General features: G+C 37.7%; 3 protein-coding genes, 1 non-coding gene and 1 pseudogene across 7 annotated transcripts; 2 read left to right on the forward strand and 3 right to left on the reverse strand.

The window, feature by feature from the left end:
* Positions 1–17,452: 17,452 nt before the first annotated feature.
* LOC144457091 (uncharacterized) lies at positions 17,453–157,462 on the reverse strand. 3 transcript variants are annotated; one of them, XM_078154033.1, is made up of 2 exons: positions 156,896–157,462; positions 17,453–28,079 (listed from the first exon to the last, which is right to left on the reverse strand). In XM_078154033.1, exons 1-2 carry the CDS (start codon positions 157,290–157,292, stop codon positions 27,991–27,993), a joined length of 486 nt encoding a protein of 161 aa, XP_078010159.1. In that variant the 5' UTR covers positions 157,293–157,462; the 3' UTR covers positions 17,453–27,990. The 3 variants fall into 3 exon arrangements, with proteins under 3 accessions (XP_078010159.1, XP_078010166.1, XP_078010161.1); XM_078154040.1 differs by lacking the exon at positions 17,453–28,079 and adding an exon at positions 68,343–69,554 and having other exon boundaries at positions 156,896–157,459; XM_078154035.1 differs by lacking the exon at positions 17,453–28,079 and adding an exon at positions 77,706–77,851.
* Positions 23,312–23,968, forward strand: LOC110194201 (high mobility group protein B1 pseudogene; annotated as a pseudogene).
* On the forward strand, positions 156,939–216,001 carry FAM3C (FAM3 metabolism regulating signaling molecule C). 2 transcript variants are annotated; one of them, XM_020966354.2, is made up of 10 exons: positions 156,939–157,027; positions 175,192–175,247; positions 179,752–179,856; positions 185,992–186,015; positions 187,302–187,425; positions 195,039–195,097; positions 197,991–198,041; positions 203,393–203,477; positions 212,834–212,960; positions 213,682–216,001. In XM_020966354.2, the coding sequence occupies exons 2-10, from the start codon at positions 175,235–175,237 to the stop codon at positions 213,769–213,771; spliced, it is 678 nt and encodes a 225-aa protein (XP_020822013.1). In that variant the 5' UTR covers positions 156,939–157,027; positions 175,192–175,234; the 3' UTR covers positions 213,772–216,001. The 2 variants fall into 2 exon arrangements, with proteins under 2 accessions (XP_020822013.1, XP_020822014.1); XM_020966355.2 differs by lacking the exon at positions 156,939–157,027 and adding an exon at positions 157,463–157,569.
* Positions 170,976–171,082, reverse strand: LOC144455274 (U6 spliceosomal RNA). The gene has a single exon (XR_013483997.1). It is a non-coding gene; the product is annotated as a U6 spliceosomal RNA (small nuclear RNA).
* Positions 216,002–221,202: 5,201 nt separating the features above from the next.
* On the reverse strand, positions 221,203–236,460 carry WNT16 (Wnt family member 16). Its single transcript, XM_020966394.2, is given in 5 exon segments — positions 221,203–222,883; positions 222,886–223,141; positions 233,088–233,371; positions 235,521–235,798; positions 236,042–236,460. Coding segments are annotated over 5 exon segments (1,119 nt in total). The 5' UTR covers positions 236,137–236,460; the 3' UTR covers positions 221,203–222,677.
* Between the last annotated feature and the right edge of the window lie 7,333 nt (positions 236,461–243,793).

Below are 243,793 nucleotides of genomic sequence, written 5' to 3' on the forward strand. Positions count from 1 at the left end.
TGTTCTCATCCATTCTTCATCTGTATTCTGGGTATATCTTTTTCTTCCTTCACAATTTTGACTGTAAGATTAGCCAGTTCAACATATACTGTTTGCCACTCTACTTTGCTCCCTTGTTCTGTTGTCCTTTCAATGTTCATCCCTTATCAATTCTTAATCCTAAATTTTACCATTTACATTCTGTGTACCTACTCCTGAGCTGCTGAATCCTGCTAGAGAAAGGCACACAAATTTGCTGAATAGGTTCAGTAAAAACCTATCCAATCTCATTGATACATGTCAATCATTTTCTTTTTCCTCGACTAACTCCTTGCCCCAGAAATGGATGTTCTAAACAATCTGCTCTAGAACTCTTTTAAAGTGCCCAATTTCACCTTAATTCCCCTGAGAAAATGTCTTTATCTCAGTGGGGACTTTAATGAGAAAATAAAGACCATCCATCATGAAGTCACTTATCTCTCCTATTTCATACCCCCAAAACCATTCTATATCTTTAGCCATTCTCTACTACTTTGTTCCATTATCAGAGGAAAGGGATAACTTTAATGATCAACAACTACGTAGAAAAAATATTCCACATCACTAATAAAAAAAATGCAAATATAGTAATGGGTTGTACCTCATGTCACTATGACAAAGTAATATCCCTATTGATGACTGAGCAGAAAGAGCTACTTACTTCATGTAGTAACTGCCCTCTGGCTTGCTCTTTTTCCTGTCTGCCTAGAGAATCAAGACCCTTCAAGCTTCTCTCTGGCAGGAATGATGAAAGGGTTGAAAACCTTTCATCATCCTGGAATTATGTTGTCTATAAACACATGGCAGCTAAACCATATTTCCTGCTTAGAATAGGAAAGGTGGTGTAATGGAGTGGATAGAGAGCTGGTTCTAAAGTCAGAAAAACCTGGACTCAAGCCCCCTCTGATTTTCTTGTTGAGTCATTTCAGTGGTGTTCGACTCTTCAGGGTTTTTCTTAGCAAAGACTGAAGTGGTTTGCCATTTCCTTTTCCAGCTCATTTTATGGATGAGGAAACTAAGGCAAAAAGGGTTGAGTGACTTGTCAAGGGTCAGACAGCAAAGTATCTGCGGTTAGATTTGAACTCAGGTCTTCCTGACTCCAGGCCCCTTCTGATGCATATGATGTATAATCTCTTTGTCCTCTAGGCAGGAATGTCAAACTCAGGGAGAACTAGATGAAAATGTAATTGGTAAACGTTTAACAAAATAAAGAAAAATACAGTATAACATATATAATGTTAATATGTGGTTTTCAAAGTCAGTATGGAAGCAGGGACCTGTTTTTATTTGAGTTTGACATCATTGTTTTAGGCAACTCTGTAAGATTTTAAGTTTCAAGGAAGGTACTGATTAGCATTGGTAGAAGAAGTTTCTTCACCTGTGAATTCTCTATACAAATGAAGTCACAGGTATAGTCCATTTCTCTTTCCAGCCAAGCATGAGGCAGGGTTTTGATTGTCTCTTCTGTTTTATTACTTTCCTGGTAATAGGTGAATGAATAGTGATCCTAAGATGGACATTCGCCCAGAAGTCAACCTTGTGAGTTTAAGAGGTCTTGAGAACCCGAGTCTCTAAGTCTAAGGGGTCTGGAAGCAGGAGGACAGTTTTACAATTATGCCTTTCTGGGAGAAAACAACCATGGTCAGGAAGACCTTCAGGTCTCCTCTAGTTAGCTAGAAAATATGAACCTGTGGGGAATTATTTGGACAGTGCAGAACTGAGGTGAAGTATAAAATGCCTATTTGTCAACTCCATAACTGTTTCATGTTCTTATGTTGAAGTTCAACCTCCCAGGAGAGCATAATAGCAGTTTTTGCTCCTTCCGCTACTTGTTCAAGTCTTTTGTGAGTCCTTGTGTTAAGCATTTGGTTTGGACGCAGGAAATAAATACATACCCTATAACTAATCTGAGTACCTTTATACTTTCCCCCTCTAGAGAGACCTTAGACAAGACCCAAACCGAAAGCTTTAAGTAATTTTCTCAAGGGTTTGAGGTGAGAATGGGAAGGTCCAAAGAGTGTGAGAAACTAAAAGCCTAGTCCAGGCTCCTCTGGGACTGAAAGTTACCTTCATTTATAGGTCTGGGGCTAAGAGGAACCCCTTCGTGGAATGGGAGAGCATGAGCATTCCAATACTTCCTGGGTCCAGAAATGGTTTAAATAAAAACAGCTTTGTGCTGGCTTCCTTTAAATCTCAATTAAAATTCCATCTCCACCTTTTCCCATTCCTCTTAATTTTAGACCCATTAGATTGTGAACTCCTTGAGAGCAGGGACTATCTTTTGTCTCCCTTTTTGTCCCTGATGTTTAGCACAGTACCTGGCATATAGTAGACATCTAAGAATTGTTTATTGACTAATTGTGTTTTGCCTTTTTGAATTAGTTCCTATTTATCCTACATAATATAGCTTGTTTGTAGAAATATGCTTACTTGTTTTCTCCCCCATTAGACTGTGAGCTGCTTTGCCTCTTTTCGCATGCCCAGCCCTTAGCACAGCGCCTGGTATATAGCAGGCACTTAATAAATGTTTATCGACTATTGAAAATGGCAAAGATGAAAGTGTTAAAGAGAAAGGGAAATGTTCCCTGTCCAAAATATATCCCCAGAACTAGGGAGTTTTGATGTTAACAGATGAGATAAATGATAATTAGACAGACTGACCTATTTACAGATAGAGAAAAAGAGATAGACAGATAGGCTGACAGATAGATAGATAGATAGATAGATAGATAGATAGATAGATAGATAGATTGGTATAGATAGACAGACAGATAGATAATCTACCAGGGTAAGTCTATATCTATCCATCTATCTAGGTAACTAGCTATCTTTCTCTGACTCTCTGTTTCTGCCTTTGTCTCTGTTTCTATCTCTGTCTCTTGGGGCTTCTCTGTCTTTTGTCTTTGTTCCTCTGATACAGATATATCTCTCTGTTTCTATTTCTTTCTTTCTGTTTCTTTTTATAAATATGTACACATACATATGTGTGTGTATCAGGGACTCAGGATCATTTGGCGAAAAACAATCATCTTGCCTTCTTCACTTACCTTTTACTTTGGCTTAAATTAATTTCCATGCAAAGCAAGAGAGGAGCTTGAGAACTTCTAACCCTAAGGTCAATGGTTGTCTGGGACAAAATACTGTTATGTGAACTCCAGACACAAGGGTTAATGGTAAGATTTAATATTAGGGGGAACCCTAGAAAGATCACAGAGAGGTTTACAGGAGCAGTTCCTCTCACTATACCAAATAATACAAGTAATAAGCCTGAAAATTCAGAAAAATAAACAAAAAGAAAAGGGAAAGAACTTGACACAAGATAATTATTACGGAAAAAAAATTAAAAGCAGAAGATGATCTCACCAGTTCTTCACTTTGGGTGCTTCCTCTGCTCACAGCCTTCCCTCCCAGCTCCCACAACTTGAATGTTTGCCCAGGCCTGGTTTAACTCTAGAAATATAGCATAACATAGAAAGGGTTTAGAATTTGGAGTCAGAGGATCTGAGTTTCATTCCCATCTCTGCCATTTGCTACTTACGTGACCTTGATCAATTCACTCTGGGCTTCAGTTTCTCATTTGTAAAATGTCAGGGGCTGGGCTGGTGTGACTGTGAACTGCATGGCCTCTGAGATCCCTTCTACCTTCAGATCTATAATTTTGTTGTCCTCTTCTATTTTTTTTCTCTTTAATCTCTCTCATCTAATCAGATCCCAAGGATGCCATTTTCATCTCTATGAAGATGAATCCTGGACCTTTATTTTACCTAACAGCAAACCTTCCAGTCTCCAGGTGCACAAGCTCGGGAACCCTAACGTCATCATTCTCTTTCACCTTCCACAGCCCGTGTCCAAGCTTCTTCAATCTAATTCCAGGACACCACTAACATTCTTTGTCCTTCTCTCTTTCCAAACAGCCACTACCCCAGTTCAGGCCCTTGTCAATAAGTTCCTGATTGTTCTAACTTGCAGTCTCATCTCTCCCATCTCCATCTATGCTCCACAAGGTACTAAAATAATATTCCCAAAGTACATGTTGGAGCATATCACTCCTCTTGTCTCTAAGAATCAAACAGAGACTCTTCTGTTTGACTTTTAAATCCCTTCACATTAAACTCCAACCAACCTTTCCAGGCTCATTATATACTACTGCCCCTCACATAGTCCATGGTATGGCCAGATTGGACTACTTGCTTTTCTTGATCCATGACATTCCATCTCTTCTCATCTTGCACTTCCGCAGGCAATTCCCCATAACTGGAATGTACTCCTTCCTCACATCTTTCAGAATCAATAACTTTACTCAGAGCTCAGCTCAAATGTCACTTCTTACATGAGGCCTTTCTCGATAACCCCAGATGCTAATAGCCCTTGCCAAATTACTTTGTGTTTGTTCTGTATATATTTCCTGCTCTGTGGAACAGCTAACCCGGACCTGTTCCCTGAACTCAGCATTCCACATCTAACCTTTGTACCTTTACACATACCAGGAATCGTCACCCTCCTCAACCTTGGCTCTCTGACCCTACTTCAAAGTCAAACTTAGGTGCCACCTCTTACAAAAAAAAGCCTTCTCTGACTCTCCCTCCTCCCCTCATTGTTAATGCTTTCTCTTCTTCAAATGACCTTGTATTTATTTATTCATATAAAATCCGGCCTTATTAGCTGAATTGTACTTATTAGAGTATGAGCCTGGGCAAGTCCCTTGATCTCTATTAGCCTCAGTTTCTTCATCTGTAAAATAGGGACATGCTGGTGAGGGAAATGGCAAACCATTCCAGCATCTTTGTTCATGTAGAGACAAACATAACTGAATGTTTGAACAAACCACAAATCCTCCAGTAAAATATAAGTTGGCTGAGGACAAATAGTGTTTAGTTTTTATCTTTGCCCTCTCAGCACTTAGTACACTAGTGACTAGCCATAGGAGGCATTCAGTGAATGTTAGTTAAATTGAATGCAGTTCCCTTCTCACCACCATACTTCTCCTTCTCTACCTGCCCCCATTCCCCACCTTGAATTTCTTTACTCCAGATTATTGCCCTAGGTGAGGCCCCAGGCCTTCTCTCAGATGACTAACCAAGGAAAAGTCATCTGGAGCATTCGCTCCTCCAGGATTAATGAGGGTTTAATGACCCAGGTGTGAATCTCTCAGGAGCTAGACTGAGATCAGAGGAGCAGTGCTCTGAGAATAGCCGTTTTCTCCCCCCAGACGCTAATTAAAGTGTGTTCACATATGCTCTGTCTTTATAGCTCCTGCCTCCCAACTTTTGAAATTTAGCCTTCAAAGGTCTGTTCACAGAGGGGAAGAAAGGACAATTGGTCAGGCTTTTTATTCCTCTCCACACACAGGAATGATAGTGTTATCCTGCTGGGTCATTAAACACTGAAGGACAAAGCCCACATATCTTCAAATGTTATATTTGCTTATTTATTCCCTCCTAAACACTTGGGAATTACAAAAGTGAAAGTTGAATTCAGAGTCCAGAAAAAGTTGTGATTAAGTCCTGGCTTATGCATTATGTGTCCTTGGGCCAAGAAATTTAACCTCTTTGAGCCTTTGTTTACTCAGTTAATTATAAGTTGTTGTCCTCAAAGTGCCAAGCAAATCTTAAACCACTTTACAAAACTGATATATCTGTTGGTTTATTATCATTACAGAAGGTGATTTGTCTAAAGTCACCCATACAGAAAATACTAAAATCAATGTTAGAACTGGAAGATTTGGAAAGGCCTTTGTTCAGTCTACTAAGACACACATAGAAGTTGTGACTAAAAGAGAAATTCTAGTCTTATCTGACCCGTTTAGACCATTTAATACAATTAATTGTCTATTCTCTCATTATGGATCTGTGGGAGAATATATCTATATATCTATACACACACACACCTCTCTCTTCTCTCTCTCTCTCTCTCTCTCTCTCTCTCTCTCTCTCTCTCCCCCATATACTCTTTTAAAACCTGCTTTTTAGTATCCCTAGAAATATTAAGAAATACTATTTCTCCAGTCTAAAACCCCTTCCAGACATTTCCCGTGGAAAAATGGGAACAAAGGCTAAGGCATTAATTTTATTTAATTTAAAAAAATTTTTTTTGGTAAATTTGTAAATTTTAAATTTAAATACTAAATGAGAAAAAGGAAAAAAAAACATTCCCAGGTACACAGCAGATCATAATAAAGGATTCAATATAAAACAATAATTTCCCATTTCAAAAAAACTTATGTATAATAAATACTACACATTGTTTTCAAAGTTGCCCAACTTTGCTTCCTTGTTAGTTTTCTTTTGTTCTCTGGGGTGCACTTTTTACTTTGTTTTCCCTTCCTCCCCCTACCACCTAAAAGAAGGATACAATTAAAAGTGAATATATACATATACATAGATATCTATAAACATACGGATTTATACACATCTATGTAAGACCATACTATGCTTTTTTTCTCCTATCATCCATTTCTCTGAAGGTGGAGAGCATCTTCCTTCATAAGTCCAAATCTTTCCACGTTTTCCTAAATCAACCAGCTCATCATTTCCTACACCACCATAATATTCCAACCCAATCACATCCTATCTGAGAGATTGTCTATGAAAGTTTTTCCCCCAATTTTCTGCATTCCTTCTATTCTTGGCTACATAGGTTTTATGTATACAAGAAAATTATAATTTAAAATAATTGAAATTAGTCTTTTTAGACTTCAACAATGCTCTTACCTCATAATATAGTTTAAGGTCTGATACTGCTGAATCTACTTCCTTTAGACCTTTTTCCCCTGGTTACTTTGAAGTTCCTGACCTTTTGTTCTTCCAAATTAACTTTGTTATTATTTTTTCTTAACTCAGTAAAATAAATTTTTAGTAATTTAATTGGGATGACATTGAATAAATAGATTACTTAGGTAAAATTGTCATTTTAAACATTATTTTGGCTTTACCTACCCATGAACAATAAATATTACTTCAATTATTTAGATCTGATTTTATTTGTATAAAAAGTATTTTATGTTTGTGTTCATATAGCTCCTTTGTCTGTTTTGGCAGATATATGCTCAGTTATTTTATATTGTCTAGGTATTTTAAGTGGTCTAAAACAATATTAAATAATATTGCTGACACATAGTGTAGTTTTTCACTTTTGATTGAATCTATTTTAATTGTGTCTGAGATCATGATTACTATCCCTGCTTTTTTTATATACTAAATTCTACTCCTGCCCTTTATTTTATCTTTGTGTGTATATCTCATTTTTACAGCACCTCCTGAAAGCAAGGTATTGTTGAATTTAAATTTTTAATGTGCTATACATTTCTGTTTTATGGGTAAATTTGTCCCATTCATATTCTAACCTACAATTACTTGTTATTTTTCTCCTTCCTATTTTTCCTCACTATCCTTCTCACCCTATTTACCCTATCCCTCCTCATTCCTCTGCTTTACTTCTACCCACTACCTTGTCCTCCTATTCCTTAACTCACCCACTTCTCTAATCCCTCCCTTATTTCCCCCCACCCTATCCCCTTGCCCTCTTATTTCTTTCTGAATTTAGATATGCTGTTCCCTCTTTAACCTATTCTCAATAAGAGTAAGGTTCCAGCATTACCTGCTCTCCCCTCCACTAGCTTCTTCTGTATAATTTTTTTTCTTTTTATGCTTCATTTGTATGAGATAATTGCTCCTTTTTATCTCTCTCTACTCAGTTTTAGTTTTTTAGAATCTCCATCATACTCAGCTCAGCCCACACCTTTCTTTCAAACTATGCAAATAATGATGACAATCATAAGAGTACTGCTAATACTTTCATGAAGTAAACAATTTGACTTTATTGAGTCTCTTTTAATGTTTACCTTATATTTCTCCTGGATGTTATATGTTAAATTTTCCCTTAAGTTCTGGGGTTTTTTTGACACAAAAACCTTAAAGTCCTTGAGTTTATTAAATGTCCATTTTTCCCCCCATTCAGAATAACACAGGATTACTGTGTTAAGTTACCCCCAGTCAAAACTCCAGCTCTTTATTCTGTGGAACATGGCATTCCAACACCTACAATGTAGTAGCTGTTAGGTCTTGTGCAATCTTTATTGTAGCTCCATGATATTTAAGTTTTTTTTCTTGTTGCTTCCCAATATTTTCTCTTTAATCTGGGAGCTTTGAAACTTGGCTATGATATTACTGTAAGTTTTCCTCTTGGGATCTCTTTCAGGTGGTGATTGGTGGATTTTTTCTATTCCTATTTTGCCTTCTTGTTGTAGAACTTCAGTGCAATTTTCCTTGATAACTTCTTGTAATATTGTATCAAGATACTTTTTTTAATCATAATTTCCAGATAGTCTTAGTATTCTTAAATTATTTCTCCTCTATCTCTTCCCCAAATCAGTTGTTTTTCTGATGAGGTATTTCACTTTCTCTCCTATTTTTTCATTCTTCTGATTTTATTTTATGATTTCTTGGTGTCTTAGAATGTTATTGGTTTCTCCTTGCCCAATTCTGGTTTTAAGTAATTGTTTTTTTCCTTAAGTTTTTGATGTTCTGTTTCCAATTGGTCAACTTTCTTTTCACAATTTTCTCGATTTTCTTGAATAGCTCTTTTTTTTCTAATTTTTCCTTGATCTCTCATACTTTATTTTATTTTTTGGTGTTTTAAAAAAATTTTAAACTTAATACAAAATAATAAAAGAAGCAAAGAAACAAAATTAAATATTGAAATGTAAACACAAAATAAGAAAATAAAATAAAAACCTTGCCATGTGCACAGCAGAACACAAGGATCCAAAATACATAGCAATAAATTTCCATTTCAAGGAAGCCTACATAATAAATACTACACATTTTGTTCAGAGCTGTCCATCTTTTCTTTACTTCCTTACAGGTTTTATTTTGTTCTCTGCTGTGTACTTTTTTCCCCCCTTTCCTTCCTCCTCCCCATTTACAAGAAGGCTTTAAGTGTGGACACACACACATATTCATATATGCACACACACACACACATATATACATACACTTACATAAACATACATATACATAGATATCTATAATCATACACATATATACACATACACATTCATATGCAGCTATGCAAGAATTTACTGTTCTTGTTTGTATTCTGTTTCTCTGAAGATGGATAACATCTTCCTTCATAAGTCCAAGTCTTTCTATATTTTTCTAAATCTGAAAACTCATCATTTCCTACACCACAGCAATATTCCAACCTTATATTGTCTAGTTAATTTAAATAGTCTAAAACAATATTGATCAATATGTCTGACATATAATGTAGTTTTCCTATCTTTCTCTTTTGATTAAATCTATTTTAGTTTTAACTTTGTCTGAGATCATAATTACTACCCCTGGTTTTTTTCCTAATAAATTCTACTCCTGATTTTTATTTTATGTGTGCATCTCTTATTTCCTATCCCTCCTGACTCCTCTACTTTACTTCTACCTGCTATTTTGCCTTTCTATTACTTAACCTATTCCCCCACCCAGGATCCCTCCCTTATCCTTCCCCACCCTGCCTACACACACACACACACACACACACACACACACACACACACACACACACACACACCCTTCCCCTTTACCCTCTTGTTTCTATCTGAATTTTGAAGACTTTTATAGCCTTCCAAACATGTATATTATTGAGGCAGCTAGGTGGCATAGTGGATAGAGCACTGGCCCTGAAGTCAGGAGGATCTGAATTCAAATCTGGACTCAGAGCAAACACTTGACACTTACTAGCTGTGTGACCTTGCGTAAGTCACTTAATCCCAATTGTCTTAAAAAATTTAAATATATATGTTGTTCCTTCATTATCCTATTCCCATTAATCTAGACACCCTTCTATACTTCCCTTTATCCTGTTCCCTCATCCTCTTATTCCTTTATAAATTTAGAAGATTTTTTACTCCCTTCTAAATGTATATATTGTTCTCTCTTTAACCCAGATCTGATGTGAGTAGAATTCCCTTTAAAATCCCTCCCACCTCCCTGTCCCTTTAGCCTTTTATTTCTTTCTGAAATTAGAAGACTTTTATACCCTTCTAGATATATATGTATTGTTCCCTCTGTAACTCATTCCTGATGAGAATAGAACTACCAGCCCTCTTCCCCCATCTAATTCCTTTGTGTCAGTTCTTCCTCTTGCACTTCACTTTTATAATTATTCTTTTTACCTTTTCCTAGAAAGTATTACTTTTTAGTATCACATCATGCTCAGCTCTACCACAATCTTTCTTTCAAAGTATCCAAATACAAATTACAGTCTTAGACATACGTTTGCATTTCTTCATATAAAAAGTAAACAATCTATCCTTATTGAGTCCCTCATAATTAGTCTTTGATGTTTACCTTATATTTCTCTTGTGTCTTGTATGTCAAATTTTCTATTAAGTTCAAGTCTTTTTGCAACAAAATCCTGAAAGTCTGGCAATTCATTGAATATCTATTTTTTTTTCATTCAGGATTATGCTTAACTTTGCTGGGTATGATATTTTCAGCCACAATCCCAGTTCTTTTGCTCTTTGATATGTAGTATTCTAAGATCTATGGTCTTTTAGTGTCGTGCTGTGAGGTCTTGTGTGATTCTAATTGTGGCTCTGCCATATTTGAATTATTTTTTTTCTTGTTTCTCATAATATTTTCTCCTTGCGCTGGGGGTTTCAGAATTTAGCTATGATATTTCTGTAGGTTGTCCTCACAGGATCTCTTTTAGATGGTGATTGGTGGATTTTTGTTATTTTTACTGTCTCCTCTTGTTCTAACACTTCAGGACAATTTTCTTTAATTATTTATTGTATTCTTGTGTCCAGATTCTGTTTTTATTCACAGCTTTCAGGTAGTCCAATTACTCTTATGTTTTCTCTTCTTGATCTGTTCCCCAGATCAGTTGTTTTTCTTATGTTTCACATTCTCTTCTATTTTTTCATTTTTTATATTTTGCTTTATTTCTTGGTCTCTTATAACTCTGCTGGATTCCCTTTGCTCAATTTTAATTTTCAGAGTCATTTTCTTTCTTAAGATTCTGGATCTTCTTTTCTAGTTGGTCCTCCTTCAGTACTCCCCTCTGGCCTAGAATTCAAACCAAGCCTTCTACCCTCCTGTAATTGTCCACAGCCAGCGGCATCCTTCCCTTCTGCTTCTGCACTCACTGGGCATGTGCTGGTTCCTTCTCACCCAGGGCCATGTGTCTCAGCAGCACAGCTGGACCTGGCATCCCTTATCAACAGAGGTTCCCTCAATCTTTCCCTGCTTGGATGCCAGACTCTCCACACTGTCTGGGAGGTGAAAATTCCTGTGGCTGGGGCTAAGGCTACTTCCCAACCCAGTTAGCCCCAGGGCTCCCCACTTACTGTTTCAGCAGAACTAACCTGGAGCTGCTTATACTTTACAGAGACCAAATCTCAGTCCTGGGATTTTCCTTCCATTCTCTGCCACTTGTCCCAGGAGGACTACTGTTCTGCCCCAACTCTTGTTTGTTTTTACTCACTCTATGTTTGCTGTGCGGAGTTATTTTGTCTTTTTTGTGGGGGAAATCTGTAGAGCTTGGAATTTTCTAACCTACTCCACCATCATCCCTTATTTGATTTTTAAAGTCCTTTTTAAGTTCTTCCAAGAATTCTTTCGTGCTTGGGGCCATTTAACATTTCTCACTGAAAAAGGAGTGGCTTTTTTTTTCCAGCCCCACTATCTTCCTCTGAATATGAACCTATATCTTCTCTGTCCCCATAGTAACTATCTCTGGTTGGGTTCTTTCTCCTTTGTTTACTTATTTTTATTTATTTATTTATTTCTTATTTTGTTTCTAGTAGCTATTAGTGTAATCAGTTACTGTTATTTTCTAAAGTCTGTCCCAGGGCTCAGCCTTGGGCTTCCCTCTCCACTCCTAAGCCACAGTTAGAGCCCTCAGCCAAATGATCTTATTTCCCTGAGGTCCCTCCAGTGGCTGTCTTCTCTGCCCTGGAAATAAAACCAGGGACGCTGCTCTCCTGCAAGTGTCCACAGCTAACAGGGTCCCTGTCCCTCTGCTGCTATACTCACTGGGTGTGTGCTAGCTCCTTCTGCAGGCATCCATACACCAGGATGCCTCTGGTCAACACACCTGTGCTTGGCATCCCTCCCAGTAGAAGACCCTTCAATCTTCTCCTACTCAGTTATCAGACCCTCACACTGTGAAGTGAAAGTTTCTTAGGCTGAGGCAGTCTCTCAACCTGCTGCCCCCAGGACTTCTTGTTTGTGGTTTCTGCAGAATAGATCTAGAGGTGTTTGCACTTCATTCATGCCAAACCTCTGCCCCTGGAGGTCAGATCTTTCTTGGGTTTTTTTCAACTTGTCTTAGGAGGACAACTGTTTTACCCTGTGCTTATTTCTGCTTCTCTGAGGCTATGTTCCATCTTTTTTGGTGGAGGAAATTTGGAGAGCCTAAAGTTTTCTTACCTACTTTACCATCTTCCCAGAATCTTCTCCCTAAGGCCTTCATTTTAAATGGAGTAAGGGTGATAACTAAACTTAACTCTTGTCTGGATGTCATGATTATCTTCCCACCCCCAACATGATTGCCAGGACCCAACTAAGAAAAGTGTGTGCCCACTTGAAATTCAAGATCTTTTGGGCAGTTAGATGGGGCAATGGGGCACAGCTCCATTTCTTTTTTTGTGTGTGATGAGCCTGGAGTCAGAAAGACTCATCTTCCTGAGTTCAAATGCCAGCCTCAGACACTCTCTGTATGACCCTGGGCAAGTCATTTAACCCTGTTTGCCTCTGTTTCCTCATTCGTAAAATGATCTGGAGAAGGAAATGGCAAACCATTCTGATATCTTTGCCAAGAAAACCTCAAATCAGGGCAGCCAAGTGGAGCAAAGGATAGACTACCCGCCCTGGAGTCAGGAGGACCTGAGTTCGAATCTGCCCTCAGACACATATCACTCACTAGCTGTGTGATCCTGGGCAAGTCACTTAACCCCATTGCCTGACCAAAACAAACAAACTCAAACGGATTCTGTAGACTTTGAGAACTGGTCTGCTGCAATTCAACCCTTCCTCCACCCTAATCCATTTTACAGGTAAGAAAACTACTGCTTAGAGAGGTCAAATTACTTGCTTAAGGTCACACAACTAGTTGGTCTAATCCCTTTCATCTATTCTTGGAATTATTTTTTCATTTATTTTATCATTTTCGTTGCTTTTGGCTGGACCCCAGATCACCACATTAAAAAATTAAAATAAAAAAGATTCCTTCCAAGTGTACAAAAATGGGATTACCCAGGAAGTGAGAGGCTGCAGTTACTGGAGAATTTCATTGCCATCCTGCTCTCCTACCTTTGCAAAGACACAATCTCAGGTAATGCTGCCTGTAGGAGCTCACTTAGGGAGCTGGAGTAGGCTGCTCTTGAATCTTTCTGACTCAATGATTTGGTCTTTAGCTGCTTGAATCTTTGTTGCTTTGAGCAACATCCTACTCCTACAACTTGAAAAGACTCCAATTTCATCCCTAAGAATGGTGATGTTAAATTAATTTTTATTGGTGTTTACTATTTCATTCTGATCTTTTAAAAACATGGGTGGGGCAATAAAAGTATCATTTCAAAATCTATTTCCAGTCAATTCAGTAAGCATTTATGGGTGCCACCACTGTACTAGGCAATTTAGATACAAAGACAAAATCAAAAGTCAACTAGCATTTATCAAATACCTTCAGTGTCCCAGACCCTGTGCTGAGCACTGACTACACAGAGAGAGAAAAAGGACATACACACATATTTGCCCTCAAGATACACATAAATTCATATACAAAATGGCAAATGTGTAGATAGAGAGATAGAGACATACACATAATAATAATAAGGGGGTGGGGAGGAATACCAACAGCTGGGGGGCTCTAAATTGATTCTTAAAGGGAGCTAGAAATTCTCAGAGATGGAAGTGAGAAGGGAGGTTCCAGGCTATTCAAAAATATAGAGATGGAAGTAGGAAGGTTGATTATTGGGAAAGATAAGCAGGCCAATTTGTTTGAAATGTAGGGTGAAGGGAGACAAGGAGGAAAGTAATGTAAAATAAGTTTTGAAAGGTAGGCTGGAGGCAGATTGTGAAATATCTTAAATGCCAAAGATAGGAAGGAGCTTCTATATTGTCCTTGAGGCAATAGTGAAATTGTGCTTTTGGAAGAATATTGGGAAGCTCCATGGAGGATGGATTTGGAGAGAAGAGAATCTTGAGGTAGGAAGAAGAATTGGGAAGCTTTTGCAATAGTGCTGGTGAAAGGTGACAACGGCAGAAAGTAGCATAGTAGCCATAAAAATGGAGAGCAGTAAAAAGAGAAAAGGAAGCATCCAACTAATTAACAATAACTCATACTGCTTTAATATTTTCAAAGTTCTTTCCTAACAACAACACAGTGAGATAAATACAGTAAATATTAACCCCATTAGAGAGATTAGGAAACTCAAGTTCAAAGAGTTTGCAAATAATAGTAACAGTGATAATAATAATGGCTAACATTTACATACTACTTTAAAGTTTGCAAAAAGTGTTATGTGTAGAGGGTGTCCCAAAAGTTTTAGTGCAGTATAAAATTTTAATAACTACTAGTATAATAACCATTAAGTTAGTAACTATTAGTATAACCAATAAAATTGTATAATAATATAATTATTATAACTGTTAGTAACTATTAAAGCTTAACATTGCACTAAGACTTTTAGGACACCCCTGTATTACCTCATTTCAACTTAACAACAACCTTGATGCAGTTACTGGCATATAGGTGGTGTTTAATAAATGCTTGTTAATAAGAACATTTTTCTAGTGCCTAATATATGCCAGGCATTGTGCTAAACACTTTACTAAGGTTATCTCAACTGATTCTCAAAACAACCCTAGGAGGTAGGTGCCAATATCCCCATTTTACAGATAAGAAAACTGAGGCAAGCACAAATTAAGCGACTCACCCAGGGTCACACACCTAGTAAGTGTCGGAGGCTAGATTTGAACTAGATCTTTCTGACTCTGGATCTAGCGCTCCATCCATTGTACCGCCTGAATTAGGTACTACACATATTCTCATCCTCAGGAAAGTGACTTGTTCACATCCACACTGCCACTATCAGAGGCAGGAATCGCTAGTAAATGGCTGAGTCAGACTGGATCCAAGCCCAGATTTCTGACACCTGCTCTAGCAGCGTCCATGTCTCCTGAAGCTTCTATCATTTTATATGGTTGTAGTTCACACATTATTCCTAAGTATGTGGATTTTGTTTCATAATCCTCAGCCTTTTGCTCTATAACTGAGCAGAAGACTTCTGTCATTGCCTTTTCAGGACAGAAGGTGGCACCCCAGCTCCTGCCTCTTAACCAGCCTCTGCACCTTATGCTTTTGTTCTATTCACCCTGGCTCCATTTTGCTATTTGTCTGGACCGAAAAAGAAGTAAGTGCTCTTCTTACTTCTAGTTCCACCCTTTTTCTCACTCAGCTATGTGTTATAAAAATGTTGCAAGTGACTGAAATGAAAAGCATTAGTATTTTAGATGTCATGGGTTTTAAGTTATCTATGTAATCCAATTTCTGTCTATGCTCACATACATTCCAGCTTACTAAGTCTCTCTGACCTTTGGTCCTCCTCCCAAGTCATTCTGAATCTTGTTCTGGTTGCATAAAATTATATATGACACTTTGTTATAAGACAGTCCATATTTCAGATATGTTTCCAAAGAAATTCTCTATTTCTCCTCTATTGATTTGCCCAGTGACTTAAAAACACACACATACATCTGTCTAACCATCTATATGTGGTCAAGTCACCAATGACTCAATCATGTTGAGAAACATGTACATTTCCTTGTAAGAAAAGGAAAATGACAGATGTTGGAAGGGATATGGGAAAGTTGGAACACTAATGCACTGCTGGTGGAGTTGTGAACTGATCCAACCATTCTGGAGAGCAATTTGGAATGATGCCCAAAGGGCTATAAAATCATGCATACCCTTTGACTCAGCAATACCACTACTAGGTCTATATCCCAAAGAGTTTAAAAAAGGAAATGGAACTATATGTACAAAAATATCTATAGCAGCTCTTTTTGTGTTTAAAAAAAAACCCTAAAACAAAAACACAGTGTAACTCAAGGCTCAAAGTCTATTTGCCATAAGAGTTTCTTCTTGTTGGAAACTGATTACTTTGATCAATGTTCCACAGTCACATGAGGGGTAGAGTTGGTATGAGCTTGGAAGAAGGTAGATACTGGTCTTCTGGTTTCAAACTCCAAGAGGGAAGACAAATGTAGTTCCAGATTCTCTTGAACTCACTGAAGGTAGGGGGAAGGAGGATTCTGGGAAGAAGTCAAGATACAAAGGATCTAGCATCTCAATCCTGTTGCTAGCCCAAGCTTATTACAGTAGAGACTTTAAAGAATCTTGGGTGATCTCTGGGACCCTCTTAGTTAAGTTGAGGTATCTTGTTCACCATTGGAGAACTTATTCATTCTGTGTATTGTCTGATATTTTTCATCTGTATGACTTCTTTGATTTCTGTTTGCTGTTGGCTTGGATAAATGGGTATATTTGCTATTTACTACATATGTTCTTTGTGGGAATAGCATTGGTTGGAAAGAATGTCAAGCCTTGGATATAACGCTTGGGGTACTCTTTCATTGTTAAGGAATAATGATCAGTACATCAGCTTGAACCTAAAAATTATTTCCATACATTAACATTATTTAAGGGGCAAATAGATATAATTATATCCTAGTACCTTTCTCTGAGAGCAAAGTGGCCAGTTTCACATCCCCTGGCCTTCTGCTTCCTCTCTGACAGGAATCAAAGACTCCCTTGGAGAAGGGTGATCAGGGGAGACTATTAGACATATATATTTGAGCCTCCCTATGAGCCACATCTAGACACACAGAACCTACATGTGCAACACACACACACACATACACACACACACGCATGCACACACGCACACACACACACCACACATATACTAGAACTGGAAACTAAGGGAATTCCCATCAGTTAAGGAATGCTTGAATGTGATATAGCAGTATTGTGCTGTTAAGTAATGTAGAAATTGGTGAATTCAAAGACATAGAAAGACTTCTATGAACTGATGTAAATTTGAAGTAGAAAAACAATTTTCCAGGGGTGGGAAAACTGCAGCCTCAAGGCCACATGTGGCCCTCTAGATCCTCAAGTGTGGCTCTTTGAATCCCAAACTTCTTTTATTAAGGGGATTTGTTCTGTGAAGTTTGGGTTCAATCAAAGAGCCACATTTGAGGACCTACAGGGCCACATGTGGCCTTGAGGCCACAAGTTCCCCACTATACACACACACACACACACACACACACACACACACACACACACACACACACACACAATAATATCAATATTATAAAAATGAAGAATTCTAAGAACTTTTGCAAACTGATGAAGAATGAAATGGGCAGAGACAGGAAAAACAATTTATTAGATAACACTATAAAAACAATCCTTGAAAGCTATAAGAACATAAGTTCTTATCAATACAATGACCATTCATGATTCCAGAGAAACATGTTATCCCATTACAGAGAGATAATGGATCTGGACACAGAGTCACACACACACACACACACACACACACACACACACACATTTTAATTTGGTCATTGAGGTAATTTGTTTTGCTTGACTATGTACATTTGTTACCATTAATTTGTTTTTTTTTCTGTTTTTTTTTAAAGGACAGAGGAGTAGAAGGGAGAGATAATAGATTTGTCATTTTTTATTTAAACAGAGAGGAAGGGGTGCACTGGATATGAAATGTTGCACAAGTTCTCAAATGAGAGCATGGTATTATTAGTGTTACTTTGTTACAAGAAATCTTTTCGAAAGTGGTCTCAAATTAGGAGTAATCTGAAAATGTAAAGTAAAAACAAAACATATCAATAAAAACTTTTTGAAAAAAAGAATAGAAGATACTGTGATAAGCTCTTTTGAGATCAGCAAGGAAAAATATAACATGGTCTTTGCCTTCACGGAATGTACAATTCAGTTCACCTGTTCCATTTGCACTGTCATCAGTCAAAGGGTATGACGTAATAGGAAAAAAAAACAAAAACAAAAAGCACAAACCCACTGAACCGAGTTCTAGTTTCTATGGTTAATCACTTCTGACTCATGCGCTTTTTGTCCCTTGAGGGATATAGAAAGAAAAATGAGGCTATGTTCTTGAGGTTCTATCAGTCAGAACACCAATGGTCTCTAGTTCAATCATTAGCAAGACTTTTACCTCTTCTGGCAGCTTAAATAGAGGGCAGGACTTTAAGCAAGGTGCATGTCTGGACCTCAGTTTACTCATGTATATAGTGAAAGGATTTGAATAAGTCATTTCTAGTTCTATCCTACATGCCTGCCTTTCACTGTTTTCATTCTGTCCCCATCATTTGGTGGGGCTTGAAGATTGGGGAGTAAGAGAGGAAGTGTCATGACACAGATGAAGGATCAGAGAAGTAACCAGGCTATAGAACCATCAGCTTTTCCTTGTTTTAGCTGATCACTCACTATTCTCCACAGGCAACGAAGTGCCTATTGTCAGAAAAGTTTGAAGGATGATGCCAAGACAGCACAGTCCCAACCAAGAAAAGCTTCTATCTTCTTCTGAGCACACCCAGATCCCAAGACCATTCCCCGTGCCATTAGTTCCAGGTCCAAAATTTCATCAGATTTTCTGTATTTGTATCTGTATTTGCATCTGATGCCTAGTTCTACTAGAAGGGTGAGTCAAACATCCCAGGTAAACTATGCTGTTTATACTCCTTTGTCTCTTCAAAGGAAGACACATTGTGCATTTCCTGGAACTCCTGTGTCTGTGCCCTTATTTAGGGTGCTTGATGTCTTGGAGACACTAATTCAGTTGCTTTGAAAACATTAATATTTTTTGTTTTTTGTTAGTATCTACTATCAATTTGCTTACCAATTCTGTGCTAACACTAAGTGTTGTTTGCAATATTAGAGCATGAGTATATGCTTTAGTAAAGAGAAAACTCAGTTATGCAAAATCCATGTGACTAGGGCTCAATGAAATAGTAAGTCCAAAGAAAGAGGTAGGGCTGGCCCAGTAGGTGGGGGCTCAAAGATAAATTATGATTGAGAAAATAAAGAAATCTATACTACCCTGAAAACAAGTTTCTGCTCCCTGATAAGAGGCAGAGCTAAGGAATGGAAGGTCAATAATTCTCTGAGAAACATGTAGAACATAGCACTTACTCAGTATTTCTACCCAGCCCAAATCACCAGGATGAATGTGAGATTCCCAAAGACCCCTATTCTTACAGCCAAGTAAGATTGGGTGAGTGGTTGCCAATGTCACCTAGTACTTAAGAAATGTAAACTCCAAGGGAACATACACTGTTTAAGGGGTAATGATCTTTGTAAGATTAGAGGATCATAAATTGAGAGATTCAAGTAACTCACTTTCAGTGAAAACAAGCCTGGAGAGGTGAGACAACTCACCTCAAAACATGCAAATAGTAAGTGTCAGAGCTAGAATTTGACCTATGTTTCACTGTAGAGTCATAATAAATATTACGCAACTACAGTCCAGTAACTGAAACTACAAAATAATCAGAATAATTTCTCAATTCATACATTAGAAGTCAAGCTTCTAGAAACCCAAGGAAAGAATCTTGCCTCCAGTTTTATGGTGGGAGGGTGTGGCATGGAAGAATGTTATCCCTTTCTACCAACACAGGCAAAGAAGAGAGATGTTTTCTTTCTTTCACTCATTCTTTCTTTCCTTCCTTTCTTTTTTTCTCCTTTTTCTCTTTCTTCCTTCCTTCTTTCCTTTCTTTCTCTCCCTTTTTTCTTTTTCTTTCTCTTTCTCCCTTTCTCTGTTTCTCTTTCTCCTTTCCCTCTTTCCCTTTTTCCTTCCATCCTTCCTTCCTCCTTTCCTTTCTTTCAGCAGCTAGAGTGTGCTATAACTGGTACACGGCCCTATCCACTAGTAAAGACAGGTTTTCAAATACACATTTCAAAATATCATGCACATGACCCAGCATCAGAGCCCTCTGGGGTAACCCCAAAGCTCCCTGACTTTCAGAAAAATGACTACCTCTTTTTTCCTTAGTTGTACTCTTTTATGGGCACATAAATTATGGTATTGCTTTGTTTCATTGGCCTAACTAACAGATCACAAGTAGCCCCTAGGAAAAGTCTTCCCCTTCATTGTATCACTGGCTGTATGCTTCATTGACTTATTCCTTATTTAAAGACATGTTGCAATAAGTATTTAATGGAATTAAATTAATGATTATAAAAGCAGAAGTGTTAGCATGCAACATACATATGCATATATATGTAACATATATATCAAGTGGAATGTGTGGTATATATACAGATATATGTGCTTGTATATATATGTGTGTGTATATACGTATGTGTGTATATACATATATAAATACATACATACACACATACATACGTATATATACCACATATTCCATTTGATACCTGGGCTGATCCCTCTCAAAAGCTTTCTGGGCTTATCTCTGTCTTTCTTACTCTCTTAACCTGCTTGAAGATGAGAGCTAAACTGAAAATTCATTTCTGAGTTCAACCCCCACCAGAATCTAAGCGAGAGGTTATTTCATTCACTGTGTGCAGTTGACCTCTCCGTTCATTGTTCTAAGAATGTTAAGTAACCTGTTCCCACATTGGAACTTTCTTTGGCTTGGCTCGATTTCAACCTTTCTTCTGCTCACTCAGGATCTAAAACTCTGGTAGGCTTCAGTCTATCCCTACCACATCCAGTGTGGCAAGAGGAAGTATCATAGGCTGGATATCATTCCATCTTTTCTTTCTAATTCTTTCTTTTTAAATACATAACACATTTTACTGATGCCTCATAGCTTCGCATCACATTAACTCCTGGAAAAACACCCTCTACACAATCCTCCTTATATTATTATAACAATAATAGCAATAACAAAAATGAGCAAAAACACCCACTGTAGTCACTGAATGTGACAATGTATGCAATATTCTTCCCTACTAACTTATGGCCTCTCTTTCATGAGAAGGGAGATGTGTTCTATTATCTTTTCTGTCCAAGACTATTGTTAGTTTTTATATTTTTTGGAGGTAGTTGGGGTTAAGTGACTTGTCCAGGGTCACACAGCTAGTAAGTGCTATTATTCTTATTTTTTTACTTATTCAGAGTTCAGTTTCTTAAATGATCTTTTCCTTTTATTGTTGTTGCTCTCATGTTCATTGTTCTTTCTCACTCTCCATCAGTTTATACAAGTCTTCCTATGCTTCACCAAATTCTTATATTTATCATTTCTTTGTATTCCCAGCATCTAACACTTAACAAAAATCTTGTTGATGGACTGGTTTTTACTACACGATAATATTCTATTACATTCAAAAGCCATAGTTTTTAAAAATCATTCACCAATCTATGGGCACTGACTTTGTTTCTACGTGTTTGCTAACACATGCACACACAGACACACGCACACAAAACATGCACATGCACATGCACACAGACACATACAAAACATGCACATGCACACACAGGCGCACACACACACACAAAAGATGCACATGCACACACATGCACACACACACAAAACATGCACATACACATGCACATACAAATGCTGCTCTGAATATTTTGACATATACTATAAAGGACATTTGTTTCTATCTTTGACTTCCTGGGAATATATGTGCAGTAGTGGGATATCTGGACAAAAAGCATTGACAGGTTAGTAGTAGAAAGAGTAATAATTATTATTTTCTTAGCTAGCATTTATATAGCATTTACCATGTGCCAGGCACTGTGCTAAGTGCTTTCCATTTATTATCTGATTTTATCCTAACAATAACCCGTCAAGGAAAACGCTATTATTATCCCCATTTTACTGTTGAGGAAACTGAGATAAACAGAGATTAAGTGACTTGCTCAAGGTCACACAGCTAGTAAATGTCTGAGGCAGAATTTGAACTCAAGTTCCACTGATTTCCAGGAACAGCTCTCTTTCTACTCAACCATCTAGCTACCAGGTTTAGTCACTTAGACATCAGAATTCCAAATCGATCTCCAGAATAGTTGGGCCAATTTACATTTCTGCCAATAGTGTAGTATTGTGCCTCTCTTCCTGCAATCCCTCCTTGACTGTTTCCATTTTTTGTCATCTTCATCATTTGGAGATTATGAAGTGAATCCTTAAAGTTGTTTTAACTTGCATTTCTCTTAATGTGAGTGCTCTGGAGCATAGTTTCAAATGATCATATATGGTTTACAATTTCTTCTGAAAATGTTTTTCATATCCGATTTTGGAGATCTACTGTTAGACATAAATTTCGTGTTATTTACTTACTTAAGAGAGTTTTGGAGACCAAGACTGAAAGGTTAGCCTCTATTTTATCTAAGAGAGAAAGAAGTCTCTCTAGAGCACTAAGACTCAAGAAAGTGGAGCCAGAGCAAAAATGAGCCCAAGGACGAGCATATTTGGGTCCCAGGGGAAGAAGGGGCAACCACTGATGCCACCACCTTTACCACCCTTGCTGGATACTGGTGAGTGCACCATCATACGTGCCCCAGCCAAAAAGACATGGAGGGCTTGCCTCATTATACTTTACTTATCTATTGGAGATTGACTCTTAGTGCTTTTTTATCTGTGTTAATTTTCTATATATTTTAGCTATCAGACTTTTATTGATTTGATGCAAAAATTCTTTCCTTCTCTATAGTTTCTCTTATTCTATCTTTCTTGATTATATCTGTACAAATGATTTTATGTAATTAAAATAGTGCATTTTACATTTTATGATTCCTCTATTCTTTGTTTAGTTTAAAATTCTTCTCACAGCTATATTTTGGCATAGCCTTTATAAACTCTGAGGCTCCTGATCCTTCTTGCCTGATCTCAAATACTACCTGACTAATGATTCAAATGTCCAGGAGAATAGTTACTTTTCCATGGTTCTGGGGGTACCTATAAGAAGATAAGGGAGGTGTTTTTAAATTAAATTTTAATTTTTTAAAAATAAATTTAATTGATGTATTTTGGGTTTTTTTTTTACACCACCAAAATGTCCCAGGGTGGAGGAATCTTTTTTAATAGCATTGGCTTGAACTCACATTTTGTTGTGTTCTCCCCAATATCAGTTAGTATATTCCTTATATCATTGATTTACCCAGTATCATTTAAGAATTAACATCGACTGCAGTACATTGAGCTCCATAGAGACAGTGCCAGTGCAAGTAAGAGCCGGACAGGCACTGGGCTACTCTGTGTGGCACTGAAGGGAAGTAATCCAAAATGGGCAAAGGTGATCCTAAGAAGCCAAGAGGGAAAATGTCTTCACATGCCTTCTTCATGCAAACTTGCCAAGAGGAACACAAGAAGAAGCATCCAGATGCTTCTGTGAACTTCTCAGAATTTTCTAAAAAATTTTCAGAAAGGTGGAAGACAATGTCTGCTAAAGAGAAAGGAAAATTTGAGGACATGACAAAAGCTGATAAGGTTCGTTATGAAAGAGAAATGAAAACTGACATATCACCTAATGGAGAAACAAAAAAAGAAGTTTAAGGATCCCAATGTACCCAATGCTCCTTTGGCATTTTTCTTATTCTGTTTTGAGTATCTTCCAAAAATCAAAGGGGAGCATCCTGGTCTTTCTATTGGAGATGTGGCAAAAAAAAATTGGGAGAAATGTGGAATAATACCGCTGCAGATGACAAGCAAGCTTATAAAAGAAGGCAGCTAAACTGAAGGAAAAATATGAAAAGGATATTGCTGCATACCTGGTTAAAGGAAAACCTGATGTCGGTAAAAAGGGAGGAGTTGTCAAGGCTGAGAAGAGCAAGAACAAGGAGGAGGAGGAAGATGAGGAAGATGAAGAAGAGGAGGAGGAGGAGGATGAAGAAGAAGATGATGATGATGATGATGATGATGATGATGACCATGAATAAGTTGGTTCTGGAGCAGTTTATTTCTTCACTATACAGCATTTAACCCCCTGTACACAACTCATTCCTTTTAAAGAAAAAAAAATTGAAATGTAAGGGTGTGTAAGATTTGTTTTTAAACTGTACAGTGTCTTTTTTTCTATAGTTAACATACTACCGAATGTGTCTTTAAATAGCCCTGTCCTTTAGTGATATTTTCAATAGCCACTAACCTTGCCTGGTATAGTATGGGGGTTGTAAACTGGCATGGAAATTTAAAGCAGGTTCTTGTTGGTACACAGCACAAATTAGTACATATGGGGATGTAGTTCATTTTGATCTTCAGTTGTCTTTGATGCAGCACATGAAATAATTGTTGTTCTGTTAACTGAATACCACTCTGTAATTGTAAAAAAAAAGTTGCAGCTGTTTTGTTGACATTCTGAATGCTTCTAAGTAAATACAATTTTTTTATTAAAAAAAGAATTAACATCAATTAGTTTTTTATAAAGGAATATTTACTGAGGAAAATGTAGCAAGAAAATAAGTATGAACACATTCCCCCAAACCAGGGACACACTATACTAGTTCGGTCCTGGGATTGTGAGCTCAAATTGAAAGCATTTGCTACAAAGCATTTAGACCAACTAAATTCATTTTCAAAAGCAGCATAACTGACGGATAAAATTTGCACCAGAAACCAGCATCTCTGCAGACAGGTATGATTTATTGCTGGGCTGATTCTGACAGGCATCTCCTTGAGGCTGTGCTGGTGGCAAACTCTGTAATGGGATTCCCATACCTGGGCCTATTGAGATCTCACATGGTTTTGGACTAGTCTGTTCTCCTAAGAGAACAAATGAAAACAGGCGAAGAAAGAGAAGTACTATGTTTAAAGTTGTTTGTTAAAGCTAGGAAGGAGATAAAAAGCTGGCAGCAACAGGTCTCTGTCACCACTACTACTAATAGTCTCACCACCCCAAGGCTCACAGCCATCTTCACACCCCTCACCACTTGAGCAAGAGCCCGTTTTAGGCAATTAGTGCTTTTTGAATGCACACCCAATTGTGCCACATCAACTGATCAGAATTCCTTTTCTCCATCATCTGGTAAAGAGATAGAAGACAATTATAGAATACCTGCGCATGTTCCAAAGTTCACATGGAGCATGGCTTCAGACAAAGCCCACTACGTATGCTCACAAATTGGCCTCTCATTGGTTAATCGCCTGTTACGTGTGAAAAGTATCTGATTTCATTCTGGTCAGTTTTTTTTTCCTGTCACTTTTTCTGTTCAGATGAAGTACATTTCATACTTGTTGTAATACATAGTGTTAACATGTTGATCTAAACCTAACTTCTGCTCTTCCTTGTCTTTCACTTTCCAACTCTGTATTTTCCACTTTGAAGATTTCATAACCATGAAAACAATCCCTTACATTTCCCCAAGGAAGAGCATTATGCAGGCATACTCACAGCATGTTTCTTACATTTCTTTCAGAGGATCTGTAGGATGTGACGCTGAAAGAATGAAATGGCTGTGAATGTGTAAATATGTTCTGTAAAATATACTCTCTAAAATATGTTCTGACCTAAACACAGAGAAGCTCTCAATTTTTAAACTGCTGTAGCTATCAAAAATCAAGAAAAATTGAGAAGAGCCCAATTCTCCTCGTTGTATTAACTCACAAATGGGGCACAGAATATGAATAGTCTTTCATATACTAAAAAACAGGAGCAGAGGGAGGACATTGCTAAGTTAAAAATGAGGTGAGGGGCAAGCTTTTTATTCACTGTTCCTAAGGCATGTGATTTTCCTCTTCTTGTTTATCTTATTTTCTATTAAATAGCTCTCATCATTGACTTTATTTTAATCTAATGGAATTCTGCATGCTATTTTGTATTATTTATATATGTGAAATATTTAGGACCTAATTTGTAAATAATTAGCATTTTCTCAGTAAAGAAGCATCTTGCCTGATAGTCACATGTATTTTAAAGTTTTTTAGTGGGTGATTAGGAAGAGTCAGACGAGAGAATTCTTGTTTAAAGTAAGGAACATTTGGGAAATAAATTTTCTCATCCGGTTGTTAGGGTGTTATCCAGTTAGTTAATTTTTCATGAGCCTCACTCAACCTGATGTCCTTTCTTTGATCTTAAGCAGTATAGGCTTAGCAGTGTTATTCTGGGTCAAAAGACATGCACAATTTGTAACTTTGGGGATATAGTCTCAAACTGCTTTCCAAAATAGCTGTACCAACACATTAACAGTTAATTAATGTGTCAGGCCAATTTTCCCCCCTCTGACTTCATCTCTCTCTCTCTCTCTCTCTCTCTCCCCTTCCCCTTTACACACACACACACACACACACACACACGTATGTACATATATATATATATTTATCTTGACTCTATAGTTAACCAATTCCACTCCACAACATCATCTAATCTTGAATCCTTATACCCTCACCAAGATTATTGCAACTATCTGTCTCCTCTACTCCTATTCACTCAACTAAGTTGGAAGAAGTCATGCAACTGGGCTAACTAGGCAAACTACAAATTAATGTTATCGAATATCAACTGGAACTTCACTGCAGCCAAGCAATTCTCACTCCTCACAGAATTTATTCCAAACCTTTTTCTTTTTTCTTCAAGTCTCCTATACCTCCCCCTTCCCTCACTCTCTCTACAGTGAACATTATTTAATTTACAAAGAAAATTGAAGCCATTTATGGTGATCTCTCTTTTCTCTCTTCATTTAAAAAACTCTTTATCATCCCTCACTGTCTCTTCCTTTCCTTTAGTGTCTAATAATGAGGTTGCTCTCCTCCTTGCCAAGGCCAGCTTCTCTTTATGTGCCCTTGATTTCATTCCCTCCCTTTATTTCCAGTAGGTTGCCACCTCAATCATCCCTTCCTTCTCCTTGATTTTGTCTCTCCTTATCTACCGGTTCCTTTCCCACTGCCTTCAAACACTGCCAAGTCTTACCTATCCTTTAAAAAACTGTCACTAGATCCTACCATCCCCTCAAGCTATCATTCTACAACTCTGATCTTTTTCTCAGCCAAATTCCTAGAGAAAAGTTGTCTATACTAACTACCTTTATTTCCTTACCCCTACCTCACTCCTTGATTCTTTTTTTGGGGGGGATGGGGCAGGTTGAAATTTTAATTTTAATTTTTAATGTTTTTTATTAATTTATTTTGATTTATCAACAATCACTGACATGAGTTTTTGAGTTTTAAATTTTTCTCTCCCTCTCTCCCCAAGACAGAATGCAATCTGATATAGGCTATACATATACATTCCTATTAAACATATTTTCTCATTAGTCATGTTGTAAGTAAGACTCAGAACCCATAGGAGGAACCACCAGAAAGAGGAAACAAAACACAACAGAAGGAAAAAAATAGCAAATTATATGCTTCGATCTGCATTCAAACTCCATAGTTCTTTCTTTGGATGTGGATAGCATTTTCCATCAAGAGTCTTAGATCCTTGCATTGCTGAGAAGGGCTGAATCTATCAGTACTAGTCATCGCACAATGCTGTTACTGTGTACAAAGTTCTCCTGGTTCTGCTTACTTCACTCAGCATCAGACCATACAAGTCATTCCAGGATCTTCTGAAGTCTACTTGCTCATCATTTCTCATAGCACAATAGTATTCCATTACATTCATATACCACAACTTGTTCAGCCATTCCCCAACTGATGGGCATCCTCTCAATTTCCAGTTCTTTGCCACCACAAAAAGAGCTGCTGTGAATATTTTTGTACATGTGGGTCCTTTTGCCATTTGTATGATCTCTTTGGGATACAGCCCTAGAAGTGCTATTGCTGGGTCAAAGGGCACTCCTTAATTCTTAGCAGTCTGGTTTCTTACCTTCTTGTTATTGTTCACCCTTAGTTTTCTAAGAGGATCAGTGACATCATGAGGTGAGGTCTTGACTTGAGTGTGAACTGGATTTAAGGGTACAAAGTCATCTGCCTCATTGTCTCTTCCAGGGTCATCGAAGTCCACTGTCAAGACAAAAGCGATGGCTCAGGATGCTGTGGATGACCTTGGCATCTTCCATGTCCGACCAAGCTCTAAGTGCTCTATAGACCTTGCTTTAACCATCTTCTTGGCCTCTGAAGAACAAATGACATACTAATATAAATGCATTTTCAAGGATCAGGAACTCATAAGCCCCCAAGAAAGTTCATAACTCTAAGTCACAGATATGGATCTGTAGCATTTTAATCCTGGAAGGAACTTTAGAGATTATTTAGTTCTTCCTATTACATGTGAGGAAACTATGGCCTTAGTTTGGCAGCAAAGTACATTAGAAAGAATGCTGGATTTGAAAGTCAAAGGGAATGAGTTCAAATCCTTTTTCCATCATTTACTACCTGTGACCTTGGGCAAGGCATTCAACCACTATGGACTGGTTTCCTCATCTGTGAAGTGAGAGTGTTGAACAAGATGACCTCTAATGCCCCTCCTAGCTCTAAATCAATGATCCTATAATTTGAATTTCTGATGAGACATGGATAGATAGACTCAGATTCTTAAGAAATCCAATATAATTTCCCCTATAATTGATTACATGTTTATATTCTTGGTCAAATTTGGCAATGTGATACCACCTTAAAGTCCTTTTCCCCAAAAAGCACTGATAGAAACAATAAAAAAGAATGTGTGGTAGATTTGCCAGTAATTACATACAGAAGAAAACAATTAGGTACAGTCATAAAGGCTCATTCAAGCCAATGAAATGGAAACATTCATCCTCAAGCCACAGAAACAATCAGGGGTGAAGTAAGGATGCCCATTGTCACTTATATTATTTAATATTGTACTAGAAATGTTAGCTATAGCAATAAGTGAAGAAAAAGAAATTGAAGGAATTAGAATAAGCAATGAAGGAAAACAACTATCACTCTTTCTAGATGACATGATATTATACTTAGAAAGTCCTAGAGAATCAACTAAAAAAAACTACTTGAAATTATTAACAACTTTAGCAAAGTTGCAGGATACAAAATAAGCCCACATAAATCATCAGCATTTCTACATATTATCAACGAAGTCCAGTAGCAAGAGACAGAAAGAGAAATTTCATTTAAAGTAACTGTAGACAACATGAAATTCTTGGGAGTCTACTTGCCAAGACAAACCCAGGAACTATGTGAACACAACTATAAAATACTTTTCCCACAAATAAAGTCAGATCTAAACAACTGAAAAAAATATTAATTGTTCATGGGTAGGCCTATCCAATATAATAAAAACAACAATTCTACCTAAATTAATCTATTTATTCAGTGCCATACCAATCAAACTATCAACAAAATTGATTTTGTAGAGCTAGAAAAAAATATTAGCAAAATTCCTCTGTAAGAACAAAAGCTCAAGGATATTAAGGAAATCAATTGAAAAAAATGCTAAAGAAGGTAGCCTAGATGTATCAGATCTCAAACTGTATTATAAAGCAGTAATTATCAAAACAACCTGGTACTGGCCAAGAAATAGAGTGGTGGATCAGTGGAACAGATTAGGTCCAAATTACATTATAGTAAATGACCATAGTAATTTAGTATATGATAAATCCAAAGAACCAAGCTTTTGGAACAAAACTCATTATTTGACCCAAACTGCTGGGAAAACTGGAGAACAGTATGGCAGAAACTAGGCCAACATCTCATATCTTATATACCAAGAGAAGAATTTGGGACCAAAGAAGATATATAGAGAGCATTAGAAAATGTAAAATAGATAACTTTTATTATATAAAATTAAGAAAATTTTTCATAAACACAATCAGTGCAACCAAGATTAGAAGGAAAGCAGGAAACTGGGGGGAAAATTTTGCAACAAGTATCTCTGGGGCGGCAATTAACTCTGATTGGCTAACAATTAATAAGAGAATGAATACTACAATGAGGGGCTGGACCTGAACTTTGATTGTCATTTACTTCTTAAGTTATCCCCAACCCTGGGCAATCTATTCAAAGAATTTATCCTCAGCCAAACCTGAGTAAAGTACAATGTCTTCCCCATGTGTGTGGGATCTGTGAGTAGAGGAGCAGCTGCCCACTAGGAACCAAACTTCCAGTTGGGCCACACTTTCCTTCCTTCCTTCCTTCCTTCCTTCCTTCCTTCCTTCCTTCCTTCCTTCCTTCCTTCCTTCCTTCCTTCCTTCCTTCCTTCCTTCCTTCCTTCTTCCTTCCTTCCTTCCTTCCTTCCTTCCTTCCTTCCTTTTTGTCTCTCTCTCTCTCTCTCTCTCTCTCTCTCTCTCTCTCTCTCTCTCTCTCTTTCTTTCTTTCTTTCTTCTCTCTCCACATATAGTATAACACCCCTACCTACAGGTGCTCTGCCCAAAGGGGGTGTAAATTTTAATATCTGAAACTTTTTTTTCTTGTTTTCATTTTTTTCTCTTAAAGACCAGCCTTAACCCCAAATCACTCTGGCCCCAGACCAAGTCCTACTTGGTCACTGTTTGGGCCTGATTGGCTCAGAATGAATATAAATTATAATTGTTTCTGTTTTGGCCAGAATCCCTGAGGGTATTCCCCTCCCAGATCTACTGTTTTTTTTTTTAAGAGGCCATTCTTTGCCTCATTTTTTAATTAAACCTTAATCATTGAATCACTGCCTCAGTCAAACTGAGTCCTGTTAAAGACCTTAGCTTGAAAAAGTCAAAGTCCTCTACTGCATCCTGGGCCATCTCCAGTTGTCCTGATCCATATCTGGCCACTGGACCCAGATGGCTCTGGAGGAGAAAGTGAAGCTGGTGACTTTCCACAGAGCTCCCTCACTTAAATCTAATTCATTTGCATGTCATGGTATCACCTCCCTGATGTCATGGTCCTCTTCTAGAAGAAAGGACAAACAGCAGCAGCAGCAAGGGGTCTAAACAAGAAAGTTAGTCCAATCTCATTATCAGTAATGTCCTTCAAGAGGCTGAATTTTTAAAATCAAGACTAGATTTTAGACTCTCCCCAATTTCTCTCACCGACTAATTCAATTCAATTTATTCCAACAAACATTTATCAAGTGCCTACTGCCCTAGTTGTTCTAGGACCTGTCTCAGGTGCTCAGTGAGATACAGAATTTAGATAAGACATAATGATGCCCCCATAGGCATTATAGTCTAAAGGCAGTTATTGATTTGTACATCTGTTATTTATGTATACAAAGTATCCCTTTAGGAAGGAAGGAAACAAACACTAAATGCTTGACATATATTTCATTTAATCCTCAAAACATCCCTGGGAGGTAGGTGCTGTTATTATCTTTATTTTGCAGATAAGGAAACTGAGACTGGAAGAAATTAAATGACCTGCCCAGGTCACACAGCTAGTAAATGTCTGAAACCAGATCTGAACTTAGGACATTCTGATTCTAAGTATAGCATGTTATCCACTGTGCCATTTAACTGCTTCATGCATTAGATAGATTTTTGAGGCAAGGAATAACACTATCTGTGAATAAGGGCAATGGCTGGCATCTATATGAAGCATGGTTTGGAGGGAGAAAAGAGTAGACATGGAAATACTCACCCTTCTCTAAAATGGAGGAACAAAGAAGATAGTTTGAGAGAGAATATATTGTCTTGAAAGCCAAAGGAGAAGAATATCCAAGAAGAGATTCAAAGTGTAAAATATTACAGATAAATCAAGTAGAACAGCACGGGGGAAGGACAATGAGGGAAGAGACCATCACATTTGGCAATTAGGAATTTTTTTTTTGACAGAGAGCAATTTGAATATGTCAGTGGAGACAGAAACCTGATTGTGAGGGGTCCAAGAGCAACTGGATGATGAGAAAGTGGAGACATATGGTGTGGCAACTTTTTCAAGAAGTTTGGGAATAAATGGGATAGGAAAGAATCTGGATAACAGAACCAAGGGAAATACTTTTCTTTTTTTTTTTTTTTTGAAGGACTAGGGAGATTTGAGCATGTTTATAGTCAGACAAAGAGACAGTAAAGTCAGAGAGACTTCAGAAACATGAAAGAGATGATTTTTTTTCTGAAACAAGGCTGGGGAAGAAGTTGGAGAAAATGACAGTACAGGATTCTTATTAGGAAGAATTAGGGATACTGATTCCTTTGAAATAGAAGAGACAGACAGAGACAGCCAGAGACAGAGAGAGAAGAGAGAGACAGACAGAGAGGGAGGGAGGGAGGGAGGAGACTACAATGAGGAGTTTTGAGGAAGAGAGTTGAGGGAATTCCTGTCAGATGGTTTCAGTTGAAATATGAGGCTAAGTCATCTGCTGGAAGTGTGTGGAGAGTGGGGGTGGAGAATTTGGCATAGATGAGGACTTGTGAAGAGAGAAAAAGGCTTAGAATAGTTGCTGGAAGGAATAGGATTGCTGAGCAGCACTAAGTTCCCTGCTATATAGTTATGTGCCATAAATTTGTTGGAGGTAAAACCAACTTCATTTCAAGCCTTTCTCTGACATTGAGCATTCTGGAATAGGAGCAGAATGCTTTGTAGTCTTTAAACCTTAGAGGAGTAGACCTTTGGCAGCCAGTCAGGAGGCTTAGGCTTGGTATATTCACCTCAAAACAGAATTAGGTAACAAAAGGTAGAGATGATGAAAATACAAGGTTAAAAAAATATGGATTGTTTGGTGTGAATAGACATGGCTGCCCATCACCATCTGTACCATTTCACTGCTTGCCAAAATGAATTAAATCAACATAATCGAAACTAAAAGACTGGATTTCCCCAAAATAACGTGTATACCTCAAATGCATTCATATAATTTTGTTCTGAATACCTAAATTCCATAGAAGCTTTGAAGTCCAATCTCTCTATATATTCACAAGGTTAAATATCTATAGTAGCTAGGTACATGCTAATAAACCAAACTCAGCTTACTAGACAGCAGTAATACAGTTTTCAAAAAAATTACTTGAGCACAGCTGTTAGAAGTCCACCACATGAATTCTGAGAAATGTGTATGTTTTGTATGTACAGTAATTCATCATATGGGCTATTTCATTATTGTATGGCCTTCAAGCAATGATAGGCAGCCAGCCAGAGTGCTGCACTATTGACCCCAAATGTCAGGAGAAATCAAGGAAGGCCTCTAGCATGTTGGGTGGATCTGAATGCAGTGAACTTCTAGAATGGAATGCACAAGAGTCATGAAGGCATGGATGGGTTTTGATTTGTAAAACTGTTGGAGGAAACATCCAACTTGATGAGATCACAGACCCACTGGAGCATTTGAAAACACTGCCTTATAATGAATCAAACAAAATGGTATCTGTTTGACAGAAGGCTATTAATTTAATCATATGTCGCAGTAAAAACAGTTTATTTTGCTTCAAATTACAACATAATAATATGTTAGTTGACAGAATTAAATTGATGGAATGCACCTAATTCATTGTCTTCTTCTCCACCCTCTTTCCTGTCAGCATACTCAGCAACTTTAACATCCAAGTTGATGACCTTTCTAACTCCTTGACCTCACAATTCTTCAATATTTCAACTCCAGTAATTCTCAACACCATTATCACAGATGGGCTGGTAAATGTTTACCAACAGGCTTTCCTGTATGTAGGAAACACTTTTAAGTTTAATCTGAATTATTAACTTTCTTAAGTCTAAACAATCAAAAAATAATAAATCAGGCACTTATTTGAAGCATCCCTATTTGCCTTCTTATTTGCAGATAAGGTATAAATCCTCACACTGAAAGTTTAATAATCAGGTCTCCAACAGTTAGAGCTAACTCTAACACATCCCTGCCTCCATTCCACTCTCATTCTCCCACTGACCCTGCTACACTTGAGATCTCTTCACCACGTGCAATTGCTCTCCTACCAAGATATTAAAACTTTAAAATACCCTAACTATGAACTTTATACTTCCTGCCTTTCCGATTCCTATGCTCCTAAAGATCTTGCTTGCACAGAATGCACCAAGGAAGTTAGACTTAACTGGGTGGAGATTTCTGAGAAATTATTGTTGTATCAAGTCAGGCAGTGTCAGATGACAAGTGATTAGTAATTATAGCTCAGTAGAAGGTCCCAAGGTCGAGGCCAAGAGAACCACCCATTGCTTACAGGATTTATGCAATTGATAAGTGAGGTAGTCAACCTTGTCTGAGCTAAGAGAAGGGCAGAGGCCTAGAGGAGAAAAAAGATAGCACAATTTATCTGGGTGAGGAAGCAGAACTCTGGTTAAAAATTCCTTAACTGATAAACAGTCAAAGAATATGAACAGGCATTTCTCAAAAGAAGAACTCAAAGCTATCAACAACCATATGGAAAAATGCTGCAATATTAGAGGAAAGCAAATTAAAGCAACTCTGAGGTTCTACTTCGTACTCATCAGATTGGCAATGTTGACAAAAAAGAAAGATGATAAATATTAGAGGGGCTGTAGGAAAACAAGCACATCAATGCCTGTTAATTACTGTGAATTGGTCCAGTCATTCTGGAAAGCAATTTGTGGAACTATGTATGAAAAGGCATTGAACTGTGCATACCCTTTGACTCAGCAATAACACTAGTAGACCTGCTCAAAAAAAAAAAAGGAAAATACCCATAAGTTCAAAAATATTTATAGTAGTTCTTTTTGTAAAGGTAAAGAACTAGAAACTAAGGTGGTGTTCATCATATGAGTAATAGCTAAACAAATTACAGTATATGAATACAATGCTCTTTAAGAAATGATAAAGGAGGCGGAGCCAAGATGGCAGAGTGAAGGCGGGGACTCACCTGAGCTCTCCCCCAAAACCCCTCCAAATGCCTTTAAATAATAACTCTAAACAAATTCTAGAGCAGCAGAATCCACAGAAAGATGGAGTAAAACAATTTTCTAGCCCAAGACAACTTAGGTCATCAGGAAAGGTCTGATGCACCAAGGTGAGAGAGGAGCACAGTCCAGCTTGGGCCACGCTACTGCAGACCCAGCCCCAGCAAACCAGGAGCAGGCCTCAGGGTGACTGAATCAGTAGCAGCAATGGTGGTTTCCAGATCTTTCTGCCCACAGACAGTAAGGGGTCAAACAACTGGTCAGAAGGAAATTATAGGAGTCTCTTTGCTAGCACTGAGGCAGGACTCTGTTGCTTTGCCCATACTCAGATCCTGGTGGCAGTCCTGGGTGGCAATCTCAGGGTAAGGAGGAGCACTAGCACACCAGAGCTGGGGAGCCACAGTGGAGCAGGGGATCATCCTCAGTGTTCTAGGGCAGAAAAGAGTGCTTGTGGTCACTCACAAACCAGAGTACAGGCCAGCAGAGTAGTGAACACCTCTCCTTAGATCACACCACCTTGGAAGAACTGAAAATTTACAGGTCCATAAAGTATCTCTGAAAACAGCTGCACAAAACCCCTGAAGCTTGGAACAATTCACCCTCCATACTGGAAGCAGAGCCCTACTTTAACAAAGAGTTAAAAGTCAAGTGATAGGCTGGAAAAATGAGCCAAAAACAGAAAATAAACTGGCTATAAGAAGTGATGAAAGGGGCCGTTTCAGAGAAACCTGGGAAGACTTGCTTGAACTAATGTAGAATAGAATGAACAAAACCAGAAGAACAATTCCCACAGTAGCAATACTAGCAAGACAGAAAACTCTGAAAAACTTAAAAATTCCAATCAATGCAATGATCACCCATGATTTCAGGTGATAAATGACTATGCATAATATCTCCTGACAAAGAAGTAATGGATACAGAGTGTAGCATGACACATACATTTTTGTACATGACCAATGTGGGAATCTGTTTGTCTGATTCTGCATTTTTTTTTTTGCCAGTGGGGAAAGTGGGAAGGACACAAAAATTAATGCTTGTAAAATTGAAAAAAAAAAAGAAAGAAAAGAAAGCCAAAGGGAAAATTCTCAGAGAGCTGAATTAAGCCCTGCCTAGCACTTAACACCATTCCTGACACATAATAAGCACTTAATAAATGATTTTTGACTGACTGACTGATTTCCCACTCCCTTTTATCATAGCTCTGGACTACTGTCCCTGCATTAATAACAATAGCATGTAGCTTCTCATGAGATGTGCAGATGAAGGCTCCCCAAGGCAGTTTAGCTATTTAATGAGGTAGGTAGTGTCAGCAGCTAGGCCCATCCGGGTGTGGTTGCTCCATTTAAGCTTTCCTAAGGAGCCATCAGGATTCACAATGGTGACAGCTTTAGTTTCCACTATGTATAGGTTGTCTGTGCCTAGAAGCAAGAGAATATCTGCAAGACATACTGATGTATGAGTCTCTGGAATCTGTCCCCCACCACAGTCTGTGAGATACACATTATCTACTTCAACCACTGGAGGCTGTCTCTAACTCTGTACTGGTTCCCTACCACCATCTTCCTTTGTCTCCTTTTCTCCTTGCCAAAGTTACCTGTCCACCTACTTTTTTTTTTAAGCTGCATCTGTTCATCCTTTATTCCATAAGAAGCCTCTGTCTCTCTTCACTGAGTCCTTCCCACAAACATGCTCAGGTGTCTTCTAGTCTTAAAAAGAGCTTTAGAAAAACCCTTTTTCTCTCAACGCTGCCTGTTGCTTGGGTCAATTTCTTTTCTTTCTTTTTTTTTTTTTAACTTTTTGCTACGCAATCAGGGTTAAGTGATTTGCCCAGGGTCACACAGCTAGTAAGTGTCATGTGTTGTGTGTCTGAGACCAAATTTGAACTCAGGTCCTCCTGACTCCAAGGACGGAACTCTATCCACTGCGCCACCCAGATGCCCTGTCAATTTCTTTTCTTCGTATAAGAAATGAGAAGAACAGGGATGGGAGAAGCATCACTGAACGGCCAAATGGATAGGGAGATGAAGAGTGACAGCAGAAAAGGAATTGTCATAGTAATTCCAAAGAGAGGGGGCACATAGTCACAGAGTCAGTGAGTGTTTCATCACCTACCAAATCATTGTCAGAATTAAACTTGACTTAATTTTTTTGGGAGGGTGAAGATCCAAATCTGTGACTTCATTATTGTAGGGAATTGTCAATAAGAAAATTCTCTCCACTAAAGCAGATTTGAAATGTGTAATTCTGGAGTTTCCTAGGGACAATGAGAGATGAAATGATTGACTTATTCAGGAGCACACAGCTGCTATGTGTCAAATGCAGGACTTTAACCAAGTCTCGCCTGATTCTACCACTATGCCTCTGTCTACTTAACTAAGCCCCCTCCCAATACCTACCCCACAAACTCTTATGAAGTAACATGCTGCAGTGGAAAGAGCAATGGGTGAGTAATCAAGGAATCTGGTTTCAGATCCTAGCTCTGATGCTGTGCTCAAATCACTTAACCTCTTTGGGCCTTGTTTTCCTCAATTATAAAATGAGAAGGTAAGACTGGATGACTTTTAAGGTTACTTCCATTCCTAGGTCTACGACCCTATTTAATTTTAGTTGCCTAACAGTGAAGTTAAACTTTTTGAGGATAGGGATTACTTTGTCTTTGTTACCCCTAGCACCTGGAACAGTGCCAGGTATACTGTAACTGTTTAACCAATGCTTATTGGCTGATTAGTTGACTAATATTTTGTGTGGCAAAGAGAAGCCTACAAGTTCACAGAATGTCAGAATTCAAAAGGACCTTGGAGACGCAATCTAGCCTCCTTATTCCCTGCATTTCATAGACTAGGAAACTAAGGCTCATAAAGATTTAATGATTCTGTCAAAGTTCTATAAGTAATAAGTAGCAGCATTCTTTTCTCCCTACTATCAATGGTGGTAATTAATAGTTTACATTTGCATATCTCTTCACATACTAATCTTGTGAAAAAGATACTGTAGGTATTTTTAGCCTTGATTTACAGATGAGAAATCTGAAAGCTCACAGAAATTTAGGGATTTACGCAATGGGGGGCAAAGCTGGGCCTCAGAACCAGGTCTTCTGATTCCAGTAAAACAACTATTAACTGTTACTAGAAACTTTTGGGAAAACCTAACAGAATGACTTCATTATATTAATCCATGCTTTTTCATTGTGTTGAATTAATTCCTGTTGACCAGGAAGGCAAGAGAGAGAACAAACTTCTCCATGCTTTATGGTTTGTCCTTGTTTGAAGCGGTGGCTTCTGTTTATGAGATGCATGACTACTTGAGACTTTGCTTCTTTCTATATCAGCAGTCCACTGATACCTCTGTTTAGTACGAGTCAACATAACTTACTGGTTATTGCTGAATGTCCTCTTGGACTGTCTTCCACTCTTATTTTCCAGTTTGGGATAATAGGGGCATTGTATCATAAAGTATGCTCCCAGAGAAAAAGGTATAGTGGATATTTACTGTAGTATTTGAGAAACAGACTGGCCTCAAGTCAGAAATATTTAAAGTCAAGACTTGTTTCTGACACATACTGGTTATGGGACCCTGATTAAGTCTTTTAATTTTTTAATGCTGCCAACCAACTCTCTTAAGACTAAAAGTTGTGAACAGTTGCTGATATGTGTTGGTAGAGAGTTTCTTCGCTGGAAATTTCTTAAACTGAAAAAATTAAAGTCCATTTTCTTAAAAGGGAATTTTAAAAGTTCCAACCTTAAATCAAATCTTAAGACCACATCAGAAAGCCACAAAAGTGTGCTTAATTTAAAAAGATAACAAAACACTCTTTGGACATGAGCATTGATTTGCTGGTATTATCTTAACAACACTCAGCCAATTTGGCCCAGACATTCAGGATTGAGTGTGGCTAGCTCAAAGTGAATTAAGAGGGAGTGTAGCTGTTACACCCACAAAGCATAAAGAATCAAGCCAGAAAAGCATTTGAGCCCAGAATCAAGAAAGAACACAATGTCGTTTTGTACAAACATCTATTAATGCTTGGGTTACCACCACATTTATTTTAGGGGTTGAAGAGACCACTGTATACTGGCTCAGTGTGAAAGACATTTTAAAAAATTCATCCAAAAAGTGATTGCCTGTGAAAAAAGTCCCATCAACAATAACAACAATTAAAAAAAAAGTTTGTTCCTTTCTGATAAGAGCAATGTGACTGCAGCCCTCATCTTTGTGTTGTCATTTTTCAGTCATGTCTGACTCTTTGTGACCCTAGTTTGGGTTTTCTTGGCATGTAAGATACTAGAGCAGTTTGCCATTTCCTTCTCCAGCTCATTTGACAGATAAGGAAATTGAGGCAAACAGGGTCAAGTGATTTGCCCAGGGTCACATGGCTAATAAATAAATGTCTGAGGCTAGATTTGAACTTGTGAAGAAGATGAGTCTTCCTGATTCTAAGCCCAGTGCTCTGTCCACTGCTGCCTTATATTGCCCTCATCTTACTCAAGAAAAAAGGGAAATAAATGGTTATAGATAAAATGGAATTGGGATACAGGAGATCAGGGTTCAAGCATGGCTTCTGTCTCAATTTATAGGACTTGGGGCAAATCATTTCATCTCACTTTAAAAAAAAAAACAACCTGCTTTCCTATAGATTTCCCCTAAGGCCCCATTCAGCCCCAAATTTCTGATACTTTTTCCAAGTGTGGGTGCAAAATTTAGTTTATTCTTCCTGTTTGTATAGGAATAGATCATTACAGGTTACTATGATTACAAGGAACTGGCCAGATTACTTTCAATGCTATATAAATTTGTTTATAGAACATTGCTTAACTGGACTAGTGGTTGGGGCTTGGCAACCATTTTTATATAAGATTTCATTGCAATGGTATGTGAAGTAATGTTACTAACTTTTATCTGTTAAAAGTAGAGGAAGATCCACATTTTTATAAGCTACCATTTTAAACAAAAATCTTGGTTGTTGTTTCAAATCTGCCTGATATACAGGCCATAACAGCCACTCTAAATAATTATCAGTTACTTTCAGCAAGTTAAAACTTGTTTTAGATATCTGGTTCTATTCTGTGTTATATGTGTTTTCCAAATAATTTCACCAGTTTCATATGGCTAGAATTCACTTGGGAAATTGTGCAGTGCTTCCAATGTTCTTCAGCAACTCAATGTGGCAAGAGCTCATCTTTTTTTTTAACACCAATATTCTCCCAGTGATGCTAAGTAGCTATGAATCATGGAACTCAACAATCTCAAGGCAATGGAGAGATGTATGGTGGAGATAGATAGACTGCAGCATATTACTAATGATAGGCTGCATGTGATAAGTGCAAAAAAGACATTATCTAGGACACATAAGACCAGAAAAGGAAGCAGATTGGTCATATATTGAGAGTGATTAGGTTAGACACGTAAACCAGCAATTTTGGCACCTACGTCAAGCTCTGTGAATTGCACCTCAAATCAATTTTGTTATTCATGATATAAAAATAATATAAGAATCAATTAAGTTGAACTGGAGAGGTAATTAAAAAAAAATGGCTCACAGATGGCTGTTATTAACTATCAATTTATCTGGTAATTACTTATGTTAATTAATTTATCTAACTAGGTGCTATTTATTGTTGTTTGGTCCATTCAGTCGTGTCCAAATCTTCATGGCCCCATGGATCATACTGTTGATGGGATTTTCTCAGCAAAGATGCTGGAGTGGTTTTCATTTTCTTCTCCAGCTCATTTTACAGATGAGAAGACTAAAGCTAATAAAGTTAAATTGCTTGTCCAGGTTCATACAGCTAGTTACGTGTCTGAGGCCGAATTCAAATTTAGGTCTTCCTGACTCCAGGCCCAGCACCCTATCCGCTGAGCCACCTGCCTCAACGAGGTTCTAAGCCCCTAGTAAATAAGACTTTCTAGCGTCAGAGTCTATAGTATTAGATATTTGTATCCTCTAAATTTTGACACCCCAGGAGAAAGCCCGAATCACCCAACTCTAGTTAACAGCTCTAGGGAGGGATAACATAGTTGAAGTGTTGTATTTGTTGTTGCTGTTTAGTCCTTTCAGTCATGACTGATTCTTCAAGACCCCATGTTGGGTTTTCTTGGCAAAGATACTGGAGCGGTCCGCTATTTCTTTCTCGAGCTCATTTTACAGATGAGGAAACCAAGGCCAATAGAGTTAAATTACTTGTCTAGGTTCACATGGCTAATAAGTGTCTAAAGGCCAGATTCAAACTCAGGAAGATGAGTCTTACTGATTCCAGGTGCAGGCATTCTATCCACTGTACCACCTAGCTGCCCATGCATTATTTTTAGAAAACCAAGCAAATGAATGAAAAAAAAGGAAGAAGAAGAAAAAAAGAAAATCCCCAACACATTGATTGGATCCTAAATGAAAATTTAAGAAAAGCATGAATAAGAGTTGAACAAAAGGAAGAGATGGGAAGGGCTTGGGCTTTCCAGTACTCCAGAAGCTAATTTTCTATGAGGCATTATCCCCACTACTAGTTTACAAAATCCTCAAGGGCAGGAACTATGATTTTTCATCTGCACATAGCATAGCACCTTATACATAGAAGATAATAAATAAATGTTTAGATCAAATTGATTTAAGATATGAACCATATGGCTGGACTGTGGTGCCTTCATTCTTTCTCTGTGGTCTGAATAGTGAGGCTGCCTATGAATTAACCTATGAGGTTAAAGATTTTGTTTTGTTTTGTTTTTGTTTTCCTCTCTAGCCTGAAAAAACAGTGGCAATTCAGGTGGGGATTCACTTGAATGGACTGAGGTAGAGTAGAATACAAAGAAAGAAGGAAATCTCTCCCTAAGCTATAGACATCCCATTTGGGTGAAGAAACAAATTGTAGCAGGCCTCTAGCATGTTGGGTTGACCCTCTTTGGTGAACGTCTGGGAGTATATGGAGAAGAATTGCAGAAGACAGGCAGGCATAGATAGGTTGGAAGGCATATCCAAGTCAAAGAAATCACATTTTTATCTGAGTAACTGAGTGAACACTTGCCAGCCATTTCTATGGTAACAGAATTAGAAATTAGTTTATATAGATGCCCAAACTAAGAAGAAAGTTATCCACAGGTAGCTAAATAGAGTAGACAAATGTCCTAGAATTGGTATTGAAGATTAATATTTGACTATAGGAATACCGTATCTCACAGGCATAATCATCACCTCCACATAATCGTCACACCCTGTTTTTTTTTTCAGTCCAAAAATTGGTTTATAACCTTTCATTACATAATCGTCACATGGTATAATTCTGTTCCTCATGATGCTTAAAAGGTAAACAGGGCAATAATGTGTTCACCAGTGGCATACAGATAACGCATTTACCTCTTGTGCATTGTGAGCCACAAGCCTAGAATTCTCAGCACACATGCATGGTCAGTATTCAGTTTTAACATATATTCACAAATATTCTGTGCATCCTATGATGTGCATCAAATGATTTTTAAGTAATACCAGCACAATTTCTCAAAAAGCTTCACATAATGGTCGTACCCCACTTTTTTTTACAAAATATTTGTTATAAAATCTGCAATGATTATGCAGTAAAACACAGTATTTGTAAATCAATCAACTCATATTATTAAGCACTCTAATGCTATTGACTCAAACCCCCATGTATCAGTCCTCCAATATTATCTGTTAAGAATTTAACCAGCCAACCTTAAATATCTTTTAGAAATGAATATTTACTGAGGCAGTGCACTAACAAGAACTGACACAAAATATCTCCCCAAAAGTCTGTGAGACACTTGCACTAAAGACCAGTCCAGGGGAAAGTAGGCACAAGCTTACGGAGCATACATGGCAAATGGGTAACACAGATTCTGGTTGCTGAGAGTTATTTTCTTCCATTCTTAGGGGGCTTGAGCCATTCCTCTTAGGCACAATAATCTTTTTGCTGGTCTTAACGTGGAGCTGTGAGTCCAGTTGCGTCTTTGCTTCCTCATTGTGAAGACACTACAACCAACCAATCTGGGGGTGCCATTTAGAAAATCAATGGCAAGATGGGAGCTGCTACTGTTCCCACTGCTAAGACACTAAAAGGAGGATCAGAAGTCCAACATCAACCAGACCTTCTTCCAGTCAAGGGATGAGGTGATGGGGAAGGCCATCTGGCCAATGCCTCTCTGCTTCACTCCCCTCCCCTTACACACAAATTCCTTATCAGAAATACACCGAAGAGCAATATGGTCAAATTTCTGGGAAAGTTTCCCATCCTAGCTAACTAAATGTTTTTACACATGATCAAGAAAGTGGGGGGAAAATCCCATGTCCAATTGGAACAGACCTATATGGCACCATTTTACTTCATCATATGGCTTTCAAAAACTTGATTGATTGAAATAATGTTCTCATCTAGCTATGGTAATCACAGCTAAAATAGGGTGAGGAGGTTTTAACCTCATCCTTACATATAGGAGAAAAGTTGTGGAGGTAGAAACTGCTAACATTTTCATCTGTTACTATGGCTTCCTCCCCACCATTATTTAATTTCCTATAGTGCTTTTAGTCCTCTAAAAGATTAGTTTCTGGTCATTAGGTAGCAAGGAAGCAGGAGGAATGAAGTAAACACCTGTACTCTGCCTTTTCAGGGATCTGACAATTGGGGAACCCCTAGAAAGCCAAGGGAAGTGGCATCTACTGGAAAACTGAAATTCAAGATTTCTGGTAGGAAAAAATAAGGTTATGGACTACAGGCAGAATGTTACATCCTATAACTCCACATGCCATCTTTGCCAGAACAGAAATATAACATCTTTTATTCTCAGTTCTCAGAAAAAGGTTGCTCAGTAGTGAAGTCACTAAAATTTGAGTCAGCATAAGTCAGACCTGGGTTCAAATCCCACCTCTCATACTTACTAACCATGTGACCATGGACAAATCACTTCATTGGATCCCAGTTTTCCCATCTGTAAAATGGAGATAATAATTTTTGCCCAGTCTATCTCACAGTGTTGTGATTTGAGTGCTTTATTAAAAAAAAACAAACTTAAAAGTTTTGTACAAATTTGAGTAGATGTTATGATGACATAAATGATAGTGGCAGCTGTCTTTTCTTTTAGTGGTATGAACAGAAAAAATATATACATATGTGTACATATATATGCATATATAAATATACACGTGTGTATCTACAGGTCTTCTTCCCTTGTGGTCAGCCAAAAATAAGTGGAAAAAAAAAACCCTGACATTTCCTATTGTGTTTCTTTTCTTTGTAACTATCTTTTTTTTCCAGTAAAGAGACTGTCCTGACTGTAAGATATTATGTCACCTACTACATTCACCACAAACGCCTCTCCCCATCCTTTTTTTGATGAATGTTATATACATTTTATAACTGTGGTATTTCAAATTATTTTTTAAAAATCTCAGTTCTTATTAGGCCGTCTTTTGTTTGCTTCTTAGTATTTTTAACTTACTTTGAACACACATTACTACCCAGTAGCTTTCTCACCTATGTTCTGAACTTTTCTTCATATCTAATATTAAACTACAGCTCTACTGAAACCTGTGATCTCTTATTAGCTTTGTGTCAAAATCCCTAATAGGTAGCTCCCCTCAAGCCTTTTATCTTTTCTCTGGAGACAGAACTACTTCTAATTTAATCAAGAGAAAGCATTAAATTGCTCTCTTAGTATTCCCAGTTAATTCTCTGAGCACTAAACATTCTGACACTTTCCTTCTGACTCCCTTCCTTTTTCTCTTGTCTCCTGGTAAAAAAAGACACTGCTAATTTGTGGGAAAATGATGCAATTATCTTTATTTCCAATCGTTTCCCTCTGTCCATCTCATTGCCTTGTTCAGCCCTTTCTCTTCCCATCAGATAGCTAAATATTTCTAAATTAACTCACATTTATGTACTTGTGGTCCAGGCTCAGGAGCTTAGAGATAGAGGAAACCAGGATGTCCTTCTCCTCTAACACCTTTTTGTCCTTTTTGGGGGGCTTGCAAAAAAAAAAAAGTGTGGGGGGGTGTGTGTTTATGTGTGTAGACACACAGACACAAGCTTATATATGTTGTCTAAAGGACAAAAGTTCAATTTAAAATTTCTCTCTTTCTCTGCTCCTTATTGCTTTCTCAGTTTATCACCTTGAGCTGGCTAAGGACTACTAAGCTGTGGAATTCCATTAGGTGGAAAATGACTCAGACTACACCCACTGGTCAGCAGTCTTTCCATTTTCCAGCCTCACACTAGGTTCTGGATAATACTTGAGCTTTTTTTCCCCCCAAGTCTACAGCTTTTTATTCCAGATTCATATATCAACCATCCCACTACCCCAACTCTATTGCTCCCAAATGAGAGCTCAAACATGGATCAGCATATTGTTTTTCTTTTATCTAACAATGGGATGTCCGATATTAAAAAGAATGGATTAAAAAAAAAAAGAATGGGAAGTGCTAACCAGAAAAGTACACTGGAGATATAACAACTAGCTCTTAGTTTCTCACTTCAAAGACAAAATAAGTCTTTCCTACTTAGATGATGAAGGGACCACTAATGTTGCAACTGTCTGCCCACCATTGGAGGGCAAAGGCAAGGGATAGAAGGGGAAAACGTCTCTGTAGGAACAGTCTTATTGAACCAGGTCCATTTAACACCATAGATGTTCATATCTTTGCCCCAGCTCCAACTATACCATGGCAGAAATGGACCAATTGTCAGTGTCTCTGAATAAAAGAACTGGGGTGAATGTGGGCATCAGCATCTTCCTACACATCCCCAAGTTGAAAGACATCCACCTAACAACAAACTGCTTCTTCTTCCTTCTCATTCTGTCATCTGTCTCTCAGAACTCTCTACAAACCATTCCCAGATCCCTTCATACACAGCCTTCCCAAAGTCTGTGTTCCAAAATATCTATTATTGTGTATTCTGGGACTACTATGCCTCCTAAGGTTGGGCTTAGTATAAGATTCATATCAGATTAGTATAATGGCAAAATTAGTACCAAATTCATATAATGGAAAAAGACACAGTTGTCCCTGGAGCCCAAAATATTAAATTTACATTACATATTGCATTGTAAATAATAACATCACTTGAGGGAGGCCCTTGTGACTGTTGCCTTTGGGTACAACTCACTCTCAAACTGATTCAGACAACTGGGGTCTATACCAAAGCTTACAGGGCCTCTGGAATTTGAAGAGGCTTCTTTTTTCCTTCTTTCCTTCCTTCCTTCCTTCCTTCCTTCCTTCCTTCCTTCCTTCCTTCCTTCCTTCCTTCCTTCCTTCCTTCCTTCCTTCCTTCCTTCCTTCCTTCCTTCCTTCCTTCCCCTCTCTCTCTCTCTCTCTCTCTCTCTCTCTCTCTCTCTCTCTCTTTCTTTCACACCCTGGCTACTAATAAAGCTAACCCTCTTTGAAATGAATCAGGTCAATCGGTTCCTACAGAATACAATGTTTTGAAAATATTTAAATAATATGACAAAGTTCTTAAACAGATTTAAGGGGACAGCTTCACAATTCTCATAATCATTCCATAATATTAACACTATTTCCATGATCCCTACTGCAAAATGTCTAGTGTTCAGTGGGTGAGAAGATGCCTTTGCCTTTCCCAAGTCTCTCTTCTAGAATTCCTAGCCAGCCCCAAGATGTAAGCTAGCAAGCAACCTCAAAACATTATGAATTACTTTGTAAACTACAATAATACCACACCATCTTAGTTATCTTCTATGTAGTAATTCACCATGCCTTGGCCTTGCTCAAAAATTATTTGCAACTCTCTAGTGTCTCTGCAATAAAATGCAAACTTCTCAGAACAGTATTTTTTAAATTAAATTAATTTTTTTTCAAATAACAAAAAATTATTTTTCATTTCCACTTCCTCCTTCACCACTGAGGGAATTTTTTGAAAAAAAAAAACATTGTGACAAACTTGAATAGTCATGCAAAACAAATCCCTACATTAGCCATGTCCAAAAATATGTCTCATTCTCCATCCTGAGTCCATAACCTCTCTGTTAGGAGTTGGACATTTGTCCAGTGAAATTATAGCTAGTCTTGACCAATGTTCTGAGGTCTTTCAAAACTGCCTTGACAATACTGTCATTTTAAAAATTGCTCTTCTCACTTCATTCTATATCAGTTCATACAACTCCTCCCAGATTTCTTTGAAATTATCTTTTCATCATTTCTTATAGCATGATAACATTATATTATACTCACATGCCATAATTTATTCAGTTATTCCTAAATGACAGGTACCGCCTTAGTTTCCATTTTTTTTTGCCAGCACAAAATAGACGCTATGAGTACTTTCACAGATTTGGGTCCTTTTTCTCCTTCTTTGATCTCTTGGGGAATAGGTCTAGTAGCGATATCTCTGGGTCAAAGGATATGTACAGTTCGATAATTTGGGGGGCACAGTTCTCAATTCTTAACACAGAATTTAAAACTCTTGAAAATTTGGTTCCATCCTACCTTTCTAGTCTTATTTTATATTATTCCCCATAACTTCTTCTCCATTCTGATGAAACTGGTTCGATTACCTGCTCCCTGAACTAGGCTTTTCATATCCCGTATGCACGCTTGGGAACAGACTCCTTTATGCCTTTAACATACTCTTTACTTCCGCCTCCTAAAATCTGCAGCTTCTTTAAAAGCTTAGTTTGGTACCACCTGGCCTTCTGAAATCCCCCAGGTGTTGAGTGATCTTGCCCTCCTCAAATTTTCCATATTTATTAATCTATGTGCACATTGCATCTCCCAGTAGAATGTAAGCTCCTTGAAGGCAGGGGCTGTTTTATCTATGTCTTTGTCTCTCCAAGAATGGTGCCTTGCACAAAGTCGGGAGATATCATTTGTTAAATGTGCAGATCAACCATGCCATTTTACCTTGTTGTTTCACATAATTCTCCAGGTTCCTCTGTGAGCTGGTCTGGGGATATTAGCAATTTTATGTTTGTGTATATTTGTTCATTTAACAAATATTTATTATTCACACAACATATACGGAGATAGTGTAAGGACAAATGAGGATAGAAAGCTGGCCTTAGAGTCAGGACAGCATGGATTCAAATCCTGTCTCTGACACATTCTTATTGTGGGATCCTGGGAAAATCCCTTGACTTCTCAATTTCCCAGGCAACTCTCAAAGAGACAGCTAGATGGCCAGTGGATATAGAGCTCTTGACCTGATGTCAGGAAGACCTAAGTTCAAATCTAGCTTTAGACATTTACTAGCTGTATGACCCCAGGTAAGTCAATTAACTTGTTTGCTTCAGTTTCCTCAACTGTAAAATGTGGATAATAAGCACTATGTCACAGGGTAGTTGTGCGCACAGAAATATTTGTAAAGCACTCAGCACAGTGCCTGGCACATAGTAAGTCCTTAACAGATGCTTGTTTCCTTCTTAAGACAGAGTTATTGAGCAAGTGCTCATCTAGAGGGTGTTAGCTTGCCAGGAGTTCTTTATACCAAAAAAAAAAAAATCATATATTTAATCCAAATACTTGTCATAGAGTGGGAGAAGAGAAAGGTAAAAAGAAAAATGCGAACTTTGAAAGAGAAATATGAATAGGTTTCTTAACTGCCTTTCCTTTTAGGGGAAGATTGCCAGACTACATAATGGAAAGAGCACTAACATGGAAGTGGGGAGATCTGAGTTCTAGTCTGTACTCTATCATTAGTGTGTATCCATGAGCAATCACTTTCATACCTCTCACTGGTCCATTCCAGGTCTATGGTTTTACATATCGTATATTTCTCCAAGTGTTGAGCTGGAGAATTGGAGTAGTTTTACAAACTGGTGATTTGGGGCAAAGAGTTGAGTTATTCCTGGCTCCAAATTGATGTGACCTCACAGAAAGAGAAAACCTCAGAATTGGAAAAGACTTTAAAAGCCAGATCTAGTCCAACATACCCAACAAGCGGTCAACCAACCTTTCTCAAATACCCCATTAATTATTTTTGACTATCTCCAAAGGCAAGAATTCCAATTTGGTGTTTAATTGGGAATTTTTAATTTTCTAGTTTTTTAGTTGCATGCCCAATTCATTGATCTGCTCTTTCTCTATTTTGTTGATATAAGCATTTTTTTCTTTTGGTGAGGCAATCGGGGTTAAATGACCTGCCCAGGGTCACACAGCTAGTTAGTGTCAAGTGTCTGAGGCTGGATTTGAACTCAGGTCCTCCTGCCTCCAAGGACAGAGCTCTATCCACTGCGCCACCTAGCTGCCCCTGATATATTGAGAGAGAAAATTTCCCCTATGTGCTGTTTTGGCTGCATCCTATAAATTTTGGTATGTTTTCGCATTGTTGTCATTCTCTTTAATGAAATTACTGTTTATTTTTATGATTTGTTCTTTGACCCACTCTTTCTTTAGGATTATATTATTTAGTTTCCAATTAATTTTTAATCTATCTTTCTATGACCTTTTATTAAATGCAATTTGTATTGCATCAGGATCTGAAAAGGACACATCTAATATTTCTGCCTTTTTGCATTTTATTGTGATTTTATGCCCTAATACGTGGTTAATTTTTGCATAGGTAACATGTACTGCTGAGAAAGAGGTATATTCCTTTCTAGTCCCATTCAGTTTTCTCCAGAGGTCTACCCCATCTAACTTTACTAAAATTCTATTCATTTCCTCAACTTCTTTCTTGTTTATTTTGTGGTTAGATTTATCTAGTTCTGAGAGGGGAAGTTGAGGTCCCCCACTAGTATAATTTTACTGTCTATTTTCTCCTTTAAAAATTTGGATGCTATATCATTGGGTGCATATATGTTTAGTATTGATACTACTTCATTGTCTATGGTACCTTTTAGCAAAATGTAGTTTCTTTCCTTGTCTCTTTTAATTAGCTCTATTTTTGTTTTTCCTTTGAGATCATGATTGCTATCCCTGCTTTTTTTTTTTACTTAAGCTGAAGCATAATAGACTGTGCTCCAGGTTTTTACCTTTATGCTGTGTTTCTCTTTGTTTCAAATGTGTTTCTTGTAAGCAATATATTGTAGGATTCTGGTTTTTAATCCACTCTGCTATCCACTTCCATTTTATGAGTTCATCCCATTCACATTCATGATTAATAACTATGTATTTCCCTCCCTCCTATTTTTCCCCTGTTCATCTCTCTCTGTCTCTCTCTCTCTCCCCTTTCATCCTGTCCATACTCACCAGTGTTTTGCTTCTGACCACTGCCTACCTCAAACTACCCTCTGTTCTATCATCCCCTCCTGACTTTTTCTTGTCCCCACTCCCCTTCTACTTCCCTACAGGGTGAGATAGATTTCTGTACTCAACTGAGTGTGTGTTATTTCTCTTTGAGCCAAATCCAGTAATAGTAAGGTTCAAGAGATGCTCACCTCTTTCCTTTCTTTCCCTCCACTATAATAAGTCTTTTGTGACTTTCACATGACATAATTGATCCCATTCTACCTCTCCCCTACCTCTTTCCCCAGTACAATCCTCTTTGTCACCCATTAATTTAAATTTTTACATCATCTCATCAAGCCAACTTATACCCACACCCTCTATGTATACTCCTAACTGCCCTAGTAGTGATACAGTTCTTAAGAGTTACTAGCATTATCCATGTAGAATGCAAATAGTTTAACCTTATCAAATAACTTACATTTTTTTCTCTTCCCTGTTTATCTTTTCATGCTTCTCAAGTCTTGTATTTGAAAATCAAATTTTCTGTTTAGCTCTGGACTTTTGATCAGGAATGTTTAAAAGTCTTCTATTTCATTGAATTTCCATTTTTTTTCCCTGAAGGATTATACTCAGTTTTGCTGGGTAGGTGATTTTTGGTTGTAATCCAAGCTCCTTTGCCTTCCACGATATCATATTTCATGCCCTCTGATCCTTTAATTTAGAAGCTGTTAAATCCTGTGTAATCCTGACTGTGGCTCCTCAAATATTTGAATTGTTGGATTTTTTTCCCCTGGTTGCCTACAGTATTTTCTCTTTGACCTAGAATTCCAGAATTTGGCTATAATATTTCTGGGAGTTTTCATTTTGGGATCTCTTTCAGGAAGTGATCAGTGGATTATTTCAATGACTATTTTACCCTCTGGTTCTAGAATATCAGGGCATTTTTCCTTGATAATTTCTTGAAAGATGCTGGCTAGGCTCTTTTTTAGATCCTGGCTTTCAGGCAGTCCACTAATTCTTAAATTATCTCTCCTGAATCTATTTTCAAAGTCAGTTGTTTTTCCAATGAGATATTTAACATTTCCTTTTATTTTTTTTATTATTTACTTTTTGAAATTGATTGTTGATGTCTCATAGTCATTAGCTTTCACTTGCCCAATTCTAATTTTTAAGGAATTATTTTCTGTAGTTAGCTTTTGTGTCTTTTTTTTTTCCATTTGGCCAAATCTACTTTTTAAGGAGTTGTTTTCTTCACTGAATTTTTGTACATCTTTTTCCATTTTTTGTCCTTCCCTTACCAAGCTGTTGACCTTTTTCATGATTCTCTTGCGTAATTCTCATTTCTTTTCCCAATTTTTTTCTACTTCTCTTATTTGAGTTTTAAAATCCTTTTGGAACTCCATCCAGCAGTTCTTTTGGGGCCTGTGACCACACCATATTTCTCTCTGAGACTTTGCATAAAGGTGTTTTGATATTGTGGTCCTCTTCTGAGTTTGTGTTTTGATCTTCCCTGCTAATAAATAAATGAATGAATGAATGAATGAATGAATAAAAACAAACAAACAAACAAACAATCAAATAAATGCTTGTTACTTTCAGGGAAGCTAGTGGTGCAGTAGACAGAGCACCAGCCCTGGATTCAGGAGGACCTGAGTCCAAATCCAGCCTCAGACACATAACACTTACTGGCTGGGTGACTCTGGGCAAGGCACTTAACGCCACTGCCTAGCCAAAAAATAAATAAATAAATAAATGCTTGATCTTCCCTGTTGCCATAGTAGCTTCCTATGGTAAGGGTTTCTGGTTTTGTTTTTTGCTAATTTTCCAGCCAATTTCATGACTTTTAAAGTTGAAGTTTGTTCCTGGAGTACAGGGATCACTGTCCCAAACTTCTTATGTCAGGATACCAGAGACCTGGCCACTGGCTTGCTGTGTGACAAGGGAGGTGGGGTGTCTCTGGGCCTAAACGCTAGCTTGTGGTTCTGGGGGGCTTCTGGGGCTGGCAGTTTGCCTGCTGCACTGCAGCCTTCAGGCCTGGTCACTCACCAGCTGTGCCAGGGCTGGAGGCCTCACAGCTGGCCAGCTATGCTACTCACCTACTGTCCCAGGGCCTCGGGGCCTGAGTTGCTGACCTGTGCTGGGGTGAGAGCCCCCTGCCAGTTTGCCGAAACACCCCCTGCATTGGGCTACAATCCCCTTTGACTCAAGTGAGACAGATCTTTCCTGTAATTCTTCCAAGTTGCCTTGGGCTAGAAGATTGTTTGACTCTGTCCTTTTGTGGATTCTGTTCACTCCAGAATTCATTTTGAGACATGATTCAAAGTTGTTTGAAGAGGAATTAGGGAGAGGTTGGGCAAATTTCTGCCTTTGCTCTACCACTGTGGCTCCACCACCAAATTGGCCTTTTCTTCTGTTCCTCACACATGACACTCTGTCTGTCTGCCTTTGCACTACCATCCCTCATGCCTGGAATACATTACCTCTTACCTCTTCTTCAGTGAATCCCTCTTTCTTTAAGATGCCATTCTGGTATCTTTTTTTTTTTAGGCAATTGGGGTTAAGTGACTTGCCCAGGGTCACACAGCTAGTAAGTGTCAAGCATTTGGTCTGAGGCCAGATTTGAACTCAGGTCCTCCTGACTTCAGGGCCAGTGGTTTATCCATTGAGACACATAGCTGCCCCTCTGGTATCATTTTCTACATGAAACCTTTCTTGATTCCCCACAATGGCTAATGTTCTTGTACCTTGTATTTAACTACTTTTTTATATATTTGTATTTATTAATGGATATTTATGCTCTCTATATTTTTATATTTACATCTAATCCTCCTCCCCCATTAGCATTTGAGCTCATTTTGAGTTGGGATTAATTCTTTGTACATGTACCCCCAGTGCCTAATACAGTTCCTGGAACATAAACATGCATTTAAATAAATACTTGCTGATTGATTAGGAAGCTTCTCCTAGCCTAAATCTTTATTTCTTCAATTCCTACTCCTAGTCATGCCCCCTGTGGCCTAATCTCCATTCCACATAATAACCCTTCAATACTTGGAGACAAATTTAGTATCCTGTCCTCCCCTTAAATCTTCTCTTTGCCAAGCTAAACATTCCTATTTAATTCAATTGATTCTGGCCCCTAGCTGACTTCTCTAGCATGCCAATGTCCTTCCTAAAATGTAATTCCCAGGACTGAACACGGTATTCCAGAGGTGGACTCAAAAGTACGAAACTCAGTAGTATATAGCACTTCCTGAATTCTGGACACTATGCCTCTCAATACAGTCTAATATTACGTTGGGAGGGGGAGAGGGAGCTCTCTGTCAGACTTTAACTAATGTTGAGCTTACAGGACATCAAATTTCTGCTAAACTTCTTTCACATGAATTGTTGGGTGCTCAAAATTTGACCCATAGTAGAATCTAAAGAATCTGGTCTATCTTTCTATGCTACTTGCATACATTCATATGCTGCACATTCCTGCCCTAAAACTGGCTCCACGAACTCGTCTAACTGGCTGTTCTCCGAACTCAACCTTTTCTGTCTCATTTTTCCCTTTGTGTAAATGTCCCTCTCCTCCCCCAACCTGGGATGGACTTCCTCCTTAGCTCCACTTCTCAGAATCCTTAGCTTTCTTCAGTGTACAGCTGAGGTACCATCTCCTGCAGGAAACCTTTCTTTATCCTTTTAGTTGCTCATGTTCTCATCTTCTCCAGATTGTTTTGTATTTAATAATCTATTTACACATGATCAACCCTGAAGGAAAGTAAGTTCTTTGGAAACAGAAACTGTTTTTGTCTTTGTATTGTTGGTGCCTGGTACAGTGCCATGTTCATAAGAGTTGCTTAACAAACGTGGTAACTAATACATGAATCTGTCCTGAGTGTGGCTCTCCTGATGGGTGAATCTCTGGCAAGGATTACCATTTCCTGAAGGACTCCAGTTCAACTCCCTCTCTAGGCTGCTCTACCTCCTCAAAAGCAGCTTTGTCCCACCCTAACACCCTCACTTCCCCAGCCCTTAGCTCTACTAGGGACTGTCTCACATGTAAATGCCTAGTGCTCAGTGCAGTGTCTGCCAAACATTAAGCATGGTAAATGCTTAATGAATGTTTGGTCAATAAATGTTAGTATAGATAAAATTTATCTACGTTAAAATGAACAGACTATTCAAGTTTTGAGGTTTTGCAAATATTTTTTCCAGGATAAGTTTCTTAATTTCATTTTATTTCTATTTTTTAAAAAATTATTTATTTATTTTTAGTTTTCAACATTCACTTCCATGAGATTTTGAGCTCCAAATTTTCTCCCTATCTCTCCCATCCACCCACCCCAAGATGGCATGCAATCTGATACAGGCTCTACAAATACATTCATGTTGAACCTATTTTTACATTAGTCATGTTGTAAGGAAGAATTAGAACCAATGGGAGAAACCATGAGAAAGAAGAAACAAAAAAAAAAAGGAAAAAAAGAGATCAAATAATGTGCTTCAATTTGCATTCAGACTCGATAGGTCTTTTTCTGGATGTGGACCACATCTTCCATCATGAATCGTTTGGAGTCGTCTTGGATCCTTGCATTGCTGAGAGGAGAGAATTCTATCAAAGTTAGTCATCGAACATTGTGGTTATTACTGTGTACAATGTTCTCCTGGTTCTGTTCACTTCATTCAGTATCAGTTCATGTAAATCTTTCCAGATTTTTCTGATGTCTACCTGCTCATCATTTCTTATGGAACAATAGTATTCCATCATATTCATATACCACAGCTTGTTCAACTATTCCCCAACTGATGGGTGTCCCCTCAATTTCTAATTCTTTGCTGCCACAAAAACTGCTGCTATAAATATTTTTGCACGTGTGGGTCCTTCTCCCATTTGTATGATCTCTTTGAGATACAGACTTAGAAATGATACTTCTGGGTCAAAGGGTAGGCACATGTTGCAGCCGTTTGGGCATAGTTTCAAATTGCTCTCCAGAATGGCTGGATCACTTCACAACTCCACCAACAACACATTAGGGTTCCAATTTTCCCACATCTTCTCCAGCATTTATTATTTTCCTGTTAGACAATATGATAGGTGTGATGTGGTACCTCAGAGTTGTTTTGATTTACATTTCTCTAATCGATAGTGATTTAGAGCATTTTTTCACACGAGTATAGAAAGCTTTAATTTCTTCATCTGAAAACTGCCTGTTCATAACCTTTGACCATTTATCAATTGGGGAATGACTTGTATTCTTATAAATTTGACTCAGTTCTCTATATATTTTAGAAATGAGGCCCTTATCAGAGACACTGGTTATAAAAATTCTTTCCCACTTTTGTGCTTCCCTCCTAATCTTAGTTGCATTGGCTTTATTTGTGTAAAATCTTTTCAGTTGAATGTAATCAAATTATCCATTTTGCATTTCATAACGTTCTCTATCTCTTGTTTGGTCATAAATTCTTCCGTTCTCCATAAATCTGACAAGTAAACTATTTCTTGTTCTCTCAGTTTGCTTATAGTATCAGCCTTTACATCTAAATCATGTATCCATTTTGATTTTATTTTGGTATATGGTGTAAAATGTTGGTCTGTGCCTAGCTCCTGCCATACTATTTTCCAGTTTTCCCAGCAGTTTTTGTCACATAGTAAGTTCTTATTCCAGAAGCTGGAGTCTTTGGGTTTATCAAAGAGTAGATTACTACAGTCATTGAATACTGTGTCTTGCGTGCCTAACCTATTCCATTAATACACCATTTTATTTCTTAGCCAATACCAAGTAGTTTTGATGATTGCTGCTTTATAATACAATTTACGATCTGGTATGGCTAGGTCACCTTCTCTTGCATTTTTTTTTCCATTAATTCCCTTGATATTCTGGACCTTTTTCAGACAAATTTTGCTACTATTTTTTCTAGCTCTATAAAATAATTTTTTGGTAGTTTGATTGGTATGGCACTGAATAAGTACATTAAATTGGGTAGAATTGTCATTTTTATTGTATCAGCTCGACCTACCCATGAGCAACTGATGTTTTTCCAATTATTTAGATCTGACTTAATTTGTATGAAAAATGTTTTGTAATTGTGTTCATAGAGTTCCTGAGTTTGTTTCGGGAGGTAGACTCCCAAATATTTTATAATGTCTACAGTAACTTTAAATGGAATTTCTCCTTCTATCTCTTGTTGTTGGTTGACTCATTTTTTATGAAACATCCTTATTTCACATTAGCAACATGGCAGAGGAAAGAAAACTTAACTACAAGAATGGAAATTTGATTCCTATTCCTCACTTGGGTACTATGATGTTGTATGACCTTGGGCAATTTATTGCACCTTTCTGAACCTAAGTAGCCATAGAGTTACTGCGAGGAGTCTCTAATTCTGTATGTGCACAAAGCAGTGTCAGTTTGGACCTCCAAAAGACATTCAATAAAATACAAACTCATTTTAAAACATTCTTGAATTAATTGTAGTTTTCATCATCCCACATTTTCTGAATCAGGGAATATTAAAGTGGAGCTATTTCCATTGGGAGCAGGAAGTCTATGAAAGGGTCTTTAGTCAACAGTCAGCCAACAGATATTAATTAAGCACCTACCATGTGTCAGACTAAGTGCTAAGAATACAAAGAAAGGCAAAAGACAGTCTTTGTTTTCAAGGAATTTACAACGAAAACAACTATGTACAAGCAAAATAGAGACAGAATAAATGGGAAGTAATCAACTGAGGGAAGGAACTAGCATTAAAGAGGATGGGGAAAGGTTTCTTGCAAAAGGTAGGACTTTAGCTGAGACTTGAAGGTATCCAGAGAAGCTAGGAGATAGAGATCAGGAAGAGAGTTCCAGGCATGGGGGGACAACACATGAAAATGCCTGGTACTAAGAGATGGAGTGTAGTGGGAACAACAGTAAGTAGTATTATTGGATCATAGAGTACATGCACATGTACATGTAAGGTGTAAGAAGACTGGAAACATAGACAGAGGCCTGGTTATGAAGGAGTTTAAAAGGAATTTAAAAGGAGTTTACATTTGATCCTGGAGGTAATAGGGAGCCACTGGAGTTGAATGAGAAGTGTGGTGTGTATGTGACATGGTCAGACTTGTGTTATAGGAACATCCATTTGACAGGGAAGTGAAGGATAGGGTGGAAAGATATTGGACATGGGAAAACCAACCAACAGACTATTTATTGCAATCATCCAGGGTTGAGGTGATGAAGGCCCCCACCAGGGTGGTGGCAATGTCAGAGAAAAGAAGAGGGGCATATCCAAGAGATGTTAGGAAGGCAGAAAACAATAGGACTTGGCAACTGATTGAATATGGTAGGTTGAAAGACTGGGGAGACAAGAATGATACCTGCATTTAAAGATATCTAAAGTCCCTTCTAGCTCCAACATTTTACAGTTTGAAACAGTATCACAGAATCACATGATTTCAAAGTTTACCTGTTTTACAAAACATAAAAAGAACATGCTTTTCATTTGCAATGACATCTAGATATCTAGATTTCTTAGCATAAACAAAACAAACACACACCAAAAATAAACCTTTCATGACAAATCTTTCCCCTAAATTTCACTCCTCCTCAAGAGTTGGTCTATAGATAGATAGATAGATAGATATAGACAGACAGAGAGATAGATAGATAGCTATAGATAGCCTGCACTTATAAGCATGCACCCTCCAAGATCCCTGTAAAATGAAAAGAATAAGCTTCATACATCACAAATCAGTACCATTATCAGATTTTGAAAACTGATTAAGGCAGAGACTAATCACGATGGTGAGGCATGACACCCTTCTGTCAGAACAGGAGTGGTGAACTATTGGTTCAGACTGAGGCATGAATTCTAGGTATGGCCAATGTGTTGATTTATTTTGCTTAACTGGACAATGTATACAATAATAGCAATTACTGTAAAGGCAAACAACTTTGAAAAACTTTACAATTCTAATCAAAACAATGAGCAACCACAGTTTCAGATGATGCAAGATACATCATCATGTTACCCTCCAGAAAGTGGAGGGTGGGGAATGAACAATGTAAGAATTTGTTTTGCTTGACTATATACATGTTTGTAACAGGGATTTTGTTTTTTCTTGCTTTCTCAGTAGGTTGGACTTGGAAGCAAATGGATGCAGATGTGAAAAAAAATATTTTTAATAAAATTATTTTACTTTACTGGGCATGTGGTGGTGGTAGGGAGGACAGAGTCTTCAGAGAACAACAGTGATATAAAAAAGATCAATAAAACTTTTCTAATATAAAAATTATCATTTGCATCTGTCTGTTCAATGTCAAATTGTTTATTGCTGTGGTGAATGACTCTCCACAATGAGTTGGCACTGTACAAAACATATGACTGATACTGTATTTACTGATGGAAATCCTGGGGAAGTGAAGTCTTTTCCTCTCTGAGACTCTGTACCACCCCTTCTAACTTCAAGTAAAAACAGCTCACTTAAATCACCTGGCATCCATCAGGCCCTGCATATAGGAAATCGATGACTAGATTTTCTTTGGTTTAGGGAGTTTACTTAGTTGAGCTACGTCATTTACCTTCCTCAATCACCATACTGCTTCTTTATTTCCTAACTCTTCGTATTGCTATTCATCAAGCTTTTTTCTAGCAGACCATTTTGCTTGAGCCCTTTAATTATGGATCAATTTATCCTGCTTCTTCTTGTAAAAAAAATTTTAAAACAGTCTTAAAGTTTTGAGTCCCAAATTCTATCCCTCACTCCAGATGGTCAGCAATCAGATATGGGTTAAACCTACTTAATTATGTAAAACATTTCCGTATTAGTCATTTTGTACAAGGAGGCTTGAATAAATGAAAAAATGAAAATTAAAAAAAGTGCTTCAGTCTGTATTCAATAAGTATTTGTTCTTTTTCTGGAGGTAGATAGTATGCTTTACCATTAGTCCTTTGGGATTGTCTTGGATCATTGTACTGCTGAGAATAGTATTGCTGTTACTGTGTACAACATTCTCCTAGTTCTGTTCACCAGGCATCAGTTCATGTTAAGTCTTTCCAGGTTTTTTCTGAAATCATCCTGCTTGTAATTTCTTATAGCATAATAATATTCTATTACAACCATATACCACAGCTTGTTTAGCCATTCCCCAATTGATGGGCATCCCTTTCATTTCCAATTCTTTGCCACTACAAAAAGAGCTGCTATAAATATTTTTGTATAAATAAATTAATAAAAAATAAATTTTGTACAAATTTCCTCCTTTTTTTGGATCTCTTTGGGATATAGACCTACCTGCCTCCTCTTTAGCTCAGGGGTTCTTCACTTTCTGGTCATCTGGGAATGTAATGGGTGATCTCACTCATGTGAGTCAGGGCCCCTCCAACTTGGTGGATTCCAATTAAATTCAAGAAACATTTAAGTGCCTACTATGTACTTGGTGTTGTGCTAAGCACTAGGGATACCATTAATAAAAAGAAAGACAGTGGATAGAGAGCCAGCCCTAGATTCAGGAGGACCTGAGTTCAAATCTGGCCTCAGACACATAACACCTACTAAGCTGTGTGACCCTGGGCAAGTAACTTAACCCCATTACCTAATCCTCCACTCCCGAAAAAAAAGAAAGACGGCCCCTGCCCTCAAAGAGCTTAGAATCCAAAATGGCAGGAATGTGGGAGAGGTAAGAAGGGACAGGACATCAGAAGGTATCTTGTTATTTAGAGCTGAAACCAAGAAGAGCAGCAGATTTGAAGTAGAGTGAACTGAAAGACCCCGGAAGATTAAAGTCACTAAATCCTGCCTTGCTGGACAGATATATTTCCATATGGAATTGATAGGGTTGAGTAGGTGCAACCTTGTTGCATGTCCTCACTATGTTAGGGCTAAAAAACACCCCTTTCTTAACTGTTCAATGACTTATGAGTACTTCATTTCATATGTCAGACCTACCCCTAACACCTGGAATGCATAAATGCATTTGCTTGTTTTGATATCTATGTTTTAATATAATTGGTTTATTTTGTATGCATTTAAAAACATTATTCTGAAAAGGGGTCCACAGGTTTCACCAGCCTGGCAAAGGCCATGACAGAAAAAGTGTTAAGAACTCTTGTTTTAGCTCCTTTCTGTAGCAAGCCCAAGTGCCTCAACTTTTGGCCTTTCACAACTCAGCCCATCCCACACTATTAACCCACCTATCTAGGCCAGGAGATCCCACTCCCTGCCCTCACCTACCCACTCCAGGCATTCAGTACAATACCGTGAGAACTTGAAAAGACCTTAGCTTTAAAACACCAAGGTTTCCCAATGCATCCTAGCCCATCTCCAGTCCTTCTGATCGATATCTGGCCACTGGAGCCAGATGGCTCTGGAGGAGAAAGTGAGGCTGGTGACCTTGCACAGCCCTCCCTCACTCAAATCAAAGTCAATTGCAAGTCATGTCCCCATCTCCCTGATGTCATGGTCTTCTTCCAGAATGAAGGACAAAACACACAACACATAACCACAGCTTTCAAGCAAGCCTGTGTGTCAAAAATACATTGCCATTTAAAAGATAACCACTTTCTTACCTGAGAAGGTCCTACCGCATCTTCTGTTAACGGATTCAAAGTCCTTCAAACCCCATATTTTGTGTTTTATCAAGTTCACCTCCATCCCTACCTACAATCTCTTCCCAATCCATAATCACTTGGTAGAAGGGGGAGGTGCTTTGTCCCAAGTGGTTTGTAATAGAGAGGTATGGTAGTGATGCTAGAATTCTCTATCCAGCATGGTCAGGGAATGACATGTTCTGGACAAATGAGCTTTCCAAGCAGCTGAAAATTGTGCTAAAATATTTTGAAATTATCTTTTTGATTAAAATCTTTAGAAATTGCATTTATTACATAAGCATTTGTGATGTCTTAAGAAATAGGAACGGCTGAATATAATTAATTAGTTGGAATAAATGATGGCTCAGTATAAGCTCCAGGAAGGGAGGGACTGTTTCATTCTTTGTCCCCTAGAGCACTGTTCGTACATTATAGGTATTTAATAAATGTTTGCTGAATGCCAAGGGTCCTGCTACCTCTAAGATTCTGAGCCTACTCTGGTCTAGGTACAGCTGCTGCTATAGAAGGCAATGAAAATACAGACGTAGATGGTGGGAACATAGGGCTGAAAGGGTCTCATGACCCCAGAAATTACTCTGAAACTTGCTTTTTAAAATATTTTTTGGCAATTGAGGTTAAGTGACTCGCCCAGGGTCACACAGCTAGTAAGTGTCAAGTGTTTGGTTTGAGGCCACATTTGAACTCAGGTCCTCTGACTTCAGGGCCAGTATTCTATCCACTGCGCCACCTAGCTGCCCCTGAAACTTACTTTCTTAACAACATCACTTATATCAATTTGCTTTTTGGTCCAGTCATTTATTATAAAAAGTGAATCAAAAGACATGGAGATGTATGACCTCTAGGGCAGTGAACATGGCTACCTTTCTGAAAAATTAATTAGTGAATTAAAGGCTAAAGCAATCTTCTCCCAAGTGGATTTCTTGCCCTCCTGAAAATCATCCTAACTGTCATTATCAATGTTCTCTAATTTCCCAGCAGCATTCAAAACATGATCTAATATTTCTGCATCATTAACACAATGTATTATGGCATTAACACAATGTATTATGAAGCTCGTCAGCTTCAACTTACTCTTCTATCTCATTTGCCCTATCTTTGTTGATGAAGTATGAAGGAGGACTAACTCTTACTGTTCAAGAAACTGCACTATTAAATTTTGAGGAGACCTTACCTTAAAGCCTACACATGTTTTCATCATGAGAAAATTTCTGCAAGCCTGACATAAGACCACAAATTCCTCCAAGCTCTCCTTGATGTCTGACATTTTCTAAAGTTACGCCCCCCCCCAACATTAACATTTTCATCTTTAAGGTTACAAACTGATTGAAAGGACCCTTTGGTATTTGAATGATGGATCAACTCTCTCATGAAATCTCTTCCTAAATAACATTTTCTAAATGACACTTTGTTCCATATGTGAAATCAATAGGCAAAACTGGCAGGAAGGAAGAGGCCAAAATACAATCTGATTCCATCTCCTCAGAGGGAACTTTATAGTTATCAATCGATAGAATTGCTTCACTATTCTCAGATTAGTCTATAGTTCTGAAAGATTGTTTTTAGGGCAGATACAAAAGTACAATGGTCTCTATCAGAAAATTCATTACTTCTTGCTTTTGTTTCGCCTTGAGCTCATGCTCTGTAAGGAAGAGATAAATATGTGACACAAACGTAAGGCATCTAGGTGGCACAGTGGAATTAGGTTGCTGGACACAGAATCGGAAAGACCTGAATGCAAATTCAGACTCAGACACTAGTTGTGTGACCCTCAGAAAACTACTTAACTTCTGTCTGCCTCAGTTTCTGTATCTGTAAAAATGGAGGAAATGATAGAACTTACCTCCTTTAGAGAAAAAACAATATTTGTAAAGCACTTGCAAATCTTAAAGAGTTATATAAATGCTAGTTATTATTATTGAAAGCGCTAGCATAATATATTTTGGCCAAATGGGCTGTGGCTTTTTTGGAAGCCTACAGCATTAGAACGCACAAAAAATCTATTATTATTATTATTATGCTTAAATATAAGGGTGATTTATTTACCAGTTACTCATAGAGTAGAAGTTATCAATCGTTACTGAAATAAGTAAATTTCTTTAATATGTTAAAAAAAAGCTTCAGGGATTGGACTGTGTTTGGAAATAAGTTCTCTGTAAAAAGAGCTGCTATTATCTGTTTTCCAAATAACTTCATATAGAAACTATAAATTAGAAGACTGTGAAACACCCCTGTTGTATTCTGCTTATCATCTCCACTCAGTACCTTCATGATGGTTTGGAAAGACCACAGGACTCGTAAGTCAAAAGATCTGAGTTCAAGGTCTAGCTATGCCTGGGTGGGTAACTTTGTATATTTTAAGCAATATCTTTGACCTCTTGTTTTTCATCTGTAAAAGGAGAATAATTTCCATGAGAGGAGAGCCTATGTATAATTTAAACTTTGTGCTTCCTCCAGTAATTAAGAGAGTGGACTGAACACGGTCTGTGTTAAATAAATATTTAAATATTTAAAAATGAATGAACGACACTTGAACTAGCCTAATCATAGGTTGTTGAGGTTCAAATGAGCTCATCAATAATCAATCAACACGCATTTATTAAATGCCTGAAATATTCAAGCACTGTGCTACCTACCTTCTGGGGATACAAAGACAAAAGCCCAAGGACTTTATACTCTAAAAGGGAGACAACATATATATAAATTAAGTGTGGGGTTAATTCAGCAAATCAACTGAGTCACCCTAAAGAAACATGGAAATGCCATGTGAGACCTGTATAAAACCAAGGAATTAATTGAGAACCTGAGAAATTTTAAAATCTGGGAAGGAGAGGGCACCCGATACTAAGTCCCTGAGAAGGAATCAGCTAGGAGGAGCAGAACCTCTGACCCTGATGTCAGTAGCAGTCTTTTCTTCCCTTGACCAAAAGAAGACCTTGTGAATCTCAGAGGTTCAGAAGACTTCTCATCTTCCCTTTGGCATCCTAGAAGGGTCCTCAGATCGGCTGATGGTAGTGTCTGCATTGAGAGCTAAGGATAGACTGGGCACAGATTCGTAGCTCTACAAAGGGCCCGGCAGACAAACACCACCAAATCTAGAAGTAAGGACTCCAGCAAAAGGATCCTCAGAAGCAATGAGTCGCCTCCTTTGCCATGTGCTCCTGAAGCCTAAGTCTACTTTCTCCTAGACTCTGTAAGCAAGCGTGGGAGAGTGTCATAGACTTTTGGGAAATGTTTTAGACCAACTGTTCTTACTATTACTCACCATAGTAAATTCTCCTTTCTAAGAGCTACTTGTTTGGCTGTCTAATGGACCATCAACTGACAATTATAAGCACACTGATGAGGGCTCATGAGCTACAGTACTAGAAAAGACAACCAGATACTCAGGGTCCCATAGATCTGGAGACATGACTGATCAGTGCAAATGGGAGTTGGTATATTAGCATCACAGCATTGCTGTATACAGGAATATGGAAAGAATAAGCATAACACATACAGGGTGTGGGGTTGGGGAAGCACTAGCAGCTGGGTGGGTTAGAGGAATCAGAAACAGTTTCCTATGGAAGGTATTACTTGAGCTGAATGTAGAAAGAAGCCAGGGCTTGGATTCAAAGAAGCAAAGGTGAGATGGGAAGACAGTACAGACAGACAGAACAGCCAATGCAGAAGCATGGAGATAGGCAATGGGGCGCCCTTTGTGAGAAACAGTAAGACCAGTTTGGTTGGACCATGGAGTACATGGAGAGGGGTAATGTGTAAGACAATTGGAAAGATAGGTAGGTTGAAGGACCTTACCCCTAGTCCCTGCTTCCCACTTCAGCCACCCAGTCCATATATCGTCAATAAAACAACATACTCTTTCTTTAAATGTACAAAATAAAGGCATATTGCTTTCAGAATCATAGACTGACTGGTCTAATTCTGCAGTGCCCACTTTAAGTCCCATAGTGACTAGAACATCAATCAGAGCATTATTAACTATTAAATCAATGAGTTTGGAGTCTTAGCTCTCTCTGAGTCTGACGATGGGGTACTCAGATACTGCATAAAATCATTCTGTCTTATTTTGTTTTTTCTTCCCTCAAGGTTTTTTACTTAAAACATTTCCCCCCTGCATTTAACGGTTTTGAGAAGCCTTCAGGATACTGTTTCAGAACCTACATAGCAAGGAGAAGCTGTGTTCTCTCCTCTAGAGAAGTTTATAAACCGAAACAAGAGATAAAACAGATTAACCTGAGACAACATGACAACACAGTCACATGATACGTTTCCATATTGCCAAAATCCCTAGTGTTTAAGTTAAACACTTGATGTAGATTTTAGGCCCCTGAGGAGCCATTTAATGTCTTCCTGCAGAAGCTGGGGTCTAAAAGTAATTACCTAGTGCTGAATTGTCAGGACACATTGAGGCACTTAAATAGACTCTCACTGTATATACATTTACATCAATTGTATGTTATAAATATTCTCTTAATTATTTCCTATTTAACCTGTAAATGGCTTATTCATAAAAATTTGTTTGCTTATTGTCTCCCCCATTAGATAATGAGCCCCCTGAGGGCAGGGACTGTCTTTCTGACTCTTTGTATCCCTAGTGGTTGGGACAGTGCCTGGCACATAGTAGGCCCTTTATAAATGTTTATTGATTGGGTGATATAAATGAAAGGATAACGGCTTGGCAGATGGACGAACTGCGGATGCTTTTGCAGTGGTGTAGGTAGAGTCTACCCTCCATGTATTATTACTACAGCATTTCTAACTGCATGATATGAGAGGCTCTGAAGCTTTGGAGAGCCAAATGCAGAGAATATTGACATATAACTCTAATTCCTTAGATATGTTTTATGCTACTGGTGACTTTATTCTAAATATGATAAATATAAGTTGCTTCCAAGTTCCAAATACACTAGTTTTCATTTTGTCTGGGGTGTGCATTTGACTACCAGCCCCTCTACAGGTTTGTTTTTTTTTTTAATATGTATTTAGTCTGTCATCTAATTCATAAGCCTTTTGAGGGAAAACCAGATTTACTTTCTAGGATGAAATACTCCATCTATCCCCATGTCCCCAGACAGGACACTCCCTGTATTCATTCTTGGTTTTTACTGCCACCAACCAAGAGTGGGGAAGTGGAGAGTATGGAAGAAGAACCTTTTTTTTTTTTAGGCTGTGGTTTCATGGTTTCATTCTCTTCCATCGCTTCTATTTTTCCTAATATACTGAGTCACCTGTGTAGAATACACAGAACAACTTTACTACAGCAGGAGACTGTGAAAAAGTTTATGAACTCTACAGAAAAAATCACAGATACCTGGTGTACTTAAGAGTCTATTTCCTTCCCTGCCCAGCTCACCTCTTGCCTAACTCTGAATAAGTCTGATTATTTTCCCAATTCCGTCATTTTTAAGTCCGAACTTGGTTAGAGCCCTCTAGTTCCCTTAGACACCAGGACCACAGGTTTCATTTGGATGGAAAGAAAGAGAAAAGGAGGGAGAAGGGAAGGGAAGGAAAGGGAAAGTGTTTGTATGAGAACCAGTTAAAAAGTGAAAAACTCAGATGATCAATTTGGCTGCAAATATAAGCAACTGGTCAAACTGATCAAGGCCTTGATATCAACAGTGTTATTCAGCCTTCTTGGATTTCCTGGTGCATCCCCATTAGGTCCTTTAAGCAAGAAAGAATCAGTAGGGTTGCTTTCCTCCAACCAAAGCTTAATTATAAGCTGAAAAGGTGGAGTGAAAAGCAGGGGATTTTCTGGGCTTCTCTTTTTTGGGCTTTCTCTTTATGATGCCTATGTGGGTGTGAAATAGGAATACGTATTAAGAAACACTGCCATCAGATTAAAGGAATGTAAAGTGGAAGAGGCTAAGATTCTGTAGTATCCAGAGGGATAAAGAAAAAGGGCAGCTGGTAAAGTAATTAAGTACCTCCTGACTCCTGAATTAAAGATGAAGACTAACCTGATGTACAAAATTCACCATCCATCAAAAAGGGGGAAACAAAATTGTTGCAGGCTTTTCATCTCAAAAGGCCAATGAGGCTGATATAATTGGCAGTTTAAGGATAATTTCATTCCTCCAGTTAGTAGAGAGTCAGAAAAAAGAAAAGGAAACAAATGTCTTAGACAGCTGCTGACAAGTGTAAATGACTGTTGTCTTCAGAAGAACTTAGTGTCAACAAAGGCAGAAGAGGAAAAGCAGCATGCAAGTCACACTTGTTATTAATTAATGGATACAGCCAAATAATACCTATGCGGAGGTATTTCCCCTTCTCTCCTCAAAAAAAAAAAAAGTTAAGGGATTGAATGCAAGGACATAAAGGACACAAAATGTAATTACCAGCAGCTTACGACTAAAGTCCCCTGTAATGATGTGTGTAATGGCTAAGAGGGGAAATGAACCTCTCTTATTCCTGGCCCCTGAATGTAGCACCTACTCTGGGCTCACTTTCCCCCAATCACACTAGTCTAGGCAAGTTTAGCTTCCTCGAGGGGAGTGACTAGTTCTCTCCTCAGAATTCCTGTAATCACCGTGAGGGATTAGGAGTTCTGGTACACACCATTTGATGTTATTCCCAATATCCGCCAACCGGCTGACATCAACAAGCTCTTTATAAAGGGATGTTTATTGAGAAGGTTTAAAAAACGATAGAAGTTTAAAAAATACTTCCCTCAAACTGAGGGTGCACTTTCCACCACGCATTCACATGGGCTCTGGGAAGAAAAGGCTCAAACTTAAAGCACAAAAGGAATAAGGCAAGAGGCAGCTAGGTGATGCAATGGACAGAGCATAAAAGGACCTCAGTTCAAATCTGGCCTCAGACCCTTACTAGCTCTAAGACCCCAGGCAAGTCACTTAACCTTAACTGCCTCCATGAAAGAAAATGATGTGGCACATTCGTAAAGAATACTTCATGACTCCTGCCTCCTTTTCTACCTTAGAGGGGGCCTCACGGAGTTTACTTCAGGGAGACGCATTAGTGACGAACAGCTTGCTCTCTTCCTTAACTGAATGTGCTCCTTTCAGCTAATGGGTAAATCCATTGCTAGGCTAGGTCAAGCAGGTCAGTTGACTATTACTACTGGCTCTGGTTGCAACTGACACTTCGAATCTCACCTGGACACTCCCATCTTAACTATCAATTCAGGTATTCATTCACCTGAGTTCAATTTTTAAAAAATTACAGAAAAGAAACAGAGGACCATAGACTGGGAAGGGGTGGGGGAAAGGGAGGAAAACGGCCAGCTACTCTTCCTACTTAGGAGTTTCTTCCCCACCTACAAGTCCCTTCCCTACCTAGGAGCTCAAAGCAACCCTCTTCACTTCAAGGTTGCCAGGGGAGAAAAATAACATCTGCTCAATCCTGTTATTTTCACTTTAAGTTCAGCCTCTTCCTAAGTCATCAGTTCTTCCAGCTCCTCAGCCAGCCAAAAGACTCTTCACCTCACAGTACCAGCTCATTAGTACTCATGTTCAGAAGAACACTCACCAAGCCTCCACATGTTGGATTAAAACTAGGAAGGAATATTGTGCTAGCTTTGCATAGTTTACCAGAAATGGCAAATCTAAGCATGTTCTACGGACTGGGCTCTCATTAACCAGTACCCCCATTACACCCATAGAAAGAAAGGTTGTTACAAGGCAAATTCTTTTGGATGTCACTTTCTCAACATAAGAACATAAGACCTAGAATGTGAAGTTAGCACAGTGCATTATTTGTATCAGTGGTGCTAGGAGAATTTTATAGAGGGCATCACATCTCAACCTTAGAGATATAACTTACAGAACATCCCACGAAAACACAATAAAGAGACACACTTTTAAGAACTCTAATCCATGAATTAACTGTGATTCCAGAACACAGATGATGAAGTATGCTGTTCATCTTCTGGCAAAGAACCGACAGACTCAAGATTCAGAATGAGACACACATTTTGGACATGGCTAACATGGGGATTTGTTTTAATTGACTATGCATATTTGTTACAAGAGTTTTGTTTCATCTTTTTTTTTTTAAGTTTGGAGAGGGGCATCTGAGAGGGGGTGGAAAGTTAAGGATAGACCTGCCACAAAAATAATGAATGAAAAAGAAAAGAAAGAAAAGAGGGTCCCTGAAGTATTTTAAAATGGACAGAAGATAACAGAAAGAAGTCCTGAAGGAATCACAAAAAAGACAACTTTGCAAGTTAACATGTTGAATTCATCACATACAGAAACGTCTAAATAATAAATACTGCAGTTTCACATTCAATCCTCTACCCTACAGTGCATAGGGAAATGCTTACTTTATTTGGTATTTGTTAGGGTTAGAATAAAATTAAAAAGAACAGGCTTTCCCTAGCTTCCTTTAACAGACTATCAGTAAGCATTATATTTCAGCCAACCTGGCCCACATGCTTTTGCCAGGAGCTGACGTTCCATTTCCCATCTTTTCACAGTCTGTCTTCTTTGCCTGGCATGCACTTCCTCCTAACATCCACCTCTCGAGAAACTTTGTCTTCTTTCTAAGTACATCCAAAAACCACACCTCACAAGCCCTCACCCATGTGTTTACTTTCATCAATTAGGTAGAGGGTCCTGTAGGTGAAATAGTGGATAGAGGGCTAGGCCTAGAGTCAGAAGTCTCATCTTCATGAGTTCAAATCTGGCCTCAGAGACTTACGAGCTGTGTGACTCTGGGCAAGTCACTTAACCTTGCTTGCCTCAGTTTCTTCATCTGTGAAATGAGCAGGAGGAGGAGATGGCAAACCACTCCAGTATCTTTGCCAAGAAAACCCCAAATGGGGTCACAAAGGGTACAATATCACTGAAATGACTGAACAACAACAAAAAGAGAAAGAAAAGGGAAGGGAATAAGCATTTATAAAGAAATGCCAGGAGCAGAGCAGAGGGCTGTGTAAAACATTTGTCGGTCTGTCCAAGGCCTTTGGTACTGTCAGTCATGTGGGTTTATGGACAATTATGGCAAATTTTGGTTGCCTTGAGAAGTTATCAGTATTGCCAGTTTCATGACAGCGTGCTTGCATGAGTTCTGGATAATGGATGATGCTCTTGCACTTTCTCAGTCACCAACGCAGTGAAGCAAGGCTGTGTGCTCGCTCCCAGGCTTTTTAACACGATGTTTTCAGCAACGTTGTCAAACACCTTCAACAAGGACAAAAATGGCATCAAGGTCAGCCACTTCAGGGATGGTAAATTATTTAACTTGAAAAGGCTGCAAGCTAAGACTAAAGTGGAGGGAAAGTTAGTGCAGATGATTATTCCCTCAACGCAGCCTCTGAGGCTGAGATACAACAAACTATGGATGGATTCTCTGCTGCTTGTGTTAATTTTGGCCTAACATTTAACACCAAGAAAACACAGGTTCTTCACCAGTCAGCATCACACCGTCCATGTGTGGAACCATTGGTTACGACAAATTGTTGTCGTCGCTGTCAGTCCTTTGTTCTTGAAGAGGACCAATGACGTCAGGAGAGTGACATCTTGTCTGGCAAGTAAACTGGATTTAAGCTGTGCAAGGTCATCAGCCTCACTTCCTCCTCCAGAGTCACTGGAGTCCAGTGGCAAGACACAGTGACAGCCTTGGAAGAAGTAGGCGACCTTGGCCTTTTTAAGCTAAGGTTTTTCCCACATCTCAGTTTATCTAAGACAACACCCGCTCAGTGGTTAAAGGCTAGGCAAGAGCTGAGGCAAAAGATGGCCTAGTTTGCCTTCACAAAAGAATCAGTCTGGGAGTAAAGACCCTCAGAATATCTGGCCAGAAAGGAAACAATTGTTTACATTCACTCTGAGCCATCTAAACCCAAAAATTGAGCAGGTGAAGGTTGGCTTCAACCTACTATTGGCCAATCAATGAGAGGTAGAGTGATCTGAGTTTAAAGGAGGCCTGCATAACCTGCAGCCTCACTTAAGGCCCGTGCACCACTTGCCGCACACCAAAGGATTCGGGGTGGCCAACAAAAAATGTAGAGGAAAATATCTTCCACATTTTTCACGTGCTGCCTGAAATCCTTTGGTATGCCTGTAGTCTGTGCAGGCTGTGCAGGTCTGGTTTAAAGGCATAGTCAAGCAGCTCTGTTTGGATCCCAATGGGCTTTATCAAAGGAAATCATAAATAAGAATTACATGAGACAGAAGAGTTAATTGTTCCAGTTAAAAAAAAAATGAGAGAATAAATAAATAGAAGGAAAAAAGTCTAGCCCCTAAACCCCAAGATACCTTGAGAAGTATAAGCAATCAAAATCTATATTCCTTTGGACAGAGCACCCACATGTAAGGGTATAATTCTCCAGGTGGACAGAGGTGGGGGAAGGAGAAAATAGCAGCATTGCCCAACTGGAAATGGCCAATTGGATCCCAGAAATCTTTTATGTTCTACTGCAACTTTTGTTGTCATTCACTCATTAATTCAACAAATAACTAAGTGCTTGCTCTGTGGGATGTACTCTATTAAGTACTAAAGTAGATACAAAGTACAGACCAGATATAGTTCCTGCTCTAATAGATCATATAATAAGATTTGGCTTGTAATTTAGTCAAGAAAAAAATGAAAAGGGATAATTAGCTACACAACCTACATTTACTCTAGAATCACGTTGACAAAAGGTTCTGTATCTGGAGGCACCAAGAGCAGAGAGCCCCTGATAAAGATCCAAGGTGGTAAAAAAGTCTAAGGCTTGGAAGCCCAGGTTATTGCAGTGGATAGCAATTAGTGTGGTGTCTAACAGTGTCAACCAATACGGTGCAACAGCATTCAGTTAGGAATAGCCCAGGCCCAAGGACTCTGAGGTCCCTAACACTATTCTAAGTTACCAGGGAGGACCATAAAGAACCAGCACTCTAAGCCTTAAAAATCCAGCTTGCTGTAACCTCAGGAAGTGGGGGTCAGTACAAGAACTCAGCAGACCGAGGACAACCAACCACCCCATTCATAAGTGCAGCAGGAGAGTCTAGCCTAGTTACAAAGCCCCAGTTCGGCAACTAAAGCTAAAAAAATAAGTATTGTAGAAAATAACAACCAGCATCAAAAATTATTATATATCTAACTCAATTATAACTAAAAGCAGAGACTCAAAGGAAGAAATATGGATTTTCCATAAGGATTACATGAATACCTAGAAGAAATTTAAGAAGTGAAATAAAAGTTCTTGAGGATTGAATTAGGAAAATAAGTAGCTTTGAAGAGAAAGCAAGCCAAGAAATGAAATCATAAAAACTAAAATAAACCAAACAGAAATTACCATCTTCATGAAACAGCAAGTGTGTGTATATATAAAATATGCATATATTTATATATATGCATATATATTTAAAAAACTGAAAATAGCAGAAAATATATCTGATATCAAAAACAACTGAATAGATCAAAGACAGATAATTTAAGAATCCCTGAACTCATTAAAAAAAACATGATTTAAAAAAAAAAGCCTGGATACTATATTTCAAGACTGTAAACTGAAAACTACCAAGATCTCTTAGAACCATAGGTCACAGTGAAGTCATAAAGAATCCACTAAGGGGCTTAAATCCAGTCTCAGACCAGACACTTGACACTTACTAGCTGTGTGACCCTGGGCAAGTCACTTAACCACATTGCCTAGCCAAAAAAAAAAAAAAAAGAAGCCACTTTTTACCTCCTCAAAGGAACAACAAAAAAGTCTTAAGAATGTAACAGCCAAAATCCAGAGCGCCTCTGTCAAAGGAAAAAAAATAGCAAAATTCAGAAGGAAGCAGTTCAAGTACAGCTAGGTAGTGAAATGAATAAAGTGATAAAGGAGAAAGGAAAATCTGGTTTCAAATCCTGCCTCAAACATTTACTAGTTGTGTGACCCTGGGTAAATCACTTAACCCCTGTTTGTGTCAGTTTCCTCATCTGTAAAATGAACTAGAGAAGGAAACAGCAAAGCACTCAAATATTTTTGCCAAGAAAAACCCCAAATGGGGTCATATAGGGTCAGACATGACTGAAAACAACTGAACAACAACACATATGAACCTATATGGTAATAAGCTGTGTCAACACAGATTATTTTATGTTCTCTTAACATAGAATTCTGGGTTATTATAGGAACCTGATACATTTTTAAACATGGTCACTGTGTGAATTCATTCTGTTTGACTATGTTTATTTGTTATAATATTGCTTCCCCCTCCTTCCCACCTTTTTTTCTCTTGATTAATTAGGGGGTGAAGGGGGAGGTTAGGAGAAGGGAGTAGCATGATTGAGGCAAAAAAAAAAAAGACGGCCATGGAAACATTTTTGAAATGCAAAAAAGGAAAGTTCAGAAGGAAGCAGAGATAAGCAAGACGATTTTGAAAGTAATGTATAGAATTTATTATCACACAAACACACATAAACACAAATTTTGAGGCAAGTGATATGAAATGGATATTCTCAGTTACATAGATAATATACTTTTTATAGTCTGCTCCGTGTATGAAAATGCGCTCTTTTTTTGGGGTATTAAAAACAAAAAAAAAGGTAATACTTGCAACTATCCACTTCCATAAAGGGTCTTAAAAATTTCTGCCTAAGTCAAAAATCATTTGGAGATAAAAGACTTCAGTCTCTTGAGCTAAAAATCTAATATTCTTCTTCAAATAAAGTAATAGTAATAATAGAAATGAATCACTGTGATCTACTCAAGCATATATATATGTATATACACATGTATATGTGTATATGCACATATATCTTTGAGTAAAATAAAATAAGGTCACATATAAGCATACCTACATACATACAAATATTATTAATAGTTATCTTCTTTCAGAAGTTTTACTACAAGAAACTAGGTAAATTAAATATCACAGTATACAGACTGAGAAAACAGAAATAAACTTCTTCATTCTTCACTTTCTAACCCCTTCTGAAAGTCCATTACTTCACTGAAGTCTTGTAATCCCCTACTGATTTCCCTGCCTCGCCTCTGTACAAAATGCCTAGGAAACTCAGACCTCTGAGTAATTATTATTTGAACTGCCTTGTCCGATTTAAATGATTTGTTCTGTGAAGCAAAAATGTACCCTATGCTCTGTCTGACCTAAGTGGTTCATTCTATACAGCAGAAGCAACCACTGTGCTCGTCCTGCTACTGAATAAAGCCATGATGAAATAAAAGATGAAGAAGAAAAAGCCACGGGTTGTGCACTGATTAAAAAACATGGCACTCTGCTACCTCAACTAGATATCACCAGGAAATGGAAGATTTCAGGCTCTCACACTCTTCTTCAATTAAAAAGAAACAAAAATGAATTTTGAATCTCAGGATTCTTTTTCCTTTCTTTGTGTGACCTCTGAGTCATAAAGGAAAAAAATGATTGTGGAAAGTTGTCAGAAGTAGCAGTTTCAAATAACTCTTGCAATCAGTGAGAAAAGAAGTCTTTCAAGGGTTCTGTAACCCAAGCAATAACCAAACACACAATTGCTCCAGTCTAGCAAGTCTGATCTTCGGAACTCGAATCATGTCTGTCAAGAACCTTTAGGAAGCTGAGTAGCTTTGAGGCAAATTGTTAGATTCCCCAAATGGTATAATGTTTCTCAGTATTCTCATGAGAGAGGGTATTAGAGATACCTAGCAACAGAGCTGCAGAGGAAATAAACAATGTCTCAAGCATCTTTCCATCTGTGTAACGAGATAAGATATTGGAACTATTGGGTCCCTGGATTTTCACACTCCCTCCTCTCCATTTTGATAAAAGAGCTTTTATAAGATTTTCAAGTGATTGTTTATATAGTTCTTGCAATTTGTCAAAGATGGTTAATAAAGTCTGTAGCCTTTTCTCAAATGTTATCAACATCCTATTATTACAGTCTGTTTCAAATACAAAAGTAGGAGAAATTTAAGATAGTTGGGGTTTTTTAAAAATAAAGTCATTTGTAAATATAAAATCATAAATTATTTCATGTCTATAGAATCACTAATTTTTTAAAAGTCATCCAGAAAAAAAGGGGAAGAAAAACAAAAAACTTAAAAGAAAAAAGAGAGAAAACTGTTTTACATTTGGAGCCCTTTGAAATTTGGGGTATTATTTATTTTTTTATTTGATATTTTATTTTCCCCTTAATTACATGTAAAAACAATTTTAACATTCTTCAAAAAAAATTTTGAGTTCCAAATTATTTCACTCTCTCTCTTCCCTCCCCACCCACCCTAGCATTGAGAAGGCAAGCATTTTGATATAGGTTATATATGTGCAGTCATGTGAAACATATGTTCATGTTATTCATGTTGTGAAAGAAAACACAGACCAAAAAAAAAAAAAGAAAAAGAAAATAAAAAGTATGCTTTGGTCTGCATTCAGACTCCATCAGTTCTTTCTCTGGAGGTGGATAGTATTTTTCATCATAAGTCTTTCAGAATTATCTTGGATCATTGTATTGCTAAGAATAGCTAAGTCATTCACAGTTGATCATCATACAATATTACTGTTACTGTAAACAACATTCTTGTGATTCTTCTCATTTCACTTTGCATTTCTGAAAGCATCCTACTCATCATTTATCACAGCACAATAATATTACATCACAATCATATGAAACTTCTTCAACCATTCCCTAGTTGATGGGCATCCCCTGAATTTCCAATTCTTTGCTACCACTGAAAGAGCTTCTATAAACACATTTGTAGGTACAGGTCCTTTTCCTTTTTGTTTTTCATCTCTTTGGGATGCAGTCATTTGTCACCATAGTAACTTTAAAAAATATATATTAATTTATTTATTTTTAGTTTTCAATATCTACTTCCACAATATTTTGAGTTCCAAATTTTCACCCCATCTTGCCCCTCCCCCCACCCCAAGATGGCATGCATTCTGAATACCCCTTCCCCTAGTCTGCCCTCTCTTCTATCTCTCTCCCCTTGCCTTATCCCCTTCCCCTTCTATTTTCCTATAGGGCAGGATAGACTTCCGTACCCCATTTCCTATATTTCTTATTTCCCAGTTGCATGTGAAAACATTTTTTTTAAACACGTGTTTTTTAAACATTGGGTTCCAAATTTTCTCCCTTCCTCCCTCCCCACCCACCCTCATTGAAAAGGCAAGCAAGTCAATATAGGCCATACATGTGCAGTTATACAAAACACTTCCATAGTAGACATGTTGTGAAAAACTAACTCTATTTCCCTTAATCCTATCCTGCCCCACCCAATTTATTCTTTCTTTTGACCCTGTCCTCCTCAGAAGTATTCTTCTGATTACCCCTTTCCCAATCTGCCCTTCTCTCTATCATCCCCCTGCTCTCTTGTCCCCTTCTCCCCTATTTTCCTGTAGGGTAAGACAGATTTCCATACCCAATTGAATGTATGTTATTCCCTCCTTAAGCCAAATCCTATGAGAATAAGATTCCTCATTCCTCTCACCTTCCCCTGTTTCCCCTCCACTGTAAGAGCTTTTCTTTTCTGTTTTTTTTTGTGAGATAATTTACCCCATTCTACCTCTCCCTTTCTTCTTCTCCTAGTATAATCCTCTCTCATCCCTTAATTTTATTCTCCAGATATGACCCTTAATCTTCAACTCACCCTGTGCCTCTATCTATCTATCTATCTATCTATCTATCTATCTATCTACAATATAATTTTTTCCTCCAACTACCCTAATACTGACAAAGGTCTCATGAGTTATAAATATCATCTTTCCATGCAGGAATGTAAACAGTTCAACCTTAATAAGTCTCTTATGATTTCTCTTTCCTGTTTACCTCTTCATGTTCCACTTGAGTCTTGTATTTGAAAGTCAAATTTTCTATTCAGCTCTGGTCTTTTCATCAAGAATGCTTGAAAGTCCTCTATTTCACTGAATGACCATTTTTTCCCCCTGAAGGATTATACTCAGTTTTGCTGGGTAGGTGATTCTTGGTTGTAATCCTATCTCCTTTGCCCTCTGGAATATTACATTCCATGCCCTCCGGTCCTTTAATGTAGAAGCTGCTAAATCTTGTGTTATCCTGATTGTGTTTCCACATACTTGAATTGTTTCTTTCTGGCAGCTTGTAATATTTTTCCTTGACCTGGGAACTCTGGAAATTGGCTACAATATTCCTAGGAGTTTTCCTTTGGGGATCTCTTTCGGGGGAGATCTGTGGATTCTTTCAATTTCTATTTTGCCCTCTGGTTCTAAAATATCAGGGCAGTTTTCCTTGATAATTTCTTGAAAGATGATGTCTAGGCTCTTTTTTTGATCATGGCTTTCAGATAGTCCAATAATTTTTAAATTCTCTCTCCTGGATCTATTTTCCAGGTCAGTTGTTTTTCCAATGAGATATTTCACATTGTTTTCTAATTTTTCATTCTTTTGGATTTGTTTACTGTGTCTGATTTCTCATAAAGTCACTACTTCCAATTGCTCTATTCTAATTTTTAAGGAAGTATTTTCTTCAGTAAGCTTTTGGACTTCCTTTTCCATTTGGCCAATTTTGCTTTTTAGGGCATTCTTCTCTTCCTTGGCTTTTTGGACCTCTTTTGCCATTTGGGTTAGGCTATTTTTTAAGGTGTTATTTTCTTCAGTATTTTTTTTTGGGGGGGTCTCCTTTAGCAAGCTGTTGACTTGTTTTTCATGATTTTCTTGCATCACTCTCATTTCTCTTCCCAGTTTTCCCTTTACTTCTCTTACTTGCTTCTCAAAAGCCCTCTTGAGCTCTTCCAAGGCCTGGGACTGATTCATATTTTTCTTGGAGGCTTTGGAGATGTAGGAGCTTTGACTTTGTTGTCTTCTTCTGGTTGTATGTTTTGATCATTTTTGTCACCAAAGTAAGATAATATAGTCTGACTCTTTTTGCGCTGCTTGCTCATGATCCCAGCCAATTACTTGAGTTTTAAACTCTTTGTTAAGGTAAGAGTCTGCTTCCAATGTGGAGAATATATTGTCCTAAGCTTTGGTTTGTACAGCTGTTTTCAGAGATACTTGTAGGGACCTTTAAATTTTCAGTTCTTCCAAGGTGGTATGATAAGGGGCGAGGTGTTTATTCTTTTCCTGTCCTTTCTATTAGTGACCACAAACACTCCTTTCTATCCTGGAACTGTGAGGAGGGTTTCCTCTCTACAGCCACTACAAGCTTTACCACACCAGCACTCCTTTCACCCCAGGACTGTCCCTCAGAACTGTGACCCAGATCCAAGCATGGGCAAAGCAACAGAGTCCTGCCTCAGCACTGGCAAAGAGATCTCTGCAATCTACCTCTGATCAGCCACTCGATTCCCCCTCAGTCTGTGGGCTGGAAGCTCAGGAGGCAGCCCCCCACCCTGGGGAATGGACCTGAGACCACCTCACTTGTCTCTCAGCACCGCAGAAACAGACTTTTTCCCACTGACCTTCTAAGTTGTCTTTGGCGTTCCTGGGTTGAGAGGTCTGGAAACTGTCACAGCTGCTCACGATTCAGTCCTCTGAGGCCTGCTCCAGGTTCGCTGTGGCCTGTGCGCCCACGCTGCACTGCACTCCTCTTCCTGCCCAGGGAGAAATACCTTTCTGATCAACCATCCAAGTTGTCTTGGGCTGGAAATTTGTTTCACTCTGTCTTTTTGTGGGTTCTGCTGCTTTAGAATTTGTTTAGAGCAATTTTTGATAGGTATTTGGAGGGGTTTGGGGGAGAGCACAAGCAAGTCTCTGCTTTCACTTTGCCATCTTGGCTCTGCCCCCCCCCCCACAGTAACTTTCTATAGTTAAGATCTTTTTCTGCTGTTTGCTCATTTTTTCCAGCCTATTTCTTGACTTTTAACTCTGTACTAAAGTGGGGCTCTGCTGCCAGAGTGGAGGGGGCACTGCCTCAAGCTTCAGGATTTTTGTGCTGCTGTTTTCAGAGATAATTCTGGGGACCTTTAAGTTTTTGGTTCTTGTAAGGTGATATGATCTCAGGAGATATGTGTTTTCTACTCTCCTGACCTATGCTCTTTTCTGTGAGCATTCTTGAAATTGTGACTAGGTCCCTACTCCCCTGCCACTGCAAGCTCTTCTGTGCTAGCACTCCTCCTCACCCTGGAACTGAGACCAAGTGCTGCAACCCAGAACCAAGTATGGGCAATGCAACAGAATCCTGCCCCCAGCACCAGCACAGGGAGCTCTGTAAGTCTCTTTCTCACCAGTTGTATGCCCTCTTATAGTCTGTGGGCTGAGAGGTCCACAAAACCACCACTGCTGCCACTGATTTAGTTGCTAAGGCTCAGCCTGCACTGGACTGTGCTCCCCTCTCACCTTGGTGTAACAGACCTTTCCTGTTAACCTTCTAAGTTGTCTTAGGCTGGAAAACTGTTTCACTCCATCTTTTATGGGTTCTGTGGCTTCAGAATTTACTTTGAGGCATTATCTAAAGGTGTTTGGAGGGCTTTGGGGGAGAACTCAGGCAAGCCTCTGCCTTTTCTCTGCCATCTTGGCTCTGCCCCCTTTTGGCCATTATTTACAATATCTGAACCATACGGAGTAAAATCACGGGGTCATAGATTAAGAGCTGTGAGGGATCTCAGAGGTCATTCTAGTCCGCTTTTCATTTTACAGATGAGAAAGCTGAAGTCTAGAAAGAAGTGATTTGCCCAACGTCATAGAAGTAGCAACTGACAGAATGAAAATCCAACATTCATCCTGTTTCATCACAAGAGAGTGATTTTACCCAAGGTCACCCAGCTGGTTTAATGACAGAGAGCAATTATGATTGTTAAGGACTGGTGTGTCAATTGGGCTAGAATTTCTAAGATATTTTTATTCACCCAAGTCTGGCTTATTTAAAGTCAAAAGACATAAATACAATTTTAGAAATAAATAAGAACTCTTCCATAACTGAAAATATTCATTAGAGGAGAAAATTAACATTTAGAAAACTATTTCAATATAGCTATATGCAGGATGAGCCTTGGAAAAAACTTATTGTCATCCAAAAATTAAAAACGACTTTGGATATAGTCATTAATCACTTTTGAGGTATGAAAATCATATGGAAAAAGGAAATTATTAATAATGGAGATGATATAGTATAGTATTGCTCCATTTTTTTAGAGCTCAGACTTTTAAAAACTATACCTCCTTATGGAGGATGCTCAGCACAGAGTCCAAATTCAAGGGGAATTTCTTGTAGACAGTGAGGGCTACCAGATGCTCTTGTTTGCAGATGATAGAATGCTCATTGCAGAGCTTCCTGTATGAGTTTGATCATCACTCAAAAGATTTTGGCCTAACTCTTTGACTAGAAAAACCAAGTGGATGAAAAAAGGCTATTATGCAGTCTATGATGTATAGCTGGCTAGAAAGCACATAGACCTGTTCTATATATCTTGGACAATGCAGATGGATAATGTGATGGGTCCATAATTGAACAGATGGAGGAGAGGAACTAGATTATCACTGGGAAATTGCATAATGCTTTTAATAGAACAAATTTCTCCCCTAAAACAAAGGCCAACTTGCCATCATGAAGGGGAATCACAGAATGCTACAGATTTAAACATTAAAGTTACAATGGCATTTGTACTATCCAAAGGGTATTGTTCAGGTGCATGATGACCATGAATAGATTGCTACATATTATTAAAAAATAACTGAGCAGGTTAATAGGACTTCTGGGAACCAAGATGGTGGGGTAAGCAATAAATCGCCATAACTCTCCTATATTCACCTTGGCAGCTGCAACATTAAAGGATCAGAGGTTATGGAACATGATATTCTAGAAGGCAAAGGAGCTAAAACTACAACCAAGAATCACCCAGCAAAATTAAGCATAATACATCAAAGGAAAAAATGGTCATTCAATGACACAAGATTGCAAGCTTTCATAAGGAGAAGACCAGAATTACACCAAAAATTTAACCTCTAATACCAAGATACAAGAGACGCATAAAAAGGTAAAAAGGTAAAAGAAAATATAAAGGACGCAATAGAGCTAAACTGTTTACGTCCCTACGTGGGAAGATGATGCTTGTAATTCTTAAAAAGTGTATCACTAATAATACAGCTAGAAGGAATATACTTAGACAGAAGGAACAGTATAAGGTGAATTTGAGGGAATGACATAAAAAATTAAGGTATGAGAAAGAGGAGTATACTGGGTGCAGAAGAAAGAGGTAGAATGGGATAAATTATTTCACATGAAGAAGCATTACAGACCTATTACAATGGAGAAGAAGATGAGAGGGTGGGTGATGGGCATTGCTTGAACTTGCTCTCATCAGTATTTGCTCCAAGAGGGAATAAGATACACAAGCAGTGGAATATATAAAGCTATCTTACCCAACAGGAAAGTAGGAAGGGAGGAGATTAAATAAAGGGGGGAGGGGATTGACAGAAGGGTGTATGAATCAGGGGAAGTGGTAGAGAAAAGCAAAGCACTATTGAGGAGGAAAAGAGTGAAAGGAGAGAGAGGACAAACAGGAGGAAGAATAGGATGGGAGGACATACACAGATAGTGATCAAAATTGTGAACATGAATGGGGTGAACTCTCCCATAAAATAGAAGCCCAAAACAGAGTAGATCAAAAACCAGAATCCTATAATATGTTGTTTACAAGAAACATACTTGAAGCAGAGAGACAAACACAATAAAGGTAATGGGATAGAGCAGAATCTATCATGCTTCAGTTGAAGTAAAAAAAAAGCAGGGGTAGCAATCCTGATCTCAAACAAAGGAAAAGCAAAAATAGATCTAATTAAAAGATATAAGGAAGGAAACTACATCTTGCTAAAAAAAAAGGCACCATAGGCAATAAAGCAATATCGATACTAAACATATACTCATCAAGTGGTATAGCATCCAGATTCTTAAAGGAGAAGTTGTCTGTTATAGGAAGGAACAGACAGCAAAACTATATTAGTGGTCAATCTCAACTGTCTCCTCTTAGAAGGTGATAAATCCAACCAAAAAAAAAACAAGAAAGAAACTAAGGAGGTAAATAGAATATTAGAAAAGTTAGATATGACAGACCTTTGGAGAAAACATAAAGGAGTATACTTTTTTCTCAGTGGCACATGGCACCTACACAAAAACTGACCATGTAATAGGGCATAAAAACCTCAAAATCAAATGTAGAAAGGCAGAAATATTAAATGTATTCTTTTTAGATCATAATGAAAAAAAAATTCATGCAACAGAGGGCAGTGGAAAGATAGATTAAAAATTAATTGGAAACTAAATAATCTAATGCTACAGAGTAAGTGGGTCAAAGAACAAATCATAGAAACAATCAATAATTTCATTAAAGAGAATGACAACAATGAGACAACGTATCAAAATTTATGAGATGCAGCCAAAGCAGTACTTAGGGGAAAATTTTATTTCTCTAAATTCTTACATCAATAAAGTGGAAAAAGAACTGATCAATGAATTGAGCATGTAACAAAAAAAACCTGAAGAAGAACAAATAAAAAATCTCTGATTAAACCCCAAACTGGAAATCCTGAAAATCAAAGGTGAGATTAATAAGACTGAAAGTAAAAACAAAAGAAAACAAAACCAAAAGAAAATATCTTGAGCTAATACATACATGTAGGAGCTGGTTTTATTAAAAAGAAAAAAACCAATAAAATATGTGAGCCATTGTTTAATTTGATTTAAAAAAAGAAAGAAAACCAAATATCCAGTACCAAAAATGGACAGGGTGAAATCACAACTAATTAAAGCAATCATTAGGAAAGACTTTGCCCAATTATATGGCAATATAATCTGAGCAATCTGATAATCTGAGTGAAATTGATGAATATTTATGAAAACATAAATTAACTAGATTAATAAATAGGAAATAGAATGCCTAAAAAACCCATCTTAGAAAAAGACATTGAACAAGTTACTAATGAACTCCCTAGGAAAAAATCCCCAGGGCCAGATGGGTTCACCAGTGAATTCTATCAAATATTTAAAGAACAATTAATTCCAATACTATATAAACTATTCAGAAAAAATAAGCAAAGGAGTCCAACCAGACTCCTTTTATGACACAACTATGGTCCTGATACCTAAACCAGGAAGAGCTAAAACAGAGAAAGAAAATTATAGACCAATTTCCCCTAATGAATATCGAGGCAAAACTTTTGAACAAAATACTATCAAGGTGATTACAGCAATATATCACAAGGATTATACACTATGACCAGGTGGGAATTATACCAGGAATGTAGGTTTGGTTCAGTATTAAGAAAACTATCAACATAATTGACCATATCAATAACAAAACCAAGTGAAACCATATGATTATCTCAACAGATGCAAAAAAGCTTTTGATAAGATATAGCACATATTTCTATTAAAAAACACTAGAGAACATAGGGATAAAGGCAGCATTCCTTAAAATGATAAGCAGTATCTATCTGAAGCTATCAGCAAGCATTATCTGCAAGGAGGATAAGCTAGAAACCTTCCCAATAAGATCAGAGCTGCTGCAAAGATGCCCATTATCATCACTGTTATTCAATATGGTACTAGAAACGTTAGCTAGAGCAATAAGAGAAGAAAAAAAAATTAAGGTATGAGAAAGAGAAGTACACTGGGTACAGAAGAAAGAGGTAGAATGGGATAAATTATTTCACATGAAGAGGCATTAAAGACCTATTACAATGGAGAAGAAGATGGGAGGGCGGGTGATGGGCGTTGCTTGAACTTACTCTCATTGATATTGGCTCAAAGAGGGAATAAGATACACAATCAGTTGAATGTATAAAGCTATCTTACCCAACAGTAAGGAAACAAAATTATCACTCTTTGCAGATGATATGATGGGATAATTAAAGAACCCTAGAGAATCAACTAAAAAACTATTTGAAATAATTAACAACTCCAGCAAAGTTACAGGATATAAGAAAAACCCACATAAATCATCAGCATTTTTAAAAAATATGACCAACAGAGCCCAGCAGCAAGAGATAGAAAGAGAAATTCCATTTAAAATAACTGTAGACAATATAAAATACTTGGGAGTCTACCTGCCAAGCCAAACCCACAATTACAAAACATTTTTCATCCAAATAAAGTCAGATCTAAACAACTGGAAATATATTAATTGCTCATGGGTAGGCTGAGCCAACATAATAAAATGACAAATAATATATTTATTCAGTGCCATACCAATCAAACTACCAAAAAAAATTATTTGATAGAGCTGGGAAAAAATAACAACAAAATTCAACTGTAAGAACAAAAGGTCAAGAATATCAAGGGAATTAATTTTTAAAAATACAAAAGAAAGAGGCTTAGCAATACCTGATCTCAAACTGTATTATAAAGCCATAATCATCACAACTATCTGGTATTGGCTATGAAATAAGAGTGGTGGATCAGTGGAATAGATAAGGTACACAAGACACAGCAGTCAATGACCACAGTAACCTAGTATTTGATAAACCCAAAGACCCTAGTTTTTAGAATAAGAGCTCACTATCTAACAAAAAAAAACAATTAAAGGGATAGTAGACTTTTTAAAAGTCCTTTGATTACATTAGGTCTCACATCCAAAGAACCAAGGGCCTTTGGATCCGCCTCATACCACCTAGTTTAATCCACCTCTAATCAGTGTCCATCTGAAGACATTTATCTTCAAACCCTGCTTCAGCCTTCTGAATCAATCTGACCTCTCCCCACTTTGGCCATTTACAATGATCCTAGATCTCCCTAACTCATCTTTTCCCAGAGTGGCTTTGTTTACTGCGCCCTGCTTTAGTGTAATCTAGCCCAGATGCCTCCTATACCTAAAAGCAAGAAGCCTACCTTATGCTTCATTCATTGGCCTTTCCTTAGTCCTCATCCTTCTTGACTCCTTGGATGCTTGTGACACTGTTGATCATTCTCTGCCGCCATCATCAAGGCTACCTTTCCTCCTAGGTACTCTCACCTTGTTGAGTTTTTATGACACGGTGTGCTTTTTCTACCTATCTGATTGTTCTTTTCCAGTCTCCTTTTCCCACAGACACCTCAAACTCAAACTCTAAAATAGAACTCCCTGTATTCCTTGGTAAATCCACCCCTTTTCCCTAACATCTCTACTTCTGTCGAAGGCACCATCCAAGTTCACAACCTCAGTGTCATCTCTGACTCTTCCTTCCCCCCAACTCAGTCAGTTACCAGATCGTGGTGAATCTATCTCCACATCTCTTGAATCAGTTCCATTCTCTCCACTCACATGCAGGCAACCCTAGTTTGCCTCTCATTTGGACTACTGCATTTTGCTCCTCATTGGTCTCCCTGCCTCCAGTCTCTCCATGCTCTGATCCATCTACCATATAGCAACCAAATTGATATTCCTCAAGTAGCAGGTCAACCTGACCTGCTCAAGAAGCTTCCCAGGCTCTCTCTTGCCTCTAGGATAAAGCACAAACTCCTCCAGTATTTAAAGCCTTCAGAGTCTATTTTTCCAATCGGTGCTTCCAGTATGATTGTATATTCCTCCACTGACACCCTCTCTATTTCAGCCAAGCTGGACTGCTTGATGTTCACGTTCCTCTTCCTACCTTCATACCTTTGTTGTACATGCTTGTTCTCCATTCCTAGAATGTTCTCTCTCCTCTGCTTCTTAAAATCCTTGGGTTTTGTCGAAGCACAGCTCACACGCCCTTTCCTACAAGAGGACTTTCTTGAACCCACCTCTCCCAGTTGTTAGTGCTATCCAACAAAGTTATACTGTATATATGTATGTATGTATGCTGGGCAGCTAGGTGGTGCAGTGGATAGAGCACCGGCCCTGAAGTCAGGAGGACCTGAGTTCAAATCCGGACTCAGACCAAACACTTGACACTTAACTAGCTGAGTGACCCTGGGCAAGTCACTTAACCCTAACTGCCTAAAAAGGGAATTATATATACATACATACATATATATATATCTATATATATATATATATATAGATATATATATATATAGATATATATATAGATATAGATATAGAAAATGAGCTAGAGAAGGAAATGGCAAACTACTCCAGTATCTTTGCCAATAAACCCAAATGGGATCATGAAGAGTCAGACATGACTGAAAAACAACTGAACAAAACATATTAGCTATGGATGGTGGATCTATCTATCTATCCATAGATTTATACACAGAGATAAACAAATTTTATTTTAATTAACAAGAATCTATTTTCTCTCCTTCCTACCTCCTCTTCCACTGTTCTCCCCGACAAGGCGTACTGGGGGAGAGAACAAAACCTTTGTAACAAGCATGCGTGGTCAAACAAAACAATTCCTACCACTGGCCATATTCAAAAAAGTATCGGTCTCCTTCTACACCCTGAGTCAATCACCTCTCTCTTACGAGGTGGGTAGCATGCTTCATCCTCAAAACTCTGGAATCATTGTTAGTCATTATATTAATTAAAGTTCTTACATCTTTCAAAGCAGTTTGTTTTTAAAATTAAATTAAAATTAAAATATTAATTGTTCTCCTGGTTCTTGTTTTACTCTAAATCAGTTCACAAAATCTTTCCAGATATTCATTAAGCCACACAGATAAAGTCCCAGCATTGCTGGGAGTTGAACCTAGACTTCTCATTCTACAGAAATTGCTCTTTCCATGATATCATATGATAAAATAATAATATGGCATCAGGATATTTATTCCTCTTTAAAGTGCTTGGACTATTAGATGAGTAGATTATAAAATAAATACAATAACTGATGAACATTTTGAAACTTTTATACCCAAAGAAAAGAGCATCTAACATCACCATTAGAAAGATTCCTAAATCACATGCCATAAAGTATCTCATTTATATTGGGATCTTTACATCATTTTCAGAAAATGAAAATATCTTAAATAAAATTATCATTTCAAAATATTTCCTACATTTTGTATTCTTTTTTTTTTTAAAAATAGAGTTTGCAGGCAAAAGCAGTTTATCAAAAATGTCCTCTTCCAACTCAAAATCAGATGGATGATATATTGCCTTCAGTTCAAGTATATACCTTTAAAAAGGGTGTATGATATTATTGTAGAAAGAACAGAAAACATGAGCTTTCTATGTTGGAAGGTACAGCTTTTCAATTAGTGCTCAATGAACGTTTAAATAGTCCAGCTTTGTTAAACCTGCTCCAGCTTCTATTGTCTTCTTGCCTTTATTCAACAACAAAAAAAATTGTCTTGTATATATATATATATATATATATATATATATATATATATATATATGTACGTGTCTCCCCTGAAAATACAAATTCCCTTGTACCTTCATATTCCCAGGGCCTAGCATAATGCCTGGCACATATCAGGCATGTAATAAGGGCTTGTTAGTTGATTGATTGGTAAAGGAAGAATAAGCACTGCAGAAAAAAACAACTGAATAATTGAAATGTAATTTCACTGGATAGCTTTCTAGTTTGAAAAGGAGTGCTACTGAGGCTTGGAATACCAAGATGGCCCCAGAACCCTTTTCTCATCTGTCAAAATTACAGTTCTTGTTGTATCCTCCCACTATTATAACTTTCAAACTAGATTAGTTATAAATATGTTAATATTTATAATATAATTAATCATTAATAATATACTTACTGACTTTATACCTAATTAAAGCAGACTTCTATATTCGCCTACAAGTAAATTCCCTATCTAAACGCAAAGTCCTCCCCATTTGCTGTCTAGCCTTTTTTCACATTAGATATCCTTTTTTCCTTATATTCTTTTCATTTCCCCCAGTCTTCCTAACCCAGCAAATTTAATGAACATTTTCCCTGCATTTAGAAGTATTATGCAAGATTAGTCATGAATTGAGAAGACAATCTCCAGCAATTAGATTAAGGGTTAGAGAACAAAAGAAATTTAAAAATAAAATTGTCCTGGATTATTCAACCTAGCCACACCTTCCCACATGGAAAGCTCATGTTTTCTATTCTCCCTACTATTACACACTTTTAGAAAGGTATATACTTGAACAGAAGGAAATATATTGTCTGTCAGTCTGATTTTGAGTGGCAAGAAGACACCATTGATAAAATTTGCCTGTAAACTTTACATCTAACAAAATACAAAATATTGGGAATATTTTAAATGATGTAAGGACCCCAATATAAATGAGATGCTTTATAGCATGTGATATGGGAATCTTTCTAACAGTGATGTTAGATGCTCTTTTCTTTGGATACAAAAGTTTCAGTCATTTTATAATCTACTCACGTAATGGTCCAAGCATTTTAAAGATGAACAAATATCCTGAAAATGTTATTATTATACCATATGGTATCACGGAAAGATCATCTGTCTTAAAATCAGAAGAGTCAGGTTCAATTCTCAGCAATGCAATTTAATATTTGTGTGACTTTGGGCAGATCACCTCATCTCTCTCCATTTCCCTTCCCTTATCTGTAAAATTAGGGAAGCTGGAAGTATAGACTCATGGATCTCAAGAAGTCCAGAACTACCTCCTATGATTAATGACTTAAAGAGTTCAAAGGAGTGAGTAATCTTTGAACTGGAATCATTATAAAAAGACCTTGCGGAAGGGACGTTCATGAGCTTGACTTTGAGGGATGAGTAAGATTTGAATATGTGGAAAGGAAGGGAAAGGACATTTTAGGCGGCAAAAGATTTATAGCAGAAATAATTTTGGGCCTATCAAAAGACCTGTGTTCAAACCTGAATATGACATATTCCTTTAAGGAATTTACAGTCTGATTGGGAAATTTGTATCTTTCTGCCACTTGCTACCTCTGTGACCTTGAGAAGGACACTTCAACCTCAGTTTTCCTCATCTGTCTTGGACTAGATGATCTGCAGGTTCCCCACCTCTGGACTAGATGATCCTTAAAGTCACTCCCAGCTCTAAATCTATGAACCTATGATTCTATAACTTGAAACTGAATGTGAGCACGGTATGTTTGGGGGTCAGTGAAGGGGTGGGCTGGATAAAATGAAGGGTTCATACTGAGAAAGTGAAAAATAAGATTATAATAGACCTAGAAGGCTAGGATGAGAAGTTTATAATGGAGAGCTAGCAGAGGTTTTTGAATTGAAGAATGACTTAATGAAGTCAGTGTTTTTTGGATTAGCCTTGAGACAGGGCAGAGAAAAGAGGGAGTGATAATAAATTGAAAGATTAGTAACGAATGAGAGGTTTAGTTATTCAAACATGACAAGATGTTTACCTAGATAAGGTTGGTAGTATTGGGGATAGGGAAGAGAAAAGTGCAGGAGAAAACTATGAAGCATCACAAAGACAGTGTGAGTAATGGATTTTAATGCACCATTGGTGAGGAGAATGTATGCTAGCATGGGAAGTCAGTATTCCAGGGTTTGAGCCCCAAGTCTTTTACTAACTAGGTATGCAACTATAAGAAAATCATTTGGTGCCCTCTAAACTTTATTTCATCTATATAATGGTAATACTAATTCTTACAATACCTACCTCATAGGGTAATTATAAGAAAGCTCTGTATGTTTTCATGCTTCACTTTGACTCTAGTCCTAACTAGATGGGTTCACTAAAGCCTGGCTGAATCCATTATCTGAAGAAAGTCAGTGGCAGAACTTGGAGGAACACCCACATTTAAGGGGTGAGAAGAAGAGGAGCCAATTGAGAGAACTAAGAAGGAACGATGAGAGGGATAGGAGGAGGTCCCTGAGAGTACAGTATCATAGAAGTCAAAGGAAGGCAATATCGAAGAGGTAGCAGTCAGTCTTATCTAATAGAATAAAAAGAAAGGTTAAAGATGATAAGAACTGAGAAAAGGTTACTTAGTGATTAGGATGGTATTTATGACTGTAGAGAGAACAGTTTCAGTAGAATGGTAGCAGAATGATTATACAAAACAGAAAACAGAGGGTAGAAAATGGCTTCAGCAGTGAGGAAATAGAAGCCCCAATGTGTAGCCAACTGTTTCTGGATCTTTGACAATTTAATTGAATAAAAGTAATGAGAGAGGGAGAAAATTTAAGGTAGGTAGCAAGGTTAAAAGGTGAGGGGGTGGGGCAAGACAGAAGACCTGAAGCTAATAGGGACAGGACCCTTAGTCTTAGACAGTAAAGTTTTGAAGGGCTTTTAAAAAAGCAAATTGGGATAAACATTAAAATTAGAGTCTACATAGATGGTGAGTGAACATAATTTGGCAAAGAACAAAAGTCTTAAGAGACTCGGTTCCAACCATTCATATAGACCCTACCAGCAGTGCAAAACTGTAAGGTAGTATAACATTTCACCCACAAAAGACAAGTTTATTGGCATAATAACGCTACATTTAAAGATACCTATGAAGTGAAACTTGACCAGTTCAATTCAATTCATTCCACATTTTTAGGACTCATGTATTGCTGAGTTGAGTTTTTTAAGCATCCAGAAAGCCAGAATTAATTAGTCAATTGACCCAGTAGGGAAGTCAGCAGGGAATAGCTCTTCTTTTCCTTCTAGTACAAGACTCTTGAAGTGAATGTACTTTTTTCCTTAATATTAAGTAATCATAAAAAGTAAACATACATTTTCTTTTCCTTTCTGAATTAAAAATTGTTCAGTGTTATAATTCCTTAATTGATGGGCTTAATTGTAAGAGTATGTTTGACTTTCTAGCTGCTTTATTTCTCCATGCCCACATTGTCTTTCTGTAGTTATGTTTTCCCTTTTAGTTCATTTTGCTACTGTCTCTACTTATAAAAGATTTTCAAAGTGAATGTGTTCAAACATATATTAAAAATATTATTTGGGGGCAGGTAGGTGGCGCAGTGGATAGAGCACCGGCCCTGAAGTCAGGAGGACCTGAGTTCAAATCCGGCCTCAGATCAAACACTTGACACTTACTAGCTGTGTGACCCTGCACAAGTCACTTAACCCCAATTGCCTAAAAGAAAAAAAATATTATTTGTAAATATGCAAACCACTGCTAACCTTATGCTTGTTCTTCTAGGAAGCACAGGAAAAAGCTCCAACCTTTCCAGACATACATTGTCAGGATCCTAGTTTTCTAAGTTGAAGTCTCTTTTTTCTTAAAATTATTTTTTATTTATTTTATTAAATATTTCCCAATTACATGTAAAAGTATTTCAACAATTTTTTTCTAAAGCTGAGTTCCAAATTCTCTTTCTCCTTCTCCTTCCTCCTTCTCATTAAGTCTCTTAATAGGTCAGGCCCAACTGGGCCCCAACACCACAGCAGTTGGTTAAAAGAGAATATAGCCAAACAAAACTTGTCACTAGACAAGCTTGATCTAGTTGCTTAGCTTTGCATATCTCCATGTGATTGGTCTATGACGTGGATTCAAGGTTCTTGGTGCCAACTTGGTCTTCTCTTCTGGGTATCCCATTCGGCTCAGTTCAGATTCCCTTTATATCCATGCCCTTGAATGGTCTAGGTTTTGGGTTTTTGTTTTTTTTTAATGGTCTAGGTTTTGAGCTTGCACTTCTGGGCCACACAAGTATCTCCCACCAGCAGCTTGAGAAGTTGTCAACTTTTAACACCTCTTCTTCTGCCACACTTCAGATACAGCTGCCATACTGAATTATAACTGCTATGCCACTACTCCAACATAGAGAATCATGATATATACAGGAAATAATCAATGAATGTTGATTTTATTTTATGTCTATCTGGGGAAAAATTTAGAAGCAAGAAATAATGGAAACTTGAGGGTTTAATTTCTTTACAAAGCTGTATGAAATTCATGCTGATTTTTCTCTTAGAACATTTAAAAAATTTATTCTGATGCTTTATGCGAATTCCCATAAAACTCTTTTGGATAGAAGTGTGTGCTATGAAGAAACACACACAGATTAATTCAATTTAACAAACATTTGGTAAGTAACCAGTATGTACAAGGGGCTGTTTTAGCAGCTGGAGGGGAAGAAGGGCAGTTTACAGAGATGAAAAATAAGAAAGTCTTTCCCCTAGAGGAAGCTACAATCTAGAGTAGAGGTGTCAAACACACAATCAAGCTAGCAATACTTCCCAGCGCCCTGAACCAAATTAAAATGTAACTGGAAAATATTTAATAAAAATAAACAAATAAAAATATAATAAAACATGGATAACATTACATTTTAAAACTAAGTGAATATGTAGCCGGCCTTCAGGAATCCTTATATGTGGATTAGTGGCCCTGTTTCTATTTTAGTTTGACACAGCTGATCCAGAGGGATGATAAGTGTAATATATATATATGTGTGTGTGTGTGTGTATGTATGTATGAATGTCAACTATAACATAAATTAGAAAATAATTACGTGCACACTTTAGAACTCTGATGGATCTATAGGTATTAGTTAGTGTGGATTGTTTCCCATTCATGCCCTTTGTTCCTGTGTGATTTTTCTCCAGTGCTCACTCCTGTAATTCCTCCCTAAGGTGTTCACCAAACATATTGAGGCCTTAAGGGTTTTTAACCTGTTTCTATATCATGGCATAAGGCTGGTGAAGTTTACGATCCCTTCCAGAATGATGTTTTTAAATACATAAAATAAAATATATAGGACCAGAAAGAAAGCCAATCATATTGAAATACAATTATCAAATATATTTTTCAAAAATCAAGTCTATGGACCCCAGAACCTCTGTTTTGAACCCATTGATATTGTGTGGATACCAATAGAGCATACAGGCTGTTCAGCAATAATCCTTGCTCCTGCTTCATGACTGGCCCACCTCTTTTTCGCAATTATGAAACCCTGAAATGATATCATTTACACTGCTTCTTCTGAACAATTGTTCTGGTAGTTCATATTTTGTATTCTAATCTAACTCACCATGTTCCTTTCCATTACTCTTTGAGTAATTTACACTGTTAATTCTTTGGGAACCATAGTCTTTTATGATTTGCACTGGTATGGTATCACCTGAAGAATATTGAGGTTAAAAAAAATTGAAGCTTAGTGTCAAGGAGAAGTTTGGGCATCATTAAAAGTACAATTTTCCAAGTGCTGCTTGCCCTCCTCCTTCTAGTTAATCATGGGTCTCAATAATTGTCTACTTTATGTGTCCAAGGTACACGCTCAATCCTATTGGGATTGAATCCTTCAACTGCCATTCGAAATCTGAACAATTAGCAATCCTTATCCAGGTGGTTTTTCCAGCGTGTTTAGTTGGGCCAAACTCATCTTAATGACCACGGACTTTATTTAGGAAATTTTACAATGTTCCAGGGCTGGCTGACATTTTTGTTTGCTGCTGTTGAGCTGTTTCGGTCATGTCCAACTCCATGTGAACCCTTTTGGGGTTTTCTTGGCAAAGATACTGGAGCGGTTTGCCATTTCCTTCTCCAGCGCATTTTACATATGAGGAAACTGAGGCAAACAGGGTCATGTGGCTTGCCCAGGGCCACATAGCTAGTAAGTATCTGAGGCAGACTGAACTCAGGAAGATTTATCTTCCTGACTCCAAGTCCAGTACTCTATACACTGCGTCACCTAGCTGCCTGGCTTACATCAGCACAATGTTATGGGCAATAAATGTATCTGGAGGACTTCACTATCTATGCAGTAGTATTCTTCCATTTGGATTCCGTGTTGAACACCCTCCATGATGGAAACAAAAACCTTTGGCAAGCATATGTCACCCACTTTTCTGGCCCAGTTGATCTGCTGATATTAATAATCAGAAGATCATTGAACAAAGTTATCTGTTGTTGTATCTTCCAAGGAATCCTAAATGATTTTGACATTTGCATGTTGACACTTTAGAAGCAAAATTTTTAAGGAAGAATTTTTCTCAAATCAAACTTTTTTTTTTAATAGTCAACAGACAAGAATTACACTGGAGTCCTGCATTCTCTGTACTTTTCAATCATGTGACTGTATAGATATGATCTGCTGTAAAACATCACTTGTAAAAGTCTTATCATACTTTCATCAAGGATATTCTTGATATGAATGTAGATTAGACTCATAAAGAATATATAGGGGCAGCTAGGTGGCACAGTGGATAGGGCACCAGCCCTAGAGTCAAGAGGACCTGAGTTCAAATCTGGCCTCAGACATTTGACACTTACTAGCCATGTGACCCTGGGCAAGTCACGTAACCCCTTTGCCTAGGCAAAAAAAAAAATTATAGCTATAAGAAATTAAGCATGTGGGCAACAGTTATTGATATTTTCCTGTTTGCTTTTATTTTTAGTAATAATAATGTATGTAGCACATTATACACTCCATTCACACTTGGACCCCTGAATAATGACCCTAGGTTCAAAATATTCCATAGTTCCACATCTTCTCCACATCATAGTTATGAAAACCAATAATATATTTACTTTTTTCCCTAGTTAGCCAGAGGACATGATTGGTTAAAGCAAACACACTGAATGAAACAACATAATAATATTAGCTAACATTTATATGGTGCTTACTATGTGCCAGGAATTATGCTAAATGCTTTATAATTATTATCTCATTTAATCCTCATAACAACCCTGCAAGATAGTTGCTATTATTATCCCCATTTTACAGATGAGGAAACTGAGGCAAACAGAAGTTAAGTGACTTGACCAGGATCACACAGCTAGTATCTGATGCCAGGTTTGAACTGAAGTCTTCCTGACTTCAGGCCCAGCACACTTTCCACCACCACCTAGCTGACCAAGATCCCAGCAGATCATTCTCCTCATAAACCTAGGGCACACTATCCTACAAATACACATACCATCTGTGGGGAGAGTGGACATTCATAGAAATCACCCATGAGGTACATATGTACAGACAACATATATATAGATATATATCTATATATCTATATATATCTATATATATAGATATATATAGATATATAGATATATATCTATATCTATGTCACATGTATGGTAGGGCACGTATGGAACGGCAACTCTTGCCACTGATAACATCACTGTCTCCTGATGATGTTATCACACTGCTGTCTCTGAGTTTATTTCTCACTTCATAAGGCATTACATTCTTTTCTTTTCTTTTTCTGTTTGTGAGGCAAACAGGGTCACACAACTAGTAAGTGTCAAGTGTCTGAGGCTGCATTTGAACTCAGGTCCTCCTGACTCTAAGGCCAGAGCTCTATCCACTGCACCACCTAGCTGCCCCACATATAGCATTTCAAATGGGAAAGTTATTGTGCTCGTTTCTAGGTGACTACTGAGCACACCTCAGTGGACTCTTGCTTTATTGGTGCTGTATTCATCTCTTCATAGCTACTCACTGGCCATCTCAGTTCCACTCCTAGGGAAGAGCGCTCTGATAAGGACAGACTGATAGTTTTTTAACCACAGTCACTATCTAACAAAAGCCTGGCTAAGGACACTGCAGGCTAAGATTAAATCATTTCTCTGGTGGGGAGATGGGGCCCTCGATTCTGGGTAACTATCTAAATAAGAGTAGGCACTCCCAAAATTCTTTATGGTTTCTCTTGCAAATGAATTTGAGTCAGAAGGAAAAGGAAACTTACAAGGTAATGGCACTGTTCTCTACTCATTTGCATCCCTGGCCTTTAATAAGAATCTATACAGATCCGGGCAATGCCCCACTAGTTTGATGCTATCTCCAGCTGGTGAAAATCCTCACTGTCTCTTTATAAAGAGTTCAGTCAGTTCTGCTACATGACACATGCAACACCGAAAAGCACTGCACAACATGCAAAATTACACAATAAACACCCTAGAACCTATGGGAGAGATGGGATTGGGGCAGAACACTCAAAAACTTCATCAGTGATATTAAAGAAAAGAAAGAACCTATTAAAAAATGGCAGCACAGATTTTAAAATGTTTATTAAGCACCTTCTATGTACAAGCCAACAAACAGGAGCTACCTCTAAGGCCTCTCACTACTGCTTGGCCTGCTCTTTGACCTTTACCCTCAGGATACAGGAGCAAGATGGGCAGGTCACCACAACTCTGGGCCTCAGAAGGAGGGGTAAAAGGTGGGGTAGGGATAGTGGGAACTAATCCTTATCACTTCACAGTTCCTGCTGCACCAGAACCTGTACCATAAATACGGCACCTAAACTTGACAAAGACTTAAAGTTTGCTTGTGGGAGTGGGCCATGGAAGGTTTGCTGAAAACAAACTTGTATTTCCAGTTCTTCTCAAAATGTTCCCTAATATATCAATCAGGTTGGAACAAATTCTCATTTTCAAAATGTACTGTAGCAGAACTGACTGTATTTGATTACTTCCCTTCTTTCAGATGTCTTGAAAATCAACCTCTCAATGCCCTCAAAATTGTTCTCATCATTTCACACTTCTTCTGAGTATAAATGGTCTAGTCTAGCTGTTGTTCTCATTCATTTTCTTTAGCGCCATCTCTATTTCCTCATACACAGATTGTGATTTGACAGTCCAAATGTATATTCTGCTATCATTGATGGAAAGACTTGCTTGTTAAAGAAATCTTCACATCTTTTCCATTTTTTATCTTTTTGTGAACCTCCTTATAATTTCAGCCTTTAAAGCTCTCAGGATGACCTGGCCAAGTTTTCTAAAAAACAGTTTTTCTCTGTACTACTTCTTGCTGTCTCAGGTTTTATGAGGCTATACTACTTTTATACTCATACTAAAGATTTTACAAATGAATTTATATTCTATAGGGATGCTTCCATCGGCCTAGATGCTAAAGCCTGTTTTTGTCCCCAGCTAAAAATGGTTTTTAATTTATTTAAAAAAGCAAAAACCTTTCTTAGCTTGCAGAAGCACAACTGATTAGCCCTCTGGTAGTAGTTTGCTGACCCGGATGTTACACAATCTGGCTGTGTGGCAAAGTCATTTAATACCTTAGGACTTCAGTTTCCTCATCTGTAAAATGAAGAATTTAGACTAAATGATCTTTAAGGTCACTTTCAGGCCAAATTTATGATCATATATGAGCCTATGCTTGGCATGAAGATCAAATATCTACTGGCAAAGCTCATCTCTAGGCATAATGTAAACATCTGTTAAATTTCCTTAGCAAATACAGGTAGTCTATGTTGCTATCTATTCTTTTAACCATTTACTATTATGGTTATCATAATAGTATCAGCAATTTGCTTGAAGAGATCAGTTGAGGTTGGCTCTATTATATGAACCATCTTATTGTTTTCCTTCTTTAATTTGATATTGATTTTGATTTTTTTTTGCCCTAGCAAGCCAATGCCTTGACTAGATCAAGACCATTAATTTAGAAATTATTCCCATATCAGGTGCCAGTTGTTCTCTATCTGTTAAAATATAGTCAATTTAATTTGTTCAGATGTTAACTGGTACTTATTACATCCAAGGCCTCCTGAATCTCTTCTAAGATAGTATTCACGATACAGAGATGTGAAACTTCTGTGTACCCTACAAGCCTTTTGCTCTCTATTGCCTCTAAGATACAATATAATTTCTTCGTTTGCATTTTAAAAACCATAATCTGACTCTAGCCTTTTTAGAGGTTTCCCATCACACACCCACACCCATCCCTGCCCTTTTCACACAGTCTGTTTACTGATTCTCTGTACATTACACTCCATCTTCTGCCTTCGACCTTTTTGCAAGGCTCCAAGCCAGGATCTTCTCTCTTTTCATCCTTGGACTTTCACCAAAACTTCCATCAAAGCTCAGTTCAGTTGCCACCTCCTAAACAAGGCCCTTCCTGATGCCCCAGCTGCCAGTGATTTCTCCTCATAATTCCAAAATTACATGTCCTTTCTCCTACCCCCCTTCCCACCCTTTCCCCAGTGCAGGTTCTAAAAGGTAAAGAAAGGGAGGTTGCTTTTGTCTTTGTATCTTTAATCCCTAGCACTGAACCTTGTACACAGAAGGTGCTCAATAAACATTTGTCAAATAAAATCAATCAATAAACATTTATTAAGCATCTATTATGTGCCAGTCACATAACAGCTAAGAAATGTTTTACTACTGAAGTATGTGTGATTTTTCTACATGTGTTTTGCCACCCTTCTTTATGAGGACCTTTGATGTTACCAAGTAAATGTTTGTTGAATTGCATTTGGAAGTTCTTAAGCAGCACTTTGAAGATTTTTTCTACCTCTTCACCCTCTACACCTCAAACCAGGAACCAGGAAGTCCTGAGTTTAATCCTTATTTCTGACCCATACTGGCTGTTTCACTCTGGCAAATTAATTTTTACCTCTCTCAGACTCTTAAGTGGCAGAGAAGATATTGGCCTGCATTGATTGGCAAATGGAATTTCTCACCAGGGAGTGGTACAGTGGATAGAATGCTAAGTCTGGAGTCAGGGAATCTGGCCTCAGATATTTACTAGCTATATGACCCTAGGCAAATCATTTCACCTCTATTTACCTCAGTTTCTTCACCTGTAAAATGAGGATGATAATAGCACCTCCCTCCCGGCGTTGTTGTGAAGATCCTATGACATAATAATTCTAAAGCTCTTAGCACAGTGACATGCATAGTAAACACTATATTATTATTAGTTATTATTAACTATTAAATCATAGGGCCAATCCCTATCCTTTCCTCTGCAGCAGTTGTGGGTTGACAGGTTCACATATTCCCTGAAATAAGCTGCCATGATCTTGTAGTTGTTTTGCAAACGCTTACCCTGATCAAGTAGCCTCATGAAATGCCATTCATAACCTTTTCAAAACTTGACAGCAAATGATTAACATGGAAAGCTTGGAAATAGCATGGAAATACTTCTTTTACTGTTGCTGCTTTGTGGAGGAAGCTGTGAGGAGATTAGAGTGGGCTTTGACCATGCCTGCTTAAATACCAAGAATGTGTACCATTTCCATGTACTTGGCTATTAGAAACAATGAAACCATTAAGGAAGATCTTAATTTTTCTTGGGCAGGAAGTTCAATGTGAGTGAAAGATCAAGGTCTATTTTTATCTAAAATAGCCTTCACATACTTAGTGATTCTTGCTCAGTGAAAGAATTGCAAAGTTTGCCTAAATAATGAGTTGTTCATTAAAGAAAAGAAATGCTATTATCAAGGCATATGCTTTCTACCCCATTTGTGTTTAAATTAAGACTTGATGAAACAATTTACTTTGTATATAGATTAATGTAACATCCTTCACCCACCAAGAGAAAATCACAGACTGATTGTCTTCCAAAAGCTTAATAGGATTTAGAGCTGGAAGGGATGTTATATGTCATCCAGGCCAACTCTCTCTTTTTACAGTTAAAAAACAAAGTCTAAAGAGGTTAACTTGCCTAATGTGATATAGAAAGCAAATAGGAAAGACAGAATTTGAAAGCAAGTCTAAATCCATTTTTCCATGCTACCATTTTGCCTCATTTGTAATTTGGTTGTTAAAACTTGGGAAAACCTTTCCTATAGAAAGGATGGTTTGAGCCCATGGCAAGCTCACAAAAGCCTAACCCAATACATACTCTAATGGCACTACTGTCTTTCACTAACAGTGGTACAGAAGCCAAATGCTTTTATAATATTATTTCAGTGGGAAAATATTGTAAATTCTAACTGAAAGACTTTAAGCTCTGGGGGTACAGATGCTTCCCTTCTTTTCCTCTTGCCATGATCAGAAACGTGTTATAAAGTGGGACTCCCAGTGCTTCTAAGGTCAGTCCCTTCCCCCAAGTCTCTGCCTACTGTGGGCATTGCCAGAGACAGGCTACATAGGCACTGGAGAGGAAATTAGTCGGGGAGTTGAGGAGGGTCAGTAAGAAGAGGATTTTTGGTTTGGGGATCTGGGCTATACAGTGGCGTAGGTCTGTTCCTTTAATAATAGGAGGTAGCTGGGAGAGATACTGATCTCTGTTAGTGGCATTCTTGGTCTCCAGCTGCTGAAAGATGCAGGAGTCCAGGTCTCTACAGGGCAACATTAGCAATAGATTGGGTGTGTGCTAACTTCCACTGGGGACTAAGAGTTCTATGGACAGCAATAGTGATGTCTTGAGATTTCTCATGGTGGTAACTTTACTGAGGCAGGCAGCTCTGGTAGTGGACTATACAAGGACTGTCAAAATCTCCAGCATCACAGAAACAAAATGACAGTCTCAAGGAACGGAAGGAACTTTCCAGACTATCAAGTTGAACCCACGCCTGAAGAATCAATACACCATGACAGAGAAGTGGGCATCCAGGCCACAGGAAAAAGAAAAACTACTTGGGAGAATAAATGGAGGAAATGACAGGGAAGATCCCCATTACCAATCATAAAAAGGGCGAGGGAAGGACAGAAAGGCAGGGAAGTGAGTACCCAGATTAGAACTGCTAGGGATAGGCTGGGATGAATGACCTCCTATATTTCTGGTTTGAAAAAAAAGAATGGCATAAGCCTACTGCAAAGAAACTCACATATATGTGTATATATGTATGAAATAACATTATAACATATTTTCCTATATGTGTATATACATTCCTGATCTTAAAATGATTTTTGTCCTATGTAATTCCACCAAAATCGCAATTTTTTGGTGGTATCTTCCCCTACTAAAATGATAGGGGGATAAGACAGAACTATTATTATCATATTTATTCATATATTCTCCATATTCTCTTTCCCATGTTTTTTCTCTTCACTTTCTATGTCCTTTTTTACCCTAATATAAAATTACTTTCCATGCACAATTCTTCTCTTTTCCCACCTCCACTCCCCACATTTTTTAAAACACGGTTTAAAATAGTAATTGCTGCCAGCAAAGGCTTTGTTCTTGCCAGATAGAATTTAAATTACAGAATCAGCCAGCTGCTCACCACTGGCTACAGTAGAAAGGAAAAAATGTAGTCAATATTTGATCTTCCCAGGTCCTGCCAGACTGACTCTTATCCCCCTATTTTCCCTGGGTTAAGGGTAAAAGGCTAGTGGCTCCCTGACTGACCAGTAGGGGTGGGGAACCACCCTCTAGGTCCTCAAGTGCAGCCCTTTGACTGAGTTCAAACTTCACAGAATAAGTCCCAAAAAGATTTGGAAAGGAGTTAGAAAGAATCTTAAAGGGCATTGGGTCCACTCCCATCTTTTCTAAGAGAAACTGAGGCCTAGATATGGTAAGTGACTTCCCCCAAATCACACAGGTTCAGCAGAAGAGCTAGGATTCAAACTGAGGTTCTATGACTCCAACTCAGGTCTCTCTTTCTACTTCACTATATTGCCCTATGTATATCCTAGGAAGGTAATTTAAGTGAACAATAAGCTGAACCCAGAACTGAGTAAGGAAGAAGTGAGAGCTCTAAGTAATATTGTGAAAATTGCACAATGCTCTCAATGTTCCCAAATCACTCATTATCACAGAAGCTCATTCTTTAACACTAATGTTCTCCTAGTCATTTTGTGAATCATAAAACACTACAGTTTTAGAATTATCAAGATTACAAATAACTCAAAGGAGTTATTTTGGAAATACAGAATTAGGCTACAGCATGTTAGCAACGATTACCTACCTTCAAGAAATTATTGAACAAAGAAATGAACTGAAAAGTATATAGATCAGTCATGTATTAAGCATGAGATAAAACATATAGGCTGCCCAAGTGGTAGGCTGATAATATTAACATATTAAAAGAAAAAGGCTTTTAGAACATTGGATAGATTTTCTATTAATGATTCATGGGTAAAAATGCACAAGATTTGAATAAGATAGGAAAAAATGGAGGGGTCTGAATTTCTGTTGATAGAAGAAGTACTCACAACAATGGAATCACTGATCCAATAAAATGTACCAAAGTGTAAATTTATTATTTCATTAGAATAAGCACTTTTTAGAATGACCAAAAACACAAACAAACAAAAACCCTTGCTCAAGAGAAAAAAATATGAAAAATATCCCTGGACAAATGTATATTTTACAAGAATCTTTCACATCCACAGATATGTGCATTACAGAATCTCAGTGTTAAAAAGGAACATCTTAGATCATCTAGTTCCCCCAATACCTTAAGAATCTCTTCCCCATGATCCCTGATGAGTGGTCAACCTACTTAAAAATGTCCAATGAGGAAGATCAAATTACCTTCCAAGGCAACCTATCCAATTTTTTAAATAGCTCTTATCATGAGAAGTTTTATCTTACATCAAGCCTACATTGACCTCTTCACAATTTATTTCTGTTGCTCTAAATTCTACACTGACGCCAAGCAGAATCACTCCAAACTCTTTCTTTTGCCTCTTTTTGTATCCCCGGCATTTATCACAGTGCTTGGCACATCTGTTGTCGTTCAGTTCATTTGTGTTTGACTCTTCATGACCTCACAGTCCATGGAGTTTTCTTGGCAAAGATACTGAAGTAGTTTGCAATTTCCTTCTCTAGTCAATTAAGGCAAACAGAGGTTAAGTGACTTGCCCAAGGTCACACAGCTAGTGAGTCTCTGAGGCCACATTTGAACTCAGGTCTTCCTGACTCCAGCCCCAGCGCTCTATGCCACCTAGCTGCCCTCCCTATTAACTCCTCTGTTGAACATTTAAAGTTCTTAATAATCTGGCCCAAACCTACCTTTCCAACTTTATTATATATTACCCTTGTTCAGACACACCATGTTCCAGCTGGTATATTTGCTGGTCCGTGTATGTGAGATTCCATCTCTTTCCTCACCCCATACTTTTGCCTAGACTGTATACGCCCCATGACTGAAAGGCATACTCATGTTTGACCTAGGCCAAGTCACTCTTTGGGCCTCAGCCCAAAGGATCAATTGATCCCATATTGTTTCTCTCCTACAACAAAATGTAAACTACTTTTGGGAAGGAGCTGTTTTGTTTTTATTTCATGTCTTCAGTTACCAGCACAGTTTCTCTGGCACATAGTAGGAAGAAGGGAAGGGGAAGGAAATAAGCATTTATATACTACCTACCATGTGCCAGGCACTGTGCTTTATAAATATTATCTCTTTTCACCCTCAAAACAACCCTGTAAAGTAAATGCTTTTATTATCCCCATTTTACAGTTGAGGAAACTGAAGTAAATAGAAGTTAAGTGACTTACCTAGGGTCACACAACTAGTGTCTGAGGCTAGAATTGAATTCAGGAATTCCGTGTCCAGTGCTCTATCTACTATACCACTAGCTGTCTCTGGTGCTTATTAGTAGTACCTAATGAATGCTTTTGAATGTGTGAGTAATCTCTCTTCAGTTATGCACTTTTGCTTCTACTCCTCAAACATTCTTGTTCTTGACCTACACTTTAGGGTTATTTATTTTATTTATTTGCTTGTTCAATGAAATAATGGCTTAATGTATTTATCTCATATCAATTTTTCATTAATGTGTCTCAGTATGTACATTTCCAAAGGGCTGGAACTATATCTATATGCATAACTTTATGGGGATAAGGTGTGGATCTGTGATTTCACTGGAATAGAGAGTTCCCAGGAAAGGGATTCTCTCTACCACTTCAGGCCAGCACTAAGATTTAGAATCTTCAAGAGTTGAGCCTGAGAGGTCAGGCGACTGGAGTGAGGGAGAAAGTTGAACAGAATGATAGGCAGTAACCTGGAAAGGTAACTTGGAGTCAGCTCATGAAGCTCTTTAAATCTACACAGAGGCATTTTATTTGATGATGGAGGTAACAAGAAATAAATGAAGGAGTCTGTGAGCAGGGGAGTGACATGGTCAGAACTGCTGTCTTGGAATATCATTTTGGCAGCTGTGTAGAGGATGGCTTAGAGACTGGGAGAACAATTAGGAAGCAGCTGCAATAGGAAAGGTTAGAAGTGATGAGGCCCTGAACCAGGGTGGTGGATGTTGAGTAGAGAGGATCTGGATCTGAAATATGTTGTGGAGACTGACTGTGGAAATGACTGAAAATGAAGGGTCAATGATGACTCCTAAGATGGGAACCCAGGTGACTGGAATGATGGTATTGTATCAAACAGAAATAGGAAAGTTAGGAAGAGGAAAGGATTTGGGGTGGTAGACAATGAGTTCTGTTGTAGACATATTGCGTTTAAGATACCCTACAAGACATCCAGATGGTGTATCAAATAGGTAGTTGTTGACCCAGGACTGGAAATCAGAGTGAACAGTGTCATTTGGATTCAGTCAAAGGGCTGCACTTGAGGACCCAGAGGGCTGCATGTGGCCTTGAGGCCTGAGGTTCCTCACCCCTGGGATGGACAGAAGATAGAAGATGAGGGAAATAAAAAGATTCATACAAAATGAAGGGCTGAGTTCCATACTTTTACAGAGAACCTCTCCCTTTTCAGATACAGCCCCAAACTTCCCTTCTAATGACCCCATTCCCTTTCTCAATAATTTCTCTTAACCATTTTTTGTTGGAGAGGAGAGGCAAGAGAAACCACGATTTGGTGGGTCAGATCCCTGAGCTTCACTTAGAAGAAGCCAGTGACATCCAGTCTTATGCTTCTCTGATGCCAGCAGCTCCTAGCTAAACGTGAGTCCCCAGTCCTTAAAGATAAAATTCACAATAAAGTGTAAATGGAAGTTGTCAGACGAGTCTGTTCTGAGGGGTGAGGAAAGAACACTGAGCTATTTATGGGGAATGAAAGGAGAAGTATCAGAAAGGAAAGAAAAGTGGACAGAAAGAGGTTGGGACTTTGCTTATTTTATAATTTTGCTTAACTCACATTTGTATGGTACTTCACAGTTTCCAAAGCATTCACAGCAATCTCATGGAGGGGATAGTGCAAATTTTATAGTTAAGAAAACTGAGGTTCAAAGACATCAAAAAAACTTGCCCATATCATATAGCTAATAAGGATCAGAGCTAGGGCTAGAACCTAGGTTTCTTGAAAGGGGAGAAGGGAAGGGAATAGGCATTTATGGAGATAAATCTTATATTTATACATTCATACATATATGTATATATGTGTATATATATGAAAATAAAGCAAAGTACTCCCATATATATATACTGTATAGTACTATGTTAAGTGCTTCATAAATATCATCTCATTTGATCTTTACAACAACCCTGCAAAGTAGGTGCTATTATTATCCCTATTTTGCAGTTCAGGAAAGGGAGGCAAACAGATTAAGTGACTTGCCTAGGGTCACACAAATAATAAGCATCTGAGGCTGGATTTGAACTTAGGTCCTGGTGTCTCTGGGTCCAGCACTCTATCCCCTGTACCACCTTGCTCCCTCTAGGTGCACTCCTTCACAGGAGTGCTTTCCATCAGGTAATATTGCCTTTCCAAACAAGTTTAGAGAACCAACCATTTACAGACTGCAGGATCAAAGATATAGATCCCTAAAGTATGCAAGGTCATACCAACAAGCAGCTTTAGAGAGAACACTGACAGGAGTTGATTTTTGTATGTATTGCTGCCTGTACAACTTAACGAGTTGTCTGAAGTTCAGAGGGGTTAAGGTGACTATTACTTGTCACACAACTGCCTTCTGATAAGGAATCTGAACCCTGATCTTCCAGGATCTATGCACATTGCCTCTCTGGCCCATAGAGTATTAAAACCATGACACTGGTCTTGTCTTGTAACCATCAGGGGCTAAGGACAAACTGAAGGCTGGGGGTATCAACAGTCACCCTATCTTTGAAACTGATGTCAGATAGATGTGGTTGAATGGCCCATGTGTGATATGGAGACACAGCTGATCTTGAATCTGTCCAAAGGAGGGCAGAGTAGATATTCTGAGAGATAGTCCAAAGTTGTGTCTGATTACCTATCTTTGCCCAATGATTAAAGCACTTTATTTCTTTCAAATGAACTAAGGATTTGTTATTCTCTAGCTTACACATTTGATTGACTGATTCCATGAAGTTGCATGGGCCTTCTGTGATGAACTGAGGAGCAGGTAGAATGTCACCCATATATAGGACTGGAAGCTGGTGAAGTAGTGGTGATTAACTCTTACAAATCCTGTGGCTACTTTATTTCTTTCCATGCCACTAAAAAAAAAATGCAGGTTCAGCACTCTGCCCACTGGGCTACCTCGGCTGCCTCTAAAGTCACAACTTCCCTGGGTCTCATTTTCTTTACTGGTAAAATGAAAGATTTTGGCCAGATGATCCTCTGCATCTAGTTCCATATTTATGAATATATGAATCACTTTGTTGACTTTCTATTTTTGCCTAAATGTCACGCCCTCTTTCCCATCCTCTGATTCCCATCCCATTTAAAAATTCTGGATCTTATTTCATGATTCTGCAACACTGTCATGTCCCTTCTTCTAGTCCCCAAACTGAAAACATTTTCCTCTCAATTTACTTTCAAAACTGAAATAAACTTCAAGAGAGGCCCATGAGTAAGCTTGCTTTTAGCTAAGAACTTATTTAGGAACAGAGGGCTAACTGTCTAGAGCTTTTAAAAAAAATCCCAGACATCCCTAGTCCACAAATGGAATTTTGCAATTACAATTCTTTCTTCAAGAATATCAAGACAAAAAAAATGGGACAGAAGAGCATCCAATGTCTGCCCTAATTAAATCATTCCACACATTTCAAAGAAGGCTTGTAGGATAATATAGCACACTACTAAGGTGAAAAAGTTCAGGTTTCTTTATACTGTAATATAATTCCTCAATGTTCTAATTTTGAGAACAGTGTCTAAGTGTTTTTCCCACTAAAAACAAACCAAAAATCCCTTTAAAACATAATTAGATATAATTTGGAAGAGGAGACATAACTGTCCTTCTCCACAATATTGAATCACGTAAATCTATTAACTTTAAACAGAAATGTATGACTGAGAAAATAACACTGTGCCCAAGAAAGAGTCCCATTTAAATGACTTAAAATTCCCTTAGATACGATAGAAACTTAGTCTAATTGTGCCATAAGTACAATACAATATCTGCCTAACATTGTTTGCAATCCTTCTTCCTCTTCTGAAGAAAATAAATAACAAATGGAAAAATAATACGCATCATAAATGAATGAATGAATCAATCAACCAAAAGCATTTATTAAGGCCTTCCTATGACAGACACATCGCTAAATAATAGGGATACAAAAACAAAAAAGACAATCCCTGACCGCAAGGGGCTTGCATTCTAATGAAGGGGAGTCAGCACACAGAGGAAAACAGAGAAGGGTGTTTTGGTCTGGGAAGTCCCAGGGATGAAGTGTGGTGCCATGGGGGTAGCCCACTGATGTACAGAAACAAGGATATATTGGTTCAAGAATCAAGATTTACTGAGCACAGATAATTTAATTTTTATGCTAACTTACTGTTGAACATTTTGAGAACAAAGAACAAAGGAAGTCTGGAGTCTTTCTCATTTGCCTGGAGGTAAGGTCAGTGTATTTTATTTACATCAGGGATTTTATTAGGCAAAGCCCTTGGCTCAGTGTTCCTTTTTATGAAATTTCAAATGGCACAACCCTTCCTTTAGAGTTCGCATCTACCAAGAAAAGCATATATTGCCTCCCCTGAGTTAACATTTAAATCTGACAGGATCTGAAGTTAAGACCAAAAGCATGACAATCCTGACTGAAGTCAATATAAAAAGCAGTATGGTCTCCCAAGGTAATCAAAGTCCTGAAAAGGCCTTTGCCAGAATGTGAGCTCACCTCACCTAGAGTTCTTTGAGGAAAAGCATTTACAAAGTTAATTAAACTAGATGTGAGTGATTAAAGCTGACAGTAGCACAGCCAAGTCACCACCACTTTACTGTGCAAAGGAAGGAAAAAAAGGATTTCTTTAGCAAATTTGCCTTGGGACTTACTGTGTGTGAACACTTCAAATTCAAAGGAGGTTCATATATCTGTATCTTTTTTTTATTAGTATATCTCATTAGCTGTCAGGGGTCCAATTATCATCTCTATGTGAATGACACCAAATATTTACATACAGCTTTCTAATTTCTCTTTTAATTACCAGATCTAGACCAACAACTACCTGCTAGATATCTCAACAGCTAAAAGAGAACTTTTTATTTTTCCGTACAAAAGCTCCTCCTCTCACTTCAGTTTTGGTGAGGTCATCCAAATCCTTCCAGTCACCCAAGTTTGCAACATCAAAGTAACCCTTATCTCTTTGTTATCCTTGCCTGCCACAGCCAATCAACTGCCAAATCCTCTTCAATATGATTCTACATCTCTCATATCTACCTCTGCCCTCATCATTCATAAGGCTTAGTTTAGTCCCTCATCAACTGTCACATGGACTATTATAATAACTAATTGGTCCCTAGAGATCCAGTCTCTTGTCTGCAATCCATCCTTTAAAATGGTTGCCAAACTGGTTTTCTTCAAGAACAAATCTGCCCATGTTACTCAGCTCAAAAAGCTTCAGTGGTTCCCTATTGACTCTCAGATAAATCCAAACTCTTCTTTTTGACAAATGAAACCTTTCATGAACTGGAGGTAAAGGAAAATGATCAGAAGAAGAAGGAAGCCAAAGAAAAAGGCACTTGGGTGCAACTGAAGCGCCAGCCTGCTCCACCCAGGGAAGCACACTTTGTGAGACCCAACAGCAAGGAACCTGAGCTGTTGGAACCAATCCCCTATGAATTCATGGCATAAATGGCTGTAAAATAAAAATAAAACATTTTTTTTAAAAGCAATTAACAAAATATCAGTAACTAACGACTCATATGCCGTTTTTCCCATCTCAATTAATCAATAAACATCTATTAAGCACTTACTATAGGCCAGGCATTGTGTAAAATCTTTTTGAAAATGATGTATGCATGCATCAAGACCATTTTTGATGAAGGTATGAGAAGGGAGAACATAGGCTTTCACAAGTGTAATTCTACAGCAACCACATCTTTACATACAACTTCACCAAAAGACGTAGAAAAAAAAGAGTTGGAATTTATTGACTCTGGTGTGTGTGTGTGTGTGTGTGTGTGTGTAAAACAACAACAACCCAACACTTGATTTGGCATAGCAAAGTGTTGCCTTAGTCAACAAGTATTTATTATGCCATGATTATGTACCAGGCATCATTCTAAAAGCTGAGAATACAAACAAAAGAAAAAAAGACAATCCCTGCCCTTAAGGAGCTCGTATTGTAATAGGAGAACACAACATATAAAAGGTAGCTAAAAAGTAGGGGGAGGCAGGGCAGAAGGCAGCCACTTTGGGGCATTCATTGTGGGGGAAAAAAATCAAGAGCAGAGCAATGGAGAGAAATAAAGAAGTGAACATGGCCATCCCAGGTGCTTCTTTAAAACAGGTGCTCTTGAGGAACTGACCAAACAAGGAAAAGAGCTGCTGGGGCGACTTATGGGAAATGGTGGCAGAAATATCGTTCAGCATGAGAAGATTGCTGATAAGTGATAAAGAAAGTATTCTAAAGAGTCAAGAACAGACTCCAGAGAAGAATGAAAGAGTGAAAGCAGAATTTTTAACCCGGGGGTCTGTGAACTGGGGTTTTTGTTTTGTTTTAATATTTTGATAACTATATTGCAATATAATCCATTTCCTTTGTAATTCTATATATTTTATTTTATGCCTTTAAAGATATTCTGGAAAGGGGCCCACAGTCTTTACCAGACTTCCAAGGAGGTCCACAGCACATACACACACACACACACACACACACACAAAGGTTAAGAAAAAAGATTGATATCTCCCATGCATGTCTAAATTGTGCAATATTATTTGAAAGATATAAGAGCAGAGGTGACTTTATTTGACAACCCTCTGAAAACTAACATAAAGTAAGGCATAAAACAGGGAAATACATGTTCATCAGATGTATTTTTCACTGTCATTAAGGATAACCAATTCAGAGTCCAGATAAAATCAGGGATGTTCTACAGAGAGTGAAGTCCTAGAAGATGCTCCTGTTTGCACATGATATTTTGCTAATTGCATCAAGCCCCAGAAGACTACAGGATCACCTGAATATAAGCCATAATCACTCTAAAGAGTTCAGCCCAACTACAGTAAAAACCAAGTGGATGAAGACAACAGAGGAAGCAGATGGAATGTCACATACAGAGAAAAGCAGTAAGTCATCAGCTGTGGGACTGCAGAGTCTGGTGCTGTGAAATGGGCCACGAGTCCTTATACATTGTTTCTAAGTACAAACCTCTATGGGGACAATAGCACTATGAATGTATAATATGTGAAGGTTTCTCTTTCCTTTACCACAGCTTGAGTCCCCACTAGTTGCATTTTTCCCCAGTTTAGGCAACCAGTGACTAGTACCCCCTTCCCCTTTAATCTCTTAACACTAATTGGCTTTTATGAAGGGATATTTAATTCACAGATATATCAAGAACAAACCTCAACACTCTAGGGCATAATCCCTTAAGTCACACTGGTCTGGGGCCGGGGGCCAGCGGGGTGTTGCACAGATGGCAGGAACTAGGCTCAAAACTTAGCTCAATTCCTATATAGCATTGGTCCAAGTCCATGTCCACATATGGCACAACCAGATGAATGAATCCTCCCACTGGGCTGAAGTCATGAAGGTTACTTCTCAAGATTTCTTCTTGCTCCTTAGGGCATCAATACTTTGTAGGACAAGAAACCCAGAGCGGGTTCCTACTCCCAGTTTTGTATGACTTGCTCTCCCAACCTTTCGAAACTTACAAGATTGGAGATTATATTCCTTTCACCAGATGCCTTGAGTGAAGGAGTCATTGAGTCACCACAGAAGCAAATGAGGCCAAGGGAACAGTATAGTCCAAAGTGTCCAACCTGTCTGAATGTTTCCATAGCTAATAAAAAAACCTTTCTTCAACATAGGGTTACCCTATTGGAACTAGTTATGAAATGTCCACATCTGTACCAATCTTTTCAAACATTCATGACATTATGATTCTCTTGGAAGCATCCTTCACGTGGAGATTCTATCTTAGCAAGCTGATGTGCTAAATCTCTGTTACACATGCATGTTGTAAATATGCACAGGAATGGATGATAGGCTAAGAAACACCTCTGTTTTGACTTTTAAAATAATAATAGCAGACACTGTTAACTGAATTTTAAAATATACATAGGGTTTTATAAATATTATCTCATTTTATCCTCACCACAATTCTTGGAGGTAGGTGCTATTATTATCCCCATTTTATGGATGAGGTTAACAGAGGCTGATAGAGGTTAAGTGACTTGCCCAGGGTCATACACCTAGGAAGTGTTTGAAGCAGGATTTGAACTCATATCTTCCTGATTCTGGGTCTGGCACTCTCTCCACTGTGCCACCTAGCAGGATCCAACCTAACTTGTCAGATTCATTATACATTACACAACATATGGTTTGGCCAAACTGGTCTCTCTGTTCCTCACATATCAGCATTACATCTCCCATCTGAGTGAATATCTCATGCATGGGATGCACTCACTCCTCACCTCTCCCTCACAGAAGCCCTCACTTCCTTCAAAACTTAGTTTAAGCTCTACCTTCTTCACATTTTTTAAAATATCCCCAATTGCTAGGCCCTCCTTCTCTAACTACCTTGCCTTCATTTATATGCATTCTACACGTGCTCATGAATACACACATCATCTTTCCCAACAGAATGTAAGCTCCTCAAGAGCAAGAACTATGTATTTTTTGGTTTTATTATCCCCAGTTCTTTGCATAGTGCTTGGCACATAGAGGGTGCTTAATGAATGTTTGTTGATTGATTGATATTGGGAGTTTTCATTATTTAGCAAAAGAAAGTTAACACAGGCAATACAGAAACAACACAAAATGCAATTGTGGCAACTATGCACTTATTTTGATATGCTAGGCAGGCAAACAGGATAATTAGTCCAAAAATCCACACTGGGAACTAATTATTCTCTTAGGCTGTTTGCTACAATCAGATTAACTGCATAATCACCACAATGCCACTTCACCTACATAATTCAATTCAACTGAATAAATTTTTATTAAGTGCCTACTATGTGCAAGGTACTAAGCTAGTTGTTATGGATGTAAAGACAAACACAAAATAATGATTGTCCTCAAGGAGCATACATTCTGCTGTAAACACACAACTCAACTGTTTTTTTTTAAAAAAGAATAAAAATAGCTACCAATTTTTAAAGCTTCCCCTCTTTGATGTCCATGGAATCTTAAGATTTTGAACTGGAAGAGATCTTAGAGATCATTTAATCAATTTCATTCTAAAGATGAGGAATATAAATAAAGTTCAAAGACACTCAGTGATTTACCATGCTAAAAGACCTTCAGTGGCTTCCCATTTCCTATAGGATAAACAAATTCCTTATGCTGGAAGTTCCTTCACAATCTAGTTCCAATCTACCTTTCCAGACTTACTTCAAACAACACCCATTGCTCACTCAACTAAACTGGACTACTATTTGTTTCCAGATCACACGCTGTCCACTCCAACTTCCGTGAATTTCTGTAGGCTGCCACTCACTCCTGGAAAGGACACTCTCTGCTCCTTATAGATTCCCTCCACTTTTCCACTTGTTGAAATCTTTCTCTTTCTTCAACACTCACTTAAGGTTCCTTCTCTCTTTGGAGGCCTTCCCTGATTTCTATTATGCTACTTCCCAAACCCCACCAATTAGAAAACATTCCTTCCTTCCAAGGGATACTGAAGCTACATTGAACTGGCTTGTGAGAGTCTATTTTCAAATTTTCAGTGTGAATATCTACATATCAGAAATTCACAAATGCTACAAATCAGGGACTAATTTGTTGTTTTGTTTGTGGTCTAGATTTGAGAAAGTGATGGAGAAAATGTTCATAATGAAGAGTAAAGATAAAAATCTGTCTTGACAGAGATCCAGTTGTTAACATATCCCTACTTCCTTCTCAGTCTCATGTCCCTCTATTTGACATCTCCCACTCACTCACCATATTTTAATTTGCATTATATTTATCTGTATATGTTTCTTATTTTCTGACTATATCTGACTATGTCAATTTTCACCATCTTTATGTCTCTAGCACTTTACACATAGTGGCACTTGATAAATGTTGTTGAATTTATTTAAATATAATGATCGAATTAACATGGCAATCACCCATGTACCATTTCACATATATAATTCAATTGAACAAAATTTTATTAAGCATCTACTACATGCAAGGTACTGTACTAGGAATATAAAGACAATAAATAACAAGATCATCCCTATTCTCAAAGATCTTACAAATTCTACCAAGGCAGATACATTATATACAAAGATAACTACATATAATTTAATCTGAGGAGAAAGTGAACACAAAGAACTAGTAAGTTCAGGGAATGCTACCAGAGCTAAGCTTTAGAGATTCCAGTGATGGAAATGAGAAGGAAGTGCATTCCAGGAATGAGCTATGACTTGGACAAATGAAGGAAGCAGGACATGAAATGAATATTGAATCTGTGAATGGTTTTACTGGGATGTATCAGCCTTAAGCTTAGCGTGTCCCAAATAGAACTCACTGTCTCCTCTCCTGTACCCTTCTCTCACCATACACACCCCAAAACTCTCCTTTCCCCCTAACTTCCCTATTTCTGGGGACTGGCATCATCATCCCCACAGTCACCCAGACCTGAAGTCCCCATTAAGTGTGAAATACTAGAAGAATCTAGAGAAAGAAGCAGGAAGAGAAGAGGAGTAGGGTCAGCGAAGGAAGACTTCATATAGGAGTTGGGACTTAAATTGGAATTTTAAAAAACAGCTAGGAATTACTTAAGTGGGAAGTTTAAAGATGTAGTGTCTGTGAAAACAGAACAGTGACAGATTCAAAAGATATCACAGAGAAAAGAAAGTGGACAAAATACTTTTGAGGCAGTGGGTAAAGTAAAGGTTAAGATTGGAAAGACCTTTGCTTCAAGGCCCTGAGCCTTGGAAATAGAGGATATATTTGTGACTTCAGTAGTAAAAAAGAAAATGTGAAGGAGTGCTATTCAAAAGAGTATTTATAGCCAATGTGGTGGTCTTGTAGTGAACTTGATTCTACTACTCCAAGACCAATTATTCCTCCCTACCTTTCTGGTCTTTTTTCATCTTACCCCTTCCTCACTATAAACCAGTGAAACTGGCCTCTTTTTTGCTCCCCGCCCCTGCACTGGACACTCCATCTCCTGACTCTGGGCATTTTCATTGGCTCTCCCCCATGCTTGGAACTTTCTTCCCCCACATCTCTGCCTCCTAAATTCCCTGGCTTCCTCTGAGACTCAGCTTAAGTTCCCCTTTCTACAAGAAGCCCTTCCACATCACCTTAATGCCAGTACCTTCCTTCCTTTGGAGGGCAACTAGGTGGCACAATGGATATTGAGTGCTGGGACTGCAGTCAGGAAGAGTCATTTTCCTGAGTTCAAATCTGGCCTCAGACATTTACTAACTGTATGACCCTGGGCAAGCCACTTAACCCTGTTTGCCTCAGTTTCCTCACTCGTAAAATGAGCTGGAGAAAGAAATGGCAAACCATTCCAGTATCTCTGCCAAGAAAATCTCAAATGGGGTCATGAAGAGTTGGGCAAAATTGAAACGACTAAACAATCCCTCCCTTGATTGCATGTATCTTGTCTGAACATAGCTGTCTGGTTGTTTTCCCAACAGACTGTGAGCTCCTTGAGGGCAGCAACTGTCTTTATCTTTCTGTCTCCCCAGTGCCTAGAACCATGGCAAATGGTAGGCCCTTAATAAATTCTTGTTGACTGAATGAATTAGAGATATAGTACTGATGGGTGGAGCTAGATCAGCCTTTAGCCTATGCCCTTTGCCTTCTATGTCTTTGCTATCCTGTGTGCTCCCCAGACCTAATGTGAGTCCCTGCAAACAAAGCAATTACCTGGAAACCTGAAAGGCAAAAAAACAATGTCTTAGTCTTATGATTAAGGGTAGCAGGAAACTGTTTCCTCGTATGGATGGTTACTTTCCTGGCACTGAAATGTGTTCCTACCAGTTACTTCAAGTAAATAGTGGAGAAAAGGCTTGGGGAGGGGAGGCTAGATACAGTACATTACTGTAGTTTTTAAAATGCTAATTAATTTGCTAACAGCTCTCAGGGTACAAAAATAAAAAGTGTGGGTTGGATTTAAAAAAAAAAGATAGTCCTACCCACAGTTTGGCAAGAATCACATCCTAAAAGGGAGTTGATGACCAATTCTGCATTGATTAGATATAATGGTGAAAGAATTTTACTTAGTGGGAAAAATCATCATGTACAGAAACTTAAAGGTTTTTTGGACTGAATTATTTGAAACAAATAGCACACCTTCTGTAAATGTTGAAATAGTAATATATGTAAGTAAAGATATACAGATGCACACACTGCCCTTAATAACGTAAACATGATTATTTATTTTTTCCACACCCTTGGATTATCTGTGGCTGTTGTTAAAATATTAGCATGCCTCACTGTTCCCAGAACGACTTAGCAGGGGACAACAATACCACCATGATACCTCTCCATGTCATGAAATTCATCGTTCAGTTGCAGGTGATCTCCTATTGGTGGTCATTCTCTAAGCAGGGATCTTAACTCCCAGAGAGTCTGTGGATAGATTTAAGGGGTGTCTGTGAACTTTGGGGAAAATGCATCTTTATTTCAATATAATTGGTTCCTTGGTAATTTTACGTATTTTATTTTATGCATCAACATGTTAACTCCAGCTAATGACCAGTATAATAATTACTTGGTCTAACTATTGAAATTTTTTTTCTGATATTGAGTGGTATTCAACATAAGATTGAAAGCAATTGGGGGAAAAGGCATTTAGAAAGAAAAAACAAGAATGCAAGTGACATTCCTCATATCACAGGTTATCTTTATTGGCACTGGAGACCTATTCCAAAGGCTTGTTATCATAACTGATACGTTTTCATGGGATAGGGACTAGACTTCTAACTGGACCAGTACAGGCAGTTCTCAGGTCAGGAATACCAACGCAGGTACTCTCTGACAACTTTTTCTGGAACTATTAGTCATCAAGAGTGTACTGGCCCAGGGTTCATACGGCCAATGTTGTCAGAGGTAAGACTTGAATCCAGATATTCTTGGCTTTAAAGCCTGCTCTCCATCCAGTCTACCATGCTGTGTCTCCAGATATTTCATGAGTAGATTCATATTTTGAGGTGAAATACATACATACACAAAATCTTCGTGGGACCTCAATTTTATTATGCTTTAATTTATTCATCCAACAAGCATTCTAAAGCACTTAACTATACACTAAGCACTAGGGGTACAAAGGGAGAGACAATTAGGGGCAGCTAGGTGGCACAGGAGATAGAGTGCCTTTCCTGAAGTCAGGAAGACTGTCTTCCTGACTTTAAAGCCAGCCTCAGACACTTACTAACAGTGTGACCCTGGGCAAGTCACTTATCTGTATTTGCCTTAGTTTCCTCAGCTGTAAAATGAGCTGGAGAAGGCAATGGCAAATTATGCCAGTATCTTTGCCAAGAAAACCCCAAATTGGGTCACCAAGACTGAAACGACTGAACAGGGGCATAAAGACAAAATACAGCATAGCCCTTGGCCTCGAGGATCTTATATTAATACACTGCAGAGAAATAAAAGGAATGCAGAAAAGCAAGCACAACATAAAAAGGGAAAGGGATAGCTAGGTAGCCCAGTGGATAGAGTGCCTATCCAGGAGTTAAGAAGTCCCAAGTTCAAATCCAAACTCAGACACTTACTAGCTGCATCACCCAAGGCAAGTCACTTAACCCTAGCTGCCTCAGTTTCCTAATCTGTAAAATGAGTTGGAGAAGGCAATGGCATAGCTACCCTAGTATCCCTGCCAAGAAAACCCAGAATGGGGCTGTGCAGAGTCAGACACCACTGAAAACGACTGAACAAGAAGAGAAAGCCAGTAGAGACTTCAGTAAAAGGTAAAGGACAGACTTTGACACATAAAGACGATCTTCGGATGTACAACGGACATTCTTCTACCCCAGAAAAGCAGGTGCGGCCAGAAAAGTTCAATGCATATAAAGAGACCAGGGAAACAATGAACTTGCCTTGGTGACACAGTTTATATTCATACGCGTGTCCCTAAACGTGAAACTTCTGATGCAGAACTGACTGAATTGAAACGAATCCCCCTGAGTCGACATGGAGTGGCTTATTCTGGAAGGCTGCTTTTGATCCAGGGAGGACGGTCAAAAGGGAGCCCCTCCCATCTGCTGCCTGCAGGTGACAAACAATTTCTGAGCTGAGACTCTGAGGCAGTCAGGGAAAGAGGTTTCTCCCAGGTCTAAATTAAGGATCATGATTATAGCTGAAATAGCTTTGCAGCTCTCTAGCTGAAAGGACAAGGTAACATCTAGCTGAGGAGAGGACAGAACCAACCAGCCAAGCCAACGACTGAAGGCAGAAAAGGCTGTTAGATGGGGCAGTGAGCAGAGCACTAGGCCTGGAGTCAAGACCGGAGTTCAGCTCCAGCCTCACATACTCTGCTAGCTGTGTGAGCCTGGGCAAGTCACTTAACCTCTGTCTACCTCCACTTCTTCAGCTGTAAAATGAAGACAACGATGGCACCCACCTCCAAGGACTGTGGTGAAGATCAAATGAGGTAATATTTGTAAAGTGCTCAGCGCAGTACAATACTTATTGCCTTTCTAGCCTCAGCAAAGAATGATCCCAGCAGAGTCCAGGAGATCAGTCTATCCAACAGAGACACTGTGCCCTGAGAAAAGCCCAGCAGCCAGTCAACTTGCCTGGTCCAATCTACCCAAAAGGAGCCCACTGGCAGAGCAGATTCCCCAGCACCTTCTGACAGCAGCCATACAGAAACAGGGGGGCCTGTCTGGTGTGACTCGGGCCAGCAGCAGCTGCCCAACAGCAGAAGCTCGGAGAAGCTGTGTTCTGCAAAGAGCCAGCACCGGCTGAACAAGTTCACCAACAGTAAGGAGCACGGCAAACTCTGGAGAGACAACGTACATCAAAGGCCCGAATGCTCCAGAGTTATGAGCTGCCTTAGGCACCTGGGTTCCCTACACTTGGGCCTCTCTACTTTCAGTTCATATCTACTCTTTAAGTCCTCCCAGACTCTGGTGTACTTGTGAAGATAATGCATACCTTGAGCTGGGGAAAATCTTGTTAATTACTATTTTTGCTATGCCGTTTGAATAAATACTTTTGCTAAAGAATTGCGTCTGCTGCTTGATTGTTGAGGGAAAGTTTATGGGAGGGGCCTCCTGAGCTAACCTTAGCAGGATAGCTACCCAGAGGGTTGCTCCCTAGGACCCTGAACCTCATAGCTGTCACTCCCTGGATCCATGATCTGCTTTTGCTAAAGACAAACTGGACAAATGAGCCCCACTAGGGGAACAGAATCACACATACAATTTGGATATAAAGTCATTTATGGGGAGAGGGCACAAGCACCTAGAGCTATCAAGACAGGCTTCCTTTTGGAGGTTCCCATAAAAACTGAATCTTGAAGGAAGGTAGGGGTTCTTGGAGGTGAAAATGAGAAGAAAGTGTATTCCAAACATAAGGAGCCTTTGCGCAGGCCCAGAGACAAAAGAAGGAATGCCACTTTCAGGAAACAAAAAGTAGGTCAGGTTGACTGGAACAGAGATTAAGTAGAGAAGAATGCATAAGAAGACTGGAAATGAATACTGGAGTAAGAAACAGAAGGGCTTTAAAAACCAGAGCAGTTTGCAATGATCCTGGGAAGGATCAAGAGGGAGCCACAGAAGCTTCCTGAGTAGGAGATGACAAGGAAGCATAGAACCACAGACAGACCTGCCTTTTAGGAATAGCATTTTGGAAGTTCTGTGGTGGATGGACTAGAGAGGGGAGAGCCATGAAGCAGAGAGTCTAATTAGAAGTCTATTGGTACAGCCTGGGGAGAGACAAATGAGGCCCTAATAAAGTGATGGCTATGTGAGTAGAGAGAAGACACATGCGAAAGATATTTTGAGATAGAATCAGCAAGGCTTGGCAACTGGATAGATATGAGGGGGTAGGAGAAAGAAGAACTGGGGGTAACTCTGAGGTCAATTCAGGTGGCTGGAAAGATTATTTATGTATTTAGAGTCAAATCAACTTCATGGGTTTTCAAGTTACTCAAGCCAGAGTAAGTTTAGCAATTTATAATTTTTTAAAAATACATCAGAAATTTCTATAAGGTTTTCAGATTTTAAAAGGGTTTTCTGCAGTATAATCCCATGAAGCGGGTAAGTCAAGTGTATTTCTCTTCATTTTACATAGAGAAACTAAGACCTGGAAAGGTAAAATGACTCATTCTAGGGGCAGCTAAGTGGCGCAGTGGATAGAGAACCGGCCCTGGATTCAGGAGGACCTGAGTTCAAATCCTGCCTCAGACACATAAAACTTACTAGCTGTGTGACCCTGAGCAAGTCACTTAACCCCACTGCCTAGCCAAAAGAAAAAAAAAAGGACTTACTCTAGATGACAGCATCAGATGTGAAATGTGACTCCAGACCTCTTGACTTTAAATCAAAAAGTCTTTCCAAGACTATATCATCTACTTGTATTAGTGTGTTGAAGGGATGCCCAACAACTGTGGAATGGCTAAATAATTTGTGATATATGATTGTGATGAAATCTTATTCTGCTCTAAGAAATGACAAGCAGGATGATTTCAGAAAAAGCTGGACTTACATGAACAGATGCAAAGTGAAGTAAGTAGAACCAGAATGTTGCACACAGTAATAGCAATATTGTACGATGGAGAACTGTGAATGACTTAGCTATTCCCAGCAATACAATGATCCAAGAGAATCCCAAAGGACTAATGATGAAGCATACTATCTGCCTCCAGGGAAAGAACCGATATTGACTGAATACAGACTGAAGCATGCTATTTTTCATTTTCTTTTTTTCATCCTTTTTTTTTGAGTCTTCTTATACAAAATGACTAATATGGGAATGTTTTACATGATTGCACATGTATAACCCATAACTGATTTCTTACTGTCTCAGGGAAGGGGAAGGGGAAGAAAGGAGGGAAGAAGGGATAGAATTTGGAACTCAAAACTTTTTTTAAAATGTTTAAAAATTGTTTTAACATGTAATGGGGAAATAAAATATTATATTAAAAAAGTATATGCTGGCAAACAAACAAAAAGACTACTGTATTATAAATGGAAAGAATAACCATAAAAATTTTGAACAATGTGTCATTTAAAAAATGGTTTTCCATCTGATTTATATTTTGTTACCTTAGTAACACAAGAACACAAGTATAACAATGGATCAGAATATAACTGACTTGAGAAGTTTTGAGATTTACAAAGTGTTTTTTTTCTCACAGATGCCCTGTGAAGATGATAGTACAAATACTATTATCTCCATTTTATTGATAAAGAAACTGAGAAATGGAGAGGTCTCAATTTGCCCAACAACTAGTGTTAGTGAAAATTGAAACCTAGGTCATCTGTCTAGGATCCTATTACACAATATTGCCTCATGGGGAAAGAAAGCATATTTGACCATTGGTAAACTTCCAGAAATTACAACATCACAACTAACTAAATGGTACATCTGTTTCTCCTCAAAAGTAAGGCTATGAAAAAAGAAACTAAAAATAATCTCTGAGGTATAAAATTTTAGAAATTGGATATTTTCAGTTAGCTGTCACCTTAGGCATAAGAAATGTCACTTTTCTTGCTCAAAATATACATATAAGATAGCAGAATGAGAGTATGAAGAAAAGCCAGTTTGACATGAAATATTTGCATTTTGCTTTCTAATTATATACAACCAGTCATACTTCAATAATATACTTTTACATGTAAAAGAAGTTTCTACATGAAATCATATTATCTATTACACATTTATGTTCACTTAAGCTTTCAGAACAACTCAAATATCTTTCTGTTCATCTCCTAGTGACTACTATATCCACCACAACAACTATTCCTTCTAATCCTCTCTTCTCAAGCCCCATTTCCCCTCATTTTCTTTTTTTTAATATAAATTTATTTTTAGTTTTCAACATTTACTTCCACAAGATTTTGAATTCCATATTTTCACCCCATCTTGCCCCTCCCCCACCCCAAGATGGCATGCATTCTGAATACCCCTTCCCCTAGTCTACCCTCTCCTCTATCTCTCCCCCCTTGCCTTATCCCCTTCCCCTTCTATTTTCCTATAGGGCAGGATAGATTTCTATACCTCATTTCCTGTATTTATTATTTCCCATTTGCATGTGGAAACATTTTTTTTAAACATGTGTTTTTAAAACTTTGGGTTCCAAAATTTCTCCTTTCCTCCCACCCCACCCACCCTCATTGAAAAGGCAAGCAAGTCAATATAGGCCATACATGTGCAGTTATACGAAACACTTCCATAGTAGACATGTTGTGAAAAACTAACTCTATTTCCCTTAATCCTATCCTGCCCCCGCCCAATTTATTCTTTCTTTTGACCCTGTCGCTCCTCAGAACTTCTTCCTTCTGATTACCCCTTTCCCAATCTGCCCTTCTCTCTATCATCCCCCTGCTCTCTTGTCCCCTTCCTCCCCTATTTTCCTGTAGGGTAAGACAGATTTCCATGCCCAATTGAGTATGTATGTTATTCCCTCCTTAAGCGAAATCCTATGAGAATAAGATTCCCTCATTTCCTCTCACCTTCCCCTGTTTCCCCTCCACTGTAAGAACCTTTTCTCATCTGTTTTGTGCAAGATAATGTATCCCATTCTAGCTCTCCCTTTCTCCTTCTCCTAGTATAATACTCTCACCCCTTAATTTTATTCTCCAGATATCACCCCTTCATCTTCAACTCACCCTATGCCCTCTATCTATCTATCTATCTATCTATCTATCTATCTATCTATACATATAATTTTTCCCCTCCCACTACACTAATACTGATAAAGGTCTCATGAGTTATAAATATCATCTTTCCATGCAGGAATGTAAACAGTTCAGCCTTAATAAGTCTCTTATGATTTCTATTTCCTGTTTACCTCTTCAAGTTCCACTTAAGTCTTGTATTGGAAAGTCAAATTTTCTATTCAGCTCTGGTCTTTTCATCAAGAATGCTTGAAAGTCCTCTATTTCACTGAATGACCATTTTTTCCCCTGAAGGATTATACTCAGTTTTGCTGGGTAGGTGATTCTTGGCTGTAATCCTATCTCCTTTGCCCTCCAGAATATTATATTCCATGCCCTATGGTCCCATAATGTAGAAGCTGCTAAATCTTGTGTTATCCTGATTGTGTTTCCACCATACTTGAATTGTTTCTTTCTGGCCGCTTGCAATATTTTTTCCTTGATCTGGGAACTCTGGAATTTGGCTACAATATTCCTAGGAGTTTTCCTTTGGGGATCTCTTTCAAGGGGAGATCTGTGGATTCTTTCAATTTCTATTTTGCCCTCTGGTTCTAAAATATCAGGGCAGTTTTCCTTAACAATTTCTTGAAAGATGATGTCTAGGCTCTTTTTTTGATCATGGCTTTCACATAGTCCGATAATTTTAATTCTCTCTCCTGGATCTATTTTCCAGGTCACTTGTTTTTCCAAGGAGATATTTCACATTGTTTTCTAATTTTTCATTCTTTTGGATTTGTTCTACTGTGTCGTGATTTCTCATAAGTCACTACCTTCTAATTGCTCTATTCTAATTTTTAAGGAAGTATTTTCTTCAGTAAGCTTTTGGACTTCCTTTTCCATTTGGCCAATTTTGCTTTTTAGGGCATTCTTCTCTTCCTTGGCTTTTTGGACCTCTTTTGCCATTTGGGTTAGGCTATTTTTTAAGGTGTTATTTTCTTCAGTATTTTTTTGGGGGGGGGTCTCCTTTAGCAAGCTGTTGACTTGTTTTTCACGATTTTCTTGCATCACTCTCATTTCTCTTCCCAGTTTTTCCTCTACTTCTCTTACTTGCTTCTCAAAATCCCTTTTGAGCTCTTCCAAGGCCTGGGACTGATTCATATTTTTCTTGGGGGCTTTGGATGTGGGAGGTTCGACTTTGGGGAAGAGCTCAAGCAAGTCACTGCTTTCACGCTGCCATCTTGGCTCTGCCCCCCCCCCCATTTTCAATAGAAGACTGCACACATTACCTCATCTCTTCTCCTTAATCCTTGTATCCTCAGCCATCCAATGTACCTTCCCTCCAATCCCAAAGAATAAAAAGAACCCTCTTTCCATGTCAAAGCTAAACCTTCTTCTCCTTTAATGGGGGTGGAGGGGTGAGGAAGGGGGGCTGGCCACTGAGGGTACAGTCCTTAGAGTGTACTCACATTTGTCTTTCCAGATAGGTTATACAGAGCATACACATATATTCTCTGATTTAACGACCTACTTCTGGTTATGAGTGACTAAGGGGCTGGTGCTATATGGTGACAGTTTTCCCACTGGGCTGATGACTCATGAGTTGCTGATCTGGAAATCCTTGTATGTAAAGGAGAAATCTGTTGGTCTGTGTGTGTGTGTGTGTGTGTGTGTGTGTGTGTGTGTGTGTGTGTCCACTCTTGGCATCAAATGGGACAGAACTGAATATGAGCTGAATAAAGAAAAGGGCAGTTATCTTGGGTTCCACTCAGCTCTTCATTATATATCAGAGAGCAGTGTTATCTTTGTTTCTTTTGTGTTTATTCTTTACTTATATTAGGCAAATAAATATTCTGAAAGTGGAATGATAAGGGTTTGGGAGAGCCATCAGAGCTATTTGATGTCTCACTGGCCACCAGGGTTGAAAAAGTTCATCAGACAGGTAGTATTGGTAAAAGAGGAATTGCCTGAAGACAAATGGAGATAGTCTTCTTTAGGGATTATGGCCTCTCACCCACCACAGAGTGAAATACTGTACCTAAGGAGAACCTCATTAGGGATCCACAAAGAGTGAAAAGAACTCACAGGGCCTGGAGTTGGGAAGTATCCTTGGCCAGAGAGTAGCAGGGTCAAGTGAAAGATTTTTGAGGATGCAACAGATCTGGCCATATTTCTGACTGAATTCCATTATTTTAGGTAATTCCCTTAGTTATGTAGCATTAAATCTGCTGATCAGTTTGGGTAACATCATTTTGACTATACTGTCATGACCCAGTCATGAACATTAAATGTCTCTCTGCCTACTCAGGTCACGTTTGATTTCTATGAAAACTGTGTTATAGTTGTAGAGGCAGCATGGCTTCATAGATAAAAATCCAGTCCCAAAGCTAAGAAAACCTGGGTTCAGGTTCCACCTCTGATCTGTTCTATCTAAGTGATCCTGAGCAAGTCACATAATCTCTCTGCGTAACTGTTTTAAGACTACAAGTTGCAGAGAGGGTATCAATCTGCATTCATGGAGGAAGTTTCCTTGCACTATAATTCCCTATACCAATAAAAGGTCCAGGCTCTGTCCCTATGTCTGTCTGTCTTAGTAGGTTAACTCCCAAATATTAACTTAATTTTGTTATAATAAAATCTATTGTGCCTCTGCTGAAAAAAATTATTCCTATTTGTAGATACATGTGTATATATTTATGTATATACATGTACACATGTGTGTATATCTATATGTAACAGAGGTATAGATGTAAATGATAGAGATATGACTATAAATACAGATATCAATATGCTCCCAGAGACCTTTTTTCTCTCCTGTGATGCTTAATGTCAGCAAACTATGGCCAGAGGGCCAAAACCAGCCCACCTCATTCACAAATATAAAAATCATTCTTACTCCTAGCCCTACAGAAACAGATGGAGGGTGAGATTTGACCTTGGGCCCAGTAGTTTGTTGATCCCTTCTTTAAGTCAACAACTTGGATAAAGGTGTAGACAGCAAGTGCCCTGGGCTAGGCTTGGTATTTTGTCGCAATGAGGATGAAGAGCTGAATTACTACTCAACAGTTTATTAAAGGATATAAGTGCAACAACTTTTAGAGATCCATGATTGGGAATGGCAGCTTCCTGTGTTTTCCTTAAAATTCCAGCTGCATATGAGTCCATGATGTGATATGATAGCCAAGAAAACTCATGAGATTTTAGGCTGAAGAAAGGCATTACCATCCAAGACGAAGTACCATTGTACTTATCCCCACTGCTCACCACGGATGGCCCTAGATGTCAACCTTACCCAGTAAGGACAGTCCTAAGGGGATGGTGGAAGGGAGGGGTGAAGATATGTGTATGTAGGAAGACTTTCTTAGCATTCAAATCACTCTACATGAATCATTGAGTCTTTTATTTTTATGGGGTAGAGTGATCTCACACAGGCAAATAGGCTCCTAATAGTAAGTCATTTGAAAGTAGAGTGGGGTCACCGAAGTAAAAGTAGGCTAGATTTCAAAAAACAAAAGCCACATACAAACTTCCAGTCACACATCCTCAGGGAGGAGAAAGCATTCTATTAGTACAAAAGCATCATGATAATATACCCTTTGGACAGCTGAATAATGATTCCTCTCCTCCAGAAAATTATAATATTATAGTGTACTAAATCACATAGCTGTTTCTCCTCTCAGTAGGAAAGAAAAGTATGTTCATTCTGAAATAATCAATTAATTTTTAAGAGCCAGGATCTCATCACATCTTCATTTATTTTTCTTGAAATACTTGATCTTGTCTATTTCATAAATGATTAAAAATATAAACTGACCAGTCAGGAGAGAAAAATTCCCAAAACATGAATATACCTCTATACTACAAATGCTGTAATATTTCATGTAAGGGAAATCTGGGCCAGACTTTAAATTTAAATCCTATTGTTAAAGCTTAGTGCATCTTATTCAGTCCTGCATGGAATTATAGGATCAGGAATGAAAAATATCCATGTGAAATCGTTGAAGGGTAAGTTGAAAGATATTTATAATTAGAAATGAGATGTAGGCGTTACCTCTCTGGTATCTTTGTTCTTTTGGTAAGGAAATTGTGACTATAAAACTATAGCATACATAGTTATATGTAATTTAAATGAATCAGGACTGCATGTAATTAAAGTGCCCCTCCTTAGTGGACTGCAGTGCTTCCACATTAAACTGTGTTTATTTGGTTTTATGTAAATAACATAAAAGTTGAAAATAGGAATATTGTATTTAAATAGGCATAAGCACTTCACATTCAAGGAAGGGCATGATGAACATTTAAAAGCAGTTGTCAGAGTTGGGTTTTAAAGGTCATATAACTGATATGCATAAATAAAGTCAGGATGAATGTATGGGATATGCTTCGCCTGACTTTTCAACTTAGTTGCTGTAGGGGATGGATGGAAAAGGATGTTCCATGCACAAACAGACTTAGACTAAGCAAAAACCCAAGCTGCCCTTTGCAGAAGTGACACCAGACAATACTAAACCCTGGATCAGAAATCTTCCATATAATTCTTCCCTTTGCATTGGCATGTTGTGAGAGAACATTTGAATAGAAAATAAGAACTGGTTTTGGCATTGAACATTTGTAAATGCACATCAATGTCTCCTACCTTTTTTAATACAATTCTCCCTTTCTAGTCCACAGGATTCATTGCTCTCCAAGAAAGGTGTTTCCATAATGGGAAAAGGAAAAGATTCTTTTAATTTTTTTCCAGTGTGGTGATTTAATCAGTTGTGGGGGAGGGGGGGACCTCTGATCAACAACTTTCTTGAAAGGTATAGTCCTAGAGAATTGTCTGGGACAGGCTAAAAGACTTGGACCTGATCATACAGTTAGTACATGCCGGAGACATGACTTAGCCCATGACTTCCTGAATCTGAGTCTGGCCCTCCAATCCCTACATGATATTATTTCTTATGGAAAAGCCAGGGGAAAGGGAAAAAAATCAGGTGGAAATAAAAAGAGAACTAAAAGACAGGAGAAAATGTTGACTTGCTTTTAGCTTTCAAGTATTTCTGTGCTTCATTTATTTTTGTTTTAAAAGCTCGATTATTCCTGACTATCTCCTTTTACTGAGGAGATTCAACATCTTCAGGAAATTAAGTAACTTCACTTGGCATTTCCTTTTCCCTCTCTCTATTTTCTTTTCTTTTTCTTTTTTTTAAAATTATTTCAGTACAAGGGTCTTTCGGTAGCCAAGGCACTCCAAAAGAAACCCCTTTCACATATTTAAAAATCCTCACCAATAGCATCACATATTTGACGGGTGTATAGACTCACTCAGAGGCAGCTAGTAGCACTGTGGATAGAGCACTGGGCCTAGAGTCAGGGAAGCCTGAGTTCAAATCCAGTTTCAGATACTTACTAGCTGTGTGACTGTGAGCAAGTTACTTAACTTCTGTTTGCCTCAATTTCCTCGACTGTAAATTAGGGATAACAATAGCACCTACTCAGCAGGATTATTGTAAAGATCAAATGACATAATATTTGTAAAGCTCTTAGCATAGTGCCTGGTACATAGTAGCTGCTATAATAATATTTATATCCCCTTCATTCTTATGTTTATATGTATGGAGATGCAGCTGGTCTCACAAAGGGATATACTAAGAGTATGGCTCACCCATGCCAAATACTTCTGCTGGTGAACTGATTTCCCCTCCTCAGTTAATGTAGTCATAGAAAGTAAGAGGAAGGATATGAACCCACTCTTTGAAAAAAACTGCTGGCAAAACTAGAAAAGAGTATGGCAGAAACTAGGCAGAGACCACAATCTCACACCATATACCAAAATAAAGTCAAAATGGGTTCATGATTTAGATATAAAGGCTGATACTATAAGCAAACTGGGAAAGCAAGGAATAGTTTACCTATCAGATCTATGGAGAACAGAAGAATTCATGACCAAACAGGAGACAGAGAACATTACGAAAAGCAAAATGGCTAACTGATTACATTAAATTGAAAAGTTTTTGCACAAAGCCAATGCAACTAAGATTAGAAGGAAGGTAGAAAATTGGGAAAGAATTTTTACAAACAGTCTCTCTGATATGGGCCTCATTTCTTCTTCTTTTTCTTTTTTTTTTCAAATTCATTTTTGGCTAGGCAGTGGGATTAAATGACTTGCCCCAAGGTCACACAGCTAGTAAGTGTTATGTGTCTGAGGCCAGATTTGAACTCAGGTCCTCCTGAATCCAGGGCCGGTGCTCTATCCATTGCACCACCTAACTGCCCCAGGGCCTCATTTCTAAAATAGATAGAGAATTGAGTCAAATTTATAAGAATACAAGTCATTCCCCAACTGATAAATGGTCAAAGGATATGAACAGGCAGTTCTCAGGTGAAGAAATTAAAGCCATCTATAATGATATGAAAAAATGCTCTAAATCACTATTGATTAGAGAAATGCAAATCAAAACAACTCTGAGGTACATCACACCTATCAGACTGGCCAAGATGAAAAACAAGAAAATGATAAATGTTGGAGAAGATGTGGGAAAATTGGAACACTAATGCATTGTTGTGGAGTTGTGAAATGATACAACCATCTTGGAGAGCAATTTGGAACTATGCCCAAAGGGCTATAAAAATGTGCATACTCTTTGACCCAGCAATAGCACTTCTAGGACTATATCCCAAAGAGATCATACAAATGAGAAATGGACCCACATGTAAAAAAATACTCATAGCAGCTCTTTTTGTGGTGGCAAAGAACTAGAAATTGAGAGAATGCCCATCAATTGGGGAATGGCTGAGCAAGTTGTGGTATATAAATGTAATGGAATACTATTGTGCTGTAAGGAATGATGAACAGGCTGAATTCAGAAAAACCTGGAAAGACTTGTATGGTCTGACTCTGAGTGAAGTGAGCAGAACCAAGAGAACATTGTACACAATAACATCCACGTTGTGAGATGACTAATGTTGATAAACTTAATCCTTCTCAGCAATACAAGGATCTAAGACATCTCCAAAGGCCTCGTGATGGAAAATGCTATCCACATCCAAAGAAAGAACTATGGAATTTGAATGCAGATCAAAGCATATTATTTGCTATTTTTTTTTCTCTTCTGTTGAATTTTGTTTCCTCTTTCTGATGGTTCCTCCTATTGGTTCTAATTCTTACTTACAACATCATTAATGTGAAAATATGTTTAATAGGAATGTATATGTATAGCCTATAACAGATTGTGCGTCATCTTGGGAAGGGTGGTGGGGAGGAAGGGGGAGAAAAATTTTAAACTCAAAAGCATACAGAAGTGATTATTGATAAATCAGAATAAATTAATTTTAAAAAAGAAAGCAAGAGGAAGATGATAATTAATTATTATGATATAATGAGCAATTATATTAATGATTTTAAAAATAATTACTAATTGTAAAGATGCTACCACATTCCATCATCCCCTTAGGAAGTGTGAACAATTTTCTCACTGATTGAATTGGAAAAGAAATGACAAGGTGAAAGAAAAATGACTTCAGCCTGATGGCCCTTTAAAAAGTTGAAGTGCACCAGGTGCCATCCTAGACAAAAGCAACCTAGTAGAGTGTGCACTTACATCAGAAATGTCAGGGGGATGTCTCTACTCTACCCCTTTCCCTTAGGCTTATAGCATCTAGCAATGGACCTACCCAGTAGGTAGGAGATATCCCACCCAGGAATTCAAGAAGTTAAAAAGAGTTCAAGGGTCAGCTATACGGGGAGCTTCCAACATGATGAGTTTCATCTCGATGGAAGGTTCCTTGAGCTAAGTCAGAGCAATATTTTTTAATATGAAACTAATTTTTTTTTTGTCTCAGCAATTAAATGCTGTACAACAGCTATCATCTAATAGTTTAGCACTGGGCTGCTACACCCCATACCTGGTTTACTCAAGTAACAATCTCAGGATGGCATTTCAGTGTCAGGCAGAGGTCTTTATGCATCTGAAACTGGGGAAGACCTTTGGCCCCATCTGTCTTTACATAAATAAACAATTCTTCAGGATTCTCTGGCTGCTACAGGGTATTCCTTCCACAATACATACTGCAACTCCTCCATACCTTTTCATTTTGTTCAATTCTTGTCCATTTCCTTCCATGAATAATCCAAGGAAGAGCTACTCATCATGCTGGACGTAACCTTATTATTCAATTCAACAGATATTGAGGACCTATTCCATGTAATGTACTGATAGGCATACCAACATATATTTTAAAAACAACAACAACAACAACAACAACAACAGATCCTGTTCTTAAAGACCTTACATTCCACTCAGTTACAGGAGTACAATTTGTATGTGGACATATACATACAAAAGATATACAGTCACTATAACGTAATTTCAAGAGAAGGAGAGCTCTAATTACAGAAGGAATAAGGACAAGCCTCATGTAGTAGGTTCCACCTGAACTATGCTGTGCAGGAAATTAGGGACTCTAGGAGTTAGGGATGGGAGGGGTGGGGTAGGGAGTTGGATTTCAGACATAGGATACTGCCTGTGCAAAGCCAGAGAGACAGGAAATCTGGAATGAAAACTATACACAGGGGATTAATATGAAATAAAACTGGAAAGCTAGGTGGGAGTAGTACTATAGAGGACCTCAAAAGCCAGGTTGAGGAGTTTGAATCTTATCCTAATGGCAATCAGGAAACAATGGAGATTTTGCGTAAGGAAGTGACAAGGTGAGATCCATGTTTTAGTAATATCAATTTGGTGGCCATGTGGGAATGAGAGGGAAGGAAGAAGTTAGAGTGACTGAAAGGCTATTGCAACATATTGTCCAGGTGAGAATTGATAAGGGCCTAAACTAGCATAGCAGCTATGAGAGTGGAAAGAAGGGGAAAGATGCAAGAGCCAATATGCAGGTAGGATCAATAACAGTCAGTAATTGATTGGGTAGAATGGTTGAGGGTTAAAAGTCAAGGAGGATTCCAAGGTTTAACTTGGGTGACTGAAAGAATTATGGTGCCCTCAACAGAAAGAGGGAAGTTTTGAGAAGAGATATTGTAAGGAAGCATTCTGTAAACTAGTAGTGTTCATCTCTTATTTCTAAGTCTTAGTACATACTCAGCCTCTCTCCTTTTCTGATCATATATTTCCTACGTGCAAGTCATCATTGATAGTACACAGTAACTTATTTTTCCCCACTATGTGTCTCCCCATTGCCCTTTGGGTAACCTAATAAATTTTCCTAAAATATCACTTTTAGCATATACAGAACTTTTTATTCAAAACTTTTGAATATCTCTCCATTGCCTACACAAAAACAGTCCAGACTCCTTAACTTGACGTTCAAAGCCCTTCACAGTCTGACCTTAAATTACTTCTCCAGTCTTCTCTTTAAGAATTCAACTCAGACCCTCTGTTTACTTATTATTTTGGAAATATGCTTTTTCCTTTGCTATTTCCACACTTAGAAACTGCAACTCAAATATGTGCTACAAGACCAAATCTGACTAGAGGATATTCATCTTAGCCTACATACTGGGATTGCTGTAGGCAGATGAGCACTGGGACCTAGAGCACATACATCTTCAATTCTCCTGCTTTGCCCCCGCTGTTCTTAATCCTAACAAATAGACAGACAAACCGAAGCGGGCCAAGTGATTAGGAGAAGCATTCAGGGAGGTCCAAGGGAACAGACAGCATTAGGGAGGTCTGGCAAGAAGAAGCATGTTGGTATCCCAATAGACAATAAGCACACATAAAAGCAGAAATCTTTGGTTGCAAGTAACAGGCAGAAGTCTGGCAGCCGGGTACATGGACTCATCTTTAGAGCAGGACCTGCTTTTCACAGTTTCCCCAGAACACAGCATAGTGTCTGCCACATAGTAGGCACTGAGTGCCTACGTAGTGACTGTTGACTTGACTGACCCGGAGCTTACAAGCAAGCCTGTATCTCTTACAAGGTTTATAGACAACAAAGTTGAACCTCGGTCCCACAGTAACTCATTGGAAAGGCAGGTTATTAGGCACGGGAAATAAAACAAATTAACCCAGTGATTAGAACCAGAGTTAAAGGTAGAGGGGCTTACATATAAGGAAGGAAACAAGAAGACGGTACAAGGTCAGAGCAGGACTGGCAACACAAGTGACTTGATGCTGAGCTTCCAAAATTATGAATCTGTGGGTCTGAATATTTTCTTTGCCTGTCTGCCAAATGAGCTTGCTGGATTCAAGGCGGTAGGAGCTAGGCCAATCATTGCCTCACACACACACACACACACACACACACACACACACACACACTTACACATATATGGGAAGCATTCATGGAGTAATGATCAAGAATTAGCCTCAGAGTCCGGAAAATCTGAGTATAAGTCTCAGCTCTAGCATATGCTGACAGTGTGACCCTGGACAAGCTGCCTAATCTTCAGTGTACCAGGCAACTCTTAAGATTATAAATTGTGAATCTGGTCTAGATCTGTACTGATAGAGGAAGATTCCTGCGCAGGATTTTCCTACACCAGTTAAATCTAGGGTCCAGTACAGGCACCAAAAAAAGCATTGTAGCATAGTGGCTAACCCACTTAGCATAGTGCCTCACACACAATAAGCACTATGTAAATGCTAGCTATCATCAGAAGGCTGTACCGGAAGTCAAGAAGTCCTGGTTGCAAGTTCTATTTCTCAAACATACCAGCTATTTCTATGAATGAATCTCTAAACACCTCTGTACTCCCAAACAAATTTCAAAGTTAGAAATGACTTGCCTATATATACATACACACACACACACACACACACACACACACACACACACACACATATATGTTGATAGGGGTAGTTTCCACACTGTGAATTCCTTACACTGATGAAATATATTCAGATAAAAAAAAATAGGTGAGACTGCAAGTTTCTCAAAGGCAAGTAATAGAGAATATCTTACTGTCGTCATACCTGTAAAATGATAGGGTTTATTAGATAACCTCGAGTCCCTTCCAACTCTAAATCTAAGATCTATAATGATCCAAATGTTTTCAAAATAAAGTTTGAAATATTACATATTTTCTAGATCCTTATGTTGGAAGAATCAATGCTAACAAAACAAACGAGGTTTCATTCACAAAAGCTTAATAATAAATTGTTGAAATGACATCATGAATTGTCAATGTGACCTGACTTTGTAGGCAGGATTGGATGTTTGAGGGAGAATGAAAGGGAACACACACTAAGGATTGAGTTTAAATCTGGTTGGAAAGAAATTAAAATGGAAATGATTGGTATTAAGCAATTAATAGTTGGGCAAATGCCTGTCAAATATATCACCAACTGTAATGTAGATTTTTTTTTCACTATTGTTTATATTAAAATAGTATCTTGTTGGCCAAAGGGAGGGATGAAGAGGAGGAGATAGAAGAGAAGAAGGAAGGAGAGAGGGGGGGCAGTTGAGAATTCAAGATTTAATTTTCTACTCCTGATCTTTCAATTTGAAGTCATCTCTGCCCCTGCCTTTATGCTTCATAATCCCAGATGGAAAATCTGACCACTGGATAGAACCTCACTGAAAACCAGATGCTATATTTGAGCAAAGCTTTCCTGGGTAAATAAACTACGCTTAAAAATATGTACCAAGTCTCAGCTAGACCACAACATCTGTATAGGAACATTTCAAAATAAAAGCGAGGAGGAAAAATTTAGGAATTTACAGTGAGAATTTCACATCTAAACCTTAGGAGACTTTTTTTTTAGGCGGGAATGAAGAAGCTGCAATCAGAGTTGACCTGGGAAAAGGGGAAACTTGATAGTGTGAAAGAGAGACAATTGGCTAGTTTATCTGATTCCAGCCCCCTTTCTTGGCCCCAGCTGTCACCAGAAGCAGCATTCTTGCGGATGAAATACAGGAAAGCCACATTGTTGAAAGCTGTCGTTACCATGTGGGGCTCAAATGTCCTAATCATACTCCCCATGGAAAGCTGTGATCTTCATAACTAGCGATATTGGTTAAATGCTTGTATCACAAATTGAGGAGTCTAAATAAGGTCAGATGCATAGACATCTTAGGGTAATACGCACAGAATAACAAGATGTACACTTCACTTACTTCTGCATGCATGATACCTGCTTTCTAAACCACAAAGGACTTTAGTTTCCAATGCTGCTGGAGTATTACCCTTTGTAGCCTTGAAATTCACTAGGGACAAGGGCTTAAATTTAATAGCAACAATTGCATGATATTCTGTTACCCATATTTATACAGTTTTACCTTACCAAGCAAGCAATGCTATTTCCAGTTCATGTAACTGGAGAGCTTAATTGTTTAAATATAAAGCTAAGCCCATAAAAAAAGCATTTGTCTGCCTATTCTAAAGATTTTCTACACTTTAAGGACTGAGGTTACTGACCTGAAGACACTTATGCTTTAAGAAAGTAGTCCACGGTTCTCTTCTACACCATAGTTTTCATTTCCACTGCTATCTTCTAGTGGCTACTTTGTTTACAAAAAGGGGTGGGGAGAGAAATGTTTCAAGATGACTTCATGTTGGACTCATACATTTTGATTTCTGTGTCTTATACAGGTGTCTGGGGATGATCATATTTTCCCATTTGCTTCAGAGTGATGAAAAGCATAAAATATGTTTTCACCAGGGCTAAAAAAAAGTCTGACTCCCCCCCCTCATGTTCTACATATTATTTATAATGTGTGCATGTATACTTATGATGCTCCAATTATATATTAATATTTGAATGAGCATTTGAGAATATTCCCTTTAAAAGTCCATTAAAAATATATTTGAGATTAGGCTACTGAGAAAGAAACTTTTCTAGGTGGTCATATTTTTATTTGTTGTTGTTCAGTCATTCTTCAGTTGTGTCTGACTCTCTGTGACCCCATTTTTAGCTGCCCCATATTTTATAATACAACATTTCAAACCTGATTCTCCTGTGGTAGCTACTAGTAACCATAATTTATTGTCATTTAGTCATTTCAGTCATGTCTGACTCTCTGTGACCCCATTTAGGAATTTTCTTGGCAGAGATACTGGAATGGTTTGCCATTTCTTTCTCCAGGACGTCTCCATTTTATAGATGCAGAACTGAGGCAAACAAGGTTAAGGGACTTGCCCTGGGTCATACAGCTAGTAAGTATCTGGAGCTGGATTTGAACTCCGAAGATGTCTTCCTTGTTCCCAGTCTAGTGCTCTATCTACTGTGCCACCTACCTATCCTACCACAATAGTTGTTTTATAATATAAGCAAGTTTATTCATAATTTCAAAAATAGTTTTACTTTGTAGTGAGAGCATGTGACCCCACTCAACTAATAGCTATTTAGGAATGTGGTTTACCATATGTATAATTGTAATATGATTTATTATCCAGATAACTAATACCAAAAATTCCCCTACCAAGGGAACTATTAATGAGATCACAGAACCTGATATCTCTGTCCAAGAAAATGCAGCAAATGACAATATTGAGAACCACATAACTTAGTGAATAGAATCTGGACAACCTCTGACCCTGGCATCTGTGAGAGAAGAAGAGATGGCTCAGAAAGTGCTTTCCAGATCATAGCTATTGTTGACCTTGTGACACAAATTCTACAATGACAAACTCTATAATTAATACCTCTGGGAATTTAGAGATTGGTTTGGTATACAAGACTTCCCCCAAAGACACACAGCAGAAAGAAACCCAAACCAACACACAGGAAAAGTCATCCAGAAACACAAGGCTAAGCCAAGAGATCAAGTCAGTGATGATGCTAGAGCTGGAATTCGAAGAGACTTTCCCCTCCTCACTTAGGAACAGTTTTGTCTCTGGAATTTCTAGGCATGGGAACCCCTAATTCTTAAGCGTTGTTTATTCTGTGGTGCTCTCTCCAAACAGTGGGAGACCTCGAGATATGAAGACAAAATTTTGGCTGTTTGATCACACTCCAAAGTCCTTGGGGAGGTCTTGCCCCTGGAGCTTTTAGCTAAGTGGGGAGATGTGGCAGGGTTGACATCTTTGATACTACTGGGAATGAACAGTTCAAGGTTCCCTGGCCAAGGCCTAGCTTAGCCGAGAGAGCACAGCTCCCACTCTCAAGGGAGAAAAAGTAGTGCTTAGTTGTACTGACCAAGTCACAAGGGACAAAGCTTCAGACGCAAAATTGAACATGAACTTTCCTCAATTATAAGAAGCTTTCACCCATATTTTATCTTCTCACCATCCTTACCTGGACCTAAAGCATAAAAGTTGGTCCAACCCTGACTTAAGATTCCCAGGCTTCTTGCTTGAACAGCAGCTATGTGTGTGATTGGCTTGCCAGGCTTTGTGACTCAAAAATATAGCCGGTTTCGTGTAAATTAAAAAGAGAAAGAGATCTTATCTGGCTCTCCTTTCTTAAAGGATAATCGACTCTGTAATAGAAACTCTTTTCCCCCCTCAGTCTTTTTGTTTACTTATTTTAGGCTGAGGCAAGATAGAAGGAAGACTAGAGCCTAGCTTGAAGCTATGGGTAGATAATGTGGCCTTTCAGCTCTCATTGTGATAATATAAACAGCATTTTAAAAAAAAGTGATATACAGGTGAATCACTAATATCCTTATGAGCTATCTTTATTAAAAAATTATTTTGTTTTATTTATGGAAGGTTATACTAACACATTTTGTCATCCTGACATATAAACATGTTGCCTGAAAGAATTCAATTCAATTAAATAGTAAGTGACTATTAGGTGCTACCAGGAGTGGGGAACCTGCGGCCTCAAGGCCACATGTGGCCCTCTAGTTCCTCAAGTGCAGCCCTTTGACAGAACAGAACAAATCCCCTTAATGAAAGAATAGCTGCATCAGCTAGGCACTGGGAATTCAAAGACAAAAAATAAAAAACCACAGTTCTCTAGGAGTGTATATTCTGTTGGTACACAGACAGATGATGTCACCTTCACAAAGCCCTCCCCAGGAATCCCAGTTCCAAAATATCCATAGTTGGTACATTCTAGGGTTGCATTCTCCAATCACAATGCAGGGCTACCTAAGTAGATACAAAGTTTATGCATAACAATTTCAGGATATGGACAGTGCTAATAATTGGGGGCATCAGGAAAGAGGAGGGCCAGTGGCTTAGGTTCAGAAATATTTTAGTTGTAATGAGAATTTTTTGTAGCAATATTTATTATTATAGTATTGGGCCTGTAATCTAATAGTGCTTGATGGGCACAGCTGAAAGTAGAAGGGCTACAGGATTGTGCTGGCTTATAATAAAGAATACACACCATTCAAATACTATACATCATTTGGTTGCTTTGGGAGAGAGAAATGTGCTCCCAGTGGCTAATTCTGAACACTCATAAAGTTTCTTGTTTGTTACAGGTATGATATTTAAATCATACTATAAGAATTGTGTGGTGATAAATGTTTAACAATCCCGGTTGGGGGTGAGGATGGGGAAAGTATATATACACACTTTTAGATGTAATCTGCATTATTAACATTTTCTTAAATTGGGATAATCAACAAAACAATAAATCAAACCCTGATTTGTAGCAATTACTGATTTCTGCGGTGTAAATGTGCACTTATGCTGAAAATTTAACCACCAGCTCCTTTAGAGCTAGCTCCTGAACATCCCTGTCTGCAGTCAAAATACTTTGTCTCTAAGAGCCTTTAAGGACCAAGAACACGAACACCAATAAACAAAATACCAGATACTAGGCAGGTAGACGGTGTAATACACAGAGATTAAGATTCAGTCAGCAAGACCCAAGGTCAAATCCTACCTCAGATATTTATTTATATGACTCTGAAGAAGTCGTTAAATCTGTTTGTTTCCTTATCTGTAAAATGAGGAGCCTCTAAGGCCCCTTTTAACTCTACATCTGTGACACTATGATGAGAAAGTAACTTACCACGTGAAATACATTTCTAGAATACTAATGAAGCAATCCATGCGTACGGTTTTACATATAAAATACAGTGGAACATTTCACAATTATACTTCGCAAAAATAGTTCCATCTTGAATATTCCAATTATAGTCTTTTTGTTAATCTTTCTTTTTAAACAGAAATTGCTGATTTTCTTTGTGACTTCTAACAGTCACTGAAGGTGTAACAGCTTGAATGTAGACAATTCTGTACTCCAAAGGATGATATATTTCATTGAGCACATCACATGGAGCACATATGAGAATGGTCCTGCGGAAGATCATCCCAAAGTGCATTTGTGAAAATGAGCTGAACTGTCCTGGCCAATTCTGGGGATATATGTGTTCAGTGATGAACTTTTTTTTGGGGGGGGGGTGGAAGCATCCTTTGGTTCCCATGACGGCAATAGAGGGAGAGACTGTCAATGGGGATTAACTACTGAGCCAAAAAAAAAACCCCAAACCCAACCCTTTCAGTAGATTTTAAAGGAAGAGACAACTTCTGTTCTTGTTCTCTTATTCTTTTCTCCTGACAGTATGGCTTAGAACTCTCTTCGGTGTCCCTTGTCCTTCCCCCAGCAGTAACTAGTGACTGCTTATACATAGCATCAAGCCTGTGTGCTGTATGGTGGAGCCTAAGACTGACTATACATCTCAGTGTCTTAGCTATCTCTTATTCTGTGTTTCTTTCCCTGAGCATGGCAGCCCTGACATAGGCATTTACAAACTTGGAGGGAACTTTCTGAACTGAGAGGACTGGTGTTCCTGGGCCCTTCAGGCACAGCTGAGTAGCAGGTGCAGGAGTTTTCTGTAATTGTACCCTTCTTGGAGAAGATTGCCACCAACAGGAGGTGCCCAAGCCGCCAGGTTTACCAGAGGCCATGATCCAGCATATGCAGCCAAAGTGAAATGTTTCATATTTTGGTGTTTTTAGTATTGGCCTCTCAGAAGAATAAAACAAGAGGTATGTACTATTGTGTAATGGTTTACAATTTTGTCAATGCAATCTTATTAGTCTTTTGTGTTTTAAGCATTTCTTTTATGGGATAGGAATAAGTGTCTGCCTTATACCTAATCTACATTGTACATTGAGTTCCCATCTACCTCATTTGGGGAAACCCTAAATATGAGCCAAATTTAACTTTAAATGATTTTCCCATGGGCCCCAGGGTACAGTGCAAAGAGCTAGAGTCTTCTAGAGACTAACATTTTCCTTAGAGACTATGCTCCCCCTAGCATAGAACCTACTGTCTGCAAGTGATCCCAGGGTTGAGGGGGTCCTTTAAAGAAGGGAAGTATCCTGCAGCCTCTCTGGGGCAATGTGGTCTATTGTTACATTAAGATTTTAATAAAGTTCATATTTATTCATACTAGAAAGATCTATTCCTGCTTTTTCTAAACTCCCTTCAGAAAGAAAGAAGATAAAACTAGGAAAATCTGTCAGTTTAGGCGTATAGAGATAAACCAGCTAACTACTTTAGGGGATGATTAATTACACAGGCGTAGAATATGATAAAGCACTAACATAAAGTCTAAGGAATGGTCTTTATTTAGCTTTGTGGTGGTTTGGCTCTATCATGTGTCATTTCATACTGCATGGCATTCTTCTATATCTATAGTGTGCTAGCTTGAAGACATAAAGGATGGCAAAGACTTAGGGTGATACCGAAGAGAGTTCTAAGCCACACTGTCGGGAGAAAAGAATAAGAAAACAAGAACAGAAGTTGTCTCTTCATTCAAAATCTACTGAAAGGGTTGGGTTTGGGGTTTTTTTTTTTTGGCTCAGTAGTTAATCCCCATTGACAGTCTCTCCCTCTATTGCCGTCATGGGAACCAAAGGATGCTTCCACCCCCCCCCCAAAAAAAAAGTTCATCACTGAACACATATATCCCCAGAATTGGCCAGGACAGCTCAGCTCATTTTCACAAATGCACTTTGGGATGATCTTCCGCAGGACCATTCTCATATGTGCTCCATGTGATGTGCTCAATGAAATATATCATCCTTTGGAGTACAGAATTGTCTACATCCAAGCTGTTACACCTTCAGTGACTGATAGAAGTCACAAAGTTGCAGCTGAGTAATTTTCTCCTCCAAAAGACGTTGCCATTGTCTCCATGGTCTTTCCCCTTCATCTCTCCTGCAGGGCACTTCCTCCCACGCCTGTATTCTTTTCACTACAGCATAGGTGCAGTCAGATGTTTTAAGTGCAAGAACTATTGTACTACCCTATGAAGTAAACAGAAAGCAGCTAAGTTTTAGGCATAAAATCTTTTTCTCAGCTGGGACACTCTTACCATTTCCTTACTCATTTACACTTCTACTGTCAGTTCAAACAAGATGTTTTTCTCAGCAAATTTGGTCACTAAGAAGTCTTTAACATATTCTTATTAATTTTGTTAATTATTTAATTTAATTTAAACACTCATTTTAAAAAATTTTGAGTTCCAAATTTGCTCCCTCCTTATTGCCCCTCGCCACATCTTGAGAAGGCAAGCAATCTATTGATTATACACGTGAAGTCATGCAAAACAATTCCATATTAGCCATGCTGCAAAAGAAAACACACATATAAAAGAAAAATAAAGTTTAAAAAAGTATGCTTCAATATGCAGTTAGAATCAGTTCTCTCTCTGGAAGTAGATACCATTTTTCAATCTGGGTCCTTTGAAACTATCTTGATCAGAGTAGCTAAGTCTTTCACAGCAGACCATCCTTACAATATTGCTGTTTCTGTGTACGACGTCCTTCTGCTACTGATCACTTCACTTTGCATCAGTTCATATAAATTTTCCCAGGTTTTTCTGAAAGTATCTTGCTTGCTATTTCTAGCATAATGGCATTCCATCACAATCACATACTACAACTTGTTCAATCATTCCCCAGTTGATAGGCATCCCCTCCATTTCTAATTCTTTGACACCACAAAAAGAGCTACTATAAATATTTTGTACAAATAGGCCCTTTCCCGTTTTCTTTGATCTCTCTGGGATACAGACTTGGTAGTGATATTGCTGGGTCTAAGGGAATGCACAGCTTTGGGCATATGCTCTTTGGGCACAGTTCCAAATTGCTCTCCAGAATGACTGGACTAGTTTAAAACTTCACCAATACTGCATTACTGTTCCAATTTTTCCACCTACTTTCCAGCTTTTGTCATTTTCCTTTTCTGTCATGTTAGCCAATCTGTTGGGTATGAGGTGGTACCTCAGAGTGGTTTTACTTTTCATTTCTCTAATCAATCTCTAATCAGTCTAAACAAAGGAGTCAATATCCATTCTTCCTAGGCTTCAGGTCTACTTGTTTATAAGCCCAGACTGATCTTTTCATAGTCAACCAAACCCTGTTTTAGTGGTTCCCTTGGTTTGTACTCCCAATGAAGAAATCATGGTTAAAAAAAAAAGAAATGTCTGCTCATCAGTTTTAGCTTAAAATTTTTTTTTTAACTAGTTAGTCCATGAAATTCTACAACCTGGATTAATCATTTTGTCTCTTCTGAAGTTTTCCTCAAGGCTTCTTTGTTCTTACCTCTTCTTATCTCTGACCCTGACAGTCACTACTAGAGGGTCCTGTTTCCCCATTTCAGGGGTCCTGCTAGGTGTCAGAGTATGGTTGGGCTGATACTAATGTTGAGTATCTAGAGAGGTAGGGCCAGAAGAGTCACAAAGGACCTCAAAGTGCAGTTGGGCTACCACAAAAAGGAAGGAAAGAAGCATTTATTAAGTTCCTCCTATGTGCTGGGCACTGTGCTAAGCATTTTACAAATATTAGCTAAATATTTGATCCTCACAACAAGCCAGTTAGGTTAGATGCTATTGTTATCACCTTGTTAAAGTTGAGGAAACTGAGGCAAGCAGAGGTTAAGAGACTTGCCTGTGATCACACAACTATTAAGCATGGGAGGGAGACAGGGTAAGTAAATAAACATTTATATACCCTCTACTATGTGCCTGACACAGTGCTAAGCTTTACAAATGTTATCTCATGTGATCCTCACAACAACCCTGGGAGGTAGTTTCTATTATCATCACCTTTTCATAGTTGATGAAACTGAGGGTCACATAGTAAATGTCTGAAGCAGGATTTGAACTCAGGTCTTCCTGACTTCAGAACCAGCACTCTATCTACTGTATTACCTAACCGTATATGATGATTCATCTTGGAACCTTTCCCTTTTGGATTGAAAATTTATCTTCTCTTTCTTCTATATTTTCCTTTTTACCTGCAGTATCAGATAATAAGGTGGTTTTCCCACTTGCAAAGCTAATCCTCTATTACTGATCTCATCACCTCATCATTTTATGCTGGTCTAGGCCTTTGCTCCATCAATCATCCTACCTTCTTCTCATTTTCAATCATCCTACTGACTCCTTTCCCTCTGTCTACAAACATATTCAAGGGTTCCCTACTTTAAAGCAAGCTTCCCTTTATCCTGCTATCTTGAAATGATTATCTCTCCATAAGCATTTGTGGGGAGATAAGCTCCCCATAAATTTCTCCATTTCACTGCCAATTTCTGGCAACAGTAGCCAATCATGTTCCTTGCTTCCATTTTCTCGCCACCCAATGACACTTCAGGACTCTGAAATTTGCCTTCTCTCTGCACAATTCTACTGAAACTGTCCTCCTCAAGGTCACCAATGGCCTCTTAATTTCAAATCCAATAGCTTTTGCTTAGTCCTCATGCCACTAGGACTTTGACATTTCTGACCATTCTGTGCTCAATATTTCTTTTCATCTAGTAAATGATTTTAATTCATTCAATCTTTCATTCTCTTGATTTATATGACATAGCTCAATCTGTTGTTCTTCTTGCATCTCTGACAGATCTTACTCTTGCCTTAGTTCTTCTCCTCCTTCCCATACAATAAGTATAGACATTCTCCAAAGTTTTTACTCTACCCCCCCCAAATATCGCCCATCCATTCCTTTTTTTTTTTCCATTTGATTTTCAGCACCCTAGTTGAAACCTTCATTCCTTCTGACCTAGTTAAGGATGTCTTGGACTGGTTGCCTTGAAAGATGAGGTCTAGGTTATTGAAGACTCTGAGAGCTGAACTTCTCCCCAGCTTTGGAAAAAAAGGTTCAGAACTGAAGGGTGGGGGCAGCTAGGTGGTGCAGTGGATAAAGCACCGGCCCTGAAGTCAGGAGGACCCTAGTTCAAATCCGGCCACAGACCAAACAATTGACACTTACTAGCTGTGTGACCCTGGGCAAGTCACTTAATCCCAACTGCCTTAAAAAATTTTTTTTAAATTAAAAAAAAAAGAACTGAAGGGCGAGTTTTGTTTGTTTTTCTTTGCTTTGCTATAGAAGGAGTTGAAATCTTCTAAAATAAGAAGAATTTTAATTACTAAATTTGATACCAGCTTTGTCTTGTAGACTTCTCTTTGAATCAGATAACACAAAGCATCCCTGAGTCACTAAAGGGTTATCTATGATTTTACCTCCGTCAAACTCAAGTGGATTTGCTGGGGGCAATAAATATTAAAACTTGGAGAACAGCGTAAGGGTGAGGTTGAAAGCACTTCCAGCTTAGCTCTTATAGCTTGATTAGGTAAGAACAAAAGAAGCAGAATCAAAACTGGGGATGAAAACTGGTCCTGTACAATTCTGGAATAATTAAAGACATTAGTGGGTCATAGCCTAAGGAATATAAAAGAAAGGAACTATCTCAGAATTGTAAGGAGGGATTCTGAGGGTCTAGATTAAAGAGGCTGGAGCGTATGTGACATTTCTAACATACCTTTTAGAAGCAATGGAAGGACTGAGCTCTGTCAGAGAAGGGAGATATCGAGGGGAGTTCTTGACTCTACAGGAGTCTTGGAATGGAGGACTTAGGCAGAGGGAAGTTCCAAGAAAAGTTTGGCTCTTTCCCCAAACTTCCCTTCCTTGTCTATGCATAGATAGAGTAATATAGTATGCTGTTTCATTACTCAATCATTTCTAGTAAACTCAATTTTGCCTCAATCACAAAGAGGCCAAAGGTTAACTAGAGAGAGATATAAATGTAAATGTTAGGCAGACAGCCTAAACGTTAGGAATTTTCTTCACTGGGGCTTGGAGCAGTTGTGACTGTACTCATAACTGTTTGCCTATAAAAAGTTCCCTAAAGCTGAGTGGATCTCAGGAGCCATTCTATTTCCATCTAGGCTTAAAATGAGTTAATTATGGGGAGATGTTACACTGGCCCTTTCTAGTTTCTCCTCTGTCCAATCCATCTCTCATACTACTGACTAATAATGTACAGGTCCAATTATATTCTTCTTGTGTCTTTCCAGTGTCCATCAGATAAAACTCCTCATCTAGGTATCTGAAACCCTCCACAATCTGGCTCCAAGTTCCCTTCCAGCTTTATTTTACACTACTTTCCCTTGTGCACTTTATCTTCTAGCCGACCTAGACCATTTATCATTCTACAATGTCATCTTGTCCTGTATGGATTTGTGCATTCTATTAGCCTCCATGCTTTGAATAACCTCTCCCCATATCTCCACCTCCTGAAATCCTTTTCTTCCTTTAAGAACTAGCTCAGGTGCTACCTTTACTGCCTTCTCATTGCCTACCAAATAAAATATAAACTTCTTAGACATTCAAGATCCTACAGAATCTACCTCCAATCTTCTTTTCCAGTCTTATTTTACACTATTTCTCTTGGCATAGTTTGCTCCAGAACTATAGACTCACAGAATTTGAGAGTCAGAGGAGATCTTGGAGGCCATCTACTCCAACTCAGACCCATAACAGAATCCCACTAAGATAGGCCTGACAAGGGGTCATCCAAACTCTGCTTGATGACCTTCAGTGAGAGGGATCCTTCTACCTTCAACATAGATAATTAATAGATAGACAATTATGGATAGTTCTGATTGTTAGAAAGGGTTTTGGTTTTGTTTTTCTCTCCACTGAAGGAGAGTCTAGTGAATAAAGAGCTGCCCTCAGAGCCAAAAAGACTCTGATTTCATGTCTCACCCTCATCACGTACCGTCTCTGTGATCATTGTCAAGTCGTTAACTTACCAGGGCTCCAGCAGGTTCTCTATGATGACAAATTGCAGAGATGGTGCTGGCCTACCTTACAAGTTCCTGTAATAATGTAATCACAAGGTCTAATACGTGAGCTATCCCTTCTTCCTGAAATCAAATTTAAATTTGCCTCTTTGCAGCTTCCACCCATTCTTTCTCATTCTGCTTTCTAAGGACAAATAGAGTAAATTCAATGCCTTTTCCACATGATAGATAAAATATCACCTGTGAGCCTTCTCCACATTAAGCATCCTATTACCTTCAATGGAATGGGCTCAAAGCCTCTGACCACCTTCACTGCTTGTCTCTAGATACTCTCCAGCTTATCAATGCTTCCTAAACTATGATGCCCAGATTAAACACATTATTCCTGATGGATTCTAACCAGAAGGTTGTACAGTGGGACTATCAACTCCAGACAAACTGGAAAATTTCCTGGACATTCTCTTTCTTCAAACAACTTAAGATCTCACAAACAATTAAGATCATTTGGGGTTCCATGTAGAAATATTGATTTTTATTGAGGTTGCATTGTACTCAAACCCCAGGATCTTTTTCAGTTGAATTGCTATGTAAATGACTCCCACATTTTAAACCCATGAACCCTTTTAAAAACCTAATACACTGATATTTGTTCAATTTCACCTTTGAAACTGACCCAACCTTGTAGACTATCTAGATCTTGTTGGATTATGACTCTGTTGCTCCATGCACTAATTATCTCAGTTTTATACCACACACAGATTTGAAAAGCATTTCTTATATGCCTTCATCAAAATAATTAGTAATACTGAACAGCACATGGCCAATAACAGATCCCTGAGGTACTCTACTAGAGACATCCCTCTAAGATGACCAATGACTACTCTTTGGTTATGCCTCTAACTAGTTCAGAATCCACTTAACTGTACTATTATCTGGCTCATATCATATCTCTAAACACAGTGACAGAGACTTTGTCAAATGCTTTGGTAAAATCTATGCTACAATTAAAGTCATCCTGGTCTTTTATCATCATTGCTTCCCTTTTTAGTTATTAACAACTCTTTCCTTTAGTGTTATGTCCTAGAATTTTGTAAAGGATTGACATCAAGTTCACAGGCATATCATTTTGAGTCAAATATCTTTGTTGTTGTTTTGAAAATCATTAAGACATTTGCCCTTGACCAGTCCTGTGGCACCTCTCCCATTCGCCATGATCTTTTCAAGTTCCCTTCCAGTGGCTCAACAGTTACCTCTACCATTTCTTTCAGACTCCTGAGATGTAGTTGCTTTGGGCCTGGTTGCTGAAATTCATTAAGAATAGTTAGGTAAAATTTCATTTCCTTCTTTCTTTTATCTTGGGTCACAGTTGCCCATTACCTATCTTTTTCCTTTTTCAGTTCATAAAAAAACAAAGAAAAAAAGAAAAAAAGCTGAGTTGGTCTTCTATGTCATCTTTTATCAATACCTCATCAGTCCCAAGCAGTGGTCTTATCCCTTCTTTGATTCTCTTCTTTCATCAATACTGTTAAAACCAATGAACATTCATGATGTCATTTGTATTTTATTGGCAGCCTCAGCACATTCTTAGCTTTACTGCTCCTGACATTCTGTGACAGGGCTATGCCATAGCTGTACATTCATTCCCCATTATTTACCCTCTCTTCTCTCTCCTGTGCATGTCATTTAAAAATTTAAGCTGATCAATGCATATTTCATATATCTTTGGACAACTCCATATTTCTTTCTACAATGGAATTATTTCTGCATCTTAAGGATTTAAGTGCCCCATACCTAATATGGTGACTTCTCAAAATATGGTATCCTACCAATTCTTTCTCTGAACCCTTTGAAATCTGTTTTTCCAAAAATCTAGGCCGCATGTCAAGCTATACTTACCTTTACTCTCCTCTTTCATAAACTCAAAAACAGAATGTCCAGTTTCTGTCAAGCTTCCCATTGTTACTACTTCAGCAACTACTTCCTCTCGCTTGGTCAGAATTAGGTGCAGACTAGATATTCTCTTTGATATTTCTTCCATCTTCTAAAGGATTAAATTATCATTAAGGCAAGCCAAGAATTTAGTAGTTGTTTTGCTTTTGGCACATAAAGAAAGGCAGCTCAAGAATGATTTTGCCTGGTCTCTGCCCTGTACCAGCATCTGGTAATCATCTCACCCTATCCTACATGGGATATTCCAAATGGTCTTAGTTGCCATGACTTCTCCTAGACAGTATATTGCATTCCCAATTAACCCTACATATTCCAGACTCCTTTGGCATTGGATATCTTTTCTGAGTTTTCAATTTCTATCTAGCTCCCTAATTCCTAATTTAATTTTCTATTTCATGACAAACTAGCTTAATAGAGGCCTACATTAAATCATACAATTTTATTGGTTACCAACTATTACAGGAGTTTCACTATAGCTCCTAGTCATTGGATATCACACTTCAAAGAAAACTTTAAAGTTTGAGATCCTTCAGTTTCAATGATGCCTACTGTATGCTTTTTAAAAAATACTTCACCAGTCCCACTCTTTAAAAAAAGACAGCATTATAAATAACATAGGCTTAACAACTCTTTTTATTTCCTTCAAAGTTAATTCTTAACTTTATCTCTTACCTTATATTTCAGAGTTCAAAACTGAACATGATTCACTGGAGATAAGCAGGCTTGGTTTCAAATGGCCTATTTCTGAAAACCTCCTTGTGGAGGTTTTTCCTTGTTGTAGAATAACAGAAAACAGGAAGCCCACTGCTTTGTTTTGTTAAAAAAAATTCTATATTTTCCTTTTTTTGGGGGTAGAGAAAGTATGCATTTGGTAATCCTTAGTACATTGGTTGATACTGATCAAATCTGAGAGCTCTATAAATGTACATTTGGGTATTTTGAACTAGGATTCCTAAATCAAATTTAATTGCAATGTTCTATCCAGTAAGACATCAACTTTAAATCTGTATGCAGAGAGTCAACTAAATTACCCTTGAAATTATTAATCTTTTCTTTCACTCTACAAAAATTCAGTGATTTTATAGTTGCAAATACATTGGTCATTTCCCAATAGTTTTGAGTCTAAACTTTGGATAAATAGGGCTTTAATGTTTTAAATCCAATATCCTTGTAAACTCCTACCCTAGTATAAACCAAAGGTGGCTTTTCTAATTCTTATTCCCTTCCTCCATCTCTCCTCTTCCATGTTTGTTTCCCCTCTACCCCCAAGGTTGAAAGGGCAAGGGACACTCATAGTCTATCCTACTGCTGATCAAAATGTAAACCTGGACATTCATGCTAAAATTAGCACAGCAGAGATACCTGACTGCTTATTCCACTGCAGCTCAACTCTCCTGAGCTGAAGGAATCTCTAATTAATCAGTCAATAAACATTTGTTAAGAACCTATTACTATGTGTTAGACACTACGCTAAGCATCGGGGATACAAAAGAAGCAAAAGACAGTTCCTGTCCTTAAGGAGCTTACAATCTAACGGGGAGGCAAATGCAAAGGAATATATACAAAGCAAGCTATAAATAAGATAAACTGGAAATAAGTAAAAGAGGGGATGTATTGGAATTAAGAGGGGTTAGGGAAGGCTTCCTGTGGAAGGTGGGATTTTAGTTAGGAGCTGAAGGAAGCCAGGGAGGTCAGCACTCCCAGAGGGGGAAGGAAAGTATTCTACGTATGGGGGAATAACCAGAGAAAATGCCCAGAGCTGAAAGGTGGAGTGTCTTGTTTGTGGAACAGCCAAGAGGCCAGAGTCACTGAATAGAAGAGTATATGTTGGGGAATAAGGTGTAAGAAGATGGTAACTTAGGAGCAGGCTAGGTTACAAAGGGCTTTGAATTTCACACACAACATTTTGTATTTGATCCTAGAACTAACAGGAAACCACTTGAGTTTATTATGTAGGGTGTGTGTGTATGTGTTTATGGCATGAACAGACCACCATTTTAGAAAAATAACTTAGTAGCTAAATGGATTGGAGTGAGGAGAGTGCTGGGCAGGCAGACCTACCACCAAGCTATAGTAGTAATCAAGGCTTGAGACAATGAGGGCCTGACTAGAGTGTGTCCCTGTTGGCTGGGGGGGGGGGGATGAGAGATATTGCAAAAAAAATCAGAAAGCCTTCGCAACAGCTTAACACCTTAGATATGGCAGGGGCAGGGATGGGGTGGTGGTGGAGAGGAGAGAGTGAGACATAGTGGTGAAACCAGGATGACTCCTAGGTTTCAAGCATGAGGGACTGTGAGGATAGTGTTACCCTCTGCAGTAATAGGGAAGGTAGGACAGGGAGAGAGGTTAAAAGGAAGGATAACAAGCGCTGGTTTTGGACATACTGATTTTAAGATGTTTAATAAATAACCAGTTCAAGATGTCTCAAAGACAGCTGAAGATGCAAGACTGGAGGTTAGCAGAGAAATTGGGATAGGAAAGGTAGATTTGACAATCATCAACATAGAAATGGTAATTAAAATCTTGGGGATTGATGAGATCACCAAGTGACATGGTATCACTTGGGATAAGGGAGAAGAGAAGGGAAGAGAGCCCAGAACCAAACCCTGAGGCACACCTACAGTTAGAAATCATGACTGCAGGAGGATTCAAAAGGGAGAGAGAGAAGGAGCAGTCAGATAGGTAGGAGGAAAACCTGGAGAGAACAGTGTCCTTAAAACCTAGAGAAAAGAGAGTATCAAGGTGGAGCTAGTGATTAACAGGCTAGTGTCACAAGCTGCAGGGAAGTCAAGGAGAAGGAGAATTGAGAAAAGGCCACTGGCAACCAAGAGAGTCTTTCCTGTAGCAAGGATTACAGGAACACACCATCATACCTGGCATTTCCATTTATTTCTTACTACAAGGATCCAGAGTATCACAAAATTCCATTGGCCTTATCCCATACCATTGATCCTTACTCCTTAGTAGATTACCTTAACGAGTTGTTATGACCATAAAATGTCATCATTTGGTGGCCAACTTTCTGGTGAAGAGGCAGACTAGACCTCAAACTAATTAGGCACACTCTCCAAAGGAGTTTGACATTGAAGTGTATGCAAGGAGGTGCAGTGAAAGACAGCACCTCCTGGAAAAGTATTCAGTTCTGGCTCTATTTCATTCTGGTGGCCTAGAACAGAGTATTTTGTCCCTAGAAGACTCAAGGTAAGTTCAACGTGCCTTACCTAACAAGTTTCCTGACTTTTCATAAGATTAGACAAGAATGGACCTCAAATGGACCCTTTACAGCCTGGCTCCAACCTATCTTTCTAACGTCATCATACATTAACTTCTTTCTGTACTCTGCCACCCAGTCTAACTGACTTTTCTGTTCCCCACTCATAGCACTTAGACTCTCTTTTTCTTGTCCCTCTGCATTGGATACTCTGCCTTGTTTCCCCTCTCTTCCCACTCATTACTATAATGCCCTCCCTCCTTACCTCTGCCTCACTGAAAATCTCTTCCTTACAGTCCAAGTACCACATTCTACATAAAGCCTTCCCTGCTTCCTCCCAAACTGCCAGTGCCCATTCTAATTGCCTGTGTTTATTTTTTATTTATTCTGCACATATTTACACATGTACACATTATTGTTTCAGATAGAACATAAATTGGAGAATAGTTTATTCATTTATTGTCTTTGTATGCCCAGTACCTAGAACAATGTCTAGAACACAATAGGTACTTTTCAAAACTTATTGACTTAATTCTCACCATATTGTAATTTTGCATTTTCTTTTAATATTTCTTTAATTCAAGAAATACTTTCAGAAGAGAACTCTTCTAGAGATCAAAACAGAATGTTTCCACAAGTTACTTTAAAATAAATCTAGCTATTTATGTGGTGTCATTATGGGACTGCTTAGAGAAAAAATAAGAAATTGCCTCGTATTGAAACACCTGTAGATTTTAGAATGCTGCTTTCAATATTATATAAGTTCCAAAAGACATGTGGATTTGAAAGCCTGTTTTCAATCACCATTCACCAAAAGAACCATTTTATTCCTCTGTATCTTAGAGAATCTAGTATTACGTAATTGGAGAAGAAATTGGAGGTCTTAAAGACTCACAAGCATACTGAGAGATGAGACTTGAGTATCACTGAACTGAAATTCTCAGGAGAGTAATTAATTTTTTCTGTTCCTCTCTGGATAGCTAAGACAATAAGATTTTCTGTTCACTGGAACAGAGGCAAAATCTGGGTGTTTTTTTTTTTTGCTGGCAGATAGATATACACATTAAAGGGAAGAATATGGACCTACAGCTTTGAACGTAATGTTCTTACTTTCTACTCTTCACTTTTGTTCTAGCCCAACTTCATTTGCATCCAATCAAAGAGGATCTCCAAAGTGGTGAACTTCACTGCCCCAGCTTCCACATAGCTCAAGTGAGGTTTATTTTGGGAAAGTACCTCAGACAGGTTTTGAGGATAAAGGATCACAGCCAGGAATACAACAAGAGTTAAAGATTAAATCCTAAATCAGATAGGTGTCTTTTAAATCAGACTTAAAATCATCACCAGGCCCTGTCAGCTAAAAGATTAGACTGAATCTGGTGGTGGGGAATTCTGCTGGCATTTGTTAGCTCTCCCTAGCCAGGTGTGGTGCCTCAGTTATGTACTTATCTTACCTCTGTTTATACGCTAAAACAAAAAGCCGCCTCAGTCGGGGAGAAACTTTCTAGACTCCACACCTTAAACTGATTGTGTGGATCTGTTGAAAGTAAGCTAATCTGGCTTCCCTTTAAGGGGAGGTAGGGAGGCCAATCGCAGTATTATCCATGGTTTGATGTTGAGTCTTTAGGAGGGGAATTTCCATTGCCCTGTGGGGATGTCTTTCTGATAATATTAATTATGAAAAGCTGAGTCGTAAAGAAGTAGCTTTTTATATGCATTGTAACCTTTTAAACCTTATCTTAGATGAAATTATTTTTATTGCATTTTAAGGTTTAATAGGATTCCAAGTCTGAATCTTGGGATTTACCTGATCTATGCCTTTCCCAGAACAGATAGAAACCCAGAGTCCTGCAGATGAAAAGAGAGCAGTTTCACAATCAGGACACCATTTGGAGATATCCACTTTTCACCCCCCAGGTGACACAATACCCAGGAGAAAGAGAGATTTGGGGCCTAGAAGGAATCTGTGTGACAGATTAGCAGAAGCTATCAGCAGCTCTGAAGCTCTGGGAAGAATGAGTTGCCCTGGATGTACACATTCCCTATGTGTGCGCCTTCTGACCTGTGCCCCATTACATTCCCTGGCCACATGCATTACCTTCATGTATATTCCTTGGTTACATGCATTCTCACAGGAGATGCCTTTCCCCACTGTCATATGGGCAACCTTGCTATAGTCTCTTGTCACTTTGTTATGCTCTTTCATAGGAACATAGATCTAGAGCAGGATGGTACCTCAGAGACCAATGACTCCAACTCCTTTGTTTTATAGATGAGGAAACTAAGGTTAAGTAATTTGCCTGAGGTCACACAGCTAGTAAGTGTCTGAACCAAAATTTGAACCCAGGTCTTCTTGACTTCATATCCATTACCAGGGTGCCTCTCAAAGCAACTGCTCGAGGGAAACTTTGATTCAACACCAATTGTTTTGAACCAATGTCTCCTTTTTATTGGTAAAAGTAAACATTGGTTTATTTACTTTTACTATCATTTTCTCCAGAGGCAGGGATACAGTACTACTCTAATATTTCATTACAACATGGAGATTGACTCTGGGTTCTCATTTTACAGGTGAGGAAACTAAGGCCCTGAGAAGTATCTTACCTAAAGGTCACAAACTATGACTTTGAGTGTGTACTGATTATAAATCAGTTTATTGAATGTGGAGGAGCTTTTCTGGGGGTGCAATTGTGTGTGTGTGTGTATGTGTATGTGTGTGTGTGTGTGTGTGTGTGCATGTGTGTCTGTGCAAGTGAGTGTGTGATCAGTGGCCCAGGTTCTGTATTTGTGCTTCCTGTGCCTTGGGTTAACAAGAATGATATAGGCCTTGTTGAAAGACTCACTATTTTTCCTACTACAGAGCTCATCAGGTCCTAGAGCTCCTTTGGCCCAGAGTCTGAATCTTCACTGTTTACTATCTTATAGCCTTTTAACAGACTTCCTTAGCCTCCTTCCCATTTGAGTCTTCCAAAAGTTGCTTTTGTAAGGCCAGAAGCAATTTCTTCACTCTCTTGTTAAGTGTTGCACGGATTGGATACATATTCTTGTATACCTTTCCTCAGCCACTGTCACACTTCACATTTTATTTCAATATCTCTCATATTTATTAATAATATCTAGCACTTATATAGCATTTTAAGGTTTGCAAAATACTTTATATTATCTCATTTGACACTTTATAGCAATCCTACAAAGTAGTAGCTATTATCCTCATTTTACAGATGATGGAACTGAGGCTGGGAGAAGATCAGTAACTGGCTCAGTGTCCCACAGCTAATAAGTATCTGAGGCAGGACTCAAATTGAGGTCTTTTTTGAATCGAACTCCAGGACTCTAACTATGCGGCTGCTGCATACTAATGTAGTGTTCCCTCCTTTTCAGTTATAATGATGTTTCTAAGGTCCCTTTCAACAGTAAATCTGACCTTATTATCCTAATTGATCATAAAGATTTGAATATTTAATTAACATTAACTTGAATATTTAATAACATTAACAACTAAATATATTGATGACATTAAATTCTTCATGGTTGAATCACCATTTTTCCTACCCTATCCCAACGCAGGCCATGTTGCATTACTGTAGTAGCTTACTATTCATTAGTTATGTGACCTTAGGTAAGATAACCCTTAGGGTCTGTAGTGGAAGATGGACCAGATGACCTCAATGGTCCCTTCTAGATCTTTGATCCTGTGAGCTAGGTGCTTAACCCCTTTCCAGTTTGGTAGAATCTACTTGGACTCCATAGGAATTGTCTTTGAGAAACCAGGCACTTCTATGTCATGATGAAGCATCAGGGGTGGTTTTTATCAATGTCCTCAGAAAAATGAGAGTAAATGTAAGTTTTTGTTTAAGGTTAGACTAGATTTAAAATTTGAAAGTAATTAGTTAAATTAACTAAGAAATTAATTTAAAGTAATAATTAAAATTTTGAAAATAAGTAATTATTCATAGCTAGGTGGTTCAGTGGATAGAGTGCCTGTACTGGAGTCAGTAAGACTCATCTTCCTAAGTTCAAATCTGGCCTCAGACACTTACTAGCTGTGTGACCCTGGGGCAAGTCACTTAACCCCATATGTCTCATGTTTGCTCATTTATAAAATGAAACAGAGACGGAAATAGCAAACCACTTCAATATCTTTGCCAAGAAAACCCCAAATGGGGTCACAAAGACTCGGACAGGACTGAAAACAACTGAACAACAATAATTATTCAGTATTTGACAATGCTATTACAAAACATAGTTTGAATATAACTGCCTGGAGCTTAAAAGATCTCAGTAGTGCTTTACAGACTTAAACTTATTGCTAAGTAGAATATATGATCTCCATAAAAGTAAGTACACAGAATTATCCTTATCTCATAGGTGGAAAAAATGACAGCATGCTACCTGTTCCATGCTATACAGTAAAAACCACGAAAGCTTGGAAATGAAATGTTCCTGATGTTAATTGAGTTTAGGAATTGTCCACTTATCTGAGATAGTTGGTAGAGGTTCTGGTATCATGGTGATATGATGAGGCTGAGAACATTAATTCTATTTGCTCCTCAATCAAGAGAAAACTCAGTTTTACTGCCACAGGTTTCACTGCTAGTCCCTTCACTTTCTCAAATTGTCTTGCAAATCTGTGCAAGAAGACTGGCTTGGATGGCTAGTGATGTCCTTTTTGTATGTTTTGTATAAAGCACATTTTAATTTTTACAAAATTTAGTATAAACTCATTTTCCAGGCACCAAAATGAATGTGCTTTCTTCCCCTTATTTATTACCATATCATTTAAAATTTCAGTATACTTTTTACAGGAATGACCCACATGACAGGAACTTACATGACTTAAGAGCAACTATTCTTGCAATCACTAACTCTTTCTGTAAGTTCCTCAGTTCCTGCATTTTGTATTTGTTTTTGTATTTTTATTATTTATATATTTTATTATTCTTTCTTGAATACCAATGAGAAATTTCAGGAACCAAAGCCTTTATTTTTGTTCTATATGTAAGTGTAGATGGTACAAATGGACAGATGTTGGGTCTAGAGTTGAATGGGAAGAGGAGGGTGAGCCAGATTGTCTTCTGGAAATTGCAAAGATCCTTTAATGACCCTAAGGTTCCAATGAAAGCAAAGGCCCATCTTTTTAATAACATTCTACCCATATTTCTATATGGCAGCAAGACATAGAACACAGCTATCTTTCAAAGAATTAAAAATAGCACATAGAGATCCACAGAGAGGTGTGTGGTAGGTATGAACAGTCTGCAACATATAACCAATAAGGAATACTGAAGACTAGAGGTAAAAGATGCCATCAAGGAATTCCCTTCTTTCCCTACTTAACTACCTACCTCAACTTACCACAAAGCCAAAATAAATAACAACTAATACACTTAGCAGATCTGTGATCTTTTTTTTTTATTAGGCAATGGGGTTAAGTGATTTGCCCAGGGTCACACAGCTAAATAACTGTTATGTGCTGAGACCAGATTTGAACTTAGGTCCTCCTGAATCCAAGGCCAGTGCTGTATCCACTGTGCCACCTCGCTGCCCCTAGATCTGTGATCTTAATTAGGGAGGCACTTTCTTCGTTAGATTGCAATCCACTAATGCCTTCTCATTGTTTTTTTTTCTGTTTCAAAAATGCTTTTTCAAAGATGTTCACAGAGCAGAGGTGTTAAGCATGGCTACAGCCCAAAACAGACCGAAATGTAACTGGTAAATGATTTAACAAAATGAATTAAAATGCAATAAAACGTAATGTTACTATGTGGTTTCTAAGTCAATACGCAACCTGGAGAGATCATTAGCTACAGCTCAGTGGCCTGTTTCTATTTGAGTTTGATGATATGCCTCTATAAAGGACATAACCCAGTGGGGCTCCAGGATTTCCTCTCAGCCTTTTTTTTTTTGGAGGGGGTAGCAGTGTAGTATTTTGAGCTTTGCTCATTTCAATCAACAAGCATTTATTTAGCACCTACTATGTGGTTAGAGGCAATGTGGTATAATGGATAGAGAACTAGCTTTAAACCAGTAAAACTTGGATTCAGGTCTTGCTTCTCTTATACTGGGTGTGTGATCCTGACCAAATTACTCAGTCTCTCAGTACTCTAGAGCTAGGCCAAAGCTTTTATATGGAAGATCTCTCCCTCTCTCTCTCTCTCTCATCTATCTATACACATATCTATGTATACATATACACATCTAGATAGATATGGATATATGCATATCTATCTAGATAGATATGGATATGTATATATCCATATCTAGAGAGATACATACATATCTAGGTAGATATGTATATATATTTGTGTGTGGGTATATGTGTGTGTGTGTGTGTGTGTGTGTGTGTGTGTATATATATATATATATATATATACACACACGTACATATACTCACACAGACCATATCAGACACTGAAACCAATAAATTTAAAAAATATTAGAGCAGCTAGGTGGCCCAGTGGATAGTGCACCGGCCCTGGATCCAGGAGGACCTGAGTTCAAAGCCAGCCTCAGATACATAACACTTAACTAGCTGTGTGACCCTGGGCAAGTCACTTAACCCCATTGCCTAACCAAAAAAAGAAAACTATTAGTTAGCTGTGGCAAATGCAGTAGATTTTCAGTATTTGAATATCGGCGTTTGAATCCTGATCCCACAACCTACTACTTTTGTGTGATCTTGTGCATGCCACTTAATTTTTTTGATTTTGTTTTCTCTCATGTAAGACGAAGTTTATAAAGATGACCTCTAATGTTCCTTTCACCTCTAAATCTCTCTGATCCTATGATCCAACCTCTAGTTCTTAAGAACCCGAAGCCAATTAATGAACAAGTATTTATTCAGAACTTATCATGTGCCAGGGTTTGGCTTGGAGATACAGATACAACAAATGAAACAATCCCTACTGACAAGAAGTTTACAGACTAAGAGGGTAGACATACATACTATCTGATCAGGATCAGGAAAGGCTTTCCTTAGACAATGGAAGCTTGAGACTCCTCTGTAAGAAAAGGATTCTATGAGATAGGCTTGAGAGTCCCTTCCTGGCACAGAATAGCCACAGCAAATTCATAGACTGAATGTCTAGTGTTAGGAACAGAGATGACTAGCATGGCTGCAGTGGTGAGTATGGGAGGGAGGTAATGTCCAAAGAGGTTAGATAGGTTGAGTTAAAAGCTAAACAAAGGTAGTACAGTGGATGGAGCATTGGACTTTGACTCATGCCTCGGACATATCCTAATTGTATGACCTGAGCAAGTCTAATAAACTGTAAGGCGCCGTTTTCTCATATGTAAAATAGCACTTAAACTCACAGGGTTTTGGTGGGGATCACGAGTTAACATACATAAAGCTAGGGCACTGGAATTTGAGTTGGATGAGATCTGCACTTAAAATATCTAATGTTCAGGTCGGGTAAGTGCAGAAATAGGAATGATGAGTTTTTGAATTAGTGGAGATGGCAACAGAGACGGTGGGGTGGGGGTGGGGAGCTGGCTGCTTGCCTCTGCTGGAGATGGGGGATAAAGAGTTCCGTGAATCATTAAAAAACAAAAACAAAAACAAAACAACTCAGCTCAGTCCTAGGATGGGCAAGATCATCTGATCAAACAAACTTCCTGTGGCCGGTCAGCAGACGCCACCACCTTCCTCCAGAGTTAGGGACAGGGATGACCAGGGTGGAAAGCAACATTATCATTTTCTTACACAGAAATTGTGCATGTGATAGGAGGTGGGGGCGTGACAGGGTAATGAGGCAACTATAAATAAATGTTCCTTCTCGAGGACGTTTTTTGCCCCTTTCCTTCCAGGAACACAGCTGCACAACTGCCTCCCATATGTGGCAGCTGTAGCTCCCACGTGGCAAAACCAGACAGCGCTGCAACTTCTGCCTCAGCTGGGAAAGGGCGGGGAGGGAGGGGCGGGACTTGCCTGATGAGACCCCGCCCTCCCCGCTTACTAAGCGGTCCGTGAGCTACCGGGCTGTCTCCTTGCTCAGCCAATGGCGACCAACCAGGGGCGGGGCTTGCAACTCGGTCCTCCACCGCCTGGGGGCGCGAACGGCTTCCCCGGCGACGAGAGCTCATTGGTGGCCGCGGGCGAAGGGGCGGGAAGAGGGTGCACGCCAGGGGTGGGGAGCTGGGCTTCCTCCCGTCCACAAGCCAGGGTGGAAGGGAAGCGCGAGGTACCTGGGGAGAAGGAGGAGGAGGTCGAGGTCGAGGTGTGTGACTCCCGGCGGCCTCGGGCAAGGACTGGACGCGAACCGCAGCCTCGGGCGGGCAGGCGGGCAGGCGGGCAGGCGTACGAGGCAGTGGGCGCCGGTAAGGACCGTTGGCTCGGCGGGGAGACGAGCGCTAGACTCGGACGGTCGCTTCCCCGGACGCGCGCGCGTAAACGCAGGTGTCCAGGGGGCGAAGGGAGGGGCGCCCCCGGGGGCGCGGCATCCCCGCCCTCCTCCCTCGGAGAGTCCCGGGCGGGGCGGGGGCAGCTCGGCTGTTGGGCCGAGGAGAGCATCCCCCTTCTCCCACCTTCAACTCCTCGTCCTCTTCCTCCTTGCTCATCGCACCCCGTGCCAAGCTGGGTCATACGGGGCACCCCAACCTTTTACTCATAGAGCTTTGGGAACCCCAAACAGCATCCCCAAACCAAACCCTTAATCTTGATTTGAGCCAACGGAGCCCGAAGGGTTGAATGAATCGCCCGAAGTCACGGGGAGCCCAAGGTCTCCCTTTCCTCTATTTGGGTGGCATCTTCTGGCTGCCACGGGGTGGTACTTAAGAGAACTCGTTTAACCCTGGGCTTGCGGCCAGCTCCCAGGCTGAAGTTCACTTTGTGTGTCTGCATCTTGTTGCTAAGGAAGGAGGTAGGAAAAAGGGTTATGTGTGTATGTGTGTGGGGTGGGGGGCGTGCTGCTGCTGCGTTTGGCAGGTGTTTGTTGTGTGTGAAGTTGGAATTTTCCTTAAGGCTCACCTGGTAAATTGCTGTGACTAATTTAAAAGGGAAGTCTGTCTCAAAATTGGATTTCACGTTTCAGTTCACATAAGCTACTGACATTACATTCTGTCCCCAGGTTTATCTAAGTGGTTGAAAATCTGACCTTAGATACCAGATCTGGTTGCAGTGTCTGGTTGGCATCTGTGACTTTTTTTTTTTTTACAGTTTGAAGTTGGTTTCTTATAGATGTGCCTCTGTTTTTTTCAATCGCTTTTATCCATTCTCTAAAAATGTGACTTTTTTACAATTTGAAATTATTTTCTCATAGATGTGCCTTTGTTTTTTTTAATGCCTTCACCCACTCTCTTTATAAAAACGAATGCTTTATTTCTTGTAGTTTAGTATCATCTCCTAAATGACAATTCTTGTTGTTTACTGTACAAGTAAAGGAAATAATGTGATATATTTTATACTGCTACTGAACCAGGTGCACTCAGCTTTATACTTTTGGTGTTCTTTAAATGTAATTCACAATTCTATTATCTCTATCTTCTGTATCAGGGAAATATATTAGTGGCTTATTTTAATGCTTCTCACCAATAAACTGCAAAACTAAGCAGTACTCAAATTACTGTCAAGCAATCAATATCACTTCTTTTCTTACACATTTTAGCAATTCGATTTATAAGGTTATAGTATTGGAGGTGGAAGAAATTCAGAAATCTAGACCAGCCCTTCATTTTATTTTTTAATTAAAAGGTTTTTGATTTCTAATTTAACATGAATGAGCATAAACAGTTCAATGAAGAACAGAAAACAACATTGTATTTGAAACTAACCTGTTACATGCTTTAAAGTGTATATTAAATTTAACATAGTAGTAACAAAACTGCCCAACTTCTCTGTCCTCTTTTGAACTTCATTCTACTCTCTTCTATGTATTTTTAAAAAATGTTTCATTGATGCATTTTTTTTTTAACTTCACCCTTATTACTTGCTAGCTCTCTCTCCCCACCCAAATACATCTTTCCTTATGACTAATAAGCACTATATACACACAAAAGAAACAAATGTACTGGCCATCCCTGTAAGTAAATATATCTCTTCCTGAACCTCTAGTCCTTCATCTCAATGGCAAGTGGGCCTTATCAGTCTTCTTAATTTCTTATTGGTCATTACATTGATTAGAGTAAGTCTTTTGAGTGTTCTTTTTTCTTGTGGCTAGTGCCTTTTTTTATACCAAGGAAGACTGAGGCCTAGGTTTGTCATTATTCAGTCACATCATCTGTTTTCTTGGCAAAGATACTGGAGTGGTTTGCCATTTCCTTCTCCAGCTCAGGTAACAGGGTTAAGTGACTTGCCCAGGGTTATACAACTAGTTAATAGCTAGTTAAGTGTCTGAGGCTGGATGTGAACTCTAGAAGATGAGTACTCTTGATTTCAGCCCAGTGCTTTATACACTGGGCCACCTAACTGCCCTGAGGCCCAAGTAAGAATACGGGCGGGCTGTTTGACTCCTAATCAGTACTTCTCAGTAAATCATTTCTTTCATCTTCATACTCCTTGTTAGGGAAAAAGGACATGGAACTTGTGGTTTCATTCTTGAATGAGGTGAATCTAGGTCTGAACCTTTTCATTTTATTATCTAAGGGATTTGCCTAGGGCATTTGGACGTTCACACAGTGGAATGTCAGAGGTAGTGGGCATTGTTTTGAGGCCTGATCTTCCTGGTTCCAAAAAGCAGACTCTATCCACTTTAACACACTGCCTCTCAGATGCCACTGGTACCACACTGTAACTCATCAACTAGGACTTTTTTTCTGGACCAGGGAAGCTTTTTTTTTTTAAAATACCTGACTATGGTTATGAATACCCCCAAGGCTAAGATTAAGTGCTTGTTACTAGTTCTCTTTAAATTGAGTGTGTATGTGAAAGATTAATGTTTTCTTAACTGATTAAAATGCAGCATTGTTCAGAAATTGTTGAAGCTATTTAAAATATATTTCAAGGAGAAAGATTGGATATATTTGTACACTTAAAATTTTGAATGTAACTTGTAACTGAATTGTCATTTAGTTGGTTCAGTTGTGTCCAACTCTTTGTGACCCCTTTTTGGGGTTTTCTCAGCAGAGATACTGGAGTGGTTTTCCATTTCCTTCTCCAACTCATTTTTGCAGATGAGGAAACAAGGCATATGGGGTTAAATGACTTGCCCAGGATCACACAGCTGTTAAATGTCTGAGGCCAAATTTGAACTTTGGTCTTCCTGACTCCAGGCCCTGTACTCTATCCACTGGACCACCTAGCCAAAGCAAATGTTGTTTAGTCATTTCAGTCATGTCCCCCTCTTTGTGACTCCATTCAGGGTTTTCTTGGCAAAGATATTGTGAGTGTCTGAGGTTGGATTTGAACTCATCTTCCCGACTTCAGCCTTGGCACTCTGGCTGCTGTGCCACCTATATCTGTAATTGATTGTATATTTTTAAATTATGGAAGTATTAAAGGGGGAAATGCAAATGAAAAAATTTCAGTTAAGATTGAGGCAGCAATGTGGATAGAATACTGGAAGTGCTTAGGGAAGACCTAAGTTCAAGTCTAATCTCAAATACCTCCTAGCTTTGTGACCCAGGTAAATCACTTTCTCTCTCTGCCTCAGGTAACTCATCAATAAAGTGGGGATAATAAATCATGGGAAGAATGGTATGGTTGTTATAGGGATTAGATGAGAAAATATCTATAAAGCTCTTTGCAAACTTTAAAGGGCTATATAAATGCCATCAACCATTAAATGCAGAAGAGGAGGAATTGGGTTAACTGTAGTAATCTTCTAGTGGTAAAAGGTTGTATGTTCCATAGTCAATAATCATTGTACAATTTCCTGTGGAGTTTTCCTAAATAATGCTAGGTAACGGGGCAGTTAGGTGGCGCAGTGGATAGAGCACTGGCCCTGGATTCAGGAGGACCTGAGTTCAAAGCCGGCCTCAGACACATAACACTTACTAGCTGTGTGACCCTGGGCAAGTCATTTAACCCCACTGCCTAGCCAAAAATAATAATAATAATAATAGGTAAGTCTTTCTAGTGAGTGGTAAACTCTAGCATTCTCCCAAAATATTCATCCCCTCCTTATCTGGGTTATTGGGCTTCAAAACGTTTTGTTATTTTTTTCATCTAGTCACTTTTTTTCCCCTTCCCCAGCTTTTTCACTTAAATTATAATTGTCACTATTAGCTGTTAGAAGAGATGTATTTCTACATTATTATAGTTCTTAAAGTTTCCTGGAGGGAGGTCCAAGAAGCAAGATACCCCCCTCTAGCTCTGTACGGTTCAGAATTCACTATTATAACCAAAATGTTTTGGACTTGGTTTAAAGGACTTGAGCTGAGAATCAGGAGACCTGGTTCTGCCATCATTTATCTGCTTGAGTCATCATGGAGTAAGTGGCTTATTATTTGGGGGTCTTAATTTCCTTATCTCTAACATAAGGGGATTGGATTTGTCTTTCAGAACATTTTTAGGTTTAAAGTTCTTTTATTCTGTGATGTTTCTCCAGATGCTTCTGATAGTATTTTAACTTTAAAAATATTTTCCGGATAGAGATATCCATATACTTACATTATTATACTACTGCTGCAGTTTACTAAAATCCAACCCTTTCCACTTTTCTTCTTAAGCCTATTTAAAGCAAAGATCTTGATAATATTCTTTCTCACTAAGACAGCCATTACTCCCATTATATTTGAGGTCATTTCTGAGCGAAGTGTTTTTAAGTTTCATTTGAGTTAGCTCTATGTGTTGGTGTGAAAAGGTTATATGTAAATGAATATTGAATCAGCTTCTAACTGATTGTGGTTACAAGTTCTGCAAGGGTTTTTAGTGTCAGGATAGGTTAGTCAAAGAATTCATACATACTTTCATTGCTTGAAGCTATATGACAGGACAAAAATAAATTTTGCAAGAAAGGTAAATCTTTGGTCAGAAACAATAATGTTCCAACCTGATTTAGTAGAATAGTTCTAAAAATAAAGTTCAAATTCCCAAAGCACCATCCTTCCTACTCCTCTTTGCAACAAAAAATACTGTAATGTAAAAATACTTTGCAACAAAAATAACTTGCTCCGCTTATGTTTTATAAACAATTTGCCAATGTTAAGATGAATAGAAGATACATACTAAATGCAAGTATGAGTACTGATTGTTGGAAAGCTGCATTCCACAGCATTTTATCAGAGTTGTCTATTTAATCTAGTCATGTATACTAGGTAAAATAATCATTTGAGATGAAGATATTAGTGCTTCATTTGTACATAAAATTGTGCTTTTTGGTGTCTAGTTCATGTAAGCAGAACATCTTGTTCTCCCCTTCTCCACAACCCCTTCCTATTTATCATGAATTTGTCCTTGAAATCTTGCTTTAAGACTTTTTCCTTGGGCCTTTATTCACCTCTTCCCTTCCCCCTCCCTCCCCTTTTGTGGCACATATGGATAATTTTAGCAGTAATTTGAGTTTAGAAATTTACTTTAGAAATTCACTTTTCAAATTGAATTGTAGGATTGAAGGAGGAGAAAGAAGAAAAGTTAAGCAGGCAGTAACCTTAGGGAAGGGGGGTGTTTTTCTTATCTGGGCTTTAAAAAAATCTAATTACCAGGTACCACTTTCTTACTATATTAGATCAGGCTATGGCTGATTCTGTTTCAGTATATTCTAGCAATACTGGAAAAGCAGGGAATCTTGCATTTAGTTTTATATTCCCCTTTCCAGATGAGAGCAGATGGCTATATTACTATTCACATCCTAGGCAACTAATGTACTTACCCTAATCCTTAACTCACCTTCAAAAAGAATTCTTTAAATCCATGGGTCTTTTGAGTAATTTCCAGCTCTCTTTTTCTCATTTCCTTATTCCTTTTTTTTTTAACTTGTTAGTAATTTTAATATCTGCTAGTTTTCATTTCCCTCTCCTTTGCCCTTAAATACACTTTGTGTCATCTGGGAGGGCAAAGACAGCATTTTATTCATTGTGAGATTAGTCATCATTCCTCCTTTATAGTGCAGAACACTGAATATCAAAATCGACCATCCCCAACTAGCCATAATATTGGCTTCTCCTCTCAATTGTTCTACTTGTCAAGTCAGCAATTTGTGATTATACAGAATATAGTCTATTATTTGGGATGCCCAATTACTGTCCATCTTTGCTTTTGGATCTTCTTTCTTTGAATTTGTTTCAGCTGTGGAGCTGGAAGGAAGACTGACTTTTCAGAGCTCCACTGATGATTGCTCTGAATTAATAATTCAGCCCCAGCCTCCCCAAGACCTTGTTTATGAAATGCCTGCTCTGGGCAAGGTGCTAGTCGTGCTTGGAACTAAAACTACAGAGAGGGAAAGTGGCATGGTATCTGTCATTGAGGAACTTATATTCTGTGTCAGGGGAGGCGATGCCACTTCTATGTGGTGTATAGGCATAAGTCTGATAGAAGATAAAGAATAGATTCTAACAGCTTTCTAACTAAATTTAAGGAGAGAGAAAGGATCACTTTCATCTTGGATTATCAAGAAAGGCTTTATGGAAAAAGCAGTGCTTAAATTGGACCTTGAAGAAAGAGAAGAGGCCTTTTGATTCAGCCCCTGAAAATACAGAGAAGTTAAGTGACCTCCCCAAGGACACACAGGATGTGGCAGAAATGTGAACTTTGACTTCAGAGCCTGCATTCTTTACACTGTACAGATTGTGAAGGTCTCTAAATGCCAGTTTAGGTATTTTCTCAAGGTAGCAAGTAGCTGAAATTTTTTTTGAGATATTAGGAAGATTAATTTGGCAGTTTCATGAAGGAAACATTGGAAGAAGGGAGACTAGGAGGTACTCAGTGAGCTGTGATGAGGTGGCAGTATGAAGGGGAGGTGAGTGGATGAATTAAAGAGGCACTCTGGAGGTTGACTTGGCAACTGATTGGTTAGGCAGAGTGGGTTTAGTAAAGAATCAAAGATGACTCCTATATTTAATCTGGGTGATTAGGAGGATTGTGGTGTCATTAAAAGCAGTGCTGAAGACTATGCAGGTTTTTTGGGAGGAGAAAAATTTCATTTTTCAACATTTTGAATTTGACTTACTGGTGGAGTGTCATTCTGATGTCCAGGAGGTATTGTTTATAATGAACTGGAGCTTAGAGGTTAAGGGCTGGATGTTGAATATTGGACTTTGGCATTACTTTCATGGAATCTTTTGAGCTGTGGGAATAGGTGAAATGGTAAAGAGAAAAGGTATAGAAAGAAAAGGTCAGAACTGAGGGATTAGGAATTGTGATGAAAATTCATTTTTTTATGATGAAAAAGTTAGATGGTTTATGGTGTGCAAAACAACTGGATAACCTTAATATTCCCTCTAGCCATATGTGACAGTTCAGATTAGAACATACAGATCTAACAATGTAAAAACAAACACTTTAGTAACTAATTAAAATTGTCACTGCTTAATAAATGTTTACCATCAATTTGTCATTCTAGAATAAGTTAGTAACTTTTGCTTCAAAATGTTCATTTAACATCAAAAGTTACCTAGGCTGGTAGTTTGATTGGAAAAAATTGTTTTAAAGTCTTTATACATTAGAAATGTTTTCTGTTTTTCAGTAACTCCTCAAAATTGACTTAACATTGCTTGAATGTCTGATATGATTTCAATATTTGTCTTAGAGGCATAATAATATAACATTCTTATTTTTGGGTGCAATCCACCTACCTACTTATATGTTACATGTAATATAATAGATTAGAGGGTAAACGATCTAAATTTTGAAATCTACTAATTTATCATATTGTAAGGTTTGTACGTCTAAGATATTTATATCTCTGTATTATCAAAGGGAATCACTTAATTGTTTCAGGTGTATATAACTTTGCTTTCTAACTAGATTGTAAATTCCTCAAGGATAGAGACCCCTTTTATCCAATATTTGTTTATTTCTCTGACACTTACTAGCTATGTGACCCTGGGCAAGTCACTTAAACCCTGTTTGCCTCAGTTTCCTTGTCTATAGAATGGACTGGAGAAGAAAATGGCAAATCACTCTAGTATCTTTACTGAGAACCCCAAATTGGGGTATCAGAGTCAGACAGAAAGAAGTGAACAACATTTATTTCTCACTGCACTAAGCACAAAATCCTTACTTTATAAATGTTTATTAATTTGGGTATTTTAAAAAGCTGATACCTGCATTATTTTAAAGAGAGTAGTACTGAAGAATGTTGTCTTTCAATAGAATTGCAGGTGTATGAAGTAAAAGAGGTTAAGAATATGATTTTTACCAATGAAGAATGTGGTTCATTTGGATGAGAACCAGGTGAATTCTTTTTTGGTTAAATGACTTGCCCAAGTCACACAGCTAGTAAGTGTTAAGTGTCTGAGTCTGGATTTGAATTCTGGTCCTCCTGACTCCAAGGCCAGAGCTCTATTCACTGTACCACCCAGCTGCCCCTGACAGGTGAATTCATTAAAGTTGACTGTTATTTACTACCTGTGTAACTTGGGCAAGCCGCTTGCCATTTTTGGGTCTTAGTTTTTCTCTTATTTGTAAAATGAGGGAGTTGAACTAGCAGGGGTGAGGAACCTGTGGCCTTCTGGGTCTTTGAGTGTAGCCTTTTGACTGACTCCAAGTGTTACAGAACAAATCCTTTTCTTAAGGGGATTTGTTTTGTGAAGTTTGGATTCAGTCAAAGGGCCTCACTTGAGGACCTAGAGGGCCAGGTATGGCCTTGACGCTGACGGTTCCCCACCCCTGAACTAAATAATCGATATCTAAGTTTCCTTCCACCTCTAAATCTGATTCTGCAACTACTATTGCCTCATTGAATTCGGTGGTACGGATCAGGTGTCCATAATTAAGAAAATGCCTCCATATTTTAGCAGGACTTTGGAAATCTGCTTGGCCTGTTAAAGAGGAAGGTTAGTACTATCATAGATTGCATTATAGAGAAGAACAGATATGAACCCATTAGCAAAGCTCTATAGATTTCCTACAAACCCACTCTTCTCAGTAACAGTCAGCTTTTCAAAAGAACAAAATGGAAAATAGATAATGGGAATACCTGGCTGATTTTTCAGGTAAGTTCAGTTCCATCTTGGTTAATGATTTGCATTAGTTATTTTCTTGTTATATTTTCTGATTGGTTTCTGCCACTCATTCTCTTGATATATCTTTTCCTCCTTTTCCTGATTTATTGTCCTTTGTAGCAGTTTCCATGATGGAATGTTATTATTTCTCATTATAATATTTTAATATAATGTAACTTGAATAAATCAGATCTAGTTTAGCAAGAAGTCACATAGCCTTGGATAAATAACTTAAAAAATAAAATCCAAAGTGCTAGGATAGACTATATTTTATGTTCAATGCAGTCCTTTAAAGTCCAAATTTGTGACTTTTTTCCATGATTGGTGCTTTGAGTACATAAAACGTTTTTTAAAAACAATTACTAGGGCTTCTTTTCTAGCTCACCTTTTAGGGCAACTTTCTAGAATCATGCACATTAGTTTCACTTTTCTTAATCAAGTGTTCATTAATTGCTTAGTTGCTAAATACTGTGTTTAGCCAGGGATACAAAGACCAAAGTGGGAAAGGGTTCCTTGCCCTGGGGGTGGGGTGGGTGGGAATAACCATTTATATAGGGCCCACTGCGCCAGGCATTTTGTGATGAGTGTTTTACGATATTATCTCATTTAATCCTCATAAACAACCCTGGGAGGTAGGTGTCATCGTTATCCTCATTTTACAGCTGAGAAAACTGAGGCAAACAGTAGTTAGGAGACTTACCCAGGGTCAAATAGCTAGTAAAATTCCTGAGGCAGGATTTGAACTTGTGTGGTCCTGACTCCAGGCCCAGCATTCTTTCCACTAGACTGCTTGCTGCCTCTGGTAGCTTTACATCAGGAGAAGATAAGTACATACATAGGTATATATGAAATAGATTAAAATATAATTTTTAAGATAAGGCACTAGCAGCTCTGGAAGATCAGAAAAGGCTTCTTCATGTAAGGTGGCAATCTGTAGCCTTGAAGAAAAGGCAGGATTCTAAGAGGCAGAGTACATTCTAGATGTGGGACAACCTATGACAAAGTCATGGATATTTTATTACAAATGATGTGTATCAATTATAGCAAATTCCAGGATCATACTAATATTGGAAAGGTTAGAATACTGTCTTTCAGAATATGCAAAATTAGTATTTTGAATCACAGAATTATCCTATTGTCGTTTCCATCCTGTTTTATTCCTTTTAAAAATTGAGCCAGCATGACAAAAGCTTCTGATGTTGATTATTATTTTTTGTGGAATAAATTACAGGTTATACCTAACATGATGAAAGAAAATAATCAATCTAAAAGCCAATAGAATGAAAGAATATTTGCTGAAGAAAAATATGAGCTAAATTTTTTAAAAATACCAATTCATTTGTTTGAATTAGAATCTTAAAAACACATGAAGTAGGAAAGGCCCTCCTATTTTCTTCTAAAAATAAAACAATTCCATACAAGTCTTTAGCATAATAGTAAAATAAACAGGGGCCATCACTATCTTTTTATCCCCAAGGCCTGTCACATTGCTTTACAAAGATCATGCTCTCAATAAATGTTATTAAATTTGAATTTTGGTAGTGTCACTTTTTTTTAATCTTGTTTTTCCTACCGTTATAGCTTACCAGTTGAGGCAGTGTAGTCAGACTTGACCACTTTCTCCAGAGGAAGGAAGGAGGAGGATGTAGTATGTAGGTAGAAAGAGCCAGTTGTGACTGGTGAATCTGTATGTGTAGCCACTAAACTTGAACTGAATTCTTTCAGCCCATATGTGCCTTTTTATCTGACTTTTCATTACTGTATCCTTATCTAGTGTATTCAAAGGAACCTGGGGTCTGTTTATTGAAGATTGGTATGTATGCGTGTACATGTACACACACACACATGTTTATTTTATTTTATTTTTTTGTGAGGCAGTTGGGGTTAAGTGACTTAACCCAGAATCACACAGCTAGTAAGTGTTATGTTTAGGCCACATTTGAACTCGGGTCCTCCTGACTGCAGGGCCAGTGAGCCCACTGAGCCACCTAGCTTCCATTTTTTTCTTTTTCTTTTTTTCTTTTTTTTTTTTTTTGGTATATTTTTAAAAAGACTCTTTTTTCCCCCACTTCTTCAATATAAAATATTGTAAGCCTCACTGTTGTTCTGGGGTCATTCAGATTAGTTTGCAGTTCTGGCAGAGTTGGTCAACTCCTGGTTGTTGCACCTCATATGTACAGTGTGACATTTCCCAGATTAGGACAGAGTGGACTCTGGGACGTGTCCTTGATGTTTTGATACCAAATTATAATTAGTTAAGTTCTCTGTAATCATAAGTATTTCAGCTTGTGTAAATTCAGAATTCAAATGATATACTAGTGAGGGAAATTTAATAAAATAGGATCTATCCCAGGTCATCTCTTTGCAGCTGCCTGTATTGTTGGGAAAATGGGATTTAATCACTTTGTTTAGTGATAGAGGGGAGAAGAACCAATAGGCAAGAGTGGGAAAATCTTTGCTGATTGTCTTCTTGAAGAGGGTTCATTAGAGTATATGGATCTTTACATATAAGAAATAGTGAAAATGAACAATAAATATGATCTACAATGAATTGGATTAAACTATTGAAGCTGAGAAATATAACTAAAAAAATTAGATGGCAGAATTGGGGTTCAGAAAGATCTGGTCAGGCTGGAATGATCAATTTAGGGCAAATTTAAAGTCTTGCTCTTGGATTCAGAGTAACTTCATAAATACAGGATAGGGGAGATGTGGTGTAGTTATTAATTAGATGGAGTACTGGCTTTGGAGTCAGAAGACCTATTTTAAAAATCCCATCTTTTTCACTAGCTGAGTTATCTTGAGCAAGTTACTTAGCTTCTCTAGGCCTCAGTTTCCTCATTTGTAAAATAAGGGGATTGGATTTGATAGCTGGCTTCTTTGCTGGGCTTTAATTGATGGAGGCCAGTTCTCTTGCAGTTGAGTTTCTGGATTAGAACAATATGAGACAATCATTTAGCAATTAACAAAAATAAGAGATTTAATTAACCATAGCAGAAGAAGCATTTTCAAGAAAGGTGTATCATTGTAGATACTAGGAATTGATTCAACTGAGTGAAGCTTCTTGGCTTGTGTTACCAATTGTGATCCATTAATCCAGCATCTGAGAACCCATAGAACTATTCACATCTGCTTTGGGCTCAGAAGATAAAGCAGTGATGTCTGAGCCTTTAATCCCCTGAGCCAACCTAGTCTAAGGAAGGTCTTGATACCTTTTAAGGAAAAACTAGCCTAATTTGAATGGGGGGAGGGGATAAATTTTGCTCCTACTACTTTGCTCCTCCTCTAAAGGCTAAAAAGGATCAATAAAGAACCTTTTCAGCTCTAAATATATGATCCTGAATACTATGTGTCTAGAAAGCAGTTCATGTGAGAGAAGACCTTGGGGTTTTAGCAGCCTTAAGGCTCAATATGACTTAAGTGTGATGGGACAGCCGGGACAGCCAAAACAGCCAATAAAAGCTTAGACTACATTAATAGAGATAGAATCTCCCAAGACAAAACTATATTCTGAGCATGGGTGGGGGAGTGGGAGTGGGGTTGGAGAGGGAGGTGGTGGTGTGCATGTAAAGGTGTACAAACTTGTATGTGTGTCTGAAAGGGTTGCATAGATTTCTTTATTTTGTTGCTCTTTAAGATAGAAGAAAAATTTGTAAATAGCACATTATTTATAATAAAATGGGTGCTGCTTTAAAAAATATTGAATGTCCATTCTCCATGACTTTGTATTACTATTTTTGTAATGATTTTAGTGATTTAGATTTGTAGTGATTGTAGTGATTTAATCAAGCTATGTATTATATTCTTTTGAAAATTTTAGTGACACAATTTTAGTCAGCTGAGTGTTTCCTTTTCCTTTTTGATCACCTGGCATAGAATGGTCTCCCTTCTGGCCTCAGTTTGTGGGCCCCCTTCTCTTAGAGGAAGCTTTCCCTGATTCCCCCTAATTGTTAGTGCCCTCTCATTTAAATGTCTAGTAGTTATTGTATTCCACCCTGTCCTCCCAGAATAACTAGCCCCTTGTTGGTAGGAATTTTTTTTTCTTTGTACCTTGCATATAATAGCTGCTTAATAAATGCCCTTTCAAATGAATTAAAAATCAAGTGGTAAAATAGGACAGTGTTTGGAAAGCTAAGTTATGTTACATTGTGATTAAAAGCAAATATATTAATCTTCTGGCTGTCCAGTTTATTTTGTTTGGCCTTTTTTTTTTTAAAGTGAGGCATTTGGTGTTAAGTGACTTACCCAGAGTCACACAGCTAGGATGTATTATGTGTCTGAGGCCGGATTTGAACTCAGGTTCTCCTGACTCCAGGGCTGGTTCTCTATCCACTGCGCCACCTAGCTGCCTCTGTCCAGTTTATTTTGGACAAAATTCTCCTTAAGCCACTTTCAGAGAACATGCTTTTGTGCCAAGTGACAGCATAATTCAGTCATTCATGAAATTAAAAGAGCTTTAACAAGATTTGACCTTTTTCTACTTTGACCATTTTAGAAATATTAATCACTGTATAATTATTCCAAATCCTAACATTTTATTCTTTGTGAACTAAAAGGAATCGACTCTAAGATAACACTATACTACTTTATTCTCCCTTGCTAGGTATTATTCAAATTAGGGATTAATTTTTTGGTTTGAATTAATGTTTTTTGAATGTCTAAATAGGATTAGAAACTGGCTCTCTTAGGGACAAAATTTCTTCCACCCCCAAAAATGTGACCTGTTTTGCTGATACACTATGTATCTGTCTCAAAGTTACCTGATGACGGTGATCAGAAGTGATTTTTTTTTTCATTTGAAATATCATTGTGTCTCCCATGGAACCTTTTTTAAAGTTAGCATTTAAATAACAGTAAGTTTTGCAAACATTATCTCAATTGATCCTCTCAGCAACCTTGGAAGAGATAGATGCTGTTATTATCCGCATTATGCAGATGAGGAAACATGAATCTGAAGTTAAATGACTTGCCTAAAGTTACGCATCTAGAGACTGAGACCATATTTGAACTGGCCTCTTCCTAACTCCAAGTCCAATATTCTATCCACTGCATCATCTAGTTGCCTCTAACGTAATTGTAGGTAATTTTTCACTTAAGCAATAAGGTATATTTTTACATTACAAATTGTCATAGATTTAGAGCTAGAAGGAAATTTACAAGCTTTCTAGTCCAACCTCCCTCATTTTAAAGATGAGGTAATTAATTAAGGCCTAGAGAGATTAATTTTTTTTTGATGAAATGCTTTACGAATTTGTGTGTCATCCTTGTGCAGGGGCCATACTAATCTTCGCTGTATCATTCCAATTTTAGTATATATGTTGCCGAAGCAAGCACAAGGTTAGATATCTTGTCCAAGGTTAGACAGGTAACAGAAGGAGTTTTTGAATCTAGATTTTTTTTTTATTCCAAACGAAGAACTCTCTGTGCTTACCGACACCATTCCTTCCTGCCTCTAGAACCTTGCCCTTTTCCTCTTTCACTCATAACATTTCTAATATCTCCTTTACACCTGCCTGTAAACGTACTTTGCTCTTCCCTGCCTTAAAAAAAGTTAGACATCTAAGTGGTGTAGTAGATAAGACTGCCAGACCTGGAGTCAAAAAGACTGAACTAAGTTCAAATATGACCTCACCAGCTGTGTGACTCTGGGCAAATGACTTAAACTTAAATAAAGTTTCCTTATCTATAAAATGGAGCTAGTAATAAAATCTACCTTCCAGGGTTGTAAGAATCAAATGACATAACATTTGTAAAGTGCCTGACACATCACAGTGTTAGCACTTAATAAATGTTTATTCTCTCCCCTCCTTCCCTTTTTTCTTGATTGTTTTACCCCATCAAGCTGCTGTCCTGTATTTCATTCTTTTCACTGAAATCCATAGTCTAAGCCCAGTTCCTTTATATCCTTTCCACTCATTCACCTCTTAACCCTGTGCAATTTGGATTTAGTCCCTAGCACTTACTTTCACTATTTTGTAATAATGTATTTGAGACTTGTTCTGATGTTTCATTGTGCCTCAAGGTATGATGTTGAGGTCTCCAAAACTATGCCAGCAACCTCTAGCAGATTCTACCAACCTGCAGTGGCTTTGAGAATTGTATGTGTGTGGAGGGCCTACCTAGACCAACAAAATCAGAGATCTTGAGGCAAACTTGAGCTTTAATCTTAAAGCTGAAACTGATAGATTGGTTTTGTTTTATAAAAATCATTTCTTAACATAGTTTAATAAGTTAGTTTTCTAAACATTATAATTTTTTTTTTAAGTGTATGTCTTTCCCTGGCAGAGTCAGCATTGCGCAATGTAAAGAGTATTGGAGTGAGTCAGGAGATACTTGAGTCCTGTGACTGACCAAACCTAGGTTTCTTATGTAGCAAATCACTACTGCTCTGAACCTTTTTTTCTCATCTATAAAATGAAGATTTTGGATAGATGGACACTGATTTACCTTTCTACCCTAAAATTATATTAGTTGAAGTGTTTGAGTACTCTGAGATGACTGACTCCCATACTTTGGGCACTTTTGAGAGGTATCTAGGAAAACAACTTATTATTTGCTGATGAAATGGTAGTAATTCATGAAACTTTATTTTTTTATAAATATCAAAATAATTCCCAAATTGGTTCTTTTTTCTGCTTTCCTATTTCTTCCAATGACATTGTCATGTATTTGAAACCTTTGTTATCTTTCAGTCTTTTCTCTCTTCTTTCTTATATCCAGCATATTATCTAGTTTTGTTGAACTTATCTTTGTAATCTCTTGTATGGGGCACTTAGGTAGTGCAGCAGAGAGAGTGCCAACCCTGAGTCAGGAGGACCTGAGTTCAAATGTGGCCTCAGATACTTACTAGCGGTGTGACCCTGGGCAAGTCACTTAACTCTGCCTCAGTTTCTTCCTCCGTAAAATGAGCTAGAGAAGGAAATGGCAAACCACTCCAATATCTTTGGCAAAGGAAAAAAACAAAACACAAATGGGGTCTTGAAGAGTTTGATTGCTACTTAATAACAAAAGCCTGAATCTCTTGTCTGTTTCCTTTATTATCTTTGAATCTTTTCTCTCTTTCTTCTTTCTTGTATCCAGTATATTACCAAGTTTTGTTCATTGTTGCCTTTATGATCTCTTGTATCCGTCTCTTCTTTAGTCCACTTGCCAACACCTTTAGAAGAGGCTTTAATTAATGCCACGGATGATATTGTAGTCCCCTCAACTATTCTTTCTCACGGTACTGGAATGCCATTTTCCATTCCACCTTGAAATTCTACTTATGCTTCAACCTCTTCTAGGAAGCCTTCTTTGATTCCTCCACTTGGTAATGATCTTTATTCCTCTCTGACCACATGGCGCTTAATTTGGCTTTCTTTGTATTATACTTATTTGTGTTATATCTTTCCCTTAGATTAGGAGCACCATGAAGACACAATTTTTTAAAATCTTTATATCTCCCTTAATATCCAATGTAGTATAGTGTTGTGTACATGTATAATCAAATTTTCTATGCATTAAGTTCAAGTAAGTTTTTTTCTTCCTTAATCCTATTTTTTTCTACTTTTTCTCAAGTCAAACTTCATTTTTTGTGTAGTTGAGTTTGGAAAAAATAAATATTGTGGCTAAGATAGTTGAGCAAAAGAATATGATTACCATAGCATAATTTTTCTTTTGAGTTAAAAGAAAATCATTATCAGTAATTGCTTCTTGACCTTTTGGCTAAGATCAAGTATTGTGAGTATAGACATTTGTAGGCACTATTTAGCATTCTCTCTTTTTAATGTTCTGCCAGCTTTTCCACAGCCAGAACTCTTTTATAAGTATATGGTAGTGGGATAGGAAGCAAAACAATTTCCCTCTTGGATTGAATCATAGTAAACAGGTGCTTTTAATATCATTTGGGGTGGGGGGATGCTTCTCTAGGATAGTCTCAGGAGACCAGTTCCTATTTTTTCCCCAAGTCCCTCATCAAGTCTTCCTTAAATTTTAATGGTTATGAATTTCTAGAACATATGGCCATACTAAAATTTTAATACCCCAAATTCATTGTGGAACCTCATAGAAATTGTTTCTTGATTATCTGTGTTACAACTTTTTCCAGTAGTACAAATAATATAGAGTTGATTTTAGGAGTCAGCCACCTTGCACAAGGTTTTTGTTCAGAGGCTCTTAATCTTTTTTGTGTGTCATAGAGTCCTTTAGGAGTCTGTTGAAGCCTAAGGACCCTTCTCAGAATGTTTTGAAATGAATAAAACAAAATACATTAAAGCACAAAGGAAACTAATTATATTGAAATAAAGATGTACTTTCTTTTTCCTGTCCAAGTGGACATACACCTTAAATCTGTCTATGGAAAAGATAATGTGTGTATGTGTGTGTGTGTGTGTGTGTGTGTGTGTGTATGTGTATGTGTATGTATATGTATGTGTATGGAGAGAGAGAGAAGCACATCAGTAAACATCTGAAATTTTTTATCACCAAAAGTGAAGATCTTTGCCTGGGTTGAAGTCAAGAGACCTGACTAGTCCCAACTTTAGGTTTAAGTAGTACAGCAAATCCTTTTGTGCTTCAATTTCCCCAATCTGTAAAAGGAAGACATTAGACCAGGTGATCTCCTAGCCTCCTCCTAGTTCTAAAAATTTCTTTCTCAGGATAGCAAGGATATGAGTAAGATAACACACTAAAATTTAGATATCTGAAAGCTGTTAAATTCTTAATGGTTTCTTTTAACCAAATGTTAAATTATATAAAAATTGAAAACAAAGTGAGGGCCCCTAAGTTGGGGAAGAGCTGAATAGTCATGGTATTTGAATATAATTGAATATTAGTGTTTTTATTTTAAAAAATGACAGGATAAATGATTTCAAAGAATCATGGGGAGCCTCGAAGAGCAGACTGAAGAAAGCAGGACAATACAATGATTACATTACTGTTAATGAAAAATAATACTAGAACTACACTCAGAATTAATTGTAGTGAACAATATTGGCTCTAGAGTGCAGAAGGTGTAGCCATATTACTCATTTTCACTGAGAACTGGGCAACTATGGGTATAAAATGCAGCATATAAGTTACTTTGCCACCCAATTATCCTTAACTATTTTTCTTTATTACATAGGAGAAAATGACTAATATAGAGGCATCGATAATAAGTAGGGGGAGAAAAATCAAATGAGATAATGTGTGTAAAGTCCTGTATATTTCCAAAAGTGTTATAACTGTAAACAATCTTAAAATTGTGGGTAGTTAATACATACATGTTATGAATTAATTAAAATAACCTAATAAAAGTTAATGTGAAACTGTTTTTTTATGAGTAGTGTCAGTGAGTAAAATGCTTAGGAAAAAAATCTGTAGTGCATTTATTAGGAGATCTTTGAATTTTAATTAAAAATGAAAATAGTACCTTTTAAAGAATTATGCTGATTTAGGTCTAATGATTTGTTTGGTTGTTTCAGGATGCTTATTTAATGAAATAGTGCCATAGACTGAAAAACAAACATGAGGATGGCAGGTAAGATAATTATTTCATTGGTATTTACATTATTTTCGAAATCATATTGCTCATTAATGAATAAAAAGATTTGGGAGTTTTTGTTTTAATTCCTTGTCTCTAAGAAAGGATCAAAAATTTTAATTTGAGGGAATTTGCTAATAGCAGTATTATTCGTTTTCATGAAGATGGGCACATCTTATAGCTAGGTTTAACTTAATTCAAATGCCAAATAGAGGAGATTATATTTGATACTAAAGGAAAAGGGGAGTCACTGGTGTTTAAGTAGGGAGTAACATTGTTATTAGGTGGCTGTATAGAGGATGAATTAAGGTAGCAATAGGTTTTTTTCCCCCCCAATGAATAAGCATTTATTTTCTTTCTCTCTCCATCCCTCATATTGAAAAGAAAAAAAAACTTGTAATAAATATTTGTAGTTAAGCGAAACACATTCTCACATTGGTCATGGTGAAGAGAGACAAGGTAGGATATACAATATTATGTTTGAGGAATAGCTTAGCTGAGTACTTTGCAAGGGTGGAGAGTATGTGAAGGGGACAAATGTTCAAGAAGACTGGAAAGATAGGTAGAGGGCTTTAAGTGCCAGGCTGAAGTAATCATGTGTTATTCTAGAAACAATAAGGAGCCACAGAAGATTTTTTAAAGTAAGGGATGGGTCATGATTATTGTGTTTTTGGGTTATCAATCTGGCAGCTGTATGGAAGATGGGTTAAAGAGGGAAGAAACTGGAATCAGGTAGACAATTTAGGAGGAAGCTGTTGTAGTAGTCCAAATGAGAGTTGATAAGATTCTGTACTAGGATAGATAAAACCTTTGTGAATAATTGGAAAGAAGTAGGATGTGAACAGTGATAGAGAACTAGAATTGACAGAACTTGGTATTTGGATATAGAGATTCAGAGAAAGGAAAGAATCAAATGAGTGTAGAAAGATGATGATGCCATCAATAGAAATTGGGGCATTAGGAGAAGGGATGATTTTAGGGAAAAGAAGCACCCTTTTTTGGACATGTTGAGTGTGTGATGTTATCGGACATTTAAGTGGGGATGAAGGTAAGGAGAGATTAAAAATGGATATAGACTTGGTAGTCATCTACATAGAAATCATTGAACCCATGAGAGCAAGAAGATATTGACAAGGAAGAGTGTCAAGAGAGAAGGCGGTCCAGGACAGAGCCTTGGGGAATGTTCTCACTTAGAGAGCAAGAGAAAGTGATTTGGCAGTGGAGACGGAGTCACAGCCTTCAGACAAATGGGAAAACTAAGAGTAGTGTTATAGAAGCCTACATGGGAAAAGGTGCCTGGGGAGATGTGAGGAGAGAGGTTGGTGCAGAGAAATCAAGAAGGATGAGGATGGAATAAAGTTCATTGAATTTAGCAGTAATTTTGGAGAAAGCAATGAAAGATGGAATAGGGAACTGGATTGCAAAGGATTAAAGAGTGAATTCTACAAGTGGGGAAGAATAAATGTTAATCCTTTATAGGATTGTAGCAGATGAACAAATACAATGACATATGTGGAGGGTTCAGTAAAATACATATGTAAGGAATAAATAGGGCCAGTGACTAGATATTTTGCAGTAAAAACTTTTGTCTGTTAGACTAGGGAAGGCATTATTAAATATTTACACAAACTACTAAAATATAAAAATGGTTTTTGTTAAGGACTGTAAGTATAAAACAATACATTGTTCCGAAGATAGTTGGAGGGATGTGGGGTATCTTAGTGATCTGGTTTTCTATTTCCCTTTTCTGCTTGGAATTTTCTTTAGCTTTACATTGAAACCATGTTTCTTTTCTGTGGATTTTCTGTGCCCTGGAGGTAGCTGCTACTCTTAAATACCTGCCCAGCATAGAGATTAGGTAATTTTAATTACCTGTTATCTCATAGGCAAACAATAGATTGTATTCCTAGGAGATACTTCTCAGAATTATCAAAGATGTGTTAGAACAAACAAGTCATTAAATAATGTAATTTTAGAATAGGAAGAGACTTTAGAAATTATGTATCTCAATCCCTCATTTTACAAATGTGGAAATTAAGGTTTAGAGAGGTAGTGATTTGCTCTAAGTAACCTGGATTTATCTAGTGGTAGAGCTGGGGCTAGAACCCAGACTTTTCTTGACTCTAGTGCCTTTTCTTTTTTTTTTTCTGTTTTCTTTTTCTAAGCAATTGGGGTTAAGTGACTTGCCTAGGGTCACACAACTGGTAAGTGTCAAGTGTTTGGTCTGAGGCCGGATTTGAACGCAGGTCCTCCTGACTTCAGGGCTGGTGCTCTATCCATTGCTCCACCTAGCTGCCCCCCAGTGCCTTTTCTTTTACAATGCTGACCACTAAGGGACACATTAACAAAAAATTTGTGATTTTTAATGTAGCCATTTTTAGAAATGTTTTTTTTAAAACGACAAAAAACCTATCATTTTAAAAGAGATTAGTGCTCAAATATACTTCAGGAATCTCTGATTTTGTTGATATAGGTATTCCTTTCCCTGTCACAGCATGATTTAGTAGATGGCCTTGGAGATATACTGTGGCTGAACAATTTTTTTTTTTTGGACTGGACCTGTGATTTCATTGATAGGTAATTTCTTGTGAAGAAACTTGATGTACCAATGTACTTAGTCTTCAAGTTTTAGTCTTTGAGAGTTACCTGGGGCACTGAGAGATTAAATGATTTACCAAAGATCACACAGCCAGTATGTTTCAGAGGCAGGAGCTGAACCTTGTTGATTTAGAGTTTCAGCTCTCTTTCACTGTGCCATGCTGCCTATTGTAGAAATAATAAATTTAAATTTTATTTCAGATGTGTTTAGTCTTGAGAAGTTTCATGTATATAAGTATAAAACTAAATCCCTTGAATTGTAGGGATTGTTTCACTCTCTATATCCCAGTGCCTGGTACCTAGTAAGTGCTTGTTAATCAACAGATAAAGCAAATTTTAGGCAGTGGCACTTGGGCACTTCTGTAGGTGTTTATTAAATGCTTGTTGACTCACTAGAGGGAAGGTCAGCCTCTGTTAGCCCCAGGGAGTTTCCTCCCAGGCCTAGGAAGCTAGAGGCTCAATGTGTGAGAAGGTGGCTTAAAGCCTTTTTTCTACTACCTTTGCTCTTCTTCCATGCCCTGTTCTTCATTTTTCCATGTGACCAGTCCTCTGACTGCCCAACATCTCTACTAAAGGGAAGCAGTTTTGCTTCTTCCTCTCCCTCCAGCTCCACAAGCTTCCTGTCTGAAACCAAAGGCCCAAGTTGTTCCTGGTTTGGGCATGAGATCTGTTGGAGAAGCAAGGAGGGCATACCTCTTGGGTAGCTTTGGTTCACTGTTTCTGAGAGTTTTTAGAAGGGCCTTAGAGTAACTTCTTGTCCCACTTATTTACCATCTCTCCTTCCCACAGTTGACTGTAGAAATGGTATCCTTATTTAGCTCGTACAGCCCTTCTAATTTTTCCTAGACTAGTTCGTACCCTGTATATCCTTTTTTCTTTTTTTTAAGTTATATTGCTGATTGGGTTGTTGAAGCCGCTGGTGACATAGTGAGTGCATAGAGCACAGGGCCTGGAGTCAGAAAGACACGAGCCCAGCTCTGGCCTCTGGCTTTCTAGCTGTGTGCACCTTAGGATAATAGTAGTACTTACCTTGAAGGGCTGTTGGGCAGATAAAATGAGATAATATTTTTAAAGTGCCTAGCACTTAGTAGGAACTTAATAAATGCATATTCCTCTCCTTCCTTTCCCTGCTCATTAGATAATGGTGACCCTTGGTTTCTGCTTCCTTTGCCTAGTGTTAAGGGATAACCCTTTCTTAAAAGCAGTGTTCTGTCCTGTTTGGAGAAGCCTGGAGAAAATTGCTGTCACTCCACTCCTTGATGCCTGCTTCTAACTATGCCTTTCTTTACAGCTCTAGCTTGGAGGGGACTAAAAACAAAAGCAGCCTCCCAAACTGACAAAACACAATTGTAGTGGGTTTTGGAGCAGAGTTGGGGAACTAGAGGATAGTGGGACAAGGTTTAAGGTCATTTGTGGTAGCCAGTAAAAAGTTATCACTCCCCTGCCTGCCAAGGTTAGTACAACCAATATAACTTACTACCTTTCAAGTAACTTGTTCTGTACTTTATTACATTGTTTAACAGTATAAATTGTCATTCACACTGCCTCTCTGGTTGTGTGTGTTGTAATATTCTTCTGTGTTACCTTGTATATAGGAAAATGATTCTACTGGTTATCGCTCAAATGTTTTTTCCAGTAATAATAAAACATTTATTGTAGTGGTTATACACAGGTGTTCTCAGTGATTTTTAATGAGCATTTTTGCATCGGACACTTTAGTACGCTAGACAGGTTTAACATGGTTAAAAATTATTTGAGCCCATCATGCTACTTGCTAACTTTCATTCACTGATCATTGTATTGTGATTTGTGATTATTTATGCTACACTTAGGATTATTCCACACTCTTGTTTAAAAAAAATGAACATTTTATGAAATTACTTAACTGTTCCTTATTCTTTAGGTGCTGTGAAGTTGGTGGTTGCTGTAGCAGTATTTCTACTGACATTTTATGTTATATCTCAAGTATTTGAAATAAAGCTAGATTCAAATTTAGGAAATTTATTTGGTAAGTTTCTTCTGTTTCTTTTTAACTTTTATTCTTTATAACATGTAGTTTACAAGTTTTCCTTACTCTGAGTTGCTGTTTTATTTTATCTGTTCTAAGAAAAGTAAATTTGGTTATGTTATTTTGATCCTTTGTAATATTGAAATGCAAATAGTAGTGGCTTTTAAAATCACCAAATACAAAGTATAGATAATTCAGCCACTATTTATGGAACACATACTATGTGCAAGGTGATGTCATAGAAGGGAACAAAATTGGAATATATATCCTCAATGTTTCTGAGATGGGGGAACTTTTTTTTTTAATTTTGAAAAAGAAATTCAGTAATTTTTTTAAAGGAACAAAAATGGCATTTTCTCTACCCATCCACCTTGGGGGGTAAAGGAAGAAAAAGAAAACCCTTGTAATGTTTATGCATAGTCAGAAAAACAATTCCCCTAATTGGTTACAATATGTTTGCATTGTATATATAGGTGTATATATCTATGTATGTGTATAGACTGAGATAGAGATATACATATCCAGATATATATACTCATATATGCATGTGAGTGTGTATATTTCTGTATTTTGAGTACATTTCTTTTGTCAGGCAGTAAGTAAATGAGTGTGCATATAGATATATATATGTCATTCTATATTTTGAGTATATTACCTTTCTCAGGCTAGTAAGTGGTAGCATGCTTTATCAGTGGTCTTCTAGAATCATGGTTGGTCACTGGGTTGATCAGGGTCCTTAAGATCAAAGGTGTTTGTCATTACAGTGTTTTTGTTACTGTTAAATTGTTCTCCCAATTTTGTTCACTTCATTTTGCATCAGATCATACAAAACTGTCCCTTTCATCATCTCTTATGGTACAATTTATTACTTTTATTACTGTAATCTATTTAGCTTTTCCCCAGTTGATAGACTCTCCTTTAGTTTTCAGTTCTTTTTGTTTTATATTTAAAACAGCCATTTTAAAAATTACTGAATTTCAGGATGTAGTTAGCACAAAGTGTATTTCCCCAAATAACTAGTCATAAAGACTATAATTTAAATATTTACATGCATAAAAAATGGAAAGAATATATTAATTTGAGTACATAACTCGTTTAAGCTCTGGAAGTTAAATAAATCCAAGTTTGTTGCTGAATCACCAGAACATATTAGAACACATTTACCAAAGACCTATGGTATTTGAAGACAAAAGGTATTGGCCTTATTTGTAGATTCTCATAGTTGTAATGGGATAATCATTTAGCTGAGGTATTGTTTGAAACAGTTTTATGCTGTCAGTGAAAATATGAAGCTGGATAAAACGTAAGGCTTTGACCTTATATGCTTGGAGTGAAAGTAGCACTGTTGATAGATTCAGGAGAGACTCAGTATGTTGGGAGACTGTCTATCTAGTCTAGTCTTCCTACCCAACTTGAAAATCCCTTTTATAATATCTGATAGATGTAGTAATTAGTTCCTATTGGAAGCCTTTCAGTGATGGGAAGCTGACTTAAAAGACAAATCCATTCTTTTTTTTTTTTAAGTTAAACATCCCTAATTGGTAGTTTTTATAATTATGAGTTGAAATCTGCCTACTTGTATATTTTGCCTATTAGTCTTTTTTCTGCCTTTGGAGCCACACAAAATAAACTTGATCCTTGTTTCACATGACAGGATAATGATTATATATCCCCTAATGCTGTTCTTCTGCAAGCTAAATATCCCAATTTCCTTTAACACTTTTATGTATGACTTGGTTTCCAGACTTTTCACTGTCCTGCTTGATACTCTGGATCATGTTTAGCTGAGAAAAATAGCTAGTAAATTAGATCTCAGAATCAGGATTCAAATAGGTGCTATCAGATGTTTGACAACAGGCCATACCTAGCAAGATGAAATATAGTAGGGATAAGTGTAAAGTCCTACACTTAAGCTTTTAAAAAAAATACTGCCTGGCTGTAGGACAGGGTTTTAGTTTACTGCAAGTTCAATGTTAGTCAATGTCAATAAAAATACAGAATCTAGAACAAGGAAAGTTATAGTCCCATTGTATTTTGTGCTGCTAATCAGATCACCCCTGTAGCATTCTGTTCAGTACATGTTAGAAGGAGCATTGCCAACACTAAGCAAATCTTTAATTCCTAGCTCCTTGATTCCCAGTCTGACTCCTCATAGAAACTGTTTCAACTTTGTCTTCCCTCTTTAAGCAATCCATATCCTGCCCTCCTATATCTCAGCCAAGACAATGCCTCTTTACCAAGAAAACTGAGACCAGAGCTCAAGCTTTCTTCATTCTGTTTATCTGGAAATATCTTGATACAATTTCTGACTTTACTTCTTTCTCTCACTAAGAGGTGACCTTTCTCCTTGCCATGGCCAACATTTCTACATGTGTGCTCTTATCTTCTCCACTTCTCTCTTCTCTAGTGGATTATGTTCATACTCACCTATTCCTATTCTCCTATACTGCCCAATCTTCAGCTTCTCCCAATCATTTTATTATTTTCCTTCTGCCTTCAGACATGCCCAAGCCTCCCCCATCCTTAAAAACACAGAAAAAAGCTCTTCGCTGGACCCTATCACCCTCTCAAGTTACCACTTCTATCCCTTCCCTTTTACTTAGCCAGACTCCTTTAAAAAACTATCTATACATGCTTCCTCCACTTCCTGTCTTCTTATTCCTCATGCTTTGCAGTCTGAGAAGCCAGAATCTGGCAGGTGAAAGATGAAATGACTGAGAAAAACAAAGGTTCGATCTTCCAAACATATTGATTTATGAAGCAGTACATGTCAGTTGCCCAACATGTCAGGACCAGGACCCTTTCTTAGCTGAGGTTGGACCTTGAATACAGGGTCAGACAGACTTTTATACATTAAAAACAATCAAATAAAGCAAATTAGTTAAAAGAAACAATACAGCATTAGGTAATCTGATTTCTAATTGGAGGAAAGATTAGGGACTTTCCACTTTGGGACGGGGAGAGTAAATAGGTACAGTTCCTTGAATTCAGAAAAAGAGGTATCTGACTCCCTTCAAGTGGCTGTAAATAATCAAAGGAACATACAAACAATAATTGATCAGTATGGGGCCAGTTTTCAAATAAGACATGGGTTGCTTGAGATGTACAATTGTGAGAAAACTTTTTGTGTCAGTCTTTGTGTCTGATCAGCATAACCTAGGTCCTTAGATAAGGATCTCTAAGCAGCAGATAGAGTTGTTCCAGCTTCCCAGCCATGCAGGGTTAGGTTCAAACAATGCAGTAAGGTTTTCTCTCAATTCCCACAATTGAATAAAGTTTTCTCACAAAACAAAGTTGGACTAGACCCAAACTGAATAGAAAGAGAAAACTTCAGAATTGAGTCATAAGATGGAGTTAATGTGGTTCACCCCGTTCCCACAATAAACTACTTTCTGTCCTAATTCCCTAACTTCTGACCTCATGGTTCAATTAAATCTTTCTCTGAAGTTAGTAATGTCCTTTTAATTGCCAAGGCTGATGGTCTTTTCTAAGTTTTAATACTTTTCTCATCCTATCTGCTGCCTCTGGCACTGTAGAGCATTTCTCCTTTTATGTAGTTTTTCCTCTTCTGGCTTTTCATGACACTACTCTCTCCTGGTTTGGTTTCTATCTGTCTGACTGCTCTTTTGCTGGCTCATCATCCACATTACATAACTCTGTATACCTTTCCCGAGGTTCTGTCCTAGGCCCTCTTCTCCCTCTATATTCTTCATCTTGGTAACCTAATCAGGTGACTCACAGACAGAGAGACAACACAGGCACAAGGACATATAGGCAGACACTAACAAGTGGTCAGAAAAACAAATACCCAGGCAGATAGACACATGTGGACAGACGGACACAGACATAAATGCACATGGTTGTGTCTGTCTGTGTATCTGCCTGTGGTCTAGATAATTATATTTATTAAAATTTATAAATATGTATAGGAGCTGTTGCAATATACATATATTTACATATCTATAGCTTATCTATCCATATATATGTATACATATGTGTATATATTTTATATATGTGCATATGTATATATTTGTGTAGATTATATATGTGCATGTGTGTATGTATGTTGTATGTATGTCTATTCATCTATATATGTCTGTCACCAGCCTCAGTCTTTCCACCCTGCATCATTTATTGAACATCTCAAACTAGAATTCCCCAGAAGACATTGCAGACTCCAAAATAGAACTCATTATCTTTTACTATAAACCCTTTCCTTTTTGAAATTTCTTGATTCTGATCTCCCAGGTTTATAACCTCAGCATTATTCTCAACTGCCTCACCCTCCCTCATCCTGTATATCCATTCAGTTACAAAATTTTGTATCTCGTGTCCTGCTCATTTTCTACACATACACACACACACACACACCTGCTACCATCTTGGTTCAGACCCCTCCTACCTTTCACCTACATTATTGCAACAATCTCTTAATTGTTCTACCTTACTCAAGTTTCTCACTGTTCCAGCCCATGCTACATATTTCTGCTGAAGTAATTTTCTTTAAGTGCAGATCTGACCATGTGTCTCCCCTTTTCAGTCAACTGTAATGGCTAACTCTCATTTCCTCAGGGATAAAAGATAAACTCCTCTATTTAGCTGTTAAAGTCCTATGCTGTCTGAGCCCACCTTATCTTTCCAGCTTTATTGGACATTATTCCTCCTCCAACACTCTGGAATCCAGCACAACTAGCCTTTTCTTTTTTCACGCACACAAGTCTCCATCTCCTGTCTCCGTGTCTTTGTGCTGCCCACCCTACATTACTGGATGAATTCTCTTCTTCCATCCTTCTTCAGAGACCTCTCTTTTAAAACATAGCTCAGGGGGCAGCTAGGTAGTGCAGTGGATAAAGTACTGGCCTTGAAATCAGGAGGACCTGAGTTCAAACGTGGCCTCAGACCAAACACTTGAGATTTACTAGCTGTGTGACCCTGGGCAAGTCACTTAACCCCACATGCCTAAAAAAGAAGAAGAAGAAGAAAAAAAAACATAGCTCAGGTACCATCTTCTACGCGGACCCTTTTCTAATCTCCCAGCTACTAGTTTCCTTAGTCCAAACTATGTTGTATATGTTTGCTTTTATAATGTTATATTAATGCTGTATGTATTTTTATATGTAATTATTGTTTGCTTCATTTTACCAGGTAAGTTCCATGTGAGTAGAGATCATTTCATTTGTGTGTCTGAGTGTGTGTATGTTTGTATTTGTGTTCCTAGCACAGTATTGGCACTTAATAAGTATGTGGTTGATTGTTTGAACAGGAAGGTAAAGGCATTCTCAACCATGGTGTAGAAGCAAAAGTCAGAGAAATTCTGGTTTATTTTAGAGAGGATCCAGAACATATTTTATCTTCAGGCACTTTTAGGGTACACATGTAGAAGAAGCAGTCGACTTATTTAGAGGGTAAAAGTAGGCCCGGTGGATAGAAGTTAGATGGAGACATATTTTCGACTAAGCATGAAGAAAAATTAACTAAAAAATAGAGGCCAAAAATGGAATAGGCTGTACCTTCTTAGGTGTAGTAAATTGCCCATCAGTGAAATTGGCCAATTAGAAAAGCTAAATTGTATCAAGTGTAGAGGGAATTACTGTATGGCATATAATTTTAGATTAGATTGCTTCTTTTAATCTAAGATCCTGTGTTTAGTAACTTAGAAATCTCTAGTTTGTTTGAATTTTTGAAAAAAATTTTCAAATGCTGGCAATAATTTTGAAGTGATGTTTTATTGCTAGCAATGATGGCTATTGAATATGTGGCAATCACAGTTTAATATATGGAACGTCTGCCTGATTAGGACTTAAATTTATGATAATAATTAAAGATGATAATTGTATTTGCTGTCTGTATTAAAACATACCGCTTTGTGAACTATGGGTATTTTGCATATGTTAACTATTCTTGCTGATTTCTCTTTCAACATGCTTTATTTTCACTGTGGTATGGAGGGTATATGTGTGTGTGTGTGTGTGTGTGTGTGTGTGTGTATGTGTGTGTGTGTAGACATATATATATGTGTATATATATATGCATATATATATATACATATATATATATATATAATAGATACATTTCACATTTAATTTCTTTGCCTGAAGTTAACTTTGACTTTTTTATGTGTGTTTTTTATTTTAGCAAGGTCAGCACTACAGATAGCTTGTAAGTATTATATATCTCAAAAGAAGTTTCTTTTGTAATATGGTTCAATAATGTGTAGTTTTTTAGGAGGCATATCTTCCACTGATGTTAGTTTGCGTATTGTGAAATTTAACATACAGAATTGACTTAGAAGTGAAATAATTTCAAATGAGAAATAAGTTATTTTTCAGTTTTTACTGTTCTTTACAGCAGGGGTTCTTAACCTGGCATTTGTGAACTTTTGGGGGGAAAATCTTGACAACCATATTTCAGTATAATTAGCTTCCTTTGTAGTCCTATGTATTTCATTTTATATCATATCATTTTAATATTTTTAAAATATTATTTTGAGAAGGTATCAGTAGGCTTCTCCAGACTATCTAGTGAGTCCATGACACTCACAAAAAGGCTAATATCCTTTCACTTTACTTCATTCATTAATAGTAGAAACTATAGACCTCACCATCATATTTGTTGGTTTAAGACCTTTTTAAAATCCATAGTAAAAAAAAAACTAAGATTAATAGAAGTTAGAGGCATGATAGTTGACAGAATGGAGAAGAGATATTTACTCTAAAGGAGTTAGTATATAGATAAATATACCCAAGTACATTAAAAAATATTTCTAAATGCTTAAGTTGTATATTTGTTTCAGTGTCTATATAGACTGGCCTTTTAGCATAGGGTTTGACTAAAGTTAAAATGAAATTTAAGACTCAAAAATGCCTGTCTCTAAATGGGGGAAAAAATTGAAAACATTTAATTCATGAGCTCAGATCTATCTTTCTTAGTCAGGTTTACTTATTTTACCTCAGTTACTAGTATGCCACCTAGGACCTGTTGATTAAACATTTAGAAAGCTTTTTTGAGTTCTGAGAAAACAAATTTTCCAATATAAATGTAAGGTTCACTGATATAATACACACATACACAGAGTTATAGCTGAACATATAGCTAGTATATTTATTAAATATTGTATACTCAATTTTAGATAGTCTAGAGGTAATCCGATCTAACATGCTCATTTTGCAAGTAAAGGCATGAAGGGGTTAAATTACTTAACTCAGAGACTCAGAGTTGTTACACCTAGTTAGTGACCTAGACTAGGGATTAGAACTAAAATCTGATTCCCACTTATTTCTAATATGCCATTTCATTTTTTTGTATGTCATTCAAAGGATGTAGTTAACACTTGATTGGTCACTTAGTGCGTTGCTTACTTTGCAGTGAGAAAAAAGAATCATTGATTATAGTCGTGTATGTACTATTACTATTTTATTTTGAAATCGTATCTATTTTCTCTAAAGATACAAAACCTCCCAGATATAAATGTGGGATTTCAAAAGCTTGTCCAGAAAAGCATTTTGCCTTCAAAATGGCAAGTGGAGCAGCTAATGTCGTTGGCCCCAAAATTTGTGTAGAAGACAATATGTAAGTATTGGTATAAACTTGGAACTATAATTTTATGAATTTAACATTTTGATATCATGAATTTATCTTTCTAATATAACCTCTAAAGCTGAGTTGGAATAAGTCTTTTAGAAAGAGTCTTGTTAACTTTGCTGAAGGTAATTTTCGTATTTTAATTGCTAATAATTCATGTACATAGAGCTTTCCAGGTAGTGTTTTCACAGTCATTACTTAATTTTTAAAGGCATATTATCTATTTTTCTGAAACTTTTAAGAGAATTTTTTTTAAGAATCGGAGAATGATGTTACTGTTTGTTTAGAAAACTTAATATTATCTTCCTTGGTGGCTTTGCACAAGTAGTCTTCCAACTCTGAAATGCACTTCCTCTTCACCTCCTTCTCAAAAATCCCTTAGTTTTCTTCAAAAAGCTCAGGCACATATCCTTAACCACAACAGCAATAACAACAGCTAGCCTCATATCAAACCTGGGAAGCAATGCTATTATTATATTTTGTAGTTGAGGAGACTGGGGTTCCTAGAAATCTAATCGTCAGATAAATTGATATTTATATATTTACGAAGTTTGTATATTATAGAGGCAAGGAACCATGGGTTTTTGGGAAATCCTTTAGAGCTTTCTGTTCCTATTTCTGACAAAGCTAACCTTTGTACCATATGTAATTTAATTTTGCTATAGAGCTTTGAGATTTCAAAGGTCAACTTTTAGTTCAGTTTTAATGATGTATATTAAGCCTTTTCAAAAATTTTTATTTCATGTGCAGAATCAAATATTTTCTTGATTAGTAGCTAGTAGTCCAGTAATTTTTTAAAAAGTACTAACTTGTCTTATATTGGAGTACATCTCTAAGTAATGTTGAAGGTTAAAGTAGTCAACAGAAAAACTTGCTTCTAGTTATTGTAATTAAAGTGATTTCAAAAGAAAGGCATCAGGAACTAAAGATGAGCAATTTTTAGTCATTTTGTTGGATACTCTTATTTATGGAATTGAGCTAAATTGATACTTTTGATTTTTGATATTTTTGTTAAATTTTTCCAAATAGTATGTTTCTTTCCTGAGGTTGGTATTATATAATTAATGATTCTGTATGCTATAGAATTGCATTGTAAAACATAGCCCCATTTGTAAACTTTTACTAGCTGCCATTTTGTTTCAAGGGAGTACATTTACCAACAAACCAAATTTCAGAAGTACCTTGAATATTTCTTGCATAGCATACTAGATTTCCTTCAAAATTCTTTTTTTAGAATTGATGTTGGAATACAGATATGAAAAAATAACCAGATAGTAAACTTCTAGGCTCATCGATTTGGAATGGAAATCATGGAGGTTTTATTTAATTCAACACTATAATTTTACAGATGAGAGATCCAGAATGTGGAGGGAGGCTGAATGAGTTGCCCAAGGTCAGATAGTGACAGGCAGAACTGGAATGTACCTTCACTTGCTTAATTTTCAAATACAGCCCTGCTTCCACTGCACCATCTATCTCTTAAAGCCTACCTAAGACTGGCTTTCTTTAGTTGGAAACCCCAGGCATCAAGGCACTTTGTGATGTCTTTTGTTGCTAGGACACTTGGAAAGGCATGTAAAAATCTGTTAACAAGAATACTTAAATTTATTGCAAAAAAACCAAACCAAAACAAAAAACACATCCCAGTAATGTATGCATTACTTTGACTGAGACTGTGGTGAATAAAAATGAAACAAAATGTCACAACCAGGTAACAGTGTAGCATTTTTGTGGTTGCAGTAAATTTAAGCATTTTTAAACTTGCTAGCTTTAGGACTTAATATTTAGTATTGGAATACTAAATACAGGTTCTGCTATTGTAAAGTTCTGTAAACTTAAATGAGTCACTTGCCCTGTTGGAGTCATTTTCCTCTTTGATAAATTGAAGGCATTGGTTCAGTAGAGCTTTAAATTATGATTTCTATAGGTCTTCCACTAGTAATTTGAGGTCCTTGTCACTGACCTTTGAATATCTTGCATATGCAAGAATGTGACTTTTTTTATTGAATGAAGTTAAATATAATAAAATTTATTCTTTTGCTGAGCTATATAAAAAAAGTCTTTTTTTTTTTTTTGCTCCACCAGGGATGGAGAACCTGCAGCTTCAAGGCCACATGTGGACCTCAGGGTCCTCATGAGTGGCCCTTCTACTGAATCCAAACTTCACTGAACAAATCCCCTTAATAAAAGGATTTGTTCTGTAAAACTTGGGCTGAGTCAAAGGGCTACACCCAAGGACCTAGAAGGCCACATGTGGCCCAGGTTCCCCACCCCTGAGCTAGAGCTATGATTTTCTTTCTATAGCGAACTGAACTGTGGTAAGCAAATTCCTGCCATCAGTGCAGATTCCTAATTTTTCTGTAATTTAATTATTTTGTAATTAATAGTCTTAGTTGCCTGGAGCACTGAAAAGTTAAGTGATTTGCCTAAGGTTACACAGCTAAGGGAAACTAGACTTTTTATTCACTGTGCCATACAGCCTTAAATACTTAAGTTATATGTTAGGATGCTGTATTTAATTTCATGATACTGTTTTCTCAGTTACAGGCTTAACTTGGACATAAATCTAGTGTAAAAAAAATAAATTTTTAGATGGAGACTTATTGGCTTTAATCAGTATGCTATGCATTTATTTAGAACATTTTCTTCTTTTATATAGCCTTTCGTTTAGTTTGACTGTTAGAAAATGGGGAGAAAGGATTCTTTTGTTTGAATGCCTGGCTCTCACTTGATCACATTTACCTATCTACAACATCATTTCTAAGATAACTTGGGAAGTTTTTGATTGTTAATGTTAAGGAAAAGGAATCAGGTAGTCATTAACCTACAAGCCTATGTGCTTACTCTAGAAAAGACCATTTAAAAGGGAAAATGTTGTGTGGGCAGTTACGATTTAGTAAAGGAAATTCTGAGCCAGAGAATATAGATTCTAGTCCTGGCCTTTCAGTCGGATGCAGTGTGGTACTGTGTAAGAAATTCAGTATTTGGAGTCAGAGGATCTAGTTTTAAATCCCAGCTCTGCTGCTTACTTTCCCAGTGACCCTGGGCAAGTCACTTAACCTTTGAGCTCAGTATCTGTAAGATAAGGAGGTTGGACTAGGTTACCTCTTAAGTTCTCCTTAGTTGCTGTAGATCTAGGATCCTGTGACTTTGGAGATAGTTTATTCATCTGTAAAACTGGAATGAGGCCTGACCTTTATCTCCTCACTCCAGCATTCCCTAAAGGCATTATAGAACCTTAGTGCTAGAATGGAATGTTGGAGGTCAGCTAATTCCAGTGAGGAAAATGAGGTGCATAGGAGTGAAATGATTTGCCCAAGGTCACACTGCTAGAATGTAGGCTGACCAGTTCTTCTTTTTGAAAGCTCTTCTAAAGAATAGGTGTGACTTCTTTCTTAAGCAAAGAATTATCTTAACCTGAGTTTTATATATTATTTAAAACACAATAAATAATTCTTTGAAGTTAGATTAGGGATTCTTAACATTTTTTGTGTCATGGGCCCTTTTGGCAGTCTGGTTAAACCTATGGACCCCTTCTCAAAAAAATATTTTTAAATGCATAAAGTTGAAAGACATAGGCTCTAAAAAAAAAAGTGCAATTGGTTTAAATGTCATGTGATAATATTTATTAAAAAAAAAGTTATGTGATAATATTTATAAAGCCTGTAGCACAGTGTCTGGTACATAGGAGGAGCCTTATTTTCTCTTCCCTCTCCCTCACATAAAACAAACTCAGATCTCAGGTTAAGAACTCTTGTTCTAGATAGAGGTCATGTTAGAAACCATTAATTATATGACAGGAAAAAAAACCTACCAATTATTTGTATCTGCTAACACTAAAAGGAAAAATTATTTATTTTTATTTTTTGGTACATATAGCCAATTTAGATTTGTACAGATTTAATCTATGAATAATTGTAAACTGTCTATGAAAAAATAAACATCTTTGCTAGATCATAGTGAGAATTGTAGTAGTTTTTAAGGAAAATCCAAGTTTAAAAGAGCTATGAAAGAATTTAAATAAAAATAGATGAAATTTTAAAGTAGGACAAACAAATGCGGAGTAGCATTTTAACTTTTATGGTAATTGTCATTAAACTCTGGTTTTGAAAGAATCATAATTTATGAAGCCTGATAAATTATAATTCTGCCTTTGGGTTGACTGACTTTTATGCAGTCGAAAATCTGTACCCTCTTTACAATTTTAATTTACTACAGGCCTGATTTTTAATTTTGGCAAAATATACATGTTTAAATTAGCATATAGAAATGCTGCCATCTTGTGGAAATCTTTCATCCTACTTGATCACTTATTTTTTCATTATCACAGTATTAGATTTCTTTCAAGTAATGAATGAGACAGCCCTTGTAGTTGCAGCAAATTACATTAAGGGTTGCATATTCCTAGTTTATTCCTTTTTGGATAAAAGTGTGCATCATCTGTTTATTAGTAAAAAATTACATTGGCATTTAGTTAGTTTACCTAGATCTCTTTGAAAGGCTGTGTGCTATCACCTAATAAGTTAATCAAACCTTTTGTAGTTCAGTTTATTAAGAATTTCTACGTATATCACAATGCTGATTTCAAAGGAACAAAGTAAACAAACTTTAAGATTTGATTCTTCAGTGTGGTTGCTCTAAATATGGCAGATTTGGTTTCAGCATGTTAATCTTCCTGCTTTACTGCTCAGCTGTTTGTAATCTGACTTCTGGCCCCACCTTTCTACTAAAACTGTTCTCTTCAAGGTTACTGATTATCTCAATTGCTAAATCTGATGGCCTTTTATCATTTTATCTCTTTGACATCTTCATAGCTTTTGATACTTTCCACCTCTTCTTCCTCAGTATTCTTCCTTAAATCCTTTGGATTTAATAACATTTTCTCATACTTGTTTTGCTTCTACCATTGTTTCTTAGCCTTCTTTGCTAGATCATTATTCATGTGTCCCCCTACCTTCCCTCTCCAAGTCTGTCCTGAGCCTTCCCCTCTCTCTATATATATAGATATCTGTTCTCATGGTGGTCTTGTCAACACTCGTGGATTAAATTATTTTTATGCAGATGACTCTTAAATTTTTATCTAGCCTAAATCAGTCTTCTGGGCTCCAACTTTTGCAGATCTCCATCTGGCTGTCCTATAAGCATCTCAAAAATCAACATGTTAAGATAGAATTCATCTTTGTCATCCCTTGTCTACCTCCTCCTGCTTCAAACATCCCTGTTTCTTTTGAGGGCGCTACTTTCTTTCTAGTTACCCAAGTAGCACTATAGATAGGCCTTTCTTAGATTGTAGCCAAACATTTGATAAATTCTCTCATGCTATTCTTGGGGATTTCAAACTATAGACAAATGGCTAGACTGAAAGAGCAGTCATTAGTGTTTGTTCAGTTTTTATTTTCAGTGACTTCCCTAAAGTGTCTAGGAGAATTTAAAAGTTTTTATTAATGGCTTAATGGTATGGCTGGAGTGTTTGTCAAAGTGTGTGGGTGACAAAGGCTAGAAAAGGTATCTAACAGTAGATGATGATTTGGTATGATCTTAAGTCAGGATTTGGTATGATCTTAAGATGAAATTTAATAGGGATAAATGTAGTTTCTCAGGCTTGAGTTCAAAAAGCAATACAGGAGACATGGCTGGATCTTCTGAAAAATATCTAGGGGTTTTAGTGGATTGCAAGGTCAATATTATGAGCTGTGTGTGACAGTTAAAGCAGGGTAATGCAGTCTTAGACTGTACTGAAAGAATAGTACCCTGGACTAGATATGATAGTCCTCTGTACTTTGTTCAGTTCTTGGCACACCACATTTTAGGAATAACCAGGATGATGAAGAGCCTTGAGGCCATGTCATATGAGGATTGTTTGGCCTGGAGAAGAGAAGGGGAAGGAGAAAAGGAAGATCAAGGTAGCTGTCTTGAAATATTTTAAGGGGATACTCAATGGAAAAAGTAGATAGACTTGTTCTGTTTGGGCCCAAAGGGCAGAACTAGTTGGTATGGATGGAACTTGAAGAAAGGTAAATTTAGACTTGCTGAAAGGGGAAAAAAAACCCAACAAAATCCAAACACTTCCAAACAATTAGAACTTTCCAAAAGTGGAGATTTGTGTGTGTGTGAGAGAGATAGAGATAGAGTATTCAGGAGATTCTTGTTTAGCTGTGGTTGTATTTGGTCTCTGAAGTCTCTTCCTACTGAGGTTCTGTAATGCAAGTTAAATTTCAGAATGTAATTTTGGTGCAAATTGTTGTTTCTATCTGAGCATGTAAGAGGAAGCATGCCATAGAGCAGTGGTTCCCGGTTAGTGATTTGTGAATTCCATGACAATGGCCCGAGGGGTTCACACTGAATATTCTTTAATGGCACCTTAGGCAGTAGTAACTGCTTATGAAAATTGTAAGTTGTATATTAAATTACTCTGGTGGTTCACATCATTTTTTGTTGTCCGAAGGAGCTCTCAGAATAAAAAACATGGGGAACCTCTGGGAGTTGACCTGTGAGCTGTTCTTGGCCCCACTAAGACCTAGGTTCAAATAGTGCCTCTGATACAAATTAGCTGTGGGCAAGTCATTTAACCTTTCATTATTCTTAAGTGACTCTTCCTTTGTTAATGTAAGTTAAACTTCCATGTCAGTAAATTTAGATCTATCAGTGGCTTTTCTAAATGAATCTATGATCTCTTTAGTACTCCTTCTGTAGGTACAGATTTAATCCCTTTATGCCTTGTCATCCTGGGGAATGTTTTGTCTAAGTCTTTGTGTTAGCCCTCCAAAGAAGATCTACCTGACATGTTGGATGGAGACTTGTCTTTTTAATTATTTGCTGTGGCTACCATTTTAGTACTTGGGCTCTTATCCCTCACTTAACATCATGAGCAGGACAAATTTTTCTTATGGTCATTCATGTCTTTAATGATATCTTTTATACTGATCTTCTTTTGCAAATCTTTATTAACAAATGGTAGCTTAATTATCTCCCTTTTTTTTTCTTTGAGTATGATTGTGGTTCTTCTGAGATGCTAGTGTTACATAATTCTCAGCCATATAGCATTTTCAAGATAATACCAGTGTTAGAAATATGATTTTTTCAGTTGCAAGCAGCTTGGAGGTTACTGAAAATAATTTCATTGCTTCCCAGGTTCAGTGTAGCCTATTTCTCTTTTCAGTTTTTGACCTAGATCGATCTTATATATTAAGTTGTTATGGGAAATGAAAACTAAATTAGGTCACTTGTTTGTTTGAAGGCAGGTGCAGAATTGTTTTATCATACTTTCAATGCATATATACTGTAAGGGATTCCTTAGGAAATATTTTATAGTCTGACAACTCATCAAGAAACATCTTGATCTTTTTTTATACCTTTTATAGCCTCAGTCTTTTAGTATATTGTTTATAGTTAAGTCATATTGAAATAAATTTTTAAATAATCATTGCATATATACAAAAGCATCTTTTTGATTTAGTTTTTCCTATGTTAAATTTATACTGTTGAATATATTACATACTTTATGCTATTTATTCTGTTTTTTCATTACTTCATTTTTAGACCCTGTATTTACTATGTGAAATAATTGCTTCTGAAATTTGTCTTTTTTTCTTCTTCTTCAGTTTAATGAGTGGTGTAAAGAATAATGTTGGAAGAGGAATCAATGTTGCATTGGTAAATGGTATGTGTGATTTAGCTTTAATCCTGTATTCAGGGAATATAGGAATCTTGGAGGCTTGAAAAGACTAGAAAGTATTGTTCTTTTAATAGAGGTGAAAAACAATATACATTCTAGCATTGGAATTGTTTCTGTTCTCAGGAATAACCTTTCCTACATTGTATTTAGGCACATCACCTTCTCATTAAGATACTTTTTGAATATCATTAAGAAGCAGACAATCAACCTCTACCCCTACCTGATCCCTAATGTATAGTTAATGAAAACATGTTGTAAATTTGGGAGCTTAGAGTATCTGAGTGTGCTGAAGCGAAGAGGGATAATGTAAGAACAAAGGGTAGTTGTGTGCTTGGAATTAAAGAGAGCAAGGATTTCAATATTTTTCTAGTATTGACCAGGGAGAAAATTGTCTTGACTAGCTCATGCAAGTAGCTGGCCTATTTAGATGGTGTACCCCTTTAGTGGAAAAGAGCATATCGGTTTATTGGAGCTTGGTGGTTTTCTATATACTACACGACATTCTGGTTTTATTTTCCATACTAACCAATCCATAAAATAAATATTCACCAAGCTCACTGCAAATTATTAAATTGACATTTTGGTTTATGAGTTGATCTGTTTTGAACTTGGTTAGCAGTTATTAAATTATTCACCCTGGTGAATTGATAAAATAGTTTTTGACCCTGAAAAGTGAGAACCAACGTATAGCACCAATCACATGAGTCCAGTAATAATGCTTTACCAGTTTTATCCATTTTATAGTAATAAATGTTATAACTCTAAGAATACTAGGATGTGGAAGTTAAAGCTGCTATGACATCTTAGGTAAATAAATTGCTTACATATACCCTTTTGTAAACCATAAAACAAAATAAGTTTTTACCCTGAAATTCTTGGATGAACTCTTTTTCTCTATGTGACCATTTAGTTGTAATCAAGGCAATAAAAATATTACATAAGAGTAGAAATAAAGGTGTAAATGCTTCCCTTATTTTTTATTTCACCTAAAACAGCATAGGCTTAGTGAATGAAGGAAAGTGAGAAATCTTGGCTGTGTTTGAGGACTAATTAGGTGAGATGAAAGAAAAGGTACAGAAACCTAGTGCTAGAAAAGAAGGATGTAGAACTCTGCTAGCATTAAAAAAAAATCTTTGCAGCAAGTTTCTCTAAAGGTCTAAAAGGAACAAACACTAAATATTTATTAAAACATTTATTAAACACTTGCTTTGTGCTAGGCACTTTGCTAAGTGTTAGGGATACAGATACAAGCAAAAATAAAGACTATCCCTGGCCTAAAGGAGCTTACATCTAATGAGGGAAGTATATGAAACAGAGCTAAATAAAGGGCAGGGGAACAGAAGGAAGGTATCTGGTGCAGGAATATGGTTTTGAAATCTAGAAAGTCAGGGGGTTGAAGACAGGCTTGCCTGAGCAATCCTCAAGATGGAAGCTCCAGGAGAAATTTACCAATGAGAGAAGGGGGTGGGCCTTGTGGAGGAATATTATGGAGTAAGTAAGCCCCCAGTAAGGTAATCTGTTCTAGGGCAAGGAGGGCCCAGGTGCTGAGGAAAATTCTACGATGGGCCAATAGTAAAGAAGGCATGGTTCTGAAATCCAGAAAGTCAGGGATGAGGCTGGGAGCAGATTGTTCCCCAGTATCAAGATATATAGGGGACTGATTCAACTCTATAAGAAGAAGAGTCCTTGCCCAGTAGATAAGTGGTCAAGGGGATGTGAACAAGCAGTTCTCAAAAGAATACAAGTAACAACCATATAAAAAATGTTCCAGGTTACTAATGATAAAATGATAATTATTAAAATAGTAAATAAAAATATTAAAACTCTGAGGTTCTGCCTTCTGTTATTTAGATTATGGAAGATACCCAAAAAAGGGAAAATGAAAATTGTTGGAGCTATCAGGGGCAGCTACCCTATTGGATTGTTGATGTAGCTTTGAATTACTTCATTTTGGAAAGCAATTTGGAACTATGACCTAAAAAGCACTGAATAGCATACTCTTTGACCAGACCATACAACCATTAGGACTGTACCTCAAAGAGGTCAAATTCAATTACTGCAACAACATAGGATTAAACTTTAAAGGATTTAACTCTTACAGTGCAGGTAGGTGGCAAAGTGAATAGAGCTCTGGCCCTGTAGTCAGGAGGACCTGAGTTCAAATTTGACCTCAGACGCTTATTAGCCATGTGTTTCTGGGTAAGTCACTTACCCCTTTTTGCCTCAGTTTCCTCATCTGTAAAATGAGCTGGATTAAAAAATGGCAAACCACTCTAGCATCTTTATGAAGGAAATCCCAAATGGGGTCACAGAGAGTCAGACACCACTGAAACAACTCCACAAGCAGTGAGAAAGCTTGTGTTCCATCTCTTAACAGAGTTTGATAGTCTAACGATGCAGAGTGAGAGATGTGTTTTCAGACATGTCTATTATGTATATTTATTTTGTTCAGTTACACTAACTTAAAAGGGAAAGTAGTTTTTTGGGGGGAGTATTAATAGTGGTATTATTTTTTTAAAAGCATTTTTTTCTGTTCTTTGTTTATAGAGGAGCTCATGTTTATTGAAGTTTGACAGCATATACAAATAGTAGTAAAGGACAAAAAAGGACCGTCACAGTGGTTAGCACTATATTATGGAACATCAGGAATTCTTAGCCTAGGAGGAAAGAAGGTGAACATTAGAGAGCAATTGAATCCCTCTTCTCATCTGACCTTTTTGATATGATCACTGTTATGTTTTATAGGTTTGAATTAGATTATTAGGACCTAGAGTTTTAAATTTTGTTACTTTTAGCTTGCTACTTTTTAAATAATTTCATATCCATAAGTTAAAACTCTGTAATTACATATTTTGATCTGAAATATTTCTCTTTATAGGAAAAACAGGAGAAGCATTACGCACTGAATACTTTGATATGTGGGGAGGAGGTAAGCAGTAATGTACTCCTTTAAATGACTCCCTTAGGTATCTAATATTGACTCCCTGATGATTTCCTAGAATGAATGAATAAGCAATTTATTATGCATTGCTTCATGTAAAGTACTGTTCTGAGTACTAGGGATACAAGTAGAAATATAAGATAGGCCCTGTACTTCAGGAGCTCATATTTTAATAGAAGAAATATAAACATGTAAAGATCATCATGGAAAGGCCCAGTGGTCTTTAAGGGTAATCTGCTAGGCAAATGGTAATGCATCTTCTTTAATGACATTTCTTTTAGAACTCTACCTGTTTCTCATGTTGAGCCATTTAACTGTGCCAAAGACTTCAGTGAGAACATCTGGGGGGACTTTAGAGCTGTGGCTGCTGAGATGTCGGGGGCTACAGTATCTGAAGAGGTAGTTGCCAAACGACATCTCCACGAGAGCTGCTTCCTTGGATAATGGCTATGGGTGTTGAGCTGGAAACAAGGCTGGTGGTCTGGAGTACTGCTCTTGCTGGGTTTCTTAAGTTTACCTATCCACTGGTGGCAGGGATGGTCTGATCCTTCTGCTTAGGGTTGCTAAAATAGGGCTGGGTGGCAGAGGTATGTGGAGGGGGGGGATCCTGAGTTGTCTTCATCAGGGTGTGAGGGTTGTTGGTGTTCATTCTTACTTTGAGGTGGTAACCATGATTTGACCCTCCTGGCATGTGCTACTTCTTGTCCAGCCATCAGGACACCTTATTGCTTCATTCAGCTAGGCTAATTTAGTCTGCTTTGGTGGTGGTGGTGGCAGTGGCTGCAGCTGTGGCAGGGATGGTGACTCCTTCATAGGGATTGCTCCTGGAAGATGGCTAGAAACAGAACTAAGGATGCTGGAGAAAGTATGTAATAATACACCCCTATATTGGAGGGGAACAGAACTTCACTATTGATAATTCTAATCTTGTTTCTTTGTTTTTTGCCTTGTTTTGTTCTCCCAGATGATAATTCATGGCTAAGTCATGCTATCCTTTACATACAGCTTGTGGTTTATTTTAGTGGTAAATCAGGTTTGAACATTTTGAGTCCATTATTTGTTACAAATATTTCTTGGAGTTTAAAACTGAGAACAATGAATTGCTATCTAGATTTTTAAGGTTAAAATTCTTGGACCCCATTTTCTGCAATATATGGGAGACTAAGTTAGTGGAACCAAATTAGCTCACTCTTCAAATCAGGATCTTTGTGCTTTTAGATGAGATGAAGTATTATTTAGGTAAAAAGAATGGCTTCCAACCCTAAATAACCAATTCAGCCTTGTAAAACAGTTTGGTGCCTCCTTATATACCTATGTAAACAGTCTCAAGAACGAACTAATGAAAGGTATAGCAATTTTGACCTTTTTAAGATAAACTTTAGGTGTTGAAAAATAGTCATCCTCTGGAGCAGTAATAAGAAGTATTACAGAACACAGAATTTAGTTGGCAGGGACCTTAGAGGTCATCTAGTCTAACAACATATATCTGACCAAAAATCTGTTACACACACACAATCCCTAAGGAGTTAGGCAATCATTTAAGTCACCTAGTACGTGTAAGTATCTACTATATGCCAAGCACTGTACTAAGTACTCTTCTGGAAGGCCTTGATTGAAAATCCACTGCTTCCTAAAACAGCAAATTTCCACTTTTGAACAACTCAAATTGTTTGAAAATTATTCTTTACATTGAACCAAAATTACCTCTCTGCGGTTTCCACTCATTGCTTTTAGTTGGGCCCTCTGGAGCCAAGCAGAGCAAGGTAGGTGTTAATCCTTCCTTTCACATGCCAACTTTTCAAATACTTTAATTCAGTTTTCATTGCCTCCCTTTCCTCCCAAAAGCTATTTCTTCTTCCAATCTTAGTTTGAATGTTTCATCTTTACACACAAACTAGGAAAAGGTAGTTCATAGTATATGCAGGGCATAGTGAATCAGGGCATTCAGAAAGGAAATTGAAATACAATTCAGCAAACATTTATTAATCATGTGCAAGATAATGTGCTAGGAAGCCAATAAAAAGTAAAAATAGTTGGTGTCTTCAAAGAACTTTTAATTCTTCTAGGAAATCTAAACAAACAGGTAGGTAAATACAAGATAATTTCAGAAGAGCAAGAGGACTGACCAACTAGGAGGAAAAGAAAAAGAGGGCAAGGAATTGGTGCCTGAACTGAGTCTTGAAGAAAGATAAAGATTCTAAGAGGTGGAGAGGGGAGGCAAGAGCATGGTGAGGATAGGACACAGATGGTCAGCCTGCACAGAGATGGGAGATGACATTCCAAGTTCAGGAAACAGTAAACAGGCCAGTTTAGGTGGTACTGGATTACACAGTAGGGCGTAGTGTCAAATCTTTAAAAAAAAAAGAAAAAAGAAAAAAAATAAGCTGCAGCTAGTTTGTTCTGGATTATAGATGCTAAATCAAACAGTTGTATTTTATACCAAAGGCAATAGGAAGCGACTGAAGACTCTTAAGCCCCAAAATGATATCGTCAGACTTGTGCTTTAGGAAGAGTCTACTGGCACTTATATGGTGGATGGATTAGAGAAGGGAAAAATTAGAAAAAGAAGGCCTAAATATGGGTGATGGATTGGTGAGTGAAGAAGAGGATGTGGAAGCAAGGATGTGGCCCTTGAAATCAGCTGATTAGAAGAGAGGGAATAGAGAGATATGAGTGGAAGGTCTCTAATAATTAGACATATAGATATACACATGTATGAGAGTCAGTGTGGCATGGTGGTGAGAGATCAACCTTGGGAGTCAGGTGAGACACTTGAATTCAGGTCTTACCTGACATTGGCTTTGTAACCCCTGGACAAGTCACTTAATTTCTTAGTGATGCGATCTGCTCCCTTAAGACTCTTTAAGTTAGCAGAGCAGGTGCAGATCTGAGTTTTGTACAACCAATTCCCCCCCCCCCCCATAATTCCCTTTACCATTGAAATCATAAGTCCTGTGCTCTCTCCTTCAACTACTACATATAAATAGAATATAGATAAATATCACTTGAACAAGGTTTGCAAAATACTTTTCATGCATTTTCTCATTTTTTTCTTCACAACAAACTTGTGAAGTAGGTACAAGGCTGCTTGAATTTTTTTTTAATAGTCCTAGTGCTACTATTTTTATTGTTGTTGTTGTCGTTGTTTTAAACCCAGATCTCTGATGTCATTCATATAGGGAGCACCTGGCCAGGGAATTCTCTATAGCTATGCAAGAAAAACGTTTCTGTTGCTTAATAGTCTTAGAGAGTTGCACTGAGGAGGTGAGACACTTGCCCAAGGTCACACAACCATTATGTTCCCAACCATTATGTTCCCGAGGTGGGCAGGAAAGGGCTACTTGAATTTTGGTTAAGAGCTTTAGTATCTTACAGCTTTTGATAACAGTTTTCTTCACCCTAAACTTAATAAGATGCCATGAGTATTTATTTGGCTAATGTGATGGGTAAAATATGAAATAACTGAGGAAACAAAGGTTTGAGCTTTTGAGCATATTGATTTACTAAGCAGTGTTTGCCAACTGCATAACAAATTGGGACCAGGACTCCTCAACTTGGCACAGGGTCCCAAATACAGGGAGAGACAGATTTTTAAGCATCAAAACAACAAATATGATATAAAGCAGAATGATTGGTTGGGTGGTTGGCTGTTGTCCTTCATTCTCCAAGAGGACCAAAATGTCAAAGCAGGATACAGGATTAGGTAATCTGCTTTCTAATGGGAGGGAAGATTAGGGGCTTTCTAGGTGGGGAGTGGGGGAGATAAGTGAGTTTTGAGATTAGGGAGTTTTGGGAGGGGGAGATCAAGCAGGTAGACTTTTCTGGATTAGAAACAGGATACTTAGAATCTACAGGAAAGTGAAACGGAGGTCTCAAAATGGAGTCAGTTTGGTTTCCACAGTTTTCTCACTAATAATATTAGAAAGACTTTTCATAGATTCAAAAAGCTTTATTTAGACATGAGACTACTACCATCAATTCCTTAAGCCAAAGACATACATGATTGGGGACTCCAAAGCTTATATGTTAATACTTATGTTAACACTTAGAGTTAGTAACACATAGTCAATCCTGGTATTGTCTAGCCTTTTTTTTTTTTTAACTGGACCTGTAAGGTCAGCAGCAGCAGCTTCTTCTCATGAGTAACTTCTCTTACCAGTTCAGGTTAACACCTTGGCTAGAAGAGGTTAAGTGATTTGTTCAGGATCACAAGTTGGTTTGGGGCAGAAGCAGGACTTAAGCTCAGTTCTTCCTGACTAGATCTCTTTATCTACCACCCCACATTGCTTCTCCAAGGAAGTGGTGTGATTATCCTTGTGCTTTATTTAGAAAGATGATATTGGCTTGCCTTTCTATACCAAAACTAGATTGTTAATGCTTTTTAAAACATGTCACTTAGGAGTAGTTGTAGTATACAGTCTTTTCAAGTGTAAGTAATTGGTAACTTTATTTTATGTGATCCATGAATAATAAATGCTACAATTATAAAGTTTACTCAATTAGAGACCTGATGAGAGCAAGTGGTTCTAGCATGAGAATCTGTTTAAGTTTAAGTGGGAGCACTGAAGTTGCTTATAGGAGGTAGGAGCTTTGAATGGTATGTCAAAATGTGGTCTTCAGAGAACGCTTGCCATTGTAAAATTTATGATTATGTAACTGTTTAGTCATTCTTCTCTTCTGCTTTCCTGGAAATAATTGGTGCCACCAGATTTGGGTGGTCCGCTCTTGAATTTAAAATACCTCTTGCTTATGATTTCCTCAGTTCTGAAGACCCATGGGAATATCGTGTGTTCAGAAACTAATCTAATAGATTTGAGAGCCCCCTGTTTTTCTTGCCTTTTTTTTGAGGCTCTCAAACCAATATTTGCCCTCTAGAGTCTTTTTGGCCTTGAGTGGTTTCCTCCTCTTACTTGGAACAGGATAATTATAGCCTGAAGCAAGTACTTTAGGTCTTACTTTTATATCCTAATGACACAGAATACAAAGATAGAAAACAAAGTACCTGCCCTCAAGGAATTTACTCTCAAGTTTATCTTGAAAGTCCTAAAACCATTCTGAAACTGGGGTTAAAATTATCCCTGATCTGCACACTTTACCACTAGGGCATTGTACCACCTGGATATATATTTAGTTAGCTGTTGATACAAGGTATGTTTGGGTCACTTTGGAAGAATTATTAGTGTACCCAGTTATTATTTAAACTATTTACAGGACTATGCTAATGTTTTAATGATTTCTGTTCTGTGATCACGCGCTAATTGGAAATGCCAAGAAATGCTTTGTTTTTGCAGGGTTAATTGCTCAGTCATTAAAAATGTAATTATTTTTGTTCTCTTTAGATGTGGCACCATTTATTGAATTCCTTAAGTCTATTCAAGATGGAACCATAGTTTTAATGGGAACATATGATGATGGAGCAACCAAGTATGTATGGATTTTTTTTCTACATTAAGACTTTATAAATGAATATGTGTATATCAAAGCAGTCTTTTACTACTACAGAGTATTCTTATATTAGGGCACATTTTTATTTTGTTAATTCAAGAATTTTAAATATAAGGGTGGGAGTGGTTGAAATTCTGCGAGTTTAAAATTGGCTAAATAATTCTGTACAACACCTGTGTTGTTAAAATTTAGAGGTTTCTCTTTCTCCCTCCCCCCAATTATTGATCAGAGATGATATATATATATATATATATATATATATAACACACATACATAAAATATACATACATATATACATAAATGCAGAGAGAATGTTTTATTCTTTTAGGAGAAAGGTTTTTTTTTATCATAATTGTCATCAGTGTACACTTGATAGGCATGCTGATTACAGGATTTTTCCTACCCTGCTCCAAAGTAGCTATTGCTGAACATCAGGGTTTCTTCCATCCTTCTCTTTATATACTTAGAATCCGTGTGTAGGAACAAGGACTGGAAAGATCTCCACATATTAATAGCTCATTAAACTATTATGATTCTTAAGCACAAAGTACATCAGGCCATGAAAGCTTTAGCAGAAAGTTCAACTTATGTGGTAGAAATATAGGTCAGTCCAGGGGTGGTGAACCTGGGGCCTCCAGGTCCTCAAGTGTGGCCCTCTGACTGAATCAAAACTTCACATAACAAATCCACTAACCCTAGCCCTAACCCTAACCAAAAGCTGTTACTAAAGTAGAAAGAAGAGATCTAAACCAACTTTTGTCATTATTCTTTATGACATCAAAGCATTATAGAATTGAAAGGGGCAGACTCAAATTCAAGCACACATGCTTGTATAAGGAAGAAGGACCTCAAACTGAGGAATTTTCCTCAATTTGTTGAAGGAAGCACCTAGTCTGTTAGTAGACATAAAGTAGAGCTTCTGGTTTTGGGTTGGGGGTAGTGGATTTGTTCTGTGAAGGTTTGATTCAGTCAGAGGGCCACACTTGAGGACCTGGAGGCCCCAGGTTCACCACCCCTGGACTGACCTATATTTCTACCACATAAGTTGAATTTTCTGCTAAAGCTTTCATGGCCTGATGTACTGTGTGCTTAAGGACCATAATAGTTTAATGAGCTATTAATATGTGGAGATCTTTCCAGTCCTTGTTCCTACACATGGATTCTAAGTATATAAAGATAAGGATGGAAGAAACCTTAATGTTCAGCAATAGCTACTTTGGAGCAGGGTAGAAAAAGTCCTGAAAAGGATTTCTTGTGTAAAACTTGGACTCAGTCAGTCATTCAATTAATAACATTTATTAAGCACCCACTGTGTGCTTGGTGCTGTGCTCATCAATGGAGCAAAATTCTATGCTTATAAAATTTTTCCTTCTTTAGTTTTACATATTTTATTTAGTTGGTATTAAAGTATAGAATATTTTAATTTTCTGAATATAAAACAATGAGATTAGACTTAAAAATATTTTTCTGAAGAAATCAAATTCTGCATAGGTTCAGTGTTAGTCTTGTGTATTACAGCATTATCAACTTGTTCTGTGTTTTTGGGCATATCTACTGTTTTAATGCATTCAGAGGATTATGTTAATTAGGATTATGTCAGAAAATATGGCCATTTGTGAATAGAAGGTACAGGTATGTTTTGATCTTCTCCTCCCCCTCATGTTAGTGTGTGGTGGGTAAAGAGAACTTTAAACCAGTGAGCTTGTTTACTTTGATGAAAGGAGGCTATGGGGTCATTAGTTTCTAACTTGCCCATAGAGATAAGTGAAGTCTGTAGTACTTTGTAGTGACAGGTGTGTAATTGAGAAACCTTTGAAATAACTCATCAATTACCCACCAACTGTTGAATAAAACAGAAGCTCCACTTTATGTCTGCTGACAGACTAGGTGCTTCCTTCAGCAAATTGAGGAAAATTCCCCAGTTTGAGGTCCTTCTTCCTTATACAAGCGTGTATGTAGAAGGCTTGAATTTGAGTCTGCCCCTTTCATTTCTATAATGCTTTGATGTCATAAAGAATAATGACAAAAGTTGGTTTAAATTTCTTCTTTCTACTTTAGTAACAGTTTTTGGTGCATCTGTGCATGTCGGCAACAGACATGGGATGATGACAAAAGATATAGTTTTAGGTTGTACTGCAGAAACAATACCCTACATACAGTTTAGTACAAGTTAAGTAAGTCTCTAGTTTAAGTAAGCAAGCTAAATTTAATTTGAGTTTATTTTTAATATTGGTTTCAACTATCTGGAGCCATTTTTTTTTAGTTCCTTTTTACCTAAATTTTTTAAAAACATCAGAACCACAGAATTATAGTTAGAAGAAGCCTTGGGTTCAACCACCAAGTGACAGGAAGCTCACTGCCTAATGAGAAAACTTATTCCATTGTTGGAAGAAGCATATCATTAAAATATATTTATTAAATTAATCTGAAATGTGTTTTTGTAATTTCTCCCCATTGTTTCTGGTTTTGCCCCATGGAGTGACAAAATAAATCTGTTCTTTTTACATGATACCTTTTCAAATAGGTAAAGGTAACTATAGTAAATATAATAGCTTTCTTTTTTCTCCCAATTGATGAGCATTCCCTTGATTTCCAATTCTTTGCCACTACAGAAAAACTGATATAAATATTTTTGTACAAATAGGTCTTTTTCCTTTTGTTTGATCTCTTTGGGATATGTCATCTGTTTTTAATAACTCCATATATTTGTGTGCCATAGCTTACAATTTACAGAGCACTTTCTTATGTATTCTCTCATTGGGTAATGTAACACCATTTTCCACAGAGGAACATAGTCCTTTTTTGTTTGTTTTATCAGTTTTGATGCACTTTAGTGTCTTCTGAGCTTTAGATTTCCTGACAGAAGTTTGAGGTTCATGCCACACTTGTATTCATCCCTGTTGAGGTACCTTTCTCCTTTTCTTTCACATCGAATAAAGTCCTCTAGGGTCTTAGTGCAGTGCATAAGTACTTATTGGTTGGTTGGTGATTATACGGTGAGAATTTTTAAAAAGGATTTCCTAGCTTTTATTGGACATTTCCCCTCACTTTCAGAACCACTAGTCATGTATTCATACCTGTCTTCTTTTCTTCAACTTTTTGAAATCCGTTCTCCTCTTATCTACATACATTTTTATATATTCCTTTTCTTTGCTACTTCTAATTAAAAATAGACTTTTTTTATGCTAAAGTTCCTTGTTCCACATAACCAACTAATTATTCCTTGTTAATTAGAATTAATTCCAGAGTAGTAGTAACCCTTGCTGAATAAGAAAATTAGCAGCAAAGCAAGTGTCAGATATTTCTGTTCCATTTTCTTTGAGATTATACTACCAGAAGATGTTAGGATAATTGAAAGTTCCAATGCTTTGCACTTGCTTTTGTGCCAGTATTATAATCTCTACTAAGAAAGCATCATCTAGAACAGCTAGGTGGTGCAGTGGATAGAGAGCATCAGCCCTGGAGTCAGGAGGACCTGAATTCAAATCAGGCCTCAGACACTTGAAGCTTACTAGCTGTGTGACCCTGGGCAAGTCACCTAACCCCATTGTCTAGCCAAAAACAAAAAACAAAGCAAAAGATGCCTCCAGAATGGCTAGACCAGTTCACAGCTTCACCTTTTACTTTTTAAAATAAAGATCAGATATATAAGAAACAGTGGAAAAAACAAAGAGCATGCTAAAATATTCATATAAAATTATAAATTTCAAATTGTTTCTGAACCTCTTAGTAGAACAAACAGGCTAAATTAATAAATTCTCTCAAAGCAAAATTTTAAATTATATAAATTGAAAGGAAAGAAACTAAATAGCACTGTGATTCAGGTATTTCTTAGTTAAATTTACTTGGACTATCCCCATAATCCAGAAACATATGTACATATACTTACAGTTCGCATGAATCAAGCCAAAATGTGTACATATTTTTTGCTTTGTATCTCTAACAAAACCTAAAACTATGAAGTGACTTAAAAAGATCTATTTTTTTTGCTTGGTGACTTCATATAGGCAGCTTTTATATGGAAATCATTCAACTTTGGGGGTATATTTTACTTTGTGAAATTAACATGTGCTACCATTTTATAGCATGGGAACAAGAAGTTCATTGTTTTGCAACCTGCTTATTTTCTCTTTAGGTATTATTGTGGCCCAGGACATTAGAACTAGAAGAGTTTGAGTTAACTTCCCGCATTCCCACAACTTCATTTAGGGATATTTGTGAACAAAGGAGTTATAGAGCAGACCTGGGATAGTTTGAGCTAACTTTGCCCCCAGTTAGATTGATTTGGGGCCCAGCTGTGGACCCTTTGGACAGAGAGAGAGTATAAAATAATGTTAGGACTTCGGCTGATATCCCAGGAAACCTCCTTGCTGACTGCTTTTAATTTCCATGTCACTGGCTTTTTACTTGCTTATATTTTTCTAACTGCTTTTTTTCCCTTTTTAAAAAATTAATTTGTTTTTAGTTTTCAGCATTCACTTCCATAAGATTTTGAGTTCTAAATTTTCTCCTCCTTACCTGTCCCCCTCCCCAAGCTGGCATGCAGTCTGATGTATTTTCTACATATAAATTCATATTAAACATATTTTCATATTAGCGATGTTGTAAAGAAGAAATAAAACCAATGGGAGGAACCACAAGAAAGAAGAAACAAAAAAAAAAAGAGAGGGCAAATAATATGTTTTGATCTTTATTCAGACTCCACAGTTCTTTTTCTGGATGTGGATAACATTTTCCATCATGAGACTTTTGGAGTTGTCTTAAATCCTTGCATTGCTGAGAAGAACTGAGTCTATCAAAGTTAGTCATCGCATAGTGTGGCTATTAACTGTGTAAAATGTTCTCACTTCATTTGGCATTAGTTCATATAACTACAGATTTTTCTGAAACCTTCCTCTTTATAACTTCTAATGGAACAATAGTATTCCATTATATTCATATACCACAACTTGTTCAGCCATTCTCCAGTCAGTGGGCATCCCCTCAGTTTCCAATTCTTTGCCACCACAAAAAGAGCTGCAATAAATATTTTTGTACATGTGCATTCTTTTCCCATTTGTGTGGTCTCTTTGGGATACTGACCTAGAAGTGGTATTGCTGGGTCAAAGTTTTATAGCCCTTTGGGCAAGTTCCAAATTGCCCTCCAAAATGGTTGGATCAATTCACAACTCCACCAACAATGTATTAGTGTTCAGTTTTCCCACATCTCCAACATTTGTCATTTTCCTGTTTTGTCATACTAGCCAATCTGATAGATGTGATGTGGTATCTCAGAGTTGTTTGGATTTGTATTTCCCTAATCACTAGTGATTTAGCTGCTTTTTTTTAAAAGGCAATTTTTTTTATTTTAAAAATTATTGTAATTAAATTTAATAATTATTAAATATATTAAACAGGTGTTATAATTTATTATTATATATTATTACTATCATTAAATAACTGCTTATTCAAATTAAATGAATAGTCAATAAATTAATAATTTAATGATAATTTTAATTAACAAATAATTTTTTTAAATTGACAAATGAACAAATATATTAACAAGAATCAGAACATAGATTAACATCTTCCACTTAAATAGGCTTATATAAAAATAAGAATATTAAAATAACAGCATAAATTCAAACTAGTATTAGCATAAAAATGTAAAAGGTTGTTACATAAAAACAAGAGAATAACAACAATGATTGTTAAGTGCAGAAAATCATAAGTAAGTATATCAGAGCATGACACAGAGGACTGACTTGACATCAGGAAGACTTGGGTTCACGTCGTACCTCTTATGATGCTGGGTAAATCACTTAATCTATTAATATCTCACACAGCTATCTTAACTACGAGTTGAAGAAAATTGTTGCTGTGCATTGGTAGGAGTTTCCTATACCAGTGACATCACAGGTTTAAACTAAAAAATAATAATCATTGCCTGATGTAGTTTCTTTCCTTAAACAAAAACTCTTTGGATGTTACAAGTGGGTCATTTGGAACTTCATGGAAATACTATGTCAAAAGCCTATAGAACTGTAGACTTTGTCCACAAATTCTCTACACTGTGGTAAGGTAGCTTGTCACATCACAGTATTGTAGATATTCTGTATTAAAATCCCTGAATGGTCTTTTTTTTTTCTCTCCCCAATCAGTGGTTTCCCCTATGTTCACCTTTTTAGTTGCTCTAATTTCTCCTGTCCAGAAGTCACTGGATTATATGCTAATTAATTTGTACCAAAAATTCCTAGCAGTGTCTTAGGAAAAGCAGAGAGATATCTTGGGAAGTTTCTGTAAAAGACAATCAAAGTTAGAAAAATCTCAACCTATTTTTTGCCTAATAGTTTGCCGTAGGGTTTAACTTTTGTTTAGAGCCATTTTTTATAGGTATTTGGAGCGGTTTTGGGGAGAGCTCAAGCAAGTTGCTGCTTTCACTCTGCCATCTTGGCTCCACCCCCCAGGGTTTAACTTTTGTATGAATGTATTTTTCAGCAGAGCATGATTTTCTCATGCAAGTATTAGTTGTTTGAGAGTTTTTATGTGGCTATCTGTTGACTTAGAAATTGTTTTCATTTATGTAGTATATATATTTAAATAGTTTTGTATTGAAGCTAGTTTTAATACTCATTGCCATATAGTGTCAGAGGCTGGATTTGAACTCGGTTCCTCCTGACTCCAGGGTCAGTTTTCTATCCACTGCACCACCCAGCTGCCCCTCCACCATTATGACTATGTAAAAATGCTTATGATATTTTAGCATTCAACAAAATTTGTTTCCTTCATTGTTCCACTCTTTCTCTAAAACTTACTCTCAAAATCTTCCTGGGAGGATTCTGGGAATATGGCAGAGCAGGTCAGAAAATTCCAAACTCTCCAGATTTCCCTGACAAATGAGGTGCTCACTGCGAACATGGAGGGGTAAAAATAAATAAGAGTAGAGGCAGAACAGTGGTCTTCCTGGGACAGCGGAGAAGATCCAAAGAAAAATTCCAGGAGAGGTTTGGAACCTGTGAAGAGTAAACACCTCCAGGGTAGTTCCACTTAAACAAAAGATGGCAAGCCTTGGGATTAGTTGGGGGGAGGGGGGTGCTGCCTCTGCCCAGCCAGAGGAACTTTGAGGGGAGTTGGGCTTCTAAGCTGGAGAAGATCAAAGGCATCTCTGCTGACAAGGAATGCCAGATCCAGCTGTGCTGTGGAGAAGTGGTGGGGGCAAGAAGGAACCAGCACGTGCCCAGTGAGTGCAGAAGCAGTGGGGTGACCATGCGGCTGGCTGTGGGCACTTATAGGAGGCTGGAGGTCTTGGTTTGGGATCAAGGTCGGAGAAAAGAACTGAAGGAGGATGTGAGGCCAGAGGCACCATCCCCCATACCCCAGGACTAGAGGTCAAAAACTAAGCTGCTACAAATTAAAAAAAAAAATTAAAAAACAGGCAAAGGAGAAAGAATCCAATCATAGAGAGTTACTATGGGAATAGAGAAGACTGAGGTTTGTCTTCAGAGGAAGATACTATGGTAACATCAAATCTGCCCAAAAAATTCATAGAACTTTTAAAAAGACTTTAAAAATCAAATGAGAGAGATTGAGGAAGAAAAAGATCAATCTAAGAAAAACAAGATTATGAAAAGAAAGTCAACCAATTAGAAAAGAAAATATGGAATCTTAAGGAAGAAAATGACTCCTTGAAAATCAGAATTGGGTAAGGGAAAGCCAGTGAGCAAAGTTATAAGAGAGCAAGAAATAAAACAAAATAATAAAGAATGAAAAAAATAGAAGAAAATGTGAAACATCTCATAAGAAAAACAACTGATATGGAAAACAGATTAAGAAGAGAAAATACAAGAATAATTGGACTACCTGAAAGCCATGATCAAAAAAAGAATTTTGATACAATGACACAAGAAATGATTAAAGAAAATTGTCCTGAATCATTAGAACAAGAGGGGAAAGTAGAAGTAGAAAAAATCCACTAACACCTCAAAGAGATCCTGTGAGTCAAATTCCAAAACTCCCAGCTCAAGGATAAAATATTACAAGCAACAAGAAAAAAGTAATTTAAATATGGCAGCACCACATTTACAATCACACAAGACCTAGCAGCAGCAATACTAAACAACTGCAAGTCTTGGAACACTATATATAGAAGAGCAAAAGAACTGGAGTTGCGGCCGAAAATATACCCAGCAAAGCTAAGTGTAATTCTGAATAAAAAAATGGATATGTAATGAATTGTGAGATTTTTAGGATTTTTCTTTAAAAACAAAACCAAACCAAACCTGAACTTAATAGAATATTTGACATACAAGAACCAAGAGAAATATAAGGTACATGCCAAAGACTAATTAAAAGGGACTTGATAAGGACAGAATGTTTACCTTTTATGTATGTACAATGTAAAACGCATGCCAAAGATTGTTATTAGTAATTGGATAGTTTGTAAGGATGTTTAGGGTAGACCTGAGTATATGATCTTAAGAAGTAAAATCTTTTGGGAACAGCTAAAAAGAGTAATTATACAAGTGAGGTATGAGAGGAAGAACCAACACGGAGGAATTAGATGGGGGAGGAGGGCTATTCTTTCTGGAAACCTGCTTTCATCAGGAATGAGTTTAAGAGGGAGCAATACATACATATCTAGAGCATAAAAGTCTTCTAAATTCACAAAGAAATAGAACACTAAGGGGAGAGATGGGGGGAGAGAACAAGGGAGGGATTTTAGAGGGGAGGGTGAGGGAATAGGTCAAAGAGACACATAAAAGGGTGTTTAGATTAATGGGAGTGGGAGAATAAGGGAGGAATGCTTGGGGGGGGAGAGTAGGTTAAGAATTAGGAGGGCAAGGTAGTGGGTAGAAGTAGAGGAGTCAGGATGGATAGGAAATGAGATATGGCACAGACAGGAGTAGAATTTGTTAGGGAACGCGTATGTCTATATGTGTGTATATATGTATGTGTCTATATCTATAAATATATCCATGTTTAATCGTAGCCTTTGGGGGTATGGGGGAGAGGGAAAAAAGGAAAAAGTGCACAGCAGAGATTACAAAGAAACAAAGAGAAGATGGACAGTTCTCAACACAAGGCATAGTATTTATTTAGATAGGCTTTCTTGAGGTGGAAATTTATTGTTGTATATTTTGAATCCTCTCTTACATTCTGCTATGCACAACAGTGCTTCCCCCCCCCGTTTTGTATTTAAGTTTGTTTCTTTTTCTTGTGTATTTGTTTTAGTATTTAAGTCTAAAATAAAAATATAAAAAGCAAAAAATATTCTTCTTGGGAGAAGTAGTGTTCTTATATTTAATGCATTCTGTACAAGGTGTTTTCATATCATGTTCACTTATTCTCTCTCAAAGACTCAATAATGAGGCAAGATTACTGATTGCTGCTTTGGGAAGCACAGCTATCGTTAACCTCGATTTTAGAGACAACTGGGTCTTCTGTGGTGGAAAAGGCATCAAGACAAAAAGTCCCTTTGAGCAGGTGAGTTGCTTGACTTTTTCGTACTATATTTTGGTGAATAAATTCAAAATGCCTGGCATTCGACAAAAATATAGTTAATCTTGTCCCAGTTAACTCTTGGTCTCAGTTAAATAGGTAGAAATCAGATGTGGCCAGTTACCCTGTATGAGCACTATTCTTATTAATTAATTGTTTGAAAGTCCCATAGTACTCTATAGCTTCTAAAAATCTGTCAAATTTTTAAAACCTCCAAACTTTTTTCATGTGTTTTTAATGCACTAGAACTAAGGGTATAAATAATGGCAACTTAAGATTACTTTCCTCATCTTGATCTTTGGTGGGGTGAGTAGTTAACATTACAAATACTGGAACATTTAATCTGGGAAATAGTTGGAATTTTGCATGTTTTATATTATACCCAAATTTATTTATTTTAATTTGAGAGCTTAGTATTAGAGCTACTTGAACTTGATTTTGAATTACAACAAAAATATTAAATATATTTACTAACTCAAATTTCATGTACATACTATGTGCAGAGCACACTTCTGCCTGCTATTCAGTAATGGAGTCCTTGTTATTCACACTTAACTAAGTGGAATTAATAAATATAATTTTCTTGGTCATGCCCTCTTCACTATAAAAACCTGTTAATAAATCAAGCTTAAAAATCAGCTTGATGTGTTTTTATTACAACTTTGGGTTTGTGGTGGTTGTTTTTTCTTTCTTTTTTTTTTTGTAGCACATAAAGAACAATAAGGATACAAACAAATATGAAGGATGGCCAGAAGTTGTAGAAATGGAAGGCTGTATCCCCCAAAAGCAAGACTGAACAATATGAAGAATGTTAGAGAAAATTATCTTTATGCTATTGATGGGAATGCTATGAAGGAGATATTACTATGTAAATATTTTGAGAGTATATGTCCATCTTGTCAGTTATGCATGAGTATCAACTCTTCCAAAATCAGGATTATTTATTGCTAACCTAAAGAGTAAACTTTGTAAATAGGTCTACCATAATGAACCTTTTATAAGCTGTTGTTTCTCTAAAAGCACAGTATTTAGATTGCATTATGATGAACAACATCTTTAAGATGTAGGAATGTCTTTTTTAAGCACACATTGTGAACAAATTATGAAGACTGTTATACTATTGTTTTATAGATGCAATTGCTATAACAATGTGGCCATTGTGAAAAATAAAGAGTTTTGTTGGAGTGGGGAGAGGGTTAAACTTTTTTTTTTAATGTGCTGCCCTTTTGAAGGCAGTAATCAGTCTTTAATAAAGAAGTATTTGACTGGTTGTATATATTCTGGAATTTTGCTTTGCTGTCTAATACCAGATACCCCTCCTATTCTACCTCACTTCCTTCCCTACCTTATTTCCTTGCCTCCCACAGAAACTTATGGCCAATAAATTTTTAAAATATATAATTAAAATGTTTGATGTAGAACTTTAGATCAAGTCTGCAAAAAAGCACAAATCCTTTTTGTATAAAAGAGTGATAAAAGAATGTATAAATGTATATGATTTGAGTTGCAGCTTGAAATAATTTGTATTTATGATGTAAGTAAGTTAACTTTGTAGTAGCCATTTAAAGAATGACCCTGATATAGTTTAGCAGCGTGGTCATAGAAATAAACAGATTTTTTGAATTTTTATTTTTGTATGTATTTCTCTGACCATCATTCACTCTTGTTTAATGAAATCTGCAATTTTTAACCAGTAGTCTGAATGGTCATATCTGTAAAAATGGAATACCCTCCTTAATTTGTCAATTTTGACTTTTCTAGCAAAATGGTCAGTGAAAGAGTTGGGTGTGTTGAGAGCTTTCCAAAAAACACATATACCAGGGAAGGTCCCGTGCAGTCAGTCATTTATGCAACTCTACAGTCAGCAATACTTTGTCTATAGCCGTTAAGACAACAGGGGTAATGCATTTTCAGAATTTTAAGTGTATAGTTCTAAATATCCAATAATACTCTAGTTAGTCTTTTCAGAAATGTTTAAATTAGGCCAAATCAAGATAATTTTATATTTGGTTTTAAATAAACATATAAGAGAAATCCAAGTTTTTATTTAATATGTTCAACTATTCATTGAGTTTGCCGAGTTTCAGTTTTTTTCTTGACCTCACCTACAGGCTACATACGTCGTACAAATGGTATAATCTTGAGTAAATCATTGGCACAAGTTAACGTTTTACATGGTACATGTGCAGAAAAAACTTGCAAAATTATCAGAATTTTAATAACTTGTACTAATTAACTAGGAGATTTTGTAATTTTGCTTTGTACTTCAAAATCTTCCTCAAAAACAGCAGTAAATCAAGGTGGAAACTGTAAATGTTTATTAAAAGTTAAATAGCTTGTACCTAAGCTGAATGTAAAGCAAGAAAAAATGCACCTTATGTTTTTACACAATTAAAATAATTGTAGTTTTGGACACTTAAAACCACATTTGTGTGTGTGTGTGTATTGACATCAGTTCCCTCAGTTCTCTAAATTGAAAGTACAGTGGCAAATTTTGCAGTGTCAGGGATGGTAAAGCATCAGATTTCTTTCAGGTAATGATTATTAAATACTCTTGGTTTTTCGGTATGAAGATTTGTTGTATTTTCTGATAAACTTGTTAGAATTGCAGATGTAATATTTTCCAGACATTTTACTGAGCTATTTATCTTGCAGGTTTTAAGTCATACCTGTGTATCTATGCCATTATCCTTTGGATTTTTTGCCTTAGCATTGTATATAAAAATTTAGAAATTCAAACAATAATGTGATATCACTTTTGATGTAAAGGCTATGAAATAGCTTTGAAAACATGAAGTTTCAAAAGGAAAAGATAAGGAGTTAGTCTGTAACTTTCTGAGGTTTTTTTGGTGTGAATATCCTTTATGATTTGTGCCAACTCTGACTTTTGGAAGCAATAATTTTACCACTACCTTCATTCTCAGGTTCTTTTTTTTTAAATCATCTCATTGTAAGTGAAGTTATGTTCATTTAATTATAATGCAGTTTGAATGTTCTTTATTAAAATCACAAGTTAAGCATCTGTATTATGGTATCTTAAATGCTGTTTAATGTTTTATGAATTTTTTTACTTGCAATCAAGCTTATACCACGTTATGCTAATTATTAACAAAAGACACAGGCAAAATAAGACATTTGGGAAATTAAAAATTATTTCTGAACCAGAGCCTTTGACCTTTAAATTCTTAAACCCAATATTTAGTTGTGAGAGTCATCTTTTCTTTCTAACCATTTTCATCACAGTGATATCTGTTCATAAGTAATCACATTTGTTAAATTTGTGTCAGATGTAATTTACTAATAATTTACACTTTAAGAATTTACAATACATAACTGGAAAGGTTGAAACTGAAAATATATAGTAAATAGCATTATGCAGTTAACAACAGGTTTTTTTTTTGGGGGGGAGGTAGGCAGTGGGGTTAAGTGACTTGCCCAGGGTCACACAGCTAGTGAGTGCTATGTGTCTGAGGTCGGATTTGAACTCAGGTCCTCCTGATTCCAGGGCCAGTGCTCTATCCACTGTGCCACCTAGCTACCCCTACAGCAATTTTCAAAAGAAGAAATTTCTAAGGAGTATGGCAATGAGGAATTTCAGGCTTGAGAGTGTTAATGAGCATGGAGGATAGAGATCAAAAAATGTTACCATGCTTTTTTATACTTGAAGTTCGTTCAAGAATACATACACATCAGTTTTAACAGAACAGACAAGGAAGAGACAAATATGAAATGACTCAACCTTTTTGAAAATCTGAATTGTGAGCTTTTTGTCCTTTTATTTCCTTGCCTATATGATTTGTCATTTGTCACACCACTGCTGGGATACATGTATTGATTTGTTAATCCAGTGTGAAAAAATTCTACTTGGTCAGAGATGTAAGGGTAGAAAGAACCTCAGAGACTAACCTCATTTTGAAGATGAAGATAAGGCTCAGGAAGGTAGTGGTTTGCCCATGGTCCCACAGGTAGTGTGAGAAGCAGGATTTTAACCCAGGTCCACTAATTCCAGAATCAGTACTTTTCCCACTGCAGTATACATAAACCTAATTCCCTCTAACCATGAAATTTGGGTTTTGTAAATTTGAGAATAAAATTTGGAAAATTGACCTCTCTACTCTGAAACCTACCAATATTTAAGAATATTTCCATTGGAAATACCATTTTCAAGCTTAGTGGAGCTTAGTAATATGTGTTATTGAAATTGTAATTTGTGTTTGAATTTGTATTTCAATTTATAAAGTTATTTACCTCATGCCTCCCCCTCCCCCCAAAAAAAGTCATGGCAGTGAAGATTTTTAACTTTTTGCATGTTTTCCTTTTTTTTCCTTATGGAAATGTTATTTTTTAGGCTTCCTCCAAATTAGAGTAAATTGATGAATGGATTGGTACAGGTTAGTAAAATTAAGGAGAATGAAAGATGGCAATGTAAAATTAATGGTGTTCTATTTCCCGTTACCTAAAAGAAGATAGGGGTGTTTGTGTTTTTTAATGCCTTTGTAACTACCCAAAATTTTATCAATGTCAGATATATATGTTCAGTTTTTCATTTCACTGGAAAAGAGAAAAATCAGATTCTTTTTGTTTAACATTAAAAAAATAATTATTCTCTCCTCCCTCTCATCTATTTCTTGGCTTTGGTCTGAAAGAAACAGAAAAAAGATTTCAAATATACCTGTACTGAATCTAACGTTATAGTGCCAAATCCATGATTACTGACTACTTAACATCACCTGAGGACAGCTAGGTCGAGCAGTGGATAGAGCGCTGGGCTTCCAGTCAGGAAGATTCATCTTCATGAATTCAATTCTGGCCTCAGACTCTTTACTAGCTGTATGACCCTGGGCAAGTCACTTAACCCTATTTGTCTCCGTTTTCTTATCTGTAACATGAGGTGGAGGAGGAAATGGCAAACCAATCCAGTGTCTTTGCCAAGTCAGACACAACTGAACAACATATTAATTGACTGCCAGTTTTTCCTTCTGTGGACCAGTTAGAACAGTCAGTAGTAACTCTCTTGGCTGATGCAAATTTAGAAGAGTTGGCTACCTAGGAGTCCTAAAATCCTTAAGTTAAAACTACTCGGACCAGGCTTCTAAGATTTAGGACCACTGTGATAAACATTGTTGAACCCGGGAAGAAATATAAGTAAAGCAAATAACATTTCCCTTAAATGGAGAAGGCACAAATGTGTTAGAGATAAAGATTAATTAAATACAGTAAGGTTAGCTGAGACCAAGCCCACCCTTTTTTTGGACAAAGTGAGGAGCAGCTACATCCATGTGTGATTTAGCAGCTGTTGAATACTACTAAATGCTGTATGTGACAGAAAATGTAAAGGGAAAACTTTTTTTTGGCTCCCTTTGAATTGTAAATATGATCCTCCTTTACTAAGTTGATAATTGTCACATAAATGGACATGGTGGCAATTCAGCAATATGAAATAGAGCAAAGGGAGATTGCCTTCTACCAGTCATATCTGTGCTTTCTGTGGCGTGAGAATCACAATTTTGAATCCTTCATTGCATTGAAACAGTGCAATAAGAGAGGCCACTAGATGGCGAAGTGACTGGAGGCAGCCTCAGAGTCTCTGAGGATGTTGTTTAACTTCTCAGTGTCACAGGCAAATATTTAAGATAGTAAGTTGCAGAACAATTCCCATGCTTCATCATTAGAAGAGAATCTCCTATGCTAATGAAGCCATAGGTCTGGACAAAAGAAATGATATTAAAAACAACCCCATACGTATCTTGGCAGTTTTTCAAATTGGTCTGCAGACTGTTCATGTGAGTTACTCTTCACAGGTGATACAGGTATTCTGTCATAGTGATTTTTTGTTTCAGGCTTTTGTTTTTCTCTAATGTAGCATCTTAACAGTAAGATTTTCCTTTGAAATCACAAAATGGGAAATTTGGACTTTTTTGATTACACACAGTAAATAAGATAATAGTATACTGCATTAACAAAAGACAGGTTTTTTCTCTGTCATCAATTAGATTAGCATTTATAGATTTCCTTTTGGAATGGTTATTTTTGGATTGGTTCATGGTCCATTATTTTAAGTAATATAATTATTGATTTGGCATGGTGTAGTGGGTAGAAGGCTGGCCTTAGAGTCCAAGTTCAAGTTTTGCTGTTGCTGTTAACACGCCAAGTTTGTCTAGCTTTCAGTATGCCTAGATGACTGCAAGTATAATTTACTGAAGAGTTACTTTGGTGGCAGTTTGCATAACCAAAATTCCCTATATGAATTATAGGGAGCAATTAAAAAAAACTTAGATAACAGCAGTTTGGGATTATAATTGTGTTTTTATGCTTAGGGAAGATTTCAAGAACTGAACTGTTCATTCTTCCTGGAAACCATCTGTCCTCTTCCTCTCCCCACCATTTGCAGAATCTAAAAAAGAATACTATAATTTTGATTGCTTTTGTGAATACCCTAAACTTTCCAAGCTAAGTGGTGCAGTGGATAGAGTGCTGGTCCTGGAGTCAGGACAACTCATTTTCCTAAATTCCAAGTCTGGCCTCACCCATTTAACTAGCTGTGTGACCCTAGGCAAGTCGCTTAACCCTGTATGCCTGTTTTCTCATCTGTAAAATGAACTGAAGAAAGAAATGACAAACCATTATCTTCGTCAAGAAAACCTCAAATGGGGTCATGAAGAGTTGAACTTAACTGAAATGATGTGGCTATGTGTGTGTCTGTAGTTTTAGGGGTTGCACTTTACAGGCAACATTCCAAATCCAAAAGTAGTCCTAAGGGTTCTGGCAGTCATAGCTGTGGCTTTCTACATTTTGGGGGGCTATGCCAAGTTCAATTCCCCTTATTTATGATATCCTACTTACTTCAGTGGCCCTAGTTACTCTGCCAAGTAAATGATATTAGCTCCAAGTTTGGGCTAGTCTATTATGTAGTTGAATTATGTCTTAATTACAAGACATCTAGTAAATTCCAACGAATGGGTGTAATGGTGAAGTACTAAAGGAAGATAGTAAAGCCTTGAAGGATATACTTTCTGGAGAAATTGTGCCATTTTATTCATTTAACAATTAAATTTATCACAGTGGACTGAACACTTTTTGAGAAGGACTGCATATCACAAAAAGTGGTTGGATAGCATCCATTTGCATATTTGGAAATCATCACACTACCTATAAATAAATTATTTAGTGGAGGTTAGGTGTAAAGAATGACTTCTTTCCTAGATTTCCTGATTTCAATCCAGCCTGTCCAGAAAATGATTCTGCTGCCAATTTTTATTATAGCAATAGCAAGTTATAACTCTAAAGACTTAGAACAGGATCATAAGTATCAAATTCTGATAAATTTCCTTAAGATTCTTACAAGTCACATACAGTTAAAAATTAGCCATACCATTAAAAATGAATAATGTTGACTATTCAAAAGAGGAGCTGCCTAATATGGTTTTATGTTGCTGAAATGCCAGTATCAAAAGGAGATCAAGTTGTATCAAGTTTTTAAACTATTGGAAAGAAAAAAAAACATACAATTTGAAATGTGTTCTTGCATTCACACCCAGATGAGCTGGCATTAACATTTGCCTTTCACCACCTGTGTTTTATGATGTTCTCAGTTATATTCACATCTCGTTTGAGTGCAGATAGGAGAAATATATTGAAAGGTTGTAATAAGGTGAATAAAAGAGGCTAATGGGAAATTCAGTGTTACAGTGGAAATTGCACTTACCTAATTTACTTACTCATCAGAGCAGAAAAGAGTCGGGGATTGTTTCTCATTATACTACAAATGCCTGTCCAGAATCAGAAAAGCACCAAAAAGCCACTTCCTAGGTCATTTCTTAGCCCTGAAATTGGCATGACCACTGTTGTTAAACTTGAAGGGTCACAGTTAAACTTTTAACCTTACTCTTAGTATTTGGATCTGCAACGTTTTTCATGGGTTTGCTATTTTTCACAAGTCACTGTTCTACCTTGACAAATAAGGAAATAAATGAAAATGAGAAAAAAAAATTCTTTGTTTAATATATTCAATAGAATGCCATGAAAAATACTCTTCTTGTCTACTTTGTGCTTAAGAAATCTATTTTTTAAAACAAGGCCATAAATATAAATGTTTTGTTATTAATAAGCTCAGAAAAATTGAAGCATGTTAAAATATTCAGCCCTGGAATTTTTAAAAACATATATACATATATATATATAATATATATATATATATATATATGTAAAATGTATTGTGTATGTTTTTAGAATGTAGGAAAATTAACAAAATTTAAGTAATGAAACCTAGTCTTATATACAATACAGTAAATATGACACAATGATGGATGCACAAAATTGTCCTTGTACTGCCATTTTTAGGTTTCTTTTTCAGATGACTAAAATAGATGTTATTTTAATAGTCTCCATTTATTCAACAATTAAAAATTGTGGGTGTGGGTGTGTGAAAAAGAACCTCATGTTGACCATTCAGGTGATAGACTTTCTCAACAACTTATAAACAATCTGTAACACAAAACTGCCTTTCTGGTAAGAATTAAACCATCGATGTAACTGTTCAGATAACTTTCTTAGTGTACATAAGCAAACAAGTTGAGGATTTCTACTATGAGACTGTATAAAAGCAATGATTTCAAAGATGCTCTTATTGCCTTAGTTCTGAGTTCTTAAAAAGAACATGATTTAAGCATTTCATATATTTCGTATAACTTAAATACTATATTTACAAAATATAAAATTTTCTTATCAAAATACTATACAAAATACTGTCTTTACATATTTAAACAGTGTCATTCCATACATTTCAAAATACTTTAACATCCAATAAACTTTTTTCTTCACAGGTTTGTAACACTTTCATGGATTTTTTTTCCTCAACAAAATCACATAGCTTAAGCAATTTGTATTAGTCTATTAATTTCTGTGTCTAATGGCCAGTTATTAGGATGTTTATTGATTTTTTTTTATAATCCATGTATTTTGACTACAAAGATACACTAAAATTCAAACTTTATACCTTTTTTAAAAATAGATTTCTATTTCCCTTTGATACCAGCTATATTTAATGGGCACCATATTTTAAGAGATAGTCTATCTTTCCCTAATACTTTTGGTAATTTGGCCTTCTTAAGTAGATGAAAGGGTAAATGCATTTACGCTGCTTCTGTGAACATATTTTATAGTTTCGTTTTCTAGGAACTCTTCGTAAAGCCTTCTTCAAAAATACTGACATGTGATAACATCCTTGCTTAAGTGCTTTGTTGCTGTAAGCAATATTCTTTTTAAAAATAGTTACTACATCTGCTTGACCAAGTTCACATTTAAGCAAATTATGGCAATTATGGGTCAAGTGTCTCATCATGAACTGACATCTCCATGGACTTGTTTCTCCTTGGAGAGTCTCTTCACCACTTTTTTCTTGGTCGTTGTCCCCTACCCAAAAGGCATCTAAACAAAGACAGATGAACCTCAACATACATTTGCACAGGGCAGGGGTTTAATATATGTTTGTTGAATCAAACCTTTGGAATTTCAGGGAAATCCACGTCAAGGAAGTGTGAACTTGCTTTTAATTAGAAGAAAATAGTAGAGACTAAAATCCAGACATGGTGGCGGAGCTGATTAAACTTCACTAACGTTTCCCTTTCAGAAATATATACTAAGTCTGTTATATTTTGGTTGTGTATCACCCAGAGCTTTGGGTGATGCTAGATGGAGCCCAGGTTATTTGCAGGTGTGGACATCAGTCATGCTTTCACACCTCCTGCAGCGAACATAACAGCACCAGATAAATTTGCATTCGCACCTCTCCACGTGTCTGACTACGTGGGTGTTGTAACCTCTCCCACAGCAGAGGAGGTTACACCCGTCTGCTCCTTCCGAAGTACGGTTGCACTCTCTGCCCTGCGTCCCAGGGATGCCCAATTTCGATCCTCCACGCAGTAGTTGGGCGATTTGTTAAGGTAGAGAAGATCATCCTTGCGCACTGATATCTTTCTCTGGTCTTTTTCTCTCCTGCGCATCTTCCTTTTCATTTTATCCGAGACCTGCACACTGTTTTCATACTTATCTTTTAGAAAATGACCAATCTTCTCAAAGGGAGACATGGATTTCCAGCAAGTTTTCACAGCACAGGAACCCGAAACTCCATGGCAGCGGCAGTCGACTGACATCAACTTGGCTACTGCCTGAAATCAAACGGGAATCAGGTTCAGATTTCACTCGAACTTCCCGAAATTCCTGAGTCTACAACTGAACTCCAAATAATTATTTCTTCCTGTTTCGCTTACCCAGACAATAATGATACTATCTTTGTGCATTTATTAGACACTATAAAATCGGATTCGGGATCTTTTTTAGAGCAAGGTCAAATTGGAAATTCCCTGTAACGACATGAGTGGACTGGACTGGACTAATGAGTTTAGACAGCCCCCAGAGAGTATAGTTGGGGGACATTTTGCTCCAAGTTTCCCTTATAGTAACACACAAAAACAGAAGAAATAAAATAAAAGCAATCAACCTATTGCCACATGACGTTTAGAAATATGCCAGGAAATGAATTTATCCTTTAAAAAGGATAAAAAATGACATGGGCCTCTGGAAATTGACCCCATTACATTTTCACACAAATAATAATTTCATCCACTACAAAAATGCTATTGAAGGGGGCAGCTGGGTGGCAGTGAATAGAGCACTGGCTCTGGATTCAGGAGGACCTAAGTTCAAATCCAGCCTCAGACACATAACACTACCTGTGTGACCCTGGGCAAGTCACTTAACTGCCCAACTGAAAACAAACAAACAAAATGCTATTGAAATATTTCCTAGCTGGTGGTCTCATTTAAAAAAAAGTGTTTATAATATACACCAAAGAGTTTTCTTCTGACAGGCAGTGGTGATAGGGAAAATTCTTGGGAGACAAGTAGTAAATCTATGTCCCATCTTTTAAACACCTTGTACCTTTAGCTATTTCTATTATTCCTGTAGGAAAACTTTCCATTTCCCAATTTAAATATAACCTATTGCTTCTAGCAAGTTTGATGACTTCAACCACCAGAGTCATTTTACACCAGCTAAAGATACTGAGGTTTTGCCCACACTTGCCAAGTATTTCTGCATTCAAGAAATTTATTCCCTACTGTTTTCAAAACTAGGAGAAGAGATCTTTTTTATTCCTTTCTGAAAATGGTATAAATGATGACAAAAGCAAATGGAAGAACATTTTAGCAATACAGACAGCCCCCAGCTTACACATGGGTTGTTTCAAAAGTATGTATGTAGGTCTGTTGCTTGGAACCCAGAAGACATTTTACCACAGAAACAAGTGTTTTAAATTGTGGTCAACTTCCCCTGCCAGCTCCCAGATATCCATTTAGCCCCTAATCTCCCCCCCCAACCTCCAACACACACACCTTTGGTATTTTTAAACAATTTGTCCATCCCATTATTTCTGCCCTGCCCCTGACCAAAAAAATCCCCAACAATAACAACATGAAAAATACAGAGCCACACATAGCTGTTCATTACCTCTCAGGAGGTGACTCAGTCTCTAATGTTCACAAAATTATGGCACTAATATAAATTTAGGACCTAACCATCACTGTTTCTATATAAAAATTCCAAGTTCCAATTCAGGATTCTGTGTACTCATTTACAGTAATGAAGCCTGGTAAAAGTTGACCTCCTTTTGGCTTTTGCATGGGGCTATAGTCCTTGAGGCTTCATTGTCAGCATGGCCACGTCCCAGGTATTCCCAGCAATGGGAAGGGAACAAAGATGCTTACTTAAGTCTGGTAAACTGCACCCAAAATGACCAAAAGGTTAGGTGAGACAGTGTGGATAGTTAAGTACGAGTTTATCCCCACTAAAGAAATAGAACAAAATAGCCATGCTTTTCTATTGGTGAGTCAGTAGCCATCATCTAAAGCTTGGGTTTTTTACCTTTTTTTTTTTGTTATAAGCTTATGGACCTCTTCTCAAAACCATGTTTTTAAGTGCATAAACTAAAATGCACAGGATTACAAAGTAATATATTGTAACATATTACAATTATATTGAAATATGTTTGAAAAACTCTATGGACCCCAGGTTAAGAACACTAATCTAACACTTTCTAGTTCTGAGAGTTGAATTGAGCCCAAACAGACTGAAAAACCAATCTCAAACATTGCCAGTCAGCATGTGCAATGAGAGTCAAAGTAGTGTTTAGATATGGAATTAACTCTAATATTGTATGAAATGTGCAGTTAGAATTTTAAGTCTGTGTAGTTCTAGTTTCTCATATACCAGAACCTACATTTTCTAGCCAGCAAATTATAGTAACAAAAGCTTCCTCCATTTCCCAGAGGATAGCAGAACAAAATAATAAAGCACTAGGAATAGTTGTAGACTTAGTAGGTAGGCAACATATTTGGAAAAATTTAAAATTGTTTCGTCCATCCAATGACTTAAAAATCACTGATGAAAGAAATGAGCCCACAGTTTTAATTCCACTTAGATAAGGAGTTTCTTATCTGAACTGTAAAATGACAATGAGATTAACACTTTGATCTTCTATAGGCCACTTAAAGGTTATACATCTTATGAGCTGTGTAGTCTTTCCTAATTAAACATTAGATTCTACAGAGACAGAATGATTTAAATATTGTTATACAGTAATTTGGAGATTATGGTAAGTTACAGTGGTAGTACTTTTCACAAATAATAACATTATTAAAAAATCACATAGAATGCCACCATTGTTGGTAGAATGTTGCATACACATCACTTTTTGAGTCTGTAATATTAACAAAACAATGGAAAGGCTTCAAATCCCTCACTAAATTGAGAGGCCTTTGCTTTGTTGAGGTCTAGAACAGAGATTTCATCTCTATGATTTCCTCTCCCTGAAGATCATCAACTCATCCACAATATATAGTTTGAGAAAGCTGCCTCGGAGCTCTGAAAATTTAAGAGACTTTGCTGGTAGTCATACGGCTAGTATGTGCCAAAGGCAGGACTTGAACCCTGCACCTCTCTGACCATAAGGATGGCTACCCACCTTACCACACTATCGCATGCAGTAAGGCTGTAAAAGTAATTAATTTGTGAGAAGCTTAAAAATATATATATATATATATATATATATATATATATATATATATATATGACTGAGTCTTTTTAACCGAGAGTAAGGCATATTCTTTGCTTGGTCTTAAAGGCTCTAAAGTAATTTATAACATGAAACATAAGCTTGCTCCAATACCTTTAAGAAACTTTGAATTTAGTTTTTGAAATGTACCCAATAAAATAATGACTCTGGGCACAGGGACAAATTAATATAGTCTACATACCTTATGTGGTCAGATGTTGTTAAGTACCTTCAGTTTATTAGGAGAAAAGAACTAAATAAATGCCAGATAAAGCCACTTTTCAGAGCTCATAGTTGTAATCCTAAGAATCTATAATTATAGGTTAAAACTTGTTGATTACCACAAGCAGCCCAACTCTTGTGCCTACATGCCACTTCTCTCTGTGGTGCCATAACTGGGGATGTACCCTGAATAGCAGAGTGAAGTCTCACGAAAGGCCTTGTATAGTAAATCAAAGAATAATTTCCACAGAATGGGCCACCCAGGAGACCCTTTGGGAATAGCAATTGATCAATATAATTCAACTGACTGATGGATTTGGGTCATCCCTACACTGTCTTTTGATAGTGCACCATTAGTCTTCCTGATTCCAGGGAAACTAATTTCAACATAAAATCTTTTCAGTGACCTTTTCTTAGTTCCAAAGCAGTCTTTACCTTCATATTTTCTAGCAAGGACAGTGGTGGAAATTCCTCCCCTGAGCCATTAACAGATATTTTCTAGCCGGTAAAAAGATTGAATTTCAGAGTCTATCTACAGCCAGCCTTCCATAAGGATAATGAGATATGTAAAATATTTAAACAATTATTTCACTACTTAACCCATCTTGAACTAGCAACTTCTAACTCCTGCCCCCATCCCCATCAACCTCGTCAGGAAACCTCCAGTAGTGCCCATATTAACTCCTTAAAGTGGCATTCAAAAGTCTTAGATATTTGGATGCAAGTACCTTTTCAGGAATATCCTGCTTTACTCCCTCTTCAATCCCGCACCTATGCTTTTGTGAGTACCACCCCTCCTGCCTAGCATGGTGTTTCTATCTCCATCTATTGAAATCCTCCCCCTCAAGGCCTAATTCAACTGAGTCCCTACCATAAAACCTTCCCTGATTTGTTAAGTAATAAGTGATACCTCCTCCCTTGAATCTCTTATACCATCCTAGATTTTTACATACTTATCTTCTTTTTTAAAAAATTATTTTTTGTTTTCAACATTCACTTCTATAAGATTTTGAGTTCTAAAATTCCTCCCCCTCTCTCCCTTCCATCTTCCCCGAGATGGAATGCAATCTGATGTAGGCCTTACATATACATTTATATTAAATACATTTTCACATTAGTCATGTAAAGGAAGAATTAGAGCCAATGGGAGAAGCCATGAGAAAGAAGAAACAAGGAAAAAAAAAGGCAAATAGTATGCTTCCATCTGCATTCAGACTCCATAGTACTTTCTGTGGATGTGGATAGCATTTTCTGTCATATGTCTTTTGGAGTTCATACTTATCTTTTTGAATTATCTCTATAGACATCCATCCTATAGACTGACAAGCCGTTGTCTCTCTCTTCCCTCCCCTCCCTTTAGACTATAAGCTCCTTCAGGACAGGAATCATGTCTACTTCCACCTTTTTATTGCCAGTGCATTGAACACAGTAAGCACTTTTTAAATATTTATGGAATTGAGAGGGGACCTAGTATAGGACAAAATCCACAATAGTTAGTTACCCTTTTGTGGTTTGGGGGAGATAGAATCAGCTTGGTGCAATGAAAAGAAGACTGGACTCCATGGCAGAAGCTCTGTTTCTCTCTGCTACTTATTAGCTCTGTACAACTTCATATGAGTGATTTAATCACTCTGAGCCTCAGCTTCCAAGTCTTTAAAATGAGGATAATAACATCTACCTTAACAACCTTACGGATGATTGTGAAGAAAGGGCTTTGTAAATGTAATGTTCTATAGAAATCTGAGCTATCATTATAGGGGGAACTTTTTTAAAAGGAAGGGTAAAAAGTACAAAAGAGATTTATTTTCTCATTCCATAGTTCACCACCTGCTGAATTTGTGTGTCAAATGATATGGAAACTGGAATTTTTAATAACTTAGAGTTAACCAGCTTTCAAGGATTAACATTCAAAAAACTTTCACCCCATTTTCTCAGACTTGGAGTGTCTCTTACCATGTCTTGTTAAGTAGAGAGTGGTATTTTTATTACAGATTATCCTCAATGATAATAAAACCACTGAATTTCCACAGAAAAGACTAGAAATATTTAAGTGGAATATATTATATATCACATATGCATATACATATGAATGCGTATAATATATGCACACACATATATATTATACACAATACACACACATAATCATTGTACCACTGAAATACATTTCATCTCTATGCACCGCAGAGAACCTAAAAAGAGAAGAAAGGAAGGAATACTAGAAGTACTAACTGACTAGAGGGTCCATCTTCCACCACCAGATTTGTATAGTATATTTTATCTTTTAAATTGCTTTCTCATAATTCTCATAAATTCTCACATTTTATCACATTCAAAATCCACAACAAGTCAGGTCAAAATGCTTTACACATAGTAAGTGCTCAAGACACATTATTAGGTGAATCATCACTGGTTTTATGAATACCCCCCCACACATACACACACTCACACAAAAAAAAACAAAGACAAAAAAAAGAAACCCCAAAGGTTAACGCTCATGATTTGCCTCAAGTCACACAAAAAGTGAGGGGCACTACATCTTGGGACTATAATAACGTAATTTTAGAAAACAAGAAGATTCTCTGAATAGAATTTCAGGAACTAAGGATCTTATATCCAGGAATATGATATCTGGTCCAAGTGAGTTTTTATGTCATGTACTGAGAATATTAAACAGTGGGCCACTTAATTATAAATAGTAAAATTTGAAAATAAAGGATGCCATAGTCTTTTTTTGCCAGAAACTCCAGAAGGGAATAGCAACTGAATGAATTTTATGTGGTTATGTGCAAATTCCTTTCTCTACTCTAGTTGAGTTGTTAAGGTTTATAACAATATTAACAGAGGAATGTTTTGTTAACTATTGCAAACAGATGTGTGCATTTTGGTGGAACATTTCTGAACTTTGAGAGGGCAATTAAGAAGTTGGCATTTGGTCCATGGAAGTTCCCTGTATTTTGCTTTGGCCAATGTGAGATGAAATGTTTTGAAATAAGATAGCAAAGATGCATGACTAAGACTGCAAAACATAAATACAGGATTGATAGAAGCAGCTCAAATGGCTGAGGAATTGGTCTCTCAATACTGATTTGGAGCTAACATTTCTGACAAGAGTGTTCCATGCATGACCAGCAAATTTTGCTGATAAATTTAGGTCCATTAACTTGTTTAATTTTGAAATCTGACAGCTCATTCCATTTCAATCATAAAAACTGCAATACGAGCTCATAAAATGGTATGAGCTGTTACTATTCCTAGGAGCCATTTTGTTCTGTTTCTGTTTGAAGGAATATTTGAACCTGCTGATGATTTAAATGCTTATGTGTTGTTCAATTACTTATCTTAACTATTCTTAAATTCGGTCAATGAACATTTGGGGTCTGGCCCTTCCTATTTTTTGAGTTACTCATCATAAAACAAATTATGGGGTAGGGAAACTTAAAAGTTTATGAGGTGGACATGGGAAGAATGGAAATATCCTATGCACACCAAAAGAAATACCCATAAATATTCCAAGTCACATCATTCCCAGAAGTACTGCCCCTGGAAGACATCATATCATGCTATTGGCCAATCACTGCTTTGCAACATTTTTCTTGGAGGCATAACTTAAGGAATGGTGTCAGAAACCTAGTGGGATTCAGAGTATTTAAGGTCAGCGGTTAGAAAATCATCTGTCCTACTCATAGCATAACTAAGCGCCAGTACCCACATTTTTGGGAACATTTCCCTATATTTTAAGTCTGGGGATTTTGAGACTAGGAAAGTACAATTGAATGCAGACCTTAAACTCTACAGTGTGAAGAAGATACCTATTACCTTAAAATCCTCATTGGCAGAGCTGAAAATTGAGTTGATTGTCCTTTCACTTAAGATAATAACCTGGTAATTTGTTTTATCCTACCATTTAAAAGGAAACTACCAAACGTAATTTGGATTCTAACATATGAGCTGTACTTTAAGACAGATCCAAAAAAAGAACTAAGTGTTTATATTCCCCCCCATATTATACAATGAAATATTTCATGTGTTTTAATTTTTTTATGTGGCTAGAATAGTGTGAAAAGAAAAAAAAAATTACCATTGGCAAAACCCCAAAGCTTATGTCTACAATTCAGTGAGATTTATGTGCTGAATTATTTTTCTGCAGCACATAACTCTCTTTGGTACAATAACAACAAAACTGATTACTGTAATTTAGGAAATAATTCAGAAGCTTGTTTAAAATAAGCAAGAAGTAGATTAGGATTAATGCTGAGGAGTTCTTAAAATAAATATGTAGATAGTAATTTAGTATCAAAATGAACATTTACCGGATCTAATATTTCCATATAACTAAAAAACAAAACAAAACAGAAAAACAAGGTAATACTAAACCCCATAGTTTCCTCATGGAGATATATTTCAATATCTATTAGAATTCTTAATTTTTTTATGGCATTGATCTGAGTTGTAAAGTTGTTTCAAAGTTGTTTTTCTCTGTAATGTTGTTGTTATGTATACCTTTTTCTCCTAGTTCTGTTCATTCTTATTTTAGTTTCATTTCAGAGACTAAAATCTTTTCAGATAGACAGAAAGAAGTATTTCAAAAATATGTTCTTGTCTGTATGTTTTATCTTGCTTATTTTGACTGAAAGATTTAGCATCTCAATGTGATTGAATTTAAAGAAGCTAACAGTGTGACTGGGGATTCTAAGATATATGAATTTCCTTCATTCGTAAGCCAAGTGCATTTATTTTACTCTTTTGACTTTTTTTTACTGTTCTACTTTGAATTATTGTACTTTGCACATTATTCTATTGGTTATTAATTATATTTTAATGTTTCTTGCATTTCCTATTCTAGAAAAGATGTTCTTTCTAAACTGGATTGTATTGAAAGTGAAGCAACAAATATGCCTCCGTGTGTGCATGTGTGCGTGTATGTGTGTATACATATATATGTTATTGTATATATTATTCATTTGGTCTAATTTGTACAAAATAAATCTTTTATGAAAGAAAAAAAGCCCCAAATATTTCCAGCCATTTTTTTCCAGCCGATAACTGGAAACTGAGGGAGTACCTACCTACCTATTGAGAAGTGGTTAAACAAAATATGGTACATGAATATAATGGGATATTATTGTGACAAATGGACAGTTTCGGAGGAAACTGGGAAGACTTATGTGGATTGATGCAGATTGAAGTAAAGAGAAGTAGAACAATTTATACAATGAAAACTAAGCAGAGAAAAACTGCTTTGAAAGACTTTAGAATACAGATCAATGCTGTTAAGCCACAAGTCCAGGAGACTGAAGATGAAACACAATACTCACCTCCTGCCAGAGACAGACATACATCTGCATGCATGGCCTATGTGGGGATTTGTTTTGCCGGACTATGCATGTTTTTGATGAGGGTTTTAGTTTTTTTTTGTTTTTGTTGGTGTTCCATGGTGGTGAAAGGGACAGTGGGAAGAACAGATTAAAATATTTTTAAAAATAAAAATTTTCAATCAAGGAAATTTCTCTTTAATTTTGTTGTTAAATGGAAAAAAAATTAAACACATATTTTTAAAATATTATTTGCTAATTTTCTTATTGACATTCTGCAATTTTGAATGAAGTTAAATAATATAACTTACTGATTTCAAAGTTTTCCAAAACTCAAAATAGTTTAATTCCTTAAATATAAATTGTCCAGAGACTATAAATTATTTTGAATCCTCTTTATTTTATTTTTACTTAAAAAAAAAAGAATGGCCATGGTATAAAGGTAGTTTTTGTCAAAGAACTTTCCTAAATGTTTTGACTTGTTTTACTTTATATTAAGTTTATCTGGCAATTCAATGGCTACTATGGGAGATTTACAGTTTGTTAGGTGATTAATCAGGAATCTAAAATTATATAAATATGTAATAATTTTTATGGACCAAAGGAATTGCTGAAAATTACAAAGTAAATGTTCACAACAAAATTTTCAGTGACTTCAAAATAGTCATTGTGAATATTCATGTAATTCAGCAATGTTGATGAGTCTAATTTGTACTGTCAACCCTCTCAGTGGATATGAAGATACAAAATGAAAGGAAAGCTTGTAGCATATTTTACACGAAGAAATAAACAAAAAACCTGAGCTCAAATACTGGATAAATGAGGTGGTTAATATTTAAGGCCAAATTTTACTTTTTTTTTTACAAAGAGATTCTTATGAAGTGTGCACTTCATAGATCATAGTAGAAGGTGTAGACAGACAAGTAATTAAACTAAAGAGCTAAGAATTCCTGTGGTCTGAAGATCATTAAGAAGTAATGATAAAACATTCCTTTATTTAAATATAATCCACTAGACAAATTGAATTCAATTTATTGAACTCATATAAGTGATGTAATGTAGCTTAGCAGAAGAAGCACCTCTCCAGTGAGTACCAGAGGACTTGGATTCAGATACAGGTTAAACTTTCCACTTTCTGAGTCAGTTTTCTTTGTTGGTAAAACCAGGAGACTGAACTGAATAATCCAAGGTCTCTTTTGATGCTAAGATTCTATGATCAATATTTCTGAAGGAATCTATTTTATAAAGCAAGGCTTGGTTATACTATGGGAAATACAAGCCCTACAAAAGTAACAAACTCACCCAGAAGGACACATGTGCCTGAAACAAAAGCATGACTATTTTAGAATAACATGTATCATTCATGCCTTAGTTTTCTTCTCATTGATATGATCTCATTTACACTGAGGCTAGGCTTGGCCTCATCTTGTAAGCTCTTAAATCATTTTTATTTCATGTCCTAATACATACCTGCCTCCCAGCTTCGTTATTATGTAGATTCATTGCTAACAGTTTCCCATCTTTTCCAGTGGTGTTTTTGGTAGGGACGTCCAAGAACTTTCTACTAAACCACATGCCATACTGGATGTCATCAGAGCAGCCACCCCAATGCCAGCCTTCAGTAGCTGAGCCACCATTTTGCAAGTTGGTGTCACAGGAGCACTCCGTCATGTTCCCTGCACTGCATGATCTTGTCACAGAATGCACCAGACCTGCTGCCATCACCGCATAGATAAATGCTGTTTCTTTGGTGCCTGGGACAAAATAAGGGGGATTATTCAGTTAAAAATCATTGCAATACATCTCTGAAATGGGTTTCCTATAAGTTCTCTCATGAAGGAAATGCATTTTTTAAAAAAATGACATTGTTATACAACAGATGCCCAGGACAGAACCTTGCTTAATAAATTACTGAATTAAATTAAATTAAAAAAAAAACCGTTGCAGCAAATGCAACATCAGAAATATAGGATCAGAACAAGAGGTTTCCTATTGCCCTTCTCTTTTTAAAAAGCAGACATCATTTATAAAATTCCTCCACTTTAAAAGGATTTTCAGTCAGGTTCAAGTAAAATTACTCCTTGATCACTGTCCTTGTAGGTCAGTCTTTTGTCTAATTTTAGTATTATCCTTTAAAAAAAGTATTCCAGGTAAGTAAATTTCAGCAACTAATCCAGTACTTAAAACAGAATTAATTACTGCTTGTTAAAATGAACTGTGAGAAAAATATTGATAATATTCTTGTAACACCCCAAACATACACAGTTACCTTTCATTTTAATTTTGTGCCTTCCTAAATACACACTGCAAAAACCAGTGTGATTGGTTTTTTTAAAGCAGTATGCAAAAAATGAGGTAAAAGTAAAAGCCTGGATCATGTAATTTTTTTAAAAAAATATGAAAATTATGTATTTGTTTCCAGAGTAGACTTATTTTTAGTAGATGGCATGTAACCATCATTGTTGTTATGTGAAATATTTTTATTTATTCCTTTGATTATGCATTCGATGGATATTACCTAATCTGAAACTGCTAGAGGCATTACAGCATTGTATACAATGGGTAGCTTATTTTTAAGGCAATGCTAGATGAAAGATGATAATTTCTGAGTGTGAGTGTAACAGTTGCAGTAAATTGTTATGGAGAAATTGGAGGTTTGGGGAAAAGATCTTTTTATAATACCTACATTAGTATTAACATTAATGTCACTAACAATACTTGGATAACTAATGAGCTATATAAACATTTAAAAAAATAGAATAGAAAGGCCTGCACCAATAGATGTTTTTCACTTTTTTTTTTAATAAAAGCAGTCTGTGGTGGCAGCCTAATTAGACCTTTTCAACAGTGAATGGCTGATATTTCTGCAACTGAAGACCACTTTTGTTGTGGTTATTTTCTGTAGGAACCCCTGCTGCTTATGAAGGTCTGTCTGTGGAGTCACGTAGTAGAACATATAAGATACTCATAAGTGGTATGGGGGGGAATGGTGTAAGGAGAGGGTAGGATGTTGGTGGGGAAAGATCAGTAGACCAGTAGGGTGAAAATAAAACGGTCTGAAGGAAAGGGCACTACAATCTGTCGTTAGGACCCACTTAAAGCCAGACATCCTCATACCTTTGCCCTTACAAAGTCACAATGCAATTGAAGGGCCACTGACACTTTTTAACTCTCCCACAGCTTTTCCCAGGGAACTTGTGCCTTGCCCAGCAGGGAATGGAAAGGAAGAAGGTTAAGGGAAGACAACTCTTGGAGTGTTTGGAATGACTTTCCCTGACAGATTTTCTTTATTCTCTAAACTCAGTGACTGGAGAGACTGAGAATCTGGTCAGCCAGTGGGGCCGGGGTGGGGGAACCTGCTCTGCTTTTGCCACAATTACCCACTTGACCAGGGCTAGTTGCGTGGCACGGCTGGGTAAATCAAAGCAGATGGGGAACAGCATTCTCTGCGGCCTACATCATGTTTCCCCAGCTGGTCTCAAAAGACAGCGGGAGATGAAGGGGGGCGGGAGGGACCCAGAGAAAGAAGTCTTAGTTCCCACCCAGTTCAAAGGTAGGAAGGCAGAAGGTCGAGGGCTTGGGTCGGGAGGACATTGAGGATAATGAGAACAGCTTCACCCCCTCAGTGCCCACGTCCAGAGCTGGCGAAGGAGCCCCAGCTCCCGGGGGCGCACCTGCAGCTTGACAGAAAACCCTGCTGTATTTCAGTCTCCTTCCCGCCCACCATCCCCTACTCATCCCGGTCCATAAGACAACGCAAACTCAAATGTTCTCTTCCTGAAAGCCAGAAGAGGGATGCCTGCTCCAGCTCCAGCCGCCTCCGCGACGTGTCAAGCCCGCTGGTTCCCGGGGGGGGGTGCGGGGGGGGAGAGGCCGAGAAAGAAGGGGAGCAGGTGGACTCACCGCTACTCAGTTCGTAACCGAAGAGAGGGGCGGCTCCTGGCGAGGCAGCTGGGGGCGCGGAGGCGGCGGGGGCAGAGGCAGCGGGCGAGAACACCTGGCAGTTCCACCGCTCATGTTTGAACTGGCTTTTGCACTCTTGGATGCCCAGTCGTGCCCCTTCTCGGATGCTGGGCAGCAGATAAGGTTTCCTTTTGCACAATTCTTTCTGACGGCCGCTCAGAGGCAAGTTGGCGCAACCTAGCTTCTCTGGGACCCCAAAGGAGGCAATGCCCAGCCACCTGCAAGAGATGGCAGCCCCCCCCCCGGCGTGAGCCATGTACAGTCAGTCCCCTCATTTGCCCATCTCCCCTCAGGAAACACAGCTCACCCGCGGCTCCCAGACGTCGAGCCACGTGTTCTCCTGGCCAGGGGCTGCCCCAGGGCTCCGTACCCCTTTTTTTGTCAAGCAACCTGCCTGGGAAGTGTGTCCATCTCTCGGATTCTCCACCTTCCGCATCCCTCCCCTCCAGTCTCATACTCACATCCAGTTCCCGTGAACGCCGCAGGGGAACAGGGCGAGCAGAGTTGCCCACAGGGCGCAGAGGCGAGGCAGTCCCGGGAAAGCCGCTCTGTCCATGGCCACCACATCGAGTCCCCGGGGCTCAGTCACGGTCCGCTCACCCTCCCCTTGCCTGTGAGCCCCACAAGCTCAGCCCAGAACGACAAAACTGTCACTCTCCCCTTTACCCCCAGCATGAAATTAGGCACTGCCGCTTTCTATCCTCTCTTCCCTCTCTCGAAGGGGAGTAGTCTGAGGGTGCGGAGAAAGTGGCTTGGGACTCTCCTCCTTCGCTGGAAGGAGGGGCCGTGCAGAGTATAGGGAAGCGTCCCTTGCTTCCCAAGGTGAGAAACTTGTTTGATCTTTTCCCCTTTCCATCGTCCCTTCTCCTCCCTGCCTTCCCCTCCCATCCTCTCCTCCGGGTAGCTCCCGGCTTCCGATTGGTCCAGTTTTGGCCGCGGCATCTCATTATCCCAGGCGCACAGGCTCTCATTGGCTGATCCCAGGTCTCTGCGGGGTGGCGCTTTGGAAAGGGCTGTTAGCCTACTGCGCTTCCCGGGGGCAGCGGTGCTTCGAATATTTCAGACTGAGCTGTCATATCCTCCTTGTGGATGCTTGGAGTGAGGAGGGGATTGTTTCCTCTGGCCGACTGATGGGGGCGTTTTTGTCTTGGCAGCTGTGGGTCAAGGGTTCGGAGGAGGCACAAACATCATTGTTTTTCATACACCCCTCTCTTACTTCTGGTCCCTTCGCCAAGCCACGGGGTGGAGTGGCTGAAAGGCCGCCCTGCCTTTCTTTTTTTTCATCCTCCACCTCCTCCTCCTCCTCCTCTTCGTCTTCCTCCTCCCCCTCCCCACCCCCAGCAGGCTTTCCCATAGGTACTAAACAATTCTGAGTTCAATAGATCGATTAAAAATTAGTGAATCAGTGAAACGTATTGTGGAATTTTTATAAGCCTAATGGTAAAAAGTTGTCAGGCTTAACTTCTGGTTTGGTTCATATTTAATGAGGGAGATGTCAGCATACTTAGCACCCCCGCCCCATGCTCGTGGCTCTTTTCAATACAAATAGCCTACTTGCTCCCCTTCTTTACCTTTTGCTTGATAATGTAAAAGTCTATTGTCTCCCAAAAGATGGAAGGTGAAAAACAGGCAAAGGGAGGGAGGGAAAGGACTGTTTCAAGGACTCCTAGGGTCCTTACTCCTAGGGTAATTGACTGTGGGCGTTCCGCTGAAATGAAAGAATCCTAGATGTTCTTAAGCATAACTTTAACACCAGCTCTCAGTTTCTTCCTTAAGAATCTTGGGCAGGACTATTTGCAGGAGTTAACAACTAGATATTGAGATACTTGTTATGTGTCCAGGACTGTAGGGGATACAGAAATAGAAAATAATCCCTTACTTCAAGAAGTTAAGATTCTAGTTAGTAGAGACAAGACAATGGTACCAACAATGAGATAAATAAAAGATAGTCCATATTCCAGTGCTAAGTCGTGAGGTAGGGAACAATGCCACATTTTTAAACAGGGCTAGGGCATGACTTTGGATGAGTCATTTAACTTATCCAGACTTCAATTTCTTATCTGAATAACGGGAGTAGGACCTGATGATGTAAGAGGTTCCTTCAGCTCTCTGATCCCATGATGGTAATGACAGTTTAGGAAGGTTGGTTCTTTCAGCGGTTTGCGGGATGAATTGGAGGGAAAAAGGTGGGAGAAAAGATTGGCCTGGGAGACCATTGAGAGAGCTTTACTTCTATCTGTGGTGGAGAATGGCTCAAGCATCTACTTCTGGTGGGACTTCTAAGTTTTTGTCATATTTTCAAGGCATCCAGATTAGCCATCCACTGAGGTGCCTACTAATTCTGAAATTCTGTAAAGTTAAGTGTCAGAGCCCAGATACACTCCTGTCAAATATAGGATGAGCAAAAATAAGAAACTGAGATCTGCCTCCTACATATCCATACCTGTCTGAAGAAGTAAGATTCATAATGACCAAAATGTCTTAATTCTTCAATTAAATTCTGAGGGTACAGAGTAATGAGTGAATAACAATGGAAGTGTTCAGACCAGGATCATGCCAGCAATAAAGATGTTAAAACGAAATAGCCATCTTTGAAAACCTAGGGCATCTCCTCTAGGCTCTTCAGCTTTTCCAGCTGGCTCTTGCTGGGACTACACTGGTGATTCTTCATGTATTGTTGGGCTATGCTTAAAGTGGCTTTCCCACCAGTATGGTGGTCTTTTTGCCTCATTGTGTATTGCAATAGTTCCAACTTCTTAATGAGTCTCTTCACTTTCCATCCTTCTTACCCTCTGTTCCACCTTACACATTACAGTTCTGCCATATTAATGTTCCTGATGCTTTGCTCACGTTGTTTCAGTACTCAAAAGTCTTCAATAGCTCCTCATTGCCTACTGAATAGAGTCTCTGCCCTTTCACTTGGTTTTTAGAGCCCTCCACCATTTGGCTCCAACCTGCCTTCCCTCTTTTTCCTCTACCTATTTTCCAGACTGTGTTCTTCTAAAACAGACTATTTCCCCACTTTCCAAGTGTAACCTGGACTAGAACAGGGCACATGCAAATTTATCTTTCATCATTCTGGCCATGTGTTGGTTTGGTGCTGCTCTTTTCCAGTAGCCAACTGTTGGTAAGGAGGAATTTCTTCAACAGTCTTGTATGTCTTTAAGCATTTCTTTTCTGTGTAAGAAACTGTTGCTGGGTTGAAGGGGAGTTAGCACTTTCTCTTCTTTCTTTTGCCCTAAGGGACCCTTTGCTGTGAACCCCAGGGCACACAGTCTGGACTGGCTTCCTAGGGAAGCCTGGCCTCTCTTTAGAGGGACTAAGCTCCCTTTTCTCATGTTGTAGCTCATTAAACACACACCTCAGGGCCCTGAGGAAAATTGCTCAAGGCTTAGGTTTTGGTTCATGTCTAGGGTTTCCCCAAAGTGGGGAAACAGAAAGGTACTCAGTGTGCAACATGAGTCAAGTAGTTTTGTACACACACACAAAAGAAATGCTAAGACACAAAAGACTCATCACTCATTGACATGTTTAAGCGTTTGCTAACTTATACCTACTTATATATGCTAGGAGTCATAAGCATCAAAACATGGAAGTTTGTGGAACTATGGGATAAGCATTCCACAGTTCATCTTGGCTCTGCATGGTCCCAGTTCATGCCTTCTACAAATCCAGGTTAGGGCTTGGGCCCATCCTCCTGCCAAAGGTCATTTTCTCTAACAGAGGAACTCCATTTGATAACAGCTCCACCTCTTGTAATAAACACCTTTTGAACTCTCAACGTCACCTCCTAACCTGGACACATCTTTGTCAAGAATGATACTTAATCACTTATTCAAGAAAGGAAACTTATTCAAGAAATGAAAAAAAGCTCTCTAAAGCCTAGGTACAAGCTCTTCCAACATGTAGCCAAGGTCGGGATTAAAAAATACTGCTTTTCTTTCTACTATTCTGGAAAATCTAGTGAAAGAGAAGTATTTGACACATGGGAAAATTGAAGGAAGAGAGAGGGGTGTGGGTGGGGTTTGTGGGGAGGGTGGAGTCATACCTTTTCAAAGGTCCATTAAGTCATTGACTCTTACAGTTTAGTGGTCTATAAAAGGATACACCTTGGTCTTAAAAGTGATAGAGGGCTAGGTTGCCCATGGTGGGTCAGGAAGTAGCTAGGAAACCACCATCCTCAAAGCGTCCAGAGAAAGTGTGGTTGGAATAGAGGACAGCTTTGCACATTCCCTGTTTAAGCCTTGTTACATAGGCTTTCCCATGTCAGCGCCTTTTGTCACATAATTCTCTATGCCTGATATGCACTTCTGCTCTATACTGCTCCCCTTTCAACCTCTTTTGTGTCCAATCTCTGTTTAATATCCTACCCATCTTTATAGCCTATTTCATGAAGCCTCTTCTGGTTCTCCTGGCTATTCCTCAGCACTCATATGGCACTTTATCCTCTTTTCATGTACTTTATTATACTCTAATTGATCTTAATTGTTATTTAAGGACTTTTGCTTCCATGGCAGGCAAACTCTTTGAGGATAGGGATGATGTATTATTCATTCTAGATAAGGCAGAGTGAGTCATACAGGTCCTTAAATGTTTGTAGTTTGTTTTGACCCCACTTAGGATCATAGAACCTTAGAGATCTAGCTAAACTCTCTCATTTTAAAAAATTAATTAATTTAGTTTTAGTTTTCAACAATCACTTCCAAAAGCTTTGGAGTTTTACATTTTCTCCCCCCTCCTCCCTCCCTAAGACAGCATGTAATCTGATATAGGCTCTACATATACGGTCCTATTAAACATATTTTCACGTTAGTCATGTTGTAAAGAAGAATTAGAACCAATAGGAGGAAACACAAGAAAGAAGAAACAAAACAAAACAAAACAGAACAAAAAAAGAGCAAATAGTATGCTTTGATCTGTATTCCAACTCCACAGTTCTTTCTCTAGTGGATAGCATTTTCCATCATGAGGCCTTTGGAGGTGTCTTAGATCCTTGCATTGCTGAGAAGAGCTAAGTCTATCAAAGTTAGTCATCACACAACGTGGCTCTTATTGTGTACAACGTTCTCCTGGTTCTGCTCACTTTACTCAGCACCACTCCCTACAAGTCTTTCTAGGTTTTTCTAGGAGTCCGCCTGCTCATCAATTTTATAACGCAATAGTGTTCCATTACATTCACATACCACAACTTGTTCAGCCATTCCCCAATTGATAAGTGGTCAGAGGATATGAACAGGCAGTTCTCAGATGAAGAAACTAAAGCCATCATAGTCATATGAAAAAATGCTCTAAATCACTATTGATTAGAGAAATACAATTCAAAACAACAGATTGGCTAACCTCTCTCATTTTACACATGAGGAAACTGAGGCTTACAAAAGTGAAGTGACATTCCAAGAGCCAGTAATTAAATACAGATATTCTAACTTCAAATATAGAGTTCTTCCCACTCTATCACATGCTGTTCTAGTTAAGCTACTAGTTTCTTATTAAAGCATTTTTTACAAAGATTTTATTTCATTTTTTTAACATCACTCCCACAAATGACTCTCACTGACTCTCCACATGCAATAAAACCTTGTCCTGTAATGAATAGATACAGTTAAGCAAAACAAATCAACACATAGGCTATGTCTGACACTCTCTGCTTGAGGTTGGATAAGTCACTTAATGCCTTAGTATTTACATCTGTAAGATGAGGGTGTTGAACTAGGTAGCCTCAGATATCTCTTACAAATCTACAGCTCTAATTCTATGCCCTCTCTCCTGAGAGTCAGGAGGCATGCTTCACCCTTAGTATTCTAGAGTCAGGATTGGTCAGAGTTTTGAAGTCTATGGCCTCCGTTTTCCTTTCCATTATTGTAGTCATCATGCAAAATTTTCTCCTGGTTCTGTTCACTTTGCTTTCAATCTTGTCATCGAAATCTTCCCAAGATTTTCTAAATTCTTCATACTCTAAAAGAAAGTTTTTGATTTTTTGCCCAAAGAAAATAAAACTGTTTTAAGCTTACAATTCAACTTTGTGATTTGCCTTTGGTGTAATATATTTGAATTTCTTCAATTAAAAAAGGTGTTTTTTTTCTGTTTACTTGGTCTAAGAAATTAGATGAAAGAAACTCTATGAGATATCATAAACCTGTTCTTATCCCTCAGTATGAAGTGGCTTGACTCTGATGTAGTTTTCAGGAATTATGCTATCTTTTTCGGAGTAAAGTATTATGCCCAATGAGTAGGTTAAATCCAAGCATACGTGAAACTGCAAATATCAAATTACTATCTCTGTTGTAGTTATTACAGATCTTATTTTCCTCCTCATTTATTTTTTTTTCATTTGGCAATGTCAAACACTAACATACAATCTGCATGTAATCTCCTGGATTTTGGACTGAGATATGTGAGAAAGATCAGTGTCTCCCATGCTTGGTTTTGTTAGGATCAGGCATAATTGTTGCTTAATAAATTCTATGGCATAACAAAGTGTCCTTCGAATACAAAAATTAAATGTCTTTTAAATGTTTTCCCAGGAGAGACATGGGCCTACACAGACCCATCCACATTCTCTCATTCAGAATTGTAATACTAGGGGTTGGGGTTTATAGCCTGTGCCTAAGAAAATGAGTGAACCCAATTGACCTAATAGACTATGACTGAGGCTTTATTAGCTCTATCCTTAATCTGATCAATTAAGTTGACATATCCAGAAATATGAGATTAAAAAAAAAAAGCTAACCACCTATCCAGGACAGTCAAAGGTTTTCAGTACTGAAACCCAGGATCCTTTTCCTTTTAGTAGTTTTCCCTTGGCTCCTGGGAAACTCAGAAAGAGAGCTTGCTTGTGCAGATATGTCCTGGACTCTGATTCTGGCAGATCATCAGAGGACTCAAGCTTCTAAGGGTCCTATTTGAAGAATCTCTACTCCTGATCATGGAGACTTATGTACTGGAAAAGTAACACCAGAGGCACACCAACTGGTCTTAACTGCCATGACAGAACAGAGGATTAGAGATGGATTTTACATAATTGGGTTCCAGTCCATTCTATATTAAGTCCTACCTGGATGCCACCAATGCAGAAGACAGAGCATAGGCTCATGACCTCTGGCTCTAAGCAGGGGTAGCAAAGGTAAGGAGAGAACTTCCTGCTGCTTCTTAGGGGCCTGGAAGTCCCATCAGAATGACAGATTTGAAGAGGCAAAGAAGATTACAAATGCTACTTCAGGGATCAAATAGGGACAGGAAAGTAATGGCAGGAAGAACTGTGACTTCCTGACTTCTTAAAATAAGGACAGCTCTAGGTAAAATACTGTGATTACTGATTTTTTTGAGACATCACAGGCAACTTCCAAAGGTGAAATGCTTGTGCAGCAGTAGCTCTCTAAGACACTTCACTTTCAAAGAGCTGTCCCAATTTAGGAAAATCCATGTCAATTAAGGAAACATTCGTGTGTGCATACATGTGTGTGTTATAAAACCAAGAAGAACATTTTACCATGTTATCCATAGAAATCACTAACAAACCTTGCCATACTGGCAAACTATTCTTCTTGAAATAAGGTGCATGAAAATATTGGTGAACTATCTATAATGGGAAGAATAGATTTGCCTTCTCTGGGAAGTTTCACAAAATGTGAGTGTGCAATTTTATCTTACAAACCAACCAAAAATATGAAAGAAAAGGCATTAAAGATGTATCGAGGGTCTGTTTTCTGGTAGCAATGTTAACCATTTTTGTGTTGTGGCCAACATTTCTCAACCACTGAAAATCAGTCAAAAATCAGCAAATTAGTAAGTAGATAGTGCCTTTTCAAGCCATATGTGTATTTACCTGATGCTATTGCTTTCATTAAGGGCTATTTCACGTAAAGATAGACTTTGTTGACCTTAGGATAGCAAAAAATGGTTCTATTTCCTCTGAGTTTAATAATATTGGGAGTTTTATATGTTATTACACGTTAATCATCTCTACACACTTTCTTCATTAACTATCCCTGTCATGACCCATGGTAAGGTCTCTGAAACACTTATTCTGAACTAGGATCCCTTGACCAGAGGAAAGCAATGACTGACTGAGCAGTTGATGGGCTCACAATTCCAGCAGATAGACAACTAGGCAGGGGAAAGTAGTAAGGCAAAAATCAAAACCAAGAGCATTCATTCAAAGAGGGAAATTGAAGCATCTGCTCAACAGGGCAGGACAGAATGTAGCCATCACA

This window comes from Phascolarctos cinereus, unplaced genomic scaffold (genome assembly GCF_003287225.1).
Source record: "Phascolarctos cinereus isolate Bilbo 61053 unplaced genomic scaffold, phaCin_HiC Scaffold_1;HRSCAF=81, whole genome shotgun sequence".
In the NCBI taxonomy this organism is placed as follows: domain Eukaryota; kingdom Metazoa; phylum Chordata; class Mammalia; order Diprotodontia; family Phascolarctidae; genus Phascolarctos; species Phascolarctos cinereus.

What these genes read in the sequence shown, in the direction of transcription:
- LOC144457091 (XM_078154033.1), bottom strand. Translation starts at nt 157,292, where the DNA reads ATGACCCAGCTTGGCACGGGGTGCGATGAGCAAGGAGGAAGAGGACGA. An exon ending in CTCCTCCTCCTTCTCCCCAG is followed by an intron (nt 28,080 to 156,895) that starts GTACCTCGCGCT and finishes TTTGTTCTTCAG; the next exon opens with AGGCCAAGAAGATGGTTAAA.
- FAM3C (XM_020966354.2), top strand. An exon ending in CAATGTTGCATTGGTAAATG is followed by an intron (nt 195,098 to 197,990) that starts GTATGTGTGATT and finishes TTCTCTTTATAG; the next exon opens with GAAAAACAGGAGAAGCATTA. An exon ending in TATGATGATGGAGCAACCAA is followed by an intron (nt 203,478 to 212,833) that starts GTATGTATGGAT and finishes TCTCTCTCAAAG; the next exon opens with ACTCAATAATGAGGCAAGAT.